The sequence below is a fragment of the Salmo trutta genome, chromosome 37 (genome assembly GCF_901001165.1).
Source record: "Salmo trutta chromosome 37, fSalTru1.1, whole genome shotgun sequence".
NCBI classification, from domain to species: Eukaryota; Metazoa; Chordata; class Actinopteri; order Salmoniformes; family Salmonidae; genus Salmo; species Salmo trutta.
The window spans coordinates 6,611,568-6,862,844 of NC_042993.1; the positions used below are offsets into that span (position 1 = coordinate 6,611,568).

The 251,277-nt window shown below is 44.0% G+C and overlaps 10 protein-coding genes, 4 long non-coding RNA genes and 1 other non-coding gene across 18 annotated transcripts; 8 read left to right on the forward strand and 7 right to left on the reverse strand.

The window, feature by feature from the left end:
- Positions 1 to 10,218: 10,218 nt before the first annotated feature.
- LOC115176761 (sodium bicarbonate cotransporter 3) lies at positions 10,219 to 97,492 on the forward strand. Its single transcript, XM_029737037.1, has 25 exons — positions 10,219 to 10,399; positions 37,756 to 37,837; positions 44,142 to 44,285; positions 44,476 to 44,614; positions 44,729 to 44,889; positions 45,017 to 45,205; positions 50,625 to 50,734; positions 56,681 to 56,838; positions 57,015 to 57,102; positions 57,234 to 57,380; positions 57,553 to 57,653; positions 74,262 to 74,436; positions 74,561 to 74,694; positions 81,533 to 81,778; positions 86,039 to 86,144; positions 86,579 to 86,740; positions 86,907 to 87,020; positions 91,544 to 91,705; positions 93,067 to 93,318; positions 93,577 to 93,645; positions 93,969 to 94,142; positions 94,338 to 94,469; positions 94,554 to 94,636; positions 95,413 to 95,520; positions 96,385 to 97,492. Exons 1-25 carry the CDS (start codon positions 10,253 to 10,255, stop codon positions 96,464 to 96,466), a joined length of 3,465 nt encoding a protein of 1,154 aa, XP_029592897.1. The 5' UTR covers positions 10,219 to 10,252; the 3' UTR covers positions 96,467 to 97,492.
- Positions 79,362 to 79,808, forward strand: LOC115176763 (uncharacterized). Its single transcript, XR_003872277.1, has 2 exons — positions 79,362 to 79,436; positions 79,481 to 79,808. It is a non-coding gene; the product is annotated as an uncharacterized LOC115176763 (long non-coding RNA).
- On the reverse strand, positions 79,534 to 81,116 carry LOC115176762 (complement C1q-like protein 4). The gene is made up of 4 exons (XM_029737038.1): positions 80,890 to 81,116; positions 80,668 to 80,718; positions 80,379 to 80,507; positions 79,534 to 80,312 (listed from the first exon to the last, which is right to left on the reverse strand). Exons 1-4 carry the CDS (start codon positions 81,110 to 81,112, stop codon positions 80,011 to 80,013), a joined length of 705 nt encoding a protein of 234 aa, XP_029592898.1. The 5' UTR covers positions 81,113 to 81,116; the 3' UTR covers positions 79,534 to 80,010.
- Positions 83,183 to 84,253, forward strand: LOC115176764 (uncharacterized). The gene is made up of 3 exons (XR_003872278.1): positions 83,183 to 83,351; positions 84,145 to 84,205; positions 84,240 to 84,253. It is a non-coding gene; the product is annotated as an uncharacterized LOC115176764 (long non-coding RNA).
- A 1,702-nt stretch (positions 97,493 to 99,194) lies between the features above and the next one.
- On the forward strand, positions 99,195 to 112,846 carry LOC115176834 (IgGFc-binding protein). The gene is made up of 5 exons (XM_029737161.1): positions 99,195 to 99,292; positions 105,626 to 105,784; positions 107,255 to 107,383; positions 110,614 to 111,819; positions 111,984 to 112,846. The coding sequence occupies exons 3-5, from the start codon at positions 107,317 to 107,319 to the stop codon at positions 112,406 to 112,408; spliced, it is 1,698 nt and encodes a 565-aa protein (XP_029593021.1). The 5' UTR covers positions 99,195 to 99,292; positions 105,626 to 105,784; positions 107,255 to 107,316; the 3' UTR covers positions 112,409 to 112,846.
- A 567-nt stretch (positions 112,847 to 113,413) lies between these two features.
- Positions 113,414 to 115,034, reverse strand: LOC115176835 (sialic acid-binding Ig-like lectin 15). The gene is made up of 3 exons (XM_029737162.1): positions 114,938 to 115,034; positions 114,127 to 114,522; positions 113,414 to 113,928 (listed from the first exon to the last, which is right to left on the reverse strand). Exons 1-3 carry the CDS (start codon positions 114,990 to 114,992, stop codon positions 113,507 to 113,509), a joined length of 873 nt encoding a protein of 290 aa, XP_029593022.1. The 5' UTR covers positions 114,993 to 115,034; the 3' UTR covers positions 113,414 to 113,506.
- A 3,177-nt stretch (positions 115,035 to 118,211) lies between these two features.
- siglec15l (sialic acid binding Ig-like lectin 15, like) lies at positions 118,212 to 122,483 on the forward strand. The gene is made up of 9 exons (XM_029736553.1): positions 118,212 to 118,359; positions 118,807 to 119,202; positions 119,321 to 119,674; positions 119,768 to 119,836; positions 120,406 to 120,450; positions 120,540 to 120,638; positions 120,746 to 120,784; positions 120,952 to 121,020; positions 122,147 to 122,483. Exons 1-8 carry the CDS (start codon positions 118,317 to 118,319, stop codon positions 120,981 to 120,983), a joined length of 1,077 nt encoding a protein of 358 aa, XP_029592413.1. The 5' UTR covers positions 118,212 to 118,316; the 3' UTR covers positions 120,984 to 121,020; positions 122,147 to 122,483.
- A 740-nt stretch (positions 122,484 to 123,223) lies between these two features.
- On the forward strand, positions 123,224 to 133,784 carry LOC115176524 (CKLF-like MARVEL transmembrane domain-containing protein 7). The gene is made up of 5 exons (XM_029736554.1): positions 123,224 to 124,063; positions 129,144 to 129,320; positions 129,503 to 129,601; positions 132,603 to 132,684; positions 133,030 to 133,784. The coding sequence occupies exons 1-5, from the start codon at positions 123,950 to 123,952 to the stop codon at positions 133,041 to 133,043; spliced, it is 486 nt and encodes a 161-aa protein (XP_029592414.1). The 5' UTR covers positions 123,224 to 123,949; the 3' UTR covers positions 133,044 to 133,784.
- A 7,540-nt stretch (positions 133,785 to 141,324) lies between these two features.
- On the reverse strand, positions 141,325 to 151,101 carry LOC115176833 (CKLF-like MARVEL transmembrane domain-containing protein 6). The gene is made up of 5 exons (XM_029737160.1): positions 150,977 to 151,101; positions 150,430 to 150,557; positions 142,085 to 142,261; positions 141,817 to 141,915; positions 141,325 to 141,602 (listed from the first exon to the last, which is right to left on the reverse strand). The coding sequence occupies exons 2-5, from the start codon at positions 150,550 to 150,552 to the stop codon at positions 141,438 to 141,440; spliced, it is 564 nt and encodes a 187-aa protein (XP_029593020.1). The 5' UTR covers positions 150,553 to 150,557; positions 150,977 to 151,101; the 3' UTR covers positions 141,325 to 141,437.
- Positions 151,102 to 154,376: 3,275 nt separating this feature from the next.
- LOC115177227 (uncharacterized) lies at positions 154,377 to 157,948 on the forward strand. Its single transcript, XR_003872374.1, has 4 exons — positions 154,377 to 156,436; positions 156,770 to 156,846; positions 156,963 to 157,544; positions 157,637 to 157,948. It is a non-coding gene; the product is annotated as an uncharacterized LOC115177227 (long non-coding RNA).
- Positions 157,949 to 163,124: 5,176 nt separating this feature from the next.
- Positions 163,125 to 163,997, reverse strand: LOC115177486 (uncharacterized). The gene is made up of 2 exons (XR_003872413.1): positions 163,559 to 163,997; positions 163,125 to 163,460 (listed from the first exon to the last, which is right to left on the reverse strand). It is a non-coding gene; the product is annotated as an uncharacterized LOC115177486 (long non-coding RNA).
- Positions 163,998 to 164,586: 589 nt separating this feature from the next.
- LOC115177483 (cytoplasmic dynein 1 light intermediate chain 1) lies at positions 164,587 to 196,470 on the reverse strand. Its single transcript, XM_029738294.1, has 13 exons — positions 196,361 to 196,470; positions 196,112 to 196,185; positions 187,627 to 187,743; positions 171,882 to 172,112; positions 171,506 to 171,675; positions 171,159 to 171,252; positions 170,785 to 170,920; positions 170,581 to 170,692; positions 170,054 to 170,113; positions 169,824 to 169,868; positions 169,533 to 169,623; positions 167,610 to 167,720; positions 164,587 to 165,477 (listed from the first exon to the last, which is right to left on the reverse strand). The coding sequence occupies exons 1-13, from the start codon at positions 196,447 to 196,449 to the stop codon at positions 165,401 to 165,403; spliced, it is 1,407 nt and encodes a 468-aa protein (XP_029594154.1). The 5' UTR covers positions 196,450 to 196,470; the 3' UTR covers positions 164,587 to 165,400.
- A 1,313-nt stretch (positions 196,471 to 197,783) lies between these two features.
- Positions 197,784 to 203,366, reverse strand: LOC115177484 (H-2 class II histocompatibility antigen, E-S beta chain). 4 transcript variants are annotated; one of them, XM_029738297.1, is made up of 5 exons: positions 201,748 to 202,901; positions 199,088 to 199,360; positions 198,680 to 198,961; positions 198,453 to 198,566; positions 197,784 to 198,359 (listed from the first exon to the last, which is right to left on the reverse strand). In XM_029738297.1, the coding sequence occupies exons 1-5, from the start codon at positions 201,809 to 201,811 to the stop codon at positions 198,304 to 198,306; spliced, it is 789 nt and encodes a 262-aa protein (XP_029594157.1). In that variant the 5' UTR covers positions 201,812 to 202,901; the 3' UTR covers positions 197,784 to 198,303. The 4 variants fall into 4 exon arrangements, with proteins under 4 accessions (XP_029594157.1, XP_029594159.1, XP_029594158.1 ...); XM_029738299.1 differs by lacking the exon at positions 201,748 to 202,901 and adding an exon at positions 203,288 to 203,366 and having other exon boundaries at positions 197,784 to 198,566; XM_029738298.1 differs by lacking the exon at positions 201,748 to 202,901 and adding an exon at positions 203,241 to 203,322 and having other exon boundaries at positions 197,784 to 198,566.
- A 6,805-nt stretch (positions 203,367 to 210,171) lies between these two features.
- trnat-ugu (transfer RNA threonine (anticodon UGU)) lies at positions 210,172 to 210,244 on the forward strand. The gene has a single exon. It is a non-coding gene; the product is annotated as a tRNA-Thr (tRNA).
- A 172-nt stretch (positions 210,245 to 210,416) lies between these two features.
- Positions 210,417 to 213,557, reverse strand: LOC115176758 (INO80 complex subunit C). Its single transcript, XM_029737030.1, has 5 exons — positions 213,242 to 213,557; positions 212,195 to 212,311; positions 211,970 to 212,081; positions 211,689 to 211,756; positions 210,417 to 211,519 (listed from the first exon to the last, which is right to left on the reverse strand). Exons 1-5 carry the CDS (start codon positions 213,458 to 213,460, stop codon positions 211,388 to 211,390), a joined length of 648 nt encoding a protein of 215 aa, XP_029592890.1. The 5' UTR covers positions 213,461 to 213,557; the 3' UTR covers positions 210,417 to 211,387.
- Between the last annotated feature and the right edge of the window lie 37,720 nt (positions 213,558 to 251,277).

Genomic DNA, 251,277 nt, shown 5'->3' on the forward strand with positions numbered 1-251,277 from the left:
TAGCTATGTTTTGTTACTGTGAAAATTAATCTGTAATGAAAATAGGTATAATGACTTTAGTAACTGTAATGATCAGTGGGTTCCTCTATCTCAGAAAGCCACTTCTGAATTTCACTGCTCTTCTTCTCTGTCTCCTCACTGCTCTTGTTCCTCAGCTCCTCACTGCTCTTCTTCTCTGTCTCCTCACTGCTCTTGTTCCTCAGCTCCTCCGCCACCCTATTTCCTGCTGAGAAGCGATTGACTCTCTTGGCTGTGGTCTCCAGAGAGATCACCTGGATCCTCTTCATGTTGTTCCTGCAGCGCAGCTCCTTCAGCTTCCTGTAGTAGACCCTGCAGCTGAAGCCCTCCATAAAGCCCAGGGTGATGTGTGTCTGAAGAGAGGACAGGCTGGGGTAGTACCACAAGCAGCTGGCACACTTATACAGCAGCTCCCCATTGAACTTCTCCAGGGCAGAGGAGGCTCTGAGGAAGCGGAAGTCCAGGTGGTCCGTGAACGACGGCTCCTTGGGCTCCACTGACCTACTGCCTCCCTTCCTCGCCGTGTGCCTGTAGGAGATGTCTGCTGGCTTCAGGGGAGGGCAGAGAGTGTGAGGTGTTTTGGAGCCAAGTATACTAGGGGGTTCTGCTGCTCTTAATGCCTGAGCGTGAGAAGGACTCCACTGGGTACCTGGTGTTAGAGAAAGAATAGGGTCCTGCTGTCACGCTATGGCAATCCTGATTCATATTTACTGCAAATCAAATGGGATGTAAATAAATATGTCATGATAGTGCTACGTTTGCCAAAAAATACTTCAGAGCGCTTACCCGTTCTCTTCCTTAGCCTTTCAGTGACAAAAGGTTCTCTTAAGAAAACTTGTGAGGACTTCATTTTTTACGATAAATGGATCATGGAACCATGGAATAGAACCTAGCTAAGTAAATGGGTCTTGTGGTTTTGCAAATGTTCTAGAAAGGATTGGAATTCCAAATTCCAAAAGCAATGATGTCATAATGATCTCTTTGTGTATGATAATGAACTTCAATCCATTCATGGTTCTGGAGATGTTATTAATAATAATATAAAATGTATTCAACTTTTATAGTGCTATTCATTACATAAATACATCTCAAAGCGCTGTAAAGCAGCAACAGCAAAAAAACAAGCAATTTAAAAACAATCAACATCATTAATCATCATGAGTAGATTGACATCAAGAGACTGAAGAATTATTCAAATGCTTAAGTTTAATTTATTAGGATCCCCATTAGCTAGCTACTGCACATGTAGCAGCTATTTTTCCTGGGGTCCACATAAAACGTGCAAATACATTAGAAAGTACACAACAGATATAGACAAGAACAACATAATATATTACATTCAATTCTAAATATTTGTTTACAAATAAAATAAGACTTTTATATAGGAAAGACACCAAGAGACAACAAAAATACTATCTACACACTATTTATATATCCATATTCATTCTTATATACAGTATAGTTAAATTACAATATCTCTTTAGAAAGAGGAGGCACTTTGATACAAGATGTTTTCTATATCTGTTTTTTAAAGCTGAACTTGCTTTTTGCCTGAGTAACCTCTGGTGGCAGAGCATTCCACCATGACATGGCTCTATACAAGCATTTCGCTACACCCGCAATAACATCTGCTAAGTATGTGTATGTGACCAATACAATTTGATTTGATTTGATACATAACTGAGCGATGTATTAAATTTGTTTTTAGTTTGGATACTGTGAAGATACACCATAAAGGTGTGTATGGTGGGGTTTGTATGTCTGTTTGAAGTATATGAAAAAATATTATACAAGGGCTTAGCCATTTTCAACACATAAATGTTTCTTAAGAAGACTAGAAGAGAAGTAGTCAATTTCTCCTCAACCCTCAACCATGAAAGACTATCATGGTATACATCTGCAGAGTGGTATTCTATAATGGTATCCATCTGCAAAGTGGTATTGTATAATGGTATCCATCTGCATAGTGGTATTCTATCATAGTATCCATCTGCAGAGTAATATTCTGTCATGGTATCCATCTGCAGAGTGGTATTCTATAATGGTATCCATCTGCAAAGTGGTATTGTATAATGGTATCCATCTGCAAAGTGGTATTGTATAATGGTATCCATCTGCATAGTGGTATTCTATCATAGGATCCATCTGCAGAGTGGTATTCTGTCATGGTATCCATCTGCAGAGTGGTATTCAATCATGATACCCATCTGCAGAGTGGTATTCTATTATGCTATCCATCTGCAGAGTGGTATTCTATCATGATACCCATCTGCAGAGTGGTATTCTATTATGCTATTCATCTGCAGAGTGGTATTCTATTATGCTATCCATCTGCAGAGTGGTATTCAATCATGATACCCATCTGCATAGTGGTATTCTTGGATCACACACCTATAAATAGGCAACCAAGACACATCAGAAACATATTTGGCAAGATTACATTTTAGGACAGAAAATAAACCCTGTAATATCCTTTTCTGACTTTAAATCCCGCTATCTAACCCGGAAACACGGAACAGAACATCAAATCAATTGTTGTTGATTTAACGCTGACAGCTTGGTCCACTTTCCAAGATTATTCAGGTTAAAATAGGACAGCCTGTTCACAACCCTATTGGTTTGGTGTGGAGGTTGTTTCAGACCCTAATCCACAGTCTAGAGTATAGATGTCAAGGTTGTGTGTAGAGACGGACCAAGGCGCAGCGTGCTCTGAGTTCCACATATTTATTTAATGAAACTCACAAAACAAAAAAATTTAACAAACAACAAACCGTGACGACAGAGATGCTACATGCACTTACTCAAAATAAGATCCCACAAAAAAACAGTGGGGAAATGGCTAATTAAATATGATCCCCAATCAGAGACAACAATGAACAGCTGCCTCTGATTGGGAACCATACCAGGCCAACATAGAAATAAAGAAACTAGAATGCCCACCCTAGTCACACCCAGACCTAACTAAAATAGAGAATAAAGGATCTCCAAGGTCAGGGCGTGACAATAGATTATGGCTGTAGGTAGGAATCATGTACTGGTGACATCATTAAGAAGCAGTGGGCAGAGATGTAATTTATTTCATCGCCCCCTGGCTCCACCCATATGTAGGATGACAGAGCGTTTTGTGTTAGACGGACTGTCACACATTGTGACTCTTGTGAAGAAGCTACATAGCAGACAGACTAACAGAAACAGCACGGCAGATAGCACAGCATGGCAGCCTTTGTCTCGGTGAGTTCCTCTCTTCCAGGCATTTACACAACTTTGTTGACTCTCAATGCTTTGATACAAGCATTGTTTGTGAGTTGATCATTTGGGAGTGTGGTAGCAGATTGTTGAATTGTGCTAGGTTAAGAATGTATACCTTGTTTTATCGTTTCCATGGGTAATTTAAGGAATGTCTGATGGAAGAGGAAAATCATTTAGGGCTAGTCTTATAATTTAGCAATGTCTTTCTCTTTCCACAGAGACAACATATTACTGTAGGCTACTGTAACACTTTCTGAATGTATCATGTTATCCTTGCTTAATTTATGTATGACACAAATACTATGCATAGAATCAAAACATATAGTTATTATAAAAACACAAGTTCTTGTCGCTAGTATTTTTATAAACTATGCAGAGAAAGAGTGAAACACTGTTCTCCATAGAAATGTCATAAGAACATTTGTGGGCAACATAATGTGATGATAGCCTTTAATCCAGTGTGCAACATACAATAGATTCAATTTACTTACTATGTTGTCCCACCTAGCTATCTTAAGATGAATGCACTATCTGTAAGTCGCTCTGGATAACAGAGTCTGCTAAATGATTAACTTGTCAAATAAATAAGGGTGTTCTGGTTTAGCAGTGGGGCTATGATGCGCTTGATGCTCTCCAGACTCTAGAGAGCTGTCCTGATATCCTATTGGTGGAGGGAAGTAATTGACAGTGGGCTAGGGCCAACATGTGTGTTATCACATCTGAATTTAGCCTTGTGTTCTTTATGGAGAGAGGCCTCTAGGGTCTTGGTTTACTTTTAACCAGGTCTACATGACTTTCATTATTACAGGGAGAAGCGTGGCCTGGTTTTAATTATTTGTTTATCATCCTCACCCACTTACTTTCCTCAACATCCTTCTTTGAATCTCAGCATGTCTGTAACGCTGAATAGCTAACCCCTATGGCAGTGTCTTTTACATTGACCTCTGCCCTTATTTACCTCTCTCTCAGTTGGCCACGTGTCACCACTGCAGCATATCTTCTAGACATGGCCTTGTCTACAGGGAGTCCATGGCGGCTCTATCCAGGAACGTCATGGCTCCCAGTTACACCAGGAGGCATAGTTCACAGGCTAGAACCCTGCCACTGCGAGCTAGGGGAAGACTCATCACCCAAAGGCCTGTCGGAGAGGCCAAGCCTCGGCCTAGAGCTCCAAGGTAAACATCTTACTCTATTACCTAGTAATATAGAGATGCTTGGGGTTAATGACGCATATTTTGAATTGTTGAATTTAATAGAACTCATTTACAGTGTATCTTTAATATCAACGTTTTTTTTTGGTCCGCCATTAAAATGGCATAAAACCTTTAAACTCTCTCTTCACAGGCCCAATCCTCCAGAGTTCATTGCCATATCTTCCTCCAAGCTGGCCGGTGTGAAACATTTTGTATTTGTGCACCTAAGGAAGCTCTTTTCATTGGGTGACACCCAGAGGCACAGAAAGAGTGGCCTGAAACTTTTCTCCTGAAGTACTGCAAATATAATTGGATGGTAAACATCAATGGGCTTGATGATCCACAAGGTGGCGCTCCAGTAATTCAGTAGGAAAAATAAGTGATGGAGGAGTCAGCAGGAAGATGCTCACTTGTCAAGACTAAGACATGCAGGTACTCAGACCTCCCTCACCTGAGAGAGATTGAAGTATGGTGACTTCTGGCAGTATGGTGACTGCAGACCAATACCTTTGGCAGGAGTCTCTATGGCGACCAGTAGCCATGTGGGTGAGATGGTTCTGGATGAAATGCAAGGCAATATTTTTGCAACACTTTTTAGCTTTCTATATATTTAATGTTCTGAGGTATGATGTGCAAAATCAGACATACTATTTCCTTTAGTCGCATGGTACAACACTTGTATCAGTATCAACCTTTAATGTGATTAGGTTTTTGAAATATAATTGAAAGTCTGTAGAGTCATATGATATCGTTGCCTCCAGCTCAGGCTAAGAAGGAGCCATTGCATATCCTGTTTAACAGTAAGTTGTATTGGATCAAGTGTGAGCTTAATGACTGTATTATTATTGTTGTCAAATGTTTAATGCAATGTTATAAACATGTACAGCAGTATAATATACTCGCTTGTTTAGAAATAATATACAGAAACTAATCTAATAAAGGTTTAAAAGCTATTTGGGTAAAAATAAGTTTTAAATGTTTCACGTTTTATTTCAAATTATTACTGAACCTATTCAGACCGGAGGGGGAGCCATAGGATAGATGCTAAAACATTGATTTGGCTCAACCAAAAACATAAAATCAAATCAAATCGTATTTGTCACACACACCGAATACAACAGGTGTAGACCTTACAGTGAAATGCTTACTTATAAGCCCTTAACCAAAAATGCAGTTGTAACAAAAATAAGTGTTAAGTAAGTATTTACTAAATAGTAAAAAAAAAAAATACAAAGATATCAAATAATTAAAGAGCAACAATAAAATAACTGTAACGAGGCTTTACATAGGGGGTACTGGTACAGAGTCAATGTGCGGGGCCACAGGTTAGTCGAGGTAATTGAGGTAATATGTACATGTAGGTAGAGGTAAAGTAAATAGAGAGTAGCAGCAGTGTAAAAATAGGGGGGGGGGTCAAGGGACAATGCAAATAGGGGGGGGTCAATGCAAATAGTCCAGGTAGCCATTTGATTAGCTGTTCAGGAGTCTTATGGCTTAGCAGTAGAAGCTGTTAAGAAGCCTTTTGGACATAGGCTTGGCGCTCTGGTACCGCTTGCCGTGCGGTAGCAGAGAGAACAGTCTATGACTAGGGTTGCTGGACATTTTGGCAATTTTTAGGGCCTTCCTCTGACACCGCCCGGTATAGAGGTCCTGGATGGAAGGAAGCTTGGCCTCAGTGATGTACTGGCCGTACGCATTACCCTCTGTAGTGCCTTGCAGTCGGAGGCCGAGCAGTTGCCATACCAGGCAGTGATGCAACCAGTCAGGATGCTCTCGATGGTGCAGCTGTAGAACGTTTGAGGATCTGAAGACCCATGGCAAATCTTTTCAGTCTCCTAAGGTGGGAATAGACGTTTCGTGCCCTCTTCACCACTGTCTTGGTGTGTTTAGACCATTATAGTTTATTGGTGATGTGGACACCAATGAACTTCAAGCTCCCAACCTGCTCCACTACAGCCCTGTTGATGGGAATGGGCCGTGCTTGGCCCTCCTTTTCTTGTGTGGCTCAGTTGGTAGAGCATGGTGTTTGCAACGCCAGGGTTGTGGGTTCGATTCCCACGGGGGACCAGTACGGAGAAAAAAATGTATGAAATGTATGCATTCACTACTGTAAGTCGCTCTGGATAAGAGCGTCTGCTAAATGACTAAAATGTCAAATGTAAAAAATGTTGTAGTCCACGATCATCTCCTTTGTCTTGATCACGTTGAGGGAGAGGTTGTTATTCTGGTATCACTCTGCCAAGCCTCTGTCCTCCTTCCTATAGGCTGTCTCATATAGGCTGTTAACATACATGTTAAACCAGGGATGGTCCTCTGAGCCATGGCTGGCAGTTTTTCTTGTTTTACTTGTCCAATAGTACTAAATATCTTCATTTTTATATGTTCAGAAATTACATTTAAAATGATATGTATTTTTCCTAAAATGTAAAATAATTGTTTTAACTAGGGTCAACAGGTGGCTTAAATATATATTTTGATCCAACTAAGGTCACCTTTGATGTTCAGAGAGCTAGCAGGTATTAAGTCACCTCCAACCCCTAGTGAGCGTTTCTAATGCCACAGCATCACTTCCAGTAACTGGCTATAGAAATAACCTGAGACCAAATTAAGGGGATTACAATGTTTACAGACTCTGCACCTTTGGTCCCTAGAGGGTTGCCCTCCAGCATGTGGGGACCAGTCTTATTAATCACACACACACACACTTGTATTGCCATCCTGATTGATCATTGGGAATGCATGCGGCAGCGGACATCTACGTCTGACACGTCTGAAGTGGTTTCCATATCAGTGGTTAATGTAATGACATTCTTTTTCCTTATCTGGTGCAATGGAATGGAACCCTGTATCACAATATCTAAACTACTCTGTTTATAATGTCCACGAGATGATGATGATGATGATGATGAGGACTACGACAATGATGAGGATGATGAAGATGACGACAATGATGATGACGATGATGATGATGACGATGATGGGGATGACGGTGATGATGGTGATGATGATGATCAAAAGTAAACATGCATGTCTTTTCATGGGACTAAAAATGCTCAGATGACTTTTATATGTGGGCACTTACCTTTTAACTTTCTTAGAACAGCTGTGTTTACTCTGAGGTGACACAGCAATTGATTGTTTATTTGTAAGCCACTATGAGCAGATATTTCATAACAGAGTTTTTTTTTAAAAATGCTTTTCAATGAGTATTTCTCAAATACAAACCCTGTTTGACTATTCTAAAGAGATTCAAACTTAAACCTTGGGAACAATAATGATCTTGAAACATTGAGGTAATCTGTCAGAATTATGCTGCCAACACAAACATCAGGGGGTAAACTCTACATTAATATGAATAATTTAATCTCTAATAAGCTCCTTACAGGCACCACATACATGTAGTTACTGATGACAGATTCCCACCATACGCACCTTGTTAGAGTGGCTTTAGGAAGTATACTTACAATAAGTTCAACGTCAATCTTGGGAAATCAAATCAAATCAATGTTTATTTGTCACGTGCGCCCAGGGGCGAAAATCTGATATCAACTTTGGGGGGGACAATTACATGAAATTTTCTCAAGAGCAATTCCTGAGGGGGACATCAAAAGTAGTGCTGTAACACATAGTCTACATTGTAATATGGTAAATGTATATTGAGGAACCAAAGAAATAAGGTGTTTGCCGTACTCCTAACTACCGGTACCCGAAACTACACAACTACTCACAACAGCAATACCATTACCTTTAACAAATCTTAGTTCAGTCACCAGTTTAAGTTGAGAGTGGGGGTATCCATGGCATTTTCCAATTATGTTCCTATTTTACAAGTCAAAAAAATTGAGAACCTTTCATAATGTTGCCAAACAAAGACTCAACAAATTTACCTGAGACTCCGTCTCTGCCAGTCTGTCCCTGCATATCTGTCCCCAACTCTGCTGTCTGTGTGCCATCTGTTGCCTGCTCTGCCTAATGACATCATTGTGAAACATTTCCATTAGAATTTCATTTCTTTCTTATGAACATTTTATCAACTAGTCTTTGAGATATTAGGCTACTAGGGTTCTTACTTTGCGTTTTGGTGTACTGAAAAATACTCTGATGTCCGTCTTTTATTTTTCTGCCATTTTTCTACCTGGCTGGCTGGCTACACACACACACACAGTGTGTAGGTTATTTACAGTAGGAGATGGGCTTCTATCATCTTATCTTTTATCATTCTATTTGGGCTTCGATCTAAAAGGTAGCTAGCAAATGTGAAACGGATTAAAATTACAAGAGTTGACAGCTGTATGAGTTCACCATTTACACAACATATGCTGCAACCTTTTGTAATTTTAATAGTTTGTTTCATATTGGCTGGCTTCCAACAATAGCTGAATTTGCAAAGCAAGCGAGCACCAATTCCGTTTCAGTGGTGTTTGCTATAATCTTTGCTACCCGGGTTAAATAAAATAAATAAATAAAAGTTCCCTTGCGACAATTTAGCTTTTGCAACGAGACCATTAAATATATTTAAGACAATGGTAGAAGAGAGTGTAGTTCTGTTCAGTTTGGACTTCAGTTTATCGCTAACCTTATCACAGGGACTTTGAAGCACTAACTTACATCATCTGCATGCTGATCTCGGAATAAATTGACGATAGCAAAGATTCCATCTTTGACGAGGCCACATAAATGGAATAGGTACTAGCTAGCTTAATAGTTAATATTTGCGCGCTAGCTCTGCATATTCAGCTAGTGTGTGTGCGCGATTGACTGGATTAACCTCACGTCAGTTACGTTCATTGAGTGCCTTTCAGACAGTAGACACGACCCCTCTGTTACCTTGCCAGTGGATCAAACCATTGTGAGGAAAAGGGTGGGGGGGTCGCAATCTTTTGAAACTTAAAAACGCGCTATTAAGTGTCTATAATCAGCACAATTGCTTTCATTGCGTATTATTAATATTATTTAAATTACATAGTTATGTTTCAGTGATATATTGGGGGGGACAAATCATATTTTTTCCAGGATGGGGGGGTCGTGTCCCCCCCGTCCCCCCCGGGATTTCCGCCCCTGCGTGCGACGAATACAACAGGTGTAGACCTTACAGTGAAATGCTTACGTACAGGCTCTAACCAATAGTGCAAAAAAGGTATTAGGTGAACAATAGGTAGGCAAAGAAATAAAACGACAGTAAAAAGACAGGCTATATACAGTAGCGAGGCTATAAAAGTAGCGAGGCTACATACAGACACCGGTTAATCAGGCTGATTGAGGTAGTATGTACATGTAGATATGGTTAAAGTGACTATTACTTCTAATGTAAATAAAGTGCTGTTCAGATTTTCAAAGGTGGGGTCAAGTGTCTCAGAAAACCAATATGAGTTCACTATTTTGTTTACAATCATATGACCTCATGGGCCAAAAGGCTTGACAGTAAAACCAGAGATAGGCTATATAGCTAAATCAATAGCCTTGGCATGGATTTGGTAAAACAATGCTTTTGACCAAACAAGAAGAGCATTTGTGGTTATTTGCTGGCATAATTCCATTAATCTGTTGGAAGTTCACAGATACAGCGTCATACTTTTAGCACCAAGTAATGACCAGACAATCAACACAGCATCATTGCTCTTTCACCAGCCCCTCCGGGATAGGCGTGTCGTACACGCCCATTTGTCTTTTCTACTCTTATCATTGGTCAAAGGAAACCGGCTGCTTGGATATGAAAGGAGAACATAAACTGCCAATCAAAATAGGGCGGGTTATGCTCTGTATGTAAAAATCGCTACGTTAGGTTAGTAAAAATGCCAGTCAGTCGAGTTAGTGTCGGTGACACGTCAAAAAAGGGTATTTCGGTATTCGATATTCAAATTCTCCCAGAGGATAGGGGACAGAAATTTGGACAAATGGAAGAAGAGGCCAGTGAACAGATGCGACCCCTCTTGACATCCGTAAGTAACAAGTCGTGGTCACGTTTTTTGTTTTGTTCACCTTTTTTATTTTTTTGTAAGTTTCTGGAAATTACTTGTTAGCTTGGTGGCTAGCAGTTCAGTTGAGGGCGCATTTCTCAAGAGAAAGGAATGGGTACGAAATGGGGGTGGGGGTTCAGTTATGCTTTGCCACCAAGGCATATCGAGATGGAAGTGACAATAAACATGTAGTTAGCTAACTTACAATAGGAAACAACTTCATTGCTGTTACTTAATACGTGGTATAAACGTGAGAGATAGGTATGCACATATGTTTTCCTTTGTAATTGTTGTTGGGTACCATGTGTGTGCCAGGAAGTAGCCTATATGTCGTCGGTCTCTCTAGCGATGATTCAGAGGCAAAGGGTGTTGAAACTGAGAGGAAAACCTTTTATTGTTAAGAGGACATGTGCGCGCGCCCGGGGTGGTCAGAGGGTATCACCTCGTGGACTCCCAATGTCTCATGTCTCCCCCCCTCTCTACCGTAGCTACAGGACGTTTACTGTAGCTAAAACTTCTTATGGTACATTTCAATGTTTAAATCCACCGTTTCATCACTATTGGATCCCTGACCTCAAATTATTTCATTGAAGATACTGAGTTCTCTTGAAAGGCAGTTTACCATTGTGTCACATGGGGGTATTTCCCTGTTCTCTTCCTGACATTCGAGTTCAGCAGTGTCATATTCATTAATTGTTTTCTGTTGCAAAATGTTTTGCTACAGTGTGCCCTAACGAATAAGACCCTGATGATTGTGTGCAGTTGGGAGAGATGGTGTTCCATATCCGGGCCAGGACTTTGTTGCGCTGACTGGACCACATATGCGAACCTCAAATTGACCATTGTCTGTGCCCTTCTTTTCTGTCCCCCTCTCAATATTAAGGCTCAATATTTCCCAATCTCTGTCATGAGTCTGTCTGTCTGTGTGTGGCCATGAAGTTAACCTACCAAATACTATCTAGATTTACAGTTTTCTAAACGGGGAACTAGCCTATTCCTATAAATCCTCTCCCTCTCTCTCAGCCTTTGTATGTTTATAGCTTGGCTGTATCACAAACTGATGGTGACATTCATAAAGCCTAGACAACACTCTACTATTAATGATGAAGCCTTTATGTGCTTTGTGTTTTAAATTTACCTTAATTCACAGTGACATTAGCTGATGAAGATTCTCATAGAACAAAACATAACATCTCCTTAACCTGTGTTTGCAACAGACCCTTCGGCGTTTATCCAAAAACGCCATTCAATTCCCCGTATAGGCTTTGTTGAACAAACCAATGGCAGAGTTAGTGCCCACAGAAAGATGCAATTACCATTTTTCTCAGTACAGCCACACATGGGCTATAGCCCAGAAAAGATCCCATCTGGAAACATAACCCCACTTGTACTAAGTAGGCCTAGATCATAGGGTCTGTTGCAGACATGTCAAATCACTAATAAAGAACAGGACCAGACTTGCTATAAACCTACACAGTCAACACTTGAGTAAAAAATACATAAAACAATATGTTTTATTTTCACATACAAGGTAGTACGGCACCCCTGGAGCAAATGTAGGTTAAGTGCCTTGCTCAAGGGCACGTCTGACAGATTTTTCATCTTGTCCGCTCGGGTATTCGAACTAGCGAGCTTTTCGGTTGTGAGACCAACACTCTAACCTAGCTGAGTGGGTGTGGTGGGGAATTATAATCCCATTTCCAACACTTTGCCATGTGAATGACGCAACACCTTTTCTTAGATCATATATTCACCTGGTTTGAATATAGGTTGCTATTGGTACAGGCTGTTATATGGGCGGCAGGTAGCCTAGTGGTTAGAGCGTTGGGCTTGTAACCGAAAGGTTGCTAGATCCAATTCCCGAGCTGACTAGGTACAAATCTGTTGTTCTGCCCCTGAACTAGGCAGTTAACCCACTGTGCCTAGGCTGTCATTGTAAATAAGAATTTGTTCTGACTTGCCTAGTTAAATGAAGGTTAAATAAAAAATTGTAGATAGATAGTAAAACGATGCTGCCGAGTACAGGTAGTTTGTGAATGAGTATATACATCCACTGTGTTCTGCCTCCATGGTGATGCTTTCTGATTATGTTTGTGGGACGCTTCCTTGCTGTGTAGACTCTGGAGCGTCAAATCTTTCTTATTGCGTGTGGACCCTGACCTCTAAACAAAACACAACAACATGACAGCGTGTGTGGGGCATGTTATTTAGTATCACTGTGATTGTCTTTAAAGTTTGAAGTGCTCAATGCTGTCACGTGCAAGACAAAGTTCCATTACAGACGCTGTCTGGACTAGACATTGAATTATCAGACTAACTCTGTGAGATTTGAATTAGTCTCCATCTCTTAACATTGTTGATATGCTGACTAGTTACTAGCTAATTACCAGGCACAAGGCTGCTTTATTGTAGTGGGCATAATCTGTGATTGTTAATCCTATACTACAATATAGACCTTTTACACCTCTGATTTGGGTCAAAGGTGTTGATGTAAGTGGGCACATGTCTAGCCCTTTCTAAAGGGAGCTTTGACACCAGGAAGCATCATTGTGTCTGTCTGGAGACTCAGCAGCTCTGGTGCTGGCAGGGCTGAGCAGACAAAGGCAGGGGTAAAGCCAGCTGACTGACACAGGCACACACTGGGAATGTCAGAACTCACTCCCACACACTGGGGACTGGTGGACACAGTCATGAGCTCAGCAGGTTGAGGCCTTACTGCAGTCTGGTACCCTGGGCTCTGGGACCTCCCCCTGCAGCTTGTGGCTGCTAACAGGACAATAGCAAGGACCTCCCCCCTCCTGATTCAGCTACACTCCTGACTGCATTGGAGCTGCTCTATTCGTCACCATGAGAGAACAGAGAGCCAGAAGCCTACCATGTGTGCATGTTTATGTCATAACATAGGCTACATGCTCAGACACAAGTCATATTAGAGGTCAAGTCCTCTGTACTGAAAATGTATGCCATGAACCATTTGATAAGCATTTGTGTTCTTAATCCACACTTCCATGTTAAGGAGCTAGCGAAATGTGCATGAGGTCTTAGTCCTGTCTGGAAATGGAATGATCATGACATCATCTGTTTACCATTTCAACACTTTGTTTTCCAAGCCTTCCAAGTTCCAACCCCTTCTGTGAGGACAGCCAGGGGTTCATGAACTTTAATTTCTTGTCCAGTCTTTTCTGCCTGAGGGCCTCCAGGAAGGACACTAGAGCAGGGCTCTCCAACCCTGTTCCTGGAGAGCTACCCTCCTTAGATTTTTACTCCAACCCTGTTCCTGGAGAGCTACCCTCCTGTAGGTTTTTACTCCAACCCTGTTCCTGGAGAGCTACCCTCCTGTAGGTTTTTACTCCAACCCTGTTCCTGGAGAGCTACCCTCCTGTAGATTTTTTCTCCAACCCTGTTCCTGGAGAGCTACCCTCCTGTAGGTTTTTGCTCCAACCTTGTTCCTGGAGAGCTACCCTCCTGTAGGTTTTTGCTCCAGCCCTGTTCCTGGAGAGCTACCCTCCTGTAGGTTTTTGCTCCAACCTTGTTCCTGGAGAGCTACCCTCCTGTAGATTTTTGCTCCAACCCTGTTCCTGGAGAGCTACCCTCCTGTAGGTTTTTGCTCCAACCCTGTTCCTGGAGAGCTACCCTCCTGTAGGTTTTTGCTCCAACCTTGTTCCTGGAGAGCTACCCTCCTGTAGGTTTTTGCTCCAACCCTGTTCCTGGAGAGCTACCCTCCTGTAGGTTTTTTCTCCAACCTTGTTCCTGGAGAGCTACCCTCCTGTAGGTTTTTTCTCCAACCCTGTTCCTGGAGAGCTACCCTCCTGTAGGTTTTTGCTCCAACCCCAGTTGTAACTCACCTGATTCCTCTTATCAACCAGCTAATTATTAGAATCTCAGGTGCGCTAGATTAGGGTTGGAGTGAATCTACAGGACAGTGGGGTTGAAGAGCCCTGCTTTAGAGACCATACTGGGACAAATCAAAACCAAACGTTAGTCTACTAAAAGGTGATTTATGTAAAAAAAAAAAGAAAAAAAAAAAAAAAAAAAGTATGCACAGAATGAATTCTACAATCACATCTTTCCTATCAGATGTAAGTTGGGTCTCTAATGGAATTTCTCTATGACTCACACAGACCTGCCTCATTCAGGATGTCACTTTGATCGGAGGCCCCTTGACCGGTTATTACACTGTAGTAGAGGCCTGAAGGGGACATCTTCGTCTTTTCAAGGTCTATTGAGTTATGCCTGGTGTATTAAGGTTAGGCTATGTTTCCCACGGTGGAGGCTGATCTCCATCTGTCTTATTTTGGTTCTTCCTCTGACTGTTTTCACTTCCCTGTTGAGTACAGTGAGTTATACAAATTAGTCTTACTGACTTCCCTCTCTCGCAGACGGCATACAAACACTTAGAACAGAGTGGGAGATAGGTAGCAATTGTATGGTTTTCTGCACGACTCATCAGCAAGTGATAGAACCCGCTAGAGGATTCACAGTATTTCCATTTTAATCTTTTTTTTATGCATTGGCAGTGTTTAGACAGGCAGCTAATTCTGATAATTTTTCCACTAATTGGTCTTTTGACTAATCAGATCAGCTCTGAAAACATATTTGAAAAGATCTGTGATTGGTCAAAAGACAAATTAGTGAAAAGAATATCAGAATTGGACTGCCTGTGTGAAAGCAGCCATGTTCACCCATGGTGATATTTTTTGCTCCTTCCAAAACATCAAAAAGAGCTCACTGACTTTTTTGTGTATCATGTTGAACATCTCCCTCACACAGACTGTGTGTCTGCCGGTCGGTATGACTGTCCCTGCTATCAGGAACTGAATGATTAAGCTATTGAGACTGGACCCTGAGGAACTCCATCCCCCTCTCTCACGCTTTCTCTCCCTTTTGACTTCCAAAGCCCCCCTCTTTTCATCTACCTCTTTTAATGGCCAACCCCCACCTTTATCTCTCCCTCTCTCTGGTGTGTGTGTGTATGTGTGCCAAACCGACAGCGATTGGTTGAAGGGAGACATTAGAAAATCATAGAGCCTGACTGGATTGGTTGCTGAGCGAGCAGCCGGTTAATAGAGTGCATCGGTCTGTCCCATTTTTTTCCATGCACATCTCACTCTTTCTTTCTCCACCTCTTCTTCTTCACACTTGTGGGATGGTCTTTGGGAGATACATGGCTATCTGGAGATGCATAGATTCTGAAATGCACATAAGCACAGTGGAAGCTTAAAACCTAGGAAACATTTACATTCCTACCCCTCCAGTAAGAACAGAAGTTACCCTGCCTGCGGTGATTCTTCCCCTCTTCCCCGTTATGGAGAAGGGGGAAGGAGTGCATGTGCTGCAGACAGTAAGTCTGGTTACATCTGAGAGGAGAGATGAAGAGCGATTGGGGGAGACAGGAAGTAAGAGGGGAAGATAAACAAGAGAGGTGGGTGGCAGTAGTGTGAAACGGAAAATAGTTTCTATTCAGCGTTTGGTAGGTTTTGCTACAGCCTTGAGTCTATGTTTCACTACCATTTTTAATTTCACATTTTATACTCGTGTGTGTGTGTGTGTGTGTGAACAATCCTTGTGGTACCAAGTCCTCACAAGGATAGTAAAACAAGGACATTTTGTCAGTCCCTATGAGGGAAAAATGCTAATTTAGGGTTAAGCATAGTGTTAGGGGTTAAAGATTAGAGTTAGGCATAGATTTAGGGAAAATAAGATTTTGGATGGGAATCAATTCTTTGGTCCACACAAGGATAGCAATACCAAACTGTGTGGCCTCAATGTATTACTTTATAGGTCTAGATTGCAATCTACAAGTAGCCAGGAGTTTAGTGGGTTCATGTTGCGTTTGTATCCATTTCTTTTCAGCTGATTGTCCTAAAATGGAACAGGGATTGAGTGAGAACAAGAGAGAAGCAGTTTGAGTAACTTGGCTGGTTTACTGACTAGCATGATACAGCACTTGTTTCACTGTGAATGGTTCAATGTGAGAGTTTGAGGATATTACAGTAGAGATGACAGGTTCTGTGTTTGCTCGCCATTTGTTCATATTCTGATATCTCAGCTGGCTTGGTGGTGATGGTGTTTTTCTTTGCAAGCCTGTATATCATTATCCTGATCAAAAGTAGGGTAAGTGGCGGGTTCACAGAATGTTCAGAAAACGTTCAGATTAGGCATCAGGAGACTGTCATCAGAAAATGGAAGGGAAAAGGAACACCTAGACAGTTGCACAACTGAATGCATTCAACCAAAATGTGTCTTCCGCATTTATCAGAGAGGTGTGGGGGGCTGCCTTAATCAACGCCCATGTCATCAGCGCTCGGGGAGCAGTTGTTGGTTAATTGCCTTGCTCAAGGGCAAAACGGCAGATTTTTCCAGTTTGCTGGCTCAGGGATTCAAACCAGCAACCTTTCGGTTACTGGCCCAACACTCTTAACCATCAGCGTAGCAGTAGAGTAGAACGACTTTTCATGTTTTCTTCCGCTGTTATTTTTATCAGAGGGGTTTACACCTACAGTTTTGTGTATTGGCCTCTTCAGTGTAATTGCGATATGGGTGTGTGTAGGCCTATATGAGTCGTATATCACCCAGGCCTACCCAGAGTGGATTAAGTGTCAGCAATAGCAGCACCGGTGGGTTGTAGCCTGGAGACGGAGCTAAAGAAAGCCCCATGGGTTGTCCTCCTGACTACTTGACTGAAGCAGAATAGAGGGATGTTACAGGGGCCAGTATCTCATTCATAGGATGTTACATACACCTCTCAGCACGAGGGACTTTACATAACATACGGTAACCCATGGGCACTAAAGGGATGTTCATAGCATCACATCAAATTTGGTGTCAAGTGAAAGCTGAGTAATTTATTAAGTGAAGGTATATATTAATTTTCCATCCTGAAAATGTGGAATAGGAAAAGGATCGGAAATCTGGTGAAACAGATGGAAAGTGGGTCTTAGAAAACATCTACCAGGAACTCTTAAAAAGGTATTAAAATACAGTGTGTGTTGCATTCAAAAACTATTCAGACCCCTTGACTTTTTCCACATTTTGTTACGTTACAGCCTTATTCTAAAATTGATTGATGATACTAATATATATATATATATATATATATATATATATATATATATATTTAATCTACACACAATACTCCATAATGACAAAGCGAAAACAGTTTTTTTATTTTTTTATTCTTGCAAATGTATTCAGACCCTTTGCTATGAGACTTGAAATTGAGCTCATGTGCATCCTGTTTCCATAATTTTTAATTGAACCTTTATTTAACTAGGCATCAACCTTGATGTTTCTACAACTTGATTGGAGTCCACCTGTGGTAAATTCAATTGATTGGACATGATTTGGGAAGGCTCACACACCTGGTGTGTGTGTACATACACACACACACAGACAGAAGTATGTGGACACAACCCTTCAAATTAGTTGATTCGGCTATTTCAGCCACACCTGTTGCTGACGGGTGTGTAAAATTGAGCACACAGCCATTAATTTCTCCATAGACAAAACATTGGCAGTAGAATGGCCTTAATGAAGACCTCAATGACTTTCAACATGGCACCATCATAAGATGCCATCTTTCCAACAAGTCAGTTTGTTAAATATTTGCCTTGCTAGAGCTGCCCTGGTCAACTGTATGTGCTGTTATTGTGAAGTGGAAACGTCTAGGAGCAACAATGTCTCAGCCGTGAAGTGGTAGGCCACACAAGCCCACAGAACGGGACTGCCGAGTGCTGAAGCGCGTAGCGCATAAAAATCGTCTGTCCTCGGTTGCAACACTCACTACCGAGTTCCAAACTGCCTCTGGAAGCAACGTCAACACAATAACTGTTCCTCAGGAGCTTTATGAAATTGGTTTCCATGGCCAAGCAGCCACATACAAGCCTAAGATCATCATGCGTAATGCCAAGTGTCAAGCTCGCCGCCATTGGACTTTGGAGCAGTGGAAATGCTTTCTCTGGAGTGATGGATCATGCTTTACCATCTGACAGTCTGACGGACAAATCTGGGTTTGGCAGAGAACGCTACCTGCCCCAATGCATAGTGCTAACTGTAAAGTTTGGTGAAGGAGGAATAATGGTCTTGGGCTGTTTTTCATGATTCGGGCAAGGCCCCTTAGTTCCAGTGAAGGGAAATCTTAACGCTACGTTATACAATGACATTCTAGACGATTCTGTGCCTCCAACTTTGTGGCAACTGTTTGGGGAAGGCCCTTTCCTGTTTCAGCCTGATAATGCCCCTGTGCACAAAGCAAAGTCCATACGGAAATGTTTTTTGAGATCGTGTGGAAGAACTTGACTGGCCTGCACAGAGCCCTGACCTCAACCCCATCAAACACCTTTGGGGTGAATTGGAACGCCGACTGCGAGCCAGACCTAATCGCCCAACATCTGTGCCCGACCCCTGCCAACTAGTATCAACATTTTATATTTAGTTTTGCAGAAATGATTTGCTTTCTGTAAATGAATGAAATATTGCCTAGTGACTTGTCATTCTGTTACCAAAAACCCATGTCTCTGACATTTTCTAATTTCTCTCCCTCATGAGGGAGGAGAATGAAAGTTCACAGAAGCAACAATTTAAAGGTAGGCCTACCAATTAGTTAGTGTTTTTACTGATCATTTGGTTTGTGATTTTTAAAATGCACCATTCTGTTACCAAATCAGTAACAGAATTTCCAGTTTTCCACTAACACTGGCTGTTGGCTATACAGTCGACTAGACATATTTTCAGCCGGGTACTTTTTCCATTTAGATTAACTAGGCAATTTTTAAATTAGATAGTCAGAAAAGTCTGCCGAGCCCTCTCCCGCAAGAATGAATGATATGCATATTTTAGCGATCTATTGATAGGACAGGCACCTGTCAGTCACAAAGTTGTCAGTCACAAAGTTGTCAGTCACAAAGTGAGCGAAGACAGAAATACCGCTGGCAAAGCTATTTATAACTAACCCAAGATGGTTAATCTGTCGTTTACCAGGGGAGCAAATGAAGCATAGTGGGCAGAACAAGCAAGGAGGTGGGCAAAGCCAAGCACAAGCTAGCATGATTCCATTGTAGCATGTATTTGCATATTTCCGTTAGGGAACGCCTCCTCTGAAGCGCGCGTGTGCACAGACTCAATTCGACCTTGCACTCCAAAACAACGCCATTTTTTATTACTTTGGCAAAGCAACAAGTCTATACAACTTAGTGCACTTTGTTTGTAACAGATGTTGGTTTTGGCAACAGAAAAATGTTTTGTAATCAGATGTTTCATCAATGAGAAAATTTGCATACTGGCAGCCCAGTTTCACCTAGTTCCATCCTCCCACTACCTGCGACTGGACTGCCTCTCACTAACATTTGGTGAGAAAACGTTCTAAACGGATTCTTCAGCTTTATAGCCCCTGTGACATGTCTGGGTTTCTCCTTCTGTCTGTGCTGATACACCATCAGCACAGACAGAAGGAGAGAGCGCATAAATTGTGGTTGCAGTCAAATGTCTTTACACAGAGGGGAGAGCGCATAAATTTGCACATCCATATAATGTGAGTGAATTTGCACATTCCATATGTGAGTGAATTTGTTCGTCCCATATAATGTGGTAACGATGAGTCTACTGTGCCAGACTTTTCAGTGCATTTTTGCATTCCAGTTAAACATTTACCTGCTCTGTTGCAGTCTACCATTTTGAAGACTAGACACGTAAATGTCATGCTATTTGTATTTGAACAATATGATTGGCTGTTCATTTCAAGCTCCAGCGAGTCACAACTTCTCGAGCACTCGGCGTCTTGATTAGTACATGAGTACATTTCGCTACACTCACAATAACATCTGCTAACCATGTGCATGTACCAATAAAATGTCATTTGAGTTGATGCCTTCACACAGCACATGCGTGCTCTCCAGAGCAAAAGAAGTGCCCATCAATCTACTTGCTGAGCTTATTTATTTTAAGGAAAGTGATTTACAAAAGTAAACCTTCAATAGTGAACATACTAGCAATTAGAGGTCGGCCGATTATGATTTTTCAGCGCCTATTATTTGAGGACCGGCGAAAGCCGATACCGATTAATCGGACGATTTTTTTGTTTATTTATTTGTAATAATGACAATTACAACAATACTGAATGAGCACTTTTATTTTAACTTAATACATTAATAAAATCTATTTAGTCTCAAATAAATAATGAAACATGTTCAATTTGGTTTAAATAATGCAAAAACAAAGTGTTGGAGAAGAAAGTAAAAGTGCAATATGTGCCATGTAAAAAAGCTAACGTTTAAGTTCCTTGCTCAGAACATGAGAACATATGAAACTGGTGGTTCCTTTTAACATGAGTCTTCAATATTCCCAGGTAAGAAGTTTTTTAGGTTGTAGTTATTATAGGACTATTTCTCTCTATACCATTTTGTATTTCATATACCTTTGACTATTGGATGTTCTTATACGCACTTCAGTATTGCCAGTGTAGCTTCCGTCCCTCTCCTCGCCCCTACCTGGACTCGAACCAGGAACACATCGACAACAGCCACCCTCGAAGCATCGTTACCCATCGCTCCACAAAACTCGTGGCTGCTGCAGAGCAACAACTACTTCAAGGTCTCAGAGCGAGTGACGTCACCGATTTGAAACGCTATTAGCGCGCACCCCGCTAACTAGCTAGCCATTTCACATCGGCTACACCAGCCTAATCTCGGGAGTTGATAGGCTTGAAGTCATAAACAGCTCAATGCTTGAAGCACAGCGAAGAGCTGCTGGCAAACGCACGAAAGTGCTGTTTGAATGAATGCTTACGAGCCTGCTGCTGCCTACCACCGCTCAGACTGCTCTATCAAATATCAAATCATAGACCTAATTATAACATAATAACACACAGAAATACGAGCCTTAGGTCATTAATATGGTCAAATCCGGAAACTATCATTTAGAAAACAAAATGTTTATTCTTTCAGTGAAATACGGAACCGTTCCGTATTTTATCTAACGGGTGGCATCCTTTAGTCTAAATATTCCTGTTACATTGCACAACCTTCAATGTTATGTCAGAATTACGTAAAATTCTAGCAAATTTGTTCGCAACGAGCCAGGCGGCCCAAACTCTTGCATATACCCTGACTCTGCATGCAATGAACGCAAGAGAAGTGACACAATTTCCCAAGTTTAATATTGCCTGCTAACCTGGATTTCTTTTAACTAAATATGCAGGTTTAAAAAATATATACTTCTGTGTATTGATTTTAAGAAAGGAATTGATGTTTATGGTTAGGTACATTTCGTGCAACGATTGTGCTTTTTTCGCAAATGCGCTTTTGTTAAATCATCCCCCGTTTTTGGCGATGTTAGCCGTCTTTGTTAGGAAGAATAGTCTTCACACAGTTCGCAACGAGCCAGGCGGCCCAAACTGCTGCATATACCCTGACTCTGTTGCACAGAACGCAAGAGAAGTGACACAATTTTCCTAGTTAAAAGAAATTCATGTTAGCAGGCAATATTAACTAAATATGCAGGTTTAAAAATATGTACTTGTGTTTTTGATTTTAAGAAAGGCGTTGATGTTTATAGTTAGGTACACATTGGTGCAACGACAGTGCTTTTTTGGTGAATACGCTTGTTAAATGACTCGTTTGGCAAAGTAAGCTATGATTCAATGATAAATTAACAGGCACCGCATCGATTATATGCAACGTAGGACAAGCTAGATAAACTAGTAATATCATCAACCATGTGTAGTTAACTAGTGATTATGTTAAGATTGATTGTTTTTTATAAGATGCGTTTAATGCTAGCTAGCAACTTACCTTGGCTCCTTGCTGCACTCGCATAACAGGTAGTCAGCCTGCCATGCAGTCTCCTCGTGGAGTGCAATGTAATCGGCCATGATCGGTATTCAAAAATGTCGATTACCGATTGTTAGGAAAACTTGAATTCTGGCCAAATTAATTGGCCATTCCGATTTAATCGGTCGACCTCTACTAGCAATACACTTGCCACTGTTGAGTCTGGAAAAAGGAAGTTACAAAAAGACACCTAGCATTCGTCTTGGCTAGCCTACTGTAGCCACAGGTCGACATCTCTTCTGGAACATCTGTATTAAAGGGGCAGCGTCCTATTTTCAAATCTTCTCAATTACACTTTAGAAACAAATGCATGCAATTAATCCAATGCAATTATAGAGTAATGACATGCATTGCTAAATTATACTACACAGCTTTTTAATACATGTCTTAATAATCCAAAAAAGCCTAGTACTAGCTGAAATATAGAGAACATGACAACCTGTAGGCCCCATGACCTCAATGTATGGAACTGCACCATGTCCAGGACAGTATAAATTCTGTTTGGGACAGTAGACTTTTGACCAACGGAAAAAAGTAAACATTGGACTCTGGCCACGGAGTGGTGGCGCATAGGCTGTTTACTGTGCTTTGATTGACGAACAGCAAGCTTGACTAGTTTATAAAAGGTGACGAACTGAGTAAAGTTGATCTTGTGTATATCCCTGCCATTTATAAATCCTATAACATAGTTATATATCCATGGTATTGCATCGGGACAAGTCAACTAAAGATCTTGTTTTTATTATCGATATGAAGTTCATCAGGACTTGCCAGGCAGTGACGTTAAATTGAGTGACTCGTCAGTATCCTAACAAATTGCATTGTTAAGAGCGCTGCTCATTTGTCTCCCTAATTTGTATGCTTTTTGTATGCTTTTTTTGCATTGTATGTTCAGATAAATTATGAATACATTAGATAGTGAATCCTCCTCACTGCAGGAACAATAGGTGGGCTAGTGGAGAAATGGCCTCACTAGTCCAAATGATAATAGAAGAAAACAGATTAAATTGTTTTAAAAGTGAATGATACCAATATGGTATTTTCTAAGATATTCATTATGGGTCTACTGATTTGTGTCAACAATGGAGTAGTCGACTGCTGCTTTCCGCTGCCCATGTTTAACACCTGTTTCATTCTCCAATCATACCTTTATTGAAGATAGCTGGGAATTTTGTAAAAACTTGTTTTCGCTGTGTGTGTTAATATATAACATGTGGAAAGTCGAGGGGTCTGAATACTTTTCCAAATGCACAGTATATCCACCAATCCTCCACATGTCAATAGCTCATTCTGACTAACCTTCACACACAATACCCACCCCCAACAGACACCAGTTAGTCACCCACACCAACCCCTCCTTACTAATAACTATGCTTTTCTCCAATTTAGACTTCAAACTTAACATAAACAATCAACTAAGCCTCCATAATACAGAGAACTACAGTAGAAGATGTAGCCTACTTCTAACACGCCAACTATGACAACAAAACGCAGACCATGTTTATGCCTAGCTCCAGTATATTTATTTTCTCATCATGGAGTCATGGAAAGATTTAGCAAAGGTGACTTACACTAGTTCCTTGTGCTGAGCTTGATGTTGATGCCCGTTCTGTTGTTGATGGGATCGGACTATGTAAATAGAACACATAGTGCATTTGGAAAATATTCAGACCCCTTCACTTTAGACAGATTTTGTTACATTACAGCCCATCTAAGATGTTTTAAAAAAAAAAAAAAGTAAATCCTCAATCTACACACAATGCCCTATAATAACAAAGTGAAAACAGGTTTTTAGAAATGTTTGTAAATGTATAAAAAACATGAAGGATACCTTATTTACATAAGTATTTAGACCCTTTGCTATGTGACTGGAAATTGAGCTCGGGTGCATTCTGTTTCCATTGATCATCCTTGAGATGTTTCTACAACTTGATTGAAGTCCACATGTGGTAAATTCAATTGATTGGACATGATTTGGAAAGGCACACACACATGTCTATATAAGGTCCCACAGATGACAGCGCATGTCAGAGCAAAAACTAAGCAATGAGGTTGACGGAATTGTCCGTCGACCTCCGAGTCAGGATTGTGTTGAGGCATAGATCTGAGGAAGGGTACCAAAACATTTCTACAGCATTGAAGGCCCCCAAGAACACAGTGGCCTCCATCATTCTTAAATGGAAGAAGTTTGGAACCACCAAGACTCTTCCTAGAGCTGGTCGTTCAGCCAAACTGAGCAATCTGGGGAGAAGGGCCTTGGTTGGGGAGGTGACCAAGAACCCGATGGTCACTCTGAAGGAGCTCTAGAGTTCCTCTGTGGGGATAAGAGAACCTTCCAGAAGGACAACCATCTCTGCAGCACTCCACCAATCAGGATTTTATGGTAGAGTGGCCAGATGGAATCCACTCTTCAGTAAAAGGCACATAAAAGCCTGCCTAGAATTTGCCAAAAGGCACTTAAAGGAGAAACAAGATTCTCTGGTCTGATGAAATCAAGATTGAACTCTTTGGTCTGAATGCCAAGCATCACATCTGGAGGAAACCAGGCACCCTTCATCGCCTGTGGTGAAGCGCAGTGGCAGCATCATGCTGTGGGGATGTTTTTCAGCGGCAGGGACTGGGAGATTAGTTAGGATCGAGGGAAAGATGAACGGAGCAAAGTACAGAGAGATCCTTGATGATGACCTCGGACTGGGGTGAAGGTTCACCTTCCAACAGGACAGTGACCCTAAGCACACAGCCAAGACAACACAGGAGTGGCTTCGTGACAAGTCTCTGAATGTCCTTGAGTGGTCCAGCCAGAGCCCAGACTTGAACCCGATCGAACATCTCTGGACAGACCTGAAAATAGCTGTGCAGTGACACTCCCCATCCAACCTGATAGAGCTTGAGAGGATCTGCAGAGAACAATTGGAGAAACTCCCCAAATACAGGTGTGCCAAGCTTGTAGCGTCATACCCAAGAAGACTCGAAGCTGTAATCGCTGCCAAAGGTGCTTCAACAAAGTACCGAGTAAAAGGTCTGAATACTTATGTAAATGTGATATTTCGGTTTTTGTTTAGTTTTTACATACATACATACATACATACATACATACATACATACATACATACATACATACATACATACATACATACATACATACATACATACATACATACATACATACATACATACATACATACATACATACATACATACATACATACATACATTTGCAAAAAAATTCTAAACCTGTTTTTTGCTTTGCCATTATGGGGTATTGTGTGTAGATGGATGGAACAAAAACAAATGTAATCCATTTTAGAATAAGGCTGTATCATAACAAAATGTGGGAAAAGTGAAGGGCTCTGAACGTTAGCCTCTGTGGTATATAGTCATCTAGCTACGTTACCTCTGCTCGTCGTCCGGGTTTGGCCGGGGTAGGCTGCCATTGTAAATAAGAATTTGTTCTTAACGGACTTGCCTAGTTAAATAAAATAAATGCCTTGCACACTCTTGCCTACATCTGCCAGATCTAAGGTGTAATCATTAGTTGCGAATGAGAGTTTCTATTGGACAAATTCATTAATATTTATTCCAGTTCAGTTTGCTTCTGTTTTAAGAAATGGTTTTCAACAGAATCGACATAATGAATACTCCCCTGATCACCTTCAAACAGTTCACTTTCATAGTAGCCACATAGAAACAGCATTATCACTTTTCTCATTGTATAATTCCTTCTCGCATCTACACGTTCTCCTCCTCTCACCTTTTTTCCTTCGCTTGTGGACTGGTCACACAACAGCTGTCTGTGACCAGACGAAAACCTTTCCAAGCCAAACCTTCATACCATAACCGACAACCGCTACACACAGCCTACATCGTTGTCACCATATTAGCTAACGTCATAGTCAACATGACTACTAGAACTAACGCTTTAGTTAACCCACTACAATCATGCAGTGCAATTTAGCAGTTACACTGGCAGGCCCCGGTGGCATTAAATTAATAAAACCAAAAGCTTACCTTGGAAGAGTTCCATTGTTGGATAGCCAGCTAGCTAACATAGCTCCCGTCTTTGTTTGTTAGAGCCAGCTGTTTGAGTAGGCTACTGCAGACCGATGTCCATGAACGTTGAAAAGTCATTTAAATTATTTTTTTAAAATGTGGTCAGTCTGAATCAATCATAGATGTCTGTTTCACATGTTTATACAGTAGAGTACAATTTACTGTTGTCACGAGAATTTTCTATCTCAATGGTTGAATTCAACTACTACTCAAAGCTTTGTCTACTTCCCGAAGGTTGTAAGGCTTCAGTTAACCTCTCTAGGGTAGGTGGCACCAAATCGTCCCACCTACGTAACAGCCAGTTGAATCCTGTGGCGCGATATTCAAATACCTTAGAAATGCTATTACTTCAATTTCTATTACTTCAAACATATGACTATTTTACAGCATTTTTAAGACAAGACTCTCGTTAATCTAACCACACTGTCCGATTTCAAAAAGGCTTTACAACGAAAGCAAAACATTAGATTATGTCAGCAGAGTACCCAGCCAGAAATAATCAGACACCCATTTTTCAAGCTAGCATATAATGTCACAAAAACCCAGAAGACAGCTAAATGCAGCACTAACCTTTGATGATCTTCATCAGATGACACACCTAGGACATTATGTTATACAATACATGCATGTTTTGTTCAATCAAGTTCATATTTATATCAAAAACCAGCTTTTTACATTAGCATGTGACGTTCAGAACTAGCATACCCCCCGCAAACTTCCGGCGAATTTACTAAATTACTCACGATAAACGTTCACAAAAAGCATAACAATTATTTTAAGAATTATAGATACAAAACTCCTCTATGTACTCTATGTCCGATTTTTTTTAAAATAGCTTTTCGGTGAAAGCACATTTTGCAATATTCTAAGTAGATAGCCCGGCATCACAGGGCTAGCTATTTAGACACCCAGCAAGTTTAGCCTTCACCAAACTCCGGTTTACTATTAGAAAAGTTTGATTACCTTTACTGTTCTTCGTCAGAATGCACTCCCAGGACTTCTACTTCAATAACAAATGTTGGTGTGGTCCAAAATAATACATAGTTATGTTCCAACAGCGGCGTTTTGTTCGTGCGTTCAGGACACTATCCGAATGGTAAATAAGGGTCACGCGCACGGCGCATTTCGTGACAAAAGATTTCTAAATATTTCATTACCGTACTTCGAAGCATGTCAACCACTGTTTAAAATCAATTTTTATGCCATTTTTCTCGTAAAAAAGCGATAATATTCCGACCGGGAATCTGCAATTAGGTAAACAGCCGAAAGAAAATACAGCACGCGGTCGACTCGGGCACGCGCCTAATTCCTTTGTCCTCTTATCGGCCACTTGGCAAAGGCGATAATGTGTTTCAGCCAGAGGCTGCCTCGTCATCGTTCAGCTTTTTCCCGGGCTCTGAGAGCCTATGGAAGCCGTATGAAGTGTCACGTTACAGCTAAGATCCCCACTCTTCAATAAACAGAGACAAGAAGAACGACTCCTTCTCAGACAGGCCACTTCCTGCATGAAATCTTCTCAGGTTTTTGCCTGCCATATGAGTTCTGTTATACTCACAGACACCATTCAAACAGTTTTAGAAACTTTAGGGTGTTTTCTATCCAAAGCCAATAATGATATGCATATTCTAGTTACTGGGCAGGAGTAGTAACCAGATTAAATCGGTACGTTTTTTTATCCGGCCGTGTAAATACTGCCCCCTAGCCCTAACAGGTTAACACAGGGGGCCCTCGGGTGCGTGCTCAGTCCCCTCCTGTACTCCCTGTTCACTCATGACTGCACGACTCCAACACCATCAAGTTTGCCGATGACACAACAGTGGTAGGCCTGATCACCGACAACGATGAGATGGCCTATAGGGAGGAGGTCAGAGACCTGGCCATGTGGTGCTAAGACAACAACCTCTCCCTCAACGTGATCAAGACAAAGGAGATGATTGTGGACAACATGAAAAACAGGACTGAGCACGCCCCCATTCTCATCGACGGGCTGTAGTGGAGCAGGTTGAGAGCTTCAAGTTTCTTGGTGTCCACATCACCAACAAACTAACATGGTCCAAGCACACCAAGACAGTCCTGAAGAGGGCACGACAAAACCTATTTCCCTCAGAAGACTGAAAAGATTTTGCATGGGTCCTCAGATCCTCAAAAGGTTCTACAGCTGCACCATCAAGAGCATCCTGACTGGTTGCATCACTGCCTGGTATGGCAACTGCTCGGCCTCCAACCCCAACGTACTACAGAGGGTAGTGCGAACAGCCCAGTACATCACTGAGGCCAAGCTTCCTGCCATCCAGGACCTCTATACCAGGCGGTGTCAGAGGAAGGTCCTAAAAATTGTCAGACTCCAGCCACCCTAGTCATAGACTGTTCTATCTGCTAAAGCACGGCAAGTGGTACCGGAGCGCCAAGTCCAGGTCCAAGAGGCTTCTTTACAGCTTCTACCCCCAAGCCATAAGACTCCTGAACACCTAACCAAATGGCTACCCAGTCTATTTGCGTTGCCCCCCTCTCCGCCTCTTTTACACCGCTGCTACACTCTGTTATCATCTATGCATAGTCACTTTTTAATAACTCTACCTTCATGTACATATTACCTCAACTAACCGGTGCCCCTGCACATTGACTCTGTACCGGTACCCCCCCGTATATAGTCTCGCTATTGTTATTTTTCTGCTGCTCTTTAATTACTTGTTACTTTTTTTATTTCTTATTCTTTTTTTAAACTGCATTGTTTGTTAGGGGCTTGTTAGTAAGCATTTGTTGTATTCGGCGCATGTGACTAATAAAATTGGATTTGAATGGCCCTCCAACTGGTAATTACTAATGCGAAAACCGTCTTTAATCCTGAGCACCCACTTACATACATTTTTGTCATTTAGCAGAAGCTCTTATCCAAAGCAACTTACTATAGTTGAGTCCATACATTTTTCTTATTTTTCTCCCACATGGTGACCCAGTAAGGAAATGGCCTCTAACAGCATTTTTGGCAGTTTAATAGATTGCTTTTTATAATTTTGTATAGTTTGGTTACAATAATGATAGCTGTACTTTTAGTTTATGGTTGACGCAGCTTGTTGGCCATTAGCCAATCAGCGTTTCTCAACAAGTTCAAATGACATGAATGCATTCAGCTGGTATTTGCAACATCACAATTGGTAAATTCCCCACCTCCCACATGGTTACAAACGCAGCATCAGAGTGGAAACTTGAGAGGTCCAACAAAACAATCCTGTCACAAGAGGCAATGCCAAGAACATTGTGAATGGCATTTCATTTTCCTGCTGTACTGAAACCGATCCAAACCGTGACCCTAAAACCGCAATACGTACCGAACCATGAGAACCCTTATTGGAAATTGTTAAAAGTAGTCCTTGTGCATAGAGTTGTATGGTTTGTTTGTTTGTTTAACTTTACAATCAATGTAATTTTTTTGGCATACTTTTAAAGTAACATCTGAGTCTCTGTCACTGTTCCTGTGGAATTGCCCAGACCCAGACTTGTCAGCCCTCCAGACATTATTCCCAGAAGAATGCTCTGCTTCCTGGGCCCTCACCCTCCCATGGATTGTCTGACTGTTTGCTTTGTGCCACCATGGAGCCTAAAAATGTAGTTTTTTTTGTGAGAAATTTAAAACCGATGAATAGAGTTGTCTGCCTTGATTATCAAAGCCATCTGTTTCCTTCTACATTGTGTTATATAAATAAAACATTTGGTTTTTTAATTTAACCTTCATTTAACTAGGCAAGTCAGTTAAGAACAAATTCTTATTTACAATGACTGCCTACCCCGGCCAAACCTGGACGACGTTGGGCCAATTGTGTACCGCACTATGGAACTCCCAATCACAGCCGGATGTGATGCAGCCTGGATTCGAACCAGGGACTACAGTGACTCCTCGTGCACTGCGATGCAGTACCTTGGACGGATCTGTGTTTGGAGGATGACACAGATGTCAGCGTCGGATCACAGGGCACATGAGGACACTTTGGATTCTGACAGTAGCTCACTGTAGCTTATTGCTTTCACTTTCTTCCTAGGGTTGGGTGGTATCCAGATGTCCATACCTTCATGCCTGTGCCGTCGCGGGATATATGGTATTACTGGTAGTGCACACAAGGGGCGCTATTAAAAAAAAATGTACGTAGAAAAAGCCCCAAAACGTCACTTACCAGAATGCTAACAAGTACTAAGGAATTCTTATAGAGGATGCTAGGTAAGTGCTAACGAGCGCATGCAAACATTTACTACTAGGACAGACAACCCAGCTCACAAAGTTATGCAAGTATCTCAAAACACAGTTTTCAGCATGCACAAAACAAATGTTAGGGAGCAGGGATCTTAATCCCGGAGGAGATGTTCTCTGCTGCTCTTACCAAGAAGCTTGATCTTGCAAGCTAACATGTTAGCCACTTAGCTAACATTAGCAAGTTAGCAAAACCCAGCTGGAGAGAATTTATTTGGCACATATTACCTTAATAGTTATATATTGCACCAGTCAAAAGTTTGGTCACACATACTCATTCCAGAGTTTTTATTTTCTTTATACTATTTTCTACATTGTAGAATAATAGTGAAGACGAGCTATGAAAAACATATGGAATCATGTAGTAACCAAAAAAGTTTTAAACAAAATATATTTGAGATTCTTCAAAGTAGCAACCCTCCATATGTGTTATTTCGTACTTGTGATGACTTCTATTATTCTACAATGTAGAAAATAATAAAAAATCCTTGAATGAGTAGGTGTCCAAACTTTTGACTGATGTGATGTGTTTAGGCTGATTGGCAGACCCACTTTTTTTTATTTGACTGGCTCGCTGGTGGTGTTGCTCAGTTTACAGTGCCTTCAGAAAGTATTCAGACCCCTCTTTCAACATTTTGTTACGTTACAGCCTAATTCTAAAATGTATTAAATAGTTTTTTTCCTAATCAATCTACACACAATAGCCCATAATGACAAAGCAAAAACAGGTATTTAGATGGTTTTTAGTTTATTTATTCTAAATTATCAATTACATTTACATAAGTATTCATACCCTTTACTCAGTACTTTGAAGCACCTTTGGCAGTGATTACAGCCTCGTCTTCTTGGGTATGACACTACAAGTTGGCACACCTGTGTTTTGGCAGTTTCTCCCATTCTTCTCTGCAGATCTGCTCAAGTTCTGTCAGGTTGGATGGGGAGCGTTCCTGCACAGCTATTTTCAGGTCTCTCCAGAGATGTTCAAGTCCGGGCTCTGGCTGGGCCAATCAAGGACATTCAGAGACTTCTTCCGAAGCCACTCCTGAGCGCTGTGGAGCAGATTTTCATCAAGGATCTCCTTTGCTCCGTTCATCTTTCCCAAATCAACTGAGCCTTCCCTGTGGCTCAGTTGGTAGAGCATGGTGTTTGCAACGCCAGCATGGTGTGTGTGCGATGCCAGGGTTGTGGGTTCGATTCCCACGGGGGGCCAGTACAAAAAAATAAAAAATTATAATAAATGCATGAAATGTATGCATTCACTACTGTAAGTCGCTCTGGATAAGAGCGTCTGCTAAATGACTAAAATGGAAATCATCAAATTTTATTGGTCATGTGCATATGGTTAGCAGATGTTAATGCGAGTGTAGCGAAATGCTTGTGCTTCTCGTTCCGACAATGCAGTAATCTCTAACAAGTAATCTAACAATTTCCCAACTACCTAATACACTCATCTAAAGTGGTGAATGAGAATATGTACATATAAGTATATGGATGAGCGATGGCCGAGCGGCATGGGCAAGGTGCAGTAGATGGTATAAAATATGGTATATACATGTGATATGAGTAATGTAAGATATGTAAACATTAATAAATGGATCACTAGTCACTTTAACCTGTTATGGATAGGGGGCAGTATTTTCACGGCCGGATAAAAAACATACCCGATTTAATCTGATTATTACTCCTGCCCAGAAACTAGAATATGCATAGAATTATTAGCTTTGGATAGAAAACACTCCAAAGTTTCTAAAACTGTTTGAATGGTGTCTGTGAGTATAACAGAACTCTTTTGGCAGGCCAAAACCTGAGAAGATTCTGTACAGGAAGTACCCTGTCTGACCATTTCTTGGCCTTCTTGATCATCTCTATCCAAAACAGGGGATCTCTGCTGTTACGTGACACTTCCTACGGCTCCCATAGGCTCTCAGAAGGTGGCAAAAAGCTGAATGGTGGCTTTGCAGGCCCTGGCTGAAAAACATTAGCGCATTTTGATAGTGGTCGATCAGAGTACAATGAGACTGAGGCGCGTGCACGAGGTGACCCCATGTTTTTATTTTCTCTGTCTTTGAACTAAAACACGGTTTCCCGGTCGGAATATTATCACTTTTTTGCGAGGAAAAATTGCATAAAAATTTATTTTAAACAGTGGTTGACATGCTTCGAAGTACGGTAATGGAATATTTAGAATTTTTTTGTCACGAAACGCGTCGGGCGCGTAACCCTTCGTCACCCTTGGATAGTGTCTTGAACGCACTAACAAAACGCCGCTATTTGGATATAACTATGGATTATTTTGAACCAAACCAACATTTGTTATTGAAGTAGAAGTCCTGGGAGTGCATTCTGACGAAGAACAGGAAAGGTAATCAAACTTTTCTAATAGTAAATCGGAGTTTGGTGAGGGTCAAACTTGGTGGGTGTCAAAATAGCTAGCCTGTGATGGCGTGCTATCTACTCAGAATATTGCAAAATGTGCTTTCACCGAAAAGCTATTTTAAAAATCGGACATATCGAGTGCATAGAGGAGTTTTGTATCTATAATTCTTAAAATAATTGTTATGCTTTTTGTGAACGTTTATCGTGAGTAATTTAGTAAATTGTTAGTAAATTCGCCGGAAGTTTGCGGGGGGTATGCTAGTTCTGAACGTCACATGCTAATGTAAAAAGCTGGTTTTTGATATATGAACTTGATTGAACAAAACATGCATGTATTGTATAACATAATGTCCTAGGCGTGTCATCTGATGAAGATCATCAAAGGTTAGTGCTGCATTTAGCTGTGGTTTTGTTTTTTGTGACATTATATGCTAGCTTGAAAAATAGGTGTCTATTTCTGGCTGGGTACTCTGCTGACATAATCTAATGTTTTGCTTTCGCTGTAAAGCCTTTTTGAAATCGGACAGTGTGGTTAGATAAAGGAGAGTCTTGTCTTTTAAAATGGTGTAAAATAGTCATATGTTTGAAAAATTGAAGTTTTGGGATTTTTGAGGAATTTGTAATTCGCGCCACGCCTATCATTGGATATTGGAGCAGGTGTTCCGCTAGCAGAACGTCTAGATGTAAGAGGTTAAACAATGCCACTTTAAATAAAGTGTCCAGTGATTGGGTCTCAATGTAGGCAGTAGCCTCTCTGAGTGACTGCTGTTTAGCAGTCTGATGACCTTGGGATAGAAGCTCGATCCTGACTAGTCTCTGTCTCTGCTGCTGAAAAACATCCCCACAGCATGATGCTGCCACCATCTTTCACCAGAGGGATAGTACCAGGTTTCCTCCAGATGTGACGCTTGGCATTCAGGCCACAGAGTTCAATCTTGGTTTCATCAGACCAGAGAATCTTGTTTCTCATGGTGAGTCCTTTAGGTGCCTTTTGGCAAACTCAAAGCGGTCCGTCGTGCCTTTTACTGAGGAGTGGCTTCCGTCTGGTCACTCTACCATAAAGTCCTGATTGGTGGAGTGCTGCAGAGATGGTTGTCCTTCTGGAATCCCATCTCGACAGAGGAACTCTAGAGCTCTGCCAGAGTGACCATCGTGTTGTTTATCACCTCCCTGACCAAGGCCCTTCTCCCCTGATTGCTCAGTTTGGCTGGGCGGCCAGCTCTAGGAAGAGTCTTGGTGGTTCCAAACTTCTTCCATTTAAGAATGGAGGCCACTGTGTTCTTGGGGACCTTCAGTGCTGCAGAAATATTTTGGTACCCTTCCCCAGATCTGTGCCTTGACACAATCCTGTCTCGAAGCTCTTCTGACAATTCCTTCGACCTCATGGCTTGGTTTTTGCTTTGACATGTACTGCCAACTGTGGGACCTTTTATATAGACAGACATGTGCCTTTCCAAATCATGTCCAATCCACTGAACTTGTAGAAACATCTCAAGGATGATTAATGGAAACAGGATGCCCCTGAGCTCAATTTCGAGTCACATAGCAAAGGGCCTAATACTTATGTAAAATAAGATATTTATTTTATTTCTAAAAACCTGTTTTCGCTTTGTCATAATGGGGTATTGTGTGTAATTTGCTGAGATAAAAACGGAATTTAATCAATTTTAGAATAAGGCTCTGACGTGGGATAAGTCAAGGTGTCTGAATACTTTCCGACGGTGCTGTACATAAGTGCACACATTTTGATTCTGGCTACTGGTCTAGCAAACTAACATAAAACACCCTAAATATCCCTCCACGTTGGATTTGATAGGTACGAAACAGTTAACAATATCCCATGTACAAATGCTTCAAATGCAACAATCTATATCTTCCCGACGGATCTCTTACATTTTGGGTGCAGCAACCTACATTTAGTATAACCTAATGTTCCAAATCCCATGTAGCCTAGCTTTTTAACTGTAAAATAATTATGGATTGATTTATTAGCAACCCAAATGTGACACGTGGACTGATTTACATCTGACCTCCAGACCGGCTGCCCCCCGTCGCCCCACATGCTGTTTAATTTGTTTGGGTGCCCCCCCCCCCGCACCCTTTTTTTAAAGCAGCTCTCAGGACACACCCACAGCTAAAAATAAAAAACATATATTTGGACCACCCTCCTGAAAGCAAATGCAAATTGTGAACACGTGTACTTACACACATTGAAGGACTATTTGGGCACCCATCCAGACTGTCTGCTCAGACCTGTAGGACTATTTGGGCACCCATCCAGACTGTGTCTGCTCAGACCTGTAGGACTATTTGGGCACCCATCCAGACTGTGTCTGCTCAGACATGTAGGACTATTTGCGTTCACTGCCACCTCGATTCCCCACTCCAACCACCCAGTCACCATCCAGTGATTGCAGCAGGACTTGGGTGCTCTTTAGTTGGAGGGGTTCCGCCACTCTGCGGAGTCTGCCAGCCATGGACTTCTGGGGAGATATTGTCAATTTGAAGACCACCTCAGCAGCCAAAGCTCCATGCGTGGTATGTGTGTTCTGATCTGTATTGGGAATAGGCATGTGCTTTTTTTCATAGCAGTGTGGTTTTTAATACTGTTGAGTTTTTTGAGAGCCTATTACTGTACCAGGGATGGAAGAGGTAGGAACCCAAATAACAAGCAAACTATCTCCAAAAGTTAAACACACTGAATTACTCTGAAACCATAGTCTTTTAGCCATTTCAGTAGAAGCAGCACTTGCTAAATGGGTAGTTCTCTAGAAGTTCCTTCCATATGGTTTAGCTAATGCAGCACATTCAAGCTTTAAAAACCATGACTGTAAAAGTGCCGTGGGGCAGAAGTTCAGAGTGGTAGTCTAGGTAGTGGTGGTAGTAGTATTCTAGGTAGGCTCCTACTGACTGGATTGTTAGTGCTTTCCAGAGCAGTAGCACTGGACCACATGGCTTATTTCATCATCAGGAGGTAGCCTGTGTGTCTAATTATATTTACAAGGCACACCTTGGTTCTAGAAAAAAGGTTGGCAGCCATTTTTAAACTCTGAACTCTGATGTAGTGCCCTGAAATAGTGCACCACTTCTAGAATAGCCATGAAAATGACAGGTCAGTCAGTGGCATCTATCATATGTGACAGGAGACTGATCTGCCTAGAAAGTTAGTAAAACGTTGCCAACTGCCACTTAGTTTAATATGTCTGAGTTGGTCTCTAATAAATAGACCTAGAGTCTACTTCAATGAGTTCAATAAGTAGTAGACTAAACCTAATAAACCCAACAGGTTGGACTTCTCTTGGGTTCATAGCTGTTACAGAACAATTGTCCCTTGTTAGGAGGAGTATGCAGAGTGATGTAGAGACCAAGAGGAAATGCAAGCTGGAGAGATGGATAACACAAACTTGTAAAGTATAAGTAACTAAAATCGAAACACTATGCGTCTGTGTCGTGTGGCTAAGACAGCCTAGCCTGTCTTTGGAATCGGGGCGTGCTGGCTTGTGCCCAACACAAATATTTACCTCAGCGCTTACCCCCGCAGGTGCTGTCCAGCCGCCTAGGCTTTATTCAGCAGGGACATCCCTCTGAGTCATTCCCCTTGGCTATAGCGTTCAAAGGCCTTTCTCCTGTTTAGGCTGATACAGTAGAATACACTGTCTCTTATAATTAATCTAACCTAGTAGGCGAAAGAGAAACACCTGACACTAGATCCCCCTACATACTGGTCTTGACGAGAAGAAGGTTCTCAGGAGGTTCTCTTCTGCACTGTTCAACCAATCCAGTAAATATGGAGGGGTTAAGATGGAGTGTCACCTTGTTAACGTTCAAAAGCTGAAGTCTCGTCACAGGCTCTTTTTCCATTTCCCCTGAAAAGCAGTGGTAATGGCATCTCCCATATCAACTGAGCGATGACAGTTTGGAGTTGTTCTTGTATGTGGTGTAGTTGTATGGAAAATGCAGGGTCGTTCCCATGACTGTTTAAGAGGCTATCAGAATATACCTATGATTTCTTTGTCTTGAAGCAGATGAAACTCTACTATTATACTATTGCCTGTGTGGTCTTAGTGAGATGGCTGGATTAAGTAGTCCTATTGAATTTGACTGCTGTGTTAAAAGGTGTAACCTAATAGGAAGTGTAAGACCAAGAACAGGAGTTAACTTCACACGGCTCCAACTGTCACCCAATGTGACCTGTATTACCCTCTTCCATTGTGTATCTCTGGTGCTGTGCTGCGTCGTCAATAGGAGTGACTACGTAGGCCCACGTTTTTTTAAAGTGCCTCATTATTTCCTTCCTACCCACTAGTGTCTAGGTTGTTGTACAATTCTTTCAATGCTTAAAGATGCACTATGAAGAAATCACTCTGCCATTTTCTGGTTACTAAAATTCTAATAGTTTGCCTAATTTCAGTTTGTGACAAAACAAGCAAGTATAGTGTAGAGAATCATTGTACCATCTAAACTGCTGTGAAATATATATTTTCCATAACCAAAAGTATTGTTTGCGGCTGGTGTGCAAAACCGAAAGCAAAAGACGCAAAAACAAAACTGAAGAACGGGAAGCATAGAGCACATAGACCATATCTACCGCTTCTTAGACTAGCTTTTAGTGAGAATGCCAGATCTATAATTCACATTTCTATGAATTTTGTCAGGTCTCCCAAAAAGTTACATATTGCAGCTTTAAAACAACTTGCTCTTTGGGAACTATGAAGATTTAGGCTATTGAATGAATGAATAAATGTATTTTCTCTCTGCATCTCCACCATATGTATATTCTGTTCTCTTTTTGTGTTTTGTTTCAATCTGCCCATTGAATTTGTATTTCTCCTTGTCGTCTCCAGGGGAACGATGATGAGGCGGTGGTGGACCTGGGGAAGACGAGCTCCACCATTCACACCAACTTTGAGAAAGAGGAGCTAGAGAGTAAGTCTGATTTTAGTGTTTATATATACACACAAAGTATCACATGGGCCCGGATCCTATTCATGTTGACAGTATACACTGAGTACACACGGAGCAGTATTTTTTTTTTATCAAGGAGGCTCATGTGTAATGACATTGTTGTATGGCCATAGGACAGAGGGGATTCAACAAATGCATGCTCTTACTCACACACACGTGTTTTTACTCATACACTGTAGTATCGTGAAAAATCCAGAGTCATGTTTGTCTGGCTTGGTCTGGTAATTGAGGTATGCATGACTTCCACCCACATTCCACTGAGCTCTTACTGCAGGGGAAAAGCCCTGGCACAATTTCCAGACATTATAGGATGCACAATGGAATTTTGAAAAATGTATCTTACACACACACACACACACACAAGCTGTAGCTGCATCCCCTCCCAAGAAACTGTTTGGGGAGACCAGGCTTTGTGAGGTGAACTTGAACACTAACAACTTGTAACCCCTGGTTAGTGGGGTAGAGAACAGTGTAACTTGTAACCCCTGGTTAGTGAGGTAGAGAACAGTGTAACTTGGAACCCCTGGTTAATGAGGTAGAGAACAGTGTAACTTGGAACCCAGGTTAATGAGGTAGAGAACAGTGTAACCCTGGTTAATGAGGTAGAGAACAATGTAACTTGGAACCCTGGCTAATGAGGTAGAGAACAGTGGAACCCTGGTTAATGAGGTAGAGAACAGTGTAACCCTGGTTAATGATGTAGAGAACAGTGTAACTTGGAACCCAGGTTAATGAGGTAGAGAACAGTGTAACCCAGGTTAATGAGGTAGAGAACAGTGTAACCCAGGTTAATGAGGTAGAGAACAGTGTAACCCTGGTTAATGACGTAGAGAAGAGTGTAACTTGGAACCCAGGTTAATGAGGTAGAGAACAGTGTAACCCAGGTTAATGAGGTAGAGAACAGTGTAACTTGGAACCCAGGTTAATGAGGTAGAGAACAGTGTAACCCTGGTTAATGAGGTAGAGAACAATGTAACTTGGAACCCTGGCTAATGAGGTAGAGAACAGTGGAACCCTGGTTAATGAGGTAGAGAACAGTGTAACCCTGGTTAATGAGGTAGAGAACAGTGTAACTTGGAACCCAGGTTAATGAGGTAGAGAACAGTGTAACTTGGAACCCAGGTTAATGAGGTAGAGAACAGTGTAACCCTGGTTAATGAGGTAGAGAAGAATGTGAGAATGTAATGTGTTAGCTGCGCCCCCACCCCACCCTAGTTCCAGCTCTAACTACATTACTGTGGATTAGCCTGCAGCTCTGGCCTCCACTAATTTAATAGAGCCTGCTCTTTCACTCCCCCCCTTCATTCTTTCTCACACTCACTCACTCATTCTCTGTAGAACACTACAACTCTTTCACTAATTCACATAATCACACAGTTGGTACAGGCAGACCCAACCTCCATGTTCCCCTTCCGCTACTTTCTCCTAACCTCCATACTTCTCTAAAGTAATATATTTACTTGTGTTTTGTTATACATCATGATCATGTTCCCCCTAAGCTGTGTGTGGGTGCTCCACTTCCCAGGACTGCCTTGCAGAAGAAATACCAGCCTGCGCAGAGACTCACGAGATTGAACTTCACTCTGCTAGTTTCCCTGTTAGTTTACACCAACGTTTCCCTCTACTGTAGGAATTGTGACCAAATGGACATTTTTAAATGCAACATAATGAAATAAACCTAACTATGCAAGACTGTCTGAGATTGTTTTAGGCAGATCGCATCAGAGGAGGATTCTATTCCATTGACCAGCACGAGTGGTCGTGAGTAGATGCGCTTGTTTTGAGATCAAAGCGAAGAGCCACATGTGCACATTTGTTCATGTCCTTTGCTAATTAGTGCGTTGTTAGCCAAGTTATAGCAATTTCTGGTCAGCAATGGGGAGTGATAAGTGATTGCTTCCTACAAGAGCACAAAACAGATTCACTTCTAGCCATCTTTGAAAAGCCAGTCAGGTAAAGAGTTTTTTTATATCTTAAAGGGGCAGTGATGTATTTTGAGATGGGCTTGGATAAGCTACGTAGTCAATAGGCAGATGGTAGCATACATTTTTGTCTGACTCTGTAATAATGGTAATAATATGAGTTCTGTTATACTCACAGACATCATTCAAACAGTTTTAGAAACTTCAGAGTGTTTTCTATCCAAATCCACTAATAATATGCAAATATTTGACTCTGGGCCCAAGTATTAGGCAGTTTACTCTGGGCACGCTTTTCATCCAAAAAGGAAAATACTGCCCCCTATACCTGTATCATAGACACCACACAGTGGCTGCTACTGTAGGCTCTATCGTAGACACCACACAGTGGCTGCTACTGTAGGCTGTATCGTAGACACCACAGTAGCTGCTACTGTAGGCTGTATCATAGAACACCACACAGTGGCTGCTACTGTAGGCTGTATCATAGACACCACACAGTGGCTGCTACTGTAGGCTGTATCATAGACACCACACAGTGGCTGCTACTGTAGGCTGTATCATAGACACCACACAGTGGCTGCTACTGTAGGCTGTATCATAGACACCACAGTAGCTGCTACTGTAGGCTGTATCATAGAACACCACACAGTAGCTGCTACTGTAGGCTGTATCATAGACATCACACAGTGGCTGCTACTGTAGGCTGTATCATAGACATCACACAGTGGCTGCTACTGTAGGCTGTATCATAGACACCACACAGTGGCTGCTACTGTAGGCTGTATCATAGACACCACAGTAGCTGCTACTGTAGGCTGTATCATAGAACACCACACAGTGGCTGCTACTGTAGGCTGTATCATAGACACCACAGTAGCTGCTACTGTAGGCTGTATCATAGAACACCACACAGTGGCTGCTACTGTAGGCTGTATCATAGACATCACACAGTGGCTGCTACTGTAGGCTGTATCATAGACATCACACAGTGGCTGCTACTGTAGGCTGTATCGTAGAACACCACACAGTGGCTGCTACTGTAGGCTGTATCGTAGACATCACACAGTGGCTGCTACTGTAGGCTGTATCGTAGAACACCACACAGTGGCTGCTACTGTAGGCTGTATCATAGAACACCACACAGTGGCTGCTACTGTAGGCTGTATCATAGAACACCACACAGTGGCTGCTACTGTAGGCTGTATCATAGACACCACACAGTGGCTGCTACTCTAGGCTGTATCATAGAACACCACACAGTAGCTGCTACTGTAGGCTGTATCATAGACACCACACAGTGGCTGCTACTGTAGGCTGTATCATAGACACCACAGTAGCTGCTACTGTAGGCTGTATCGTAGAACAGCTATTTATATGTTAAAATGTTATGGGATGCATTTTCCCATAATGCTAGGGCACTGTGACAATGGTCCTATGTACTCTGTCACATAAATCTAAAACCTTTGATAAAGGACCACACATGGTTTATGAGAAGAACATTTATTTATTGATGATATTGTGGGGCAGTGATGTTCTTTATGTTGGTCGATCATCCGTGAACGAGAAGTATTGTTTTTTGTTGTGTCTCCCGATTTTTAATATAGGCTCTTTCTGGTCATACATTTGGTGATACCAAGTTCTAGATACAATGGGATATTGTTTACAAATTAAAACGTGAAGGTAGATGGTCAGAAATGTGTATGATTACATTGTATGTCCTCGTTTTGAAGAGGGTTCTGTTCATAGTTAATGAATGGTATGGGTGGCGCGGTAGGAGCTTAAACCCGGGTTGACGTACGTTTTGCTCAGTTGGTAGAGCATAGTGTTTGCAACGCCAGGGTTGTGGGTTCGACTCCCACGGGGGACCAGTACGAAAAGAAAAAAAAAAAATGAAATGTATGCATTCACTACTGTAAGTCGCTCTGGATAAGAGCGTCTGCTAAATGACTAAAATGTAAATGTTAAATGTAAAAATGTTTTTATATCCCAGATAGTATTTATGCTATGATGCGGTGTTTCCCAGCCCTGGTCCTCCAGGTCCCCCAACAGTAAACGTTGTTGTAACCCTGGACAAACGCCTCATTCAGGTGTGCTTGTCCAGGATTACAATAAGAGTGGACTGGAGGACCAGGCTGTATCACAACTGGCTGTGATTGGGAGTCCCATAGGGTGGTGCACAATTGGCCCAGCATCGTCCGGGTTTGGCTGGGGTAGGCCGTCCATTGTAAATAAGAATTTGTTCTTAACTGATTTGCCTAGTTAAATAAAGGTTACACATAAGAAGCCTGTCCTCTCATTGTTTGTGGGACAGGACAGGGGACAGGTCATCTTGCTGCCGGGTTTTGTTTGAAGAGCTCTATTTGATCCAGTTTATTATTTTCTAAATACTTGTACATTTCGTCGGCTGTTATTATCTTCACTTGCAAATAAAAAGTGTCACTCTGGGCAAAAAATAATGTTCTGCCTTGTTGCCTCATCACTGTAAAATCCTACCGCCGGGTCTCACAGTCACTCTGGTAGGACTGCATTATGATCCAATGGGCACGGTAGCCTACTTGGCCACGGTTAAACTAACTTAAAGCGGGTACAGCCTCGGTGTTCACAGTAAACGCATAACTGAAATTTGCTCAGTGCCGGAAATAATTTGAGGCAGGGAACATTGATCATGAGCCTGCCTAAGAGCCTAGTCTCACAAGTCAGACGATTGTTTCTGAAATGTGAAAGACTGGAAATAGTGAGTTTTGGTCTCTAACTACTGGTTGTCTATAGTGGGAGGTAACAGGTGTTGACGTCAAACTGTATTGGTCACGTGCTACGTAGACCAGGTTTAGACTAACAGTGAAATGTTTAATTACAGGCCCTTCCTAACCACACAGAGAAAATAATAATAGAAAAGTAAAAGACATAATAATAAATCCACAATGAGTAACGTTAACTTGTCTATATTCAAGGGGCACCAGTTGTGAGTAGATATGTACGGGTACGGGGTAGGCCTACATAGTAATTGATGTGCACTGTGTCTCAGTGGAGACCTTGGCAGCCTGCAGGAGACCTGACCCCAGCCAGCGGCAGTGTTATGAAGACAATTGTTTATCTACTGGCTGTGTGCGTTCGTGGCCCAGGGACTCCTCCTACTGCGCAGAACATTACAGCTGACAACCCAGAGGTGCTAATGGAAACCACAGAGGAAAACCTCTGACCTGAATGTTATTTATTCCTAGGAACGCCCAGAGATACAGTAAAGATGTTAGCTGGAAGCCTGGAACAATAACGATTTTAGTTATATTATTAGGGTTGTTGTGTGTCTGTCATTCATGTAAATGGAAGGAACTAAGTACTTTTATACAGGAAACCCTGCAGGGGTATCAGTTGAGTATCACAGACCTTCCTTAGCTGATCCAGAGAGGAACTGGGGGGATTAGGTAGTGTTTCTCTCTATGCTATGCTTCCTATGCTAGGCTCACAGCTCACCTTTAAGTGTGGCACCCATAGCATGGGACAATTTTATTTGGGGAGGTCACAACTTAAGTCTTCAGAGATTTATCACTGCTAAAAACTCCCCATGGCTCATAATAGGGAAAGCATTTGAAGACACAGGCCCCCACTCACAAATACTAGGTATTTAGTGTGATTTATGTATTTTTAATTCCCCCATTGAGCTTAGTGGGCTATGCCATATTACATGTATGTGACAGGGGTGTGATGAAGACCCACCATGCTGTAGTCCTCACCTCCCTCCTGGTCCATTTATCTGCTCTGTCCAGACTGACGTCAGTAGTATGCCATCCAGAACGGTTTAACGCTCCCAGCTCTCAAAAGATAAAGAGCAGGCTACATGTCCTTCTCCTTTTTTAGCCTTCTCTCCTTTCCCCATGTCCTGACAACGAGCAGCGGGTCTTAGGCAGTGACGTCCTTTCTATCCATTCTTAGCTGCTGTCAGAACGGCACGTAACTCGTCCATTAATTTAACGCTTCAGGTATGGCCACTTGACACGGCAGAAATTGAGAGGAGGATAAGGGGGAAGGTTTACCATTGTGTGTGACGTACGTAAACAACAGACAGGAAGACGTGTGTGTGGGGGGGGGGCACATTCTGTGACGGTAACTAAAGGGTGGCTGAAGTGTATGAAAACAACTGCATTTGTCTCATGCCATTTTGGGCCTGTAAAGAAAGGCGGTCTAAAGATTGTAGAATGCTGAAATCAATCAATATGAATTACGAAGAACCGTATTGACAATTCAGATTTTTAAATGCACAGTGTATATACCCAGCCCAACTGCAGATAAGACTATTATACATGGTAGACCGTGATTGACCATGTCTCTCTCTACCCTGTTTCCAGGTCACAGAGCGGTCTATGTGGGTGTCCATGTTCCTCTGGGCAGAGAGACCAAACGGAGGCACCATCGCCACCGCGGCCACAGACACCACCGCAAGAGGAGAGACCGCTCGGACCGTGAAGATGGACGAGAGTCTCCTTCCTATGGTAGCTAAGACCAGTTCACTCTCTCACCTCAACGTCTGCTTCATTCACTGTCCTCAGATCAGCTCTATTGCCATATCTCCATTCTCCAGCCCTGTTTCCTATACCAAACCTTTTACTGTCCTTTTTCCACTAATATTCCCCTTGGTTGTACTACATTACCCATCTTCCACCTGTACCCCCTGTGTTTCAGACACCCCTTCCCAGCGGGTACAATTCATCCTGGGGACAGAGGATGATGATGAAGAGCACATGCCCCACGACCTGTTCACTGAGCTGGACGAGCTGTTCTTCCGGGACGGACACGTCTACGAGTGGAGGGAGACAGCCAGGCACGACGCACACCCTTCCTCACTACTCCTAGTGGCTGTTTCCTCATCCAACCACATCAACAACTCCTTTAATCGTGTGTGTGTGTGTGTGTGTGTGTGTGTGTGTGTGTGTAGGTGGTTAAAGTTTGAGGAAGACGTGGAGGATGGAGGGGAGCGTTGGAGTAAGCCCTACGTAGCCACGCTGTCTCTACACAGCCTCTTCGAGCTCCGCAGCTGCATCCTCAACGGCACTGTCATGTTGGACATGAGAGCTAACAGTATTGAGGAGATCGCAGGTGAGTGTGTATGTATGTCTCTGCAGACATTTTACTGTGTGTGTGCGTGAGTCTGAAAGTTGAATGTGTTGAATAAAGCATGTAACTGTTGAATAAAGCATGCAGTCTACCCTGTACACCCCCATAGACATGGTGATAGACAGCATGGTGGCGTCAGCTCAGCTGGAGGAGGGGTTGAGGCAGAAGGTGAGGGAGGCCATGTTGAAGAGACACCACCACCAGAACGAGAAGAAGCTCAGCAACCGCATCCCTCTGGTGCGCTCCTTCGCTGACATCGGCAAGAAACAATCTGACCCACACCTGCTTGAGAGAAACGGTGAGGGCCCTCTCTGCACCTCGCCTTTTTCCTCTTCTGCTCTTTATCCCCTCATTTCAGCTCTTCTATAAAATAATGGTTTATTTACACCCTTTTTTACTGCAGTTTAGCCGTGTTTTGACAGATTGAATATATGTACTATGCACATGTTCTTTTATGAAGTGGGTTGGGTCTTTTTAAAGAGGTGTCAATTGGCTGAGGTAATTGAGTGACAAGACGATGGGCAAGATCTGATTGGTGCATGGGCCTTTTACTGGCATGTGATTTTCCCATCATGACTGTTCTTGAACACTGCAGTGATGAGTCTGAGTTTGTTTTGTGCACTGGATTGTGTTTTCTCCTGGAAATATGGTTTTGTGAATAGGTTTTTGTGTTGAACTGTTGTAATAGGCTAATAGTTAATAACTTAAAACCAAAGTAAATCTGTGCACATGCCATCATGTAGAAATTAAATCACAGTTGAAGATTATTGGTCAGCTTCCCCTTGCTTGTGATTGGTCCGTTTGAGTGACCTATAGTATATCCTTATTAAAGTGTGATGTAACCGCGGCATTTATTGCGTTTCTGTAACATTGTTGCAAAAGGTTGCTAAACAATGTTTTTGTGTGTGTTCTGAACATGTCCGCTGCTGTTTGTGGGCAGTTGGCATTATGACAGATGTTAATTGATCTTGACTTAATCTCTCCTGGTTTACTGCGGCTCCATGTACGTTGTGCAAATGTTCCATGTGACGTTTTGGGATGTACTGAATATGCCCCTGCTCTTTGTCTTTGACTTCCACTAACAAGACACTTCCAAGGCCTGGGCTTCGTAGCATGAAGAGCATCGTTCCCAACACACATTTAGGATTTCTACCCTTCTTGATTTATTTTTCCCTCTCCCTCTTTCCTTTTTCCATCCTGTCTTCTCTCCTTTCCCAACTACCCTTGCCCCCTCCAAAGGAAGTCTATCCACCTCCCGCCCCTCCCTCCTCAAGGGAGTCCAGGGGGTCTCAGTTCCTCAGCCGCTTCCTGCTCAGCGCCAGCGCCCCCTCCTCCCCCCCTTAGCACCCGCCAGAACACCCCTCCTCTGACTCACCCAGACCCACCCCTCCCTGCCTGTCCTCCACCTCTCTGACTGACCCAGGCCTAGACCCAGAGATTGGGTTAGCAGCTGGTGAGGGTAGGAGCTGGAGTATCCCCAGTGTGGTGGTCCATGCTCCAGATGTGGAGGAACTGAGGCTCCAGTCCTGTCTAGTCAAGGACCACAAGGAGGAGTTTGAGGGTGCAGACCCTGCCTGCCTGGTGCAGCTCCTCCCCCCACCTCCAGCAGGTTAAATATCCTGCAAATAGCATGAAACCCTCGCTCCACACCTTCTTCACCTTACATAATCTGACCCCTCTCGGTCCTTAACATTGTATGTGTCTGTCTGTGTACGTGATTACTTGTGAAGCACTTAAAGAGTACATTTCATCAAAATAAAACCAGATGTTTTAGGCTTAGTTCTAGTGAAACACGGCAATTCTGGTCTTCATTTCCAGAGTTAGTTGCAAAAGGGCTATATTTTGTTATTTTGATTTACTATTAATCTCATTCACCCCAGCGGTTACATCACACCTTGAGAAGGTTCCTCTACGTCATCTCAAGGGAGCGGTTCGGTATGAAATACACTCCCTTCTGGATGTGCTTGGTGGTACCACCTCGAGGCTTACTATTAAAAACGGGTGACCGCATGCCTTATTTGGCAATGGTCTTGGTAAGTGGAGTGTGCCAATATATATTTTGCATGACGCTTCCTTGACTAGACTACTGACGTTACACAAAATTCTTGACCAAATTCAACGTTTTTGCTTACCGTTTCATGCATCTTTTACGAAGAAAAAAAAAACATGTAGGCTATGAGGATTATACGTTTATTTGTAGCTACATCCATTGTTACAAGAAATAGATGACAATGGCTCATAGTTCAATGGTTGTGAGTTCTAATCCCACATGGGGCAGAGATATGTGTACAGTTGAAGTTGGAAGTTTACATACATTTAGGTTGAAGTCATTAAAACTCGTTTTTCAACCAGTCCACACATTTCTTATTAACAAACTATAGTTTTGGAAAGTCGGTTAGGACATCTACTTTGTGCATGATTATTTCACTTATAATTCACTGTACCACAGTTCCAGTGGGTCAGAAATTTACATTAAGTTGACTGCCTTTAAACAGAAAATTCCAGAAAATGATGTCATGGATTTAGAAGCATCTGATAGGCTAATTGACATAATTTGAGTCAATTGGAGGTGTACCTGTGGATGCATTTCAAGGCCTACCTTCAAACTCAATGCCTCTTTGCTTGACATCATGGCAAAATCAAAAGAAATCAGCCAAGACCTCAGAAAAGAATTTGAAGACCTCCACAAGTCTGGTTCATCCTTGGGAGCAATTTCCAAACGCCTGAAGGTACCACGTTCATCTGTACAAACAATAGTATGCAAGTATAAACACCATGGGACCACGCAGCCATCGTACTGCTCAGGAAGGAGATGCGTTCTCTCTCCTAGAGATGAACGTACTTTGGTGCGAAAAGTGCAAATGAATCTCAGAACAACAGCAAAGGACCTTGTGAAGATGCTGGAGGAAACGGGTACAAAAGTATCTATATCCACAGTAAAACGAGTCCTATATTGACATAACCTGAAAGGCCACTCAGCAAGGAAGAAGCCACTGCTCCAAAACCGCCATAAAAAAACCTGACTCCGGTTTGCAACAGCACATAGGGACAAAGATTGTACTTTTTGGAGAAATGTCCTCTGGTCTGATGAAACAAAAATAGACTGTTTGGCCATAATGACCATTGTTATGTTTGGAGGAAAAAGGGGGGTGCTTGCAAGCCGAAGAACACCATCCCAACTGTGAAGCACGGGGGTGGCAGCATCATGTTGTGGGGGTGCTTTGCTGCAGCAGGGACAGGTGCACTTCACCAAATAGATGACATCATGAGAAGGAAAATGATGTGGCTATATTGAAGCAACATCTCAAGACATCAGTCAGGAAGTTAAAGCTTGATTGCAAATGGGTCTTCCAAATGGACAATGACCCCAAGCATACTTCCAAAGTTGTGGCAAAATGGCTTAAGGACAACATCAAGTTGTTCCATCAAGTTCATATTTATATATATATATATATATATATATATATATAAAAAACATTTTACATTGGGGCGTGACGTTCAGAAAATGTATTCACCCCAAAATTTCCGGTGAATGGGCACCATAATTTACAGAAATACTCATCATAAACGTTGACAAAATATATAACTAATTAAAGAAGTATAGATGAACTATTCCTTTATGCAACCGCTTTGTCAGATTTCAAAATAACTTTATGGAGAAAGCACATTGTTCAATATTCTGAGTACTGAGCCCCAAGCTATTTAGTTAGCCGTGCAGCCACGGCATCCACAAAACGCTGAAATATGTTAAAAATATTATCTTACCTTTGCTGATCTTTGGCTGAATGCACTCGGAAGGTGTCCCACTTCCACAAGAAATGTTCATTTGTTCGATAAAGTCCATAATTTATGTCGAAATAAATCTGTTTTGATGGCGCGTCCAGATCACCATTCCAAAATGCATCTATCCACCGTCGACGAAAAGTTATAAAGTTCCCTCAGCGTTTGTAGAAACATGTCAAACCATGTTCACAATCAATCTTTAGGGTGTTTTTAACGTAGAATTTCGATAATATTCCAACCGGACAATAGCAGATTAATTACAGAATAAAAATACAAATGGCTAGCCCTGCAAGAGCGCGCACGAGGTACGTCAATGACCCCAGCCCGACCACTGACACTGACACTTCCTACGGCTCCCATAGGCTCTCAGAACCCGGGAAAAAGCTGAATGATATCGAGGCAACCCCAGGCTGAAACACATTATCGCGTTTGGAAAGTGGCCGATCAGAGGGCCGTCAGACTAAGGCTCGTGCACGAGGGGATCCCATGCTTTTACTTTCTCTCTCGTTGAATGTAAACAGGCTTTGCCGGTCGGAATATTATCGCTTTTTTACGAGAAAAGTGGCATAAAAATTGATTTTAAACAGCGGTTGACATGCTTCGAAGTACGGTAATGGAATATTTAGAATTTTTTTGTCACGAAATGCGCCATGCTCGTAACCCTTCTTTACCATTCGGATAGTGTCTTGAACGCATGAACAAAACGGCGCTATTTGGATATAACTATGGATTATTTGGGACCAAACCAACATTTGTTATTGAAGTAGAAGTCCTGGGAGTGCATTCTGACGAAGACCGCAAAGGTAATAACATTTTATTTATAGTAAATCTGACTTTGGTGAATGCTAAACTTGCTGGGTGTCTAAATAGCTAGCCCTGTGATGCCGGGCTATCTACTTAGAATATTGCAAAATGTGCTTTCACCGAAAAGCTATTTTAAAATCGGACATATCGAGTGCATAGAGGAGTTCTGTATCTATAATTCTTAAAATAATTGTTATGTTTTTTGTGAACGTTTATCGTGAGTAATTTAGTAAATTCACCGGAAGTGTTCGGTGGGAATGCTAGTCACATGCTAGTCACCTGCTAATGTAAAAAGCTGGTTTTTGATATAAGTATGAACTTGATTGAACAGACATGCATGTATTGTATAACATAATGTCCTAAGATTGTCATCTGATGAAGATCATCAAAGGTTAGTGCTGCATTTAGCTGTGGTTTGGGTTTATGTGACATTATATGCTAGCTTGAAAAATGGGTGTCTGATTATTTCTGGCTGGGTACTCTGCTGACATAATCTAATGTTTTGCTTTCGTTGTAAAGCCTTTTTGAAATCGGACAGTGTGATTAGATTAACGAGAGTCTTGTCTTTAAAATGCTGTAAAATAGTCATATGTTTGAGAAATTGAAGTAATAGCATTTCTAAGGTATTTGAATAACGCGCCACGGGATTCAACTGGCTGTTGAGTGTCCCACCTAGCCCAGAGAGGTTAAGAAGCAGGGGATTGACGCAGACAGGCAGGGCCCCATTGGAGCACATTCCACCAACTAATCTCCCTCTGAAACCTTTCTGTCCAACTCCAGCCTCCGTAGGGTTGGTCCTGTGAACACAGAGGATGTCTATGGGTGTCTACCTAATTGACCCCCCCCCCCCCCCCCCCCCCCACTGTTTAGTTATTTCAACCATCTCTAATGACTTTGTGTTGTGATACGTGGAGTTTCTCACCCAGCATGTACAGAGCAGCTGCATGTCTGAACAAACTCTCAAACTCACTGAGTCACACATACATAGCCCCCCCGCTCTCCTTCTCAGACACATAATTGTGTACGTCTACAAATTGTACCAATTCCCCATTCATATGGCCATACACACAGTTCATTTTTACTGTTCAATTGACCAATGGTTTCTTCTACCCCTTCCTCCCCTTGGGCAGGCCTCCTGGCGTCCCCCCAGTCAGCTCCTGGGAACCTGGAGAACAGTAAACCGAGTGAGAGCCGCATCAACGGAGGAAGCAGAGAGAACAGCACTGTGGACTTCAGCAAGGTAACGTCTCTCCTCCCACTGCTGAGCAGTGTGTAGACCCACGGTCACGAGGACAGACAAATGGAGCTCTGCTACCCTACCCGGGCCAGACATTATACATTGGGTTAGGCCCGAGTAGGGCCTTATTTTTTATCATTAACTAGGGTACAGGCAGGGCTCGTGTATCACTAAATTGATCACAAACATTTTGAAGCTGCCATTTGCTCATGCTCTGCTGTGCAATAGTCATATCTGACAACGATCATAACATGGTGTCAGAAGTGCCTCAACCTCATCAAATATAAGACAGGAGAGATTATTTCACAGAAAATAATGTTCCTTGAGTTTTGTTAGTGACAAAGTAGCTAACTTCTCTGTCATGTCTCGTCATTGAGCAGCCCTAGCAGAGCCATTGCTATGGATACTCCCTCAGAGCCGCCATGAGCAGAGTGCATGCAGAGCGAGCTGCGTGCAGGGTGAGACTGACAGAGCAGCTAATGGATTTACTAATGGAGGAAGTTATTTTTGGTTTCGGTCAGGGACGGGACTTTAGTTTGGTTGAAGCAATCGGGCCTGGGTAGGACCTGAACGTCACAGCATAGGAAGGGCACGGGCTTAAAATTCATGCCTATGCAGGGCTCTACAGAGAAATCAATATGGCAGCCGCTGGCTTCAAAGCCTCTGATTGGCCAATACATAGCATCAGAAATCCAGGGTTTATACAGTGCATTCAATAAGATTTCAGATCCCTTGACTTTTTCCACAATTTGTTACGTTACAACCTTATTCTACAATGATTTTTTTTTTTTTAACACCTCAATCTACACACAGTACCCCATAAAGTACCCCATAATGACAAAGCAAAAACAGGTTTTTAGAAATAAAATAACTGAAATCACATTTTACATAAGTAAGTATTCAGACCCTTTACTCAGTACTTTGTTGAAGCACTTTTGTCATTGATTACAGCCTCAAGTCTTCTTGGGTATGACACTGCAGATCCTCTCAAGCTCTATTTTCAGAGATGTTCGATCGGGTTCAAATCGGGGCTCTGGGTGGGCCACTCAAGGACATTCAGAGACTTGTCCCGAAGCCACTCCTACATTGTCTTGGCTGTGTGCTTAGGGTCGTTGTCCTCTTGGAAGGTGAACCGTCACCCCAGTTCGAGGTCCCGAGCGCTTTGGAGCAGGTTTTCATCAAAGATTTATTTCCTTTGATCCCAACTAGTCTCCCAGTCCCTGCCTCTGAAAAACATCCCCACAGCATGATGCTGCCACCACCATGCTTCACCGTAGGGGATGGTTCCAGGTTTCTTCCAGACATGACACTTGGCATTCAGGCCAAAGAGTTCAATCTTGGTTTCATCAGACCAGAGAATCTTGTTTCTCTTTGTTTGAGAGTCATTTAGTTGTCTTTTGGCAAACTCCAAGCGGACTGTCATGCCTTTTACTGAGGAGTGGCTTCTGTCTGGCCACTCTACGATAAAGTCCTGATTTGGTGGAGTGCTGCAGACATGGGAGAACCTTCCAGAAGGACAACCATCTCCACAGAGAAACTCTGGAGCTCTGTCAGAGTGACCATCGGGTTCTTGGACCAAGGCCCTTTTCCCCCCCGATTGCTCAGTTTTGGCCGGGCGGCCAGCTCTAGGAAGAGTCTTGGTTCCAAACTCCTTCCATTTAAGAATGATGGAGGCCACTGTGTTCTTGTGGACCTTCAATGCTGCAGAAATGTTTTGGTACCCTTCCCCAGATCTGTGTCTCAACCTAATCCTGTCTCGGAGCTCTACAGACAATTCCTTCGACCTCATTGCTTGGTTTTTGCTCTGACCTGCACTGCCAACTGTGGGACCTTATATAGACAGGTGTGTGCCTTTCCAAATCATGTCCAATCAATTGAATTTACCACAGGTGGACTCCAATCAAGTTGTAGAAACATTTCAAAGATGAATTTCTAAAAACCTGTTTTCGCGTGGTCATTTTGGGGTATTGTGTGTAGATTGAGGTAAATAATGAATTAAACGTGACAAGTGGAAAAGGTCAAGGGGTCAGATATACAATGCATTCAGACTGTATTCAATCTCATTTGAAATAACACATGGTGGTCCTGGATACTGAACAAAGGGACTGGTTTCCGCTCCTTGGGGGACTGATGGGTATGAGAACAGTGTATTATGAGGATGATGTTATAAAAAGAGGTGACATCATGGATCCAGATTGAACCCTAGCTGAGTGAGCTGAGCTTGTGGTGTGATCTGAATTAAGTTGTGCCCCTGTTTGCCCCGCCCTCAGCAGACTTGCCACTGTAGTTGTGGTTCCCGGGGCGGGGGTGCCTGGAGGCCTGCAGTAAGTCCTCTCTCCTGTCAATCACTGGCCCTGGCCAATCAGTGCTGTTGTGTTGTCCTTGGCTGATCCATGAGACTGTGTTGTACCGTGACGTGACTGTACATCACATGTTACCTGCCAGTGTCGTGTGTGTGTGACTGCAGTGTTGTGACTGTGTTGATCTGTCTGTAGTGGTCCGACCGTGGTTCAGAGAATCTGATGTTTTCATTATCTTTTTTTGTGCAGCAGTACGGCTGTCAGCAGCACAGATATAGTTCCAGCAGCAACCACACATATTCTATGTGATTTATTATTTATTAGGTGTCCTGTTTGATGTCATCGCTTCTGAAGGAAGCATCCATAGTATAGTGTAAGTGGGTAGGGTCCATGGTGTAGGGGTAGTGGGTAGGGTCCATGGTGTAGGGGTAGTGGATAGGGTCCACGGTATAGGGGTAGTGGGTAGGGATAGTGGGTAGCGTCCACGGTGTAGGGGTAGTGGGTAGCGTCCACGGTGTAGGGGTAGTGGGTAGGGTCCATGGTGTAGGGGTAGTGGGTAGGGTCCATGGTGTAGGGGTAGTGGGTAGGGGTAGTGGGTAGGGTCCATGATGTAGGGGTAGTGGGTAGGGTCCATGGTGTAGGGGTAGTGGGTAGGGTCCATGGTGTAGGGGTAGTGGGTAGGGTCCATGGTGTAGGGGTAGTGGGTAGGCTCCATGGTGTAGGGGTAGTGGGTAGGCTCCATGGTGTAGGGGTAGTGGGTAGGCTCCATGGTGTAGGGGTAGTGGGTAGGCTCCATGGTGTAGGGGTAGTGGGTAGGGTCCATGATGTAGGGGTAGTGGGTAGGGTCCATGATGTAAGGGTAGTGGGTAGGGTCCATGGTGTAGGGGTAGTGGGTAGGGTCCATGGTGTAGGGGTAGTGGGTAGGGTCCATGGTGTAGGGGTAGTGGGTAGGGTCCATGGTGTAGGGGTAGTGGGTAGGGTCCACGGTGTAGTGGGTAGGGTCCATGGTGTAGGGGTAGTGGGTAGGGTCCACGGTGTAGAGGTAGTGGGTAGGGTCCACGGTGTAGTGGGTAGGGTCCACGGTGTAGTGGGTAGGGTCCACTGGGTAGTGGGTAGGGTCCACGGGGTAGTGGGTAGGGTCCATGGGGTAGTGGGTAGCGGGTAGGGTCCATGGTGTAGGGGTAGTGGGTAGGGTCCATGGTGTAGTGGGTAGTGGGTAGGGTCCATGGTGTAGTGGGTAGTGGGTAGGATCCACGGGGTAGTGGGTAGGGTCCACGGGGTAGTGGGTAGTGGGTAGGGTCCATGGGGTAGTGGGTAGCGGGTAGGGTCCATGGTGTAGGGGTAGTGGGTAGGGTCCACGGTGTAGGGGTAGCGGGTAGGCTCCTCGGGTAGGGTCCACGGGGTAGTGGGTAGCGGGTAGGGTCCACGGGGTAGTGGGTAGTGGGTAGGGGTAGTGGGTAGGGTCCATGGTGTAGGGGTAGTGGGTAGGGTCCATGGTGTAGGGGTAGTGGGTAGGGTCCACGGTGTAGGGGTAGTGGGTAGGGTCCACGGTGTAGTGGGTAGGGTCCACGGTGTAGTGGGTAGGGTCCACGGTGTAGGGGTAGTGGGTAGCGTCCACGGTGTAGGGGTAGTGGGTAGGGTCCACGGTGTAGGGGTAGTGGGTAGGGTCCACGGTGTAGGGGTAGTGGGTAGCGTCCACGGTGTAGGGGTAGTGGGTAGGGTCCACGGTGTAGGGGTAGTGGGTAGGGTCCACGGTGTAGGGGTAGTGGGTAGGGTCCACGGTGTAGGGGTTGTGGGTAGGGTCCACGGTGTAGGGGTTGTGGGTAGGGTCCACGGGGTAGGGGTAGTGGGTAGCGTCCACGGTGTAGGGGTAGTTTGTGGGTAGCGTCCACGGTGTAGGGGTAGTGGGTAGGGTCCACGGTGTAGGGGTAGTGGGTAGCGTCCACGGTGTAGGGGGTAGCGTCGACGGTGTAGGGGTAGTGGGTAGGGTCCACGGAGTAGTGGGTAGCGTCCACGGTGTAGGGGTACTGGGTAGCGTCCACGGTGTAGGGGTAGTTTGTGGGTAGCGTCCATGGTGTAGGGGTAGTTTGTGGGTAGCGTCCACGGTGTAGGGGTAGTTAGTGGGTAGCGTCCACGGTGTAGGGGTAGTTAGTGGGTAGCGTCCACGGTGTAGGGGTAGTTTGTGGGTAGCGTCCACGGTGTAGGGGTAGTTTGTGGGTAGCGTCCACGGTGTAGGGGTAGTTAGTGGGTAGCGTCCACGGTGTAGGGGTAGTTTGTGGGTAGCGTCCACGGTGTAGGGGTAGTTAGTGGGTAGCGTCCACGGTGTAGGGGTAGTTAGTGGGTAGCGTCCACGGTGTAGGGGTAGTTAGTGGGTAGCGTCCACGGTGTAGGGGTAGTTAGTGGGTAGCGTCCACGGTGTAGGGGTAGTTAGTGGGTAGCGTCCACGGTGTAGGGGTAGTTTGTGGGTAGCGTCCACGGTGTAGGGGTAGTTAGTGGGTAGCGTCCACGGTGTAGGGGTAGTTTGTGGGTAGCGTCCACGGTGTAGGATAAGGTACCCCGTCTCCTTAACTCCTGATCCGCAGGCTACTTGCCCGGTACATGTGATTAATGGTGTACATGCGCTGGTTATTTTGGGGGGGGTAGTCCAACTCCCAAACTACCCGTCTATACACACATCCTCAGTAACTGACCATGTTACCAAAACACACATCTTATATTTTTCCACAGTTTATAACTGTTGAGAATTTTGTAGAAATTTGGCAAACACATAATGTATGGTTGGTACGGCCTGAAATCTTGGAAATGTCCTGGAATTTTACAATGTTTTCCAGTCTTGGAAAAGTTTTTTAGAAAATGATCAAGTCTGAAAATAATACTTTTTTTTGTATTTTATTTGGGCACATATTTTTTACCAATCACATAAAAATCAGCCAGGATCGGAATATGACACCTCAGTGCATCTGTGTGTCATTACCTGCATGTGTACCAGTGGGCAATTGCTCAAGGCCTATAAAATATGATAGAGAACAGACTGATTAGGTAGCCAATTCAAATCATGTAGCCTGGCTAGTTCTCTCTCTCTCTTGTTAACTGTTAAGTGTTTCCTCTATGCGTTTCCCCTATATGATCTTTGATATATTGAATGAGCAAATTATTGGATAAAGCCATAGCAACATTTCCACCAAATATGTTTTACATCAAGGGAGGTCAACCATCCTCCAGGAGAGCTAATGAGTGAAGGCTTTTATTCCATGTATTATTTTAGTCCTCTAATAAAACATATATTTTAGAAATGAGCTGCTCAACCGGACCTTGATAAACTGACTGCAACGTGTTTGAACAGGGCTGTATCAAAAGCCTGCACACCCATCAGCTCTCCAGACTGAGGGTTGACCACATGTGTTTATACAGTTGCCTAACAGGGATTCTACTTTGTGGGGGGTTAAGTGCCTTTCACAACGACAGGAGATGGTAGACTACATGGGATCAGAGGGCAGCCTCCAAGTGTTGATACCACATTTATGGTTTAAAGTCCTGAAATTCAATCTGTCTAAATGTGTATGAACCCTGCATGGCCAATACAATTGAACTTCAGGAACAGCCAAGCAGGTATTCTTCCTGTTTAACCCTGTGACCTTCAACCTCCCAGGTGGACATGAACTTCATGAAGAAGATCCCTCCGGGGGCGGAGGCTTCCAACGTGCTGGTGGGAGAGGTGGAATTCCTGGAGCGACCAATCATAGCCTTCATCAGGCTGTCCCCCGCCGTGCTGCTCACTGGTCTCACTGAGGTGCCCGTACCCACCAGGTAACAGTGTGTACATACACTTATCTGAATCGTATGACAGGCATTTAGTTATTTTGACTGGAGTTATGGCAATAGACAACAATTTTGGAAAAATATATTGTGTGTTGAGGGGAGTGGGTGTGTGGTGGTGTGTGCTTGGATGGACTCTGATTCTATCCTGCTCTCCTATTGCTCAGGTTCCTGTTCCTGCTGCTGGGTCCGTTTGGGAAGGGTCCTCAGTACCACGAGATCGGCCGCTCCATCGCCACGCTGATGACAGACGAGGTGAGGAGCACTACAACACAGCTCTGGATTGGTCTAATTTCAACCTTGGCCAATCACCGATTGGTCCCATGCTGTGGCGTCAGAAGCAGTGACATGTCGTTTGAGAGACTGCTGTTGTCGTCCTGTGCCAGGTCTTCCATGATGTAGCGTACAAGGCCAAAGACCGGAACGATCTGCTGTCGGGGATAGATGAGTTTCTGGACCAGGTGACCGTCCTACCCCCAGGAGAGTGGGACCCTACGATACGAATCGAGCCCCCCAAGAGTGTCCCGTCTCAGGTGAGGGATCTGGACGAAGATGTTGGTTGGCTGCTATTGAACGTGTGAGACATGCTGATGGGTAATATTGTAAGAGAACCGCTGTGGACACAGTGTGTGTACAGTACGGATGGTTAGAATGTTGAGGGCTGTGCAGTAACCTGGCCTGTGGGGGGCTTTTCTCTCTACACAGGACAAGAGGAAGATGCCCTCATTGCCCAACGGCTCTGCCCATAATGAGTCCTTCAAGGAAGACCAGCACCAAGCAGGACCAGAGCTACAGAGGACAGGGAGGTGGGTCTCTCTCTCACACACAAACACACACAATGGGTTTTCTTTAATCCCTTTTGATGAAAAGGAGCTGCCAGAATGAGTGGTCACCTTGGCAGCTCATTATAAAAGCATGATAAACATGAAGAGAGCTGTTCACTAGAGGTCTGGAAAGTCTTTCATGTGTCTGATGTAGAAGCTGAAGAGGTCTAATGCAGCCTTTCATCTAGCAGCACTTCACCAGTACTCCACCACCCCACACACACCGTCTACACACCAGTACTCCACCACCCACACACACCGTCTACACACCAGTACTGCACCACCCCACACACACCGTCTACACACCAGTACTCCACCACCCCACACACACCGTCTACACACCAGTACTCCACCACCCCACACACACCGTCTACACACCAGTACTCCACCACCCCCACACCACACCGTCTACACACCAGTACTCCACCACCCCACACACACCGTCTACACACCAGTACTCCACCACCCCCACACACACACCGTCTACACACCAGTACTCCACCACCCCACACACACCGTCTACACACCAGTACTCCACCACCCCACACACACCGTCTACACACCAGTACTCCACCACCCCACACACACCGTCTACACACCAGTACTCCACCACCCCACACACACCGTCTACACACCAGTACTCCACCACCCCACACACACCGTCTACACACCAGTACTCCACCACCCCACACACACCGTCTACACACCAGTACTCCACCACCCCACACACACACACCGTCTACACACCAGTACTCCACCACGCCACACACACACACCGTCTACACACAGTACTCCACCACCCCACACACACCATCTACACACCAGTACTCCACCACCCCACACACACACCGTCTAAACACCAGTACTCCACCACCCCACACACACCGTCTACACACCAGTACTCCACCACCTCACACACACCGTCTACACACCAGTACTCCACCACCCCACACCCACCGTCTACACACCAGTACTCCACCACCCCACACACACACCGTCTACACACCAGTACTCCACCACCCCACACACACCGTCTACACACCAGTAATCCGCCACCCCAAACACACCGTCTACACACCAGTACTCCACCACCCCACACACACACCGTCTACACACCAGTACTCCACCACCCCACACACACCGTCTACACACCAGTACTCCACCACCCCAAACACACCGTCTACACACCAGTACTCCACCACCCCACACACCGTCTACACACCTGTACTCCACCACCCCACACACACCGTCTACACACCAGTACTCCACCACCCCACACACACACATCGTCTACACACCAGTACTCCACCACCCCACACACACCGTCTACACACCAGTACTCCACCACCCCACACACACCGTCTACACACCAGTACTCCACCACCCCCACACACACCGTCTACACACCAGTACTCCACCACCCCACACACACACACACCGTCTACACACCAGTACTCCACCACCCCACACACACACACCGTCTACACACCAGTACTCCACCACCCCACACACACACACCGTCTACACACCAGTACTCCACCACCCCACACACACACACCGTCTACACACCAGTACTCCACCACCCCACACACACACACCGTCTACACACAGTACTCCACCACCCCACACACACCATCTACACACCAGTACTCCACCACCCCACACACACACCGTCTACACACCAGTACTCCACCACCCCACACACACCGTCTACACACCAGTACTCCACCACCTCACACACACGTCTACACACCAGTACTCCACCACCCCACACCCACCGTCTACACACCAGTACTCCACCACCCCACACACACACCGTCTACACACCAGTACTCCACCACCCCACACACACCGTCTACACACCAGTACTCCACCACCCCACACACACACCGTCTACACACCAGTACTCCACCACCACACACACACACCGTCTACACACCAGTACTCCACCACCACACACACACACCGCCTACACACCAGTACTCCACCACCCCACACACACCGTCTACACACCAGTACTCCACCACCACACACACACACCGTCTACACACCAGTACTCCACCACACACACACACACAGTCTACACACCAGTACTCCACCACCCCACACACACCGTCTACACACCAGTACTCCACCACCCCACGCACACATCGTCTACACACCAGTACTCCACCACCCCACACACACCATCTACACACCAGTACTCCACCACCCCACACACACCGTCTACACACCAGTAATCCACCACCCCACACACACCGTCTACACACCAGTAATCCACCACCCCACACACACCGTCTACACACCAGTAATCCACCACCCCACGCACACACACTGTCTACACACCAGTACTCCACCACCCCACACACACCGTCTACACACCAGTAATCCACCACCCCACACACACCGTCTACACACCAGTAATCCACCACCCCACGCACACACACCGTCTACACACCAGTAATCCACCACCCCACGCACACACACCGTCTACACACCAGTACTCCACCACCACACACACACCAGTACTCCACCACCCCACACACACCGTCTACACACCAGTACGCCTCCACCCCACACACACACCGTCTACACACCAGTACTCCTCCACCCCACACACACACCGTCTACACACCAGTACTCCCCCACCACACACACACCGTCTACACACCAGTACTCCACCACCCCACACACACCGTCTACACACCAGTACTCCACCACCCCACACACACACATCGTCTACACACCAGTACTCCACCACCCCACACACACACCGTCTACACACCAGTACTCCACCACCCCACACACACCGTCTACACACCAGTACTCCACCACCCCACACACACCGTCTACACACCAGTACTCCACCACCCCACACACACCGTCTACACACCAGTACTCCACCACCCCACACACCCACCGTCTACACACCAGTACTCCACCACCCCACACACACCGTTTACACAGCAGTACTCCACCACCCCACACACACCGTCTACACACCAGTACTCCACCACCACACACACACACCGTCTACATACCAGTACTCCACCACCCCACACACACCGTCTACACACCAGTACTCCACCACCCCACGCACACACCGTCTACACACCAGTACTCCACCACCCCACGCACACATCGTCTACACACCAGTACTCCACCACCCCACGCACACATCGTCTACACACCAGTACTCCACCACCCCACGCACACATCGTCTACACACCAGTACTCCACCACCCCACACACACCGTCTACACACCAGTACTCCACCACCCCACACACACCGTCTACACACCAGTACTCCACCACCACACACACACCGTCTACACACCAGTACTCCACCACCCCACACACACACACACCAGTACTCCACCACCCCACACCCACCGTCTACACACCAGTACTCCACCACCCCCCACACCCACCGTCTACACACCAGTACTCCACCACCCCACACACACCATCTACACACCAGTACTCCACACCAGTACTACACCACCCCACACACCGTCTACACACCAGTACTCCACCACCCCACACACACCGTCTACACACCAGTACTCCACCACCCCACACACACCATCTACACACCAGTACTCCACCACCCCACACACACCATCTACACACCAGTACTCCACCACCCACACACACCATCTACACACCAGTACTCCACCACCCCCACACACACACACCGTCTACCACACCCAGTACTCCACCACCCCACACACACACACCGTCTACACACCAGTACTCCACCACCCCACCCCACACACACCGTCTACACACCAGTACTCCACCACCCCACACACACCATCTACACACCAGTACTCCACCACCCCACACACACACCGTCTACACACCAGTACTCCACCACCCCACACACACCGTCTACACACCAGTACTCCCCCACCCCACACACACCGTCTACACACCAGTACTCCACCACCCCACACACACCGTCTACACACCAGTACTCCACCACCCCACCACACACCGTCTACACACCAGTACTCCACCACCCCACACACACCGTCCACACACCAGTACTCCACCACCCCAAACACACCGTCTACACACCAGTACTCCACCATCCCACACACACACACACCGTCTACACACCAGTATTCCACCACCCCACACCCACCGTCTACACACCAGTACTCCACCACCACACACACACCGTCTACACACCAGTACTCCACCACCACACACACACACCGTCTACACACCAGTGCTCCACCACCCCACACACACACCGTCTACACACCAGTATTCCACCACCCCACACACACCGTCTACACACCAGTACTCCACCACCCCACACACACCATCTACACACCAGTACTCCACCACCCCACACACACCATCTACACACCAGTACTCCACCACCCCACACACACCATCTACACACCAGTACTCCACCACCCCACACACACACACCGTCTACACACCAGTACTCCACCACCCACACACACACACCGTCTACACACCAGTACTCCACCACCCACACCACACACCGTCTACACACCAGTACTCCACCACCCACACACACACACCGTCTACACACCAGTACTCCACCACCCCACACCACACCGTCTACACACCAGTACTCCACCACCCCACACACCACCGTCTACACACCAGTACTCCACCACCCCACACACACACCGTCTACACACCAGTACTCCACCACCCCACACACACACGTCTACACACCAGTACTCCACCACCCCACACACACCGTCTACACACCAGTACTCCACCACCCCACACACACCGTCTACACACCAGTACTCCACCACCCCACACACCTACACACCAGTTCCACCCACACACACCGTCCACACACCAGTACTCCACCACCCCAAACACACCGTCTACACACCAGTACTCCACCATCCCACACACACACACCGTCTACACACCAGTATTCCACCACCCCACACCCACCGTCTACACACCAGTACTCCACCACCACACACACACCGTCTACACACCAGTACTCCACCACCACACACACACACACCGTCTACACACCAGTGCTCCACCACCCCACACACACACCGTCTACACACCAGTACTCCACCACCCACACACACACCGTCTACACACCAGTATTCCACCACCCCACACACCCCGTCTACACACCAGTACTCCACCACCCCACACACACACACCGTCTACACACCAGTACTCCACCACCACACACACACACACACCGTCTACACACCAGTACTCCACCACCTCACACACACCGTCTACACACCAGTACTCCACCACCTCACACACACCGTCTACACACCAGTACTCCACCACCCCACACACACACCGTCTACACACCAGTACTCCACCACCCCACACACACCGTCTACACACCAGTACTGCACCACCCCACACACACCGTCTACACACCAGTAATCTGCCACACCGTCTACACACCAGTACTCCACCACCCCACACACACCGTCTACACACCAGTACTCCACCACCCCACACACACACCGTCTACACACCAGTACTCCACCACCCCACACACACCGTCTACACACCAGTACTCCACCACCCCACACACACCGTCTACACACCAGTACTCCACCACCCCACACACACACACCGTCTACACACCAGTACTCCACCACCACACACACACCACCGTCTACACACCAGTACTCCACCACCCCACACACAACCGTCTACACACCAGTACTCCACCACCTCACACACACCGTCTACACAACCAGTACTCCACCACCCCACACACACACCCTTCTACACACCAGTACTCCCCCACCACACACACACCGTCTACACACCAGTACTCCACCACCCCACACACCGTCTACACACCAGTACTCCACCACCCCACACACACCGTCTACACACCGTCTACACACCAGTACTACACCACCCCACACACCGTCTACACACCAGTACTCCACCACCCCACACACACCCACCGTCTACACACCAGTACTCCACCACCCCCCACACACCAGTACTCCACCACCACACACACCACCCACCGTCTACACACCAGTACTCCACCACCACCCCACACACACCGTCTACACACCAGTACTCCACCACCCCACACACACCAGTACTCCACCACCCCACACACCCACCATCTACACACCAGTACTCCACCACCCCCACACACACACACCGTCTACACACCAGTACTCCACCACCCCACACACACCGTCTACACACCAGTACTCCACCACCCCACACACACACACCGTTTACACACCAGTACTCCACCACCCCACACACACACACCGTCTACACACAGTACTCCACCACCCCACACACACCGTCTACACACCAGTACTCCACCACCCCACACACACCGTCTACACACCAGTACTCCACCACCCCACACACACACCGTCTACACACCAGTACTCCACCACCACACCCACACACCGTCTACACACCAGTACTCCACCACCACACACACACACCGTCTACACACCAGTACTCCACCACCACACACACACCACCGTCTACACACCAGTACTCCACCACCCCACACACACCGTCTACACACCAGTACTCCACCACCCCACACACACACCCGTCTACACACCAGTACTCCACCACCACACACACACACACACCGTCTACACACCAGTACTCCACCACCTCACACACACGTCTACACACCAGTACTCCACCCCTCCCACACACACCGTCTACACACCAGTACTCCACCACCCACACACACACCGTCTACACACCAGTACCACCACCACACACACGTCTACACACCAGTACTCCACCCCCCACACACCGTCTACACACCAGTAATCTGCCACACCGTCTACACACCAGTACTCCACCACCCCACACACACACCGTCTACACACCAGTACTCCACCACCCCACACACACCGTCTACACACCAGTACTCCCCCACCCCACACACCGTCTACACCCAGTACTCCACCACCACACACACACCGTCTACACACCAGTACTCCACCACCCACACACACACCGTCTACACACCAGTACTCCACCACCCCACACACACACGTCTACACACCAGTACTCCACCACCCCACACACACGTCTACACACCAGTACTCCACCACCCCACACACACCGTACACACCAGTACTCCACCACCCCAACACACACACCGTCTACACACCAGACTCCCCACCACACACACACACCGTATACACACCAGTACGCCACCACCCACACACACCGTCTACACACCAGTACTCCACCACCTCACACACACGTCTACACACCAGTACTCCACCACCCCACACACACATACACACCAGTACCCCCACACACACACCGTCTACACACCAGTACTCCACCACCCCACACACCGTCTACACACCAGTACTCCACCACCCCACACACACACGTCTACACACGTCTACACACCAGTACTACACCACCCACACACCGTCTACACACCCAGTACTCACCACCCCCACACACACCGTCTACACACCAGTACTCACCACCCCACACAACACCGTCTACACACCAGTACTCCACCACACCACACACACACCGTCTACACACCAGTACTCCACCACCCCACCACACACCACCGTCTACACACCAGTACTCCACCACCCCACACACACACCGTCTACACACCAGTACTCCACCACCCCACACACACACCGTCTACACACCAGTACTCCACCACCCCACACACACACCGTCTACACACCAGTACTCCACCACCCCACACACACACCGTCTACACACCAGTACTCCACCACCACACACACACACCGTCTACACACCAGTACTCCACCACCACACACACACACCGTCTACACACCAGTACTCCACCACCACACACACACACACGTCTACATACCAGTACTCCACCACCCCACACACACACACCGTCTACACACAGTACTCCACCACCCCCACACACACCGTCTACACACCAGTACTCCACCACCCCACACACACCGTCTACACACCAGTACTCCACCACCCCACACACACACCGTCTACACACCAGTACTCCACCCCCACACCCACACACGTCTACCACACCAGTACTCCACCACCACACACACACACGTCTACACACCAGTACTCCACCACCACACACACACACCGTCTACACACCAGTACTCCACCACCCCACACACACCGTCTACACACCAGTACTCCACCACCCCACACACACACCACCGTCTACACACCAGTACTCCACCACCACACACACACACACACCGTCTACACACCAGTACTCCACCACCTCACACACACCGTCTACACACCAGTACTCCACCACCTCACACACACCGTCTACACACCAGTACTCCACCACCCCACACACACACCGTCTACACACCAGTACTCCACCACCCCACACACACCGTCTACACACCAGTACTCCACCACCCCACACACACCGTCTACACACCAGTAATCTGCCACACCGTCTACACACCAGTACTCCACCACCCCACACACACACCGTCTACACACCAGTACTCCACCACCCCACACACACCGTCTACACACCAGTACTCCCCCACCCCACACACACCGTCTACACACCAGTACTCCACCAACCCACACACACACCGTCTACACACCAGTACTCCACCACCCCACACACACACCGTCTACACACCAGTACTCCACCACCCCACACACACACCGTCTACACACCAGTACTCCACCACCCCACACCACACCGTCTACACACCAGTACTCCACCACCCCCACACACACCGTCTACACACCAGTACTCCACCACCCCACACACACACACCGTCTACACACCAGTACTCCACCACCACACACACACACACCGTCTACACACCAGTACTCCACCACCCCACACACACCGTCTACACACCAGTACTCCACCACCTCACACACACCGTCTACACACCAGTACTCCACCACCCCACACACACACCTTCTACACACCAGTACTCCCCCACCACACACACACCGTCTACACACCCAGTACTCCACCACCCCACACACCGTCTACACACCAGTACTCCACCACCCCACACACACCGTCTACACACCGTCTACACACCAGTACTACACCACCCCACACACCGTCTACACACCAGTACTCCACCACCCCACACACACCGTCTACACACCAGTACTCCACCACCCCACACACACCGTCTACACACCAGTACTCCACCACACCACACACACACCGTCTACACACCAGTACTCCACCACCCCACACACACACCGTCTACACACCAGTACTCCACCACCCCACACACACACCGTCTACACACCAGTACTCCACCACCCCACACACACACCGTCTACACACCAGTACTCCACCACCCCACACACACACCGTCTACACACCAGTACTCCACCACCCCACACACACACCGTCTACACACCAGTACTCCACCACCACACACACACACACGTCTACACACCAGTACTCCACCACCACACACACACACCGTCTACACACCAGTACTCCACCACCACACACACACACACGTCTACATACCAGTACTCCACCACCCCACACACACACTGTCTACACACCAGTACTCCACCACCCCACGCACACATCGTCTACACACCAGTACTCCACCACCCCACCCACATCGTCTACACACCAGTACTCTACCACCCCACCAACACCGTCTACACACCAGTACTCCACCACCCCACCCACATCGTCTACACACCAGTACTCCACCACCCAACCCACACCGTCTACACACCAGTACTCCGCCACCCCACACACACCGTCTACACACCAGTACTCCACCACCACACACACACCGTCTACACACCAGTACTCCACCACCCCACACACACACCAGTACTCCACCACCCCACACACACACCAGTACTCCACCACCCCACACCCACCGTCTACACACCAGTACTCCACCCCCCCACACCCACCGTCTACACACCAGTACTCCACCACCCCACACACACCGTCTACACACCAGTACTACACCCACCCCACACACCGTCTACACACCAGTACTCCACCGTCCACACACCAGTACTCCACCACCCCACACACACCGTCTACACACCAGTACTCCACCATCCCACACACACATACCGTCTACACACCAGTATTCCACCACCCCACACCCACCGTCTACACACCAGTACTCCACCACCAGACACACACACCGTCTACACACCAGTACTCCACCACCACACACACACACCGTCTACACACCAGTACTCCACCACCCCACGCACACACCGTCTACACACCAGTACTCCACCACCCCACACACACTGTCTACGCACCAGTACTCCACCACCCCCCACACACACCGTCTACACACCAGTACTCCACCACCCCACACACACCCACCGTCTACACACCAGTACTCCACCACCCCCCACACACCAGTACTCCACCACCACACACACACCCACCGTCTACACACCAGTACTCCACCACCACCCCACACACACCGTCTACACACCAGTACTCCACCACCCCACACACACCAGTACTCCACCACCCCACACACCCACCATCTACACACCAGTACTCCACCACCCCACACACACACACCGTCTACACACCAGTACTCCACCACCCCACACACACCGTCTACACACCAGTACTCCACCACCCCACACACACACACCGTTTACACACCAGTACTCCACCACCCCACACACACACACACCGTCTACACACCAGTACTCCACCACGCCACACACACACACCGTCTACACACAGTACTCCACCACCCCACACACACCGTCTACACACCAGTACTCCACCACCCCACACACACCGTCTACACACCAGTACTCCACCACCCCACACACACACCGTCTACACACCAGTACTCCACCACCACACCCACACACCGTCTACACACCAGTACTCCACCACCACACACACACACCGTCTACACACCAGTACTCCACCACCCCACACACACCGTCTACACACCAGTACTCCACCACCCCACGCACACATTGTCTACACACCAGTACTCCACCACCCCACACACACCATCTACACACCAGTACTCCACCACCCCACACACACCGTCTACACACCAGTAATCCACCACCCCACACACACCGTCTACACACCAGTAATCCACCACCCCACGCACACACACCGTCTACACACCAGTAATCCACCACCCCACGCACACACACCGTCTACACACCAGTACTCCACCACCCCACGCACACACACCGTCTACACACCAGTACTCCACCACCCCACACACACCGTCTACACACCAGTACTCCACCACCACACGCACACACCGTCTACACACCAGTACTCCACCACCACACGCACACACCGTCTACACACCAGTACTCCACCACCCCACACGCACACACCGTCTACACACCAGTACTCCACCACCACACACACCAGTACTCCACCACCCCACACACACCGTCTACACACCAGTACTCCTCCACCCCACACACACACCGTCTACACACCAGTACTCCCCCACCACACACACACCGTCTACACACCAGTACTCCACCACCCCCACACACACACCGTCTACACACCAGTACTCCACCACCCCACACACACATCGTCTACACACCAGTACTCCACCACCCCACACACACACCGTCTACACACCAGTACTCCACCACCCCACACACACCGTCTACACACCAGTACTCCACCACCCCACACACACCGTCTACACACCAGTACTCCACCACCCCACACACCCACCGTCTACACACCAGTACTCCACCACCCCACACACACCGTTTACACAGCAGTACTCCACCACCCCACACACACCGTCTACACACCAGTACTCCACCACCCCACACACACCATCTACACACCAGTACTCCACCACCCCACACACACCATCTACACACCAGTTCTCCACCACCCCACACACACACACCGTCTACACACCAGTACTCCACCACCCCACACACACACACCGTCTACACACCAGTACTCCACCACCCCACACACACACACCGTCTACACACCAGTACTCCACCACCCCACACACACCATCTACACACCAGTACTCCACCACCCCCACTACCACACACGTCTACACACCAGTACTCCACCACCCCACACACACCGTCTACACACCAGTACTCCACCACCCCACACACACCGTCTACACACCAGTACTCCACCACCCCACACACACCGTCTACACACCAGTACTCCACCACCCCACACACACCGTCCACACACCAGTACTCCACCACCCCACACACACACACCGTCTACACACCAGTACTCCACCACCCCACACACACACACCGTCTACACACCAGTACTCCACCACCACACACACACACACCGTCTACACACCAGTACTCCACCACCCCACACACACCGTCTACACACCAGTACTCCACCACCTCACACACACCGTCTACACACCAGTACTCCACCACCCCACACACACACCTTCTACACACCAGTACTCCCCCACCACACACACACCGTCTACACACCAGTACTCCACCACCCCCCACACCGTCTACACACCAGTACTCCACCACCCCACACACACCGTCTACACACCGTCTACACACCAGTACTACACCACCCCACACACCGTCTACACACCAGTACTCCACCACCCCACACACACCGTCTACACACCAGTACTCCACCACCCCACCCACATCGTCTACACACCAGTACTCTACCACCCCACCCACACCGTCTACACACCAGTACTCCACCACCCCACCCACATCGTCTACACACCAGTACTCCACCACCCCACCCACACGTCTACACACCAGTACTCCGCCACCCCACACACACCGTCTACACACCAGTACTCCACCACCACACACACACCGTCTACACACCAGTTCTCCACCACCCCACACACACCGTCTACACACCAGTACTCCACCACCCCACACACACACACCGTCTACACACCAGTACTCCACCACCACACACACACACACCGTCTACACACCAGTACTCCACCACCCCACACACACCGTCTACACACCAGTACTCCACCACCTCACACACACCGTCTACACACCAGTACTCCACCACCCCACACACACACCTTCTACACACCAGTACTCCCCCACCACACACACACCGTCTACACACCAGTACTCCACCACCCCACACACCGTCTACACACCAGTACTCCACCACCCCACACACACCGTCTACACACCGTCTACACACCAGTACTACACCACCCCACACACCGTCTACACACCAGTACTCCACCACCCCACACACACCGTCTACACACCAGTACTCCACCACCCCACACACACCGTCTACACACCAGTACTCCACCACCCCACACACACCGTCTACACACCAGTACTCCACCACCCCACACACACACCGTCTACACACCAGTACTCCACCACCCCACACACACCGTCTACACACCAGTACTCCACCACCCCACACACACACCGTCTACACACCAGTACTCCACCACCACACACACAAACCGTCTACACACCAGTACTCCACCACCACACACACACACCGTCTACACACCAGTACTCCACCACCACACACACACACGTCTACATACCAGTACTCCACCACCCCACACACACACTGTCTACACACCAGTACTCCACCACCCCACGCACACATCGTCTACACACCAGTACTCCACCACCCACCCACATCGTCTACACACCAGTACTCTACCACCCCACCCACACCGTCTACACACCAGTACTCCACCACCCCACCCACATCGTCTACACACCAGTACTCCACCACCCCACCCATACCGTCTACACACCAGTACTCCGCCACCCCACACACACCGTCTACACACCAGTACTCCACCACCCCACCCATACCGTCTACACACCAGTACTCCGCCACCCCACACACACCGTCTACACACCAGTACTCCACCACCACACACACACCGTCTACACACCAGTACTCCACCACCCCACACACACACCAGTACTCCACCACCCCACACACACACCAGTACTCCACCACCCCACACCCACCGTCTACACACCAGTACTCCACCCCCCCACACCCACCGTCTACACACCAGTACTCCACCACCCCACACACACCATCTACACACCAGTACTCCACCACCCCACACACACCGTCTACACACCGTCTACACACCAGTACTACACCACCCCACACACCGTCTACACACCAGTACTCCACCACCCCACACACACACACCGTCCACACACCAGTACTCCACCACCCCACACACACCGTCTACACACCAGTACTCCACCATCCCACACACACATACCGTCTACACACCAGTATTCCACCACCCCACACCCACCGTCTACACACCAGTACTCCACCACCACACACACACACCGTCTACACACCAGTACTCCACCACCACACACACACCGTCTACACACCAGTACTCCACCACCCCACGCACACACCGTCTACACACCAGTACTCCACCACCCCACACACACTGTCTACGCACCAGTACTCCACCACCCCCCACACACACCGTCTACACACCAGTACTCCACCACCCCACACACACCCACCGTCTACACACCAGTACTCCACCACCCCCCACACACCAGTACTCCACCACCACACACACACCCACCGTCTACACACCAGTACTCCACCACCACCCCACACACACCGTCTACACACCAGTACTCCACCACCCCACACACACCAGTACTCCACCACCCCACACACCCACCATCTACACACCAGTACTCCACCACCCCACACACACACCGTCTACACACCAGTACTCCACCACCCCACACACACCGTCTACACACCAGTACTCCACCACCCCACACACACCGTCTACACACCAGTACTCCACCACCCCACACACACCAGTACTCCACCACCCCACACACACATCGTCTACACACCAGTACTCCACCACCCCACACACACACCGTCTACACACCAGTACTCCACCACCCCCCACACACACCGTCTACACACCTGTACTCCACCACCACACACACACACCATCTACACACCAGTACTCCACCACCCCACACACACCGTCTACGCACCAGTACTACACCACCCCACACACCGTCTACACACCAGTACTCCACCACCCCACACACACACAGCGTCTACACACCAGTACTCCACCACCACACACACACCGTCTACACACAAGTACTCCACCACCCCACACACACACCGTCTACACACCAGCACTCCACCACCCCACACACACACACACCGTCTACACACCAGTACTCCACCACCCCCCACACACACCGTCTACACACCAGTACTCCACCACCCCCCACACACACCGTCTACACACCAGTACTCCACCACCCCACACACACACCGTCTACACACCAGTACTCCACCACCACACACACACCGTCTACACACCAGTACTCCACCACCCCACACACACACACCGTCTACACACCAGTACTCCACCACCCACCGTCTACACACCAGTACTCCACCACCCCACACACACCGTCTACACACCAGTACTCCACCACCCCACACACACCGTCTACACACCAGTACTCCACCACCCCCACACACACCGTCTACACACCAGTACTCCACCACCCCACACACACCAGTACTCCACCACCCCACACACACATCGTCTACACACCAGTACTCCACCACCCCACACACACACACCGTCTACACACCAGTACTCCACCACCCCACACACACACCGTCTACACACCAGTACTCCACCACCACACACACACCGTCTACACACCAGTACTCCACCACCCCACACACACCGTCTACACACCAGTACTCCACCACCACACACACACCGTCTACACACCAGTACTCCACCACCACACACACACCGTCTACACACCAGTACTCCACCACCCCACACACACCGTCTACACACCAGTACTCCACCACCACACACACCGTCTACACACCAGTACTCCACCACCCCACACACCAGTACTCCACCACCCCACTCACACCGTCTACACATCAAGCCAGAGCTAGCCATGAAACAGGGTTAAACAGTCAGACCGTTCACTCTCCAATAATACTGAGACCACACCATAGTGTATGTCTAGTTCATGAAAAAGACCAGAAATATACTAGATTTCTTTCTGAATCCTTACTTTTACTAACTGGTCTTCAATTGTGCTTGTTTCATGAGAACTACTAAGTAGACTTGTATATTATTGCGCAGCAGTTACTGTGTAATGTTGAGTAATGACATTCTGCTCAGTGAAGAAGTTAAATAGTTGATAACTATGGCGTTAAGGGTGACATCACTTTAAAGAGTCTATGTAGGCTTTGGACATGCTGTTCTTGACCCCTCTCTGAAACATGACCTGAAGAGGCCTGTACAGGAGCCGTGTCTGTGTGACAATTATTTATGTCCCCTCAGCTGGCACGGTTTCCATTGCTGGCTATATTCCAACTGCCTACTACACTTAGTCTGTCCAGTTTTTTGAGTTGGCTCTGATTTAGATTTGTCCCCAATACTAAAGGTGCAGAGATGATATCACATCTCTCTAGCAATTAAACTATTATTAAAACTCCCTCACTGGCTTCCCTGCTCTCTGACGTCTTCCCTCTCTCCCCCTCCCTCCCTCTCTCTCCTCTGTCAGGATCTTTGGGGGTCTGGTGATGGATCTAAGGAGGAAAGCTCCGTTCCTGTGGAGCGATATTAGGGATGCTCTGAGCCTGCAGTGCCTGGCCTCTGTACTGTTCCTCTACTGCGCCTGCATGTCCCCTGTCATCACTTTCGGAGGCCTGCTGGGTGAGGCCACCAAGGGAAACATCGTGAGTGATGTCACCAGAAACTAATGGGAAATATCTGTATTTGTCTACAGTTATTGATGACTTTGCGATAGAAATGTTTAATTGCTCACCGTCTTTGCCTAATCTCACTCTCACTCACACCCAGAGTGCGATCGAGTCGTTGTTCGGGGCGTCTCTGACGGGCGTGGCCTTCTCCATGTTTGCGGGCCAGCCACTCACCATCCTGGGCAGCACCGGACCAGTCCTGGTCTTTGAGAAGATCCTCTTCAAATTCTGCAGGTGAGTGTGCAGGCTACTGCTGGAGCCGTGTCCCAACTGTCTCAAACACCTCCTCAGGGTTCATATGGTCATGAAAGTCCAATAATTTTATTTAACTAGGCAAGTAAGTTAAGAACAAATTCTTATTTACAATGATGGCCTACCCCGGCCAAACCCTAACCGGGACCACGCTGGGCCAATTGTGCGCCGGCCCGTGGGACTCCCAATCACGGCTGGTTGTGATACAGCATGGAATCGAACCAGGGTCTGTAGTGACACCTCTTGCACTGAGATGCAGTGCCTTTGAGCGCTGCGCCACTCGGGATCCTAGGCCTGGAAAAGTTTTGGAAAATGATAAAATCCCAAAACGCATTCTGTTAATGTAATTTTTTTTAATGTACCGTTTTGAAATATTTTATCAATCAAGTAAAAATCTACATATCAGCCAGGATCGGAATGACACTAGCATGTTGGTGTTTGCGAGCATCATCTGCATAGTGCTAGACTAGTGGGCCATTGCTCAAGAAGAGCGAGACAGTCGGACGTTACAGCAGCAGGTAGGCCTAGCCTATAAAATATGATAGAACAAATTAACTAGGGAGCCAATTCAAAACATGTCTTCTATCCTCTAGTTAACTGTTTAGCTATTATTAGCCTGTATGAATGTTTTCGTTATCTCCCCAAAAACTTTTCACCGATTCTCACGAATAAGGCCATACAAAGTTAATTAACTTTTTTGAACAAATCATGATTCATTTAAATGATTCCAGTTTGGCTAAATAAATAATTAACTTTGCTATTGTATTAGTTGGGATTCGGTTCAATCGTGGTGAATTGGATCATGTGAATCAAAGTAATTATTTGTGAATAGTGAACATTCATTTTAGGAAAAAATATTCTATATAGCCTTTTTTTTTTAGATTATGTGGCTGCAATACTTCCTGTTGATTTGGGCATCCAATGTATGGAACATTACAACTCAATAGATGCTAGTCAGCCTGCAAAGTAAACACTTCTAAGATAAATATGACTAAACAGCTGAATAAAATATTTGTAGCCTACCATTGCCATTTGATCTTTTGATATATTGAATTAACAAAAGGCATAACATTTATTTGGTTGTAATGTTGCAATGTTTTACATCAAGGGAGGTCAACCATCCTCCAGGATAGCTAATGAGAGTGCAGGCTTTTATTCCAGTCCCCCTCTAACAAACCATTAGAAATAAAATGCTCCATTGGACCTTGATAAACTGGCTCTGACGTGTTTGAGCAGGGCTTGATCAAAAGCCTGCACTACCAGTGGCTCTCCTGTCCTAAGGGTTGACCACATGTTTTATACAGTTTCCTAATGGGTATTCTAAACTCAGCAAAAAAAGAAATGTCTTCTCACTGTCAACTGCGTTTATTTTCAGCAAACTTAACATATGTAAATATTTGTATGAACATAACAAGATTCAACAACTGAGACATAAACTGAACAAGTTCCACAGACATGTGACTAACAGAAATTGAATAATGTGTCCATGAACAAAGGGGGGGGGTCAAAATCAAAAGTAACAGTCAGTATCTGGTGTGGCCCCCAGCTGCATTAAGTACTGCAGTGCATCTCCTCCTCATGGGCTGCACCAGATTTGCCAGTTCTTGCTGTGAGATGTTACCCCACTCTTCCACCAAGGCTCCTGCAAGTTCCCAGACATTTCTGGGGGGAATGGCCCTAGCCCTCACCCTCCGATCCAACAGGTCCCAGACGTGCTCAATGGGATTGAGATCTGGGCTCTTCGCTGGCCATGGCAGAACACTGAACATTCCTGTCTTGCAGGAAATCACGCACAGAACGAGCAGTATGGCTAGTGGCATTGTCATGCTGGAGGGTCATGTCAGGATGAGCCTGCAGGAAGGGTACCACATGAGGGAGGAGGATGTCTTCCCTGTAACGCACAGCGTTGAAATTGCCTGCAATGACAACAAGCTCAGTCCGATGATGCTGTGACACACCGCCCCAGACCATGACGGACCCTCCACCTCCAAATCAATCCCGCTCCAGAGTACAGGCCTCGGTGTAACGCTCATTCCTTCGACGATAAACGCGAACCCGACCATCACCCCTGGTGAGACAAAACCGCGACTCGTCATGTGAAGAGCACTTTTTGCCAGTCCTTTCTGGTCCAGCAACGGTGGGTTTGTGCCCATAGGCGACGTTGTTGCCGGTGATGTCTGGTGAGGACCTGCCTTACAACAGGCCTACAAGCTCTCAGTCCAGCCTCTCTCAGCCTATTGCGGACAGTCTGAGCACTGATGGAGGGATTGTGCGTTCCTGGTGTAACTCGGGCAGTTGTTGCCATCCTGTACCTGTCCCGCAGGTGTGATGTTCGGAAATACCGATCCTGTGCAGGTGTTACACGTGGTCTGCCACTGCGAGGACGATCAGCTGTCTGTCTTGTCTCCCTCTAGCGCTGTCTTAGGCGTCTCACAGTACGGACATTGCAATTTATTGCCCTGGCCACATCTGCAGTCCTCATGCCTCCTTGCAGCATACCTAAGGCACGTTCACACAGATGAGCAGGGACCCTGGGCGTCTTTCTTTTGTTGTTTTTCAGAGTCAGTAGAACGGCCTCTTTAGTGTCCTAAGTTTTCATAACTGTGACCTTAATTGCCTACCATCTGTAAGCTGTTAGTGTCTTAACGACCGTTCCACAGGCGCATGTTCATTAATTGTTTATGGTTCATTGAACAAGCATGGGAAACAGTGTTTAAACCCTTAACAATGAAGATCTGTAAAGTTATTTGGATTTTTACGAATTGTCTTTGAAAGACAGGGTCCTGAAAAAGGGACGTTTCTTTTTTTGATGAGTTTACTTTGTTGGGGGGGTTAAGTGCCTTGCTTAAAACTTCTTAGGGCTAGGGGGCAGTATTAGGAAGTTTGGATGACTGAGGTGCCCAAAGTAAACTGCCTGTTACTCAGGCCTAGAAGCTAGGATATGCATGGTAGTATTTGATAGAAAACACTCTCTAAAGTTTCTAAAACTGTTAGAATAATGTCTGTGAGTATAACAGAACTGATTTGATTTTCCAATGCATTTCTATGGGAAAGCCTAATTATTAGGACTCAGATTGCAGTTCCTATGGCTTCCACTAGATGTCTACAGTCTTTAGAAATTGTTCAATGTTTTTTTTAGTTTTTTTTTAATGAAGAAGTATTCTTTCTAAGTGTCACTCAGGTGGACTCTAGTGTTTTTGTGCGTGTAAATGAGAGTGCGCTCCTCATTGTTTTTCTCCGGTATTGAAAACGGGTTATTCCGTCTTTAAATTGTATCGATTATTTGCATATTAGGGTACCTGAGGTTGGATTAGAAACGTTGTTTGAAATGTTTGGACCAAGTTTACAGGTAACTTATTAGATCCTTTGTAGGCATGTTGGGCGAGTTGGAACAGGTGTATTTCTGAATCAAATGCGCCAAATAAACAGACATTTTTGGGATATAAAGGACTTTATCGAACAAAACGACCATTCGTTGTGTAACTGAGACCTTTGGGATTGCAAAAAGATGATCTTCAAAGGTAAGCAATATATTTTATTGCAATTTCTGACTTTCGTGATGCATCTGCTTGGTTGGAAAATGTTTTTCATGCTTTTGAATGCGGGGCGCTGTCCTCAGATAATCGCATGGTATGCTTTCACCGTAAAGCCTTTTTGAAATCTGACAAAGAGGCTGGGTTAATAAGAAGTTAAGCTTTTAAATGATGTAAGACACTTGTCTCTTCATGAATGTTTAATGTTACGAATTTAGTATTTTTGAATTTCGCGCTCTGCAATTTACCGGATGTTGTCAAATCGATCCCGGTAATGGGATTCTAGCCGTAAGGGATCCCTAAGAGGTTTTAACGACAGGCGATGGTACATGGGATCAGAGAGCAGCCTCCCAGTGTTACCCCATTGCACTGATGACAGGAGATTGTATATGGGGTCAGAGACTGTCTTTTTTATACATACATAGCGACGCCGCCAATTGTTGGTTGATGGAAATGTTAAAAGTCATGGAAAAGTCATGAAATTCCATGTGTCAGAATATGAACCCTGCCTCTTTCTCGTCTCCTTTCCATCCTCAAACACCTTCTCTTGTCACCTTTCCTTTTCTTGTCTCCTTTCCCTCCTAAGAACACCTTCTCTTGTCTCCTTTCCTTCCTTCATCTGACAGGATTTGATGAGCGATATGATGGGAACCTATACAGCCCAGCACGAACATCAGATTTAAAGGTGGTTTACAACTTGAAAGCCTGTTCACATTGTAAAGGTACAGGGCTGGTGGCCAGACTACTGTAAACCAGATCTGGAAATGGTGTTACTATAGCGCCATCTGCTGGTAATGAGATGACTGACACCTACACTCAACTGAAACAGAAGAGGACCATCGTCTGTAATCAAGTTGTGGTGTATTATGGTATTAGCCCCAAGTACTCAAGGAGAAAAGATCATGTCAAGGGTTAAGATAAATGATCTTTAATCTACTGGACAATAACTGATGTTCCCACTGGAGGTAAGAGGTATAAGCTAAACGCCCAGTCTAATATACAGAATATTTTATTTAACCTTTATTTAACTAGGCAAGTCAGTTAATTAAGAACAAATTCTTATTTATAATGATGCAATAAGCAGACTTTCACCTCAATGTTATTTTTAATTCAGTCAATGATTTAACAACTGTTGAAAACAATGCTACTGTGTATGTACACCTCTGTCTCTGGGGAAGATGAGGGATGTAGGTCTGTCTATGGTTGCTGTGTCATGGGGAAGAGGAGGGATGTAGGTCTGTCTCTGGTTGCTGTGTCATGGGGAAGAGGAGGGATGTAGGTCTGTCTCTGGTTGCTGTGTCATGGGGAAGAGGAGGGATGTAGGTCTGTCTCTGGTTGCTGTGTCATGGGGAAGAGGAGGGATGTAGGTCTGTCTCTGGTTGCTGTGTCATGGGGAAGAGGAGGGATGTAGGCCTGTCTCTGGTTGCTGTGTCATGGGGAAGAGGAGGGATGTAGGCCTGTCTCTGGTTGCTGTGTCATGGGGAAGAGGAGGGATGTAGGTCTGTCTCTGGTTGCTGTGTCATGGGGAAGAGGAGGGATGTAGGTCTGTCTCTGGTTGCTGTGTCATGGGGAAGAGGAGGGATGTAGGTCTGTCTCTGGTTGCTGTGTCATGGGGAAGAGGAGGGATGTAGGTCTGTCTCTGGTTGCTGTGTCATGGGGAAGAGGAGGGATGTAGGTCTGTCTCTGGTTGCTGTGTCATGGGGAAGAGGAGGGATGTAGGTCTGTCTCTGGTTGCTGTGTCATGGGGAAGAGGAGGGATGTAGACCTATTGCTTCAGCTGCTGTGGCATGGGGAAGAGGAGGAAGCCGCTGAAGGTGCTGTGGTGGTTGGCGTTGTCCCAGACCTGGGTGTTGGCCCACAGCATCATTTGCAGACTGTCTCCCTCCTCCAGCAGCAGAGTGGCTCCGTTAGACGCCGTGTCGCTGCCCTCGCCGGACGGACTCTCGTGAGCGGCCAGAATGACTTTGCCACCGTTCTTATACAGCATGGAGCTCAAGGTGACGTCTGTAGGAGCGTTGGCCGTGAACCGGATGTAGTAGACTCCACGAACCGGAGCCGTGAATTCACCTGAGAGGACAGGGTTGTTTTTAACAGGGGAAGAATGAGGAGAGGGTTAAAGTGTGTGTGTGTTACCTGTCTCCACGTTGTATGCACCACCAACATTTGTCAAGACCTCTCTGTAGACCAGCTTTTTGTTAAAGTCTCCTGCCTTTTGGAGTCCATTGCCTCCCAGTGATGCTGCGAACGCCACCTTAGGAATGTCTGTGGAATGCACATTTCATTAATTTATCAACACACATCAATATTCCAGATCACACACCAGTGGTTGTCATGTAATTGTCTACGCATCTGCGTGTGTGCAGCCTCACCACATTCTTATCAGTTACCACACTCCACACAACAGATTATGCATCTTTCTCACCTTTCAGTGCCTGCAGCTCTTTCTCCATGGATTCCATTCTCTCTCTCATAGCTAGAAACAAGGAGAATACACAGTCACTTTCACTGTAGTAACATCTATCTTTATACACACCCCCACTCTCTCTTCCACTGCACATACACAGTGGCAATTCAGGCTTACACACACACACACACACACACAACCTAAATTGTCACAGCATAATGTTTCACAGGTCCATCTTACCGAGCACGCTGGCTGTTAGGTCAGACTTGGCCTTCAGCTCTGCCACAGTGTCCATGATCTGTCTGAACATGGAGGGGATGTCCTGGTCCCCCCAGGTGGGCTGAGCTGTGACCCACAGAGACAGGCAGGCCAGGGCCAGCAGTGGAAGGCTGCAGGGTGCCATTATCGCTCGCCTCTGTGTGTGATCAACAGGGTCGCAGAGACAAGAGGAAGAATGTAACATGGCCCACACTCTCCTGAGCTCTTATAGAGACACAAACACCCACTCTCTGTCATACACACACATGGAGATGTTGCAAGCAAACAGGAATTCCCTGAGTGATTGCTTTTTCTAAAAGGTAAATAGTGTATGTCCCCGTCCTGTCCCCCCCCAGTCTGGAAATCCAGACCTTGTGTACCTGGTCAGGGTTCAAGTAGTGACCTGGTCTAATATTGCTGAATCAGGCCAAAATGACTTTTCAGGATTAGGGTTGTCTTATTCAGTTTTAGGATTCCTACTTCTATAAGTTTTTGAAATTATGTATCCTTTTTGTGACATATCAGGGTTGTATAGGACCAATGCCAGTACTTTAAGTTGTCCATATAAGTTTAGTATTGTGTGTGTTGTCTCCCTAACCCTCTGTCCCCATCTCCCCTTGTCCAGTGACTACGACCTGTCCTACCTGTCCTTGAGGACCAGCATCGGCCTGTGGACGGCCTTTCTGTGCCTCGTCCTGGTTGCCACGGACGCCAGCTCCCTGGTCTGTTACATCACCCGCTTCACGGAGGAAGCCTTCGCAGCGCTCATCTGCATCATCTTCATCTACGAGGCCCTGGAGAAGCTGGTTCACCTGGGGGAACTCTACCCCATCAACATGAACAACAAGCTGGACAACCTCACCTTCTACATGTAAGAACGCTGAGCTACGACCTCACCTTCTACATGTTAGAACGCTGAGCTACGACCTCACCTTCTACATGTTAGAACGCTGAGCTACGACCTCACCTTCTACATGTTAGAACGCTGAGCTACGACCTCACCTTCTACATGTTAGAACGCTGAGCTACGACCTCACCTTCTACATGTTAGAACGCTGAGCTACGACCTCACCTTCTACATGTTAGAACGCTGAGCTACGACCTCACCTTCTACATGTTAGAACGCTGAGCTACGACCTCACCTTCTACATGTTAGAACGCTGAGCTACGACCTCACCTTCTACATAGTTCAAAGGAAGTGTACTCTGCACATCCAAACTACCTTAGGTGTTTTTGTTAGGTCAGTTGTAGTAGGTGGGAGAGTTAGGTCAGTTGTGGTAGGTGGGAGAGTTAGGCCAGTTGTGGTAGGTGGGAGAGTTAGGTCAGTTGTGGCAGGTGGGAGAGTTAGGTCAGTTGTGGCAGGTGGGAGAGTTAGGTCAGTTGTGGCAGGTGGGAGAGTTAGGTCAGTTGTGGCAGGTGGGAGAGTTAGGTCAGTTGTGGCAGGTGGGAGAGTTAGGTCAGTTGTGGCAGGTGGGAGAGTTAGGTCAGTTGTGGCAGGTGGGAGAGTTAGGTCAGTTGTGGGAGAGTTAGGTCAGTTGTAGTAGGTGGGAGAGTTAGGTCAGTTGTGGGAGAGTTAGGTCAGTTGTGGTAGGTGGGAGAGTTAGGTCAGTTGTGGCAGGTGGGAGAGTTAGGTCAGTTGTGGGAGAGTTAGGTCAGTTGTGGTAGGTGGGAGAGTTAGGTCAGTTGTGGGAGAGTTAGGTCAGTTGTAGTAGGTGGGAGAGTTAGGTCAGTTGTGGGAGAGTTAGGTCAGTTGTGGTAGGTGGGAGAGTTAGGTCAGTTGTGGCAGGTGGGAGAGTTAGGTCAGTTGTGGGAGAGTTAGGTCAGTTGTGGTAGGTGGGAGAGTTAGGTCAGTTGTGGGAGAGTTAGGTCAGTTGTGGGAGAGTTAGGTCAGTTGTGGTAGGTGGGAGAGTTAGGTCAGTTGTGGCAGGTGGGAGAGTTAGGTCAGTTGTGGGAGAGTTAGGTCAGTTGTGGTAGGTGGGAGAGTTAGGTCAGTTGTGGGAGAGTTAGGTCAGTTGTGGGAGAGTTAGGTCAGTTGTGGTAGGTGGGAGAGTTAGGTCAGTTGTGGCAGGTGGGAGAGTTAGGTCAGTTGTGGCAGGTGGGAGAGTTAGGTCAGTTGTGGGAGAGTTAGGTCAGTTGTAGTAGGTGGGAGAGTTAGGTCAGTTGTGGGAGAGTTAGGTCAGTTGTGGGAGAGTTAGGTCAGTTGTGGGAGAGTTAGGTCAGTTGTAGTAGGTGGGAGAGTTAGGTCAGTTGTAGTAGGTGGGAGAGTTAGGTCAGTTGTAGTAGGTGGGAGAGTTAGGCCAGTTGTAGTAGGTGGGAGAGTTAGGTCAGTTGTGGGAGAGTTAGGTCAGTTGTAGTAGGTGGGAGACTTAGGTCAGTTGTGGTAGGTGGGAGAGTTAGGTCAGTTGTGGGAGAGTTAGGTCAGTTGTAGTAGGTGGGAGAGTTAGGTCAGTTGTGGCAGGTGGGAGAGTTAGGTCAGTTGTGGTAGGTGGGAGAGTTAGGTCAGTTGTGGCAGGTGGGAGAGTTAGGTCAGTTGTGGCAGGTGGGAGAGTTAGGTCAGTTGTGGGAGAGTTAGGTCAGTTGTGGGAGAGTTAGGTCAGTTGTGGGAGAGTTAGGTCAGTTGTGGGAGAGTTAGGTCAGTTGTAGTAGGTGGGAGAGTTAGGTCAGTTGTGGGAGAGTTAGGTCAGTTGTAGTAGGTGGGAGAGTTAGGTCAGTTGTAGTAGGTGGGAGAGTTAGGCCAGTTGTAGTAGGTGGGAGAGTTAGGTCAGTTGTGGGAGAGTTAGGTCAGTTGTGGTAGGTGGGAGAGTTAGGTCAGTTGTGGCAGGTGGGAGAGTTAGGTCAGTTGTGGCAGGTGGGAGAGTTAGGTCAGTTGTGGGAGAGTTAGGTCAGTTGTGGGAGAGTTAGGTCAGTTGTGGCAGGTGGGAGAGTTAGGTCAGTTGTGGCAGGTGGGAGAGTTAGGTCAGTTGTGGGAGAGTTAGGTCAGTTGTGGGAGAGTTAGGTCAGTTGTGGGAGAGTTAGGTCAGTTGTGGGAGAGTTAGGTCAGTTGTGGGAGAGTTAGGTCAGTTGTAGTAGGTGGGAGAGTTAGGTCAGTTGTAGTAGGTGGGAGAGTTAGGTCAGTTGTAGTAGGTGGGAGAGTTAGGTCAGTTGTAGTAGGTGGGAGAGTTAGGTCAGTTGTAGTAGGTGGGAGAGTTAGGCCAGTTGTAGTAGGTGGGAGAGTTAGGTCAGTTGTGGGAGAGTTAGGTCAGTTGTAGTAGGTGGGAGACTTAGGTCAGTTGTGGTAGGTGGGAGAGTTAGGTCAGTTGTAGTAGGTGGGAGAGTTAGGCCAGTTGTAGTAGGTGGGAGAGTTAGGTCAGTTGTGGGAGAGTTAGGTCAGTTGTGGGAGAGTTAGGTCAGTTGTGGGAGAGTTAGGTCAGTTGTGGGAGAGTTAGGTCAGTTGTAGTAGGTGGGAGAGTTAGGTCAGTTGTAGTAGGTGGGAGAGTTAGGTCCGTTGTGGTAGGTGGGAGAGTTAGGTCAGTTGTGGCAGGTGGGAGAGTTAGGTCAGTTGTGGCAGGTGGGAGAGTTAGGTCAGTTGTGGCAGGTGGGAGAGTTAGGTCAGTTGTGGGAGAGTTAGGTCAGTTGTGGGAGAGTTAGGTCAGTTGTGGCAGGTGGGAGAGTTAGGTCAGTTGTGGCAGGTGGGAGAGTTAGGTCAGTTGTGGGAGAGTTAGGTCAGTTGTGGGAGAGTTAGGTCAGTTGTGGGAGAGTTAGGTCAGTTGTGGGAGAGTTAGGTCAGTTGTAGTAGGTGGGAGAGTTAGGTCAGTTGTAGTAGGTGGGAGAGTTAGGTCAGTTGTAGTAGGTGGGAGAGTTAGGTCAGTTGTAGTAGGTGGGAGAGTTAGGTCAGTTGTAGTAGGTGGGAGAGTTAGGTCAGTTGTAGTAGGTGGGAGAGTTAGGTCAGTTGTAGTAGGTGGGAGAGTTAGGTCAGTTGTAGTAGGTGGGAGAGTTAGGCCAGTTGTAGTAGGTGGGAGAGTTAGGTCAGTTGTGGGAGAGTTAGGTCAGTTGTAGTAGGTGGGAGACTTAGGTCAGTTGTGGTAGGTGGGAGAGTTAGGCCAGTTGTAGTAGGGGGGAGAGTTAGGTCAGTTGTAGTAGGTGGGAGAGTTAGGCCAGTTGTAGTAGGTGGGAGAGTTAGGTCAGTTGTGGGAGAGTTAGGTCAGTTGTGGGAGAGTTAGGTCAGTTGTGGGAGAGTTAGGTCAGTTGTGGGAGAGTTAGGTCAGTTGTAGTAGGTGGGAGAGTTAGGTCAGTTGTGGGAGAGTTAGGTCAGTTGTAGTAGGTGGGAGAGTTAGGTCCGTTGTGGTAGGTGGGAGAGTTAGGTCAGTTGTAGTAGGTGGGAGAGTTAGGTCAGTTGTGGGAGAGTTAGGTCAGTTGTGGGAGAGTTAGGTCAGTTGTAGTAGGTGGGAGAGTTAGGTCAGTTGTAGTAGGTGGGAGAGTTAGGTCAGTTGTAGTAGGTGGGAGAGTTAGGTCAGTTGTAGTAGGTGGGAGAGTTAGGCCAGTTGTAGTAGGTGGGAGAGTTAGGTCAGTTGTGGGAGAGTTAGGTCAGTTGTAGTAGGTGGGAGACTTAGGTCAGTTGTGGTAGGTGGGAGAGTTAGGCCAGTTGTGGGAGAGTTAGGCCAGTTGTAGTAGGTGGGAGAGTTAGGCCAGTTGTAGTAGGTGGGAGAGTTAGGTCAGTTGTGGGAGAGTTAGGTCAGTTGTAGTAGGTGGGAGAGTTAGGTCAGTTGTGGGAGAGTTAGGTCAGTTGTGGGAGAGTTAGGTCAGTTGTAGTAGGTGGGAGAGTTAGGTCAGTTGTGGGAGAGTTAGGTCAGTTGTAGTAGGTGGGAGAGTTAGGTCAGTTGTAGTAGGTGGGAGAGTTAGGTCCGTTGTGGTAGGTGGGAGAGTTAGGTCAGTTGTAGTAGGTGGGAGAGTTAGGTCAGTTGTGGGAGAGTTAGGTCAGTTGTGGGAGAGTTAGGTCAGTTGTAGTAGGTGGGAGAGTTAGGTCAGTTGTAGTAGGTGGGAGAGTTAGGTCAGTTGTAGTAGGTGGGAGAGTTAGGTCAGTTGTGGCAGGTGGGAGAGTTAGGTCAGTTGTAGTAGGTGAACGGTGTCGGTTAATGTTCAGTCTCTGTCTCAGATGTCAATGTTCTCCGCCGGTTAACGCCACGCCTGAGATCCAGCAGGTCTGGAACCACAGCGGGGTCGCACCAGAATCCATATCTTGGACCCAACTGGATGTCGATGTAAGTTGTGTGTGTGTGTGTGTGTTTTTTCCGTGTGTGTGTTTTTCCGTGTGTGTTTTTCCGTGTGTTTGTGTGTGTTTTTCCGTGTGTTTGTGTGTGTTTTTCCGTGTGTTTGTTTGTGTGTGTTTTTCCGTGTGTTTGTTTGTTTGTGTTTTTCCTTGTGTTTGTTTGTGTTTTTCCGTGTGTCTGTGTTTGCGTGTGGGTTTTTCCATGTGTCTGTGTGTGGGTTTTTCCATGTTTGTATGTGTTTTTCCGTGTGTCTGTGTTTGCGTGTGCGTGCTTATGGGACGTCCATGGTACCTTCTTATTGTTGTAATCTGTCTCGTACTGTTTTTCCATTTCAATAGTATAATTATATTGATTTCATGCATGGACATAAAGTTGATTTTGATTTTGACAACCCTCAACTGTCCTTCCCCCGGTCTGTGTTGTAGGATTGTTCTAGGCTGCGTGGGGAGTTTGTTGGGCCAGCTTGCGGCCACCATGGTCCCTACATCCCTGACGTCCTCTTCTGGTCCGTCATCCTCTTCTTCACCACCTTCTTCCTCTCCTCCTTCCTCAAGCAGTTCAAGACCAAGCTCTACTTTCCCACCAAGGTTTGGCATTAGAGTAGGAGTGATGTGTCTGTCAGGGTTGTGTACTAGTGAGTTTAGGTCCTACCACTCTGCTCTCTCCTTTGGTTTGATCCTCTATACTTGAACTTTTACCTCTTTTCTTTTCAGCTGTGCACTCCTTCTCACTCCCTGTCCTTCTGTGTTTCAGGTACGGTCGACCATCAGTGACTTCGCGGTCTTCCTGACCATCATGATCATGGTCCTGGTGGACTACCTGGTGGGCATTCCCTCCCCCAAACTGAATGTGCCTGACCGCTTTCAGGTACGGATTGGTTTCAAACAGTTAACTCTGAATTTCGTTTAGATTGGGCCTTTAAATTGTTTAACGTAAAAAAAAAGTCTAAATGATTATATCTGAATACATTATTATTATTGTGTTAAGTTACGCGACAAACAATGAACATTATGCGAGAATTGTAAAAATCTGTTTGACTAAATGTCAATAATGTGGTCATCAAAATACATATTAAATAATTTGAAAACATTAACGAGGCTATTGTTAACCTTGTCTAAAAATCACAAAACTGAATGTGACATTACGGGGTATAAGTCCAAATGTAAGGCAAGTGCCATGCTAAGAACGTTCAAATCTGTGGGACAGACCTTTTTGTGAAACCTGCGAAATCGGTGTGTTCATATTTGCTCTTGGCGGAAGGTATTCCTCAGCCGATCAGAGTACGATCGATGTGACATTGTATTGCTAAGAAGTGTTGGAAAGTCCTGAGGGTGTTTCATGGTCATCGGACGTCTTTTCACTGAAATATCAGGTGAAACGTTTTTCCCTCACTTCTGTCGTTCAGGTGTTTTCAGAGAAACGGAAAAAAACCACAGCCTGTTACAAAGTAGAGCTTCATAGCTATGTTCATGGGTTGTCAGGGATTGGTCCAAATTCCCGTTTCGCCACCCCCATTTCCATGATGGGTGCTAGCTTGCTAGCTGTGTGGGAGTGAGAGGCAGTGCTGCTCTGCAGTGGCTGTAATGTGCCAGCGGCGAATTTTGTGATTGATGGTTTTATTCTTTCAAGTATAAATTACCAGAATTCAGTGGCAACAGCCTTACAATCGATTAAAAACAGGCTTAATTCACTGTTATTTAGCTATGACTAGGCTAATCATTTGCAGCAGTTCATCCTCTCATCACCAAAGTAACTCAACACCAAAAAGAACATTACAATATAACCGAACTCCATTGTAGGCGTACCTTTAAAAGTAAGCTATGTTATTACGCTAGTGGCCTTCTGTGTTACAGTTCAGTGTGTGAGTGATAAAGTAGTATCAAAAGTTATAATTTCATAAATGGTTTCAAATTGTTACTAAGTTTTGCATAAAGCATTAAAATGTCTTAATAATATGACCACCTTACCTGAAATTATTGGTCTTAAATTTGGGATAATTTGCTTAATGTAGCATTTTAATTGAATCCATTTGACTTGTATTTGAATTATCTCTGTGTTCTCCATCAGTCCTGAAAGTTCCTTAACAGTAGCTAGGTTTCCATCCAGTTAGCGACATAAAACAAATCTGCCTATTTTCCCAGCAGTGGTGTTTTCACAAAAGTGTCTGACGTAGTGCACACAAAATAAACTTTTTCATGTACTGAATAAAAAGTCTAAAGTTCAATGTATTTCCATCGCGTTGTCAACTCAAGAAAAACTGTTGCGTAAAATAGCAAATGTTCTTAGTCTGGTCTTGGCACATGCGCTCCAGGCAACAGCTCTGATACAGTTTGGGAAGGCTGTGCGGGTTGGCTAGTCTACATTTATAGATTCTGTATAAGAACAAGTTTTTATTTGCCAAGCGGCAGTCGAGCATTGACCCTCATGTCGCCAGAATAAGACCCTCAATATTTATTTATTGGAAAGGAGCATCAAGCTCATCACTGTGCATCTTCACCCCCCTGTGAAGTTCATCATAACTGATTTCATCTGTAGCCTAATAAACTGCATGCTTTTCTGAGTTGTAGTGGGAGGACCACACACCATCTCATCGACACTCCCAAGTTTACTTTGATATGATGGTTATTATATCAATATTTGTGTATAAAGGTGTTTCCACCACCATTACTTGCATAATCCATTTTAGACCCAAAAAGATTGCACCATGTCAAACGAACAGATTTTCTATCAGCATTTATAAAATTGTACCAAAACGTCCTGTTTCCATCGCAGCTGTCATGATAATTATTTTCAGACGTCTTTACTGGCGTAAAACCTGTGGATGGAAACGTGGTTAATTTGACAAGCCTATTCTGAGATAGGGCAGTGCTATCCAGGTTTCTCTTTATAACTGGAAGTTGACAAAATAAATGAGTTCATATTTTCCATACCCTGATCTCATTCAATCAAATCCATTGATAATCAGGACATGGTTCTTTATCTCATCTATATAGGACATTCTTTATCTATTCAGAGTGTCAAGGTTCATTAGAGGCCCAACACAAATACATTAAACAAACTAGTCTGACCCAGATCAGCACAAAGACAAACAGGCTCCTCCTGGCTGTTCTAGTTTAGTGAACTTGGCACATACACCTGACAGATTCTGTTGGCAATCTGATGTACAGTATCATAGTAGGGTGTTAGGGGACAAAGTGAAACGTTGGTTTCAGTGTTATACAGAACACTATTTCATGAGGGTATGACTGACCATTGCTGAGATATCTTATTTTCAAGTTATTGGAAAAGGTCAAAAATGTTGGACAGGTCAATGTTAATCCCTAGTCAATAATGGCACCAAACCACCTGTCTGGATTCTTAGATTCAACACGTTTTGTTCAATATCTCAGAGTATTATCAACCTACTATTTGAGACACTGGTTTACTGTGTGTGTTGTGACCTACTGGTTTACTGTGTGTGTTGTGACCTACCGGTTTACTGTGTGTTGTGACCTACCGGTTTACAGTGTGTGTTGTGACCTACCGGTTTACTGTGTGTGTTGTGACCTACTGGTTTACAGTGTGTGTTGTGACCTACCGGTTTACTGTGTGTGTTGTGACCTACCGGTTCACTGTGTGTGTTGTGACCTACCGGTTTACTGTGTGTGTTGTGACCTACCGGTTTACTGTGTGTGTTGTGACCTACCGGTTTACTGTGTGTGTTGTGACCTACCGGTTCACTGTGTGTGTTGTGACCTACCGGTTTACTGTGTGTGTTGTGACCTACTGGTTTACTGTGTGTGTTGTGACCTACCGGTTTACTGTGTGTTGTGACCTACCGGTTTACTGTGTATTGTGACCTACTGGTTTACAGTGTGTGTTGTGACCTACCGGTTTACTGTGTGTGTTGTGACCTACCGGTTTACTGTGTGTGTTGTGACCTACTGGTTTACTGTGTGTGTTGTGACCTACCGGTTTACTGTGTGTGTTGTGACCTACCGGTTTACTGTGTGTGTTGTGACCTACCGGTTTACTGTGTGTGTTGTGACCTACTGGTTTACTGTGTGTGCTGTGACCTACTGGTTTACTGTGTGTGTTGTGACCTACCGGTTTACTGTGTGTGCTGTGACCTACTGGTTTACTGTGTGTGTTGTGACCTACTGGTTTACTGTGTGTGTTGTGACCTACCGGTTCACTGTGTGTGTTGTGACCTACCGGTTTACTGTGTGTGTTGTGACCTACCGGTTTACTGTGTGTGTTGTGACCTACTGGTTTACTGTGTGTGTTGTGACCTACCGGTTTACTGTGTGTTGTGACCTACCGGTTTACTGTGTATTGTGACCTACTGGTTTACTGTGTGTGTCGTGACCTACCGGTTTACTGTGTGTTGTGACCTACCGGTTTACTGTGTGTTGTGACCTACTGGTTTACTGTGTGTGTTGTGACCTACTGGTTTACTGTGTGCTGTGACCTACCGGTTTACTGTGTGTCTTGTGACCTACTGGTTTACTGTGTGTCTTGTGACCTACTGGTTTACTGTGTGTCTTGTGACCTACCGGTTCACTGTGTGTCTTGTGACCTACTGGTTTACTGTGTGTGTTGTGACCTACTGGTTTACAGTGTGCTGTGACCTACTGGTTTACTGTGTGCTGTGACCTACCGGTTTACTGTGTGTCTTGTGACCTACCGGTTTACTGTGTGTGCTGTGACCTACCGGTTTACTGTGTGTGTTGTGACCTACTGGTTTACTGTGTGTGTTGTGACCTACCGGTTCACTGTGTGTTGTGACCTACCGGTTTACTGTGTGTGTTGTGACCTACCGGTTTACTGTGTGTGCTGTGACCTACCGGTTTACTGTGTGTGTTGTGACCTACTGGTTTACTGTGTGTGTTGTGACCTACCGGTTTACTGTGTGTGTTGTGACCTACCGGTTTACTGTGTGTGTTGTGACCTACTGGTTTACTGTGTGTGTTGTGACCTACCGGTTTACTGTGTGTGTTGTGACCTACTGGTTTACTGTGTGTGTTGTGGCCTACTGGTTTACTGTGTGTGTTGTGACCTACCGGTTTACTGTGTGTGTTGTGACCTACCGGTTTACTGTGTGTGTTGTGACCTACCGGTTTACTGTGTATTGTGACCTACTGGTTTACTGTGTGTGCTGTGACCTACTGGTTTACTGTGTGTGTTGTGACCTACTGGTTTACTGTGTGTGCTGTGACCTACTGGTTTACTGTGTGTGTTGTGACCTACTGGTTTACTGTGTGTGTTGTGACCTACCGGTTTACTGTGTGTGTTGTGACCTACCGGTTTACTGTGTGTGTTGTGACCTACTGGTTTACTGTGTGTGTTGTGACCTACTGGTTTACTGTGTGTGTTGTGACGTTCTTTCCTGACCGTGCCTGCTCCTCTAGCCCACGTCTGAGAACCGTGGCTGGCTGATCTCCCCGCTGGGGACCAACCCCTGGTGGACCATGCTGGCTGCAGCCATCCCTGCCCTGCTCTGCACCATCCTCATCTTCATGGACCAACAGATCACCGCTGTCATCATCAACAGGAAGGAGCACAAACTCAAGGTGAGAGACAGACTGGAAGACTGATATCTAGAGAGAGAGGTTGTGACATAGAGGAAGACAGGCTGATATCTAGAGAGAGGGGGTTGTTACATAGAGGAAGACAGGCTGATATCTAGAGAGAGGTTGTGACAGAGTAAGACAGGCTGATATCTAGAGAGAGGTTGTGACATAGAGGAAGACAGGCTGATATCTAGAGAGAGGGGGGTTGTTACATAGAGGAAGACAGGCTGATATCTAGAGAGAGAGGTTGTGACAGAGGAAGACAGTCTGATATCTAGAGAGAGGGGGGTTGTGACAAAGAAAAGCACTTGCATATTGTGTAGCAATACTAGACCAGGTCACTACTTGAACCCTGACCAGGTACACAAGGTCTGGATTTCCAGACTGGGGGGGACATCTACTATTTACCTTACATAACTATAGAACAACTGTAATAGGTTTATACAAATCTATGATTTGCTTGCAATGTGTGCGTGTGCCTTTCCAGAGAGTTGGAGCTTGGAGGTACTAGTATCATGGACATCTCCTTTGTTCTGTTGTATCCTGGTTGGCCTCTCACCTGACTGTCTCCCCTTCCCTGGTTGCTATCTCTCCTGACTGTCTCCCCTTCCCTGGTTGGCCCCTCTCCTGACTGTCTCCCCTTCCCTGGTTGCTATCTCTCCTGACTGTCTCCCCTTCCCTGGTTGGCCCCTCTCCTGACTGTCTCCCCTTCCCTGGTTGGCCGATCTCCTGACTGTCTCCCCTTCCCTGGTTGGCCCCTCTCCTGACTGTCTCCCCTTCCCTGGTTGGCCTCTCTCCTGACTGACTGTCTCCCCTTCCCTGGTTGGCCTCTCTCCTGACTGACTGTCTCCCCTTCCCTGGTTGGCCTCTCTCCTGACTGTCTCCCCTTCCCTGGTTGGCCCCTCTCCTGACTGTCTCCCCTTCCCTGGTTGGCCTCTCTCCTGACTGACTGTCTCCCCTTCCCTGGTTGGCCTCTCTCCTGACTGACTGTCTCCCCTTCCCTGGTTGGCCTCTCTCCTGACTGACTGTCTCCCCTTCCCTGGTTGGCCTCTCTCCTGACTGACTGACTCTCCCCTTCCCTGGTTGGCCTCTCTCCTGACTGACTGACTCTCCCCTTCCCTGGTTGGCCTCTCTCCTGACTGACTGACTCTCCCCTTCCCTGGTTGGCCGCTCTCCTGACTGACTCTCACCCTTTCCCTGGTTGGCCGCTCTCCTGACTGACTCTCACCCCTTCCCTGGTTGGCCGCTCTCCTGACTGACTCTCACCCCTTCCCTGGTTGGCCGCTCTCCTGACTGACTCTCACCCCTTCCCTGGTTGGCCGCTCTCCTGACTGACTGTCTCACCCCCCCCCCCTCAACAGAAAGGCTGTGGCTACCACCTGGATCTTCTGGTGGTGTCTGTGATGCTGGGGGTGTGCTCCATCATGGGCCTGCCCTGGTTCGTAGCAGCCACCGTGCTCTCCATCTCCCACGTCAACAGTCTGAAGCTGGAGTCAGAGTGCTCGGCCCCCGGAGAACAGCCCAAGTTCCTGGGGATCAGAGAGCAGAGGGTCACCAGCTTCATGATCTTCATCCTCATGGGCTGCTCTGTCTTCATGACCTCGGTGCTCAAGGTGAGATGAGACTCTGTTATAGACTGGTAGGATGTTCCAAATCAACAAGAGACGCTCTTATAGGATAGCAGGCTGGTGCCCAATTTCTTGATCAGATCCTCAACATCCTTTCACTGTTTTGGAACATCACTTCTTTTTGATACCAGAGTGATGAGGAAAGGGAACACCCCAGTGGTTTGTGGGTAAAGAAATGAGGAAAGGGTGAGGACTATGATTAAATGACTAAAGTACCTTCTGTCTCCTGTGTTGTCTTTCTAGTTCATCCCTATGCCAGTCCTCTACGGGGTGTTTCTCTACATGGGTGTGTCCTCACTCAAAGGCATCCAGGTCAGTCTGTGTGGTGTGTTAGTCATGTGATCAGTGAGGTAGGTTTACACTGCAGTGTTCCCCCCCCCCCCACACACACACACACACACACACACACACGCTCAACGGTACATCTGAACCACAGGAGGTTTGTGGCACCTAATTAAAGAGAACAGACTAGTGGTAATGGCTGGAGCGGAATAAGTGGAATGGTATCAAACATGTTTTCCAGGTGTTTCATGCAATTCCATTTGCTCAGTTTCAGACGTTATTATGAGCCGTCCTCCCCTCAGCAGCCTCCTGTGGTCTGAACATGGTTGTGTTGTGGTTGCCCTCTCCTGTAGTTCTTTGACCGTATCAAGCTGTTCTGCATGCCAGCCAAGCACCAGCCGGACCTGATCTACCTGCGCTACGTTCCCCTGTGGAAGGTCCATGTGTTCACCCTGGTGCAGCTCACCTGCCTGGTGCTGCTGTGGGTCATCAAGGCGTCCGCCGCCGCCGTCGTCTTCCCCATGATGGTAAGAATACGGATATGCTGTTAGTATGGCGCTAGAAAGACACTTCACAGGCAATTTCTTACAGGAACAGAAGTATGAACTGAAGACAGAGAATACGTCAAGCAAAGAGATGGCACAGAATTGGATTGTCAGGATGATGCCATTTTAATGTAGAGTTAAAAGTACAAGTCACTGATTTTGTTTTGGTGTCTCTAGGTGTTGGCCCTGGTGTTTATACGGAAGCTGCTGGACCTATGTTTCACCAACAGGGAGCTGAGCTGGCTGGACGACCTGATGCCTGAGAGCAAGAAGAAGAAGGAGGACGACAAGAAGAAGAAAGCCAAGGAGGTACGCGTCCAACTGTTCTCACAGACTCCTGCAGAGAGCTGTGACAGTCCCACTGACACTTTCCCTCTGTTTCCATGGTTACAGGAGGCCCAGCGCATGCTGGAAGTGGAAGAGGGCATAGCACACCCCTACGACGGGCCGGGCATCCTCAAGACCCTCAAAGTCAGGTTAGTGGTTGGGGACAATTTTGATGCAGTATATCAATGTCCATTATACTTGGAGGAAGTCACGGCCCATTCACCATAGCCCATCAGTGCTGTTCCTCGCGGGTTCTGTAATGCATTGTGAAGTACTTTGGAGAACTATGGACTAGTATATTCATGTTACAGGGAAGAGTAACCCCTTTTGAAGCACTGACCCGTCTCTCCCAAAGCAGGTGTGACAGCAGTGTTGAGTTGGACATGCCACACGACGCAGAGGAGAGAGCAGGGGTTGGTCTCTCAGTCTCAGGCCTGCTCTAGTCTCACCATGCACCCCTCATACAGCTGCTCTCCCACCTGGTTGATTAACTGCCCTGACCTCCTCGGACCGGTTTCATTCCACACCGCTGTTTCCTCCCCTCTGAAGGGCCTATGGAAGTGGACAGCCTTGTGGAATGAAATACAGCCCTCGTGTTTGATTTGTTGTTGAACATGACCCCCCTGACCCTCAGCCCCATAACAACCACAAAGACAACCACCAGAAAAACTACCAATCACAGACCGTCCTTGCAATCAAGCGACTATTTCATCCAACTGTTATATTTGAAGTAATACTAAATAGCTAATTTCCCTTAGTATTGCAATTTATAATGACTATGATAGTTTAAGGGTCCTCTGTAATACTGTATGTTGACTGCTGCCAATCAAAGATCATTTGAGTTTGTTTCAGAAATGAGACCTTGAAAATGTGTGTTTGTGTATGCCAGCTGAGTGTGTTGTGGTGTGTGTTCGTTCCCCTGCAGTTTGGACCCCTCTATGGTAAACATTTCTGATGAAATGGCCAAAACCGCCAATTGGAAGTCTGTCTCCATGAACTCTGACAGTGCCAAAGCTCTGAAACATAGTGGCAGGTAGCTATAACTCCTCCTCAGTATGATTCAGGTGTCCATCCTTCATCTTCCTGTCTGGCTGCTGGGGCCAAACCCAGAAACATGCTCCCATCCCTCTCAGAAAATCACACCCTGATAATCATTTTGACTAAATATTTAAACCAAAAAATAAATACTTTTCTATTTAAATATTTTGAAAATGAATTCTGAAACTATTTAAAAATGTACATTAATTTCATGCATGTCAATATGTGTCTCAATCACATGCTTTTAAGTGTGGGGGAATATTGATGAATCCTTGTATAAGGCTATTATTGCTTACTCTCAAGATTGAGGGCCAGAGAAGGCAGCAAGTGTTCCCTTTTGGAATCCAGCCTCGTGTTTCTATGCCTCCACCCTATCGTCCTATATAGTCCAGAAGTTGAACCCATGCCTTTTTGTGCTTGACAGTATATTAACCTTTGAATAACCTTTCAATGAACTAAGAGCGTAAAGGCTAATTATAACACCCCTCTCCCACAATGGAGATACTATGAAGCACCAACTTGCAAATCAATAGTACTGGATGTATGACAAATATCTTAGAACTGCCAATATTTTCAAAGAAACCAAAGATAAGAGCATTTGGGTCCACCTGGGGTACGTTCAGCCTTCCAATGTTGCATTAAACATTTTGCAACATTGCACGTTGTGTGAAAGGGGTGGTGAGTGGGTTCATACTCACTGTATTGGGTTGTCATTTGTTGAATGAGTTTGGAGGATTTATCTTACTGAAATTCAAGTTTAATTCATTAATTGTAAACAGCTATATTTAGATATCGTTATCATTTTTCAATGAATGAACTGAATTTCGGTGGTGGTGATGGTGTTATTCTCTGTTCCCAGCCAGGCGAAGGTGTCCTGTGTGAAGATAAACTTGGAGAATGACCAGGGGGAGAAGTATGGGGATGCTGAGACCTCCTTATGAAGGAGGGACGGGAGGAGCAGGGAGAGTGCCACGTCAGCCCACCAGGTGGCGTTGTCCTCCCACACAGCAGGGGGCAGTGTCCTTCATGGCCCTGTCCATTGCCCTAACAGCTGCTACCATACCAATGCCAAGGGGCACACAGACACAACCAGCTCTACTTACCCATGTTTCTTTAGTTCTAATTGGGAAATTAGTATTTTAATTTTATCATCGTTTTAAGGTGAAAAAACATAAACTTTAGATTCAGGTGCGCCTTTTTTAAGGAACCACTTGGTCTTCTTGGAATGACTTTCATCAGGCTTTTTACCAACATATCCACCGTCTGTCTCTGTGATATGGTGTACAGTCTGTCCTCGTAACACTTACTTCAAGGGCAATGCATTATGGATGCATGTAGTGGCCTCTATCGCCCTTAGTACATTATATTAGAAGAGTTGCTGTAAGCATTTCAAACTTGTCAAGACTGTCCCCAGGTGGTTCATAGGAAGCAGTAGGCCTAACAGCAGTCCAAGCACCCCGGGTGGCTTGACCACAACAACGGCTACTACTCACAGCACTCTATCTGGCTCACTCTGAACAATAGACACTTTCTGTTTGAGAAAGCAGGGGATGCTCAACAAAAGGTCCAAATACATTTAGAGCACATAGAGTGTGTGTGTGTGTGTGTGTGTACAAGTCTAAGGAATATAAGAGCAGCTTAAGATGGCTTTTCACAATATCAGAGTCATGTGTACGATGTGCTGTTGATTCAGATTATCAGTCACAGTAGGTTGATAGGCTGAAGATGTTCTGTCAAAGTGAACATGACAGACCACAGCATAGCCCATAGTTTGCAGAATATTTCTTCAATTCATTGGCAAACATCTCTTACTAATCTTAAACAATCCCAAATTGGAAACAGACTATAATAAGATGAAGTTTCAAAAACAAAATGTTCTCGATTGAGCGGTCTTATTATTTTGGAGAAATGGTGAGGGTATTGCCTGCAGTGTCCATGTCCGTACATACATAATGGTGGACTTGAAAGGAAGAAAATATGTATAGAGTAAGTCTATAGAGGTTTCTAAAAGTGATGCCTTCTTCAGGGCGGGTTTAAAGCTGTTCAATAGTGTTACTGTACATGGCTGTGGTAGCCTGGGTTTAATCTAGTGTAGTGGAAGCCTTACCAGAGCTGTAGCCTCCCCTTGGTTATGATGACGAGGGGAAACCCACTTTTATCCATTTAAACGCTTTACATCCAATGGAATATTTTCTGTTATGGGGTATATATTTTAGATTGTCTATATATATATTTTTATCATTGTTATTATCTATATCGTTACAAAATGTAATGCACTTAATTTATTTTGAATTGGTCAACATTGCAGAGTTTGGGAGGGGGCAGGAGGAGGGGGCAGGGTCGTTGTTTGTTGCTGGCCGGTAATTGTTCTTTATCTGTGCACTTTAGATACGCCTGCCGCACAAGGAGAGGGGTGGGCAGGCTGTATGTACCTTTTTATATACATGTATCTATTTAGATCAGTCTCAGGAACCAATGGGCTCAATGAGGCCCTTGTCTCTCTCACCTTCTCTCTGTCAGTCTCTCTCTTTCTCCCTGTCACTCCCTTTCTGTGTCTGTTGTCTCTCTCTCGGCCTCTCCCTCTGTGTTGTCTCTCTCTCTGTGTTGTCTCTCTCCCTCCCGCTCTCTCTGTGTTCTCTCTCTCTCTCTGGGTTCTCTCTCTCTCTATGTTGTCTCTCTCTCTCCCTTTCTCTCTCTGTTGTCTCTCACTTTCACTCTGTTGCTCTCTCGCTCACTGTCAATCCTGACTCTCTTTGTCAATCCACTAGTGTTGCTAGAAGATGTTGCTGTGTGTTTCTCTGCCCCTCCCTTTCAGCTGTAAACCCCTTTTTCCTATTTGACACTGGACAACACTGTGATAGGTGGGTTTCTCTGTGCTCTTCTTTTATTGGCTATTCTGTTGTAGGCTGTTTTGTAAAAAAAACATTTTTTTTTTAAATAGGTCATTTTGTCCCGTGGATTTGGTGTTAATGGTTGATTATCCAATATGTTTACTGTTACAGGAGTCCTACTGGGAAAGGCATCAGTCTACTGTTCATGGCTCTGTGATTGAGTTTAATTCATCAGTTTGAATTATGTGATTGAGTTAGTTTTATTTAAATCTATAGTATTATACAAATATGGAATGAAGGTTATGAAACATTGGGTGTAAGTCGTACGGGGGCAAGAATTTGTTTTGACTTCAATAAAGAGGAGACTCCTCAAGTTCAATAACTGACTGACTGCTTCCATCTGAACACCTTGATGAAAACAAAAATCTGTTTTAACAGCTGTTTTGCCCTCTGGGTCAATTATGGGCCCCATACGTATGAATGTTGGAAATTGACGTACGTTCTTGTTCCTTCTGACTTTGTGCTTACCAGTGGTGTAAAGTACTTAAGTAAAAATACTTTTAAATATTACTTAAGTCATTTTTTGGGGTATCTGTACTTTTCTTTACTAGTTATATTTTTTACAACTTTTACTTCACTACATTCCTAAAGAAAAGAAGGTACTTTTTACTCCATACATTTTCCCTGACACCCAAAAGTACTCGTTACATTTTGAATGCTTAGCAGGACAGAAAAGGGTTAAATTCATACACTTATCAAGAGAACATCCCTACTGCCTCTGATCTGGCGGACTCACTAAACACATTCTTAATTTGTAAATGATGTCTGAGTGTTGGAGTGTGCCCTGGCTATCCGTAAATTTAAAAAACAAGAATTGTACCGTCTGGTTTGCTTAATATAAGGAATTTTAAATTAGTCTTACTTTTGCTTTGATACGTAAGTATATTTTAGCAATTACATTTACTTTTGATACTTAAGTACATTTTAAAACCAAAATGTAGACTTTTACTCAAGTAGTATTTTACTGGGTGACTTTTACTTGAGTCATTTTCTATTAAGGTAACTTTACTTTTACTCAAGTATGACATTTGGGTACTTTTTCCACCACTGGCGCTGCCTTGGTGTGCATTATCTCTTGGTAGTTGAGTAATTAAGCAGGCTGGGACTAGGAAACATGGTCTACTGGGGAGCTTGTTAAGAGCAGTCCAAGGTGCCTTTTTCTCAGTATCTTCCCTACGCTGTTCAACAATAGAACACAGAATAAATTGTCATAGTATTGCTATGTGAAACTCCGAAACCAGTGACGATCACTGAGGACAGGCGATCTTTCAGCACCGTGTGACTAGACATGTCAGTCCCCTATAAAGTGGGGGCCTGAAATGTTGCCATTAGGTTTGATATCAGTGAAGTTTTTAATGAATTGTTCTTAAACTGTACAATGAATGATATCTGTACTATTCTTATGAGGTTGGTATGGCGGGAACCGAGGGATAACGTAAATGAACGATTTGAATTTTTTTTGTAATGGAAATGAAGTTGTTGAAGGAAAGCAATAAAGTTACTACATTGTAGCTGTATTGGTTGGCCTCGATCTTTGACAAGTTGTTGTAGCTACATTGCTTGGTGATGAACAGAAGTAGTATCACTGATCTGCTAGTACACTAAAATGCATACAAAACATACAGCTCACACTACAGACAGTCACTATTTTGATTTAAAGGGGCAATCTGCCATTGCTTTATCCATTTTTAGACTTTTTAAATTAATATCCATTGAGTCTTGACGAATATACAGTGCATTCAGAAAGTATTCAGACCCCTTGCCTTTTTCCACATTTTGTAACATTACAGCCTTATTCTAAAATTGATTAAATAGTTTTTTCCCTCATCAATCTACACACAATGCCCCATAATGACAATGCAAAAAACAGGTTTAGAAATGTTTGCAAATGTATTACCAATATAAAAAAAAACTAATCACATTTTACAAAAGTATCCAGACCCTTGACTCAGTACTTTGTTGAAGCACCTTTGGCAGCGATTACAGCCTCGAGTCTTCTTGGCTATGATGCTACAAGCTTGGCACACCTGTATTTGGGGAGTTTTTCCCATTCTTCTCAAGCTCTGTCAAGTTGGATGAGGAGCATTGCTGCACAGCTATTTTCAGGTCTCCAGAGATGTTCGATCGGGTTCTAATCCAGACTCTGGCTGGGCCACTCAAGGACCTTGAGACTTGTCCCAAAGCCACTCTTGTCCCGAAGCCAGTTCACTACAGGAAAAGGAGGACCGAGCACGCCCCCATTCTCATCGACGGGGCTGTAGTGGAGCAGGTTGAGAGCTTCAAGTTCCTCGGTGACCACATCAACAACAAACTAGAATGGTCCAAACACACCAAGACAGTCGTGAAGAGGGCACGACAAAGCCTATTCCCCCTCAGGAAACTAAAAAGATTTGCTCGGCCTCTGACTGCAAGGCAATTCAGAGGGTAGTGCGTATGGCCCAGTACATCACTGGGGCTAAGCTTGCCTGCCATCCAGGACCTCTACACCAGGCGGTGTCAGAGGAAGGCCCTAAAAAATGGCCAAGACCCCAGCTACCCCAGTCATAGACTGTTCTCTCTATTACCGCATGGTAAGCGGTACCGGAGTGCCAAGTCTAGGACAAAAAGGCTTCTCAACAGTTTCTACCCCCAAGCCATAAGACTCCTGAGCAGGTAATCAAATGGCTACCCGGACTATTTGCATTGTGTGCCCCCCCCCAACCCCTCTTTACGCTGCTGCTACTCTCTGTTTATCATATATGCATAGTCACTTTAACTATACATTCATGTACATACTACCTCAATTGGGCCGACCAACCAGTGCTCCCGCACATTGGCTAACCGGGCTGTCTGCATTGTGTCCCGCCACCCGCCAACCCCTCTTTTACGCTACTGCTACTCTCTGTTCATCATATATGCATAGTCTCTTTAACCATATCTACATGTACATACTACCTCAATCAGCCTGACTAACCGGTGTCTGTATGAAGCCTCGCTACTTTTATAGCCTCGCCACTGTATATAGCCTGTCTTTTTACTGTTGTTTTATTTCTTTACCTACCTATTGTTCACCTAATACCTTTTTTGCACTATTGGTTAGAGCCTGTAAGTAAGCATTTCACTGTAAGGTCTACACCTGTTGTATTCGGTGCACGTGACAAATAAACTTTGATTTGATTTGCGTTGTCTTGGCTGTGTGCCAAGGGTCGTTGTCCTGTTGGAAGGTGAACCTTCACCCCAGTCTGAGGTCCTGAGCGCTCTGGAGCAGGTTTTCATCAAGGATTTCTCTGTACTTTGTTCTGTTCATCTTTCTCTCAATTGTGACTAGTCTCTCAGTCCATCCTGCTGAAAAGCATCCCCACAGCATGATGCTGCCACCACCATGCTTCACTGTAAGGATTGGTATTGGCCAGGTGATGAGCGGTGCCTGGTTTCCTCCAGACGTGACACTTCATTAGACCAGAGAATCTTGTTCTTCATAGTCGGACTCCTTTAGTTGTCTTTTGGCAAACTCCAAGCGGACTGTCATGCCTTTTACTGAGGAGTGTCTTCTGTCTGGCCACTCTACCTTAAAGGCCTGATTGGTGGAGTGCTGTAGAGATGGTTGTCCTTCTGGAAGGTTCTCCCATCTCCACAGAGGAACTCTGGAGCTCTATCAGAGTCACCATTGGGTTCTTGGTCACCTCCCTGAACAAGGCCCTTCTCCCCCTGATTGCTCAGTTTGGCCAGGCGGCCAGCTCTAGGAAGAGTCTTGGTGGTTCCAAACTTCTTCCATTTAAGAATGATGGAGGCCACTGTGTACTTGGGGACCTTCAATGCTGCAGAAATCTTTTGGTACCCTTCGCCAGATCTGTGCATCGACACAATCCTGTCTCGAAGCTCACAATTCCTTCGACCTCATGGCTTAGTTTTTGCTCTGACATGCACTGTCAACTGTGGGACCTTTTATATAGACGTGTGTGTGTGCCTTTCCAAATCATGTCCAATTCATTGAATTTACAGTACCACAGGTGGATTCCAAGTTGTAGAAACATCTAAAGGATGATTCATGGAAACAGGATGCACCTGAGCTCAATTTTGAGTCTCATAGCAAAGTGTCTAAATACTTACGTAAATAAGGTATTTGTTTTTTATTTTTAATACATTTGCAAAAATGTCTAGAAAACTGTTATCGCTTTGTCATTATGGATTAAAACATTGAATCAATTTTAGAATAAGTCTAACAAAATGTGAAAAAAGTTAAGGGATCTGAATGCACTCTAACTTATAAATGCCTCTGAAAAATACGAGGTCAAATCATGACGTCAGTAATCTTCAGGTCAGAAAGTTGGCGCTCTTAGAAAGAGGCCCTAGTTCCCGAGTTGGAATTCCGAGTTGGATGACCTTTCAAATCGATATTTCCCCGTCAGAGCTCATTTTTTTCGAGTTCCCTGTTGTTTTGAACGTGGCATTCATAATTTTAATATTTTAAATGTTTTAATTTTAAATATATCCATTGAGTCTTGAAGAATATAACGTATAAATACTTTGAGCTTAGTTCAGTTGATGTTCCCCATCAGAACCCGAAAGCTTGTTTTATTCCTTAATAAACAATATAAATGTAACCATGTTATAGCCTCAACATGGTAAAACTATTATTTTGATGTCATGGATGGTCAGTACTGGTATCATTGCTCTCCATGAATTTGAGTGGTAACATTTATCCAGCCCCACCCCTCAGTGGCAGGTGTCCGCTTTGTTATTGTTGGAGCTGCAGATTGCCACTTTAAAATGAAGCAGCAGTCGGTGTTGAGTCCCTCTATTCTAGTGACTACATCTGGTCCCCTTATCAATACCAAATAGGCTTCTCTGCACAGACTCAGATTTAAGTGTTCAGATATTTCAGATGACTATTCAGTTTGGTTTGTGCTTCTTCTATGGAAATTGTGTGCACAATGATTTGAAAGCTCATTTACTATTCAAAGTGACTGTTTTTGGTACACTGTAGACACACACACGTTTGGTGTTGATAAGAAACCCCTTTTAAAATAAAGCCCAATCACCCCCATGTTATACTATATTATAAACTGGGTGGTTCGAGCCCTGAATGCTGATTTGTCTGAAAGCCGTGGTATACCACAGGTATGACAACTTTGATTTTTACATCTAATTACGTTGGTAGCCAGTTTATAATAGCAATAAGGCACCTCGAGGGTTTGTGGTATATATCCAATATACCACGGCTAAGGGCTGTATCCAGGCACTCTGCGTGGCCATGTACCATTTATATTAGGGGTCGACCGATTATGATTTTTCAACGCCGATACCGATTTATTGGAGGACCAAAAAAAGCCAATACCGATTTTATAAGATGTAAATAAAATCTATTTAGTCTCAAATAAATAATGAAACATGCTCAATTTGGTTTAAATAATGCAAAAACACAGTGTAAAAAAAAAGCTAATGTTTTAAGTTCCTTGTTCAGAACATGAGAACATATGAATCTGGTGGTTCAATATTCCCAGTTAAGAAGTTTTAGGTTGTAGTTATTATAGGAATTATGACGTGTCGACTATTTCTCTCTATACCATTTGTATTTCATATACCTTTGACTATTGGATGTTCTTATAGGCACTTTAGTATTACCAGCCTAATCTCAGGAGTTGATAGGCTTGAAGTCATAAACAGTGCTGTCAAGCATTGCTAAGAGCTGCTGACAAACGCAGTGAGTTTGAATGAATATTGTAATGACCCGGCTGGGTCATAAAAGGAAAAGAGACGGACTCCAGGTGTGCAGGTCAGAACACAGGTTTATTCCTAAACTGGGCTATTGTTCTGGCCACAGCCCACGGCGCTAAATACCGAACGTACACAATTATACCATGTCGAGTTCAGGGTCACTCCCATAGGAACAGATCAAGGCCCGAACAGAAAGAGAGAGAAAGATGAGACAGTAATCCCTATTTATGCTTTTCCAAATCCTGCGGGATTACCCATCATACCCCCCAACCTTTCCCTCTGTCCTGACATATTTAACCCCTGCTAGTAGCCATGAGAACCATAACACACCCACAAACACAGAACACAATACCGGGTCGTTACAATATTTACGAGCCTGCTGCTGCCTACCACCGCTCAGTCAGACTGCTCTATCAAATATCAAATCCTAGACTTAATTATAATGCAATAAACACAGAAATACGAGCCTTTGGGCATTAATATGGTAAAATCCAGAAACTATCATTTCGAAAACAAAAAGTTTATTCTTTCAGTGAAATACGGAACCGTTCCATATTTTATCTAACGGGTGGCATCCATAAGTGTAAATATTGCTGTTACGTTACACAACCTTAAATGTTATGTCATAATTATGTAGAATTCTGGCAAATTAGTTCGCAACGAGCCAGGCGGCCCAAACTGTTCCATATACCCTGACTCTGCGTGCAATAAACACAAGTTAATATTGCCACATTAATTTCTTTTAACTAAATATGCAGGTTTAAAAATATATACTTCTGTGTGTTGATTTTAAGAAAGGCATTGATGTTTATGGTTAGGTACAGTCGTGCAACGATTGTGCTTTTTTTCGCGAATGCACTTTTGTTAAAACATCACCTGTTTGGCAAGGTAGACTGTGATTCGATGATAAATTAACAGGCGCCGCATTGATTATATGCAACGCAGGACAAGCTAGTTAACCTAGTAGTATCATCAACCATGTGTAGTTAACTAGTGATTGTGAAGATTGATTGTTTTTTTTATAAGATAAGTTTAATGCTAGCTAGCAACTTACCTTGGCTCCTTGCTGCATTCGCGTAACAGGTGGTCAGCCTGCCACGTAGTTTCCTTGTGGAATGCAATTTAATCGGCCAAAATCGGCGTCCAAAAATGCAGATTAATCAGTTGACCGCTTTCATATTGCAACCAATGGCCATGTACCACACCCCCTCAGGCCTTATTGCTTTAATATACTTCAACCTGGTAGGCTAGAGGCCAAAAAAGACAGAGTTGTGCCAGACAATGTTTTACAAACATTTTAAAGAAGTGGGGTCGACTCCGTTTCATTTTCAGTCATTTAAAATCATTTAAAACTGAATTTCAACATTACTTTTAAAGATGTATACAATTCAACAGAGTGCCGATATGTAGTAGTGGCAACAAGCTATTAAATGGAATTGGATGTGTCATAGTGCAGGTGCTATGACCATTTACTTAACCTTTCCTTTGTCACCTTTCACCCTCACATCCCAGTCTTCCAGGCCTCTGTCTGCTTCCATGCAAAGAAGTTGTCAAATGTCAAGAGTTTGACTGTCAAATGTGTCAGTGTTTCCAAGGAGGAAAAAGCAAGACAGAGAGTCTAACTAGAGTCAGTTAACTGAGGGAAGGTGAAGAGAGTGTTTCTGCCCCAAGGTAAGAGGATACAGACTGTCTTTAAGCTTCTACAAATGTAGCATACCAATGTTTGATAGCTTTTTTAAATAACTCAATCTTATTAAATAACTATTCTGTATAAATAATCTGTAATAATGCTTAAATAAAAAAAAAACAATTAAAGTTAATACAAGGAAAGTAATGAACAAGAGTGGTGTTTATGAAAAATGTATTTCTGAAGAGATCCCCAGGGCCAGCTCTAGGCATAAGCAACATAAGCGGGCGCTTAGGGGCCCCGAACTCAGTCGGGGTCTCAACTTAATGTTGAGAGTTAGAATAGTAGAATACACAAGGTGCAAACTTGAAATTTGGTTGTGCATCATCAGTTTTTCACTTGTTTTGTCATTCACTGACAGTCACTCAATTAGCCATGTCAGGTAACAATTTTAGATTGGAAAGTTGGTCTAGCCAGTTATATAAACTTGTAGTAATCATGGCCGAATACCAACCGGGAACGCAGGGCACATTCTCAGGGGTCCTGACCACCAGGGGGCCCCATTGATTTTATTAGTCACTCTCACTCAGATATCATTAACATGGCATAAGTCATGGAAAAATGTGTAGAATTGCATGAAATTAGCTTTAAAACTGCATTTTTTTAAATCTCCACCCTAAGGTAAAATGGGAAGAATTGCAGAAAATGTGCTTTAAAACTACAAAATGTCTCTCATCCCCATGGCAAAATGTGTAGAATTGCAGTAAATGTACTTTAAAGCGTACATGTTTCTCTCCGCCATCAAAAGGGGGGCCACTAAAACTATTTTGCTCGATTGGAGATACCCAAATATACACAGTGTACAAGTATTAGGACATCCAGCCAAATTGACACAACTGTTGTAATCAACATAGTCCAGCATCCCTGTGGAACGCTTTCGATGTCTTGTAGAGTCTATGCCCGTCAAATTGAGGCTGTTCTGAGGGCAAAGGGGGTGTAATTCAATATAAGGAAGGTGTTCCTAATGTTTTGTACACTCAGTGTATTTACTGTATTAACTTTAGTAAAAATCTGTATAATAGTCTGAGTAAGGCTGGAATTCACTTGTCACAGATTTAGGCTCAATCGTTTTCACTCAAAGTATTTATGCTATTGCCTATTTATGTTAAAACTAGCCTTATCCATCAACTTTGGCTACACACCTTTCTCAAATGACAGGACCTGTCAGAGATGCAAATGACTTCCTGTCCTCATAGACCTGCCATGGCAACAACAGGAGTTGGCCTGTAGGCCTCCTGTTTCCAATGTTGTCTTTGCCAAAGCATATGGTCAAATTTGGGCTAAGGGAAATTGGTTGATATGTAAACAACCCACAGTGTGCCTAACCAAAGCTGCTACCTAAACATACAGTACCTAAACAACCACAACCAACGGCCACATAAATATTAGATGACAGGACTGTTTTGCTATGTTTCTGAAATTGTAACAAATTAAATAAATATTTGCCTTCACAGCCCAGTTACCTGCCAACCGACCCATCTGACACCATCCCTGCTCCCATCTGGCTTTAGCGGCCATGGCCCTCGTCACAACCATGGGAGTGGTGCCAGTCATTCTCCTGGTACTGGCAGCCTTTGACTCAGGTGAACCAATCCCATACAGTATCTTTCTACACGACTGTGACCTGTTTTATGACCTTTTACAAAGTGACTCTGTCATTAGAGATGCTGTAAATGCTGAAGAAAATACAAACTGGGTTCATCTCAATAAATACATCTCATCATCTCCTTTGAAAAACTGGCTGAACAGGATGGAAGCAAATTCACCCACCATATAGCTTTCACCTATCCTGTCAATATACAGTACCAGTCCAAAGTTTAGACACACCTACTCATTCCAGGGTTTTTCTTTATTTTTACTATTTTCTACATTGTAGAATAATAGCGAAGACATTAAAGCTATTAAATAACACATGGAATCATGTAGTAACCAAAAAGGTGTTAAACAAATCAAAATATATTTTATATTTGAGATTCTTCAAAGTAGCAACCCTTTGCCTTGATGACAGCTTTGCACACTCTTGGCATTCTCTCAATTAGCTTCACTTGGAATGCTTTTCCAACAGTCTTGAAGGAGTTCCCACATATGCTGAGCACTTGTTGGCTGCTTTTCCTTCACTCTGTGGTCCAACTCATCCCAAACCATCTCAATTGGGTTGAGGTTGGGTGATTGTGGAGGCCAGGTCATCTGATGCAGCACTCCATCACTGCTTCTTGGTCAAATAGCCCTTACACAGCCTGGAGGTGTGTTGGGTCATTGTTCTGTTGAAAAACAAATGATAGTCCCTCTAAGCGCAAACCAGATGGGATGGCATATCACTGCAGAATGCTGTGGTAGCCATGCTCGTTAAGTGTGCCTTGAATTCTAAATAAATCACTGACAGTGTCATGAGCGAAGCACCATCACACCTCCTCCTCAATGCTTCACGGGGTGAACTACACATGCAGAGATCATCTGTTCACCTACTCTGCATCTCACAAAGACACGGCGGTTGGAACCACAAATCTCACATTTGGACTCATCAGACCAAAGGACCATGGGACTGAACACCTCCCTATGCAACTGGATCCTGGACATCCTGATGGGCCGCCTCCAGGTGGTAAGGGTAAGCAACAACACGTCTGCCACACTGATCCTCAACACTGGAGCCCCTCGGGGGTGCGCGCTTAGTCCCCTCCTGTACTCCCTGTTCACCCACAACTGCATGGCCAAACACGACTCCAACACCATCATTTCGTTTGCTGACGACACAACAGTGGTAGGCCTGATCACCGACAGAATGAGACTGCCTATAGGGAGGAGGTCAGAGATGTGGCAGTGTGGTGCCAGGACAACAACCTCTCACTCAATGTGAGCAAGACAAATGAGATGGTCGTGGACTACAGGAATAGGCGGGCCGAACAGGCCCCAATTAATATTGATAGGGCTGAAGTGGAGAGGGTCGAGAGTTAAGTTACTTGGTGTCCACATCACCAACAAACTATCATGGTCCAAACACACCAAGACAGTTGTGAAGAGGGCATGACAACACCTTTTCCCCCTCAGGAGACTGAAAATATTTGCCATGGGTCCCCAGATCCTCAAAACGTTCTACAGCTGCACCATCGAGAGCATCCTGACCAGTTGCATCACCGCCTGGTATGACAACTGCTCGGCATCTGACCATAATGCGCTGCAGAGGGTATTGCGTACGGCCCAGTACATCACTGGGGCCAAGCTTCCTTCCATCCAGGACCTATATACTCGGCGGTGTCAGAGGAAAGCCCCAAAAAATATCAGACTCCAGTCACCCAGTCACATAGACTGTTCTCTCGGCTACCGCACGGCAAGCGGTACCGGAGCGCCAAGTCTAGGACCAAAAGGCTCCTTAACAGCTTCTACTCCTCAAGCCATAAGACTGCTGAACAACTAATCAAATGGCCACCTGGACTATTTACATTGACACTCCCCTTGGTACCGGTACCCCCTGTATATAACCTCATTATTGTTATTTCTTTGTGTTACTTTTTATTATTTTTTTACTTTTGTTTATTTGGTAAATATTTTCTTAACTCTTTCTTGAACTGAATTGTTGGTTAAGGGATTGTAAGTAAGCATTTCACGGTTCCTGTTGTATTCAGCGCATATGACAAAATAAAGTTTTATTTTCCACCGGTCTAATGTCCATTGCTCATGTTTCTTGGCCCAAGCAAGTCTCTTCTTATTATTGGTGTGCTTTAGTAGTGGTTTCTTTGCAGCAATTCGACCAGGAAGGCCTGATTCACGTAGTCTCCTCTGAACAGTTGATGTTGAGATGTGTCTGTTACTTGAACTCTGAAGTGTTTATTTGGGCTGCAATTTCTGAGGCTGGTAACTCTAATGAACTTATCCTCTGCAGCAGAGGTAACTCTGGGCCTTCCATTCCTATTGTGTTCCTCATGAGAGCTAGTTTCATCATAGCGCTTGATGGTTTTTGCGACTGCACTTGAAGAAACGATCAAAGTTATTGACATTTTCCGTATTGACTGACCTTCATGTCTTAAAGTAATGATGGACTGTCATCTCTCTTTGCTTATTTGAGCTGTTCTTGCCATAATATGGACTTGGTCTTTTACCAAATAGGGCTATCTTCTGTATACCACCCCTACCTTGTCACAACACAACTGATTGGCTCAAACACATTAAGAAGGAAAGAAATTCCATTAAGCACACCTGTTAATTGAAATGCATTCCAGGTGACTGCCTCATGAAGCTGGTTGAGAGAATGCCAAGAGTGTGCAAAGCTGTCATCAAGGCAAAGGGTGGCTACTTTGAATAATCTCAAATAATATTAAATATATTTTGATTTGTTTAATACTTTTTTTGGTTACTACATGATTCCATATGTGTTATTTCATAGTTTTGATGTCTTCACTATTAGAAAATAAACCCTTGAATGAGTACAGTAGGTGTGTCCAAACTTTTGACTGGTACTGTAGCTTTCACCTATCCTGTCCTTTCAGATTTCTGGAGATATAGGAAAGGAAGCCACTTAACACTATTGAGATGAGCCTGTTGTGTTGAATGAAAGGAAAACAGGCTGATCAGGCCTGTAGTATGTCCCCCTCTGCTGGTATGACACTAGTAGTATTGGAGCGTTGTCCACCTCTGTCATCAACAGCACATAGTCACCTAAAATACAATTTCCTTTATTAGTTAAACAGTATGGAACACAGACTCTTAACTCTGTCGACATGTTTAGGGATTTTTGTTGATTAAATAATCTTATTCTGGAGCAGAATTGTTTTGTTTGCATATGAAAATTGATGTTTTAGCAGTTTCTACCCCTCTTTAGTGTCCACAGCACTCTCTTTTCCTAATAGCTTTGGCAAAGAGTTCATCACTGCATTCCCGGAGAACATCGCCTTTTACCATCCCACTCAGCCTTACAACAGAATTGTAATCACAGCACTACACAGTGACACCTCGGTAATTGTGAAAATGAAGGAACTGGGTTCCACAGATACCAGGAACCTGAATGCAGCACAGGAAGTTGTGATTCAGGCAAGTGCAGAACTCAAGAGGTCAAAGTTCTCTAACAACACAATCCATGTGACCAGCAACAACGACATCATTGTCCTTGCCATCAGCCAAAGAGGTGAAAGCATCCAGACCACGGTAGTCCCACCGGTGGAGAGCTTGGGTACAGAGTACCATGTCCCCCCTATACCTGAGATGAAGCATCCTCAGCCTCAAATAGACCCAGGGAACCATTTGTTTAGGCTCATCATCATAAACAATAAAGAAACTAACGAGGTCACCATCTCAGGGCCAGCAGGTGAGAACGAGACTGTCTCACTCCAGCCGTTCCAACTGGTTCAACTCTGGCTGAATAGATCGCTGCCAGAGCCACACGTGTTGGCCGACCACCCCGTGGCAGTTCTGTACAGCCACCCATGCGCTGCCACAACTAACTGCACCTGTAGTTTTCTGTTCAGCCCTCTGTACCCCGTCACAGCGTGGGGGTCAGAATACCTCGTGCACCCCTCTTTGGAGAATGGCGCTTTGAATGAAACTACCTTTCTGCTGACGACCAACCAAAGTGTGAGTTTACTCAGCGGACCCCCCACAGAGCCCCTCCAACTGCAGTCTTCCCACGAGCTGCCCTTCTATCCCTTCCTCCCTGGTGGCTCCTCCCTGGTCAAGACCTCCAGTCTTGTCTCCCTGACCCTCCACAGGCCAGGCCTACTACTCAGCCTCATCCCAACGCATAGCTTCTCCTCCTGCTACCTCCTCCCCTCCCTCAACGCCATGAAGAACCAGGCCCTGTTAGTAGCCCCCACAGCCCAGACAGAGGGGGTGCATCAGGGGAACACAGCCCTGGATGTCACATGGACTCCCATGATGGGGACCGAGTACTCCTGGGCACTCGTTGACTTTGGGACAGACTACACAAAGCATGTCATCTGGCATAGTTCCTCCAAAATGGCTGCTTACTACTTGGGAGAGACAAACGGCATGGTTTTTGGGAATCCGGCTGCCAGCGTCAGCACAGATCCAGGTATGGTGCTGTAGAGGTTTCATAGAGTTGTATTGCTGTGAATTATGTATATCATTCATGTCTGTTGTAGGCCAGTTTTTTTGTATTTTTTTTATAGGAATATATTGATTGCTCTCGTGTGTGTGTGTGTGTGTGTGTGTGTGTGTGTGTGTGTGTGTGTACAGATTCTAAGGGCTGTTTGCTGAGGCCAGAGGTTGTGACACTTGGGGACGAGCAGGGTGGCTGGCCCGAGTCTCTGAAGTACTGCCAAGATCAGGGCTACAGTCTGGTCAGCCTGAACACAGAAGAGTTTCTACTTCAAGTGACCAATAAACTGAGGGAGTCTGAGACCCAGATTCAGGGACAGACGCAGGGTCAGGTGTGGATAGGCCTCCGTCGGAGCTCACTGACAGGACAGTGGTACTGGCTGAGCAAGGCTGCTGTGTCCTTCAGCCACTGGGCCCAGGACGAGCCAGGGACCCCCATACAGGGCCAGTGTGCCATGATGACACTGGACCCCCAGGGAAACTATACCTGGAGCGACCAGAGCTGCTGTGAAGCTCTCCCAGCCGTCTGCTACAGAGAGCCACTACACTTCCCCCTTCAGTAGAGCTCTATACTTGACCACGTCCCTTTCTGTAGGACCCTTCATACATTATACTCACTAGATTCAAGCTCCTTTGTGAAGGGCATTTCATAAGATATATATTCTCTGAACAGCTATACTGTATGTCTCAATCCAGAATGATTGAAACTGACTGTCTGGTGTTTTTCTATATTTGGAGTTGAGGCATATATCTGGATAAAGTCATTCTGATGTCTCTGATCTAGAACTTCTTGACAAATAAGACTGTTTTTACTTGTTATTCATATTACAGGTCCAAACCTGATTGTATCAAATCTATGAAATATAGTGTATTTTTCTTATCTACTGTAGTCTTGTGTAAAGTCTTTGATAAGGTGTAACGTGAATTGAAATACTGAGGAGTTAACTAGATAAATGTTTTCCTTTTGCACATGTTATAAACTGGTTGGTTGTTTAGCAGCAAAACCGACACACGTGCAATTATGGGGCGAAACACGTGGTTGGCTTAGACTATTGACAACATGTAAACTATATTTCATCTCCAAATGTTTAGAAAAAACAAATACATTTGCACAATGAGCACTTGTCTCTCAAATACATTGTTACAGTTATCGGTTAGCTAGATAGCTAATTGTAGCCGTATTAGCATAGATGTGAAATCAGTCAAAACGCCTCAACAAGACATGGTATCATGAACAAGATAAAAACTTGCTCAAACGAGACACCTAAAGTACTATTCCCCACATGGCAGCTTGTTATATTACCTTAAATGACATTAAATGTGGCATATTTGTATAAGAAGCTATGCTTGTGCTGTATTCTTTAAACCACCATAAAAACACCATCCTCACCTTTAAATGTACAGCGGTTTTGTGTGTTGCCTCCATTTTGAGGCTTGACAAATAGTTAGATGATCACAACATTTCAACCAATGAGTTGGATTCATAAACAATAAACTAATGATTTACACTCTATTCATTACATATAAACCCTTGGTAGGGAATGAGGTGGGATCTAATTACATGCAAATAGGTCCATAATGTATTGTTTATTGAAGGCAAACGGAAAAATGTATGAGAAGTTAAAACATTTGTATGTGCGTATGCGTATGCAAACAGTGTATCATTTGTACCAGCATCTGAGCCAGGCTGGGCCTCCTCCCTGCGGCAGACAGACTACCATCCCCAGCAGCAGGAGCACCTTGAACCCCAGGGAGAGGGAGAGCAGGAGCAGCAGCGGAGGGGCCTCCCCAGAGACCTGCACCTGCCTGGGGGGCAGCATGTACAGGGTGGCCTGGTCCTTCCCCAGGGGGTTGGAGGCACTACATGTGTACTGCTGCCCAGGGAGGACATCCCGGAGCTGGCTGGTGGTGTGATGTTGCTCGAGGGACTCCTGGGAGAGGGGCGAGATGTCGGAGCCTTCCATGAGCTCATCAGGTCCCAGCCACTGGACGTCAGGTAGGGGAGAGCCCTGGACACGACACTGAGCCCTGTAGCCAGCTTCCTCACTGCCCTCCACTGACAGTCCCAGGATTCGTGGGGCAGCTAACCATGAAAGCCATGGCAAACACAGACACCCCAAATCATTACAATCATATCCATGAAATACGCATAAATCCATCTACAATTAGACAAACAAACAAACCCATACAGAGTTGACATATTAGATCGCTTTCAAGGTCTAAAACAAACTGTGTAGTACTACATTCTACAGTGTACTCATCATATACAGAATCCCCCTACCCTCCACTCTAAGCCGTGTGCCCATCTTATCCTCGTAGCTGGCGTGTGCGTGTCCGGGGACCTCCACACGGCAGTAGTAGCGTCCGTTGTCCTGCAGGGCGGCGCTGTTGATGCGCAGGGAGAGGTCGTGCTCTCGGGGGTTCCCCTCCAGGCGATAACGCTGGTCCTGCTGGGGGTCTGGCTGGCAGGTCCTGGCCCCGGTGGGAGAGGAGCAGTGGTAGAGCACCGTAGAGCCCTGGCCGTGGCCCAGCCGCCACACCACCTGCAGGGAGGAGTGTAGCGTGTGGTGGGGATGGGTGAAGGAGCAAGGCAGCACCACCGGGTAGCCCTCCATGGCACGCACCTCCGCCTGAACCTTCATGGACCAGCCGTCATCGTTCGAAGCAGCGTCCAGGGCTGGATGTGTCATAATACATGTTATTAATGCTCAGGACAGATGGAGAGATGGAGCTGGTATATGATACTTTAAATTGCACAGTGATACAAACTTTGTATTACTGTGCAATTTAAAGTATGTTTAATCAAACTCCAACTATGGTTTAAAAACACATACTGGAAGCGTTCCGTATTCCTGTAAGCAAAATGTCAATCTGATAGTGGTGTCCAAATCGGTCATGCTTTGAAAATGAGGAAGGATTAACAGACTTAAAGAAAAAAGTTCACTTTGATCTAACTTTGCTTTCTGTTTTCCATTTGCTTCTGATAAAAGCAGTGCAAAATGACATCTCTGAATAGTGTGACCCCACAGTTTGTCTGACAAATATTTGATCCACATATGCTGTAGCCGCGAGTCCATCTGTAGCCTACTTACCTTCCATGAAACACATTAGGAGATTCACCATTCTGCAGAGTGACCGGGTGTCCATGCTTGAGACTGCTGTGTTAAGGGTAGCGTATGCAGCGAGGATTCTATGTTTGTCTCCTCACCTGACTCACTGTTTCTCAGACACTGTCCCGTGGCTGCCAGTCATTCCAGTACAGATCATATGAGATTCTATAGCATATTTCCCTCATCTAACACACTGTCCTATACACAAAAATTATTCACACCCCTTGACTTTTTCCACATTTTGTTGTGTTACAAAGTGGGATTAAAATGGATTTCTTTGTAGGTCAACGATCTACACAAAATACTCTGTCAAAGTGGAAGAATAATTATGAAAAAATGTAGTCATAAAAATAAACACTAATATATCTTGATTTCATAAGTATTCAAGCCTGTGAGTTAATACATGTTAGAATCACCTTTGGCAGTGATTACAGCAGTGAGTTTTTCTGGGTTTGAGTCTTTCTCTCTAAGAGCTTTGCACCCCTGGATTGAACAATATGTGCACATTCATTATTTTTTTAAATCTTTAAGTTCTGTCAAGTTGGTTGTTGATCATTGCTAGACAGCCATTTTCAAGTCGCCATACATTTTCAAGCCGATTTCAGTCAAAACTGAAACTCGGCCACTCAGGAACATTCAATGTCGTCTTGGTAAGCAACTCCAGTGTATATTTTGTCTTGTGTTTTAGGTTATTGTTCTGCTGAAAGGTGAATTTGTCTCCCAGTGTCCGGTAGAAAGGATTTTGCCTTTTTTCCTCATAAAAACTTCATTGTCCTCATAACATGATGCAGCCACCACCATGATTGAAAATATGAGGAGGGGTACCCAGTAATGTGTTGTGTTGGATTTTCCCCAAACATAATACTTTGTATTCAGGACAAAGTCAATTTCTTTGCAACATTTTTTTGCTGTTTTACTTTAGTGCCTTATTGCAAACAGGATGCATGTTTTGAAATATTTTTATTCTGTACAGACTTCCTCCTTTTCACTCTGTCAATTAGGTTAGTATTGAGGAGTAACTACAATGTTGTTGATCCATCCTCAGTTTTCTCCTATCAAATAGTTTTCTCCTATTTTATTATTATCTATTTGTTTACCTTTATTTAACTAGGCAAGTCAGTTAAGATTTTTTTTTATTTACAATGACGGCCTACACCGGCCAAACCTGGACGACGCTGGGACAATTGTGTGCCGCCCTATGGGACTCCCAATTACGGGCCACTTTAATAATGGAACACTAGTCTCTTTGATAATGTATACATACTGCTTTACTCATTTCACATGTATATACTGTATTCTATTCTACTGTATTTTAGTCTATACCACTCTGACATTGCTCGTCTTAATATTTATATATTTCTTAATTCCATTCTTTTACTTTTAGATTTGTAGTTGTAAATGAGAACTTGTTCTCAACTGGCCTACCTGGTGAAATAAAACAATTTTTGTATATTGTTGTGAATTCTTAGCTACTACTGCACTGTTGGAGCTAGGAACACAAGCATTTCGCTACACCCACAATAACATCGGCTAAATATGTGTATGTGACCAATACAATTTGATTTGATGTAAACTAACTGTTTTAAAATCACCGTTGACCTCATGGTGAAATCCATGAGCGGTTTCCTTCCTCTCTGGCGAGTTAGGAAGGACATCTGTATCTGTGTAGTGACTGGGTGTATTGATACACCATCCAAAGTGTAATAACTTCACCATGCTCAAAGGAATATTCAACGTCTGCTTTTTATTTATTTATACACATCTACCAATAGGTGCCCTTCTTTGCAAGGCATTGGAAAACCTCCCTGGTCTTTGTGGTTGAATCTGTGTTTGAAATTCACTGCTCGACTGAGTGGCCTTACAGATAATTGTACGTGTGGGGTACAGAGATGAGGTAGTCATTCAAAAATCATGTTCAACACTATTATTGCACACAGAGTGAGTCCATGCAACTTATTATGTGACTTGTTAAGCACATTTTTACTCCTGAATTTATTTAGGCTTGTCATAACAAAGGTATTGACTCAAGATATTTCAGATTTTCATTTTTTTTTAAATACTGAACAAAAATATAAACGCAACATGCCACAATTTCAAAGATTTTACAGTACTACAGTTCATGTAAGGGAATTGGTAAATTGAAATAAATTCATTAAGCCCTAATCTATGGATTTCACATGACTGGGAATACAGATACTGTATGCATCTGTTGGTCACAGATACCTTAAATAAAAACTAGGGGCGTGGATCAGAAAACCAGTCAGTATCTGGTGTGACCACCATTTGCCTCATGCAGCACGACACATCTCCTTCACATAGAGTTGATCAGGGTGTTGATTGTGGCCTGTGGAATGATGTCCCACTCCTATTCCACGGCTGTGCGAAGTTACTGGATATAGGCGGGAACTGGAACATGCTATCGTACACGTTGATCCAGAGCATCCCAAACATGGTCAATGGATGACATGTCAGGTGAGTATGCAGGCCATGGAAGAACTATGGGAAATGTTCAGCTTCCAGGAATTGTGTTCAGATCCTTGCAACATGGGGCCGTGCATTATCATGCTGAAACATGAGGTGATGGCGGAGGATGAATGGCACCACAATGGGCCTCAGGATCTCATCACAGTATCTCTGTGCATTTAAATTGTCATCAATAAAATGCAATTGTATTCTCCGTCCATAGCTTATGCCTGCCCATACCATAACCCCACCGCCACCATGGGGCACTCTGTTCACTTACAGGGATGTAAACAAATTTGTGCGTATGGAACATTTCTGGGATCTTTGATTGCGGCTCATGAAACATGGGACCAGCACTTTATATACAGTGTTTTATATTGTTATTCAGTGTCATTTGTAAAAAAAATCTAAAAACATACTTCCACTTTGACATCATGCAGTATTGTGTATTCAATTTAATCCATTTTAAATTCAGGCTGTAACACATCAAAATGTGGAACAAGTAAAATGGTGTGAATACTTTCTGAAGGTGCTGTAGGACTATTATATTGCTCAGTTCTCACTACACTAAACGGAGGTCCTCTATTGTTCCAGTCTTAATGCTTTCTATAATAGATACCAAGTAAAGAGGCTCAGTAAACATATTTTAAATTCACATAATAGGCCTAAAGAAATGATACACCTCCATTTTTAATGCACTTAGGCTCAGCCAAGCCCTCATACTTGTTTCACAGTAAGCACTTTTGGAGCTAAACAGGAAATGGCTATTCTCATGTTGTACATTTCACAACTCTGTTTCCTGATTTGAGGCATTGTGTTGGTAGAAATTCCTCTCTGTGACTTGACTTTCTTTCTCTCCAGTGCTTATGGGATACGTATATATTTGATTACCTTTAGGATGTTGCAGGCTCAACTCTTCTCTCTCTTCTCTGTCATTACAGGTAGGCCAAACTCCAGGTTTAGCTATTTCTATTCAGATTCAGTTTTTCATTTTGGTGAAACATTCCTATTTAAGCTTTAGCATTCTTGAATAATTTGGGAATAAAGGAATGAAGGGAATTATCCCTCTTTAGTGTTATAATATTGATGAGTTTATGTTTATACAGTATCATAAGAGATGATTTGTTGATCCTTTGGGTAGTGACGTGTGTGTTTAAATAAAGTACAACAGAATATCAACAAGGAGCAATAGACTGCCAGTTGAACCAATTAGAATACAATATATTGCCAGTTGAACCAATTAGAATACAATATATTGCCAGTTGAACCAATTAGAATACAAGTTTTAAAAAACACTTGAGACCATCAGATAAAATAAACATGAAATATCCTTAATATGGTTGATTTCTCTAATTTCTCTAATTGTGAACTAATATTCCTCCCACTAGGCACCTTCTCACAGCCGTGGTCCATGACAGTTCCCCCTGTAGTGAATAGCACCATAGGAGGAGATGTGGTCCTACCCTGCTCCTTCACCCACCCCAAGCAACAAGACTACCCCAAAGCCATCACAGTTCAGTGGATCACCAGACAATTCCATGATAAGCCCTTCTTCCAATGCAAGGTGACAAATGTTACTACAGGTGGAATGAATGAATGCTCAGTTCCAGAGTCATACCAACGCTTCTCAGTCAAAGGAGACCCTAAGCAGAGGGATCTCTCTCTCCTCATCAGAGATCTGGCGGTCACAGACAATGGAGTATACTTCTGCAGAGTGGAGCTGGACTATTACTGGGGTGATGGGAAGTGGCAGACTGCCAGCGGCACACAGCTCAATATCATTGGTAACGGTCTCACTACGTTGTCAGCAATAAAATATTTTTTATTGAGGGTCTGGTGGTCTAGGAATATGAAACTTTTTACCACAATGATACTTATGCAAGGTTTGTGCTTTGTCCCTAGCTAAGGCCCAGATTGTCAGCCTGTCTTGGGTAGAGGCGTCCCTCGGACCAGGCAACGGGAGCCTCAGGTGTGTAGTTGAGGGGAACCCCCCATCCACCATCACCTGGTTCTCCTCCTCTAAGGGCAACATAGACCCAGGTGTCAGCACCATAGGAACCCACCCATTTCAGTGGACCAGTTCAATCCCCTTCTTCACCCAGGAAGTGTACACCTGCAGGGCAGAGAACAGCCTGGGGAGGGCAGAGAGACGGTTCCCCCCTGGACCCACTGCGCTGACCGTAGCCCTCTCTGTGTGTGGGGTCCTGCTTCTCCTGCTGCTCCTTGGCATGGCTTTATTTTACCTGAGAAAAAGAGGTGGGTGATCTCTGTAAAAAAAAAATACTAGTTTAGATATGATATTTTTGGTGTATTTACAGATTCATATACTATCTCTGGTCTTTTCCAAAGGATACCTGAGATTCTGCAATTCAGAACAGATTAAGCAGCAATCTGAGTTGTGCACAGATCCTGCTATAGGTAAGGGGTCTTACTCTTTTCTAGACAATCTGAGTCTTTGAATAGTATTTCTGATCAGTAATCATTTTTCCTCAGATGAAAGGGCAGAGTTTGAGTTGAAAGCCAGTTTAAGTGATAGGATATTCAGTACATTTTTACATTTTTGTCATTTAGCAGAAGCTCTATCCAGAGTGACTTACAGGAGCAATTAGGGTTAAGTGCCTTGCTCAAGGGCACATTGGCAGATGTTTCACCTAGTTTGCTCAGGGATTCGAACTGGCCCAACACTCTTAACCCGCTAGACTACCTGCTGCCCTGTTATTCACTATCTCCACACATATGCTTCCCTATGTACCACTCCATCAGCTTTACTTGTCTACGGCCCACTCATTGTCTGTGTATTCTACACCCTCTTCTCCCGTATCCTTCAATCCCTGCCTGCTGTCCCAACTACACCTCTGTAGAAGTGGGCAAAAAGATCGGGTCCAGTGTCGAGTCTGAGCATAGCTCTTCATGTCCTCTCATTCAGTCATAAACTTTGTGCGCCACAGCAGTTTACATTTGTACATTTTACTTCCCTGTTTCTAAAGCTGTGGTCAGTGAAACCTCTATCTACGCCAATGTCTCGGAAATGGGTGAGTGGACAAGACCGTAAAGGATTTGCTGATGGTTCAGATCTGTAATGTGCCACATAGTTTCTTACTGTTGTTCTCTGCACAAACAGAAAGCCCACAGTCGTTGTATAAACATGATTCACCAGAAGATGGCGACATGGAGCTAAATCTGGTATACGCAGACGTTCAACTGAACACCACCACTCAATGTAGGTATTCAATTATTGCAATTTTGGGCCATGAATTCCATAGGTATACCACTAAGTACCAGAACCAGCTCAGATAAGCTTGTGAAATTGCCCTCTTTTCTTTTAAGCACCCCAAAGAAGCTCGCGTGTCCCCATACCAGATGAAGGTGAATAATTTTTAGTGCTTTTCTTGAAGTGACACAAGAAAGTCTAAGATTGCATAATACAGCTGAGACAGCACTGTCCTTAACATGACATAACATGATATAACGCCAACCCTTCACTCTTCATTATCATTCCATTATTCTGATTATGCTGTCCATTGTCATTTCAGGTGTCCACTATGCTATTGTGAAGCTAGGGTGAACTGCCGAGGCACAACAGAGAGAATGTAACTCTAGAGGTATGTCATAATGAAACTGACCTCCCTCATTCTGACAGACATTTCCCAAGACACCTTCAAAAGTAATCAACAAGAGTTTGGCAGTCAATCTTATTGCCGTTGTTCACAACATTGGGACAACTTGGTAGATTCCGTTTTTATATTGTTCTTCTTATGGAGGTGCAACTACATAATTGCCCTACAAGTGTTATTGTTCTGGAGCGCCATTACACTTCTGGGTTTCCTGTCAAACACACGTCACATTTACATTTTAGTCATTTAGCAGACGCTCTTATCGGAGCGACTTACAGTAGTGAATGCATACATTTTATGCATTTCTTTATTTATTTTTTGTACTGGCCCCCCGTGGGAATCGAACCCACAACCCTGGCATTGCACACACCATGCTCTACCAACTGAGCCACAGGGAAGACATAAACACATGAACCCAAAGCGGAACTCCAGTGCAGTCATTCGCCTCAACCACCACAGAACCAGCTGATGCTATCTGGGCAAAACCTGAGTGTAGCTGTGGTTGAGAGGTCAGCCACCGGCTCTGCAAGGAACTCTGACCTCAAACTACTGAAGGGTTTTCTCATATTGGTGTAGAATAATAATCATCATAATATTCAGAATAATACATAGTATTTATATAGCATTTTTCAAGGACGCAAAGTCGCTTGGGTCCATGTCCATGTTCTTACCATGTGGTGCATCACTAAACAAAACTAAACGTCCCTGTAGAACCATGAAGCAGAAAGAGTGTGGTGCATTTGTACATGTAAATGTATTGCTTTCCTTTGGCTGCAGTGTTTGTGATGTTCTCAAAGTGTCATGGAGGATGTAGCTCCTCTGGACCACATGCAGAGTAACTCATTCAGGTTATTCAGATTGTACAGCTGATGCATAAGACTGTTTGGCTCGCCATGGTAATGTCCTTTTAGGGTGTGGTTTGGTTCCCATATCTGGCTTCACTTGCTCGTATGGAGACTAGGCCTACTGGTATGCACAGCCAGAGTGTGGTGTGTGTGTGTGTGTGTGTGTGTGTGTGTGTGTGTGTGTGTGTGTGTGTGTGTGTGTGTGTGTGTGTGTGCGCGCCTTTATGTGGTAAGGTTTTCTAAGCCCTCTTTCCCATTCTGCTCTGTAGCCGTCGGAGGACGTGGTGACAGAGAAGAGCATCCTGCCCTCATCTCCATGGAAACAGCTGTTTATGGATGGGGGGTGCCAGAAACAAAACCCTACTGCTGTAAAGCATTGAAATATGAAAAACTCCTTCCTGATGGGGTTCAGTCTTACTTCATCGCTATCCATTTTGTTATGTAGCTTGATTGACATGGGCCTAACATCTGTGCTTAGTTGGTTATTTTTTGTAAGTGTCTGTGGGTGTCTAGGAACAGTGGGTTAACTGGCTTGTTCAGGGGCAGAACGACTTACTGATGATGTTTAAACCATGAAGATGTAAATAATACACTACACTGAATCTATTTTAGCATGGCATGGGGTAGTCCCATTAGTGCAGCCCCCTTGGGATAGGATGGAGGGCCTATAGTTTAACACCTGTTGACCCCACATGGTTACCAATTCAACCACAAAACCTACGTTAGGTCTGACCTTAAAGTAATGTGAGCATCTTGCTTGATTTTGCAATGTGGGCGGAAAAATGTTTCAATTAACCTGGGACAAATACAATTCAGCTGTCGATAGAGTAGGAGGTCGAATAGGTATGGGTCTATAGTGCAAGCTACAATAATATAGGGCCTAAAGTGTCATTAACAATAGTAGGAATAAGTTTGATGAACTTCAAACATATTCAGATTGATAGCCACGTGCTTAATCAACTTCAACCATCATGTGAACACTATTTAGGTGGAGACTGTAACTGTGTTAAGGCTGTCGTTAGAAGAAGGGGACCAAAGCGCAGCGTGGTAAGTGTTCATGATTATTTAATACTGAGAAAACAACAACAACAACAACAACAACAACAACAACAACAACAACAACAACAACAACAACAACAACAACAACAACAACAACAACAACAGTTCTGTCATGTAACAGAAAACAACTACCCACAAACACAGGTGGGAAAAGGCTGCCTAAGTATGATTCCTAATCAGAGACAACAATAGACAGCTGCCTCTGATTAGGAACCATACTCGGCCAAAACAAAGAAATACAATACATAGAATGCCCACCCCATATCACACCCTGACCTAACTAAACAGAGAAAAACGGTTCTCTCAGGTCAGGGCGTGACAAACTGCTTCATTATTTACATCCATAACACACGCGGTGACGCTGCCAGTAGCATGCGGATAGAAATTAGACCCAATCGTGCGTGAGTGATTTGCGGACAATACGTGTTTTGATAGCACTTTCTCTTCCAGTCAGTCATTTTATGTCCATGGGCGAGTTCGTTTTTCTTTACCCGGTGTCTCGGGTGCGGGTGCGGGGACTTTACACATTTTAGTCCATTCCATTGGTCCTTAAATAAATTCACCACTCACCTGGGGCCATGCAAAACGAACTGGCCCACTGAGTAAAAGCAACATTGTAGCTGTTGAAGTTGAAACATGCTACTGTTTACTGGAAACTCCGCCCCAACTGAATCTCACCCTCAATGAAATAGGGTTTCCACGAGTTACCACAGCCGCGAAGTCTAAATTGGCTATCGTAAAAATGTATCGTAAAATAACCTGCAATTGTGCTTTTTGGTCTTAATTTAAGGTTACGGTTAGGCATAAGGTTAGCAGTGGGGTTAGGATTAGGTTTAAAATCACATTTTAAGAAGATTTTTAGAAACAGGCGGGGTTTCTGACTTTGTGGCTGTGGTAACTAGTAACGACCATGAAGTAGACGGAGCACAGCAGTAGCAGCTGTCTGTGTTTCCTGGGCCACGATAAACTGTAGTCTAGACTATTTACACTGTATTTTATTTATACATATCAAAATGTCTCATACTGTTGTTACTACCACTACCACGACGACATCGTCTTCAGGCGAAGGTTTCTTGAACTTGGGCTATACTCGCTCTGTACAAGGATTACTGAAAATCGCCCAAGTGGTAAGAGCTTTTGATCAGATATTTATACTGATGTTCTGCACAGAATTATACCATTTTTTTGTACGTTTTTATTTTTAATGTTGGGATTGGGTTGTATTTTATATTGTTTACTGTCAGCTGTCTTCGTGATCTTTAATCCAAAATGTGGAGAATGCACTCAAAAGCTGAGGATAAAGGGGAGCGAGGTGCGTAACAGAAACTCTGATTCATTCGTATGCTACTAGCAGTAGTCGAAAAAGTACCCAATTGTTGTAAAAGTAAAGATACCTTAATAGAAAATGACTCAAGTAAAAGTGAAAATCACCCAGTAATATATTATTTGAGTAAAGTCTAAAAGTATTTGGTTTAAACTATACAAAAGTATCAAAAGTAGATGTAATCGCTAAAATATACTTAAGTATCAAAAGTAAAAGTCTAAATCATTTCAAATTCCTTATATTAAGCAATCCACACGGCATCATTTTCATGTTTTCTATATTTACTGATAGCCAGGGGCATGCTCTAACACTCAGACATAATTTATAATGAGGCATGTGTTGAGTCAAGTCTGCCAGATCAGAGGCCATGGGGATGACCAGGGATGTTCTCTTGATAAGTGTGTGAATTAGACCATTTTCCTGCCCTGCTAAGCATTCAAAATGTAACGAGTACTTTTGGGTGTCAGGGAAAATGTATGGAGTAAAAAGTACATTATTTTCTTTAGGAATGTAGTAAAGTAAAAGCTGTCAAAAATATACATAGTAAAGTACAGATACCCCAAAAAACTACTTAAGTAGTACTTTAAAGTATTTTTACTTAAGTACTTTACACCACTGTCTACTAGGTGGCTTTCTCTGATGGTTAGGCTACGACTAGGCTACTACACAAAACATTAACATGCAAACATGAATTAGGCCAATACTAGTGGAAACCAATAACCCTTATAACCTGAATTAGGCCAATACTAGTGGAAACCAATAGCCTTTATAACCTGAATTAGGCCTATACTAGTGGAAACCAATAGCCTTTATAACCTGAATTAGGCCTATAGCAGTGGAAACCAATAGCCTTTATAACCTGAATTAGGCCTATACCAGTGGAAACCAATAGCCTTTATAACCTGAATTAGGCCTATAGCAGTGGAAACCAATAGCCTTTATAACCTGAATTAGGCCTATACTAGTGGAAACCAATAGCCTTTATAACCTGAATTAGGCCTATAGCAGTGGAAACCAATAGCCTTTATAACCTGAATTAGGCCAATACTAGTGGAAACCAATAGCCTTTATAACCTGAATTAGGCCCATACCAGTGGAAACCAATAGCCTTTATAACCTGAATTAGGCCTATACCAGTGGAAACCAATAGCCTTTATAACCTGAATTAGGCCTATACCAGTGGAAACCAATAGCCTTTATAACCTGAATTAGGCCTATACCAGTGGAAACCAATAGCCTTTATAACCTGAATTAGGCCTATACCAGTGGAAACCAATAGCCTTTATAACCTGAATTAGGCCTATACCAGTGGAAACCAATAGCCTTTATAACCTGAATTAGGCCTATACTAGTGGAAACCAATAGCCTTTATAACCTGAATTAGGCCTATACCAGTGGAAACCAACAGCCTATATAACCTGAATTAGGCCCATACCAGTGGAAACCAATAGCCTTTATAACCTGAATTAGGCCAATACTAGTGGAAACCAATAGCCTTTATAACCTGAATTAGGCCCATACCAGTGGAAACCAATAGCCTTTATAACCTGAATTAGGCCCATACCAGTGGAAACCAACAGCCTATATAACCTGAATTAGGCCTATACTAGTGGAAACCAACAGCCTATATAACCTGAATTAGGCCTATACTAGTGGAAACCAACAGCCTATATAACCTGAATTAGGCCCATACCAGTGGAAACCAATAGCCTTTATAACCTGAATTAGGCCTATACCAGTGGAAACCAACAGCCTATATAACCTGAATTAGGCCTATACCAGTGGAAACCAACAGCCTATATAACCTGAATTAGGCCCATACCAGTGGAAACCAATAGCCTTTATAACCTGAATTAGGCCTATACCAGTGGAAACCAACAGCCTATATAAAAACTACAAGTTTAGTGGACTACTAAAATATTGTAATTAACTGAGACAAGAATCTCAGTCAGATTGAGCTGTGCATTAACTCTCCATGAGGCAAAATGGCAAGTGGGCAGGTGATACCGGCCACAGTCAGATCAACATCCAGTTTTGATTGAGATGTACCGTAATTGTTTGATATATTGGAAGTCTTGGCAGATTAGAATTTTGTTGTTGTTGATTTCTGTAATGCAGGAACTTGTCCCACTGTGTATGGTGATGTCATATTGCTGTCTACCTTCAAATAAATGAATGCTTATCATTATCTCTCAGAATGTCAGAATTTCGTAATTAATGACACTTTATTACACCTTCATAACAAAGGTTGTAAAATCAGGGCTTCAGGGCATCAGGGAAATCACACCTTCATAACAAAGGTTGTGAAATCAGGGAAATCAGGGAAATCACACCTTCATAACAAAGGTTGTGAAATCAGGGGAGAACGAACGCTGTCTGTTCTCCCCTCTTTATATCTGTGTTTGGCACAGTAGAATACAGTGGTTTGCATCTTAAACTTCACTACTTTTCTGTTACAGGCTTGCTTATTTATAGTCATCGTCACAGGAATGATGGTGGTGTTTCAGAGGAAAAATGGAGGAAGCTGGTTATGGGTGTTATTTCCTGTTTACAGAAGTGTTTAGTTGCTAATGGCTTTCAGCTTATCCCATGTGGTTTAATAATGTCAATGATGTTCCATATACCCTGCAACTGCACACAATATGAAGCAATAAAGCATGTTTAACGGCATGTGAACGGGAAAATTGTGAACCTTGAACATTAGACATGTGAGAGCTGGGTTGTGTTGAAAACTAGATTCTGGATCTGGACCAATCTACTGTTAGCAGAATTTTTATTTTTTATTTTATTTCACCTTTATTTAACCAGGTAGGCTAGTTGAGAACAAGTTCTCATTTACAACTGCGACCTGGCCAAGATAAAGCAAAGCAGTAAGATACAAACAACAACACTGAGTTACACATGGAATAAACAAGCGTACAGTCAATAACACAATAGAAAAAAGAAAGTCTATATACAGTGTGTGCAAATGGCGTGAGGAGGTAGGCAATAAATAGGCCATAGTAGCGAAATAATTACAATTTAGCAGATTCACACTGGAGTGATAGATGAGCAGATGATGATGTGCAAGTAGAGATACTGGGGTGCAAAAGAGCAGAAAAGTACATAAAAACAATATGGGGATGAGGTAGGTAGATTGGGTGGGCTACTTACAGATGGGCTGTGTACAGCTGCAGCGATCGGATAGCTGCTCAGATAGCTGATGTTTAAAGTTAGGGAGGGAAATATAAGTCTCCAGCTTAAGTGATTTTTGCAATTCGTTCCAGTCACTGGCAGCAGAGAACTGGAAGGAAAGGCGGCCAAATGAGGTGTTGGCTTTGGGGACGACCAGTGAGATATACCTGCTGGAGCGCGTGCTGTGGGTGGGTGTTACTATGGTGACCAGTGAGCTGAGATAAGCCGGGGCTTTACCTAGCATAGACTTATAGATGACCTGGAGCCAGTGGGTCTGGTGATGAATATGTAGCGAGGGCCAGCCAACGAGAGCATACAGGTCTCAGTGGTGGGTAGTATACGGGGCTTTGGTGACAAAACGGATGGCACTGTGATAGACTGCATCCAGTTTGCTGAGTAGAGTATTGGAAGCTATTTTGTAGATGACATCGCCAAAGTCGAAGATCGGTAGGATAGTCAGTTTTACTAGGGTAAGTTTGGCGGCGTGAGTGAAGGAGGCTTTGTTGCGAAATAGAAAGTTGATTCTAGATTTGATTTTGGATTGGAGAAGTTTAATATGAGTCTGGAAGGAGAGTTTACAGTCTAGCCAGACACCTAGTTATTTGTAGTTGTCCACATATTCTAGGTCAGAATCGTCCAGAGTAGTGATGCTAGTCGGGCTGGCGGGTGTGGGCAGCGAACGGTTGAAAAGCATGCATTTGGTTTTACTAGCGTTTAAGAGCAGTTGGAGGCCACGGAAGGAGTGTTGTATGGCATTGAAGCTCGTTTGGAGGTTAGTTAACACAGTGTCCAAAGAAGGGCCAGATGTATACAGAATGGTGTCATCTACGTGCAGGTGGATCAGGGAATCACCCGCAGCAAGAGCGACATCATTGATATATACAGAGAAAAGAGTCGGCCCGAGAATTGAACCCTGTGGTACCCCCATAGAGACTGCCAGAGGTCTGGACAACAGGCCCTCTGATTTGACACACTGTACTCTATCTGAGAAGTAGTTGGTGAACCAGGTGAGGCAGTCATTTTTGAAACCAAGGCTATTGAGTCTGCCGATAAGAATACGGTGATTGACAGAGTCGAAAGCCTTGGCCAGGTCGATGAAGACGGCTGCACAGTACTGTCTTTTATCGATGGCGGTTATGATATCGTTTAGTACCTTGAGCGTGGCTGAGGTGCACCTGTGACCAGCTTGGAAACCAGATTGCATATTGGAGAAGGTACGGTGGGATTCGAAATGGTCAGTGATCTGTTTATTAACTTGAGGGGCGGAGCTGTTGGCCTCGGTTGGGGTAGCCAGGAGGAAAGCATGGCCAGCCGTAGAGAAATGCTTATTGAAATTTTCGATTATCATGGATTTATCGGTGGTGACCGTGTCGCCTTGCCTCAGAGCAGTGGGCAGCTGGGAGGAGGTGCTCTTGTTCTCCATGGACTTTACAGTGTCCCAAAACCTTTTGGAGTTAGAGCTACAGGATGCACATTTTTGTTTGAAAAAGCTAGCCTTTGCTTTCCTGACTGACTGCATGTATTGGTTCCTGACTTCCCTGAACGGTTGCATATCGCGGGGACTATTCGATGCTATTGCAGTCCACTATTGCAGACTAAGATAGATTTTTAACACAGGAGTTGCAGTGTTGATGTGGTGCCAAAATGCTCCACGGTTGGAAACATACTGGGACATGTAAACAAATTGCTATTTGTCTGTGTGTTTGCAGGTAGCCCTCCTGATTGCGTTCCTGTGTGTACACTGTGCACGAGGTTGGACTGATTTCTCAGCCTTTCGGTACTTTGAGGTGGTGACGCTATGGTTCCTCATAGCCTTCCTCATCTTCTACCTCATGTACGTGTTCAGACTGCAGAGTAAGATCCCCTGTATCAACTGGACAATGACGGTGAGTGGCCCTGCAAATGACACGCCTATACACACACATTTACATTTTTTACATTTGAGTTATTTAGCAGACTCTCTTATCCAGAGAGACTTACAGTAGTGTGCATAATCTTTTAAAACTTTTTTTTTACTTTTTCCACAGACACGCGTTCTAACACTTATCTATACCATTCATTGTTTCAGGAGTTACTGCATTATGGCGTTGGGACCATCCTGGTCTTCATTGCCTCTATTGTTGCAGCTGTTAAGAGTGGAGGTGTGTCTGAACTAGAAGCTGGTTCGGTGAGTAACATAGCAGATGCTTTCCTGTTTTCTGGTGCTCCATTCCAGAGCTGAAGAATGTTCATTCATTTTATCTATCCTAGTATCTCAGTATTTAGCTGAAGATAATTTAGAGGCCCTGTTTGCAAAAATGGAACCTTATATCTAAGCTCTCCATAGTTTATTTCTGTTTGTTATGTGGTGAGTGTGTGGGAATTCACTTTAAAGCAGGACAAATGGTTATTAAAGGGGAGTGGACACACTAGGCTTTAGAACACCAGCAAACTGGAACTGTAAATCACCATATTGGCATTGCTGCATCACTGGCAGGATCTCCCAAAAAAGACTGAATCTGAAAACTGTCTGAAAGACCATGAACTCTGCGTGCATTAATGAGCAAAATCTGCTGGTTTCAAACCATATCCGAAAATGTTATACATATTTTGAAAGCTGAGAAACAGCCCTTATAAATTATATTACATACAATAGTACCACATCAATCAAATGGTAATCAGTTAAGAAAAATCTGATAGGAAAATCTATGTTTTTTCCCCCCAAACAACTGCCAATCAGAATAGTAATATGTTCTACTATGAATGAGTTTCAGACGTTTTAGTGAACGGTGGTATTTTACTAGAATTCTATGGAATGTTCTGTTATCAGACACTTTCTTATATGGATTGTATATTAAACATAAATGTGAACCAAAACATATTACAAATGGCATTTAGTCTTACATATGATAAGGAAAGACATACACAAGTAATATAATATGAATAAATCAAGAACTTTATTGAAAAAACTGAGGGGAATACATCGTCTCACTCAAGCCTGAAAACAAAGTGCAAGTCACATCGAAAATTGGAATTACAAAATATGATAAGAATAAGGAACATTATAACAATAATTGGCTTTAACAACTTCAATTTCTTCTGCACATACATTCCACTAGGCTTATAGCCTTATACTGGAAGAGTCAGAATGGGAACAAATTAAAAGCATGCAAGAGAACTGACCAGCCAGTAGTTCAGATTGTCACTGAAGACTAGGAGTCCCTTTACTAGTTAGTGCCTATGTCTGCAATGAGTCACACTCACTGGAGTACCACAACCTAAAATAATTGATCCATTTACATTTACATTTTAGTCATTTAGCAGACGCTCTTATCCAGAGCGACTTACAGTAGTAAATGCATACATTTCATACATATTTTTTTCTTTTTTCGTACTGGCCCCCCGTGGGAATCGAACCCACAACCCAGCCGTTGCAACACCATGCTCTACCAACTGATCCCCCTACAATGCATAACTACTTGCATTCTGGTGCAACACAAACAAACCACGTCATAATCTCCTTTCTATCTTTCCTGTAACAAATCCAACCATTTCTAGAGTTGTCCTCCAGTACAATGAAGTTCATCTAGGCTGTGAGGGTGTGGTTGTCCCTTGGCCCTGTCTGCAGCCTAAGCAGCATGTTGTCCAGTCTCTACAGCCCCTGTCTTCCTTGGCCCTGTCTGCAGCCTAAGCAGCATGTTGTCCAGTCTCTACAGCCCCTGTCTTCCTTGGCCCTGTCTGCAGCCTAAGCAGCATGTTGTCCAGTCTCTACAGCCCCTGTCTTCCTTGGCCCTGTCTGCAGCCTAAGCAGCATGTTGTCCAGTCTCTACAGCCCCTGTCTTCCTTGGCCCTGTCTGCAGCCTAAGCAGCATGTTGTCCAGTCTCTACAGCCCCTGTCTTCCTTGGCCCTGTCTGCAGCCTAAGCAGCATGTTGTCCAGTCTCTACAGCCCCTGTCTTCCTTGGCCCTGTCTGCAGCCTAAGCAGCATGTTGTCCAGTCTCTACAGCCCCTGTCTTCCTTGGCCCTGTCTGCAGCCTAAGCAGCATGTTGTCCAGTCTCTACAGCCCCTGTCTTCCTTGGCCCTGTCTGCAGCCTAAGCAGCATGTTGTCCAGTCTCTACAGCCCCTGTCTTCCTTGGCCCTGTCTGCAGCCTAAGCAGCATGTTGTCCAGTCTCTACAGCCCCTGTCTTCCTTGGCCCTGTCTGCAGCCTAAGCAGCATGTTGTCCAGTCTCTACAGCCCCTATCTTCCTGCAAATTGAATCAGACACTAGCCAGTTGATTTTAGCGCTTAGCTAATGCCAATGACAAATGCTCTTCAAATTACCAATATGAGCATTTTATTTTTTACAGTTAGTGAACACAACATTAACATGGAAAAGGACAAGAGAAGAGCTAGCTAAATCAACAAAATAGCTAGCTAGTTGCCTCAGCTTGGCTGACTGTCTACTCGGCTTGTTATCAAATTAATTTAATTTCACAGACTCATCTTATCAATCAAAAAAATACTCTAAAATGTAAATGTTATAATTACCAACATAAAACTGCATTCTATACAGTTTCTTGCCTTAATATTTTTGTCCTGGTCTCAATGACAAAGCTATCAAAGTTGTGAGAAACTTTTCAGGTCCAGTGGAGACAAGGCGTCTCCTGGTGTCAGCATTGTCGTTACTATAGCAATTCAAGATGGCGCTACTCGAATAAACGTTGTTCAATATCAAAATCCCAATTGAGCTGTTTCTATGTTAAATGCACATGTTTAGTATTAGTGGATGGAATACATCTCTTAACTTTACTTCCTAAAGTGTTTCCATTCACCTTTAAGGAGTTCACCCCATCCTGTCAAGTACAGTTTTGAGATCTAAAAAGTCAGTTAATCATTCTCCTAAAATGTTTTTTTCCTCTTACACTTGTAACCAGCTAGGGGACTTACAGCTGTCCCCTCAATGTAACTTGTAACCAGCTAGGGGACTTACAGCTGTCCCCTCAATGTAACTTGTAACCAGCTAGGGGACTTACAGCTGTCCCCTCAATGTAACTTGTAACCAGCTAGGGGACTTACAGCTGTCCCCTCAATGTAACTTGTAACCAGCTAGGGGACTTACAGCTGTCCCCTCAATGCTTGACAGATGACCAACTGTAGGGTTTTTATAGGGGGATAATGAGGCATCTTTCTTGTTGACCTTTACAGGCATTTGGCTTCATCGCCACATTCCTACTGGCTGTCAGCATATGGACATCCTATAAGGTCACATGTGGTTCCCAGCCAACCAGTAAGTCTGAAATTCTTTGAAATCCTTATTGGGTTTTCCCTCAGTTGCCTAGCAACATGTACCGAGCCTTTGAAAGACAGACGCTCAACTGAAAAGGAATTCAATTCTAACCTGTAATCATATCATGAAATAGTTCCTCTTTTTACACTGGTGAATGATATCACTTTGCTACAGTGGAGCTTTCTTTTGCAATGCAGATCAGGAGTTATTTCCGTTCCATTTCCTGTGCTGCCGGCTATTACGTAGTGCTGTTACAAGGGCTAGGAAGGGCTTTTTGTTGTTAGTTGACTCAACTTTGGTTAACTAGTGTTTCCTCTTTCCCCATCACTCTTCCTCTAACTGTAGGTGCTTCTGTGTAAAACGGATTTATCATTTCTTCCCCTGAAGTACCAAGATGACTTCATTGTCAGTGTGCTGTGCGACAGTAACTTCTTACCCCAACAACTGGCCCAGGGCCCGTTAAACAATCAGAACTTCAGTTTAGCCCGAGACTGGTTTCACTTCAGGATAGTTACAAGTTAGCCAGTTAACTTTGTTAAACACTCTATTTTGTACAGTTTACAAAGAAAGCTTAAAGTAATTTCTCCTTCTTTGAGATACACCATCCTGATGACCGGTCAGTTGTTAGGGATAAGAAGTCACCTGTGTGTGCTTTGAAGAGCAGGCAGCTGTTGTTTCATATAAGTGCCTCCATAGTGTTTAAACTAAGGGCTAGGCTGAGAGCCAGACCAAACCACCCCTCCATCTTGAATGGTCGCTATTTGAATGCTTTGAAATCAAGAGGACATAAGCTGTTTTTCAGTGTTGCCCTGAAGCTTTTTAGAGTTAGATATGTCAATGCCACCCCTGTTTACATTATTTATTTGAGAGCAAATTTTTATGATGATAAAGTTTTGTGCTTTTATGTTCACGCTTACTATTGTATGTCTGTCACAGTATTATAGGCTGCTTATGAGAAGAATATAATCATAAAAATGTCAACCTTTATACAGCCTCACACTATCACGTGTATTTAAACATCTCTTCTTTATCTGATGTGTATGGGTTTATATTTCAAACATGCTTTTGTTTGACTGAAGTAAAAGGGAAACTCAACAGCATCCATGTCTCTGAATCCTTGTTTGTTGAAAATAAGACATTGAGACCAGTGGAGGCTCCTTAGAGGAGGAAGGGGAGGACCATCCTCAGTAAATTTCATAAAAATAGTGAAACATTAAGTTATCTTTTTTAGATAAAAACTATAAATATATTCACGTCACCCCAAAAATTTATTAAAACACACTGTTTTGCAATGAAGGTCTACAGTAGCCTCAACAGCAATCTGTAGGGTTGCACCATAGTATAGCCGGAGGACAGCTAGTTTCCATCCTCTGTGTACATTGACTTTAATACAAAACATAGGAGGCTTGTGGTTCTCACCCCCTTCCATAGACTTACATAGTAATTATTTCATCTTCTGGAGGAAGACCTCCAACCTATCAGAGCTCTTGCAGCATGAACTGACATGTTGTCCGCCCAATCAAAGGATAAGAGTATGAATCTAGTACCGCAAGCATAAACTACAGCTAGCTAGCACTGCTGTGAGTAGTTGACTCAAAGAAAAAGACAATAGTTGAGCAGTTTTGAACAATTAAATTCTTAAATAAAGGAGACGCAAGAGCGAGCTAGCTATATTTCATATTTTTTTCACTTAGCTAGCGAATGCAGCTAGCTAGTTTAGCCTACTCAAACACCCGGCTCAAACAGAGAGAGGTGCTATGTTACCTAGCTGGCTATCCAACACTGGAACTCTTCCAAGTCAAGGTAAGCTTTTGGTTTTATTAATTTATTGCCAATGGGGCCCACAGGTGTAACTGCTAAACTGCTTGCTAACTGTACACTGTTCTGCATGATTGTAGCAGGTTTACTAATGTGTTAGTTCTAGCAGTTGTGTAAAATACTTAAGTAAAAATACTAATAAGTGTTTTTTGGGGGTATCTCTGTGCTTTAATATTTTATATTTTTGACAACTTTTACTTCACTACATACCTAAAGACAATTATGTACTTTTTACTCCATACATTTTCCCTGACACCCAAAAGTACTCGTTACATTTTGAATGCTTAGCAGGACAGGAAAACTGTCCAATTCACACACTTATCAAGAGAACATCCCTGGTCATCCCTACTGCCTCTGATCTGGCAGACTTGACTCAACACATGCCCCGTTTATAAATGATGTCTGTTAGAGCATGCCTCTGGTTATCAGTACATTTTTTTTTTAACATGAAAAATGATGCCGTCTGGTTTGCTTTATAAGGAATTTGAAATTATTTATACTTTTACTTTTGATACTTAAGTATATTTTAGCAATTACATTTACTTTTGATAATTATATTTAAAACCAAATACTTTTAGACTTTTACTTAAGTAATATCTTTACTTTTACTCAAGTATGAAAATTGGGTACTTTCTCCACCACTAAGTTCTAGTAGCTATGTTGACTTGACGTTAGCTAATATGGTGACAACGATGTAGGCTGTGTGGAGTGGTTATGATATGAAGGTTTGGCTTGGAAAGGTTTTTTCGCCTGGTCACAGACAGCTGATATGTTGTGCACAGAACTAAAAAAAAAAGCGAAGGAAAAAGGTGAGAGGTGAGCGCGTAGATGCGAGAAGGAATTGTCCAACGATCACAGGGATCATGGGGTTTATATGTGTCTGCCATGAAAGTGAACTGTGTTTGTATGTTAACAGGGGTGTATTTATTTTGGATTTTTGTTGTCCAGTATAAACTCTTGTTTGCAACTGTTGGACTAATGATTACACCTCAGATCAGCTAGATGCAGGCAAGATTGTGCAAGGCGGTATTGAATGTGACAATGTCTGTCACCTTGATTACTCAAATTTCTCTCGACCTGTGCACCTACAGTACTTTGTAAACTTCCATTCATAGGCTAGGTTGTAGCAACCTCATGATTGGTATAGGGAACATTAGAGTATCACGTAGTAGCCTAAACCTATCGATGTTACATTGAGCAGGGCGAATGGAAAATGAATGACAGTCATCCAATGTGCTGTAATAGAAAAAAGGCCATACTCATAAAAAACAATTGCGTCCTCCCTCATCTTAAAACGGCACCGACCGCCACTGGTTGAGAAGTTGTTGAACATAAAGCGTTTTCTCTGAGTGGTAGATACGAATAGTAGAACCGGATCCTTGACCTACATGCACATTACTGTTTCTTATAGTATACTGTGTGAGTGTATATACAACTGTTCAAAAGTTAGCAAAGAAAAAGCCATATCTCAGACTGGCCAATAAAAGATTAAGATGGGAAAAAGAACACGGACACTGGACAGAGATATGGCTTTTTCTTTGCAACTCTGCCTAGAAGGCCAGCATCCCGGAGTCGCCTCTTCACTGTTGACGTTGAGACGGGTGTTTTGCAGGTACTATTTAATGAAGCTGCCAGTTGAGGACTTGTGAGGCATCTGTTTCTCAAACTAGACAATCTACTGTACTTGTCCTCTTGCTCAGTTATGCACCGGGGCCTCCCAGTCCTCTTTCTATTCTGGTTAGAGCCAGTTTGCGCTGTTCTGTGAAGGGAGTAGTAGACAGCGTTGTACGAGATCTTCAGTTTCTTGGCAATTTCTCGCATGGAATAGCCTTAATTTCTCAGAACAAGAATAGGCTGACAAGTTTCAGTAGAAAGGTCTTTGTTTCTGGACATTTTGAGCCTGGAATCGAACCCACAAATGCTGATTCTCCATTTACTCAACTAATCTAAAGGCCAGTTTTATTGCTTCTTTAATCAGGACAACAGTTTTCAGCTCTGCTAACATAATTGCAAAAGGGTTTTCTAATGATCAATTAGCCTTTTAAAATGATAACCTTGGATTAGCTAACACAATGTGCCATTGGAACACAATGATGGTTGCTGATAATGTGCCTCTGTACGCCTATGTTCCATTAAAAATCTGCTGTTTCCAGCTACAATAGTAATTTACAACATTAACAATGTCTGCACTGTATTTCTGATCAATGTGATGTGATTTTAATGGACAAAAAAAAATGGGTTTTTCTTTCAAAAACAAGGACATTTAAGTGACCCCAAACTGTTGAACAGTAGTGTATATATACCCAATGCCCCCTTCCCCTATTCAAGTGTACAAAATTTCCAGCTGAATGTCCATACACTTCCATTAATGACCTGGGAAAGGTCCAAGACATTCCTGTGTTGCCGGGTGGGACATGGCCTAAACACAGGGAAATACTGATTAGTACCTCCTCCTCACTGTTCCTGGTGGAGGCAAGGGAATTCACTTTAAAGTACACACTCTTAGAAAAAAGGGTTCTGCAGCTGTCCCCATAGGAGAACCCCTTTTGGTTCCAGGTAGAACTCTTTTGGGTTACATGTAGAACCCTCTGTGGAAAGGGTTGTACACTCTTTTTTAAAGAGGATGGATGGTATTATTACAGTTATGTTGACAAAATCATGTCTTCCCGAGTTTCAGGCTTATGTGTTAATGTAAATGGTGGAGATATTCTTGATATTTTAAACTGCTGCTGCCCAAACTTTTCTGGTCTGATATCAACCTACTCTATTGGCACAGAGAGGCCTGGTACAGAGAGGCCTGGTACAGCGAGACCTGCCAGGAATATGGCAGCAGAGACGTGTCAGTACCAGTATCAGAGACATCAGTACCACTACCCCCATGCAATATGGTGTCCATTGTTGGCCTGTTGATCAAACCCTCCATGAAAGCTCTGTTTGGTTTCAGCTACATACACGTCAGAAGGCAGCCTAGTCCAGTCTGAGAAGGGAGAAGGAAAGGCGGATGGGAGGGAGGGAGCAGTGGAAGAAGTGAGATGTCTGTGGAAACGTTGTTTGGGTTTGAGATGGGAGGCTAGTAGGGAGAACATTACTCACACTGTGCTGGCTCCAGCAGCCCTGCTCTCCCTGGGGCCCCATTTGTTTACTTTCAGCAGCCCAAAGTAGCAGCTTCATGTTCACCAACTGCATTTATTCTGACATGCTGTTCTATGAGCTCTATAGCTCCATCTGCCTCACAATATAAGCTGAGGAAATAAATTCATGTTATTTCATCTTATTCACAGTTTCATTAGTGGAGGTAATTTACATAAGCATGAGCTGGGGATAAAATCCATGGCATGACTTTGGTCTCAACCCACCCATATAATACAGAATCTCTGTAGTGAAAAATCTGTCAATGTGCCCTTGAGCAAGGCACTTAACCCTAATTTCTCCTGTAAGTCGTTCTGGGTAAGAGCGTCTGCTAAATTACTAAAATGAAAAAAATTAAGTAGAAGGACACTATATTTACTTTTTTATATACAAAAATGAAAACTGCATTAAAATGATGGGCTTTGGATTTAGAATAGCAAAAATGACCTCAGGGATAATCATTTTATGAATATCTTTGTGGTTGACCACTCCTTAAAAACGGTTTATATTATGGTTCGCATTCCCTAAAAGCAATTCCTGTTGAGCTACTGATGGTTGTCTCGTGAGTAACATGTGCCCCCTTGTGGACTAACTGAATTGACATGCAGGTTGAGGGGTTGGACCTGTACAACACTACGATCTCTGATACAGTAGAATTACTACAAGGGCTACATAACAACAGATCTATAGACATATTGCACAGAGGATATGTACAGATATAAGCTCTTAACCAGTAATCCCATGAAACTAAATACTTCAGAAAAGTGATGGCATTTATTGCATGACGAATTATTGACACAATAGATGTTTTTTAAATTACAAAAATGAAGGCATAAAACATTGGCGCAAAACATTGAGTATATATTGCTATCTATGAATATTACTAGTCAGTGTTAAGGCACAGGTTTAGATAAGGGCTATGTATATGCCCAATTCCAAGTCAAACCTTACACCTAGTTATTTAATGTACTGTGTATCTGATAGGATTAGGAATAGGGCACTAGTATCACATTTCTTTCATCGACAACACCACATGAACAACATGAACCTTTTACAGTATTTGTCCTGAGAAATCTTATTGTACTGTACTTGGATGGGAATGTCTTGCCTGTAAGGGAATTGTCAGTCAGGGGTCACTGATTATAACAGCAGTCGCTCCAATACTAATGTCTTATTCCAATACTAGAAAAAAGGCGTATTATAGATGTCTACCCTATTACTTTCTACTATTACCTAAGACATTTCAGATCAGCTGCTGGATGAATCCAGCATATCATTTGTTTCACTGTTGATTGACTGATTGCATTTTTTAAAGAAATCTGGATTTCTGACCCTATCCAAAATCACATGCTACTTATCAAGTAAGTCAATTCATTGGCCAATCAAATGTGTATGAACTTTTTTGGGGAAAAGAGGTGTCCATCAGTACAATCCCAGGATATTCTCTGAAACGAACGTTTCAAAACTATTCATCTACAACCTGGGAGTTAAAGGTAGAGTCAGCGAAATGACGTTGCACAAGCAACAGTACAGATATTGCAACGAGAATGATGCAAGACTTCACTCTCACATAGTCACACACAGTATCTGCCCAGGTTCACTTAAACCTCTTACAATGTGGTAGCCACGGGAACAAAACAGCTGAGAAGTTTAGACTTGCACGCCAACGCTCTTAGTTGTGGAAATTGACCCACTATGCTATTCACTTGGTGCATCTACGTCATATTGCTAATGTTACCTTTAAGTTAGCTGTTGACTAAAATATGAACATTGAGGTCTCATTCTAACCTGAAAGTAACTTAATTCATTACACAAGGTCACATGACTGAACAGAAGAAAAACTGAAAGAAGAAAATCCATCCAGGACAATAAATAGTTCAATCATCCAAAACCCTGACCCCTCCCTCCCTCCAAGTTTACTTCTGAAATAAAGAAAAACACATACAATTAAAATACATAAACTGGGGTTGAAAAGGCATTTAAAAACATTACAAATATAGTCAGTTACAGTTTCATTGATTGCTATATTTAAAATGTATCTATATGGTATGAACACCAATAAGGAACGTGGAGTTGGACTCATAGAAATACTTGCTTGCATGGACTGAAATGTTAAAACCATAGAAATCAATGACTTGGGGATACTTGTGAGAAATAGGTCTAAAATAAAATGACATAGGGGCCCATTAATTAAAAAATATGTGTTAATGGCATTACTGTTCCCTTTCCTTACTAAAGAGTTTGAATTTAATCATATTGTCATTCCTTAACTGGCTAATAAATGATGTTGACTTAAAACTATTTCTTCCAGTTAAATAATGTAACTGTACTTTCCGAAATGGATATGAATGTGTTGGGTTTGACTGTAAATAAGTGGATAAATATTGTTTTTTAACTCCTAACCCATTTTTTAGAGAGAGATTAGATACAGCATTTTCCATAGCTGGAGGCATCTTGTAAATATTAGAGACTCAATTGCAAGTACAGATAGATGCTCATCCCAGTAACACTGAGAAATGCAGTAATGACAGTCAGTGGTAAGGCAATACAGTGATCTTAAAATCTCATAAAAGTCTATTCCAGGACTCTCCAGCCCTGTTCCTGGAGAGATACAGTCCTGTAAGTTTAAACTCCAGCCCTGTTCCTGGAGAGATACAGTCTTGTACGTCATAACTCCAGCCCTGTTCCTGGAGAGATACAGTCCTGTAAGTTTAAACTCCAGCCCTGTTCCTGGAGAGATACAGTCCTGTAGGTTTAAACTCCAGCCCTGTTCCTGGAGAGATACCCTCCTGTAGGTTTTAACTCCAGCCCTGTTCCTAGAGAGATACAGTCCTGTAAGTTTAAACTCCAGCCCTGTTCCTGGAGAGATACAGTCCTGTAAGTTTAAACTCCAGCCCTGTTCCTGGAGAGATACAGTCCTGTAAGTTTAAACTCCAGCCCTGTTCCTGGAGAGATACAGTCCTGGAGGTTTAAACTCCAGCCCTGTTCCTGGAGAGATACAGTCCTGTAAGTTTAAACTCCAGCCCTGTTCCTGGAGAGATACAGTCCTGTAGGTTTTAACTCCAGCCCTGTTCCTGGAGAGATACAGTCCTGTAGGTTTTAACTCCAGCCCTGTTCCTGGAGAGATACAGTCCTGTAGGTTTTAACTCCAGCCCTGTTCCTGGAGAGATACCCTCCTGTAGGTTTTAACTCCAGCCCTGTTCCTGGAGAGATACCCTCCTGTAGGTTTTAACTCCAGCCATGTTCCTGGAGAGATACAGTCCTGTAGGTTTTAACTTCAGCCCTGTTCCTGGAGAGATACAGTCCTGTAGGTTTAAACTCCAGCCCTGTTCCTGGAGAGATACAGTCCCGTGGATTATAACTCCAACCCGAATCTAACACACCTGATTCTAATAATTACATGGTTATAAACTGAACCAGGTTAGTTACAACTGGGGTTGGAGTGAAAACCTACAGGAGGATAGATCTCCAGGAACAGGGTTGGAGTGAAAACCTACAGGAGGACAGATCTCCAGGAACAGGGTTGGAGAGCCTTGGTCTATTTTTATCAATGAGTGGTCCCATTCCAAGCAGGTCCATGGTCCAAGGAAACAGAATGTATACAGCACAGGCCATGTCTCCTACAAAAATGGTCCCACAGCTGAGAATAAAAGCTCTGAATAAGATGTTAAAAACTACTGGAGATTTCTTTCCTTCCTTTAAGCAGATATAAGGTGGCCCTCTGATAGTCTTATTGTGTTGCTTGTTTGCGTGTGTAAATGTGGGACAAAGAGATACCAGTGTTACTCGTTTAGGTATCCTTGGGCCTAGTCTGCTTCGTTCTGTTCCCTGTTGAGTTTCTCGGCCTCTGCCACGGGGGCCCCGCCGTTGCTTGCGGCTTGCTGGTTGGTCTTTTTAAAAGGAAAACCCCTGGTCTTCACAAACCAGCCAGCATCCACCAGGAATGCCACAGTGGCCAGGAAGCCAAATGCCTGAAGATAAATAGTAATGAGTTATTACTAAGTATTAACATTAGTAAAACATCTTGTAACAAACAGAAAAAAACGACACTAAACCGTTTGACAAAATGGTTCTCCTTTCAATCTAGACCCAGCTTGGTTTGGGCTGACATTTTGTCTTCATTTGAAAAACCAGTAACCAGGACCCTGAGGTATGAGGACAGTCTGAGTAAAGATGTTCATTTACCACAGCAGCATTCTCCAGGTCAGTTCCACCATTATCAGAGGCAAACACAATGGAGGCGATGAGGAAGAATGCAGCCATCAAAGCTGTGTACACAAAGTCCTGCAAGAGACAAGTCAGCATGGTTATACACCACCATACATTTAAATGGGAATACAAGTATCCTCACACACACACAGTCTTATGAATGATAAACATACACGTTAGGCAGGTCAGTGGGCCTCATTTATCAACATATGTGTATATTCATACACACACACTGAGTACTCACCAGGGAGGGCCAGCAGCTGATGCCCACTCTCTTGTGCAGGGTGGTAGCGAGGAGGATGAGGAGGAGAGTTGTGAAGAGGAAGGCTGTGCAGCTGACAAACTCAAAGAAGTACAGCGGAGAGCAGCTCACACAGTTCGTCACTACCTCTTCAAGAATGAAGGCCACAAACGACAGGAGCTGAGGACACACAAGTCAAAACTAACTGATCATGTACTACCCCAGTCTCAACAACAGATGGCACTGTAGTACTACCAGAACTAAATGGGAAGTTGTGTTTTTTGTCTCAGATATAGAAGAGGTTAGAGGTAATTTAGTGTCGTCAAACATGCTTATGTATGGCTTGAGTACTGATGAACTCAGTATTATGTCTTCTGACATTAGTAGAGTTGACTCAAGAATTGAGTGACTATCATAGCCCTATGTAAATGAGGGTATATGAAAATGTCTAAATATTTCATGCGAAGTTCAGAGTTGGGCTTGGAGGAAGGGACAACTCTAATGTAATCTTCACAATGAGAGGATTCTTCTGGTGTGACCATCACAGTACTCTTAAAGCTCATCACAGCGTGATAGAAGCACCACATACTGGCTCTATTCATAATCGCACCACACAAAATAGCTTTTTCATGTTGCCATTAGAACGGTGACCCAGCTAAAGGATCCACCCCTTTACAACAGCCACAGACCCCATTTTGATTTCTCAATAGCCACTATTAATAAAGATTCTTAAGAAAGGCCACAAGGCCAGCAAAACCACACTTTAACTGACTCACGCGGTTCCTGACTTTTGTTTTCGTTTCCTTATCGATTGTTTGGAAGGAACAGGCCAGATAATATACTGCGCTGAGAATCTGTCCCCCCGCCAGATAGCATACTGCGCTGAGGAGCTGTCCCCCCGCCAGATAGCATACTGCGCTGAGGAGCTGTCCCCCCGCCAGATAGCATACTGCGCTGAGAATCTGTCCCCCCGCCAGATAGCATACTGCGCTGAGGATCTGTCCCCCCGCCAGATAGCATACTGCGCTGAGGATCTGTCCCCCCGCCAGATAGCATACTGCGCTGAGGATCTGTCCCCCCGCCAGATAGCATACTGCGCTGAGGATCTGTCCCCCCGCCAGATAGCATACTGCGCTGAGAATCTCTCCCCCCTCCAGATAGCATACTGCGCTGAGGATCTGTCCCCCCGCCAGATAGCATACTGCGCTGAGGATCTGTCCCCCCACCAGATAGCATACTGCGCTGAGGATCTGTCCCCCCGCCAGATAGCATACTGCGCTGAGGATCTGTCCCCCCGCCAGATAGCATACTGCGCTGAGGATCTGTCCCCACGCCAGATAGCATACTGAGCTGAGGATCTGTCCCCACGCCAGATAGCATACTGCGCTGAGGATCTGTCCCCCCGCCAGATAGCATACTGCGCTGAGGATCTGTCCCCCCGCCAGATAGCATACTGCGCTGAGGATCTGTCCCCACGCCAGATAGCATACTGCGCTGAGGATCTGTCCCCCCGCCAGATAGCATACTGCGCTGAGGATCTGTCCTCACACTATTCAGCTAGACAGTGCTAAATGGGTACCTAAAACTAAACGATAGACAGCAAACATGTTCTCTGTAATACGGTGCTGAGCATAATGTGCCATATGTGTATCTATAAAAACAGTAGCTTAAACTGTACAGTATGTAGGCCTTTGTTCCATATTACAAGGTAAAATGCACCATGGTCTGTCTCCCCCAGCCCTGGTGTTAATGAAGCCACAGCTCTATATCTGCAGCTTCATTACATGACCAGACAGACAGTCTGACATCAACACTGTAATAAAGACTGGGCCTCCTACTCAAGACAACATCTTCTGCAGCACCTTTAACACTTTCTTTACGGTCTGTTGTTTGTGTTTAACTATTCTTGTGGGGACCAGTTAAATAAAGATTAAACCAATTTGATTTTTTTTTTAAGTACCCACAAGAAGAGTAAATAAACAACAATTTTGACCAACTGGGGACATTTTGTTTGTCCCCAAGGTCAAATGCTATTTCTAGGGGGTTTAGGGTTAAGGTTCGAAATAGTGGTTAGGTTTTTGGGATAAGGTTAGCGTATGAGTACGGGTTAGGTTTTTGGGATAAGGTTAGCGTATGAGTACGGGTTAGGATTTTGGGATAAGGTTAGCGTATGAGTACGGGTTAGGTTTTTGGGATAAGGTTAGCGTATGAGTACGGGTTAGGTTTTTGGGATAAGGTTAGCGTATGAGTACGGGTTAGGTTTTTGGGATAAGGTTAGGGTATGAGTACGGGTTAGGTTTTTGGGATAAGGTTAGGGTATGAGTACGGGTTAGGTTTTTGGGATAAGGTTAGGGTATGAGTACGGGTTAGGTTTTTGGGATAAGGTTAGGGTATGAGTACAGGTTAGGTTTTTGGGATAAGGTTAGGGTATGAGTACGGGTTAGGTTTTTGGGATAAGGTTAGGGTATGAGTACGGGTTAGGTTTTTGGGATAAGGTTAAGGTATGAGTACGGGTTAGGTTTTTGGGATAAGGTTAGGGTATGAGTACGGGTTAGGTTTTTGGGATAAGGTTAGGGTATGAGTACGGGTTAGGTTTTTGGGATAAGGTTAGGGTATGAGTACGGGTTAGGTTTTTGGGATAAGGTTAGGGTATGAGTACGGGTTAGGTTTTTGGGATAAGGTTAGGGTATGAGTACGGGTTAGGTTTTTGGGATAAGGTTAGCGTATGAGTACGGGTTAGGTTTTTGGGATAAGGTTAGGGTATGAGTACGGGTTAGGTTTTTGGGATAAGGTTAGGGTATGAGTACAGGTTAGGTTTTTGGGATAAGGTTAGGGTATGAGTACGGGTTAGGTTTTTGGGATAAGGTTAGGGTATGAGTACGGGTTAGGTTTTTGGGATAAGGTTAAGGTATGAGTACAGGTTAGGTTTTTGGGATAAGGTTAGGGTATGAGTACGGGTTAGGTTTTTGGGATAAGGTTAGGGTATGACTACGGGTTAGGTTTTTGGGATAAGGTTAGGGTATGAGTAGGGGTTAGGTTTTTGGGATAAGGTTAGGATATGAGTACGGGTTAGGTTTTTGGGATAAGGTTAGGGTATGAGTACAGTTTAGGTTTTTGGGATAAGGTTAGGGTATGATTAGGGGTTAGGTTTTTGGGATAAGGTTAGGGTATGAGTAGGGGTTAGGTTTTTGGGATAAGGTTAGGATATGAGTACGGGTTAGGGAAAATGGGATTTTGAATAGCACTGAATTGTGTGTTCCCACAAGGTTAGCTGTGCAAGACTGTGTGTGCGTGTGTGTTCTCCACAATGTTCTATGAACACACAACTCTAGCAAAGTGTTGTGTTGCAAGAGAAAGAGCAGAGTTAAAAAGCATTAGAATCCAGGGTTCTTTGTGGCTTTAAGCAGGAAATGCTTTAAATTACATTTAAATCCACAGATATTTATGTGCAATGAGCTTGCCACGCATTCTTGCAATGTTGATCATATTTGGAGGAATCCATTGTTTCTCACACACACACACACACACACACACACACACACACACACACACACACACAGTAAGAAGGTCAAACAGCAAGGCTTAAAATAACCCTGGTAATGACATTTTGCATCTGGCTGCTAATTTCATTTGCAGTGCATCGCTAGATGGTATTGCTAACACCTGACTCTGATTAGCTTGACTAAGGACCCAGTGATCTGAGGAAGACAGAGCCATGTCATCACTGTCTGTCTCCAGACCGCGCTTCCACAAGAGACAAACTCTGAATCAACTCAGACTGCTTCAGAAGGAGATGCAAAACACACACAAAAATTGCCTGGACTAAGAGCTCAATCACAAACTATGGCAACTAGAAAACCTCCACCTCTAACCTGCTTACTCACAGGCCAACCTAAAACTACAAGAGGTGCCCTCACCCAAATAAGCCCTCCCTCTGCCCGGAAAGAGTTTGTTTCAAGATCTTGTTAACTGGGGAGAAATACAAGATAGCAGCCATAAAGCATGTGATTTGAATTCAATTGAAGATGACATTTCACTGCAGTTAGGAAGGCAGTGAAATAGTTGAAGCCTTGACATTGGGGTCTAGAAATACGAGTAAGCCATTGATGATATCCAGTTCAAATGTAGACATTTCACAGCTCTGCCACTTGTGATGACCAGCGAGACACAGAAAGGGGTCAAACATGAGTCAACAGCAGTCTGCTGTAGTATCCTCATCCAATTCAACAGAATTGCTTTTAAAGACACCCCCAGCCAGAACATATGCGCGCCACACACACGCTGACTTAAGCACTGCTGCTCTTTCATATAGGCAAACGTGGAGGCATTTAAATAGTCTCAAATGGTTTCCGACCCAGTCTCCTCTTTAATATGTGAGCTAGGTGATACGTCCAACTGTCCAATTGGAGTGCTGTTCTAGACAGGCTATATAGAGCTAAAGATACAGGATCTGATTTCAGCTACCCTCAACTGGATACAGCAGCTCCATAGTGACTGATTTGGACTCTGAAATCTGAAAAACAACTTTGCCGTCTTAGGCCTGACGATCAGTTAAAGGTTCCTGAGGGTCATCTCTCTGCTGACAAATACCCCAGGCCATCATGAAGGGGATGTGGGAGGACTGGGAGTGGTCTGATGGGTGTGGTCTGATGGGTGTGGTCTGATGGGTGTGGTCTGATGAGTGCATCATCACTGTTGCAACTGTTCTGTAGAATGGTCTGACTTTCACATTTCACGGAATAATCAAGAAAAACAGCTGACAATGGTCACACCCTAAGAAAGCTACAAAGGTTATGATTTATAAACTTGCCTGTTAATTGTGGGATAAACAGCCCACAGTTTCTGGGAGCCGGATCCAGTTACATACACAACAATGAAATGGTAGCATTTGAAAATCTGCATATTCTATTTATTACACGCAGACTATCCAGACAGGTGTTTATACTTAGACATTTTACATACAAACTTGTTCATCTGGTCTTATATCTGGAGCACAAAGTAAACATGTGATGACACCACTAGATAAAAGTCATATTGTCACCAGAGTTGATCTAACCCTGTTTTACTACTTGGTGCCATCAGAACAGATAGGAAGACAACCTTCTGGTCTCCCCTCTGAAATACACTGAGCAAAAATATAAAAAGCAACATGCAAACATTTCAAAGATGTTACTGAGTTACAGTTCATACAAGGGAATCGGTCAATTGAAATAAATGCATTAGGGCCTAATCTATGGATTTCACTTGACTGGGACTACAGATATGCAGCTGTTGGTCACAGATACTTTTTTTAAAGGTAGGAGCGTGGATCAGAAAACCAGTCTGTATCTGGTGTGACCACCATTTGCCTCATGCAGTGTGACATCTCCTTCACATAGAGTTGGCCAGGCTGTTGATTGTGGCCGGCGGAATATTGTCCCACTGCTCTTCAATAGCTGTGCGAAGTTGCTGGATATTGGCGGTAATATGAACACGGTGTCGTACATGTCGATCCAGAGCATCCCAAACGTGCTCAATGGGTGACGTCTGGCGATGGAATAACTGGGACATTTTCAGCTTGCAGGAATTATGTACAGATCCTTGCGACATGGGGCCGTGCGTTATCATACTAAAACATGAGGTGATAGCGACAGATGAATGGCACCACAATGGGCCTCCAGATCTCGTCACGGTGTCTCTGTGCATTCACATTGTTCATGGTCCGCAGCTTATGCCTGCCCATACCATAAACCCCCCCCCCCCGTTGTGACTAGAGGTCGACCGATTAATCGGAATGGCCAATTAATTAGGGCCGATTTCAAGTTTTCATAACAATCGGAAATCGGTATTTTTGGACGCCGATTTGGCTGTTTATTATTATTTTTTTTACCTTTATTTAACTAGGCAAGTCAGTTAAGAACACATTCTCATTTTCAATGACGGCCTAGGAACGGTGGGTTAACTGCCTTGTTCATGGGCAGAAAGACAGATTTTTACCTTGTCAGCTCAGGGATTCAATATTGCAACCTTACGGTTAACTAGTCCAACGCTCTAACCACCTGCTTTACATTGCACTCCACGAGGTTACGCGAATGCAGTAACTAGCTAGCATTAAACTTAACTTATAAAAAACAATCAATCAATCATAATCACTAGTTAACTACACATGGTTGATGATATTACTAGATTATCTAGCCTGTCCTGCGTTGCATATATCGCTTAGGTACACGTTGCTCCAACCATAAACATCAATGCCTTTCTTAAAATCAATACACAAGTATATATTTTTAAACCTGCATATTTAGTTAATATTGGCTGCTAACATGAATTTCTTTTAACTAGGGAAAATGTGTCACTTCTCTTGCAAACAGAGTCAGGGTATATGCAGCAGTTTGGGCCGCCTGGTTTGTTGCGAACTGTGAATACTATTTCTTCCTAACAAAGACAGCTGACTTCGCCAAACGGGGGATGATTTAACAAAAGCGCATTTGCGAAAAAAAGCACAATCGTTGCACGACTGTACCTAACCATAAACATCAATGCCTTTCTTAAAATCAATACACAGAAGTATATATTTTTAAACCTGCATACTTAGTTAAATGAAATCCAGGTTAGCAGGCAATATTAACCAGGTGAAATTGTGTCATTTTGCGTTCATTGCACGCAGTCAGGGTATATGCAACACTTTGGGTAATTTGTCCGAATTTTACGTAATTATGACATAACACTGAAGGTTGTGCAATGTAACAGGAATAACGTTTTGTTTTCGAGATGATAGTTTCCAGATTTGACCATATTAATGACCTAAGGCTCGTGTTTCTGTGTATTATTATGTTATAATTAAGTCTATGATTTGATAGAGCAGTCTGACTGAGCGATGGTAGGCACCAGCAGGCTCATAAGCATTCATTCAAAATAGCACTTTCGTGCGTTTTGCCAGCAGCCCTTCGCAATGCATTGCGCTGTTGATGACTTCAAGCCTATCAACTCCCAAGATGAGGCTGGTGTAACCGATGTGAAATGGCTAGCTAGTTAGCCGGGTGTGCGCTAATAGCGTTTCAAACGTCACTCGCTCTGAGACTTGGAGTAGTTTTTTCCCTTCCTCTACATGGGTAACGCTGCTTCGAGGGTGGCTGTTGTCGATGTGTTCCTAGTTCGAACCCAGGTAGGAGCGAGGAGAGGGACGGAAGCTATACTGTTACACTGGCAATACTAAAGTGCCTATAAGAACATCCAATAGTCAAAGGTATATGAAATACAAATGGTATAAAGAGAAATAGTCCTATAATTCCTATAATAACTACAACCTAAAACATCTTACCTGGGAATATTGAAGACTCATGTTAAAAGGAACCACCAGCTTTCATATGTTCTCATGTTCTGAGCAAGGAACTTAAACGTTAGCTTTTTTACATGGCACATATTGCACTTTTACTTTCTTCTCCAACACTTAGTTTTTGCATTATTTAAATCAAATTGAACATTTTTCATTAATTATTTGAGGCTAAATTGATTTTATTGATGTATTATATTAAGTTAAAATAAGTGTTCATTCAGTATTGTTGTAATTGTCATTATTACAAATAAATACATGTAAAAAATAAATAAAATAAAACAAATAATAATAAAAAGTTGTATTTTTTTAATTTATTTTTTTATTATTATTTTTTTTTAAATCGGACGATTAATCGGTATCGGCTCCGTTTTGGTCCTCCAATAATCGGTATCGGCGTTGAAAAATCATAATCGGTCGACCTCTAGTTGTTACTCTATTCACATTGTTGACATTAGCAAACCGCTCGCCCAGACAACGCCATATACATGGTCTGTGGTTGTGAGGCCGGTTGGACGTACTGCCAAATTCTCTAAAACGATGTTGAACATTCAATTCTCTAGCAACAGCTCTGGTGGACATTCCTGCAGTCAGGAATGTCCACCAGTCAGTCAGCATGCCAATTGCACACTCCTTCAGAACTTGAGACATCTGTGCAATTGTGTTGTGTTACAAAACTGCACATTTTAGAGTGGCCTTTTATTGACCCCAGCACAAGGTGCACCTGTGTAATGACCATGCCATTTAACCAGCTTCTTGATATGCCACACCTGTCAGTTGGATCGATTATCTTGGAAAAGGAGAAATGATCACTAACAGGGATGTAAACAAATTTGTGCCAAAAATGTTAGAGAAATAAGCTTTTTGTGCATAAGGAAAAGCCTGGGATATTTAATGGGACCAACACTTTACATGTTGCATACATTTTTTTGTTCAGTGTACTTTCATGTTATGCTTGGATTAAGACTTGCCCAGCACAGTGGAACATTAACAATAACAGTATCATAACAATAACTATGATAAGAATATTACTTACCACTTCAACCACCTTTATCAAACATCTGACTTTATCCAAATTATCTGTTGGTACAATTAACCACTTTTTGGATATGGTCTCTGAAACTGTTGTTGGACTGTAGACGGGTTCCGCAGCAGCCATGGTGACTGAAATGAATAGATTTGAAGAAAAAAGTACAACTTCAATAAGACTGCAACTATGTACTTCATGTTAGTGTAGGCCTATCATTTATTAACACTATCATACCAGCGGCAAACTACAGAGCGAAAGCGAAAGCGTGGCATTTTGTTAACTACAAAAGACACGATGGAAGAAATAACTTTGTGTTAAATTTAGGGTAGCCTGTCACTGGGCATTTTACAAGTATCGACTGATACTGACTCTATGTAGTCGAAAATTCATCGCCTCCGCACTCAACTCCATCGGGTATCTTGGCTAGAGTAGACTGCATCAAACACTCACATAAGTGAGAACATACAGCTAACAAAGATGAAATCAAATTGAAAGGAAAAACTAATAAAGGCAATAGCCTAAGCAACAAAAAAAGTATAAACGATGGACTCACGCGTCAAGTTTGGAGCAACCAACTGAATAGGTATGGCTTTGAAATAGATATCGTATTTCCACGACTTTCCAATGATGCCCTTTGTTGTTGCGTTCTTGTTTAAAACCTGGACCCACACTTCCGCAAATGAACGGCTTGTCTACACCCCTGTCGTTAACAGAAGAGTATGGGGGGTGATAAGTGGCAGAATTAAACTTAGGCAACTCTACCACCGTGTGGCTGTTTCCTACCATTGAACGTCTGACTGACATTACATGATACCAACGCCTTAATAATATCTGCGATATATAGTATTTCACATTGTAATACACTACCCCTACATGCCATTGTATTATAGGATATATACATATTTTACATTGTAATAAACTACTCCTACATGCCATTCTGTGCTGGAGCTATGGGTTTATTTTTCCACTGACACTAGGCCTACACATTCACACTCGAACTGAATTGAATGGGGGATGCATAAGTACTTTTCACTGAAGAAGGAAAACGAGGTACAACATACAACTTCGATCAAAGACCTAAAATCATGCCTGACAACACCAATGAAATCATAACGGTATCCTAATATAGTCTGGATACAGGAGTAGCCTATTCTACAATAATGTAACTGTATATACTAGTATTATTTATTAAATTGATCAATGAAATTGTAAATGTGGGTGGGTACGCTACTTCAATCAGCGTCACTGCAGCTGTTTTACCCACCACCCACACTGTTCTCTCTCCACAAGCAACCACATCCTCTTCTCCTGTTCAACTAATTTGCCGACACACTGGAAAGGACTGTACATACAGTACTAGTCAAAAGTTTGGACACACCTACTAATTCAAGGGTTTTTCTTTATTTTACTATTTTCTACATTGTAGAATAATAGTGAAGACATCAAAACTATGAAATAACACACATTGAATCATGTAGTAACCAAAAAAAGTGTTAAACAAATCAAAATATATTTTATATTTGAGATTCATCAAAGTAGCCACCCTTTGCTTTGATGAAAGCTTTGCACTCTTGGCATTTTCCCAACCAGCTTCAGAAGGTAGTCACCTGGAATGCAATTAATTAACAGGTGTGCCTTGTTGCGTCCCACCTACTCAACAGCCAGTTGAATCCCGTGGCGCGTTATTACCTTAGAAATGCTATTACTTCAATTTCTCAAACATATGACTATTTTACAGCATTTTAAAGACAAGACTCTCGTTAATCTAACCACACTGTCCGATTTCAAAAAGACTTTACAATGAAAGCAAAACATTAGATTATGTCAGCAGAGTACCCAGCCAGAAATAATCAGACACCCATTTTTCAAGCTAGCATATAATGTCACATAAACCCAAACCACAGCTAAATGCAGCACTAACCTTTGATTATCTTCATCAGATGACAATCTTAGGACATTATGTTATGCAATACATGCATGTCTGTTCAATCAAGTTCATATTTACATAAAAAACCAGCTTTTTACATTAGCAGGTGACTAGCATGTGACTAGCATTCCCACCGAACACTTCCGGTGAATTTACTAAATTACTCACGATAAACGTTCACAAAAAACATAACAATTATTTTAAGAATTATAGATACAGAACTCCTCTATGCACTCGATATGTCCGATTTTAAAATAGCTTTTCGGTGAAAGCACATTTTGCAATATTCTAAGTAGATAGCCCGGCATCACAGGACTAGCTATTTAGACACCCAGCAAGTTTAGCATTCACCAAAGTCAGATTTACTCTAAGAAAAATGTTATTACCTTTGCTGTCTTCGTCAGAATGCACTCCCAGGACTTCTACTTCAATAACAAATGTTGGTTTGGTCCCAAATAATCCATTGTTATATCCAAATAGCGGCGTTTTGTTCGTGCGTTCAAGACACTATCTGAAAGGGTAAATAAGGGTTACGAGCACGACGCATTTCGTGACAAAAAAATTCTAAATATTCCATTACCGTACTTCGAAGCATGTCAACCGCTGTTTAAAATCAATTTTTATGCAATTTTTCTCGTAAAAAAGCGATAATATTCCGACCGGGAAATCGATTTTTATTACAAAGAGAGTGAAAGTAAAAGCATGCTGTTCCCTCATGCACGAGCCTCAGTCTGATGGCCCTCTGATAGAGCACTTGCCAAACGCGCTAGTGTGTTTCAGCCTGGGCCTTGAATTACGTCATTCAGCTTTTTCCCGGGTTCTGAGAGCCTATGGGAGCCGTAGGAAGTGTCACGTCATGCCAGAGATCCCCTGTTTTTGTTAGAGATGATCAAGGAGGGCAAGAAATGGTCAGACAGGCCACTTCCTGTAAGGAATCTTCTCAGGTTTTGGCCTGCCAAATGAGTTCTGTTATACTCACAGACACCATTCAAACCGTTTTAGAAACTGTAGGGTGTTTTCTATCCAAAGCCAATAATTATATGCATGCATATTCTAGTTACTAGGCAGGAGTAGTAACCAGATTAAATCGGGTACGTTTTTTATCCGGCCGTGCAAATACTGCCCCCTAGCCCCAACAGGTTAAAAGTACTTTTTTGAATTTCTTTCCTTCTTAATGTGTTTGAGCCACTTAGTTGTGTATTTTATGGCAAGAACAATTCCAAGAAAAGACATGAGAAGATGGCAAAGGAGATAGTGATGAGAGTGAGAGCATACAGAATGAAAATAAAGACCCCTTGGGATCTAAAGTGAGTGTGGGGTGCCTCTTGTCTCCTTTTTGTCAATTTGAGGATACTACAGTCACCCCTGGTGGAGGTTCTTGGAACACTGCTATTTAAGTCTGAGCAGAGGTTGCCGAAAACCTTCAAAGGTGGTGGTGCTAAGTTGCGTGTTATCTTGAATACCAGGCAGATGTTTGAGTACAGAATTAAATTGTGTAAACTTATTGAGTACACTCCTTTAAAAAGGGGTTCCAACAGGGATCTTTTGCAGTCACCAAAAGAGAACCCTTTTTGGTTATAGGTAGAAGTATTTTTGGTTCCATGTAGAACCTGCTGCGGAATGAAGCCCAAAAGGGTTATACCTAGGCACAGAAGGGTTTCTACCTGGAACCAAAAAGGGTTATCCTATGGGGACAGTGGAAGAATCCTTTTAGGTTGTAGATATCACCTTTTTGAGTGTAGGTTCTGTTTTTTGTAAAAAATAAATGCAACAGGCCCTGTGCGTCTCTGGAGGATCTAGCAAGATAGCGAATGAATGCATCACCTACTCAGTATGACTATAATGAACATGCCTAATTTGCACCATTATGCAATTATTAAGAGACTAGATACAAAAAGCTAATCTTGGCAACCAATGTTCTAGCATTAATGAATTGAGGCAGGCAGATCAGAGATGTCAAGGTGGTATCCAATAATATGCTACAGTATGTGTATAGTGTAAATAACAACTACCAATAGACCTAAATTAGAAGCATTTAGTCAATCAAATAATTACTCTGTAAACGAGGAATGAAGTTACTCTATTTAACTAATAGCATGAAATAATTGACACAAAAAATGACAGTGTACATGAAATACATTATACATTACATAATAACACAAAGTATATGACTACCACCAATAGGCTAAAACAACGTGGTAACACGTGTCTTCAGTTCAGAATAGGCTCTAAGAGAAAACACAATGTGTGTCTGATACACACAGGAGCTTGGTAGCAAGTTCTCAAAGTATGAACAAATTCACTGTCCTTTTAACCAAATTCAAGCAGAAACGGATACCCAACCTGAATTCACATTTCTTTGCACTTTTGACTGCTTAAAACAAAAGACAGGAAAACGTCCAGATTCAAATCTAATCAACTCAATGTAAATGATAGGAGTGCATCCTTGTGTCGCTCCCTCTTTGAACTATCCGCTGCCCGACGAACAAAATAACACTCCCTGTAACAATACATCCCATAGCACTTAGTACAATAAAATATATACACGTGTAGCTCTTTGTGAACTCTTGAAAAATTCAAACATGACAATTTAATTCACATAGTAACATTAATTTAGTTGATTCACGTTTTCATCGGTCTTCACACCTCTCCTGGCATCAGTGACCCCAGGACTTCCATGAGAATGTCTCTTCTTAGAGATCGCCACAGATAAGGTATGTTTGAACCTTCTGATAGCCCACAGATGGTCTGCCATCTGCCATGTAATAAATGGTGATTGAGTCATTATGCTGGGCCTCGCACGCCAGCTCGTAATCAGTCGCGAGTATATCATCTTCTCTCATTCTTCTACTACAGTCGTCATTCATGGGAAACAAATTCAAAATCAAAGGCCCTATGTGGAGCATCGAAAATGTTTGTTGTTGTTTATTCATAAAAAGTAGAAGACAGTAAATATAATTAATCACAATGGTTAACCTATGCAAATTAATAGGAAAACATTTCAAGCTTATTAATAGGATTACATTTAGCCTACTTGGGTACACATATGGCGTGGGGAAAAGTCAAAGAAAGGAAAACACAACCAGATTCTCATCTAATCAACTATATTTAAATGATAGGAGCGCACCCTTGTGTCGCACCCTCTGAACTATCCGCAGTTTCCCTGTAACTAGAAATCCATAGCACTTGCAGTACAATAAAATAGATAAAATGCATAGCTCTTATTCTTGAACAATCCAAACATGACAATTTAATTCACATAGTTACATTCATTTAGTTGATTCACCTTTTCATCTGTCTTCACACCTCTCCTGGCGTCAGTGACCCCAGGACTTCCACGGGAACACCAGCCAGTCAGGAGTATTATCACCATATCATCCTTCCACTACAGTAGTCATTCATGGAAAACAAATGAAAAATTAAAGGGCCTGTCATGCCAAATACTGTTCCCCTGCAAAAAAAAGTCTTTGGGTTTCAAGGACTTCACTGCCGAAACATGGCAAAGAATACTGTCTGAAGATGCTTTTCTTTCTCAGGCCCCAGAGCCTGTGGGAATGGACGTTGGAGGTTGAATCTGAATAAAGGATTATGTTGGGTTTTGGTTTTGTTTACTTGTATTTTGTTAAGTATTTGGGCTGATATACAGCCAGGGCAGTGGATGGCGGCATGCGCTTGTGACATTTGTTTGCAAACCACCATAGTATCAAAGAAGAAGACTCCATATGTAGTCTGACATAAATGTTTTCTTTACCATATATTTGTCTTTATATAACAAAATATTGTTAAATAGGAGAAAAAAAATTAAGCTGCTTTTGGATTGAAATTGCTAGCTACTGTAACGTTACTTATTTACTTACATCAGTCTCACTAGTCAGCTAGCTAGCTAGCCAGACAGTTTTGTTTAGCTAACATTAACTAGCTAGCTAACTGTTTTTGTAGCTTTCTGTTTATATGTAGCTTGCACTTCAATGGAATCCCTCAAGGAGATGTTATTTGATCTTTCCAACCAGGTGAAGTACTATGAAGGCACCACTGATCTCGACAAGAGGCGCAACATTCGTAGGGGGCAGAAATTCACTATTCAGGGTAACGTAAAGCGGTTAACTTCTATTACATAACTGGAAGGATTTAGCTATGAACAACCATTTTTCAACAACCATTTTCCATCTAGGTAGTTGGTCATCTAGAAGTTGCTAGTTATATATCTGTCATATTGAGGTATCTAGCTATAAGTTAACCCTGATCAATCAAATGGATAGGTCTTACCAATTATGGTCATTCCAACTGCCCTTAACTAGGTGTCTTTGCTAGACAGACACACAGACAGAGATGGGGGGAGAGGGATAAAGAAAGACACAGGAGGGTGATTTTCACTGAGGAGGAGGCCATGCTGACCGAGATGCATGTTGGCCATTTCAGAGTGAAGAGCCTGATTGCCAAAATCAACATACGCTTCTTTTGGCATGGGATTGTCAAGGATGTGGACAGCTGGGCAAGTAAAACAACCTTTTGTTTATCGATCACATTCTATTATATCTGAAATTATTATGATTTCAATGAATGTCATATCAGAGAGAACACAATGTTTCAATTTGTCACCTTGTGCTTAAAGATCTAGCCTGACAGAAGTTTGAGAGGGTGAAGCCTGGCATAAGAGTTGAAGCCCATCAGTTGTTTCACCATGGCACATGATCGGTAAGTGTCACAGTACAAATTTTGCCCTGATAAGTTGCTTTGTAATGGTTGCTTTATTTGACCAAAGCAGAGTTCAATATTATAGATTGTGTATCATACCCTTACAAATATGAAATTCTGCACACTGAACGACAGATACGGGTAAGAATGAAGTAATCTTCTCTCTAAGACTTTATATGTGAGGGGTTGACTTCATCGGACCCTTAACGAAATACAGGAATGGCAACAGCTGGTGTCTGACGGCGACCGATTATTTTACCAAGTGGGGGGAGGCAATACCCATTCAGGTCTGTTAAGGAGGAGACCGTGCTTAACTCTAAATTCCCTTCTGTAACCCATTTAAAAAGGGTGCTTGGAACCAAAAATTGATTTTCTTTGTATGATACCCATCAAGGACAAGACTGGCGAGGCTACCTCCAAGGTGATGATGGACATCTTCAACACCTACGGTTCTCCTGAGGTCATCTTGACTGACCAATGTCGTGAACTCTGAAACAAGGTACTATTAGTATTTGTTTTTCCATTGTACATAATCAGACATTTCAATATCTTCCATTGTCAGTAGATCTCCCTTTCCTACCGCTCCTCTAGGTTTGGATGAACAGACCAACCACACCCTCAAGACTGCCATGGGCAAGTCCCTTGACGGGTTCCAGGAATGGTGGGAGGACAACCTGAAGGTCATTCTCTTTGCAATTCGAGCCCTGCTTTTAACCATAAGACATCTCCACAGAAACGTATAGCCTAACGATTGCATGGTGACAGTGATTGTGTCTGTTAAACCGGTAAACTGGAAATTCTGGGGGGAAAAACTAGTTCAAGTTATGATATCAGGGATTTTCAGGTCAGAGAAAGATGCCAGAGTTTCTGAATTGGAATTCCGAGTTGGATGGCCGTTCAAAACTATTTTTCCCAGTCTGAGCTTGCTTTTTTCCCCCCCGAGTTCCCAGTTGTCTTGAACACACTGAAGTCGGTAGTCAGAGATTGCAAAGTTTTTTTTTAATGTGCCACTAGAGACCTAGGCTACCTCTTATTTCTGAATAGGGCTACCTCCAACAAAGATGCGCTTATGTCTATATTGATGTGAGAAATAGGCATATCTTCACAGTAATGGTGGCTGGCTGCGATATCAACAAGCCTAATCATTTTTGTATTGAGGTGATATTCAATTGACAAATTTCAATTGAAATTGATTAGATTACTCTGGCAATGAAAAATATTTAGATGTAAGGCGTTCATGGTGAGATCTTTAATAATAAAGTAAACAGACACTTAAACTAACACATGACGCGTAACACATGTAGACGTTTAAGGCGCTCATGGTAAGATCGTTCATAATAAACTTACAAGCAAACTGACACGTGACGTGTCAGTGCCACATTACATGACGTGAACACTACGTCTACGTGATGTGTACGTGTCACGTGACATGAACATGAAGTGAACACGTCGGCAGTTTGACTTCTTAGACAAAAACTGTCTCCATTGACAGTCCATCTTAATTCATGGCAGTATTTTATGGCTTCGTGAGAGGTATCAGCAGCATCACAAGGCTTAATTCTGGCACTTATCACCCCCCATAGTACAGTAGTCTAGCCTAGACAGACTACAGTCTAGTCTTCATACAGGATACTGTGACGCAACAATATTGTGAAACAAGTCAAAAGGCTTCTTCTTCTTCTATGCTATAATGGCATTCGCAACAATTAGATGTGCATTCCGCCACCTACTGTGAAGGTGGATAATAAGGATCCCAAAAAGGAAAACATTTGGGTAAAAATAAATAAAATATACAAACTATCAAAAAAGAAATTAACTAAACAAAATCAACATGCTTTTCTGTAAAAAAACGAATTCTAATCAGGTCCCAACACAGCCTCAGAAGCCTCCGGTGAGGGCGGGACATTTCCTAGCTACAAAAGTCCTTGTAATGCTTCTGCTGTGAAGTCTTGGAGCCCCAAAAACTTCTCGGCGATCCGCTGGCAGCCCTGATCCTTCACACCTCGACCTCCTTCACCCTAACAGGGCACTCAAGGAAGTCCAGAGTATGATCCCCACCACAGTTGCAACATTTTCCATTCACAGATTCTTCAATATCATACTTCTTCCGTGCCCATATCCTTTACAATTTCCACACTGTAATGGTTTGGACACAAATGTTCTCACCACATACCTCACATACCCAAGCTTCACATATTCAGGTAGAGTCTCCTCAAACAACAATAATATCGACAGGCTTTTCTCCTTCCTTCCATTTACCATACGGGTCAAGCGACGTGCACAGACCACTCCTTTGATTTTCTGACTAAGGTACTCATTATCTACATCCAACAAGACTCCAGCTATAACTCCTTTGGCAGGCGCCCTGCTCCGAAGATCAATACATCTAGCCAGATCCAGTGCACGCTTCTTCTGTTCTTCATCAACACAATTAACCAAAACAAGGCCGCTTCTAGTCACCTTTATTGAAACCACCTTTCCCACTGCTTTCTTCACAGTACTCGATATTACAAATGTATTTCCAGAATGAATCTCCTTGACCAAAAAACACAGTCTAATAAGAAATGCCTTATTGGACGGTCCTTGTCTTCTACTACAACTTTTGCTTGTTTTGTTCCATTCTTTGATGTCACTTTTCCATTCATTATTACACACTTTACTTGCCGTACTTTTGGATTCAAGCACAGTCGCCATTTCCTCCTGCTGTCCTACATCAGACTCACGAGCTCATTCCCCTTCCGTATCAAGGCTCCCCCTTGCATCCCTTGAACAGAAATAAAGCATTCAGGATACAACTCTTCTTCATCTTCTGGATTTTATATGGTGGTTGGCAACCAACTTTAAGGTGCATTACTGCCACCAACTGGACTGGAGTGTGGACCAGAGACAGTGAAGGTCTAAACCCTACCCAATAATCTCATCTCCCTAAGGAAACGAAATACATAATTAAATACTACATCCCCTGAAGATTTCCCCAGCAGATCACTTAATCCTGACTCTTCAGCCCCATTACTCCTCAAATCTAATAACAATCGCTCCCTTTCTCTCACATATTTCTGGCACTGAAATAGAACATGTTTCACTGTCTCCATCTCCTCCTGACAATGATCACACCTCTCAGTCAGATGTTTCCCCACCAATTTCAATGTACTATTTAGCCTTGTGTGTCCCAGTCTCAGCCTTGTGATTATACTTTCCTCCCTCCTCTCTCAGTGAATTTAAGTATGCTCCCCCTAATTCTCTCTCTCTTTCTCGGAGGACCTGAGCCCTAGGACCATGCCTCAGGACTACCTGGCCTGATGACTCCTTGCTGTCCCCAGTCCACCTGGTCATGCTGCTGCTCTGGTTTCGGCTGTTCTGCCGGCCTGTTCACTGGACGTGCTGTCTTGCTGCTGTTTTTGACTGTCTCTCTCTACTGCTGTCTAACTCTGAATGATCGGCTATGAAAAGCCAACTGACATTTACTCCTGAGGTGCTGACCTGTTGCACCCTCTACAACCACTGTGATTATTATTATCTGACCCTGCTGGTCATATATGAACATCTTGGCCACCAGCCAGAAGAGGACTGGCCACCCCTCAGTGCCTGGTTTCTCTCTAGGTTTAGTCCTAGGTTCCGGCCTTTCTAGGGAGTTTTTCCTAGCCACTGTGCTTCTACACCTGCATTGCTTGCTGTTCGGAGTTTTAGGCTGGGTTTCTGTATAGCACTTTGTGACATCGGCTGATGTAAAAAAGGGCTTTATAAATACATTTGATTGATTGATTGATTAACCCCTTGGCTTATGCTTTACCGACTGACAATTTTATCTCAACATTAGGATGTTTAAGATCCTGCTTGGTTATAACATCCACCTCCTCATTCCCCTCTATCCCAAGTGAGCTGCTACCCAGAGGAAGATCACAAATACCCCATCTGTTTCACTCTATACAAGCACTGCAAAACCTCACCCGTGCTGCACAGGAGTCAGAGCAGATGACACCTCCTCCACCCACTCTGCAGCCAATAATATGGCCAACAACTCCATGTGTAAACAGATAAATGATCCGTAGCTCTTTTCGTCACAGCCACCTTAAACTCAGGAACACAAAGCTGCTCCTCCCCTTCCTGTTTTAGGGTCCTTTCATCCATCTGTGAATATATTCAAGAAAGCATAGCATTGTGTTCTTAAATGTTCACTTACAACTGAATCTACTCCTTCCTCAACATCTCTTACCCTCCCAAGCAACCCTAGATCTATCACTGACTGAGGGAGAAACCAAGGTGGGATAGCAGGAAGAACCAGAGGGGCTAAACTCCCTCCCAAACAACCCCATCTCTCTCGCCATGCAATTGCCTATCCAACCAAAGTTGTATTCAGATTTCTGTTCATGTTCCCAGCACTCTAGGAGCACCTTTTTTGTAGGATGTGTAACCGTATGTCCTTGTAGATTTACCCAATATGTCATGGCTAACTGTTGTTTTCATAACTTTAACTGCATCGCTGCCCCCGGGGAGGTCCTAAGGGCTCCACGACATATTCTTAGGGCTTGAGCCTGGATAACATCTAGCTTTTCTAAAGATGTCTGAGCTGCTGATGCATATGCTACACTTCCATAATCCACTGATGACCTTAACAGCGCTATATATATATCATTTTCAACACCATTCTATCTGTCACTCCATTCCTGACAAGCAACGCATCACACAAATGACATGCTCCGCCCATGTCATTTGAGTGTCAAGTCAGACCCCCAGGAACCTAAACCCCTCCCACCCTCTCCAGAAGGCCATTCAATGTATCCCCCACCATCCCTCTCTGATCCAGGACCCCCGGATGTTCTCCTCTAACCCTCTATCTCCCACCCTGCCCCTCTTCTGTCAGATTATTTGAGTTGTGCACCTTCACAAATGCCTGGGCTAACATCTCCCCCTTTTCAGCACAGGGAGATCCCAATCTCTTCTGATCCCACAGCAGTGGTCCTGTCTTTGTTTCCACAGAACTGGCGCCAATGCTCCCTCTTAGCTGTCCTAATGATCCTCCTTACTACTGCTTGTTTATAGCTGATTCTTCCTCCCTCAATCCTACATTCAACAGGACAGGATAGTGATCCGTACTCCCTGTAGATTCCTCCTAAACCTCCCAACTACATCTACCTGCCATTCAACTGGAGAATAAAGTAAGATCCAGAGCAGATTCAATTCCAGTTACTGGGTCAATCCTGGTTCCCCGGCCGTCAATAAGACTCAAGGCCTTTCTCATCCAGTAGTTCCTCCAACACTTGTCTGTCTCCTATCAGTCTGTAACCCTCCCCAGAGCGTACTATGAGCATTAAAATCCCCCACCACATTACCTGTCTCCTATCAGTCTGTAACCCTCCCCAGAGCGTACTGAGCATTAAAATCCCCCACCACATTACCTGTCTCCTATCAGTCTGTAACCCTCCCCAGAGTGTACTATGAGCATTAAAATCCCCCCACCACATTACCTGTCTCCTATCAGTCTGTAACCCTCCCCAGAGTGTACTATGAGCATTAAAATCCCCCCACCACATTACCTGTCTCCTATCAGTCTGTAACCCTCCCCAGAGTATAGTGAGCATTAAAATCCCCCCACCACATTACCTGTCTCCTATCTTTACCTTCTACATTTCCAAGGGCCAGTAACTCTTACACGGCTTGTAAAAGTTCACTATTACCATTTTCACCCCTCTTTCCCAACCACAACATACTCCTGTTCCACTCCCCTCTCCCACACACCTATATGGGATCCCCTGCATTATAAATGTCTACAGACGGCAACATAACTTTGTAATACAACATCTAGATGAGGTTTTAGCCATGTCTCCTGGAGACCTATCACATCAGGTTGGCTGGTAACTCCTCAAGAAACTGAACTCTTGCCCATTCACCATCAAACTTCTGCCGTTCCAGTGAAGGATTAACACCATAATGAAAATTAACCAATACATGATTCCTGGCTGGACTGATTCTCAATCTTATTGAGGTCATCCTGTACATTTTCCCCTGTCAGTCCTGTGATTCCAAGATGCCTCACTGCCTGCTCCACTATGATCTGTATCGGCTTAGTCATTGATTGTCATTTTTCTGTGCAATTGAGTGCTGCTGTCACAACTGTAACAACCTTCCGCATGTCTCCTACCAGTCTTGTGTTCTCCCCCATTCTGCTCTCTACATCAGGCCCAACCTGCATCCCAATCTGCCCTGGAATACCTGCTCTCTACATCAGGCCCAACCTGCATCCCAATCTGCCCTGGAATACCTGCTCTCTACATCAGGCCCAACCTGCATCCAAATCTGCCCTGGAATACCTGCTCTCTACATCAGGCCCAACCTGCATCCCAATCTGCCCTGGAATACCTGCTCTCTATGTAGTAGAGTGATGAACGAACCACGCTACATCTACATCAGGCCCAACCTACATCCCAATCTGCCCTGGAATACCTGCTCTCTACATCAGGCCCAACCTGCATCCCAATCTGCCCTGGAATACCTGCTCTCTACATCAGGCCCAACCTACATCCCAATCTGCCCTGGAATACCTGCTCTCTACATCAGGCCCAACCTGCATCCCAATCTGCCCTGGAATACCTGCTCTCTACATCAGGCCCAACTTACATCCCAATCTGCCCTGGAATACCTGCTCTCCTCAGTGCCTCAATTGTTTCTGCGTGAACTACCTTCACTGCTTCTGCATACGAGATGTTACGCTCACACTTCCACCTGTCTTTACACCACTGAACAACCCCCATACGACACAATAAGGGCCCCCCCCACCCCACACAGTTACAGCCCTTTAACTGGACCCCGTCTCCACATACAGTATGTATGTTCTCCCCCACACCTTGCACATCTCCTTTTGTCTTTACACACCACAGCCACATGCCCAAACCTTTGGCAGTTACAGCAACGCAATGGTGTCAGAACATATGTTACACATAGTAACTCATATACCCAACCCTAACTGTCCCTGGCAATACCAATAGTAGCACTGACAAGCTATCCACCTTGTTCCATCTCATGTTCCATCTCATGTCATCTGGAGGTGCTTTGCCTCAATAAGAGAGCCTACCTTTAAGTGGTCCTTTATTTCTTGCATGTTAACACTTTCTGGAACTCCTGTAATAACTCCCTTCACCCACTGCCGTCCAGTTTGATCCAGCATGCTACTATCAACCACATGTTTATATACCTGCTCATACTGTTTAACATTGAAACACACCACCACCAAACTTCCATCACAAAGAACTTTAGCAGACACAACCTCTCCTACTTCCTCACTCAATCCTAACCTCCAATCACAGCCCAGTGTTGCTCTACCACCTCCACTGGATTTCATCAAGATCTTCTCCCTATTTGAAACTGAACGACGATGATTTTCTTAGCACCCCGTTCTGCGACCTCCTTGTCTCCTTTTCGTCTTTCAGACTTCCCGGCCAGCACCAGGATACGACTCAATAATAGTGGTGGAAGTCATACAATACCATTGGCTATTGCACCATGCAAGAGGTACCATAGGCATAAAGAAACAGAACAAAGCAGAGTTCTGATTAGTAATACAGCTTTATTGAATGATGGCAGATTTAACAGTTGAATAGTTAATGAGAACTTGACTACTTTAAGATTGTGATAGATGATTCCCCTATGCCAATAAAACCCTCCAGTGGTCTGCCTATTCCTTAATCCAAACCAAGCAAATGAACACACAAGTAAAAAGAAAATACCAATTCATTTCCCTGGTTTTAGAGCATCATCCTTGACTCTGGATTCTTGAGTTCTAACAGAACCCTTGATTATGACCATTATAAGCATTAAAACACTATTTCAATCATTCTGCCTGATTGTACAGCAGTCTTCATCCATCAGCGTTCCAGTGCATTATGACATCATGTAACAATGGAACTGGTGTCTACCAAAGACCCATCTCCACAAATGGAAAACATCAATCTCCTCCACTTTGAAAACATCCTCGCAGACAGCCACAGTGTTCAGAGTGACATCAAGGATGTGCACTTGTCACAGTGGCTTCAAGACCACACGCAAGACCGGTTCCTCTCATTTTAATGTTGCTCTAAAAGAAAGCAACAACGAGTCAGACTTACTCCATTTCCCTCCAATATCCTGTGAGCTTATCTTCTATGTATTGATGGTTTTCAGTAAGTCCGTGTCATTTTGCTTTGGTGGTGTTTCAACGGGTTGGCATGCAAGGCTCGGTCTCACGGCAACCGCTCCAAGACCGCTCTGTTCCGTTTCCAGTCCAGCTTCTGATCCATCTGACAGTCGAGGGTCTAAAGAGGGAGAGGACCCAGCGAGTGTGTGTGCGTGTGGGGTGGCAGGGAGGGTTAGGGGTTGGGGGGTTCAGGACTCCTCCATGTCGGCTGGGGGTGAGGTTGGGGAGGATGCCTCTGGCTCACCGTCTAGTCCCACCTTTGACGCTGGAAGAGTTTACAAAATAGGTGTAGTTGTTAAAAATACACTTTCACCCAATTACTAGTATTGGGACAAAGATCAGTCTGCAGTTGTTCTCTTTGTGGCAGCATTTGAATATGACAAATAAAACACATTTGAAACAAACTGATACATCAAATTCTGAAAACAAAGAAATGAGTTGTAACCAACTACTAAGGCCTTGAAGACCCAGATACATGTCTACAACCAGAGAGGATATGGAGGATATGAGCTCTGTGCTGTCCGTTAGTGGCAGACCTGTCTGACGGCTGGGGAGCTGATGGAGCACCCAGACACTCATTTGGGCCAGGCAGGCTCTGTGTGCTCAGGCATTCAAATAAGGCAACACGAGGGCAGGGAAACAGGCCGTTCGGTCTAATTGACCAAGTACAACATAAAATAAGGGTTTGTTCAATGGTAATATGGCAGAGTGAGCATGCTCCGTGAATATGAACGCATGCAGGAGAGTTACATGATACACCGACCTTAGCGGGGCCAGCATCCACTAACACACACACACACACACACGACAGGCAAGGGGCTCTAAAATACAATCCATATTGAGAACTCAGTTATGATCAGTTGATCTACCATCCACATCATTAGACAATTCTAGATTACGTCATGATTATTAAAAGAAGGTTGACTGAAAACCAGCATAAACAAAAAAGGGCAATTTAGGACAGAACTATTAACTACTTTAAAAAAAAAAAAAGGGGCCAATCTATACTGAACAAAAATATAAAACGCAACATGTAAAGAGTTGGAATGTCCACCAGCCCACGTGTAACCACGCCAGCCCACGTGTAACCACGCCAGCCCACGTGTAACCACGCCAGCCCACGTGTAACCACGCCAGCCCACGTGTAACCACGCCAGCCCAAGACCTCCACATGTGAGGCTGGTTGGACGTACAGACACATTGGCCTGCGTACTCACCAGACATGTCACCCATTGAGCATGTTTGGGATGCTCTGAATCAACATGTACAACACCGTGTTCCAGTTCACACAGCCATTGAAGAGGAGTGGGACAACATTCCACAGGCCACAATCAACACCCTGATCAACTCTATGCGAAGGAGATGTGTCACACTGCATGAGGCAATTGGTGGTCACACCAGATACTGACTGGTTCTGATCCATGTCGCTACTTAAAGGTATCTGTGACCAACAGATGCATATCTGTATTCCCAGTCATGTGAAATCCATAGATTAGGGCCTAATTTATTTATTTCAATTGCCTGATTTCCTTATATGAACTGTAACTCTGTAAAATCTTTTAAATTGTTGCATGTTGTATTTATATATTTTGTTCCGTGTAAGATTGGTACATCCATCCATCTCTGAACTTGTGTTGATATGTAGCCATTTGTAATGGGAATATTTCAGATGAATAAAGTTCATATTACCACAATACTTATATGTTCTCCCTTTATGTAACACACATGATTTAGAGTGTTTTATTTGGGACACTCATTGTGTATGGGTTGCTGGTCACTAGACTTGATACTGAATGTTATGGATTGTGCTCATATCTGTTGATAGTGATTGATGCCAGACTGGAGATACAAGGACACTGATTGTTATTGTATTCTGTAGCACTAGCAGATGATGCGGTGACTTCCTACAAGACTCCCGGCGGGTGTTCACAGAACACTGGTGTTGTGAGATTAGAACATAGGGCCTGCTTAGAGAAGGCCAGTTGGAAATGTTCCATGCTGGAGGTTGTCTCCCTGTTGCAACTTGTATTAAATCGGATTGATTTCTGATTGATTTGATCAATGACTTCTGGTTCCCATGGAAATTCTCTATTACACCAACAACTCTTGAAGAATATAACTTGTAAATGCCTCATGAGCTTAGTTACTGAGGTTTAGAACCGCTGGTAAAGACAACGGAAGGAGTGAGAGAGTCTAATAAAGGAGAGATCAGGGGGACAGGACACACGTGCACAGTGCACCTAAACAACCAGTGAGATGACAGAATGGATGTTTTATATTTCAAGTCCTGTCTTCCTGTGGAAATCTGGGGAAGAATACCTGTCACTGTGCTCCTTAGAACTTTACTAGAAGGTGTATGACAAAAGAGTTCCAGATCTTCCATGTGTGGAGCAGTACCTGACTTCCGGACTGTTCTGGGCGTGTTGTTGGCCCCACCCCCTTCCCCGGTCTTCTTGCTCAACAGACTGTTGAAGAAGTTAGCCAGCACGCCCTCGCTGGTCTGCCCGCCTAATGGCACAGCGAAAACAAAGAGACAAAACATCACAGTTACTCAGCGAACTTGCACAGGCAAGGTTGGCAGGTATTGTTTTAAAAAAAAATAACAGTTAGGGAATAATACTGTTAGCCTATGTTCAAAATATACAGCGCATTCAGAAAGTATTCAGACCCCTGTTCCACATTTTGTTACGTTACAGCCTTATTTTAAATAGGCTTGAATAAAAAAAATCCTCAATCTACACACAACATCCCATAATAACAAAGTGAAAACTGGTTTTTAGAATTTTTCGCAAATGTAATCAACATAAAAAACAGAAATACCTTATTTACATAGGTAGTCAGACCCTTTGCTATGAGACTCGAAATTGAGCTCAGGTGCTTCTTGTTTCCATTGATCATCCTTGAGAAGTCCACCTGTGGTAAATTTAATTGATGATTGGACATGATTTGGAATGGCAGACACCCGTCTATATAAAGGTCCCACAGTTGTCAATGCATGTCAGAGAAAAAAACCAAGCCATGAGGTCGAAGGAATTGTCTGTAGAGCTCCGAGACAGGACTGTGTCGAGGCACAGATCTGGGGAAGGGTACCAAAAGATTTCTGCAGCATTGAAGGTCCCCAAGAACACAGTGGCATCTATCATTCTTAAACGGAAGAAGTTTGGAACCACCAACTCTTCCTAGAGCTGGCCGCCAGACCAAACTGAGCAATCGCGGGAGAAGGGCCTTGTTCAGGGAGGTGACCAAGAACCTGATGGTCACTCTGACAGAGCTCCAGAGTTCCTCTGTGGAGATGGGAGAACATTCCAGAAGAACAACCATCTCTGCAGCACTCCACCAACCAGGCCTTTATGGTAAAGTGGCCAGACGGAAGTCACTCCTCAGTAAAATGCACATGACAGCCCGCTTGGAGTTTGCCAAAAGGCACCTAAAGGACTCTCAGACCATGAGAAACAAGATTCTCTGGTCTGATGAAACTAAGATTGAATTCTTTGGCCTGAATGCCAAGCGTCACATCTGGAGGAATCCTGGTACCATACCTACAGTGAAGCATGGCGGTGGCAGTATCATGCTGTGGGGTTGTTTTTCAGCAGCAGGGACAGAGAGACTAGTCAGGATAAAGGGAAAGATGAATGGAGAAAAGTACAGAGAAATCCTTGATGAACCTGCTCCAGAGTGCTCAGGACAGACTGGGGCGAAGGTTCACCTTCCAACAGGACAACAACCCTAAGCACACAGCAAGACAAATGCAGGAGTGGCTTCGGGACAAGTCTCTGATTCCATTCAAGGACACTCCTTATGTCCTTGAGTGGCCCAGCCAGAGCCCGGACATGAACCCTATCGAACAACTCTGAAGATACCTAAAAATAGCTGTCCCCATCCAACCTGAAGGAACTTGAAAGGATCTGCAGAGAAGAATGGGAGAAACTCCCCAAATACAGGTGTGCCAAGCTTGTAGCGTCATACCCAAGAAGACGTGAGACTGTAATCGCTGCCAAAGGTGCTTCAACAAAGTACTGAGTAAAGGGTCTGCATACTTATGTAAATGTGATAGTTCCATTTTATTTATATACATTGGCAAAAACTTCTACAAACATGTTTTTGCTTTGTCATTATGGGGTATTGTGTTTAGATGAATTAGAATTTTTTTTTTTTTTTTTTAAACCCATTTTAGAATTAGGCTGCAACTTAACAAAATGTGTAAAAAGTCAAGGGTCTGAAGACTTTCCAAATGCACAGTAGGTGCAAACTTTATACTGGTGCCAAAGCTAATCTGTCATTTCAGTAGAATGAGTTATCGGGGATCTATGGTCTCAGTACCTGGTTGCATGGGCATCACATTGGCCACGTTTGCTGTTGCCGAGCGGTTTGACACCCGAGGAGAGCCAGTGGGTGCTCTGTTTGTGGTGTCCTGAGATGAAAAGGAGGAGGAATGAAGGAGGGATGATACAGGAACAGTAGAGAGAAGAAGAGAGAGGATGAGAAAGGAGGGGAGAGAAAGAGAAGAGACAGGAACGGAAGAAGGAGTAGAGGATCATTAATTGCATATATCAGAAGATTTACATGAACTCTTTAGGTCCTTTACAGTAGCATGTGTCCCCAGACACTTACCACTGGTCTGCCTGCTGCCGCTGGGGGCTGCTTAGACAACAGGGTCTGTTAATAGACAACACAGAGCATGTCAGTGAGAGTCCAGATAGAGTCTGAAGCCCTTAATACGACTAACCTAATTCATATGGCAACTGGCAGAAATAAACTTATCACAGCTGATGTCAGATTAGCATTATGCAATATTATCAAAGTAATGTTTTGGGTCATACCAGCTGTACATTCTCACTTACCTGAAGCTTTAGGAGAAACACTTGGTCATCCTCCACACCTAGTTCCTTTTCATGTACAAACTGCACAAAAAACTAAACATTATAAACAAACACATACCTATATACCCTTTCTCCACAAAATGACATGCAAGTCTTCCTAATGTGTTAGTTTAGTGTCCATCCGATTAAGTACATATTTGCCTGGCCTTGGCACTGTAATCTGAGTGCAGGCAGGCTCATCCTGGTAATCTGATGTTCTTTGAGATTATGGTACTCATCCCAGGGCCCATTAAAGTCCAGAGGAGAGGACTGGAGAGAGAGCAAACACCCAGAATCCCCCAGTCCACCCAGGCACAGCACCAACCCTGCATGCCAGTAGTAACCTCTGACCCAGATCAGGGCTAAGGATTTTGGATTCAGTCACAATTTCAATCAACTCCAAGATACTACCCCTAGAGTGTAGGTCAGTTAAAAGGTCTGTTCAATTACACTTGTTTCTAATACTTAATGTCTGTGCCAAAAACAAGATGATCTGGGAGTGATATTACCTTTCTAACAGGAGGCTGGATGATAACCTCCTCAAACTTGTCTTCCCTTTTCAACGACTGAAAGTTTTCATATAAAATGGAAACCTTTTTTTCATTATCCCATCCTGATGGGCTGGAAGACAATGAACCACAAAAGCACATTGTCAACAGCACATGAGAAAAAGGCTAAATGTTTCATTAGTGAGAACACTGAGTCACACTTACATGAATACTGAGTCTTTGTCCACCACCTGGGCCGGCAGGTCAAAGGGAAACCCGTATAATCTATGGACCAGGTATTTATACAATAGGTCTATGTTTTTGTTTTCCTTCATTGACGTGTATAGCAGCGCTGCGCCATCTGAGAGGCCACTACTTGTCAAGGATAGTATTATTGCTAGAATGGCCAACGATATCTTAAAGACCCCTTTACTAGCTAGCTAAGAAAAACCATGCTCACTTCACACAAGAAAGAAAAACCTGAAACTGGTGCCTGCACATTGTTGGTACATCTAAGAAAATATGAAAATATATTAGTTTGAAAGAATAACGCCAGTGGAATGCCAACTCTTAGATCAGTCGGTGAGGCAGAAGGATACACTGCAAGCAGAAGTGTCGGATGTGAGACTGGATGAAGTCAAAGTGTTCTTCCCGGTAGTCATGCTCTTTCTCTAGACTGAGAAACGTGTCACACTGCAAAGGAGGGAAGTGAAGAGAGGGAAAGAGAATACTGAGAGAGAGAAGGTAAGCCACACAAGACAAGAATGAAAAAGAAATTGAAAGCGGAGGAAATGAGAAAGTGTAAAACAAAAATGACAGATTTTCATCCTTTATACACATGTATGAATAAAGTAACCATACCAACGCCACAAAGTATCCTTTGATAAGTTGACTTAACAAGGCAACTTCATTTATTTCCCTAATGCCAGAGGTTTGCCCACCTTACCTTTGTACACACCACCATAACAGGCACGCCCAGGTTGTGTGTGAGTGTGTTCTCTCCCAAGGGGAGCACCACACACTCCTCCTCAGCCTCCCCAGCCACGGGGTTCCTCCTCTTGGGAGAGGCGCTGTGGTCGCCCCCTGGCTCTGTGTACTCCTGGAACTGTCGGACCACTAGCGGTAGGGGAGAGGGCGGAAGAGATTCCGTTTTAGAGTGCTATTTTACCCTTTTTAATTCAAACTCAGAACAATTCATCTCGATTAACTTTATAGTTTACATCTCATGGCTAATCAAAGTTAAAGAAATACTGTTGAAGTAGTTATTTCAGTCTTTAATGTTATAAAGTAAGAACGTCTCTCTCTCAGATTCATAGGCATACATCTCTGTTCCATGTCCCTCAGTGTCTCTGGGTTGACTCTGAGCTTGTCGATGTGTTCTCGTAGCACACTGGCCCACTTCTGCAGAGAGTCCAGCACCGTCCACGGCCTGGACATGTCCACTACCAGCAGGGCCATAGTGTCGGCCAGGTTCTCCCCACACACAGCAAACTGCTGGAGGCCTTTGTGGTACAGGTCACCGTCCAGAATCCATGCGTTACACATAGCATGATCTGCACAGACACACACACAGTTTGGGGTCAAATCACACCAAAAAGGAGAAATTGTACCAGGCTATCCTATTGATCGCTACTGACCCATCATACACTGATGCCTGAGCTATATTATATTATCCAAGATGGCGTAGCAGTCAGGCGTCTTTTGTCTTCGTCGTGTCCCGTGTATATATATTTTTCTTTGCATATTTTTTAAATATTTTCTTAACCCCAAATTCAACATACTCTCCTGCAACCCGCCTCACCCAATGTGGTATGGATCTGCTATTTTCTATACTTTAGAACCGGAACCCCCAACAGAAGCTAGCCAGCTAACTAGCTACTAGTCAGCTAGCGGGCATCAGCTAACCTTTAGCCAGGACAACTCCTGCCAGTCTGTACAGTGCGTTTCATCCCAGAACTTATCAGACTCATTTTTCTGCATATCACTGGATTCCTACCGCAAGCTCTGAACCTCTTCACCTGGATCATCACAGCTAGCTAGCTGCTATCCGATTGGCTTCTCCTGGCTAATGTCCCTGTCCCGAAGCAAACACCAATTAGCCTGGAGCTAGCCTATGCTAGGCCCATCTCCCGGCTAGCTGAAGAGGTCCTCCAGCCACTCCTTGGGCTACAATACCCATTTTGCCAATTGGCCTGGACCCCTTTTATTGCCGATATGAAGCCCCGGCGATCCATCCCGACTGGACTATCGACGTAATCCGCCCGAGGGGGATTTTTCAACAGGCTCCTTTGTCGCGACGTCCCCTGAATGCCCATCTGCTAGCCTGCTAGTCGCGGCCCGCTAACTGTCTAGAGCATACCGGACTTTTAGCTGAAGTGGTCCATCAGTCAATTTCTATTTTCTAACCTATTTTGCAAATTGGCCTGGACCCTTTTACTACACGGACCCCTGCTGATCCATCACAACACATCTGCCGACGTAACAGCACAAGGGGGTTACAACAACAGACTTCTTCCATCGCGACGTCCCTCTAAGGCCCTTCTGCTTGCCTGCTAGCCCCGGCCCGCTAGCTGTCTGAATCGTCGTCTCCCCAGCCCATCCAGCTACTCATTGGACCCTATGATCACTCGGCTACGCATGCCTCTCCCTAATGTCAATATGCCTTGTCCATTGCTGTTTTGGTTAGTGATTATTGTCTTATTTCACTGTAGAGCCTCCAGCCCTGCACAATATGCCTCAGCTAAGCCTCTTGTCCCACCTCCCACACGTGGTGACCTCACCTGGTCTAATTGATGTCTCTAGAGACAATACCACTCAATGCCTACGTTTATTTCCACTGTATTCACATCCTACCATACCTTTGTCTGTACATTATGCATTGAATCTTTTCTACCACGGCCAGAAATCTCCTTTTACTCTCTGTCCCAAACGTACTAGACGACCAGTTCTTATAGCGCTTAGCCATACCCTTATCCTACTCTGCTCCTCTGGTGATGTAGAGTTTAATCCAGGACCTGCAGTGCCTAGCTCCACTCCCATTCACCAGGCCCTCTCATTTGTTGACTTCTGTAACCGTAAGAGCCTTGGTTTCATGCATGTTAACATTAGAAACCTCCTCACTAAGTTTGTTTTATTCTCTGCTTTAGCACACTCTGCCAACCCGGATGTCCTAGCTGTGTCCGAATCCTGGCTTAGGAAGGCCACCAAAAACCCTGAAATTTCCATCCTTAACTATAACATTTTCCAACAAGATAAACTGCCAAAGGGGGCGGAGTTGCAATCTACTGCAGAGATGGCCTGCAGAGTTCTGTCGTACTATCCAGGTCTTGCTTCTGTCTTACTATCCAGGCCCAAACAATTTGAGCTTCTACTTTAAAAATCCACCTATCCAGAAACAAGTCTCTCACCGTTGCCGCTTGCTATAGACCACCACCTGCCCCCAGCTGTGCCCTGGACACCATATGTGAATTGATTTGCCCCCCCCCCCCCCCCCCCCCATCTATCTTCAGAGCTTGTGCTGTTAGGTGACCTAAACTGGGACATGCTTAACACCCCGGCCATCCTACAATCTAAGCTTGATGCCCTAAATCTCACACAAATTATCAATGAACCTACCAGGTACAACCCCAAATCTGTAAACACAGGCACCCTCATAGATCTCATCCTAACCAACCTGCCCTCCAAATACACCTCTGCTGTCTTCAACCAGGATCTCAGCGATCACTGCCTCATTGCTTGCGTCTGTAATGGGTCTGCGGTCAAACGACCACCCCTCATCACTGTCAAAACGCTCCCTAAAACACTTCAGCAAGCAGGCCTTTCTAATCAACCTGGCCCAGGTATCCTGGAATGACATTGACCTCATCCCGTCAATAGAGGATGCCTGGTTATTGTTTGAAAGTGCTTTCCTCACCATCTTAAATAAGCATGCCCCATTCAAAAAATGTAGAACCAGGAACAGATATAGCCTGTGGTTCACTCCAGACCTGACTGCCCTTGACCAGCACAAAAACATCCTGTGGCGTACGGCATTAGCATCAAATAGCCCCCGCGATATGCAACAGTTCATGGAAGTTGGGAACCAATATACACAGGCAGTTTGAAAAAGCTAGCCTTTGCTTTCCTAACAGATATTTGAATCCTGCAGCACAAACTCAAAAATGTTCTGGGACACTAAAGTCCATGGAGAATAAGAGCACCTCCTCCCAGCTGCCCACTGCACTGAGGCTAGGAAACATTGTCACCACCGATAAATCCACAATAATTGAGAATTTCAATAAGCATTTCTCTACGGCTGGCCATGCTTTCCACCTGGCCACCCCTACCCTGGTCAACAGCCCTGCACCCCCCACAGCAACTTGCCCAAGCCTCCCCCATTTCTCCATCACCCAAGTCCAGATAGCAGATGTTCTGAAAGAGCTGCAAAATCTGAACCCCTACAAATTAGCAGGGCTAGACAATCTGGACCCTCTCTTTCTAAAATGATCAGCCAAAATTGTTGCAGCCCCTATTACTGGACTGTTCAACCTCTCATGTCGTCTGAGATTCCCAAAGATTGGAAAGCTGCCGCGGTCATCCCCCTCTTCAAAAGGGGGACACACTCTAGACCCAAACTGCTACAGACCTATATCTATCCTACCCTGCCTTTCTAAGGTCTTCGAAAGCCAAGTTAACAAACAGATTACCGACCATTTCGAATCTCACCGCTATACAATCTGGTTTCCGAGTGTGCACCTCAGCCACGCTCAAGGTCCTAAACGATATCCTAACCGCCATCGATAAGAGACAATACTGTGCAGCTGTATTCATCGAACTGGCCAAGGCGTTCAACTCTGTCAATCACCACATTATCAGCAGACAACAGCCTTAGTTTCTCAAATGACTGCCTCGCCTGGTTCACCAACTACTTCTCAGACAGAGTTCAGTGTGTCAAATCAGATGGGCTGTTGTCCGGACCTCTGACAGTCTCTATGGGGGTGCCACAGGGTTCAAATCTCGGGCTGACTCTTCTCTGTATACATCAATGATGTCGCTCTTGCTGCTGGTGATTGTCTGGTCCACCTCTACGCAGACGACACCATTCTGTATACTTCTGGCCCTTCTTTGAACACTGTGTTAACTAACCTCCAGACGAGCTTCAATGCCATACAACTCTCCTTCCGTGGCCTCCAACTGCTCTTAAATGCAAGTAAAACTAAATGCATGCTCTTCAACCGATCGCTGCCAGCACCTGCCCGCCCGTCCAGCATCACTACTCTGGACGGTTCTGACTTAGAATACGTGGACAACTACAAATACCTAGGTGTCTGGTTAGACTGTAAACTCTCCTTCCAGACTCACATTAAGAATCTCAAATCCAAAATTAGATATAGAATCGGCTTCCAATTTCGCAACAAAGCATCCTTTCCTCATGCTGCCAAACATACCCTCGTAAAACTGACTATCCTGCCGATCCTTGACTTCGGCGATGTCATTTACAAAATATCCCCCAACACTCTACTCAGCAAATTGGATGCAGTCTATCACAGTGCCATCCATTTTGTTACCAAAGCCCCATATTACTACCCACCACTGTGACCTGTATGCTCTTGTTGGCTGGCCCTCACTACATATCTGTTGTCAAACCCACTGGCTCCAGGTCATCTATAAGTCGTTGCTAGGTAAAGCCCCGCCTTATCTCAGCTCACTGGTCACCATATACAGCACCCAGCAGGTATATTTCACTGGTCACCCCCAAAGCCAATTCCTCATTTGGCAGCCTTTCCTTCCAGTTCTCTGCTGCCAATGACGCATATAACGAATTCCAAAAATCACTGAAGCTGGAGACCCATATCGCCCTCACTAACTTTAAGCACCAGATGTCAGAGCAGCTCACAGATCACTGCACCTGTACATAGCTCATCTGTAAATAGCCCATCCAACTACCTCATCCCCATACTGTTATTTTATTTTTTGCTCCTTTGCACCCCAGTATCTCTACTTGCACATTCATCTTCTGCATTATTTATCACTCCAGTGTTTAATTGCTAAATTGTAATTATTTCGCCACTATGGCCTATTTATTGCCTTACCTCATTTGCACACACTGTATATAGACTTTCTCTATTGTGTTATTGACTATTGTCATGACGTTGGCCTGTGGGTAAGGTTTATGACCCCCCCAATAAATACCCTTCTCCCTTCCCCTCTCTCTCTGACCCTACTGAAGGACTTGAATAGCCTGTGTTAAATATAGAGAGTCTGGGAACATCAAACAAATGGGGAAAAGGAACCATCTTTTGATAATAAAACCAGTTGGAAATATGCTTGATAACGTAATGAGTATGTATGTCAGTTCATTGTTATCTGAGACATTATGATTGATGACAGGATGACATAAACTGTACCTGAGAAAGTATACACCCTCTAGTTATCAGAGTCACATGGAATTGTTATGCAATTGAAATGTTTGATATTGAAATTGTTTGTTAGGAGATTAAATGTAATTTTAGCTTCCAAATGAGAGAATTGGGTTTTCATAAGGAAAGGGCCCTGCCCGATCAGTGGCCAACCCTGTGAAGAGACATGGGGTTATAAACGATGAAACACCTCCTTCCCTCCTCTCCACTATATAAGTCTTTGACGAAAAGACATTCACGGGTTCCAGTACGTGAGGACTGCAGCCTCTACGTTAGAAGGACAGACGCATATCAAGAACAGAACTAAGCCCACCTCGGCGTGAGCTATGGTATGAACTGGTATGAACTTTGAGCTTATTCACTACAGAAGTGATACTTCCTAGCCGTTGAGTTAGCCGCTGCTAACGTGGGCTGGGAAAGGACGGACGACGGATCCAGTCTAACAACCAGACGAAGATACCACCACGTATCCATTACCACTACAGGAAGATCTGTTGGCCAACCCGGCCAGCATCTACGACCAATCTACCGAAGCGCAGCTCAGAGTAAATATTTATTGCATTTTCCTTTTCCAAATGGGCGGTAATTTAGAATGCATAAGATAATGTATTTACGATAGCATAGCTGCTGTTTCTTTGTTCCTAAATCTTCCCGCTCTTTCATTCAAGCCCAACCCCCTTTTCCTTTGTGTAACCAGCCATGATACAGGCTCCGTCCACTAGGACGTTTTCTGTATGACATCATTGTATTCTGTGTATTTGTAATTCTGTGTGATTAGTTAGGTATTTAGTAAATAAATAATTAAACCCAATTTTACAGTGCCTTCTCCACTGTTAGCCCAGAGTATACTCTGCTTCCTAAGAATTTAACATTGTTCAATGATCCGAAAAGGGTCTGAACAGACATATGGAGCCCCCGTGCGAGGAATCTAAAATAGGATGAAGCTTTCTTTTTGATTCAGCCTATATAAAATTGAAAAGCAGATTACATAATATACCAAGTTGATTATATACATTATGGGAATTGTAGATCGGAATTATTGGTGCGTGTGTGCTCTGGAGAATCGCCTCAGTGTTGTGCTCTGAGGTAGTCAGTGGGTAGCATACCCTATACAGTTCTGTATGAGGGTTGATAAAGCTATCTGATAAATAGCGCGTTTGGCCAAACGCTGGGCTATTTCTGCCTCGCGTGTTTCAGACGCGTGTTGGCTAGGTCATTATTAATTTCTCGAGCGAGGACAAAGACCCAGCCGATTGAAATTTAGGAGAGATTAGCTTGACCAGTTTATAAGTATCTCTCTGTCTGTCTCTCGCGTTTCGATGCGAGGAGACCACGGTGCATTTTGTTGTTTACAGCTAGTTCCGGTTATAACATCGAAAAATATCGCCGAAAAGGGTTTGAACATAATACGTTATAAGTAAAACCTTTCCCTTGCCAAGGGAATCCTATGTGAGCATTTTTCAGGCTTCAAGTAGCATTAGCTTGCTCGAGATGCTAAGCTAACAAAAGGGAAAACAGCCATTTTGTTTGTGCCACATTGTAATTCATCCGACTTGCGGAACGAAAGTCCTGCCCTGGGTACTTCCGTTGATTTCAACGTGTGCCAGCAGACTCCCCTATGAGAGTCACCAGTACTTTTCTTCAAATAATTAGTCAGGTGACACTCAAGTCGTTACTCATGATATCCAGACGGATATCGATGTCTTATTCAATTGAACTAATAAGTGAAATTGCCAGATTTACATTCTCAAGTGGATCTTTAAAAAAAAAAAAATATCCAAATTGATGAGTTTTCTAAATGAGACATTGTAATCTTTTTTCCACATTAAACTAGATGAATAAACCTCTCAGGTTAATTAAAGTTTAAATCCCAAATAGCCTATACAGGTTTGATTTATCATTAAAATTGATGAATCAGTAAAATTTGGTTTTTGCAAAACCCATTCAGTAATCCAGTACTGACAGAAGTCCCGCCCCAGCGGGAATCCCATGTGGCTTCGGCCCAAGAAAGAAGTGTACCATAGTGGGAGGTGTTCCCAACATTTAGTCTACTGTTTACACTTATGATATCGAATCAATGGAGATTGTATGGATTATCATCTCATTCAATTTAATAAGTTAAATTGTTGAACAAACCTTAATGTTCTTGCAATCAAATGAGACACTTTTAAACTTCCCATATTAACCTGGATGAAGCAACCTCAGGTTAATTCAAGTTTAATACCCAGGTAGGATTAATCATTGGCATTGATTAATTCATTCAATTTGCTTTTGCAAATTCATTCACATCCAACTTCCACATTACTGGTACAGTACTGATGGTTCGTCAACATCTATAAATAGATTAAACTTGTCTTTGCAGCTTCCAATGAATTTCAAACCCAAACATTGAAAAAAAATAGGAACATTTTTCCTCTAAATTTTTCTAATAATGTGCAAGCTACCAAAGGAGGTGGTCACCACTCCTCCGCTAATTAGTGAACCTCCACCCATAAAAGGATTCATCTCTGACCTCAGCAGCGATACCAACCCTAATTATGCCATTAGTGAAAAATCAGCCGAAATTGCGAACGCTGTCCAAAATCAACCATCAAACACAGGCTTTGTGACGGTTCTCTCCACTTTAGCACTTATGTATCGCCATCAAAGGTTGGCATCGATCCAATACCACAGTGCACAGCTGAAGCACGTGCAAGACATGGCTAACATGAGGGCAAAGGTGGAGAGAACTGAGCAACTATTGACAAAAGCAGGAAATGAAAACATTCTGCTAGTCGAGGAACTGCGTTTGAAATCGGAACAATTAAAAGTAATTGCAAATACTTATGACGATGAACGAGCACAAACTCTTGAACAAAATCGTCATCTGCAGGAACAACTCGATTTAGCCAAAACTAAATACGATGATGTCCACGCCAAACTAGATAAATCTGAAGAGTTATCTACAAACAGGAGCGCTCAACTGGACAACATGCATGCTGTTTTGTTGAATGTTACTCAAAATAACACGGTGCTCCTCAAAGCGCTGCAGACCAAAGACGATCAGTTAACGAACACAGTGACAAAGTTGGATGATAAATCAGCAGAACTTATTGAAGTTGCTGACCAAATGAATGATGAGAGAACTCAGGTGATGAGGATGGAAATATTGATTTCTAAGCAAGCAGAGGAAATCTCATCACTGAATCTCTCGCTCCGTACTCGAGACCTCTATCTGCAAACCATGACAGATAAGTTTGAGACCGAAAGGAGCAGGTGTGACACTCACGTGTCCAAAATTGGTACTCTAAGCACTCAAGTGGACTCTGCAATGCAGCAGAAGACCACCCTTAGGTACCATCTGGAGGAAATCCAGAATGGTCACGCTCTACAGCATGACTACCCATCCAAGCAACCGGAGTCCGGTACTCAAAGGAGTGAAGACGATAGGTTTCAGACATTGCATCCATCATGTGTCCCTCAGTCTTCTCCTCTTGGCCATTCGGCACTGAGTAATATGGAGCCTCTTGGCCAACAAAGCCAAAGCTTGGCTTCTCCTCTTGGCCTGTCGGCCCCAATTTCTCCACGGGATGAGGCCAATCCTCTCCGCCCGCTTGGTGCGGAATACCTTGACAAACTCGTCAAGAATTTCCCCACCTTTGACCCCGTTCCAGGTCAGCCAAACGATACTGAGACGTTCCTAGCTGACATAGAGGACGCGTTGGGTGGCTACCCGAACGCTACGGGTTCTGACAGGGTTTACCTGTTGAAGCGAACGTCGAATAGACACGTGACGAGGTTCATTCGCCTACAACAGCAACACGTGCTAAATGACTACGCTAAACTTGCCACAGCTTTGAAATTAGAATTCAGTGGTTCTGCGACTCGCAAACACGATAGCTCACTGGCTAACACAGTCAAACAAGCTCGGAACGAACACCCACAAGCTTTCTATCATAGGCTTCGTTCAGCTTACTTTGGCCTACTCACGGAAACAGGAATGGAAGAGCTGTTACCATTCAAACAAATGTGTCTGTCGAACATGTATCCCACCTTCATTACCTACTTGGGCCCTGCAGCCCACGTTGGCTTGCCTATCTTACAACTCAGAGAGCTTGCAAGCACAGCTTTTGAGGCATCAAAAGTTCACAACGCTAAGAGCCCTGACCACTCGGTTTTGAAGTTTAACCAGGAGCTCTCACTCCAGTTAGAGGGTGCATTATCAGGTATTGGAGCGTTGAGAGATGACGCACAACAACAGTTTCTACCACGAAACCATGATTCCAATAACCGCCGCGGTCGAAATAACTGTAAAGTACGTCGCCTTCAAAACGACTACCGCTACAATCGACCTGTTCGCTACGTTCCTGTACCCAACCCACACAAAGTGTCAGAACACAAGGGTAACAAAGGGTTGAAGGACGATCAAAACGTAGACCAATGTTCTCCAGAAGTCCCACTACGGGAAGAACTAAAGCGAGAACAATTTGAGAAAAGGGTAAAAGATAAGTCACAAGGACTAGACGGGGAATTACCGGACACCAGGTCCGCAGGAATTAACACCCATAGCAAGGACGTTACAGTTCAAATTTCTCCCGCTCTCATTCAAGACCCTATCCAGGGCCCGCTTGATCAAGAAACAAGCCCCCGGGCTCTGTCTATAGACTCCGATACAAAAGTTGCGAAGATAAAGGTCAACCGCTTCGTTAAAGCCAAGCCCACTCAAAATCGGAAAAGTCAATCTGCTTCCATCTGGAACAGACATGGCACATCACGTCGTTGCGAACGACCACTCCACTTTGTGGGGAATATGTCCACTAACCACGAATCTAAACGGCCATACCTGGAAACAGTCCTGGAGGACTGCTTAGCTTGTCATGCGCTAATTGATTCGGGTGCGACAATATCACTCATCTCTCAAACATTGTTTGATGATCTCAAAAGGGCTTTGAAGCCAACTAAACGTTGGTTAAAAGTGGAACGATGCGACACTAAACTTCGAGGGGTCACTCAGACTACCTCGCCTCTCACATTGAGAGTCATGCTGAAACTACACTTCCAGGACGTATCGCTCGTTCACCCTGTGTATGTTACCAGCCTCGAAACTGTAACCCTGCTACTTGGAGCAGACTTGATGGATCGGTTACTCCCATTGATGGATTGGAAAACCAACCAGGTATGGTCACAGGCCACAGTGCCTTCTCCACTGACCACACTGTCTTCCCCTAACGCTAGCTGCAATGCAGTCATTCACGAGGGGTATCTGTCAAAAGCACCCCTTGGGAAAAAGACGTTTAGAAACCTCTTGGTGCAGAATCCGATCCAAGGAGATATTACGATATCTCGACACATTCCATCAGCCAATCTGATTGACCATTCTTTTCATGATTTCGAGCCAGCTGTCTCTGTGAATGAGCAACTTCCCTCCTTCTTGCAGTCGTGCAATACGGTAGTTGAGATGAACTTCTCTTGCCCCTCGGAAACTTCCGCAATCACTGCGGCCATCTCAGCAAGAAAAACATTGATGCGCAGAGTACACTCTGCTTCCGATGATACACCTTCTGCTTTGTTGGGGACTGTCCCCCCTTACAATGACACTAATGGCGTCAGTCCAGCAACTGACCCGATGACTCCCACTGGTGAAACACTTTGCGATATCACAGACCGATATCCTCGTCTCAGTTTGCAGGTACTGAAGAGGTTGCCACACGCGGACGCGGTGGTGACTGACAGACCTCGACAGCCACTGAGGGTGTTGAAGCACAAACACCAGGAGATTTGGTTGAAAGGTTACAGCCATTCTCATAATAACGCGGCCACTGACAACTCGTACATAGGGTCCGACCTTTTCGTTTGCGCCTCGGACACCAACACCACCCGCTGGTGGGGGGGTCCCGAGACACAAAGGGGGGGAATAGTAGCCCAGACCCATGATGAGCCTCATCAAGGCCGGTGGGGGGGTCGAGACTACGGACAACACCGTACGAGGCCGCCAGAGCATAAATCAAATCTAGTTGTAAACTCCCCTATGAGAACAGTGAGGAGCAGACAGGCCCCTAGACAGGGTTTATCTTAGAACACATCTAAGATAGTTCTGAGGTGTACCACACTGGTCGTAAAGAAAGTCCAGTGGACTTGTCCACCTCCAAAACAAATGGCAACAATAGTCATTCCTTGCCATGTGTAGGTTCAACTACAATACAACTAGTAATATGCTCCAATCATGTGTTCCGGTAGATAATATTTCAGAATAAATCGATAGGACAACTGGACCCCTTGAATACCAGTACCAATACCACAGTCAGTCCAGCAACACTCAGTAAGAGGATTAGTAACATCACAAGTTAAATTGCTATTGATAATAGCGACATAGGAGTCACTCAGAGTGCAACACGGGGAAGGGAATCTCCATTGCACTCTTCCAATGGTTAACACATGCCACTAATAAATAGAACCCTCCGTTCAGGAGAAAGGCTATTAGAAGTCATGAACCATGATCACACCACATACGACTGGTCTAATACTTAGAGTACTTCCGTCGTGAGGTTAGCTCCTCCGTGGATAACATAGCTATGAAATAGACTTCATACCTACCGCCACTACAATAGTGGAAGACACCGTGACTTGTAGAAAACTACTACAGACTCCCTTGACACCAATTCTGACTGACCTCCAGGCATTGACCTGAAAATTACCTGACTACGTCAGACTCATTCTGAACAAGTTGTAATCTGCTAGGATACTTGGTTTTCTTCCCTTGACATGCGCGATTGTGTAAGCATAAACGCACATGCACAACGGAACATCCAATTAGGATTTATGCTAGGATCACTTAAGGGTCCAAGCAAAATACCAGCCTTAGTAAAGTTGAACATTTACTTCTAGGCCTTTGACTCTACAGCACTCACCAGTTTTCTAACCAGAAGTCCATAGGTCATCCTGTAGACTGCCCAAAACTAGTGCCTTACAGCTGTAGACTTATCATATAGTTGTCAACTTAGGATAGTACCCTAAGCGCCACCCCGCAAATTAGGAAAGCCCTAGATATGACATTAGACAATGCCATGATAGGGTCATTTTGCCAAGACCATGGACGTAGATAGAATACAGTCCATTTAGATGATTAAGGTGGCATAACTATTTTGTTTTGTTTATGCTTTCATTAATTGTTTCATTTTCTTTGGCACATAGAAAGTGATAGAGCCATAAACAACTCCCCCATACAATCATCAGTTAGTGCCACAACGCCGCTCATTTGGGAGGAAATGTAATGATATATTTCATGAGTGTGTGTGCGTTGTTAACCTCTTTGGTATAGGGGGCAGTATTGAGAATTTTGGAAAAAATATGTTCCCATTTTTAACTGCCTCCTACACCAACTCAGAAGCTAGAATATGCATATTATTGTTCAGGTTTGGATAGAAAACACTCTGAATTTTCTAAAACTGTTTGAATGGTGTCTGTGAGTATAACAGAACTCCTATGGCAGGCAAAAACCTGACAAGGCTTCAAGCAGGAAGTACCCTGTCTGACAAGGAGTCGTGCGTCTTACCTCTTTTTATTGAAAAGTAAGGATCTTAGCTGTAACGTGACAATTCCCAGGGCTCCAATAGGCTCTCAGAGCCCGCGAAATAACTGAAGGTTTACGAGGGAACCTCAGGTTGAAATATATTATCGCCTTTTGTAAGTGGATGCTCGGAGGACCTTTCAATGATGCGCGTGCATGAGTCGCTTCTGAGGAGAAATTTTATTCGGCTGTTTAGGCTCAATGCATACTCCCGGTCGGAATATTAACACTTCTCTATGACATAAATGGCATAAAAATTGGTTTTAAACAGCGGTTGACATGCTTCGAAGTACGGTAATGGAATATTTAGACATTTTTGACACGCCAATGCGCCATGCGCGACACCGCGAAGAAGCATTCTAGAACTCACGAACAAAACGTCGCTGTTGGAACATAACGATGGATTATTTGGGACCAAACCAACATTTGTTATTGAAGTAGAAGTCCTGGCAGTGTATTCTGATGAAGAACAAGCAAGGTAAGAACATTTTTCTTATAGGAAATGTGATTTTGGTGGAGGCTGAACTGGGTGGGTATCTAAATAGCTAGCCCTGTAATGCCGGGCTATGTACTTAGATTATTGCAAAATGTGCTTCATCCGAAAAGCTATTTTAAAATCGGACATATCGAGTGCATAGAGGGGTAATGTATCTATAATTCTTAAAATAATTGTTATGCTTTTTGTGAACGTTTATCGTGAGTAATTTAGTAAAATCACCGGAAGTGTTCGGTGGGAATGCTAGTTCTGAACGTCACATGCTAATGTAAAAAGCTGGTTTTTGATATAAATATGAACTTGATTGAACAGACATGCATGTATTGTATAACACAATGTCCTAGGTGTGTCATCTGATGAAGATCATCAAAGGTTAGTGCTGCATTTAGATATGGTTTGGGTTTATGTGACATGATATGCTAGCTTGAAAAATGGCTGTGTGATTATTTCTGGCTGGGTACTCTGCTGACATAATCTAATGTTTTGCTTTTGTTGTAAAGCCTTTTTGAAATCGGACAGTGGGGTTAGATTAACGAGATTCTTGTCTTTAAATAGCTGTGAAATAGTCATATGTTTGAGAAATTGAAGTTATAGCATTTCTAACGATTCAAAAATCGCGCCACTGGATTGAAGTGGCTGTTACGTAGGTGGGACGAAATCGTCCCACATAGCCCAGAGAGGTTAACCTCTGCCTAAGTTACTGCCCAGATATTCCAGTCTGGACGACCAGACGACGGGTCCGGAACGGCGATCCCAATCCGGACATCCGCTGCTGAGTCATGGAACGGACATCTTCATTTGCAGAGACCCTACCCGGGTCGACCACCAGAGGGGGGACTGCAATAGCAACCACCAACTGGACATCTGCTGCCCAGCCTTGGAGCGGACTTCTTCATTTGCAGACACCCTACCCGGGTCGACCGCCAGATGGGGACCACAACGATGATCCACAACCAGGACAACCCACGTTGATTTTTATGTTGGTTTACAACATGCAGGTTAAATCGCAAGATTGAACCCAACATGGGGGGACTGTCATGACGTTGGCCATGTGGGTAAGGTTTATGACCCCCCCAATAAATACCCTTCTCCCTTCCCCTCTCTCTCTGACCCTACTGAAGGACTTGAATAGCCTGTGTTAAATATAGAGAGTCTGGGAACATCAAACAAATGGGGAAAAGGAACCATCTTTTGATAATAAAACCAGTTGGAAATATGCTTGATAACGTAATGAGTATGTATGTCAGTTCATTGTTATCTGAGACATTATGATTGATGACAGGACGACATAAACTGTACCTGAGAAAGTATACACCCTCTAGTTATCAGAGTCACATGGAATTGTTATGCAATTGAAATGTTTGATATTGAAATTGTTTGTTAGGAGATTAAATGTAATTTTAGCTTCCAAATGAGAGAATTGGGTTTTCATAAGGAAAGGGCCCTGCCCGATCAGTGGCCAACCCTGTGAAGAGACATGGGGTTATAAACGATGAAACACCTCCTTCCCTCCTCTCCACTATATAAGTCTTTGACGAAAAGACATTCACGGGTTCCAGTACGTGAGGACTGCAGCCTCTACGTTAGAAGGACAGACGCATATCAAGAACAGAACTAAGCCAACCTCGGCGTGAGCTATGGTATGAACTGGTATGAACTTTGAGCTTATTCACTACAGAAGTGATACTTCCTAGCCGTCGAGTTAGCCGCTGCTAACGTGGGCTGGGAAAGGACGGACGACGGATCCAGTCTAACAACCAGACGAAGATACCACCACGTATCCATTACCACTACAGGAAGATCTGTTGGCCAACCCGGCCAGCATCTACGACCAATCTACCGAAGCGCAGCTCAGAGTAAATATTTATTGCATTTTCCTTTTCCAAATGGGCGGTAATTTAGAATGCATAAGATAATGTATTTACGATAGCATAGCTGCTGTTTCTTTGTTCCTAAATCTTCCCGCTCTTTCATTCAAGCCCAACCCCCTTTTCCTTTGTGTAACCAGCCATGATACAGGCTCCGTCCACCAGGACGTTTTCTGTATGACATCATTGTATTCTGTGTATTTGTAATTCTGTGTGATTAGTTAGGTATTTAGTAAATAAATAATTAAACCCAATTTTGTATTGCTGATTCAACTTGTTAGCCAGGGTTCGTGAAGATAACCAAGAATTTACAACTTTCATGATGAGACTGAAAATAAGATAAGGGTTAATATTGACTGCTATCGATGTAAAATATTACTAAGTATTTTAAGAGTTTATTCGGAAGATAACAGCTCTATAAACGTTCTTCTGTGGTGCCCCGACTTTCTAGTTAATTACATTTACATGATTAGCTTAATCAGGTAATATTAATTACAGAGAAATAATTTTATAAGTTAGCATGTCATATCACTTAATCCGGCATAGCCAAAGACACGACACTATGTTTGTTTATTCCATGTGTAACTCGGTTGTTGTTTGTGTCGCACTGTTTTGCTTCATCTTAACCAGGTCACAGTTGTAAATGAGAACTTGTTCTCAACTAGCCTACCTGGTTAAATAAAAGTGAAATATATATATATTTTTAAATGAACTAAAACAAAATCTTTGTACTCTCAATATGTCCAAAAAGACACTTACCATCGATGTCATCATCGTGTACGTTAAAGTACAAGTACTCCAGTCCTCTGCCTTTCATGTATTCTTCAACTCCCTGCAGTTTGGCTATGAGAGTGGTCTTACCTGCCCCCGTCTCACCTGTAGCATACATGAAACACATACGTGCAGGTAAACTGCATGCTAAGCAAAATCATTCAAATCTGTTATAGCCTACTGTAGGCTACATTAGGCCTGTAGGTCAGTTGCCTGCTGTGGCCACTGCTCTAGGCCTATATGCAGGGCCAATACAATACCTTCAGAAAATATCACTGCTCTAGGCCTATATGCAGGGCCAATACAATACCTTCAGAAAATATTCATACCCCTTCACCTTTTTCCACATTTTGTTGTGTTACAAAGTGGGATGAAAATGGATGTAATTGACATTTTTTGTAAATGATCTACACAAAATAATCTGTAATGTGGAAAAAAAATTCTAACATTTGTAATAAATATATATATATATATATATCAGCCATCGGGGGAGACTCGTCGAGGCCTGGTGACAGACGGTGTGTATATATCACGAGGCGATGGCTCCATCTGCTGGACGTGCCAGGTCTCGACGAGCTCTCCGGCCAGGACTAATTGGGGCTGATTGGGAGTTGGTGAGTAATCAAGGACTGATTGCTCACCAGCTGTGCAAGGCCCATAAAGCTGCCAGAAGGGCAGCACACAGGGAGAGTGGGGGAAGAATAGACTCCCGTATAGTTGGGGACAGTTACAGAGGTAACAGGAGTGAGTGCAGTTTTGATCCCGACAGGATACAGAAAGACCCGGAGCCCAGAAGACAGTGTCCCGGAGAGGGTCTCTTGGGGGGAGACCTATCCTTTTCTTTGATTTATTATTTAACCTCTCTGGGGTATGTGGGACGTGATCGTCCCACCTGTGGGACACACTATTCAACAGCCAGTGAAATAGCAGGGCGCCAAATTCAAAACAACAAAAATCTCAATTCAAATTTCTCAAACATACAACTATTATATCCCATTTTAAAGATACACTTCTCGTTAATCCAACCACATTGTCTGATTTCAAAAAGGCTTTACGGCAAAAGCATAATATTAGATTATGTTAGGACAGCGCCTAAACAAGAAAAACCACACAGCCATTTTCCAAGCAAGGAGAGGCGTCACAAAAACCAGAAATACAGCTAAAATGAATCACTAACCTTTGATGATCTTCATCAGATGGCACTCATAGGACTTCATGTTACACAATACATGTATGTTTTGCTTGATAAAGTTCATATTTATATCCAAAAACCCCATTTTACATTGGCATGTAATGTTCAGAAATGTTTTGCCTCCCAAAACGTCCGGTGAATGAGCACATCAATTTACAGAAATACTCATCATAAATGTTGATCAAATATTCAACTGTAATTCAAAGAATTATGGATACACTTCTCCTTAATGCAACCGCTGTGTCAGATTTTTTCCCCCAACTTTACAGCAAAAGCACACTTTGCAATAATCTGAGTACAGCGTTCAGACACGAAACCAAACCCGCCATTTTGTGGAGTCAATAAAACTCAGAAATAATATTATAAATATTCACTTACCTTTGATGATCATCAGAATGCACTCCCAGGAAATCCCAGGTCCACAATACATGTTTGTTTTGTTCAATAAAGTCCATTTATGTCCAAATATCTCCTTTTTGTTCGCGCGTTCAGTCCACTACTCCAAATGCAGGAAGTGGGCGAAAATGTCACGACGAAAAGTCAAAATAAGTTCTATTTACGTTCGTAGAAACACGTCAAACAGATGTATAGCATCAATCTTTAGGATGTTTTTAACATAAATCTTAATTTAAAAAAAAGAAAAGAAACACAGCTCACACTCACGTGAGCGCGCGCCTCTGAGCTCACGTGAGTGTGGGCTGTCTTCCTTTTCTTTTTTTGAAGACATTGGAATTGTCCGGTTGGAATATTACTGAAGATCTCCTCACTCATCTACTTCCAGGCCCTCTTGTTTGCTCCATATTCACAGTAGAAGCCTGAAACAACGTTCTAAAGACTGTTGACATCTAGTGGAAGCCTTAGGAAGTGCAAAATGAACCCTAAGTCACTGTATACTGTATAGGGAATCACTTGGAAAAACTACAAGCCTCAGATTTCCACACTTCCTGGTTGGATTTTTCTCAGGTTTTTGCCTGCCATATGAGTTATGTTATACTCACAGACATCATTCAAACAGTTTTAGAAACTTCAGAGTGTTTCCTATCCAAATCTACTAATAATATGCATATCCTACCTTCTGAGTCTGAGTAGCAGGCAGTTTCATTTGGGCACACTTTTCATCCGGACGTCAAAATACACCATTGAAACCGAGCTAATCCTACTCTGTCCGTGTCTGATCTGTGTAAACATCTTGACCAAACCCCCTGGTCTGCAACAATAAATAAATAAAATAAATAACACACACACACACACACACACACACACACACACACACACACACACACACACACACACACACACACTCTTGATTAGATACGTTTTCAAGCCCCTGAGTCAATACATGTTAGAATCACCTTTGGCAGCGTTTACAGCAGTGAGCGATTTCAGCTTAAGAATTTGGCACACCTGGTTTGCACATAACTATTTTTTTAATTCTTCAAGTTGATTGTTGATCATTGCAAGATAGCCATTTTCAATGTCGTCTTGGTAAGCAACTCCAGTGTATATTTGGTCTTGTGTTTTAGGTTATTGTCCTGCTAAAATGTGACCATCTCCCAGTTTCTGCTGACTGAACCAGGCTTTCTTCTAGGATTTTGCCACTGCTTAGCTCTATTACATTTATCTCTATCATTAAAAAAAAATCCCTAGTCCTTGTGTAATGACAATGACAAGCATAACCATAACATGATGCAGCCACCACTATGCTTGAAAATATGAAGCGTGGTACTCAGTGATGTGTTGGATTTGCCCCAAACATAACACTTTGTATTCAGGACATAAAGCTAATTTCTTTGCCACATTTTTTGCAGTTTTATTTTAGTGCATTATTGCAAACAGGATGCATGTTTTGGAATATTGTTATTCTGTACAGGCTCCCTTCTTTCACTGTCAATTAGGTCAGTATTATGGAGTAACTTCAATGTTGTTGATTGCTGATGCCATTAAACTAACTGTTTTAAAGTTAACATTGGACTCATGGTGAAATCCCTGACCGGTTTCCTTCTAATGATGTGCAGTTTGCAAACAATTTGTTATTTTTGAACAACTCTTTTTACTGACTCGAGTCATGACTTGTTTGAGTGACTCGTTCATTTAAAAAAGGCATAAATTGGCTCCTAGTTGTTCGTTTGACCTGCTAGTGCTGGCCGCAATTAGTCAGTCCTACAGCAGGATTAACCTGTTGGGGATAGGAGGCAGTATTTGCACGGCCGGATAAAAAACGTACCCGATTTAATCTAGTTACTACTCCTGCCCAGTAACTAGAATATGCATATAATTGTTTGATTTGGATAGAAAACACCCTAAAGTTTCTAAAACTGTTTGAATGGTGTCTGTGAGTATAACAGAACTCATTTGGCAGGCCAAAACCTGAGAAGATTCCAAACAGGAAGCGCTCTCTCTGACTTTTTCTTGACCTTCTTGATCATCTCTAACCAAAACAGGGGATCTCTGGCATGACGTGACATTTTCTAACGCTCCCATAGGCTCTCAGAAGGTGCCAGAACGATGAATGGTGGCTTTGCAGGCCATGGCTGAAAAACAGTAGCGCATTTTGTAAGTGGTCGATCTGAGGACAATGAGACTGGAGGCGCGTGCACGAGCCGACACCATGTTTACTTTCTCTCTTTGAACGAAAACAACGACTCCCGGTCGGAATATTATCGCTTTTTTACGAGAAAAATAGCATAAAAATTGATTTTAAACAGCGTTTGACATGCTTCGAAGTACAGTAATGGAATATTTTGAATTTTTTTGTCACGAAACGCATCGGGCGCGTCACCCTTCTTTACCCTTCGGATAGTGTCTTGAATGCACGAACAAAACGCCGCTATTTGGATATAACTATGGATTATTTGGAACCAAACCAACATTTGTTATTGAAGTAGAAGTCCTGGGAGTGCATTCTGACGAAGAACAGCAAAGGTAATCAAACTTTTCTAATAGTAAATCGGAGTTTGGTGAGTACCACACTTGGTGGGTGTCAAAATAGCTAGCCTGTGATGGCCGGGCTATCTACTCAGAATATTGCAAAATGTGCTTTCACCGAAAAGCTATTTTAAAATCAGACATAGCGAGTGCATAAAGGAGTTCTGTATCTATAATTCTTAAAATAATTATGTTTTTTGTGAACGTTTATCGTGAGTAATTTAGTAAATTCACCGGAAGTGTTCGGTGGGAATGCTAGTCACATGCTAATGTAAAAAGCTGGTTTTTGATATAAATATGAACTTGATTGAACAAAACATGCATGTATTGTATAACATAATGTCCTAGGATTGTCATCTGATGAAGATCAAAGGTTAGTGCTGCATTTAGCTGTGGTTTGGGTTTATGTGACATTATATGCTAGCTTGAAAAATGGGTGTCTGATTATTTCTGGCTGGGTACTCTGCTGACATAATCTAATGTTTTGCTTTCGTTGTAAAGCCTTTTTGAAATCGGACAGTGTGGTTAGATTAACGAGAGTCTTGTCTTTAAAATGGTGTAAAATAGTCATATGTTTGAGAAATTGAAGTAATAGCATCTCTAAGGTATTTGAATATCGCGCCACGGGATTACACTGGCTGTTGAGTAGAGAGGTTAAGAGCCAATTCATGCTTGATCCAAAATGTGGTTGGAGGCGCCTTATGGATGGTTTGACGCAATTGAGGAGCCCCCGGAAGCACGCAGAGGCCAAATTGAGCTCCATACCGCATCGCTGTGCGCCTCTCAAATTTTGTAACAATGTGGAGGGCTCTGTATACAGTTGAAGTCGGAAGTTTACAAACACTTAGGTTGCAGTCATTAAAACTAGTTTTTCAACCACTCCACAAATTTCTTGTTAACAAACTACAGTTTTGGCAAGTCCGTTAGGACATCTACTTTGTGCATGACAAGTCATTTTTCCAACAATTGTTTACAGATTATTTCACTTATTCACTGTATCACAATTCCAGTGGGTCAGAAGTTTACATACACTAAGTTGACTTTGCCTATAAACAGCTTGGAAAATTCCAGAAAATTATGTCATAGCGTTAGAAGAATCTGATTGTCTAATTGACATAATTTTAGTCAATTGGAGGTGTACCTGTGGATGCATTTCAAGGCCTACCTTCAAACTCAGTGCCTCTTTGCTTGACATCATGGGAAAATCAAAAGAAATCAGCCAAGACCTCAGATAAAAAAAATGTAGACCTCCACAAGTCTGGTTCATCCTTGGGAGCAATTTCCAAATGCCTGAAGGTGCCACATTCATCTGTACAAACAATACTAAGCAAGTATAAACACCATGAGACCACTCAGCCATCATACCGCTCAGGAAGGAGACGCGTTCTGTCTCCTAGAGATGAACGTACTTTGGTGCAAAAAGTGCAAATCAATCCCAGAACAGCAGCAAAGGCCCTTGTGAAGATGCTGGAGGAAACAGGTACAAAAGTATCTATATCCACAGTAAAACAAGTCCTATATCGGCATAACATGAAAGGCCGCTCAGCAAGGAAGAATTCACTGCTCCAAAACCGCCATTAAAAAAAGCCAGACTACGGTTTGCAACTGCACATGGGGACAAAGATGGTACTTTTTGGAGAAATGTCCTCTGGTCTGATGAAACAAAAATAGAACTGTTTGGCCATAATTACCATCGTTATGTTTGGAGGAAAAAGGGGGAGGCTTGCAAGCCGAAGAACACCATCCCAACGTTGAAGCACAGAGGTGGCAGCATCATGTTGTGGGGGTGCTTTGCTGCAGGAGGGACTGGTGCACTTCACAAAATAGATGACATGAGGAAGGAAAATGATGTGGATATATTGAAGCAACATCTCAAGACATCAGTCAGGAAGTTAAAACTTGGTTGCAAATGGGTCTTCCAAATGGACAATGACCCCAAGCATACTTCCAAAGTTGTGGCAAAATGGCTTAAGGACAACAAAGTCACGGTATTGGAGTGGCCATCACAAAGCCCTGACCTCAATCCCATAGAAATTTGTAGGCAGAACTGAAAAAGCGTGTGCAAGCAAGGAGGCCTACAAAACTGACTCAGTTACACCTGCTCTGTCAGGAGGAATGGGCCAAAATTCACCCAACTTATTGTGGGAAGCTTGCGGAAGGCTACCTGAAACGTTTGACCCAAGTTAAACAATTTAAAGGCAATGCTACCAAATACTAATTGAGTGTATGTAAACATCTGACCCACTGGGAATATGGTAAAAGCTGAAATAAATCATTCTCTCTACTATTATTCTGACATTTCACATTCTTAAAATAAAGTGGTGATCCTAACTGACCTAAGACAGCGAATTTTTAGGTGGATTAAATGTCAGGAGTTGTGAAAAACTGTGTTTAAATGTCTTTGGCTAAGGTGTAAGTAAACTTCCGACTTCAACTGTAGCTCCACATTGACATGATTGTTTGACGATAGGCGAGGGTGGGAGGTCCTGTATAAACACAAACTCATTTCCTTGACAACATCCTTCACAACAGCTCTGTGCTGCTCGGTGAAGCTCAAGAAGTATGAACGCCCTGACTTCTGCAGAGGCCGTGTCATCGTAAATGCTGCATGGCCAATGCAGACGTCGGAATGACCAAGCAGCGCCTTTCATACACGCTCCTCCGGCTCAGCAGCTCCAGAGACGTGCCCTAACTGTCCGTCATATTTGCACAGGGAAATAAATCATGAGCATAGAGAAGACAGACATGTCTAGAACTGATCATTGGTCGTATGGTGCAAGAATGACTGCATTTAATTGATTTAATGTTAAGATGGACACAGCTTAGTAGAACCAAACCATACACAGCCTCTGCTCAGCAAACTCCAACTTGAGAACGAATCGTTTGGTCGGTTGCAGTTCGTGAACGGCTGAACTCTCACGGCAGTCAAGCAATGCATTCCGCCAAGAGTCGTTCACAATCTAGTCCGGTAGCAGCCACAGCTAGATGGACCTCGTTTCAAATGTATGCAGAAATAAATGTAATTTGTATGCCTAGCAATTAACAAAATGTACATTGTTTAAAAGCACACATTTACAAGTCCCAGTCACAAATGACAGCTCCAATAAGCCCCCTACTGTGAACGACAGTCTTCAGTTCATCATTTGCAATTTGCCGTAGAGCTGTTGTTAAGGATGTGACCAATCACGTCAATGCAGAGCCATACCGAGCCCTCCCCATTATTACAACATTTGAGAGGAGCACAGCGATGCGGTACGGAGCTCAATTTGGCCTCTGCGTGCCTCCGGAATTTCCGTATTTTGAGTCACACCATCCATTGGGCGCATCCGACCATATTTTGGGTCAAGCATAAATTGTCTCTTACTGACTCAAATGAACAAAATGAGTCAAAAGATTCATTATTTTGACTGAACGAGTCAAAGATCTGATTGAGTAAAAAGAGCCGAATTTACCATCACTGAGTTAGGAAGGACGCCTGTATCTTCATAGTGACTGGGTGTATTGATACACCATCCAGTAATGAAGAACTTCACCATGTTTCAAGGGGATATTCAATGTCTGCTTTCGGAATAGGAAAACCTCCATGGTCTTTGTGTTTGAAATTCACTGCTCGACTGAGGGATAATTGTAGGTGTGTGTTACAGAGATTCAAAAATCATGTTAAACACTTTGCACACAGAGTGACTCCATGCAACTTATCTTACTTGTTAAGCAAATATTTACACCAAAACTTATTGACTCAAGACACTTCAGCTTTTCATTTTTGATAAATTTCAAAAAACATAATTCCAATGTTACATTATGGGGTATTGTGTGTAGGCCAGTGACCAACAAATTTCAATTTAATCCATTTTAAATTCAGGCTATAACAACAAAATGTGGAAAAAGTCAAGGGGTGTGAATACTTTCTGAAGGCACCGTATACCACTAGTCGACCAGATAAATATATGTAATCTCATTTGCTTGTGGAGGGATTTCTCTTACAGATTAAACTAGCAGGTGTTGAATATAATCACTCTTTCAATGTGATCTGATCAGATCTGACCTTCTGCAGAAATTGCCATTTTCAGTCGTCTATGAAACACTGTCCATATTTTGTTGGACAATTATAGGCCGCGCTGTTATAAATGCATTCATTCAACAATAGACTGCTATAATTCGGTTAATAATCAATTGGTTCTCAAACCTCGCAACAATGGTCCAATACTGTCTGTTATTGACATTGTAATGGAATACAGAACGCGTGGTGAGGCACTCCTTGTCTAGCATCCCGCACACTCTGGAGGAGCGGAGAGAGAAGGTGGTCCATCCCGTGCCAATATTACACAATGAAAGCAGAAAATTCAATAGGCTTACCCATAATAAGAACATTTTTCCCAGACGGCAATTTTGACCGTGAACGCGTCGATACCTCACTCAAAATAGAGGACCTGCAAGAGAGACAATGACATCAGACAAATACTAAGCACCCGTGTCCCTGCCATTCAGATGCGCTACTCCCTAGAACCAGATCTTTCAAACCCTAAAACCATTCAAAGTGGCTCTGACAGGCGAGCCAGGTCTTTCTTAAGCCATATTATTGTACAGTTCAGGATCAATACTCACCATAAATTCTGGCCATCCTCGTCGCTGGTTTGATTTTCTATAGAATTTAGTGTATTTGCAGTTGACGTAATTCTCACTGTCGAAGCCATTTTCTACCAGCCTTGAATGTATTAAGTGCCCGGATGTTTGAATTGGCGTAAATAAGGGCGCGTTCCAGATCCCCTCATTTAGAAGTGCTGCGGTCACGCAAGTTCAAATTTGAAACAAGGAAGCCACGCAGAATCACTGATGTAAAAATAATCAACTTGCAGCAAACCTGTGCAGCACCATGCACAGAGTGAAAGAGACATTTTAAACACGGGTATGTGCAAAATGATAAATGATTAAATGATGCAGTCATACAATCTGTGTCTGCTCGGAATGGAAAAAGTTGCATTGATATATTTTTTGAAATATACATTTTACTTTCAAGTTGTCTTCCAACTTGTATGTAATCTTTTTTGCAGTCACGCTTTGTAGATGAGCATACTCACAACGTCTGGACTGTAGAAAGGATCAGGAACAACATGAATAAGATACAGCAATCTTATGGGAGCAAACTGTGACTGCAAAAAAAGATGACCTGGAACGCAAACCAATCCTCTGGCACGGAGTGTCTGCTGGTGCTAGACCTCTGTGTCCTAGCCTCCTTTCCTGTGACCTAGCCTAGCCTCCTTTCCTATGTCCTAGCCTAGCCTCCTTTCCTGTATCCTAGCATAGCCTCCTTTCCTGTGTCTCAGCCTCCTTTCCTTGATTTGCACTGATCTGAAAGCAAAGGACGAGGGAAAACAATATGGAGGATGTTTACTTCAAATGGCTTTCCTTATTTTTTTTTTGTGTCCATGAAGGAAGGGAAAGCATGAGAGAAAGTAATTTGACTTATAGCCTTATATAGGCTTTCAATAATATAGACATTTATAAACTGGGTAGTTTGGCTTCTTGATGCTGATTGGCTGAAAGCCGTGGAATATCAGACAGTATGATTGCTTTCCACTGCTTAGACGTTGCATGCATCAACCAATGGTTGCATGCCACGTCATCGACTGTCGACTGTGTCCATCGACTTGTGTCATCGACTGACAGATTGCTATAACATATGTGGTTAGCTGAAAGGTAAAATACCTATCTAGGTGTTGTAAGATCTGGCAGCGTCTAAGCAGTGGAACGTGACCTGATCTACAGGTATGATGCAACATTTCTTATTTACAGTAATGTTTATGTTGGTAACTGGTTTATAATAACAATAAGGCACCTTGGAGGTTTGTGGTATATGGCCAATATGTCACTGCTAAGGGCTGTATCCAGGCACTCAGCGTTGTGTCGTACAAAAGAACAGCCCTTTGGCATGGTATATTGGCTGTATACCTCACCTCCTTGGACCTTATTGGTTAAATATACCCTACCCCTTGCGAATCTATCAACAAATGCCCAAACAAATGAAAACTGAAAAATAAAACTATTTTAATAAAAGACAAAGCCAAGTTAACAATAACATCAGTTGCCAATAAAAACAAGAATTAGAATCGAAACCTAAGGACGAACAATTCCATAAACCAATCTTGTTTGTCACATCTGAAAATACCTTACAAAATCATATCATAGATCTAATGTCTCAGACGCACAGGATGTGGACATAGATTTGATCACGTTGGCCACTCGGTGGTAAACTCTGGATCTGAATGTCGTGATTGTGATCCCTATAGAAGGGCCTTGGGAGTTTCTGGCTGCAACCTCTCCTCTCCTCCAATGCAAAAGGCCTGGGAGACAGAGAAGACATTATGCTTGGAATGATTAAGTGGTAGTCTGGGTACCAGTCTTTTTAGCTGACATTCCACTACTTGACCTCCTTGGCATATGTCACGGAAAAGGCTACGAGGAGTGGAATGTTAGCTAAAAAGACTGGTACCCAGACTAATTAAGTGGGTTCAGATCACAACCTTCAGAAGGCAGACTGGTGTGAACCACTAGATGGTGCCATAACTTTCTGGCAGCGCCATGGTCGGCACCAACACCTGTCCTTCTGAGAGAGAACGAAAAAGATAAAGTTACATTTCAAATTTGGACTTGAAAAGTATTTGGTTATTTTGACATAGAATAGCCGGTGTCTCCTCACCAGTAGATTTCTTCCTGTAGTAGATCAGTCCAGCTGCTATAAAGACCACCCCCAGCAGCAGCCCACAGGCCCCGATCACCATCTTATTCCTCTCAGGCCCAGGCAGGGAGGGGTCTGTAATTACACAAACAATTAAGACATACATCTTATAATAAATAGACTTATAAAGCCTCCCTCCCAAACACTCGTATCTCATTCAGACACTCCAAGTCCACACACCCACTTACCCCAGTCATACAGTTTGGGCTCAGTGAGGCTGAAGTGCTCCACCATACAGGTGATTCTCTCTCCAGGTGTGGGTGTGTACTCCAGGTGCGAGTGGATCTGGTAGGTCCAGTCCCCATTGACCAGCTCCTCTGTGGAAGTCACATTTGAGGTCACTTCCTGTCCGTCCCTCAGCCACGTCACTCTGATGGGTTTGGGGTAGAAGTCGTAGGCACTGCACACGAGCATGGCCGGGTGTCTAGTACTGAACGGCTCCACTGGCCTCAGCCTGATGTAGGGCTCAACTGGAGAGGGAAGAACATACTGGGTTCTTCAGGGCTTGCCTCGTGCTCTTTTCATGATGTTCATCTATCTCATCTAGTATGTACTCCTCCTTATCACTACCATTGAGTATGTACTCATACACTTACCTGCCTTATCTAGTAAGTACCCATACACCACAGGAACGTTGCTGCTGCAGTATTTCTTCATTTCTTCTCTCCTTTCGGCCAGAAAAGCAGGGCCTTTGCAGGCCGTTTCAGTGAAGTTCTTCATCCATTGTGTGTAGACCGTACATTTCTCTGTTGTGCTGTTGTATTGTCCCAGTAACTTCTTGTTGCCGTAGACCTGCAGCAGATACTCAATATCTTGGGGATCCTCGGAGCTGAACCGACACCTCATCTCAAAGTGTCCAAAATAGCCATCTGTCAAATAAACAGTTACAAACAAGATGATATCTGGAGGTCTCGTTTCTCTTCTTTCATAATATCATCTGATCAACAGACCAGAGAAAATAAATACATTCTGTGGATTTCACTCTTTACGTATCTTTGTCTATAGAAATATGAGATGGAATAATTCTTTATCAAAATACAAACATGTTTAGTGCACAATTTCATCAGTGCACGATTACAAGAACCCAGAGGATGACACACTGGCCACTATATACTTAAATCAAGGGTGAAATTGTGGTGTAGATATTGGAAGGGGGACGAACAGCAGACAGGGTCCAGGGGGTCCTCCCCTGCAATGTTTTTGGACATTTTATAATGCATTTCCTGCAATTCTACACAGCTTGACATGAGTTATTATGCCTGTTGAGGGTTATTTTGAGGGATATTTGGAGGGGTATTTTGAAAACACAGTATAAGTGTAAAGTTGAAGGCCCCTCCCCCCAAAATAAAAACATTTATATCATTTTTAGGGAAAAAAATAGCTAAGAGAAAAATGTGCAGTTTTATACTGCTATTCTACACATTTTGTCATGAATGAGACAATTTTGAAGTTTGAAAGCTAATTTCTTGCAATTCTACACATTTTTCCCTTCAGTTTTAAAGCAGGTTTCCTGCTACTCTACACATTTTTCCATGAGGCTGAGAGAAATTGTTGCCATTTTAAAGAAACTGTCCAGTGAAAATCTCACTTTTAAAAGTGAATATTCTGTTAACTCATACTGTTAACTCGTATTTGTGGACAAAGCATGAATTGGAGGGGAAAAAAACACCTCAAACTTGTATCTCAAACAGACCGTTCAAAAATGCTTGCTATTTCCTCAGACAATGATGTCATCCTCCTAGACGATGATGTCATCCTCCTGAGGAGGATGAGCTGGCCAATCATCAGTCTACTCGCGTGAATATTTTTTAAGACTGGTATATGCTCACACCATTCTGTTGTTGGGGTACTCCCACACCATTCCAAAACAGGAAAAAAAACTGTAGGGAAAACGATTTCACACTTATTGTAATTCATTATAAATCATATTTCATAGAAGTATGGAAACACTGGACAGTTACTTTAAAAGTAAAATTTGGGCAAAAACCCCTGCAAAAACAAGTTTTAAACTGTATAACTGATCAACGCACCATCATACCAGGTCATGTAATGCTTAAAAACTGCCAAAAAATGGATGAATAAGATATTTGGCTACAGAAGTGCCATTTCTTACCAATTTCTACAGCTTCCGTCCAAAAACAAATCCTGTGAAATTATATCAACACATACTGGAGTTACTGGCTAGCTACAAGTGGCTAGCTTAGCTAACGGACTAGCTAAGTCGGTCACAGCACACATGACCACAATGACAGCGATGAACCAGCAAAGGCACACCCCATTTCTGTTGGACCATTTTTCGTGCCCAAAGTCAACCGTTAAAACTAATTTCCTGCAATTCGACACATTTTGGCATCGTTTATGACGTGTTCATCTTTTTTTATTTTAAAGAAATGATATGTCCCCCCCATCCCCCGTGGCAATTTCCCCTATTACTTCAACAGTGGTGTAAAGTACTTAAGTAAAAATAATAAAAAATACTTCTTAAGTAGTCTTTGGGGGAATCTGTACTTTACTATTTATTTTTTTGACAACTTTTACTTTCACTTCAATACATTCCTAAAGAAAATAATGTACTTTTCACTCCATACATTTTCCCTGACACCCAAAAATGTTTGTTACATTTTGAATGCTTAGCAGGACAGAAAAATGGTCCAATTCACGCACTTGTCAAAAGAACACGTGGTCATCTACTGCCTCTGATCTGGCAGACTCACTAAACACAAATGCGTAATTTGTAAATGATGTCTGAGTGTTGGAGTGCGCCCCTGGATATCTGTACATTTGAAAAACCAGAAAATTGTGCTGTCTGCTTTGTATAATATAAGGAATTTGAAATGATTTATACCTTTACTTCTTAAGCATATTTTAACAATTACATTTATTTTGATACTTAAGTATGTTTAGAACGAAATACTTTTAGACTTTTACTGAAGTAGTATTTTACTGGGTGACTTTGTTTTACTTGAGTAACTTTCTATTAAAAAGGTATCTATATTTTTACTCATGTATCACAATTGGGTACTTTTTCACACACTGGACTTCAATCACTTCAGTCTCTCTGTACAGAGACCATAGTCAACATTAATCCTGTTGTTTATCTCACCACTACAAGTGTCTATAATGGCAGTCATTTTGCAAAGCTCAAGACGATAACAGACTTTGGACTGACTTTGTGTATCTTGACCAATTCAAAGTCATTCTGTGGTTCCTGTCAAACCTGATCACATCTATAGGACATGAGCAGATTTTTACTCACCTACTCCAGACAGAGAGGAGAAGAGAAGCAGTAGGTGGATGGACGAGAGATTCAGCACAGACATGTTTACTTCTCAGAGCGAGAACAGAGTTAGATACCTCCTTCTATGTCTCTATGTGGTTAATGTTGGCCTGTGTCTATAACGGAACAGAATGAGGAATCAGATTGGATGGACCAATGTCAGTCCAGTAGTGAAAGTCTTTCAGGAAGTAATTTGTTATATCGTTATGCTCTCTCTCTCTCTCGCTAAGCATATCACAAAGCACTGCAATTCATGACTGATGTGTAATTGCATTACCAGCTAAAATATTGCAATCAGATTACAGATTCTTTTGAAAAACTAGATTACTTCTTGAATTACTTTTGAATTCAGAAAGGATGTTTGTGAAAAATACATTGACACTTTGTTTTCTCAGTGACATTCAATTCAGCGTTGAAATATTTAGCAACTTTAAGTTTGTCCGCCTGAGCGAGTCTGACCACAAGTCAGAGACCACTATGACACACCAAATGTGTTGGATGGATCCTTTGTCTTTTTCCTAACGTCTCTTTAAAGGGAAAGTAATGCAAAAGTAACTGAACGTAATCCGTTAGTTTGGGTAATTCAAAAGTTACGCTACGGATTACAAATTGACACTTGACTAGTAACGGATTACATTTAGAAAGTAACCTACCCAACCCTGTTTATGATTATTGATTTAACACCAGGCAAAGTCCCACACCAGTTATTGCATACAATAAAACTCTTATTCCAGTCACTGTGTAAATATTAACCAACCTACTACTTTAGTCTTGTTTGGGTTTCTATGGTATTGGTCCCACAATAGCTCAGACATGCTCTCCCATTCTCACTCACAGTTTCAGCACATTGTATAAATACTTCCTCCTGTTTACCACACAACTGATAGTTAGTAAATGGTGAAATGACATTCAAGTTTGTGATCATGTAAGTATTGATGACGGAGGGGGAATTACCCACTTGCGGTGTACAATGTAAAATGGGAACAATTAATGAATGCGATCCATTCATGTGTCTATTGTTGAACGTCTCAGATTGGGTGCATATTTATACCTTTGATTGTTCCCAAAAAATATGAAATATTTTATTGACAGGAAATAATATGAACTGTTACAGAGTAGTTCATATTATTTGCACTGGCGTACCCCCCCTCTCTAAAAGAAAAGGTGGGGACCCCCTGGAGGTCAGCCCCCCCCTCCCCAGATAACATATGAACATGTCATAAGCCATGGCAAAAATGTTAAAAATGACAGGAAATTAGCTGCTAAACTTCAACATTTTCTCTCAGCCTCAGGGCAAAATGTGTAAAATAGCATGAAATTAATTATAAAACCGCATATGTTTCTCTTTGCCCCATAGCAAAATGTGTACAATTAACGGTTTCCCCCCCTCAACAAAAAAATATGAAACTGCGGTACGCCACTAATTCTTTGTCCCATTGTTAACCAACAACTTCAAAAGAGGATTTTTTTACATTTAATATATGTCACAATTCAGTTGAACTGTTGTCCATTGACGTACAGGAATGTTCCGGTAGCCACTCCCAACAGTCCCAGTCAGGCCCACTCCACAGAATACAGCAGGACCAGCACTGGACCCACTCACCTCACGTACCTCATACTCTGGAGGACAAGAGGAGAGCGGTGCCATCAAAACATTGAAGAAATACATCTTCAACTATTATATTGCAGTGGTAATAGTTAATGAGGAACATTATCCTGAGTTTCAGATTTTCTTATATCTGAGAGGTTTCTAAAGACCCAAGATAATTTAATAAATACCCCATTTAGAGAAACAGTTTCTCACCCCAGAACCTGGTTTTGGGGTCCTCCAAGGCTGTGTGCTCCACAGTGCAGCCATAGACGTCCCCCTCCTGTGGAGTGAAACTCAGGCTGGAGAACTGGTGGAACGTTCCATCTTCATTAGGATAGTACCGACTGAGAGACGCTCCCTCAGTCACCTCCAGGCCATTCTTGGTCCAGTTGACTTTGACAGGCGGGGGGTAGAAATGATTGGCAAAGCAGATAAGGGTGTTCTCCACCCCCAGCTCCTCCTCAGCCCTGGGGTAGATGGTGCTCTCAGGGGCATCTGGGGGGGAATACAACCACTAGCTTTAAAATCAATCTCACTGTAATACATAGGCATTTTTGTCACTTATTATTTCACCAAAAACGTCACTTTTCATCTTCGTTTTAATTATTGTCATAAAGTTGATTTGCTCTTTACCTTTTACCTCAGGTGGACAATTTTCTTCTAATATCCAAAGAGCCAAGGCATCCCGACACAATAGTCTGCCTTTAACGGCATTCTTGTAGAAGAGCTTGGGAATGGCCCCAGGAACTCAGGCAATGTCCAAACTTCCTGTCCACTCTGGAAGTCAGCATATACCACTTCCTCCCCATCTAGCTGAAGCTCTGCCTCCACCTTTGTCTTCTCAAGACAGCCCAGCACATAGACGGTCTCATGAGGAACTGGAAACCCAAACAGATAACATAAAAGTTCAGTTGAGTAATAAATACACCAAATCATTAACATCAGCTTCAATCTTTACAAAGTGATTGATCAAAATACTGGTTCAGTCTATTTTAAAACCGTTATCACACTTCATATACCCAGTACCCTGAAGGAATTAGTGTGATTCTGGCTCTAGTTCAATAAAATACTTACTTTCTGCCGAAGTGCAGACGACCGCAGTCAGAACGACAATAGTCACAGAGAGGTTCATCTCTCAGTTCGTGAGTGTGTGGGAGAACTCTGCCGAGAACAAGGCACTGACAACTCCAGTGCTGGTCCTTCCTCTCGTTTACTTTAGTCTCATCTACAGATACTACTGCTGAACATGCATTACCTACACTAGAACCAATCAGAACATTTCTTTCACTCTTACTGTATCCAGGAGGAAACAGTTTACGGACCAGAGGCCTCATTTATAAAACTGTAAGGAGGATTCACGTCAAAAGGTGGCCTACGGACGAAACACAGAAAGTACTTATGCACAAAAATATTCTGATTTAAAACACAGTGCGTACGCACGTCCCACGCCGGTTTCCCGTTATAAATCACATTCTACTCGAAATTTGACGCACGTGAGCGATCATCTCGTCCCACCCTTTTAACACCCATAGTTGCCTATAGATAGTCAGTGAAACGGCCCTAATTGATATTCATCCACACTGACTGCATGACGACAAATCCCGACAGAAAGGCAATAAAAAGAAACTTCACCCAGTGTGAAATGGAAGTTCCTGTAGGGGAGGTTGAAGCAAGAAAAAATATATGGTTTGGTGGACACAGTGTGGGCATTACAAATGCCAAAAAGGCGTTAGTGGCATGTGGCGGACGCTGTAAATGCTGCTGGCTCAGAAATAAAAAGTGGCCCGACAAAAGTGGAGGCCAAAAGGCGCATAGCCTTACAAAGTGTTTGTGCCACGGGCAGCGGAAAGAGGACACCGGAGCTCCCTTGATGAGCGACTTGCCAGTATTATAGGGGAATCCCTACTGAGTGGTGACGGACAGTTGCAGTTCTAGACCATTTCAACTGGGGGGGCCAAGCTGGGGCCAGTTGTACTGTTAGAGGGGCCAGTTACATTAGACGTTATTGTTGTCATATTGTTTTCTTCACTGCATTGTAGGCATTAGCAGGCAAAAGACCATGTTCATAATCATTAGTGTTCCGCGTTGCCACTGTCTAATAACGGATGTAAAAAAAGAAGGATAGCAAAAATGTTGCTATGTAAAAATTATTTCATACTCCACATTTAGGGGGGCCACAAGGGGGTCCAAAATTGTTGTCATAGGGCACTGCCCCCCCCCCCCAGAACCGCTAGTGGTGACGGAGGGGGACACGGACATGCAAGATGCACTGGATGATCCAGGTATGTAATTAGTATTCACTCGTTTGAAAAGAGTAAACCAGATGCATTCAAGTTGTTTAAACACTTACACATTCTATTGTTTTTAGTCACTGAGTGTTCCAGCGGGGTCGGTGGTGCTGCTGCTGAGCAGGAGCTGAGTGTTCCAGCGGGGTCGGTGGTGCTGCTGAGCAGGAGCTGAGTGTTCCAGCGGGGTCGGTGGTGCTGCTGCTGAGCAGGAACTGAGTGTTCCAGCGGGGTCGGTGGTGCTGCTGCTGAGCAGGAGCTGAGTGTTCCAGCGGGGTCGGTGGTGCTGCTGCTGAGCAGGAGCTGAGTGTTCCAGCGGGGTCGGTGGTGCTGCTGCTGAGCAGGAGCTGAGTGTTCCAGCGGGGTCGGTGGTGCTGCTGCTGAGCAGGAACTGAGTGTTCCAGCGGGGTCGGTGGTGCTGCTGCTGAGCAGGAGCTGAGTGTTCCAGCGGGGTCGGTGGTGCTGCTGCTGAGCAGGAGCTGAGTGTTCCAGCGGGGTCGGTGGTGCTGCTGAGCAGGAGCTGAGTGTTCCAGCGGGGTCGGTGGTGCTGCTGCTGAGCAGGAACTGAGTGTTCCAGCGGGGTCGGTGGTGCTGCTGCTGAGCAGGAGCTGAGTGTTCCAGCGGGGTCGGTGGTGCTGCTGCTGAGCAGGAGCTGAGTGTTCCAGCGGGGTCGGTGGTGCTGCTGAGCAGGAGCTGAGTGTTCCAGCGGGGTCGGTGGTGCTGCTGCTGAGCAGGAACTGAGTGTTCCAGCGGGGTCGGTGGTGCTGCTGCTGAGCAGGAGCTGAGTGTTCCAGCGGGGTCGGTGGTGCTGCTGAGCAGGAGCTGAGTGTTCCAGCGGGGTCGGTGGTGCTGCTGCTGAGCAGGAGCTGAGTGTTCCAGCGGGGTCGGTGGTGCTGCTGCGCAGGAGCTGAGTGTTCCAGCGGGGTCGGTGGTGCTGCTGCTGAGCAGGAGCTGAGTGTTCCAGCGGGGTCGGTGGTGCTGCTGCTGAGCAGGAACTGAGTGTTCCAGCGGGGTCGGTGGTGCTGCTGCTGAGCAGGAGCTGAGTGTTCCAGCGGGGTCGGTGGTGCTGCTGAGCAGGAGCTGACTGTTCCAGCGGGGTCGGTGCTGCTGCTGCTCAGCAGGAGCTGAGTGTTCCAGCGGGGTCGGTGCTGCTGCTGCTCAGCAGGAGCTGAGTGTTCCAGCGGGGTCGGTGGTGGTGCTGCTGAGCAGGAGCTGAGTGTTCCAGCGGGGTCGGTGCTGCTGCTCAGCAGGAGCTGAGTGTTCCAGCGGGGTCAGTGGTGCTGCTGAGCAGGAGCTGAGTGTTCCAGCGGGGTCGGTGGTGCTGCTGCTGAGCAGGAGCTGAGTGTTCCAGCGGGGTCGGTGGTGCTGCTGCTGAGCAGGAGCTGAGTGTTCCAGCGGGGTCGGTGGTGCTGCTGCTGAGCAGGAGCTGAGTGTTCCAGCGGGGTCGGTGGTGCTGCTGCTGAGCAGGAGCTGAGTGTTCCAGCGGGGTCGGTGGTGCTGCTGCTGAGCAGGAGCTGAGTGTTCCAGCGGGGTCGGTGGTGCTGCTGCTGCTGAGCAGGAGCTGAGTGTTCCAGCGGGGTCGGTGCTGCTGCTGCTCAGCAGGAGCTGAGTGTTCCAGCGGGGTCGGTGGTGCTGCTGCTGAGCAGGAGCTGAGTGTTCCAGCGGGGTCGGTGGTGCTGCTGCTGAGCAGGAGCTGAGTGTTCCAGCGGGGTCGGTGGTGCTGCTGAGCAGGAGCTGAGTGTTCCAGCGGGGTCGGTGGTGCTGCTGAGCAGGAGCTGAGTGTTCCAGCGGGGTCGGTGCTGCTGCTGAGCAGGAGCTGAGTGTTCCAGCGGGGTCGGTGGTGCTGCTGCTGAGCAGGAGCTGAGTGTTCCAGCGGGGTCGGTGGTGCTGCTGCTGAGCAGGAGCTGAGTGTTCCAGCGGGGTCGGTGGTGCTGCTGCTGAGCAGGAGCTGAGTGTTCCAGCGGGGTCGGTGCTGCTGCTGCTCAGCAGGAGCTGAGTGTTCCAGCGGGGTCGGTGGTGCTGCTGCTGAGCAGGAGCTGAGTGTTCCAGCGGGGTCGGTGGTGCTGCTGCTGAGCAGGAGCTGAGTGTTCCAGCGGGGTCGGTGGTGCTGCTGAGCAGGAGCTGAGTGTTCCAGCGGGGTCGGTGCTGCTGCTGAGCAGGAGCTGAGTGTTCCAGCGGGGTCGGTGCTGCTGCTGAGCGTTCCAGCGGGGTCGGTGGTGCTGCTGCTGAGCAGGAGCTGAGTGTTCCAGCGGGGTCGGTGGTGCTGCTGCTGAGCAGGAGCTGAGTGTTCCAGCGGGGTCGGTGGTGCTGCTGCTGAGCAGGAGCTGAGTGTTCCAGCGGGGTCGGTGCTGCTGCTGCTCAGCAGGAGCTGAGTGTTCCAGCGGGGTCGGTGGTGCTGCTGCTGAGCAGGAGCTGAGTGTTCCAGCGGGGTCGGTGGTGCTGCTGCTGAGCAGGAGCTGAGTGTTCCAGCGGGGTCGGTGGTGCTGCTGCTGAGCAGGAGCTGAGTGTTCCAGCGGGGTCGGTGCTGCTGCTGCTCAGCAGGAGCTGAGTGTTCCAGCGGGGTCGGTGGTGCTGCTGCTGAGCAGGAGCTGAGTGTTCCAGCGGGGTCGGTGGTGCTGCTGCTCAGCAGGAGCTGAGTGTTCCAGCGGGGTGGTGCTGCTGAGCAGGAGCTGAGTGCGCCCAGCACCTTGTGCGTCACAGCCCTCCAGCGGCCGTGTCTACAGACGCAGTCCTGTAAACGCAGAGACACCGTCGACGCTATTAACGACGTTGCCAAGGAGTTGAAATGCAGGCACAACTTTGTTTCTGCGGGTGCTTCTCTGTAAAGCTGGGCCCACTACAGCACAGAGATCCAAGAGAACAGCTCTTGAATCGGAACCGGCTCATAAGCCACTCCTCATCATTGGCCAGTAAATCTTGCTGGTCTCTGAAAAGTCGCGCTCTCTGAATTCTTCCATTCGCCACATCTTCCAACAGTGCCAAAGCAGCCATTGTGCGTCATTATGCATTGTAATTGCATGCGTTTTAATACCCACCCATTTGATTGTCAAAGCTACCCAATTGCATAACACCTTCAGGTGTGGTAATTACTCTGACTGTAACTGAATGACAGGGCCATTATCACATGGACAGTTCTGCACCACGAACGTGATAACAATATTTAAACTGTGCACTTGTATCTGCCCGACTAAAGCATCGTAAACGGCATCAGTTTAAACATAATCTGTCCTATTGTTGACCTTATTGGTTATTAGAATACATTTCATAACATGCATGTATTGTTTAATAATTACAGATCCAATTAAATCTGATTCCCGATTAAACTGGACAACATGAGGGGTTCTTTTGCGAAAACATATCTCCGTTTGTATTTACCATACATCGTGTTTTTGTGTGTGTGAGAACTCCAGGGAACTCTTCATATCATACGTGAGAGGTAATATTTTGATTTATTTTACACAATGGTATCAATTTCAAAGCGTTTCTCGAGTTTCATCCTTCTGCCATCGGAGTCGCAGTTTCTCATTTCTCCAGTTTATGCGCGTACATATGGGCCAGTGTCCATGGAGGACCGCAACATTCTCCTGTCAAGTTAGTTTTTTATGAATCCCAAAGTTTGCTTAGAAAGTGACGTACGCTTTTTGTGCCAAGCAACGTTTATAAATGAGGCCCCAGGAGAGTAGAGGACTCCTCTGGTGAACTAAGCACTATATTTAAGCAATAAGGCACAAGGGGGTGTGGTATACGGCCAATATACCACGGCTAAGGGCTGTTCTTAAGCACGACACAAAGCGGAGTGCCTGGATACAGCCCTTAGCCTGGTATATTGGCCATATACAACAACCACCAAGGTGCCTTATTGCTATTATAAACTGGTTACCAAAGTAACTCGAGCAGTGAAAATACATGTTTTATCATACCAGTGGTATATGGTCTGATATACCACGGCTGTCAGTCAATCAGCATTCAGGACTTGAAACAGTTTATAAACCTGTTTTAACCACTTTATACCACCAGGAGGCACTGTCACATCTACTGTATTTTTCTATTTAGAACTTAGAAGGCAGGATAAATCCAGTCTTCTTCTATTGGCTTTTTGATAAACCCTTTGAAATCTTGTTTGTTTTTCCTGGCCCAGTCGAGAATTTCATCCTCAAAGCTTTCTGTGAATGGTCAAACACAGTTCAAACTATACCGGACGATAACAGATCTACACAGAAAGACACAAGCAGAGATCCAGTACAAGCATAATCTTGTGTCTCTCTAGGTAGCTCGGTGTAATCTTCTTTCTGCCAAACTCATTGATGAGCCTAAACCTTGTCTTGGGTCTTAATATATCTCAATGTGGTACTCACTTGATATCATTTACAATGACTGTTCTGAAGGCTTTGTGGGATGATACCGGCAGCTATCGTTGCTTGTGTTTATACAAGGAGTCTGACATATTACTGAGGTGTGGCATCTGCATTGTAGCCAGTAGGGGTGTGGTAATTAAATAGCCTAGTCTCTGAGTTGCTATACAAGTAAGGCTCCATAGCTCAGTGGTTAGAGCACTGGTCTTGTAAACCAGGGGTCGCGAGTTCAATTCTCGCTGGGGCCTGACATATTTTGGCCACGCTGATTTGTGACCCTGAGGCCGGTAGCACCTGTTGTCACACAGCAGCAGCCATTGGACTGTTGCTCTCTACAGTTAGCCAGCTAGCCCAGCCCCGGAAATCTCTTCTCTACCTCATCTCCCCATCTTGCTCCCAAGACAAAAAAGAACTGCATCCTAAAGAGAAAGTCATCTTTTAAAGCTGTCAAATCTCCTTACAGCAGGTGGTAGTACAGAGTGATTACAGAATGTGGCACAACTAGTTTGTTCAGTAAGGATAAGTATTTTGTTTTTTAAATAAATTAAAAACAGGTAACAATATGTTGAGTGTTGCGGTGTTATCTTACAGAGGGCAGATAAAACAAGTAGCAACACTATCATCATACAGCAACATGACAAACAGAAATATGATTTCAGACAGATCAAGGAGCAATCATCATAGGAAGGTCAAGTTATTCACTTGATTGTTTTTCCTGTAGACAGCCAACTCAGATCTGTGTAGACAGTAGCTAGCTCAAAAGGTCTGTGTAGACAGTAGCCAACTCAGATCTGTGTAGAAAGTAGCTAGCTCAAAAGGTCTGTGTAGACAGTAGCCAGCTCAAAAGGTCTGTGTAGACAGTAGCCAGCTCAAAAGGTCTGTGTAGACAGTAGCCAGCTCAAAAGGTCTGTGTAGACAGTAGCTAGCTCAAAAGGTCTGTGTAGACAGTAGCCAGCTCAAAAGGTCTGTGTAGACAGTAGCTAGCTCAAAAGGTCTGTGTAGACAGTAGCTAGCTCAAAAGGTCTGTGTAGACAGTAGCTAGCTCAAAAGGTCTGTGTAGACAGTAGCTAGCTCAAAAGGTCTGTGTAGACAGTAGCTAGCTCAAAAGGTCTGTGTAGACAGTAGCTAGCTCAAAAGGTCTGTGTAGACATCCCCATCATGACGTCAGCCAGATTGGGAGTGATAGTCTCTCGACACTAGAGGCGCTTCCCTTGTTGTCGAAAGGGGGCCCAAGGTGTCCATTGGGTCCCTCTCTCTGTGACAGTCCCTGTTGGTCCCTCTCCCAGAGAGTCTCAGACACCTCCTAGACATTGCTCCCCATAATGGTCAATGTCCCTAACAAGGCCAGGACAGACACAGGCTGAACTCCCATCTCCCAGCAGGCCCTGCGGTCAGGGTACAATGCAGGTGGCCTTGCGTAGCGCCAGGTAACCGGTGACGGCGTCAGTGGGGAGCAGGCGCAGGAAGGAGAACTCCTCAGATGACGTGAACCTCAGCTTGGTCTGGGGGTCAGTGTAGTTCGCCTGACACATGGACACATAACATAATGCAGAGTGAGTGTGTGTGTAGTTCACCTGACACATACAAAATTACAACAGTTCATAGAGTGTCCATAAACATGTGTGAAGACTGTGTGTGTGTGTGTGTGTGTGTGTGTGTGTGTGTGTGTGTGTGTGTGTGTGAGTTACTCACAGGGAGTCCAGAGATGTCTGAGTATTTCTTGGCTGGCTTCAGGGAGGGAGGGGCATCGATGCTGTAGTCTGAACACAGCAGGTTCAAAGGTCAAACTCAGGCAATCAGAGAAAGCTCAGAAAGAATCAGGTCAGGTGTAATACTGCGCAGAGAAGCAGCTTATTGTTACTCAGCCTTCTGTTAAAATCCCCAAAATGTGTATTCCTTTTCACTGTAAACATCTTTCAAAGCAGAAACATTGACCCAAAACATCTTTCACACACAAAGTCAGACCCACTCACAATTGGGGTCATTGATCTTCCAGGGTAGAGTCCGTTCCACTGCCAGGATCTGTTTCAGGTTTTTCCAGGTCCGGTTCTTTTTTCCTGCTGCAGCTCCCCCTATCCCTGAATGCTGTAGAGTAAAAAGGGGGGAGAGAGGAGTGAGGCGAAGACAAGTGAGGGAAAGACAGAAAACGCTCTATCAACCAGTTATCATTTCACAAGTGTCCCCCCCAGTCTGCTCACCACAAATATTGGGTCTTTGAAGGGCAGGGGTTTGGCTGCTGGTTCCGTTGTGGCTGGACCTACAGCGTCAGACACACCCACTGCCTTCCCCTCAGACACCGCCTCCACTGCAGTCACCTACAGGGTCAGTTTAGCAGAATACAACGTTTTGGAACGTTTAGATAGAAATATGCTATGTTTATACAACATGCCTCTCTGACATGTAAAATAAGTGATCACGTAGGCTCTATTCATGGCATTTCTATCTGCAACGTTGTTTGGCAACTGAACTTGGCCCAGTGGACAGCTCAGCTGTTTACATAACTAGCTAGATCAACCAGTTTGGACAAAGTGCAGCCAGCATTACAACCATTATGTAATCTCCCAACTTTTCAATTTTTTTGAGTGATCTTTGGTGTTTAGAAAAACAAAAGAGATTAGAGTTTTTGACTGCAGATCATAGTTTTCACTGGAACTGATCTGAAGATGATGAATACGAGGTTAAAAAGTGGTGAAGTGAGGCTTTAACCGGGCACCCTAGTCATGGACTTTTCTCTCTGCTACCTCAAGTCTAGGTCCAAAAGGCTTCTTAACAGCTTCTACCCCCAATCCATGAGACTCCTGAACAGCTAATCAAAGGGCTACCCAGACCCCTCTTTTACACTGCTGCTACTCTCTGTTTATTACCTATACATAGTCACTTTAACTCTACCTACATGTACATATTACCTCAATTACCTCAACTAACCGGTACCCCCTGTATATTGTTACTTGATATGTATTTATTATTTTGATAGTTATTTTACTGCTGCTGTTTAATTATTCGTTACTTTATTTTCTATTTTACACCTGTTGTATTCGGCGCATGTGACAAATACAATTTTATTTAATTGTATTTTTTGTTGGTCCCCTTACCAGGACCAGCAAAATGATTGGTACTGTATCATCGAAATCAGATCAACATTTTAATTGGTCTGTCTATTCCTCTGCGTATGTAGTAGCTTTCTAGTTAGCTAACTAACTAACTAACTAACTAACTAACTAACTAGCTGACTTCGAGGAAACTACCTGTGCTTGTGTCGGGTTTGCGACGGGCTGAAATTTCTTCTTCTTGCTGTTGTTCCCACTGGCCAGTACAGCAGGAGAGGTGGCGGTGTTAGCAGGTCTCTTCTTACCGCGGAGCCCGGCCAGGCTAGAAGCCAACACCAACGTCTGAGTTTTACCTGCTGGCGAAGCCGTTACCCTGACGGCCCCTTCTACACCCGGGCTATGGTTCGGAGAAGCCATTTCTCTATAAATGATTTACGCAAAACAAGCTGTTAAAATGTTCATAAACACATGTTCGATTGTCATTGAAAATATTTTTATCGTAATCACTTCCGGGTCAAAACTAATTCTAAGGGTCTTCTTCTTAAAGGTTTTATGGCAGACTACAACCTACTAGTGTTTTTTGCCGCCACCTACTGTTTGGCTGTTTGTCTGTTTGTCTGTTTGTCAGCCTACTATTCTGCATTATTAATTCATTACGCTGTGAATAATTTCCCTACCAACTAACCCAACACCCATTAAAACCTCACCACCACCACCACAGGACCCTATCTGATCCTACACCAGGCCAACAGCCTGGGAGGACAGGACACTATCACTAACAGCTTGTAACTCTTCTGTAGTACAATCACGTCAGTGGATGCTGCTGAGGGGAGAACGTCCAGAACATAGCAAACGGAATGGCATCAAACACCTGGAAACCATGTGTTTAAAGTATTTGATACCATTCCACGGATTCCGCTTCAGTCATTACCACGAGCCCATCCTCAGCAATTAAGGTGCCACCAACCTCCTGTGAATCAAGTACACCAAAATACTTATCTGCAGCTGCCAACACAACATCTATACTCTGTGATTTACATTCCATTCCTGCGGTACAGGAATGGAACGTACAGTTGAAGCTCATTTACTGTAGTCTTCTTCTACACAATTGTTTAACTCTAAAATGCTATTTGGAGAACAGTTAAAACAAACAAAAATGTCCCCGAGACATTATCACCACAATATTAGGTTTATGACTCTCATCATACATAGCCTACATTGACTTAGCCTACCTGTGGAACAGTGCAACATGAAATAGATGCATAAAACACGCTAAGGCCGACTTCAAATACCGAGAACAATGTGAAAGTAACCGGAGCATAAAACAGCTGACTGCGAACGCAAACTATGCCAGATAAATCCTACACATGCATTGAAATAAAATGCATGAATTACTTAGGCCTACAATCGACAAGGACGCATAAAGACAAACAAAATCGACCAAGGAATGAAGAAAAATCTACACATTAAGGCGGCGCCTGTGATTCAGCACCGCTGAATGGACAGCGCCTTGGTCAGGTCCACATAGTGGAGCTCCGTGGGGCGTGGCTGAATGGACAGCGCCTTGGTCGGGTCCACATAGTGGAGCTCCGTGGGGCGTGGCTGAATGGACAGCGCCTTGGTCGGGTCGACATAGTGGAGCTCCGTGGGGCGTGGCTGAATGGACAGCGCCTTGGTCGGGTCGACATAGTGGAGCTCCGTGGGGCGTGGCTGAATGGACAGCGCCTTGGTCGGGTCGACATAGTGGAGCTCCGTGGGGCGTGGCTGAATGGACAGCGCCTTGGTCGGGTCGACATAGTGGAGCTCCGTGGGGCGTGGCTGAATGGACAGCGCCTTGGTCGGGTCGACATAGTGGAGCTCCGTGGGGCGTGGCTGAATGGACAGCGCCTTGGTCGGGTCGACATAGTGGAGCTCCGTGGGGCGTGGCTGAATGGACAGCGCCTTGGTCGGGTCGACATAGTGGAGCTCCGTGGGGCGTGGCTGAATGGACAGCGCCTTGGTCGGGTCGACATAGTGGAGCTCCGTGGGGCGTGGCTGAATGGACAGCGCCTTGGTCGGGTCGACATAGTGGAGCTCCGTGGGGCGTGGCTGAATGGACAGCGCCTTGGTCGGGTCGACATAGTGGAGCTCCGTGGGGCGTGGCTGAATGGACAGCGCCTTGGTCGGGTCGACATAGTGGAGCTCCGTGGGGCGTGGCTGAATGGACAGCGCCTTGGTCGGGTCGACATAGTGGAGCTCCGTGGGGCGTGGCTGAATGGACAGCGCCTTGGTCGGGTCGACATAGTGGAGCTCCGTGGGGCGTGACTGAATAGACAGCGTCTCTGTCCAGTAGCCAACTAGAATTAGGCTATTCACTTTAGACATTTTCTGGGAACAGTTGAGTAGCCTACAACGCTTATATGAAAATCATAATTGGCACATAGATCTTTAGAAGTTGTAGGATCAATTGTAAATTGTAACTCATATGAAAAAGGTTGCAGACCCCCTGCTATAGGCTATATGAAGGCATGCTTGTGGAACGGAGCATACAGTGTACAATGACAGTTCCCACCAAATGTGTTGCTCTGCATTCAGAGATGTTTCTTATAATGTGTAAGCCCAGCTAATGTTTGTATTTGCCTGTCTGCATTATTCACCAGGGAAGGGAAACATTCTGCGAATATTGAAGCTTTGCATCAACAAGGTGTTTCTGAGAATATTAAAATGTGTCAACGAACAAACAAGGCGGCTTGGATTATATTGAAACATTTTGTATCAACAAGACTACTCCGAGAATACTAATATTGCAACATCATAGGCAACACGTAGGCGGCCCGCAAACATTTCCCCCCGGGCCAGCTTGTCTCTGTCTTATATTATTGTGTGGCCTACGCAGCATCTGGGTGTTCATTATATCCAACAAAAACAACCCCACATCTACACTATAGCTAAATAACTTAGCAATATTTCATAAAGTTTTGCCAGCAAGATTGATCTGTTAGAATATTCAGGAAGATGGTCAAGCAAGACTGATAGAGGGATAGGTGAACATACATTATACCAGGGCAGGTAGTCTACAGGTAGAGATGCAGGCAGAGGATGACGATGTAGGTCTACAGCAAGAGGTTTAAAAAGTTAGCCTAACTAGGTAATCAATCATGATTCATTATTTTATAATCATTCTGTCACTGCATGACAATGCACATTTGTTACAGCCTACAATCATTTGTTATTGTCTTTGAAGCCAAAAACAAGATATGTATTTGTGGGAAATGCTCTAAATAGCCAGTTGTTCAGTTGTTTATTTTCATACCAATAGGCTTACGTGAAACCAAAATTGCACTAGCCTACTGGGTGAATAAATGAAAATAACAATTAGGCGTACAGCTATTGTCACGCCCTGACCTGAGAGAGACGGTTTATTTCTCTAGGTTGTTAGGTCAGGGTGTGGGGTGGGCATTCTATGGTTTATATTTCTTTGTGTTGAGCCGAGTATGGTTCCTAATCAGAGGTAGCTGTCTATTGTTGTCTCTGATTAGGAATCATACTTAGGGGGCCCTTTTTTCCACCTTTAGTTGTGGGATCTTGTTTTTGTGTAGCTGCCTGTGAGCAGCCCAGAATGTCACATTTTGTTTTCTTCTGTATTGTTTTTCTGAGTTTCTTATTTATTAAACATGTGGAACTCTAAGTACGCTGCGCCTTGGTCTATTCATTCAGACGAGTGTGACAGCTATCACAACTGATATTTTTAAATAGCAACAAAACAGCTTTTGGTTTCGATGGTCACCAAAATGGTCACCAAAAACGAGGGCTCCCCACCTCCCAATTAAATGAACCTCTGGCTATCAGATTACAACAAGGCTTACAAGGCCAAGTTCAAATGCTAATGTCAAATTCAAAGCAATTGGTGCACTGCCTAAACAGCTGACAGTGCACCAATTGCTTTGCCTGTCTCTACACTCTGCTTTCTAAAAGTGGGAAGAGACAACTGGGAAGTTGGGGAAAAAACTATCTCAGCCTGAGAAAAATAGTTTGAATGGTCCAAATCAGAACTCCAAGTCGGAAACAGGCATCTTTCTAGAGCTCCGACTTTCCGGCCTGAAGATTACTGACGTCATGATTTGACCTTCGAGTTCCCAGTTATCTTAAAAGCACCAACTATCCCCCCAACAAAGAACAACCCACCACCCCATCCCACTACTTTCACACTAAATGATCCTACATCAGGCCTGGGAGGATGGAACCCCTTCTTTCAAGACTCCATGTAGATCTTCTGCACTAAAATCTATCACACCCAAATATGTATCCCTGCTGCAACTACCACATCTGTCTTCTGTGATTTCTGCACCATCAGCGTAGAGCAGTTGATCACAATGGCTATAAATGCAAGAAATCCAACCTTACTAAAACTCATCCTCTCTGGATCTCTCTCTTCAGGCCTACTCACTGGAGGGCTCCCAGTCAAATCACTCACCCTTGGGCTCTTCCCCCCAACTCAAACTCTGGCAATCTCAACCCTTCTCTCTCTCACAGGGCACTTTGGATCCCCAGCTGCATGGGAACACACAGTCCCTTCCAAAAGTATTCATCCCCCTTGGCGTTTTTCCTATTTTGATGCATTACAACCTGTAATTTAAATAGATTTTTATTTGGATTTCATGCAATGGACATACACAAAATAGTCCAAATGGGTGAGGTGAAATTAAAAAATGTACTTGTTTAAATTTTTCTTAAAAAACGGAAAAGTGGTGTGTGCATATTTATTCACCCCCTTTACTATGAAGTCCCTAAATATGATCTGGTGCAACCAATTACCTTCAGAAGTCACATAATTAGTTAAATAAAGTCCACCTGTGTGCAATCTAAGTGTCACATGATCTGTCACATGATCTCAGTATATATACACCTGTTCTGAAAGGCCCCAGAGTCTGCAACACCACTAAGCAAGGGTAACCACCAAGCAAGCAGTACCATGAAGACCAAGGAGCTCTGCAAACAGGTCAAGGACAAAGGTGTGGAGAAGTACAGATCAGGGTTGGGTTATAAAAAAATATCTGAAACTTTGAACATTCCACTGAGCACCATTAAATCCATTATTAAAAAATTAAAAGAATATGGCATCACAACAAACCTGCCAAGAGAGGACCGCCCACCAAAACTCATGGACCAGGCAAGGAGGGCATTAATCAGAGAGGCAACAAAGAGACCAAAGATAACCCTGAAGGAGCAGCAAAGCTCCATAGCGGAGATTGGAGTATCTGTTCATAGGACCACTTTAAGCCGTACACCTCCACAGAGCTGGGCTTTACGGAAAAGTGGCCAGAAAAAAAGGCATTGTTTAAAGAAAAAAATAAGCAAACACGTTTGGTGTTCGCCAAAGGGCATGTGGGAGACTCCCCAAACATATGGAAGAAGGTACTCTGGTCAGATGAGACTAAAATTGAGCGCAAACCCAACACCTCTCATCACCCCGAGAACACCATCCCCACAGTGAAGCATGGTGGTGGCAGCATCATGCTGTGGGGATGTTTTTCATTGGCAGGGACTGGGAAATGGTCAGAATTGAAGGAATGATGGATGGCGGTAAATACAGGGAAATTGTTGAGGGAAACCTGTTTCAGTCTTCCAGAGATTTGAGACTGGGATGGAGGTTCACCTTCCAGCAGGAAAATGACCCTAAGCATACTGCTAAAGCAACACTCGAGTGGTTTAAGGGGAAACATTTAAATGTATTGGAATTGCCTGGTCAAAGCCCAGACCTCAATCCAATTGAGAATCTGTGGTATGACTTAAAGATTTCTGTACATCAGCAGAACCCATCCAACTTGAAGGAGCTGGAGCAGTTTTGCCTTGAAGAATGGGCAAAATTCCCAGTGGCTAGATGTGCCAAGCTTATAGATACATACCACAAGAGACTTGCAGCTGGAATTGCTGCAAAAGGTGGCTCTACAAAGTATTGACTTTGGGGGGGGGGGTGAATAGTTATGCAGGCTCAAGTTTTCCGTTTTTTTTGTCTTATTTCTTATTTCTTTCACAATAAAATATATTTTGCATCTTCAAAGTGGTAGGCATGTTGTGTAAATCAAATGATACAAACCCCCCCAAAAATCCATTTTAATACCAGGTTGTAAGGCAACAAGATAGGAAAAATGCCAAGGGGGTGAATACTTTCGCAAGCCACTGTAGGACCTCACAGAATAACAACTATAACCTAACCTGATCAGGCAGAAACTCTATGTCAAAGCTCAACAAGATAGACTGGGTATTCTCAGTCTCGCCATTACCACCGGGTTTACGTTTCACCAAACACCAGGAATATTATTTTTAATTTGATCCACCTTTACACTCAACGCTACCCCACTGATCACTCCTTTGAGCAGCGCCCTGCTCCGGAGAGCAAAGTACGACACCCCAATACGCACAGCGCCAGCTGCCTGTGGGCGGAGGATGCACAAAAAAATCTAAACAATTCCACTTCTCTAAACTTTCACAATGTAACCGCTCCCAATTTGTCTTTTACCCAGCCTGAAACAACGTACGGGTCGGGGACAAAGCAGGAATCCACTTTAAAAAAAAAATCTCACTCCTACCAGTCCAAAATCCTCTCTGATAGGTCTCCCATGGCAAACGCTGTCGCTGCAGGTACTTCACCTCGGTCTGGATCAACTTCAGAGCACTCACTACTGCCAACAGACTCAAGGTTCTCAAGAGAGCAAGTAGATTTATAGGTCATTTTACTTGGTTTGTATTCAGGAGACGAAAGTAGGCACTCGGGAGAGGAAGGTTTGTACTCCGGAGACGTTGGCTGGTATTTTGAGCAGAACATCCCAAATAACACAAATACACTTGATTGCTATAACTTATTTCAAACAGCTTATTGAGAAATGATCATGCAGATATAGTAATGAGGAAAACAACATATCTCAAATGGGCAAAAGTGCTACTACTAAATACCATTGTGTAATAAGACATTTGTCAGATTTGAACTATTTAATTTCTTTCGGTCTTTCAAAAGTTTCTTCAAGTGCAGTTGCAAAAACCATCAAGCGATATGATAAAACTGGCTCTCGTGAGGACCGGCACAGGAAAGTAAGACCCAGAGTTACCTCTGCTGCAGAGGATAAGTTCATTAGAGTTACCAGCCTCAGAAATTGTAGGCCAAATAAATGCTTCACAGAGTTCAAGTAACAGACACATCTCAACATCAACTGTTCAGAGGAGACTGTGTGAATTAGGCCTTCAGGGTCAAATTACTGCAAATAAACCACTATTAAAGGACACCAATCATAATAAGAGACTTGCTTGGGCCAAGAAACATGAGTAATGGACATTAGACCGGTGGAAATCTGTTGTTTGGTCTGGAGTCCTAATTTGAGATTTTTGGTTCCAACCACCATGTCTTTGTGAGACACAGTGTAGGTGAATGGATGATCTCCACATGTGTAGTTCCCACTGTGAAGCATGAAGGAGGAGGTGTGATGGTGTGGGGGTGCTTTGCTGGTTACATTGTCTGTGATTTATTTAGAATTCTAGGCACACAACAACATTCTGCAGCGATACGCCATCCCATCTGGTTTGAGCTTAGTGGGACTATCATTTGTTTTTCAACAGGACAATGACCCTACACACCTCCATGCTGGGTAAGGGCTATTTGACCAAGAAGGGCTGCATCAGATGACCTGGCCTCCACAGCCACCCACCCTCAACCCAATTGAGATAGTTTGGGATGAGTTGGACTGCAGAGTGAAGGAAAAGCAGCCAAGAAGTGCTCAGCATATGTGGGAACTCCTTCAAGACTGATGGAAAAGTATTCCAGGTGAAACTGGTTGAAAGAATGCCAAGAGTGTGCAAAGCTGCCACCAAGGCAAAGGGTGGCTACTTTGAAGAATCTCCAATATAAAATATATTTAGATTTGTATAACACTTTTCTGGTTACTACATGATTCCATATGTGTTATTTCAACAGATGAATCATGAAAAGACCAGTGTTGAATATTGTGTTTTATCAATGTGAGTGGCAGAGGTGGAGTCTGGCAAATTAGGTGAGAGGTGGAGAGACAATCAGCACACTGTGCTGGCAGCTGTCTAAGAGTAAACAGCTCTGGTGGGAAATGTTTCCTACTGAAAATGAAATTCATTATTCCACCTGGCAGAGGGAGTGTGTGTCTGAAGGCAAACAATGTTGACGTGTTTGGTTATTTTTAATTATAGAGAGAGAGGGGGAGCTATAATGCACTCCTCCAATAAAGCCCTAGTCTCTTTTTCACACACACATATACACTCCTCGGTTGGAGTTTAACACTAAAGCTGTGTGGTTTTGCATTACAAAGATGAACTGTGTTAGTCCATGTCTTGTCAGGCGTATGCTGTGCTGGTGATGTTCCATAGAACCGAACCCTCAGTGTTCTCTGGGATTGTTCTCCCTCCTCTCCTGCCTCATGAAAAAACCATCAGCTCCTGAGAGGGGAGTAGGAATTACATTTGGGCTAAGCAGTGGGCACCTGTATCCCATGAGTCAAAAACCTTGGTCCAGTCCACTTTTCAGGACATATACAGTACAAGTGTAATTTGAAATGCCGTGGAGAAGCCTATTCAGAAAACCACCATGTTTTTCTGTTTGTTCCATTGTTGTTCCTTTAATGACAGTTTATTACAGAAATTGCCATTCCTTTGCCACTTGTCAGCCGGTTATTGCCATGCAAAAGACTGCCGGTCTCACAGTAATTGACTGTCAATTAATTTAAACTCATTTAGCATCTCCTGATCTCCCCACATACAAGCTGCTGATGTCTGCTTTTGGAACATCTACATTTTTAAAAGTTTAATTAATCAATTGAATATACAACATCACAATAAATCCATTCTTTATTTTAGGCAGGTCTAAAGAAACAGAAGGACAGTGTCACGTCCTGGCCAGTATATAAGGTTAATTGTTTTGTAGTTTGGTCAGGGCGTGACAGAGGGTATTTGTTTTATGTGGTTCAGGATGGTGTGTTTGGTTTAAGGGTGTTTGATTTAGTATTTCCGGGGTTTTGGTTTATAGTCTATGTGTATGTATTTCTATGTCTAGTCTGGTGAGTGTGTTTCTATGTTGGTTAATTGGGGTTGGGACTCTCAGTTGAAGGCAGGTGTTGTCTATCTGCCTTTGATTGAGAGTCCCATAATTAAGGGTGTGTTTGTGATTTGTGGGTGAGTGTTCTGTGTTCAGCCCTAGGCTTTGCCAGACTGTTTTGTTGTTCGTTCGTTTTCGTGGTTTGTTTGTTTTGGAGTGTTCATTTTTTGTAGTTAATAAAAGTCGAAATGAGCATACACGTACCTGCTGTGTATTGGTCTACCTTTTCTGATGACGATTTCGCACTATCGTCAGAAGACGAAGACAACCGTGACAGACAGAATATGAGTTGACCTATCTCGCTATGCGCCATGCCATACGCTGTCGTCTTGTTCATTTAGCAGACAAGACATGCTTATACGTCCCATGCCATAGGCTGTAGGCTTGTTCATTTACTAGACAATACATGCTTATACGTCCCATGCCATTGGCTGTAGGCTTGTTCATTTACTAGACAAGACATGGTTATACGTCCCATGCCATAGGCTGTAGGCTTGTTCATTTACTAGACAAGACATGCTTATACGTCCCATGCCATAGGCTGTAGGCTTGTTCATTTACTAGACAAGACATGCTTATACGTCCCATGCCATTATGTTATATTATATGATTTTAAAGTAAGGACATTATAATTGAACTTAGCTGAATAAAATATAAATATTTTATTTATATAAATATAAATATTTTTCCCATTCAGAGCTAAAGTGCACTTATGAAGTGGCTATGTTCACTATGTATCATTTGAAACAGGTCCTATATGCTAGTTATTTGGCAACTTTAGTTGTGAATGATACAAACCTTAGAATGTCTTACAAATCAAAAGGTGGTGCTCTGTTCTTTGCATCAGGCAGCACTAGCTGTTCTCTCCAGCTCTCATCAAGTGATAATTATTTCAACCATCAGACTATTTTTAATTTAATTTTGTCTTTACTAATATGTAAAATTAGTTTAGATTTAGAATGGCCCATTATCAAATGGGCAGGAACAGGGGCAAGAGGAAAAATACATATCATCTGTATGCACTCCAATAGCAAATGGAGGCTACAGGTTCATCCCATGTTGGGTAGGCTACACCGGTTATTTTGCCATGCAACAGGTGATATTGCGCACAAACTCTGTATGTCTTGGGCTCTCCAACCCTGTTCCTGCAGCTACCCAGTGCTTCATTTGGGAAACCAAGTTAAATCTGTTCAGGAACATGATAGTAACATGTTTTCCCAACTAAACATATTTCATTGACAGCTCTCTCTGCGTGCTGGAGAAAGGAATGAAGGAGAGAGGGGAGGAGATGGAAACGCGTTGGTGAGATATTCTGTAGCTGAAGGTCATGTGTCAGCCTATTGATTATATAAAACATATTTAAAAAATGCCCTATTACTAGGCTATTCAAAATCAATAATGTAGTCTAACTCTGAATTTGTTTAATATAGACTAGACAAATTATGTACCATAGATATCTTAAATCATTTTTGTTCTGCCTTCTGTAATATGTGGCTAGGCTATGTATTGTATAATGGCACAATCCTTTCTTAAATTCAGGTATTTATTTTATATAGGCCTATGCATAATTCTCTAATATTCAAATAGGTGTTTGAATGAATCATCACCTTAGAAAGCGCCGTCCATTTCGTTGTGTTAGTCTTTGAAACAACATCCACAACGATCACGTTTTCCACTCAGTTTCAACCTGTTGTTGAACTTGTTTCTTCAAACTGAGTTTTAAAAGCACATAGTGTTTTGGTGTGATTTTCCATTGCATTTGCATTGATGTCAGAGTGGTTGGAGGGACAGTAGAGCCCTGAGTACCAGACCATTAGGACCTGATGATCGTTAGCGAGTTGGGTACTCCAGAGTGCATAAGAGGAGATCACACACACACACACACACACACACACACACACACACACACACACACACACACACACACACACACACACACACACACACACACACACACAGACACACACACAGACACACACACAGACACACACAAAAGCAAATAGTCCTATTAGTAACTCAGGGAGACTAAGGCCTGTCCCCATTCTACCCTGGTGTAGAGTTTCTATCCACCTCTGTGACATGATATATGTCTTAGTGTTCGTGACCATCTGAAAACATTCGGTGAGGTTATTATCTAATCTTCTTTGCCACTTTGCCACAATTAGTATTGCCTGAGGAGTTCCTCAGGCAATACTAATGTCAATAATCCCCTTTCTACTGTACCTAACAGGTACCTGGGGTTAATGTGCCAACACGGTAAAGAACAGAGCCAGGGCTGTGGTTGCTACTGTGTAATGACGGTGTTACTAGGGACCGTGGTACTGTACACGGTAAAGAACCGAGCCAGGGCTGTGGTTGCTACTGTGTAATGACGGTGTTACTAGGGACCGTGGTACTGTACACGGTAAAGAACCGAGCCAGGGCTGTGGTTGCTACTGTGTAAGGACGGTGTTACTAGGGACCGTGGTACTGTACACGGTAAAGAACAGAGCCAGGGCTGTGGTTGCTACTGTGTAATGACGGTGTTACTAAGGACCGTGGTACTGTACACGGTAAAGAACAGAGCCAGGGCTGTGGTTACTACTGTGTAAGGACGGTGTTACTAGGGACCGTGGTACTGTACACGGTAAAGAACAGAGTCAGGGCTGTGGTTGCTACTGTGTAATGACGGTGTTACTAGGGACCGTGGTACTGTACACGGTAAAGAACAGAGTCAGGGCTGTGGTCGCTACTGTGTAAGGACGGTGTTACTAGGGACCGTGGTACTGTACACGGTAAAGAACAGAGCCAGGGCTGTGGTTGCTACTGTGTAATGACGGTGTTACTATGGACCGTGTTACTGTACACAGTAAAGAACAGAGCCAGGGCTGTGGTTACTACTGTGTAATGACGGTGTTACTAGGGACCGTGGTACTGTACACGGTAAAGAACAGAGCCAGGGCTGTGGTTACTACTTTGTAATGACGGTGTTACTAGGGACCGTGGTACTGTACACGGTAAAGAACAGAGCCAGGGCTGTGGTTACTACTGTGTAATGACGGTGTTACTAGAGACCGTGGTACTGTACACGGTAAAGAACAGAGCCAGGGCTGTGGTTACTACAGTGTAATGACGGTGTTACTAGGGACCGTGGTACTGTACACGGTAAAGAACAGAGCCAGGGCTGTGGTCGCTACTGTGTAATGACGGTGTTACTAGGGACCGTGGTACTGTACACGGTAAAGAACAGAGCCAGGGCTGTGGTTACTACTGTGTAATGACGGTGTTACTAAGGACCGCGGTACTGTACACGGTAAAGAACAGAGCCAGGGCTGTGGTCGCTACTGTGTAATGACGGTGTTACTAGGGACCGTGGTACTGTACACGGTAAAGAACAGAGCCAGGGCTGTGGTCGCTACTGTGTAAGGACGGTGTTACTGAGGACCGTGGTACTGTACACGGTAAAGAACAGAGCCAGGGCTGTGGTTACTACTGTGTAATGACGGTGTTACTAAGGACCGCGGTACTGTACACGGTAAAGAACAGAGCCAGGGCTGTGGTTGCTACTGGGTAATGACGGTGTTACTAAGGACCGTGGTACTGTACACGGTAAAGAACCGAGCCAGGGCTGTGGTTACTACTGGGTAATGACGGTGTTACTAAGGACCGTGGTACTGTACACGGTAAAGAACAGAGCCAGGGCTGTGGTTACTACTGTGTAATGACGGTGTTACTAAGGACCGTGGTACTGTACACGGTAAAGAACAGAGCCAGGGCTGTGGTTACTACTGTGTAAGGATGGTGTTACTAGGGACTGTGGTACTGTACATGCTTACGCTGTGGTAGTTCAAACAGACTTATGCCTTTCACAAACATCTGTTACAGAGACTTGCCTGCAGGGGAGCCATCAGCTCACAGCAGCTCCCCCAGAGAAAGACCTGTCAGCATCCAGACGTCAACACAGGATGTAGATAATATAATAATACATAATATATACATATTATAACATATACATGCCATTTATATAGGCCAGATGTGCAGTAGGGTGTGTGTGTGAATGTGTGTGCACAACGGTGTTTCCTGTTGTGTATCTGTGAAGGAAGGAATCTGTTGAGACAGAGAAAGCCTCTGACATCTCATCCATATTACATCACCAGCAGGATGCTGCTACATGCTACACATAAATAAGGCATTGCTGGAGACTCTGGTGTAAACAGGCATGGATGTTTTACAAACAAGGTTAAACTGTGAGCTGTAACTGTGGGGCACTGGACCCCCCAGCTTCCCTGTCTTTAACGGACACATCAACGGTCAGATAACTGACTTCAAGAGACTTTTACATCAGAGCCATCTTGTTTCTATTCTAACATCATCTGCACTCCAGCTGGAGATCTACAATACATGTTCCTGGGTGCTACACAGGTCTCTATAGTCCAGCTGGAGATCTACAATACATGTTCCTGGGTGCTACACAAGGCTCTATAATCCAGCTGGAGATCTACAATACATGTTCCTGGGTGCTACACAGGGCTCTATAATCCAGCTGGAGATCTACAATACATGTTCCTGGGTGCTACACAGGGCTCTGTAATCGTAGTATTGATTAGATGCTCTTGCTTTCTAGTGGTCTAAATGAGTAAGGAGGCCTTGTTTTCATTAAAATAAATCTGCATGTCAATCTTCAATTTACATCAATCAATACAGGACTTGCAGGCAATTATGAGATGCAGGTTGGGATTCTGCCGCAAATCTCTATTGTGCCAAATAGAATACCTCACACCATGTTACTAGGAGCCTTTCTATCCGGCTATTTCTCAATTAACACAATCTCAGTGTCACTCGAATGTGAGAGAGGAGGGCCATGGCATATATCTCCAATCCAAAATTATATCTAGAATCGGCTTCCTATTTCATAACATGTCACGTTTGTGTGTAGGAACGGACCAAGGCGCAGCGTGAGTATCGTTCCACATCTTTTATTTGAATGTGAAACTTTGCAAGACAAAACAATAAACTATAAACAAAACACAAACTGTGACAACAGAGGTGCAACATGCACTAACTCAAAAATAATCTCCCACAAACACAGGTGGGAAAAACAACTACTTAAATATGATCCCCAATTAGAGACAACGATGACCAGCTGCCTCTAATTGGGGATCATCCAAAAAACCCAACACAGAAAAACAGAAACTAGAACCAAACATAGAACTAAATAAACTAGATAAATCCCCCCAGTTATGCCCTGACCTACTCTACCATAGAAAATAAGAGCTCTCTATGGTCAGGACGTGACATAACAAAGCATCCTTCACTCATGCCGCCAAATTTACCCTCGTAAAACTGACTATTCTGCGATGTCATTTACAAATTAGCCCCCAACATTCTACTCAGCAAACTGGATGTAGTCTATCACAGTGCCATCTGTTTTATCACCAAAGCCCCATATACTACCCACCACTGTAACCTCTATGCTCTCGTTGGCTGGCCCTCACTACATATCTGTCGCCAAACCCACTGGCTCCAGGTCATCTATAAAAGTCTTTGCTAGGTAAAGCCCCGCCATATCTCAGCTCACTGGTCACCATAGTAACACCCACGCGTAGCACACGCTCCAGCAGGTATATTTCACTGGTCATCCCCAAAGCCAACACTTACTTTGGCTGCCTTTCCTTCCAGTTCTCTGCTGCCAATGACTGGAACGAATTGCAAAAATCTCTGAAGCTGGAGACTTATATCTCCCTCTCTAACTTTAAGCATCAGCTGTCTGAGAAGCTTACCGATCACTGTACCTCTACACAGGCAATCTGTAAATAGCCCATCCAACTACCTGTTTCCCATATTGTTACTTATCCTCTTGCTCTTTTGCACCCCAGTATCTCTACTTGCACATCATCATCTGCACATCACTCCAGTATTAATGCTAAATTGCAATTATTTTCCTTATTCTTCTACATTTGCACACACTGTACATAGATTTTTCTATTTTTCTTTTCATTTGTGTTATTGACTGTACGTTTGTTTATGTGTAACTCTGTGTTGTTGTTTTTGTCGCACTGCTTTGTTTATCTTGACCAGGTCGCAGTTGTAAATGAGAACTTGTTCTCAACTGAACTTGTTCCTACCAGGTTAAATAAAGGTGAAATAAAATAAATTCATTAAAAAATTGATTTTGTTCTTGAAGGTTGTGATTTAAAAGCGGATTAATGTCACAGAGTTGATACAGTCTTCTGCTCCACTGACTCTCTAGATATGAGCCAAAGATCAGACCCAGAGCCTGCAGCACCACCCCATCGATCTGTGTCAGGAGTTCTTCGACTGGCGCCGGATATGAGTGAATGATGTGTACGGTGATATGGCTGGCTCAAAAGTGTGTTTGTCTGAGCTAATGGGTTGGGGACAAATCCATTTCAGTTCCAGTCAATTCAGAATGTAAACCAAGTTCCAATTCCACATTATGCTTGCTGCGTCAAAAGACAGGTATTCATATTCAAGGCATTCACATTTTCAATTGATTTCAAAGATAAAACACCAGCTGGGGGCGAAAGAGTGTATGCATTGTGGAACCCATCATTAGCTTGTGTTTCCCTGGGGAACATATATACTGGTGCACCTTTGTGATAGCAGGTGGTGAAATGTTGGGTGAAAAAGCATTTCACTGGAAGTCTTTCATAGAAGAGGAGACTCTCATTCATACACATTCAGCTCATTTAGGATTCTGGAGACTCAACCGGTAGGCACATGGACATTGTTTGTAAAATTGTTGCCAGTTAGATGTTAATTTGTGTTGAGAATTGAGACCAATTGTCTAATTTAGTATATAGTATAATTTAGATAATGACTACATTAAGATTATATATTTAATTTGAAATGACCTTACTTGAATTAATGTATATTTATTTTTGTGTTTTGCCTTTAAAGGTTATCAACATAACTAACTAATTAACTAAAAATGAACTAACTAACTGACTAAATAAATAAAAGAAGTCAGAAGAAAATTGAGTTGTCCCTTGCGTCCTTCAGTCCTTAAAGGCCTTTTTCAAGTTTGGGCAAAGAGCTGCAGTGTGAAGCATACACAACTTGACAGTGGATAACCGCGTGGCAGTGAAGACAAAAGGATTAACGGTCTGAAGTCAGAAAAGCTGTCGTCGCAGAGAGGAGTATTGACTGACATCTCAACATGGCGGAGGAAGCTCTTGGAATAACAGTGAAGGAGCTGAAGCAAAAAAGAACTTTAGCTAAAAGCACTTTTACCAAGCAGGCAAACTTCCTCAGCAGAGTCGCAAAGCACATGACTAAAAGAGAACTACAAGAGGAGTTCAAGAAGCTCAAGTCGGAGGCGAGGACGGTCAGTGAGACAAATGACGAGTACAGGGCTGGCCTTCTGGCAGACATTGAAGCTGGAACCGATGAGGGTGAAGAAGCTAAACTGAGCAAGGAGAAGCAGACTGAAGTTGAGAAGACGTTCCAAGAATGCGAAACACGATTGGATGAGGTCAGGGAAATGGTCCAGTCCAATCTATGGCCTAGATACGGCGAAAATGAGGTGAAGTCTGCAATCCATGAAGCCGAGACAGCCTGTGATGGAGTTGCTCAGATACCTGTTACCGCTGTAAACAGAGATGGCTTTGAGCTACGGTGGGATAGTGCGAAAACACAAGTCCAAAATGCAATCGCAAGCCTAGCAGAGTGGGAGATGTGGATTCCAGTGGCAGAAAAGGAAAGGCTGGGAGGAAGAGTGAAGGATCTGAAGGCATTCGGCAACAACCTTGAAGCAAGGAGGGCAGGATTTCTCACAGCACAAAGAATTGCAGAAGAGGAGAGAGACAGAGGGAGAGTGCAGCAGGTGCCCATGCCAGCTCCACAACCGACACTGAGGATAAAGCCAATCTGTCTACCCAGGTTCAGTGGGTATAAAAGGAACTTCCATCGATGGAGAAGAGACTGGGAGAGTCTGCAAAAGCAGGGGGAACCAACAGGCTCAGTCGAGGTAAAGAGGATCCAACTCATTGACAGTATAGATTAGAGGATATGCAGAGGCCTCCGTTTGTCTTCTTACAACACTGCTGAGGACATGTTCAGGGTGCTGGAAAACAGATATGGAAACAAGTCTACAATTGCCTTGGAGATAATGGAGGATCTGGAGAAAATTCCTGCTTTAAGGGCAAATCAGCCTAGGAAAGTTATCGACATCATCCAAACTATAGAGAAGGACCTGGATGACCTCACGGAGCTTGGAAACACAGGAGCCATCAACAACCCTCTAGTGATCAGATCCATAGAAAGCAAGTTACCTGACGACATCAAGAGAGAGTGGCTTGTCTTCATGGTTAAACCGAGGAATATTGTCACACCAGACAATCACTTTGAGAACCTTCTTAAATTCCTGAAAACACAAGAGGAAATTCTTGAAAAACTGGAGCAGCTGGGAGTGAGTGAAAGGCCGGAGAGGAAATATTTGTCCACGCGGTCCACAACGAAAGGCGGCTGTGTTGTGTGTGGAGAGGAAAAGCACAGAGAAAATATTTTATTTTGCAAGTGTTTCAAGGAACTGAAGCAGGTGGAAAAGTTGGCTGCTGTAGAAAAGCTGGGGGCCTGCAAGAGGTGCTTGGTCTGTCATGGAGAAGATGATGAATGCAAAGAGACATACCTGTGCAGGAACAGAAACTGTAAAAAAGACCACCATTTCTTTCTATGCCTGAAGGGAGACTTCAAGAGGAGTGACTCAGAAAGAAGACAATTCGATGTGAGAAGGCATAAGCGGACTGAGGAGCAGGAGGAATTTGTATCTAAACTCACCCCAGAGATGGCGGACAAATTCAAGAGAGCGTTCACCAACATCACCGCAAAGACAAACTGTGGTGAAAAGATCCAGCTTGGAGAGATTGTGTCAAGTGCAGTAGAAGAATTGCCAGTTATTCTATTGCTGCTCGAGGTAACTGCCAATGCAGGACAAAAAATTTGAACCCTGATCGACTTGGCATCGGACACAAATTATATCACCCACAGAGCTGCCAGGAGATTAAATCTTCAAAGTGAAAACATCACTTTAGTCGTCCATGGAGTTGGGGGGATGGCCATGAAGGTTAAAACCAGAAGATATCTCCTCAGTGAGGGTCAAAATGCCTAGAGGCACAGAAAGAGCCCATGAGCTTGTCTGCTATGGTTTGAATGAAATTGCCAACATCCACAGAGTCATCAAACTTGAGCAACTCAAGAAGTTCTTCCCAGAAATCAGTCTAGGAGATCTGAGGAGACCGGAGAGCATTGAGCTACTGATAAGCCACCGCGAAGGAAGACTTGCTCCGCAAAGAGTGAAGGTGATTGGAGACCTTGTCTTATGGGAGAGCCCGCTAGGAAAGATTGTTGGTGGAGCACATCCAGATCTGTTTGAAGAAGTCGATATGGCCGCGCACAGGTCTGGAACGCACTTGGCTCGATCCATGAGTGCAACCGCTGTCAAGTATCAAGAAATAACTAAAACACAAGAGTTCACAGCTGAAACCAAAAGCACAGTTGCTCGCAGAGAGTTCTTGGATTAGTGGAAATGGGATAGCATTGGAGCAGCTTGCGAACCGAAGTGTGGAGGATGCCGGTGCGGCAATTGTCAACCAGGAGGCAAGGAAATTACTCTGAGTGAGGAAAGGGAGCTGGAGATCATAAGGAAAGACCTCACCTACATCAAAGCAGATGCTCACAGCGATGAACCGCACTGGGACACAAAATACCCCTGGATTCAAGATCCAAGTTCCCTTCCCTACAACAGGAGTGGGGTTGAAGCCACCTTCTTAAGAACAGAAAAACAACTAAAAAAAAGAGACAGAGTGGAAAATAGCATACACAGCTCAAGTACATGAAATGGTGGAGAGAAGAGCAGCAAAGAAACTCACCAAAGAGATGATCGCCAGCTGGAAAGGACCAGTATGGTATGTCAGCCACTTGGTGGCGCCAAACCCACACTCTGTCACAACACCTGTGCGACTGGTATGGAACAGCAGCCAGAAGTTTAAAGGGGTCAGCATGAATGACCTGCTGCTGAAAGGGCCTGATGTCCTCAATCCCATCCGAGCAGTGCTACTCAGGTTCAGAAGAGGTGTCCATGCTGCTCTTGGCGACATCAGGAAGATGTACAATTCAGTGTGGTTAGAAAACCTGGAGATGCATCTCCACAGATTTCTCTGGAGAAACACTGAGGAGGAAGAGATTGAAGAGTATGCCATCACCAGAGTCAACATTGGCGATCGACCAGCAGGGTGCATTGCACAACTGGCCATGAGAGAGACAGCAAAACTGCCCATGTTTGCTCACCTGGAGGAGGAACGTAGGATCCTTGAAGAGGATGCCTATGTCATCCTGACTTCCCATAATGACTTACAAAAGCTGGAGAAGGACACCAAAGAGTTGAAGAGATCCTGAGGACAGGCGGATTCTTCCTCAAACCCTGGGTCCGGTCAGGCCAAAGTGGGAGGCAGGAGATCGTACCAGGAGAACAAGGAGCGGTGTCAGGCACAGTACTTATTCTCCTGAACCAGATGAGGAAAGGAGAAAATAAAGCCCTTGGAGTTGGATACCTTGTTGAAGAGGACAAACTGTACCTTATGACTTCAATCAATTTCTCAAAGAGGAAAAAGAAAATGAGAGTCAGACAAAATCTCCTTGAAGAAGAGGTGAGAGGGAAAACTCCAAACCCACTGATGAGAAGAGAACTGCTAAGCCAAGTAGCTAGCCTGTATGACCCAATAGGCCTCGTCGCACCTGCCAAACAAAAGGGCGCCATTCTTGTCAGAAAGGCGTTTCAAGAAGCTGGAAGCAAAACTCTGACCCGAAACACGTGGGACAAACCTCTGTCTGAACAATTGAGAGAACAAGCCATCAAACTGTTTGAGGAGTACACACGTCTTGGCCAAATCACCTTCCACAGAAGCCTCACACCAGTCAACTGGCTTGGTAAACCTTGGGGAACAACATTCTCTGACGGAAGTGAGAAGAGCTAAGGAGCCGTAGTGTACTTCAGATGGGAAACCGAGCAAGGCATCCAAGTTAGGTTGGTTGAGTCCAAAGCAAAACTCACACCTTTGGACCAAAAGGGGGAGGCAGTGAAAGCAGAAATCTGCGGTGCTGTCTGCGCAGCACAACTTCGAAAGTACGTTGAAAAACACAGTCGTATAGAAATTGAACAATGGCTCCATCTGCTGGACAGTCAATCTGTGGTGGGAGCTATCCAGAGAGACAGTTATGGGTATCAATCTTTCTTCGCGAACAGAGTTGGAGAGATCCAGAAATCCACATCCGTCGAAGACTGGTGGTGGATCCCGGGAGGCCTGAACAGTGCTGACATCATAACAAGAGGGGCAGCCCCGGAAGACCTCCAAGAAGATTCCATGTGGCAGAATGGACCAGCGTTCCTGCGGCAACCTGTGGAAGAGTGGCCACAGAAGTCAGCCAAAGAAATTGCAGCTTATGCCAAGGAAGGCATAAACAAACTTCAAAAGGAAATATTTCTCTGCAGCACTGACCAGAGCGCAGGCCAAGAGAAACAAGAATGATGTACTTCCTGAAGTGGGAAAGTCAGAGTGATGCACAGCAAAGCAGGCAAAATAACCCAGATGAACCTAAGACTAAGATCCGAAGACCACCAGCTGGCTCTGCGGTAACAAAACTGATTGACATCAGGAAATTCAACAGCCTGATCAGGCTGATCCGAGTCACTGCCTGGGTTTGGAGAGCTGCAATGAAATGGAAAGAAGTGTTGACCAGGAATTCAGCCTCAGATAAACCAAAGTGGGAGGAAATCTTTTCAACAAACTGGAAGTCCAGAGGCAAACAAGCTGTACTCACTGTTGGGGAGTGTGAAGATGCACTAAGAGACCTGTTCCTTGCAGCTCAAGAAGGTATAACCTTTCAAGACACCACTCTCAACAGACTTGCTGTTTACAGAGATGAAGAGACTGGGCTCTTGGTTTGTGGAGGGAGGTTCATGATGAGGATGAGACTGCTGTACCAATTCTACCATATGAGGCATGGATATCCACTCTCCTAGCTCAAGAGGCCCATGATGCAAACCATGAAGAAATAGCAGGTACACTCCTCCGGATGAGGAAGAAAGCCTGGGTGATAAAAGGCCGGAAGCTGGCTAAAAAGAGAGTTGACAACTGTGTGGTGTGCAGAAAGGCTAGGGCCAGAAAGTGCCAACAGATCAGGAGTGACCTTCCACCCGAGCGTATAACACCAGCAAGACCATTTGAGTACACAACAGTGGACTTATTTGGACCATATGAAGTCAAGGACGAGGTGAGAAAGAAAGTCAAGCTCAAGGTGTGGGGAATTGTCTTCTGCTGTATGGCATCCAGAGCTATACACACAGATGTTGTCAGTGACCAGTCAACTGAAGGCTTCTTACTGGCCTACCAAAGATTCAAGGCACTGAGAGGGCATCCAAAGAAACTGTGGTCAGATCCTGGAAAGAACTTTGTGGGTGCCAGACCTGGCCTCAAAGAGCTCTACCACTTCCTGGATCAACAAATTACATCTGAGCTTGAAAATGAAGTTTCAAAGCATGGAACAGAGTGGAGCTGGAAGATCCACCCAGCAGACTCCCCTCACAGGAATGGTGCTGCAGAAGCAGCTGTTCGCACTGTGAAGCGGGCCTTGCACAATATGAGAGGAGAAGGACTCTTCACATGGAGTGAGTTTAAAACATTTATGTTCATGGCTGCTAACCTTGCCAATGAAAGGCCCATAGATGCCAGGACTCAGAGCCGGGAGGACTGCATAGAATACATCAGCCCTAATTCTCTTCTGCTTGGAAGGACTGGACCTAGGGGAGACTTAGGAAGCTTTGAGTTTGAAGACTACTCCTACAAACGGTTAAGAGTCATTCAAGCGGAAGTTAACTGGTTCTGGAGGAAGTGGAGTCAGTTGGCTGGACCTAACCTGTTTGTGAGGAGTAAGTGGCACACAAAGCAGCAAAACGTGGCCATTGGAGACGTCGTCTGGCAGCTGGGGGCGAAAGAGTGTATGCATTGTGGAACCCATCATTAGCTTGTGTTTCCCTGGGGAACATATATACTGGTGCACCTTTGTGATAGCAGGTGGTGAAATGTTGGGTGAAAAAGCATTTCACTGGAAGTCTTTCATGGAAGAGGAGACTCTCATTCATACACATTCAGCTCATTTAGGATTCTGGAGACTCAACCAGTAGGCACATGGACATTGTTTGTAAAATTGTTGCCAGTTAGATGTTTATTTGTGTTGAGAATTGAGACCAATTGTCTAATTTAGTATATAGTATAATTTAGATAATGACAACATTAAGATTATATATTTAATTTGAAATTACCTTACTTGAAGTAATGTATATTTATTTTTGTGTTTTGCCTTTAAAGGTTATCAACCTAACTAACTAATTAACTAATTAACTAAAAATGAACTAACTAACTGACTAAATAAATAAAAGAAGTCAGAAGAAAATTGAGTTGTCCCTTGCGTCCTTCAGTCCTTAAAGGCCCTCTTTCAAGTTTGGGCAAAGAGCTGCAGTGTGAAGCATACACAACTTGACAATGCTCATTAAAAGGCATTGAAGATCATTGGAATTTCAGGGTACTTCCTGAATTGACTGGAATTGACACCGAACCTGATGTGCTGTCTGCGTGTGTTTAACGGAAGTGTCTCACAAGGTGTATGTGTGAGAGAGATATAAAGATTGATCACATCTGATGTGTGTGCTTGTGTGTGTGTTTGCCCCCAGGGAAGAGAGACCAGACTCAAAGACCATCAGCTCATATTTCACACTCAGCTCTGGTGCCATTCCATTTCAGTGGACACTGAGGGGGAGAGACAGCTGGCCTAGGAGAAGAATGGCTAACAGAATGTGAGGTCTAACCTATTGAACCTTTATGCACCTATAAGTTGCTCTGGATCAGAGTGATGCGAGTGCTAAATAACTGGATTATAAGTGTGTGGCCAATAAGCAATATGAGGCCAATAAGCACTATGAGGCCAATAAGCAATATGAGGCCAATAAGCACTATGAGGCCAATAAGCACTATGAGACCAATAAGCACTATGAGACCAATAAGCACTATGAGACCAATAAGCACTATGAGACCAATAAGCAACATGAGACCAACAAGCAACATGAGACCAATAATACAATGAGACCAATAAGCAACATGAGACCAATAATACAATGAGACCAATAATACAATGAGACCAATAAGCAATATGAGACCAATAATCACTATGAGACCAATAATCACTATGAGACCAATAATCACTATGAGACCAACAAGCAATGAGACCAACAAGCAATATGAGACCAATAAGCAATATGAGACCAACAAGCAATATGAGACCAATAAGCAACATGAGACCAATAAGCAACATGAGACCAATAAGCAACATGAGACCAATAATACAATGAGACCAATAAGCAATATGAGACCAATAACACTATGAGACCAATAAGCACTATGAGACCAATAATCACTATGAGACCAATAAGCACTATGAGACCAATAAGCACTATGAGACCAATAATCACTATGAGACCAATAAGCACTATGAGACCAATAAGCAATATGAGACCAATAAGCACTATGAGACCAATAAGCAATATGAGACCAATAACCCTATGAGACCAATAAGCACTATGAGACCAATAAGCACTATGAGACCAATAAGCACTATGAGACCAATAAGCACTATGAGACCAATAAGCACTATGAGACCAATAAGCAATATGAGACCTATAAGCAATATGAGACCAATAAGCAATATGAGACCAATAATCACTATGAGACCAATAATCACTATGAGACCAATAATCACTATGAGACCAACAAGCAATGAGACCAACAAGCAATATGAGACCAATAAGCAATATGAGACCAACAAGCAATATGAGACCAATAAGCAACATGAGACCAATAAGCAACATGAGACCAATAAGCAACATGAGACCAATAATACAATGAGACCAATAAGCAATATGAGACCAATAACACTATGAGACCAATAAGCACTATGAGACCAATAATCACTATGAGACCAATAAGCACTATGAGACCAATAAGCACTATGAGACCAATAAGCACTATGAGACCAATAACACTATGAGACCAATAAGCACTATGAGACCAATAAGCACTATGAGACCAATAAGCACTATGAGACCAATAAGCAATATGAGACCAATAACCCTATGAGACCAATAAGCACTATGAGACCAATAAGCACTATGAGACCAATAAGCACTATGAGACCAATAAGCAATATGAGACCAATAAGCAATATGAGACCTATAAGCAATATGAGACCTATAAGCAATATGAGACCAATAAGCAATATGAGACCAATAACACTATGAGACCAATAACACTATGAGACCAATAAGCACTATGAGACCAATAAGCAATATGAGGCCAATAAGCACTATGAGGCCAATAAGTACTATGAGACCAATATCACTATGAGACCAATAAGCACTATGAGACCAATAAGCACTATGAGACCAATAACACTATGAGACCAATAAGCAATATGAGACCAATAAGCACTATGAGACCAATAAGCAATATGAGACCAATAAGCACTATGAGACCAATAAGCACTATGAGACCAATAAGCACTATGAGACCAATAAGCACTATGAGACCAATAAGCACTATGAGACCAATAAGCACTATGAGACCAATAAGCAATATGAGACCTATAAGCAATATGAGACCAATAAGCAATATGAGACCAATAAGCACTATGAGACCAATAACACTATGAGACCAATAAGCACTATGAGACCAATAAGCAATATGAGACCAATAAGCACTGAGACCAATAAGCACTGAGACCAATAAACACTGAGACCAATAAACACTATGAGACCAATAAGCACTATGAGACCAATAAGCACTATGAGACCAATAAGCACTATGAGACCAATAAGCACTATGAGACCAATAAGCACTATGAGACCAATAAGCACTATGAGACCAATAAGCACTATGAGACCAATAAGCAATATGAGACCTATAAGCAATATGAGACCAATAAGCAATATGAGACCAATAAGCACTATGAGACCAATAACACTATGAGACCAATAAGCACTATGAGACCAATAAGCACTATGAGACCAATAAGCACTATGAGACCAATAAGCACTATGAGACCAATAAGCAATATGAGACCTATAAGCAATATGAGACCAATAAGCAATATGAGACCAATAAGCACTATGAGACCAATAACACTATGAGACCAATAAGCACTATGAGACCAATAAGCAATATGAGACCAATAAGCACTGAGACCAATAAGCACTGAGACCAATAAACACTGAGACCAATAAACACTATGAGACCAATAAGCACTATGAGACCAATAAGCACTATGAGACCAATAAGCACTATGAGACCAATAAGCACTATGAGACCAATAAGCACTATGAGACCAATAAGCAATATGAGACCAATAAGCACTATGAGACCAATAACACTATGAGACTATGAGACTCACCCAGGTGAGGTGAAATAGACGTTGTGCATACATTTATGGGTGTGATGATGTGAATTATTTTAATAAACAAATGTTGTATCAAGGTGTAATATTTAGTCAAAGGGTGGATTTATAGAAGAATTTGTATGTTTAAGATAATGACTAAAGTATTCCACCCTGAAACTGTATAACTGTGTGAAATGTGTTAGAATCATAAGAATATAATCTGATGATGTGTGTAGCTTGGTTAGAATTATAACTAGACACGGATGTCTTAGCCGTGTCTGAATCCTGGCTTCGGAAAACCACCAAAAACCCTGAAATCTCCATCGCTAACTACAACATTTTCTGCCAAGATAGAACTGCTAAAGGGGGCGGTGTTGCAATCTACTGCAAAGACATCCTGCAGAGTTCTGTATTACTATCCAAGTCTGTACCCAAACAATTCGAGCTTCTACTTCTAAAAATTCACCTTTCCAGAAACAAGTCTCTCACTGTTGCCGCTTGCTATATCTCCCTCTGCCCCCAGCTGTGCCCTCGATACCATATGTGAATTGATTGCCCCCCATCTATCTTCTGAGCTCGTGCTGCTAGGTGACCTAAACTGGGACATGCTTAACACCCCAGCCATCCTACAATCTAAGCTTGATGCCCTCAATCTCACACAAATTATCAATGAACCTACCAGGAACAAGCCCAAATCCGTAAACACAGGTACCCTCATAGATGTCATCCTAACTAACTCGCCCTCCAAATATACCTCTGCTGTTTTCAATCAAGATCTCAGCGATCACTGCCTCATTGCCTGCATCCGTAATGGGTCTGCGACCAAACGACCACCCCTCATCACTGTCAAACGCTCCCTAAAACACTTCTGCGAGCAGGCCTTTCTAATCGACCTGGCCGGGGTATCCTGGAATGACATTGACCTCATCCCGTCAGTAGATGATGCCTGGCTATTCTTTAAAAGTGCCTTCCTCACCATCTTAACTTCTTATGGCTTGAATCTCGTTAGCGGCATCGATATGACAACAGCCAGTGAAAGTGCAGGGCGCCAAATTCAAAACAACAAAAATCTCATAATTAAAATTCCTCAAGCATACAAGTATTATACACCATTTTAAAGTTTTGCTTCTTGTTAATCCAGCCACAGTGTCTGATTTCAAAAAGGCTTTACGGCGAAAGCAAACCATGTGATTATGTTAGGTCAGCGCCTATACACAAAAAAACACAGCCATTTTCCAGCCAAAGAGAGGAGTCACAAAAAGCAGAAATAGAGATAAAATGAATCACTAAACTTTGATGATCTTCATCAGATGACACTCATATGACTTCATGTTACACAATACATGTATGTTTTGTTCGATAAAGTTCATATTTATATCCAAAAATCTCAGTTTACATTGGCGCATTACGTTCAGTAATGTTTTGCTTCCAAAACACTCTGTGATTTTGCAGAGAGCCACATCAATTTACAGAAATACTCATCATGAAGGTTGATGAAAATACAAGTGTTATGCATAGGATAATAGATACACTTCTCCTTAATGCAACGGCTGTGTCAGATTTCAAAAAAGCTTTACCGAAAAAGCACACCATGCAATAATCTGAGTACGGCGCTCAGACACAAAAACATGCCAAACAATATATCCGCCATGTTGGAGTCAACAATAGTCAAAAATGGCATTATAAATATTCACTTACCTTTGATGATCTTCATCAGAATGAACTCCCAGGATCCCAGTTCAACAATAAATGTTTGTTTTTTCGATAAAGTCCATCCTTTATGTCCAAATACTTCCTTTTTGTTCGCGCCTTCAGTTCACAAATCCAAATTCATGACGCGCAGGTCAGACGAAAACTCAAAAACTCCCATTACAGTTCATAGAAACATGTCAAACGATGTATAGAATCAATCTTTAGGATGTTTTTTTTGTAAATCTGCAATAAAGTTTAAACCGGAGAAATCCTTTGTCTTCAGAAATGCAATGGAACTGAGCTACCTCTCACGTGAGCGCGCATGGCTGAGCCTCATGCCCTGCTGGCAGTCATCTGACTCCAGGAGCTCTTATTCATCCCCACTTCACAGTAGAAGCCTCAAACAAGGTTCTAAAGACTGTTGACATCTAGTGGAAGCCTTAGGAAGTGCAAAATGACCCCACAGACACTGTAGTTTGGATAGGCAATCACTTGAAAAACTACAAACCACTTCCTGTTTGGATTTTTTCTCAGGTTTTTGCCTGCCATATGAGTTCTGTTATACTCACAGACATCATTCAAACAGTTTTAGAAACTTCAGAGTGTTTTCTATCCAAGTCTACTAATAATATGCATATCTTATCGTTTCTGGGCGTGAGTAGCAGGCAGATTACTCTGGGCACGTCAGTCATCCAAGCTACTCAATACTGCCACCATCCATAACAAGTTAAATAAGCAAGCCCCACTCAAAAAATGTAGAACTAGGAATAGATATAGTCCTTGGTTCACTCCAGACCTGTCTGCCCTTGACCAGCACAACAACATCCTGTGGCGTTCTGCATTAGCATCGAATAGCCCCCGTGATGTGCAACTTTTCAGTGAAATTAGGAACAAATATACACAGGCAGTTAGAAAAGCTAAGGCTAGCTTTTTCAAACAGAAATTTGCATCCTGTAGTACTAACTCAAAAAAGTTCTGGGACACTGTAAAGTCCATGGAGAATAAGAGCACCTCCTCCCAGCTGCCCACTGCTCTGAGGCTAGGAAACACTGTTACCACCGATAAATCCACTATAATTGAGAATTTCAGTAAGCATTGACTAAACTATTCCACCGTGAAACTGTATAACTGTGTGAAATGTGATAGAATCATAAGAATATAGTCTGATGATGTGTGTAGCTTGGTTAGAATTATAACTAGGGCATTGTATTCTTTTGTAGCTATGCAAGCAGGGTGCAACTGTGAGACGAGATAACTATGTATGGGGGTAGTGGGAAAAATACTGCCTGCCTATGATAAGAAACTTGTGTGTATGTGTATAAAAAGACTTGCTCTGCACTAGGGGGGCAGAGCGCTCTCTGAATAAAGGACTGATCTATTGCAGAATCTGAGACTTTGTCTACTTCTTTATTAACTGAAGCCTTACAACCTTCGGGAAGTAGACAAAGCTTTGAGTAGTAGATGAATTCAACCATTAAGATAGAAAATTCTCGTGACAGAGACCAATAAGCAATTTGAGACCAATAAGCAATTTGAGACCAATAAGCACTATGAGACCAATTTAGCACTATGAGACCAATTTAGCACTATGAGACCAATAAGCACTATGAGGCCAATAAGCAACATGAGACCACTAAGCACTATGAGGCCAATAAGCACTATGAGGCCAATAAGCAATATGAGACCAATAAGCAATATGAGACCAATAAGCAATATGAGACCAATAAGCAATATGAGACCAATAAGCAATATGAGGCCAATAAGCAATATGAGGCCAATAAGCAATTTGAGACCAATAAGCAATATGAGACCAATAAGCAATATGAGACCAATAAGCACTATGAGACCAATAACACTATGAGACCAATAAGCACTATGAGACCAATAAGCACTATGAGACCAATAAGCAATATGAGACCAATAAGCACTATGAGACCAATAAGCAATATGAGACCAATAAGCAATATGAGACCAATAAGCACTATGAGACCAATAAGCAATATGAGACCAATAAGCAATATGAGACCAATAAGCACTATGAGACCAATAAGCAATATGAGACCAATAAGCACTATGAGGCCAATAAGCAATATGAGACCAATAAGCAATATGAGACCAATAAGAAATATGAGACCAATAAGCACTATGAGACCAATAAGCAATATGAGACCAATAAGCACTATGAGACCAATAAGCTATATGAGACCAATAAGCAATATGAGGCCAATAAGCACTATGAGACCAATAAGCACTATGAGACCAATAAGCACTATGAGACCAATAAGCACTATGAGACCAATAAGCAATATGAGACCAATAAGCACTATGAGACCAATAAGCACTATGAGACCAATAAGCACTATGAGACCAATAAGCAATTTGAGACCAATAAGCAATTTTAGACCAATAGGCACTATGAGACCAATTTAGCACTATGAGACCAATAAGCACTATGAGACCAATACGCACTATGAGGCCAATAACACTATGAGACCAATAACACAATGAGACCAATAAACAATATGAGACCAATAAGCAATATGAGGCCAATAACACTATGAGACCAAAAAGCAATATGAGACCAAAAAGCAATATGAGACCACTAAGCAATATGAGACCAATAAGCAATATGAGACCAATAAGCAATATGAGACCAATAGGCACTATGAGGCCAATAAGCAATTTGAGACCAATAAGCAATATGAGACCAATAAGCAATATGAGACCAATAAGCACTATGAGACCAATAACACTATGAGACCAATAAGCACTATGAGACCAATAAGCACTATGAGACCAATAAGCACTATGAGACCAATAAGCACTATGAGACCAATAAGCACTATGAGACCAATAAGCACTATGAGACCAATAAGCAATATGAGACCAATAAGCACTAAGAGACCAGTAAGCAATATGAGACCAATACGCACTATGAGACCAATACGCACTATGAGGCCAATAAGCAATATGAGACCAATAAGCACTATGAGACCAAAAAGCACTATGAGACCAATAAGCACTATGAGACCAATAAGCACTATGAGACCAATAAGCACTATGAGACCAATAAGCACTATGAGACCAATAAGCACTATGAGACCAATAAGCACTATGAGACCAATAAGCAATATGAGACCAATAAGCACTATGAGGCCAATAAGCACTATGAGACCAATAAGCACTATGAGACCAATAAGCACTATGAGACCAATAAGCAATATGAGACCAATAAGCAATATGAGACCAATAAGCACTATGAGACCAATAAGCAATATGAGACCAATAAGCACTATGAGGCCAATAAGCAATATGAGACCAATAAGCAATATGAGACCAATAAGAAGTATGAGACCAATAAGCACTATGAGACCAATAAGCAATATGAGACCAATAAGCAATATGAGACCAATAAGCACTATGAGACCAATAAGCACTATGAGACCAATAAGCAATATGAGACCAATAAGCACTGAGGCCAATAAGCACTATGAGACCAATAAGCACTATGAGACCAATAAGCACTATGAGACCAATAAGCAATATGAGACCAATAAGCACTATGAGACCAATAAGCACTATGAGACCAATAAGCACTATGAGACCAATAAGCAATTTGAGACCAATAAGCAATTTTAGACCAATAAGCACTATGAGACCAATTTTGCACTATGAGACCAATAAGCACTATGAGACCAATACGCACTATGAGGCCAATAACACTATGAGACCAATAACACTATGAGACCAATAACACAATGAGACCAATAAACAATATGAGACCAATAAGCAATATGAGGCCAATAACACTATGAGACCAAAAAGCAATATGAGACCAATAAGCAATATGAGACCACTAAGCACTATGAGACCAACAAGCAATATGAGACCAATAAGCAATATGAGACCAATAAGCACTGAGACCAATAAGCACTATGAGACCAATAAGCAATATGAGACCAATAAGCACTGAGACCAATAAGCACTATGAGACCAATAAGCAATATGAGACCAATAAGCACTATGAGACCAATAAGCAATATGAGACCAATAAGAAATATGAGACCAATAAGCACTATGAGACCAATAAGCAATATGAGACCAATAAGCACTATGAGACCAATAAGCAATATGAGACCAATAAGCACTATGAGACCAATAAGCACTATGAGACCAATAAGCACTATGAGGCCAATAAGCAATATGAGACCAATAAGCACTATGAGACCAATAACACTATGAGACCAATAAGCACTGAGACCACTAAGCACTATGAGACCAATAAGCACTGAGACCACTAAGCACTATGAGACCAATAAGCACTATGAGACCAATAAGCACTATGAGACCAATAAGCACTATGAGACCAATAAGCACTATGAGACCAATAAGCCATATAAGCAATATGAGACCAATAAGCACTATGAGGCCAATAAGCACTATGAGACCAATAAGCACTATGAGACCAATAAGCACTATGAGACCAATAAGCACTATGAGACCAATAAGCACTTTGAGACCAATAAGCAATATGAGACCAATAAGCATTATGAGACCAATAAGCAATATGAGACCAATAAGCAATATGAGACCAATAAGCACTTTGAGACCAATAAGCACTATGAGACCAATAAGCACTATGAGACCAATAAGCAATATGAGACCAATAAGCAATATGAGACCAATAAGCACTATGAGACCAATAAGCACTATGAGACCAATAAGCAATTTGAGACCAATAAGCAATTTTAGACCAATAAGCACTATGAGACCAATTTAGCACTATGAGACCAATAAGCACTATGAGACCAATAAGCACTATGAGACCAATAAGCACTATGAGACCAATAAGCACTATGAGACCAATAAGCACTATGAGACCAATAAGCACTATGAGACCAATAAGCAATATGAGACCAATAAGCACTGAGACCAATAAGCACTATGAGACCAATAAGCAATATGAGACCAATAAGCACTATGAGACCAATAAGCAATATGAGACCAATAAGCAATATGAGACCAATAAGCACTATGAGACCAATAAGCACTATGAGACCAATAAGCACTATGAGACCAATAAGCAATATGAGACCAATAAGCACTATGAGACCAATAAGCACTATGAGACCAATAAGCACTATGAGGCCAATAAGCAATATGAGACCAATAAGCACTATGAGACCAATAAGCAATTTGAGACCAATAAGCAATATGAGACCAATAACACTATGAGACCAATAAGTACTGAGAAAACTAAGCACTATGAGACCAATAAGCACTATGAGACCAATAAGCACTATGAGACCAATAAGCACTCTGAGGCCAATAAGCAATATGAGGCCAATAAGCAATATGAGACCAATAAGCACTATGAGGCCAATAAGCACTATGAGACCAATAAGCACTATGAGACCAATAAGCACTATGAGACCAATAAGCACTTTGAGACCAATAAGCAATATGAGACCAATAAGCAATATGAGGCCAATAAGCACTATGAGACCAATAAGCAATATGAGACCAATAAGCACTATGAGACCAATAAGCACTATGAGACCAATAAGCACTATGAGACCAATAAGCAATTTGAGACCAATAAGCAATTTTAGACCAATAAGCACTATGAGACCAATTTAGCACTATGAGACCAATAAGCACTATGAGACCAATACGCACTATGAGGCCAATAACACTATGAGACCAATAACACAATGAGACCAATAAACAATATGAGACCAATAAGCAATATGAGGCCAATAACACTATGAGACCAATAAGCACTATGAGACCAATAAGCAATATGAGACCAATAAGCAATATGATACCAATAAGCACTGAGACCAATAAGCAATATGAGACCAATAAGCAATATGAGACCAATAAGCACTGAGACCAATAAGCACTATGAGACCAATAAGCACTATGAGACCAATAAGCACTATGAGACCAATAAGCAATATGAGACCAATAAGCAATATGAGACCAATAAGCACTATGAGACCAATAAGCAATATGAGACCAATAAGCACTATGAGACCAATAAGCAATATGAGACCAATAAGCACTATGAGACCAATAAGCACTATGAGACCAATAAGCACTATGAGGCCAAAAAGCAATATGAGACCAATAAGCACTATGAGACCAATAAGCAATATGAGACCAATAAGCACTATGAGGCCAATAAGCAATATGAGACCAATAAGCACTATGAGGCCAATAAGCAATTTGAGACCAATAAGCAATATGAGACCAATAAGCAATATGAGACAAATAAGCACTATGAGACCAATAAGCACTATGAGACCAATAAGCAATATGAGACCAATAAGCAATATGAGACCAATAAGCAATATGAGACCAATAAGCACTATGAGACCAATAAGCACTATGAGACCAATAAGCACTATGAGACCAATAAGCACTATGATACAAATAAGCAATATGAGACCAATAAGCAATATGAGACCAATACGCACTATGAGACCAATAAGCACTATGAGACCAATAAGCACTATGAGACCAATACGCACTATGAGGCCAATAACACTATGAGACCAATAACACAATGAGACCAATAAACAATATGAGACCAATAAGCAATATGAGGCCAATAACACTATGAGACCAAAAAGCAATATGAGACCAATAAGCAATATGAGACCACTAAGCACTATGAGACCAATAAGCAATATGAAACCAATAAGCAATATGAGACCAATAAGCACTGAGACCAATAAGCACTATGAGACCAATAAGCAATATGAGACCAATAAGCAATATGAGACCAATAAGCAATATGAGACCAAAAAGCACTATGAGACCAATAAGCACTATGAGACCAATAAGCAATATGAGACCAATAAGCAATATGATCAAATCAAATCAAATCAAATCAAATCAAATTTATTTATATAGCCCTTCGTACATCAGCTGAAATCTCAAAGTGCTGTACAGAAACCCAGCCTAAAACCCCAAACAGCAAGCAATGCATGTGAAAGAAGCACGGTGGCTGGGAAAAACTCCCTAGGAAAAACTCCTGAGAAAGGCCAAAAACCTAGGAAGAAACCTAGAGAGGAACCAGGCTATGAGGGGTGGCCAGTCCTCTTCTGGCTGTGCCGGGTGGATATTATAACAGAACATGGTCAAGATGTTAAAATGTTCGTAAATGACCAGCATGGTCAAATAATAATAATCATAGTAATTGTCGAGGGTGCAACAAGCACGTCCGGTGAACAGGTCAGGGTTCCGTAGCCGCAGGCAGAACAGTTGAAACTGGAGCAGCAGCATGGCCAGGTGGACTGGGGACAGCAAGGAGTCATCATGCCAGGTAGTCCTAGGGCTCAGGTCCTCCGAGAGAAGAAAGAAAGAAAGAGAGAATTAGAGAGAGCATATTTACATTCACACAGGACACCGGATAAGACAAGAGAATACTCCAGATGTAACAGACTGACCCTAGCCCCCCGACACATAAACTACTGCAGCATAAATACTGGAGGCTGAGACAGGAGGGATCAGAAGACACTGTGGCCCCATCCGATGATACCCCCGGACAGGGCCAAACAGGCAGGATATAACCCCACCCACTTTGCCAAAGCACAGCCCCCACACCACTAGAGGGATATCTACAACCACCAACTTACCGTCCGAAGACAAGGCCGAGTATAGCCCACAAAGATGTCCGCCACGGCACAACCCAAGGGGGGGGCGCCAACCCAGACAGGAAGACCACGTCAGTGGTTCAACCTACTCAAGTGACGCACCCCTCCCATGGACGGCATGGAAGAACACCAGTAAGTCAGTGACTCAGCCCCTGTAAAAGGGTTAGAGGCAGAGAATCCCAGTGGGAAGAGGGGAACCGACAAGGCAGAGACAGCAAGGGCGGTTCGTTGCTCCAGCCTTTCCGTTCACCTTCACACTCCTGGGCCAGACTATACTTAATCATAGGACCTACTGAAGAGATAAGTCTTCAGTAAAGACTTAAAGGTTGAGACTGAGTCTGCGTCTCTCACATGGGTAGGCAGACCATTCCATAAAAATGGAGCTCTATAGGAGAAAGCCCTACCTCCAGCCGTTTGCTTAGAAATTCTAGGGACAATTAGGAGGCCTGCGTCTTGTGACCGTAGCGTACGTGTAGGTATGTACGGCAGGACCAAATCGGAAAGATAGGTAGGAGCAAGCCCATGTAATGCTTTGTAGGTTAGCAGTAAAACCTTGAAATCAGCCCTTGCCTTAACAGGAAGCCAGTGTAGGGAAGCAAGCACTGGAGTAATATGATCAAATTTTTTGGTTCTAGTCAGGATTCTAGCAGCCGTATTTAGCACTAACTGAAGTTTGTTTAGTGCTTTATCCGGGTAGCCGGAAAGTAGAGCATTGCAGTAGTCGAGCCTAGAAGTAACAAAAGCATGGATTAATTTTTCTGCGTCATTTTTGGACAGAAAGTTTCTGATTTTTGCAATGTTACGTAGATGGAAAAAAGCTGTCCTTGAAGCAGTCTTGATATGTTCTTCAAAAGAGAGATCAGGGTCCAGAGTAACGCCGAGGTCCTTCACAGTTTTATTTGAGACGACTGTACAACCATCCAGATTAATTGTCAGATTCAACAGAAGATCTCTTTGTTTCTTGGGACCTAGGACAAGCATCTCTGTTTTGTCCGAGTTTAAAAGTAGAAAATTTGCAGCCATCCACTTCCTTATGTCTGAAACACAGGCTTCTAGCGAGAGCAATTTTGGGGCTTCACCATGTTTCATTGAAATGTACAGCTGTGTGTCGTCCGCATAGCAGTGAAATTTAACATTATGTTTTCGAATGACATCCCCAAGAGGTAAAATATATAGTGAAAACAATAGTGGTCCTAGAACGGAACCTTGAGGAACACCGAAATTTACAATTGATTTGTCAGAGGACGAACCATTCACAGAGACAAACTGATATCTTTCCGACAGATAAGATCTAAACCAGGCCAGAACTTGTCCATGTAGACCAATTTGGGTTTCCAATCTCTCCAAAAGAATGTGGTGATCGATGGTATCAAAAGCGGCACTAAGATCTAGGAGCATGAGGACAGATGCAGAGCCTCGGTCTGACGTCATTAAAAGGTCATTTACCACCTTCACAAGTGCAGTCTCAGTGCTATGATGGGGTCTAAAACCAGACTGAAGCGTTTCGTATACATTGTTTGTCTTCAGGAAGGCAGTGAGTTGCTGCGCAACAACTTTTTCTAAAATTTTTGAGAGGAATGGAAGATTCGATATAGGCCGATAGTTTTTTATAATTTCTGGGTCAAGATTCGGCTTTTTCAAGAGAGGCTTTATTACTGCCACTTTTAGTGAGCTTGGTACACATCCGGTGGATAGAGAGACGTTTATTATGTTCAACATAGGAGGGCCAAGCACAGGAAGCAGCTCTTTCAGTAGTTTAGTTGGAATAGGGTCCAGTATGCAGCTTGAGGGTTTGGAGGCCATGATTATTTCATCATTGTGTCAAGAGATATAGTACTAAAACACTTTAGTATCTCCCTTGAGCCAAGGTCCTGGCAGAGTTGTGCAGACTCTGGACAATGAAGCCCTGGAGGAATACCCAGATTTAAAGAGGAGTCCGTAATTTGCTTTCTAATGATCATGATCTTTTCCTCAAAAAGTTCATAAATTTATTACTGCTGAAGTGAAAGCCATCCTCCATTTGCGAATGCTGCTTTTTAGTTAGCTTTGCGACAGTGTCAAAAAGAAATTTCGGATTGTTCTTATTTTCCTCAATTAAGTTGGAAAAATAGGATGATCGTGCAGCAGTGAGGGCTCTTCGATACTGCACGGTACTGTCTTTCCAAGCTAGTCGGAAAGACTTCCAGTTTAGTGTGGCGCCATTTCCGTTCCAATTTTCTGGAAGCTTGCTCAGAGCTCGTGTATTTTCTGTATACCAGGGAGCTAGTTTCTTATGACAGATGTTTTTAATTTTTAGGGGTGCAACTGCATCTAGGGTATTGCAGCAAGGTTGAATTGAGTTCCTCGGTTAGGTGGTTAACTGATTCTTGTCCTCTGACGTCCTTGGGTAGGCAGAGGGAGTCTGGAAGGGCATCAAGGAATCTTTGGGTTGTCTGAGAATTTATAGCACGACTTTTAATCTTCCTTGGTTGGGGTCTGAGCAGATTATTTGTCGCAATTGTAAACGCAATAAAATGGTGGTCCGATAATCCAGGATTATGAGGAAAAACATTAAGATCCACAACATTTATTCCATGGGACAAAACTAGGTCCAGAGTATGACTGTGGCAGTGAGTAGGTCCAGAGACATGTTGGACAAAACCCACTGAGACCAATAAGCACTATGAGACCAATAAGCACTATGAGACCAATAAGCAATATGAGACCAATAAGCACTATGAGACCAATAAGCACTATGAGACCAATAAGCACTATGAGACCAATAAGCACTATGAGACCAATAAGCAATGAGACCAAAAGCACTATGAGACCAATAAGCAATATGAGACCAATAAGCAATATGAGACCAATAAGCAATATGAGACCAATAAGCACTATGAGACCAATAAGCACTATGAGACCAATAAGCAATATGAGACCAATAAGCAATGAGACCAATAAGCACTATGAGACCAATAAGCAATATGAGACCAATAAGCACTATGAGACCAATAAGCACTATGAGACCAATAAGCAATTTGAGACCAATAAGCAATATGAGACCAATAAGCAATATGAGACCAATAAGCACTATGAGACCAATAAGCAATATGAGACCAATAAGCACTATGAGACCAATAAGCAATATGAGACCAATAAGCACTGAGACCAATAAGCACTATGAGACCAATAAGCAATATGAGACCAATAAGCACTATGAGACCAATAAGCAATATGAGACCAATAAGCAATATGAGACCAATAAGCACTATGAGACCAATAAGCAATATGAGACCAATAAGCACTATGAGACCAATAAGCAAAGAGAC

What these genes read in the sequence shown, in the direction of transcription:
- LOC115177484 (XM_029738295.1), bottom strand. Translation starts at nt 201,811, where the DNA reads ATGTCTGTGCTGAATCTCTCGTCCATCCACCTACTGCTTCTCTTCTCC. An exon ending in GTACTTACTAGATAAGGCAG is followed by an intron (nt 198,962 to 199,087) that starts GTAAGTGTATGA and finishes TTCCCTCTCCAG; the next exon opens with TTGAGCCCTACATCAGGCTG. An exon ending in GCCCAAACTGTATGACTGGG is followed by an intron (nt 198,567 to 198,679) that starts GTAAGTGGGTGT and finishes GTGTAATTACAG; the next exon opens with ACCCCTCCCTGCCTGGGCCT.
- LOC115176835 (XM_029737162.1), bottom strand. Translation starts at nt 114,992, where the DNA reads ATGGACACCCGGTCACTCTGCAGAATGGTGAATCTCCTAATGTGTTTC. An exon ending in CCTAATGTGTTTCATGGAAG is followed by an intron (nt 114,523 to 114,937) that starts GTAAGTAGGCTA and finishes TGACACATCCAG; the next exon opens with CCCTGGACGCTGCTTCGAAC. An exon ending in CACACGGCTTAGAGTGGAGG is followed by an intron (nt 113,929 to 114,126) that starts GTAGGGGGATTC and finishes TTTCATGGTTAG; the next exon opens with CTGCCCCACGAATCCTGGGA.
- LOC115176524 (XM_029736554.1), top strand. Translation starts at nt 123,950, where the DNA reads ATGTCTCATACTGTTGTTACTACCACTACCACGACGACATCGTCTTCA. An exon ending in TACTGAAAATCGCCCAAGTG is followed by an intron (nt 124,064 to 129,143) that starts GTAAGAGCTTTT and finishes GTGTGTTTGCAG; the next exon opens with GTAGCCCTCCTGATTGCGTT. An exon ending in CTGAACTAGAAGCTGGTTCG is followed by an intron (nt 129,602 to 132,602) that starts GTGAGTAACATA and finishes TGACCTTTACAG; the next exon opens with GCATTTGGCTTCATCGCCAC.
- siglec15l (XM_029736553.1), top strand. Translation starts at nt 118,317, where the DNA reads ATGTTGCAGGCTCAACTCTTCTCTCTCTTCTCTGTCATTACAG. An exon ending in GTGCACAGATCCTGCTATAG is followed by an intron (nt 119,837 to 120,405) that starts GTAAGGGGTCTT and finishes CTGTTTCTAAAG; the next exon opens with CTGTGGTCAGTGAAACCTCT. An exon ending in CGCCAATGTCTCGGAAATGG is followed by an intron (nt 120,451 to 120,539) that starts GTGAGTGGACAA and finishes CTGCACAAACAG; the next exon opens with AAAGCCCACAGTCGTTGTAT.
- LOC115176761 (XM_029737037.1), top strand. Translation starts at nt 10,253, where the DNA reads ATGCCAGTCAGTCGAGTTAGTGTCGGTGACACGTCAAAAAAGGGTATT. An exon ending in TCATGACCTCGGTGCTCAAG is followed by an intron (nt 93,319 to 93,576) that starts GTGAGATGAGAC and finishes TTGTCTTTCTAG; the next exon opens with TTCATCCCTATGCCAGTCCT. An exon ending in AGAAGAAGAAAGCCAAGGAG is followed by an intron (nt 94,470 to 94,553) that starts GTACGCGTCCAA and finishes CCATGGTTACAG; the next exon opens with GAGGCCCAGCGCATGCTGGA.
- LOC115177483 (XM_029738294.1), bottom strand. Translation starts at nt 196,449, where the DNA reads ATGGCTTCGACAGTGAGAATTACGTCAACTGCAAATACACTAAATTCT. An exon ending in CCGACACTTCTGCTTGCAGT is followed by an intron (nt 170,921 to 171,158) that starts GTATCCTTCTGC and finishes GTGGCCTCTCAG; the next exon opens with ATGGCGCAGCGCTGCTATAC. An exon ending in GACAAAGACTCAGTATTCAT is followed by an intron (nt 170,693 to 170,784) that starts GTAAGTGTGACT and finishes ATTGTCTTCCAG; the next exon opens with CCCATCAGGATGGGATAATG.
- LOC115176758 (XM_029737030.1), bottom strand. Translation starts at nt 213,460, where the DNA reads ATGGCTTCTCCGAACCATAGCCCGGGTGTAGAAGGGGCCGTCAGGGTA. An exon ending in TCAAAGACCCAATATTTGTG is followed by an intron (nt 212,082 to 212,194) that starts GTGAGCAGACTG and finishes TTTACTCTACAG; the next exon opens with CATTCAGGGATAGGGGGAGC. An exon ending in CAGACATCTCTGGACTCCCT is followed by an intron (nt 211,520 to 211,688) that starts GTGAGTAACTCA and finishes TCCATGTGTCAG; the next exon opens with GCGAACTACACTGACCCCCA.
- LOC115176762 (XM_029737038.1), bottom strand. Translation starts at nt 81,112, where the DNA reads ATGTTACATTCTTCCTCTTGTCTCTGCGACCCTGTTGATCACACACAG. An exon ending in AGAGCTGCAGGCACTGAAAG is followed by an intron (nt 80,508 to 80,667) that starts GTGAGAAAGATG and finishes TGCATTCCACAG; the next exon opens with ACATTCCTAAGGTGGCGTTC. An exon ending in TGCATACAACGTGGAGACAG is followed by an intron (nt 80,313 to 80,378) that starts GTAACACACACA and finishes CTGTCCTCTCAG; the next exon opens with GTGAATTCACGGCTCCGGTT.
- LOC115176834 (XM_029737161.1), top strand. Translation starts at nt 107,317, where the DNA reads ATGGCCCTCGTCACAACCATGGGAGTGGTGCCAGTCATTCTCCTGGTA. An exon ending in ACTGGCAGCCTTTGACTCAG is followed by an intron (nt 107,384 to 110,613) that starts GTGAACCAATCC and finishes ACCCCTCTTTAG; the next exon opens with TGTCCACAGCACTCTCTTTT. An exon ending in CAGCGTCAGCACAGATCCAG is followed by an intron (nt 111,820 to 111,983) that starts GTATGGTGCTGT and finishes GTGTGTGTACAG; the next exon opens with ATTCTAAGGGCTGTTTGCTG.
- LOC115176833 (XM_029737160.1), bottom strand. Translation starts at nt 150,552, where the DNA reads ATGGCTGCTGCGGAACCCGTCTACAGTCCAACAACAGTTTCAGAGACC. An exon ending in TGATAAAGGTGGTTGAAGTG is followed by an intron (nt 142,262 to 150,429) that starts GTAAGTAATATT and finishes GTGTGTCCTCAG; the next exon opens with CTCCTGTCGTTTGTGGCCTT. An exon ending in TCAGCTGCTGGCCCTCCCTG is followed by an intron (nt 141,916 to 142,084) that starts GTGAGTACTCAG and finishes TGTCTCTTGCAG; the next exon opens with GACTTTGTGTACACAGCTTT.